At 33.1% G+C, this 231857-nt stretch overlaps 23 protein-coding genes, 2 long non-coding RNA genes, 1 other non-coding gene and 1 pseudogene across 41 annotated transcripts; 18 read left to right on the forward strand and 9 right to left on the reverse strand.

Moving 5' to 3' along the window:
• Positions 1-4364: 4364 nt before the first annotated feature.
• On the reverse strand, positions 4365-7796 carry LOC111025959 (transmembrane protein, putative (DUF677)). Its single transcript, XM_022303896.2, has 2 exons — positions 7565-7796; positions 4365-5494 (listed from the first exon to the last, which is right to left on the reverse strand). The coding sequence occupies exons 1-2, from the start codon at positions 7614-7616 to the stop codon at positions 4425-4427; spliced, it is 1122 nt and encodes a 373-aa protein (XP_022159588.1). The 5' UTR covers positions 7617-7796; the 3' UTR covers positions 4365-4424.
• Positions 7797-10060: 2264 nt separating this feature from the next.
• On the forward strand, positions 10061-15818 carry LOC111026144 (ATP binding microtubule motor family protein). Of its 2 annotated transcripts, XM_022304154.2 has the most exons (18): positions 10061-10395; positions 10772-10937; positions 11060-11260; positions 11413-11605; positions 11693-11901; positions 12003-12253; positions 12428-12473; positions 13457-13531; positions 13659-13718; positions 13802-13855; positions 13964-14015; positions 14106-14180; positions 14291-14580; positions 14662-14708; positions 14890-14911; positions 14996-15064; positions 15495-15533; positions 15635-15818. In XM_022304154.2, the coding sequence occupies exons 1-18, from the start codon at positions 10196-10198 to the stop codon at positions 15680-15682; spliced, it is 2097 nt and encodes a 698-aa protein (XP_022159846.1). In that variant the 5' UTR covers positions 10061-10195; the 3' UTR covers positions 15683-15818. The 2 variants fall into 2 exon arrangements, with proteins under 2 accessions (XP_022159846.1, XP_022159847.1); XM_022304155.2 differs by lacking the exon at positions 13659-13718.
• A 1453-nt stretch (positions 15819-17271) lies between these two features.
• Positions 17272-20575, reverse strand: LOC111026141 (putative prolyl 4-hydroxylase 12). The gene is made up of 7 exons (XM_022304150.2): positions 20260-20575; positions 19944-20066; positions 19675-19732; positions 19493-19594; positions 18267-18324; positions 17994-18163; positions 17272-17917 (listed from the first exon to the last, which is right to left on the reverse strand). The coding sequence occupies exons 1-7, from the start codon at positions 20328-20330 to the stop codon at positions 17567-17569; spliced, it is 933 nt and encodes a 310-aa protein (XP_022159842.1). The 5' UTR covers positions 20331-20575; the 3' UTR covers positions 17272-17566.
• Positions 20576-22276: 1701 nt separating this feature from the next.
• On the reverse strand, positions 22277-26979 carry LOC111025762 (uncharacterized). 4 transcript variants are annotated; one of them, XM_022303655.2, is made up of 6 exons: positions 26684-26973; positions 25205-25958; positions 24801-24859; positions 24388-24516; positions 24031-24166; positions 22277-22968 (listed from the first exon to the last, which is right to left on the reverse strand). In XM_022303655.2, the coding sequence occupies exons 2-6, from the start codon at positions 25907-25909 to the stop codon at positions 22639-22641; spliced, it is 1359 nt and encodes a 452-aa protein (XP_022159347.1). In that variant the 5' UTR covers positions 25910-25958; positions 26684-26973; the 3' UTR covers positions 22277-22638. The 4 variants fall into 4 exon arrangements, with proteins under 4 accessions (XP_022159347.1, XP_022159361.1, XP_022159353.1 ...); XM_022303669.2 differs by lacking the exon at positions 26684-26973 and adding an exon at positions 26390-26654; XM_022303673.2 differs by lacking the exon at positions 22277-22968 and adding an exon at positions 22975-23228 and having other exon boundaries at positions 26684-26979.
• Positions 26980-30278: 3299 nt separating this feature from the next.
• LOC111025787 (auxin-induced protein 22D-like) lies at positions 30279-31057 on the forward strand. The gene is made up of 3 exons (XM_088125278.1): positions 30279-30492; positions 30693-30849; positions 31021-31057. Exons 1-3 carry the CDS (start codon positions 30279-30281, stop codon positions 31055-31057), a joined length of 408 nt encoding a protein of 135 aa, XP_087981404.1.
• Positions 31058-32400: 1343 nt separating this feature from the next.
• On the reverse strand, positions 32401-35391 carry LOC111022860 (uncharacterized). The gene is given in 8 exon segments (XM_022300142.2): positions 32401-32645; positions 32648-32718; positions 33063-33261; positions 33348-33406; positions 33491-33635; positions 33930-34051; positions 34143-34341; positions 35197-35391. Coding segments are annotated over 7 exon segments (702 nt in total). The 5' UTR covers positions 34204-34341; positions 35197-35391; the 3' UTR covers positions 32401-32600.
• Positions 35392-37004: 1613 nt separating this feature from the next.
• LOC111026167 (sm-like protein LSM2) lies at positions 37005-39995 on the forward strand. The gene is made up of 3 exons (XM_088124725.1): positions 37005-37163; positions 37363-37521; positions 39623-39995. Exons 1-3 carry the CDS (start codon positions 37161-37163, stop codon positions 39740-39742), a joined length of 282 nt encoding a protein of 93 aa, XP_087980851.1. The 5' UTR covers positions 37005-37160; the 3' UTR covers positions 39743-39995.
• Positions 39996-40829: 834 nt separating this feature from the next.
• On the forward strand, positions 40830-43997 carry LOC111026155 (cytochrome P450 family protein). Its single transcript, XM_022304175.2, has 2 exons — positions 40830-41096; positions 42455-43997. Exon 2 carries the CDS (start codon positions 42497-42499, stop codon positions 43496-43498), a length of 1002 nt encoding a protein of 333 aa, XP_022159867.1. The 5' UTR covers positions 40830-41096; positions 42455-42496; the 3' UTR covers positions 43499-43997.
• A 2148-nt stretch (positions 43998-46145) lies between these two features.
• Positions 46146-88883, forward strand: TPP2 (tripeptidyl peptidase ii). The gene is made up of 34 exons (XM_022303265.2): positions 46146-46629; positions 46850-46928; positions 47022-47095; positions 47641-47750; positions 47861-47941; positions 48640-48726; positions 49584-49726; positions 49950-50100; positions 50200-50322; positions 50432-50515; positions 50656-50843; positions 54628-54802; positions 54898-55019; positions 55107-55186; positions 63909-63967; positions 67706-67860; positions 69156-69334; positions 69479-69591; positions 69667-69837; positions 70632-70760; positions 70858-70958; positions 71052-71169; positions 71628-71707; positions 72492-72564; positions 72988-73073; positions 73149-73200; positions 73445-73558; positions 73783-73854; positions 80350-80442; positions 82042-82137; positions 86167-86265; positions 86422-86514; positions 87510-87692; positions 88437-88883. The coding sequence occupies exons 1-34, from the start codon at positions 46281-46283 to the stop codon at positions 88593-88595; spliced, it is 4071 nt and encodes a 1356-aa protein (XP_022158957.2). The 5' UTR covers positions 46146-46280; the 3' UTR covers positions 88596-88883.
• A 3720-nt stretch (positions 88884-92603) lies between these two features.
• Positions 92604-95348, reverse strand: LOC111025977 (cytokinin hydroxylase). The gene is made up of 4 exons (XM_022303925.2): positions 94974-95348; positions 94632-94861; positions 93588-94187; positions 92604-93314 (listed from the first exon to the last, which is right to left on the reverse strand). Exons 1-4 carry the CDS (start codon positions 95242-95244, stop codon positions 92880-92882), a joined length of 1536 nt encoding a protein of 511 aa, XP_022159617.1. The 5' UTR covers positions 95245-95348; the 3' UTR covers positions 92604-92879.
• A 17811-nt stretch (positions 95349-113159) lies between these two features.
• AAE3 (AMP-dependent synthetase and ligase family protein) lies at positions 113160-116608 on the forward strand. The gene is made up of 4 exons (XM_088126058.1): positions 113160-113431; positions 113973-115023; positions 115496-115599; positions 116250-116608. Exons 1-4 carry the CDS (start codon positions 113231-113233, stop codon positions 116439-116441), a joined length of 1548 nt encoding a protein of 515 aa, XP_087982184.1. The 5' UTR covers positions 113160-113230; the 3' UTR covers positions 116442-116608.
• A 3217-nt stretch (positions 116609-119825) lies between these two features.
• Positions 119826-121334, forward strand: LOC111025996 (actin-depolymerizing factor 7). The gene is made up of 3 exons (XM_022303959.2): positions 119826-119934; positions 120159-120418; positions 120986-121334. The coding sequence occupies exons 1-3, from the start codon at positions 119932-119934 to the stop codon at positions 121134-121136; spliced, it is 414 nt and encodes a 137-aa protein (XP_022159651.1). The 5' UTR covers positions 119826-119931; the 3' UTR covers positions 121137-121334.
• Positions 121335-124060: 2726 nt separating this feature from the next.
• LOC111026055 (uncharacterized) lies at positions 124061-124785 on the forward strand. Its single transcript, XM_022304024.2, has 2 exons — positions 124061-124194; positions 124426-124785. The coding sequence occupies exons 1-2, from the start codon at positions 124135-124137 to the stop codon at positions 124567-124569; spliced, it is 204 nt and encodes a 67-aa protein (XP_022159716.1). The 5' UTR covers positions 124061-124134; the 3' UTR covers positions 124570-124785.
• Positions 124786-126816: 2031 nt separating this feature from the next.
• LOC111026049 (uncharacterized) lies at positions 126817-127435 on the forward strand. Its single transcript, XM_022304014.2, has 2 exons — positions 126817-126940; positions 127112-127435. The coding sequence occupies exons 1-2, from the start codon at positions 126881-126883 to the stop codon at positions 127253-127255; spliced, it is 204 nt and encodes a 67-aa protein (XP_022159706.1). The 5' UTR covers positions 126817-126880; the 3' UTR covers positions 127256-127435.
• A 2257-nt stretch (positions 127436-129692) lies between these two features.
• On the forward strand, positions 129693-130411 carry LOC111026035 (stress-induced protein KIN2). Its single transcript, XM_022304002.2, has 2 exons — positions 129693-129832; positions 130093-130411. The coding sequence occupies exons 1-2, from the start codon at positions 129773-129775 to the stop codon at positions 130234-130236; spliced, it is 204 nt and encodes a 67-aa protein (XP_022159694.1). The 5' UTR covers positions 129693-129772; the 3' UTR covers positions 130237-130411.
• A 2695-nt stretch (positions 130412-133106) lies between these two features.
• On the forward strand, positions 133107-133211 carry LOC148211062 (small nucleolar RNA Z279/snoR105/snoR108). The gene has a single exon (XR_015792060.1). It is a non-coding gene; the product is annotated as a small nucleolar RNA Z279/snoR105/snoR108 (small nucleolar RNA).
• Positions 133212-135439: 2228 nt separating this feature from the next.
• Positions 135440-138554, forward strand: LOC111025013 (receptor-like protein EIX2). Its single transcript, XM_022302864.2, has one exon. The coding sequence runs from the start codon at positions 135802-135804 to the stop codon at positions 138280-138282; it is 2481 nt and encodes an 826-aa protein (XP_022158556.1). The 5' UTR covers positions 135440-135801; the 3' UTR covers positions 138283-138554.
• Positions 138555-138813: 259 nt separating this feature from the next.
• On the reverse strand, positions 138814-151505 carry LOC111023498 (Translation elongation factor EF1A/initiation factor IF2gamma family protein). Of its 4 annotated transcripts, XM_088125337.1 has the most exons (20): positions 151180-151504; positions 150933-151032; positions 150451-150492; positions 150249-150320; positions 149644-149700; positions 149383-149499; positions 148707-148818; positions 146147-146192; positions 145839-145910; positions 145050-145112; positions 144776-144930; positions 144632-144696; positions 143966-144116; positions 143237-143342; positions 142993-143128; positions 141105-141169; positions 140810-140974; positions 140114-140186; positions 139945-140015; positions 138814-139101 (listed from the first exon to the last, which is right to left on the reverse strand). In XM_088125337.1, exons 4-19 carry the CDS (start codon positions 150283-150285, stop codon positions 139963-139965), a joined length of 1473 nt encoding a protein of 490 aa, XP_087981463.1. In that variant the 5' UTR covers positions 150286-150320; positions 150451-150492; positions 150933-151032; positions 151180-151504; the 3' UTR covers positions 138814-139101; positions 139945-139962. The 4 variants fall into 4 exon arrangements, 3 of the variants coding, with proteins under 3 accessions (XP_087981463.1, XP_022156657.1, XP_022156651.1); XM_022300965.2 differs by lacking the exon at positions 150933-151032 and having other exon boundaries at positions 138814-139080; XM_022300959.2 differs by lacking the exon at positions 150933-151032.
• An 8909-nt stretch (positions 151506-160414) lies between these two features.
• LOC111025923 (Heavy metal transport/detoxification superfamily protein) lies at positions 160415-161588 on the forward strand. Of its 2 annotated transcripts, none has more exons than XM_022303843.2 (3): positions 160415-160552; positions 160656-160734; positions 161047-161588. In XM_022303843.2, the coding sequence occupies exons 1-3, from the start codon at positions 160547-160549 to the stop codon at positions 161382-161384; spliced, it is 423 nt and encodes a 140-aa protein (XP_022159535.1). In that variant the 5' UTR covers positions 160415-160546; the 3' UTR covers positions 161385-161588. The 2 variants fall into 2 exon arrangements, with proteins under 2 accessions (XP_022159535.1, XP_022159537.1); XM_022303845.2 differs by having other exon boundaries at positions 160437-160548.
• A 7723-nt stretch (positions 161589-169311) lies between these two features.
• Positions 169312-170295, forward strand: LOC111025962 (Copper transport protein family). Its single transcript, XM_022303905.2, has 3 exons — positions 169312-169462; positions 169612-169690; positions 169886-170295. Exons 1-3 carry the CDS (start codon positions 169454-169456, stop codon positions 170113-170115), a joined length of 318 nt encoding a protein of 105 aa, XP_022159597.1. The 5' UTR covers positions 169312-169453; the 3' UTR covers positions 170116-170295.
• LOC148211063 (uncharacterized) lies at positions 170023-176900 on the reverse strand. The gene is made up of 2 exons (XR_015791725.1): positions 176854-176900; positions 170023-172480 (listed from the first exon to the last, which is right to left on the reverse strand). It is a non-coding gene; the product is annotated as an uncharacterized LOC148211063 (long non-coding RNA).
• A 2132-nt stretch (positions 176901-179032) lies between these two features.
• Positions 179033-180826, reverse strand: LOC111022758 (uncharacterized). The gene is made up of 4 exons (XM_022300006.2): positions 180675-180826; positions 180366-180563; positions 179920-180234; positions 179033-179830 (listed from the first exon to the last, which is right to left on the reverse strand). Exons 1-4 carry the CDS (start codon positions 180721-180723, stop codon positions 179253-179255), a joined length of 1140 nt encoding a protein of 379 aa, XP_022155698.1. The 5' UTR covers positions 180724-180826; the 3' UTR covers positions 179033-179252.
• A 2693-nt stretch (positions 180827-183519) lies between these two features.
• SHOC1 (shortage in chiasmata 1) lies at positions 183520-193440 on the forward strand. 3 transcript variants are annotated; one of them, XR_002603024.2, is made up of 11 exons: positions 183520-183926; positions 185467-185547; positions 185642-185725; positions 185846-185917; positions 186823-188819; positions 189257-189458; positions 189628-190116; positions 190658-192325; positions 192408-192548; positions 192630-192716; positions 193084-193440. XR_002603024.2 is itself a non-coding variant. In XM_022300076.2 (10 exons), exons 1-9 carry the CDS (start codon positions 183609-183611, stop codon positions 192510-192512), a joined length of 5016 nt encoding a protein of 1671 aa, XP_022155768.1. In that variant the 5' UTR covers positions 183521-183608; the 3' UTR covers positions 192513-192548; positions 192630-192956. The 3 variants fall into 3 exon arrangements, 1 of the variants encoding a protein (XP_022155768.1); XR_002603025.2 differs by having other exon boundaries at positions 193098-193440; XM_022300076.2 differs by lacking the exon at positions 193084-193440 and having other exon boundaries at positions 183521-183926; positions 192630-192956.
• Positions 193441-193584: 144 nt separating this feature from the next.
• Positions 193585-199070, reverse strand: LOC111025605 (Myosin heavy chain-related protein). 3 transcript variants are annotated; one of them, XM_022303494.2, is made up of 9 exons: positions 198697-199070; positions 198537-198615; positions 198066-198266; positions 197845-197967; positions 197682-197719; positions 197476-197575; positions 195063-197264; positions 194183-194319; positions 193585-193958 (listed from the first exon to the last, which is right to left on the reverse strand). In XM_022303494.2, exons 2-9 carry the CDS (start codon positions 198603-198605, stop codon positions 193709-193711), a joined length of 3120 nt encoding a protein of 1039 aa, XP_022159186.1. In that variant the 5' UTR covers positions 198606-198615; positions 198697-199070; the 3' UTR covers positions 193585-193708. The 3 variants fall into 3 exon arrangements, with proteins under 3 accessions (XP_022159186.1, XP_022159191.1, XP_022159195.1); XM_022303499.2 differs by having other exon boundaries at positions 195063-197135; positions 198537-199070; XM_022303503.2 differs by lacking the exons at positions 197845-197967; positions 198066-198266; positions 198537-198615; positions 198697-199070 and having other exon boundaries at positions 195063-197284.
• LOC111025620 (uncharacterized) lies at positions 199068-205611 on the forward strand. Of its 3 annotated transcripts, XR_015791927.1 has the most exons (7): positions 199068-199204; positions 199289-199422; positions 200626-200700; positions 203592-203696; positions 203773-203844; positions 204336-204457; positions 204791-205611. It is a non-coding gene; the product is annotated as an uncharacterized LOC111025620 (long non-coding RNA). The 3 variants fall into 3 exon arrangements; XR_002603580.2 differs by lacking the exon at positions 204336-204457; XR_015791928.1 differs by lacking the exon at positions 204336-204457 and having other exon boundaries at positions 204905-205611.
• Positions 205612-207932: 2321 nt separating this feature from the next.
• Positions 207933-212231, forward strand: ACYB-2 (Cytochrome b561/ferric reductase transmembrane protein family). The gene is made up of 4 exons (XM_022303795.2): positions 207933-208106; positions 210545-210593; positions 210687-210886; positions 211642-212231. The coding sequence occupies exons 1-4, from the start codon at positions 207963-207965 to the stop codon at positions 211954-211956; spliced, it is 708 nt and encodes a 235-aa protein (XP_022159487.1). The 5' UTR covers positions 207933-207962; the 3' UTR covers positions 211957-212231.
• A 9377-nt stretch (positions 212232-221608) lies between these two features.
• Positions 221609-223485, forward strand: LOC111025026 (amino acid transporter AVT1J pseudogene; annotated as a pseudogene). Its single transcript, XR_015791532.1, has 3 exons — positions 221609-221711; positions 221767-222413; positions 222973-223485. The product of XR_015791532.1 is annotated as an amino acid transporter AVT1J pseudogene (transcript).
• Positions 223486-231857: the final 8372 nt, after the last annotated feature.

Below are 231857 nucleotides of genomic sequence, written 5' to 3' on the forward strand. Positions count from 1 at the left end.
AAATTCAATCGTTTAACAACCTTAATTAGGAATAAAACTATTTATTCAACAAGAAAGTAAGATAGTTTTGAATTAGGGAGACTTTTCTAATACGACAGAAAAAAGTTCCTGAAAGACATTCTTTGTTATGAATCTTTCCATTAATATTAGGCGTGTGGACATCTTTCTCAAATTGTTTGTTGTTGAAAAGTGAGAATAATAGAAGGAGAATTTTAGTTATTATATTCCAATACTCGAAATCCTTCTAAATGAACTCTCTAAAGAATCTTATTGGTAAGCTTCTAGAAATTCTTGGACTAAATATGCTCTTTAGATAAAGCTTCTTTTATCTTTACTTAGTTGACCTACAAGTTAAAACTCAAAGAACTTCTCCCTTCCTCTAAGCCTAGGTGATCAATCAAGAGAGGATTTTAGGGCCTTCATCGCCCATAAATTAAGTTTTTCTCAAACTAAAAGAGAGAAACCTATGGATCAAGTCCTAAATAATAGTCAAAATAAGTGGTTTATAAATATGATTGAAAAAAAAAATAAGAGAAATAAATTTTATGTTCTCAACTTCTTTATATAGTCATATTCTCAAAATGGTAATCAACCGATACAACCTTATAAAAGGAAAAGAAAAGTTTATAATTCACTTAAGACTTAAACTAAATCATCCTATGATGTATTGTTTTTCCTTAATAGATTTAAAAAGAAAGAACAAATTAAATATAACTGGGCGGAGTTTATACTATATTTTTGTGTTTGATACTTCCATTTGTGTCACTACATGAATGACTAGAATAAAGTCATTTCTAATATAAAATGGCTTGTAACTTGTTCCAAACTAGAAAAAATAAAAACATTTTTTTGTCATTCTTAAATTTATGGATGTTTGGAGTAATGTAATTATTTTTTTCTTTATTAAAAATGAGAAACATGAAACGAGAACATTATCAAATGAGTCTATGTATTCTTTTTTAATCTTAAATTTTACAAAATACATATTGTACAGCTTCAGATTTAAACTAAAGAATTATATTTTTTATAATAAGCATCTTAATGTTCTTGAACCAGTAGGTAAACATTTCAAAGAATACTAAATACACTGTGTGTGATTTTTAAGGTTAATGAAAATTTAATTTAAAAATTAAGAAAATTAAGAAAAATTAAGGTAAAATTAAAATTCCTTTAAATTCTAATTTAAAATTTTGGCTTAAATATTTTTTTCAAATATTTTTTTTTTCAAGTACCCTCAAATTTAATAGAAAATCACAACCTTGAATTTTGTCTTCATTTTATCGTATGATGTTATATGTTGAAATATATAGTTCTTCGAAAAAAACCTCGTACAATTAATTAATTAAAAAAAGTACAATGTATGATTCTCACGTTGCAATATACCAATGATGTTGCACGTTGCGATATACAATTCCCAGTACAAGTCAAATTTGAAAGTGAAATTGATTTTTTTTAAAACGTACATAAACTTAATAAAAAAGGAGCTATAGAGAACATTTTTAATTTTATTTTTTAAATGTATAATTGACTTAGGTGTGACATGAAAGTGGCCATTTGATGTGATAGAGTGGAGTAGAAGAAAAATATAATATGATTAAAATTAGGGTACAAGAATTTCTATTATATGCTTAAGGTGAGGACCTTAAGGCCTGTTTGGGGTCAACTCAAAGAAAGAAAAAAAAAAAACTTGTGGGGTCATTTTAAATAACTCCCAAACGCTACCCGAACCTTTGCACGTGCGCCGGCCCCACCTTCCAATATTTCTCACGCTTATTCCCTACTTTTCATTGGTTCCCTTTCATCCAATCATGCGTTGCCAAGTGTACATTAGTTGCAACGTCCACTCGCTCTCGATTCTCTTAAATTAATTTTCGTAAGTGGTATTCTTATTTCAACCCTACTTAGGCTCTATTTAATAATTATTTTGTTTTTAAAAATTAAGCAGAACTATTTCTTCTGTCTATGTTATGAATAAAACATGGAAAATAGTTCATACTTTTTTCCTCAAAATTTGTTTAGCATATTTTTTTAGTAAAATATGTATGTTGATGGATGAACACTTCAGTATTTTTCTTTTTATTTCACTCTCCCAATTACAAAGTTTTTGTAAATTGTTATAATAATTGTTATGATTTCATCCTCAAATTTACACAACTCTATAAATTAGATCTTATTTTTGAGGTAGTTAAAAAGTTAAGTAACAATTTTGGATTATTTATTGTCTTATAATTGTTTATACGCTTAGTTTTTTAGCCAATGTTATTTTCACTAATAGCAACGTTTTTCCTGCGTCTCTAAAGATATAATTTTTTGAATATATTTATAAAGATGAGTATAAAATGAAATGTATGAAGTGGTATATATGCATCTATATTGTCCAATTAATAAATAAGATAAATGAGTTTTGTTTATTTAATATATTTATTAATTCTTTTTTTAGCGATATATATTTATGAAAATTTGTCCGAAGGATGAAATCTTTTATAATAAGGTTCAATTTTTCCAATAATGTAAATTTGTGGGTTTAAATTTTACAACTAGTAGAAGCTAATGTGTACGTAACTCTAATGTATATATCATACCATCAATTGGTCAGAATTTTGAAATCCACCCTTTAACATTTCGTTGAATTAAAAAAAAAATGTTCTTGATTAATATAGAGATAGATTAAAGCAAAAATATTGGCCATATAATGTGTTTGCAAATTTGGTCCAGATTGGGCTTCAAAGAAAATTTAGATTTGAATTTTCAATATTCCTTTTTATTTTTCATCCAACAAAAGGCATATGCATAATTATGTAAGATAAATAAAACTATTTTATTCTTCCACTTCGTTGAAATTGAAATAGTTCCCTCCATTTTTATTCTACTGATTTAGATGAAATTTAACGAGATTGAAAATTTTTATTGATTCATATCAGTTACTTATTATCATCTTTTTGAGATAATATATTAGTTTTATTTTGTTTGAAAATTAAAAAATTTTGGTCGAGATTCAAAATAAGTAAGGTCTACTTTATATTATTTGAACGTGGAGTTTCAATTTTGTTGAACTATCACTTGCTCAAAATAATATATAAAATCGAAATCCATCTTCCTTCTCTGTGATCCACCTAGAAACTCGAACATAAGTTTAGACAGAAGTCTTTTTGTTGACAATCGCTACGGAATAGAAAGAACCAACAGACTTGATCAGCGTTTGAGCTTATGATTGAGAATGTCAAAAGCCACTTTTATAAAGTCTTCCTTCCTTTCCTTGCAATGTTGCAAGGGCCATAATAATTTTAGAAATTAATATATTATTGTTGAGCCACCAAAATTTAAGAATGAAATTTAATTGTGATATTAAGTTGTGTAATTTTGAAGCCACAATTACTCGAGTATATAAAGGGTTGTCTTCAAACCTTTTTAAGACGACACCTCTCATTTTTCTCATTCCTCCAAGAGTTGTCCCTCTATTATTCCTCACTCAACTTTCTCTAGAGTTAAGGTTCTAGTGTGATACTGCTCCATTTAGAGTTGGAAAACGTCTGTTTGAATTCATGCAATGATAGAAAGTGAAAATACTTTAAAGGAAATTGTTTTAGTGTAGAAATTGAATGTCGAAAGAAGCATACCGATAGCCTTCGAAGGCGAGTATATGAGTTACAAAATAAGAAAAGTAAGTTCTAACGCTTAAATTTAGTACTACTTAAGGTGTTTTCTAAAAGAGCATAATGAATCAAACGTACTATGATACAAAGTCATTTTTCTATCTATACTGTTGATAGATGAGTCAACTTAGTAGTTATCATACATTACTACAACAACGCAGTTTTCACTGTACAAAAAGGATAGGATAATTCACGAAAAATACTACAGAAAAAAAACATTCTCCGTTGTAGTTTTTGTACTTTAAATCCTATAAATTTAATACTAAATATATGATATCACGAAAAATATTATTAAAAAGCATGTTTTGTTGTAGCATTTGTTTAAATCCTATAAATTTAATACTAAACGTTATGTTTTATAATTCATTAGACACACATTAGAATACTTTTTTCAATCATTCTTCAAACGAAAATCTATTAACGGATAAAAATTGGAAATACTTTTTAAAATTTTAAAGGAAATTACAACAGTTTAAGATATAATTTGATAATTAGAAAGTCAAAATTAATATATATACATGGCCAAATTCAAGGTTAAAATTGATCTTTTTTAAATAAAATTTTCGGAATGGAATGGATATCACAGTACTTAAAATTGTGAGGAAACTATTTTAGCATAAGAATGAATTCAAATAACTGTGAGAATAAATAGCATTTCTCAATAAATAGGTGAAACAAAATTGTAAATTAATATGGCATTTTGAAGAAAAATAATTAAAAATTTCTTATGAGGTGAGATTTCTTCTTGATAATATATGAATTGAATTATGATCATACATGTGGAGCCTTAGCGGGTTGACCCGGATCCAGAATCTCTTTTACGACAAGATTTCTGGCCCGATTTATGGTCATAAAACACAAATACAAATGTTCCTCAAGTTCATCTAGTTGTTGGCTAAAGCTTGCATGGTTTTGCTTCAACTGACGAGCCACTTCACTAATGGCTTGACGTCTATCCTCTCTTCTCTCAAGCCAAAACCTCGTCATTACCCTCATGTGTTCCAGCTCATGACTCAGCCGAGCCACGAGTCGACCAACTGTGTCGAAATCCCTATTCAAAGTGTAAGTTCCTTTTGCGGCCACATTGAGTTGAGCCACTTGTTTGGCTAGCTTCCTTGACTTAGCCAACTCTATCGAAGCCACAAGGAGGCCCGGCGCAGCAACAAACAATGCAATTCCATGAGTCATGACTATTACTGTAAGCGATGTCGTTAAAGCCACCAAGAAACCAGCCGAGCCGTGTTGGAAGTACCTAACTCTCCTGAGCTTGGCCCGTGCCTTGTCGCGGTTGAACTCGAGTTGCTTTAGCAAATTGGAGCACCCACTTTGGATTATTCGAATTCGTCGAGTAGATGGGGCGGACGACACAAATGGGTTGTGGGCGTTGGAAAATTCAACCAAACAGGTCAAGATTGGTTCGAAATTATAATTATGGTAAAATCTTGTATTTTCAATGGAGTGGAGGGTAATTTTAAGGGGACGAAGCTTGAGACGTAAATTATGGATATCTTTAAGTAAGCGCCCACATAAGAGAGAAGCATTGGCTGTGTGAGAGAAATAATCAGTGAGAAGTGAGTAAGAATTAGGCCTAAGATAGGTCGAAGCCAAGAGCCTTTTAACTGTGGGTTGGGTTGGGTCCAATAGATGTTCGGCAAATAACCTATAAGATGAGAGTCGGGTTGCAGTTGTGGACTCCACTGGAAGTTGGGTTGTGAGATCTCCATCATTTAAGGTAAGGACACGTGTCCAAAAGTCGATGTAGGATTCAGTGCGGAAAGCATTAGCATACTCCTCCCGCACGTCTACACCTATTGGATAGCTCGTGATATGTGGCTCACCATCTATTCAACACAAACAAATACATATATATGTTTAAAAGTTGGTCCTTAAATTACAAATATATATACAAATGTTTAAATTACGAATTTGGTCCTTAAATTCAGAAGTGTCTTAAATTTAAAGTATCTAGATCCTTCCATTTTTAAAAGTTGTATCTAATCTCTAAACATTAAAAATTATCTAATAATTCATGAACTAAATTTTGCATCTAATAAATTTCAACTCTAAAAAGGGGAAGGGGAGGTTAATGATGTATTATATATAAAATTCAAAGTTCAAGCCAATTAGATATATATTAAAAGTTTAAAAGACTTCTTAGACAATTTTTTAAGTTGAAGAGCGCATCAGATGTAAAATTTCAAATTTAATAACTTATTAATTACTTTAAACTCTAATGACCAAAGTTATAATATGTTTCATCGATTTTATTCTCTTCATTGAGAAATTAATAATAGTAATAATAATTTTAACAAATATACTTTTTTTTAGAAAGCAAATATACCTTTAATTTGTGGATACCCAGGCTCCAATGATCATTTCTGATTCACTATTGATAGTGGGCATTTATAATTATTATTAATTTCGTTCACTAAGTAAAAAAAAATAAAAAGGTACATTTTCATAAGTTGGAAACTATGTTATGTGGGCAAATTATGGTTTTTTAGAACTATAGAGGGGTGCCATTGCAAACACATTAAACTATTTGGGGGAATTATTTGCATTTTACCCCCTTTTTTCCCAAACATGTTGTAAATATTTGTTTTTAGTTTATAAAGTTGATTATTGATCTTTTGTAATTTTTTTAAAGGACTTAATAAATAACAAAATAATAATGTTGTGAGTTAAAAAAAATATTTGTCTTGAGATATAAGTAGTTTAAACCCATAATGAGCCATAAGAAAAAGAAAAAAAATCATCTTATAAATCAACATTGAGAACTTCAAATCTAGTCCAAGCAAACATCCGATCCAACCTAGCAAACAGAACTAATACCCACAAAAATAACTATGAAAACTTACCTAGATTGAATATGACATACTTCTATAACATGGTAAAAATTAAATTACACATTTAGTACTAAACTTTTCAAAAAAAATCCCAACTTTTTTTTAATATATCTCAAAACTTCCACAATTAGATCTCTAAACTTCACGATACAAATTGTGTATCTAATAGGTTTTTAAATTTTAAAAAGTGTTTAAGAGCTCGATCATGTGTCTAAATATGTCCCAACTTATTAAACAGTTTAAAATTTAGAGATACTGATTAGACACAAAATTGAAAATGAAAAAGAAATATTATATATGTTTAAAATTTAAAAACCTACTGAACACAATTTTAAAAATTAGGACCAAACTTGTAAAGTTAAGCTAGAAAATAATTTCAACTAATCAAAAGTGTTTATTAATATGTTAACTCATGCAAATGCCTAGTTGGTATTCAGTATTTTCCTTACCTCCATTTGACAATCAAAAAGTTCAAGAAATGATTTTAATTTTGTTTTACCAAGTAAGTTTGAAATGAGAATAATTTGATATGATCTATATTTCTTTTTCTTTTTGGAGTTGTTGGTTGGAAAAAAAAAAAGAAATAGAGGGTTTACCACTAATGATACAGGATTTCCGTCGTAACTTATTAATTAAATATTAAAATATGACAAAATTAAATAAGTAATTCATGAAATTTTATGAAATCATCCTAAACTACCGAACAAAACAGAGTTTATTTGAAATTTTAGCTCCAACTTTTTAATTTGTAAAATTTTCAGTATAATTAAAAATTTTAAAATATTAGCAATAAAATTGGTCTTGAATTTCCAGGGTGGTTGTGTTAAGACAAATTGAGACAAGAAAAAATTATACAAAATTCTCCTCTAATGTATTCTATTCACTTTAAATTTTGTCCATAACACAGGATTGAATGATAACTGAAAATTAAAAGGTTGTAAGTTCGATCACCCACTCTAAATATTATACTAAGAAAAACAACAAAGTTAAAATCAACTACCTACATATATAAACGTCAACCTGAACCTATCTTAACTAGTTAGGTATTGGTTTGAATTTACTCACCAGAGCACGAAAGAAATTTTATCAATCGTGAAACAATCTTGAATTTCCTCATCTGGTCGGGAAATATCAAAATCCGATAAAAACACCCACCAAAATCAAATAATTCAATTCACAAAATGTTCATCATGTGAGAGAGAGCTGTGCGGAAAAGTTGAAGAAAATAGGAGAGAGAAAGAAAGGGAAAGTGTAATTTTATAAGAGAGAGGAATGGAAGGATTTGGATTTTCTGGGTAGTGTTTTCTTGGAAGGAAAGAAACAATGGATGGGCAGGAAAATATGGAGCTTGTGGTGTAAGCGAAGACTTTTGTTTGGATACTTGGAAAGAATAATCTCATCATATAAATGGGTGTGGCGTATGAGTTTCAACTATATATCTCCTCTGTTTCATCATAGAAATATCAACTCCGCAAAGTTCGGATGAAATAGCTCGATGAATACTCAGAACCTACATAGGAAGAGAAACAGCTCTAATAGTTAAGTTAGTCTAAGTTTGATCTATTATTCAGAAAGAGAATAGTCTCGTCTATTAGAGAAGTGAGGTGGAACTCTCTATTTATAGATTTTGGGTATCCAACGTCCCTTGGAGAGCGGTTACGACCGTCGTCCTGAAAATCCCAACGTGTTGTTTGAGAAACGGTTAAAAGGCAACAACATACACTACTATGCTATGATCATCGACTCATCCCTTACGACGATTGGCTGTTGAGATCTATGTTGTGGATTCGTCCTATATACATCATTGGCCAAACTGTTTATTGATTTCCTTTGGGTTGATCTTCAGGCCAGTAGTGTAGTTATAATTTTTGTTAGTAAATATGTTCGATCTAGAATTTTTATTTGAGTTTTTTACTAACATTTATATATATATGTATTTATTTAGTACACTATTATATTTAAAATAACTTGGAATTCATAGTACATAGAAAGTAAAGTAAAAAAAAAAAATGTAACACAGACCATCCATCTCCAAAATTTTTGTTGACTTTTTTAGACTCTACAAAATTCAAATAGAAAATTATATATAAAAGAATAATCAAATCTCGAAAGTTTGATGTTTTATATCTAATAAATAAAAGATATCGGTACAATAATTTATAAAAAAATATTACTTATACGACAACATATAAATTAAAAAATAAAATTTGAAATTCCTGACAATAATTAGACCAAATACATTGAAAACCATATACTTAAAATAGTAGAGTAGTTGCCGCATTTAAAAGTGTTTGAAGAAGAATTAAAAAAAAAAGGTATATAGAGATCATTTTATATATTTTTTAAATAAATAATAATATATGTATATGTATGTATATGTATGTATGTGTATCTATATATATATTTTTTTTTCTTTTTTAAAATTGGTAAATTTTCCTTTTATATATTTAAATGAATAAAAAATAATTTCTATTTAATATATTTTTTAAAAAGTTATTATTTATTTATTTTAGTACAGAAAAGTCATTAATTAATATTTATAAATTTGTGTAGTTTTAGTAATATTTAAAAAAATGACAGTTTGGATTCGGTTAAACAGGAGGATGGTCGCGCTGTCAATTTCATTATTCTTCTTTGACTTTTTGAAATCTTTTTTATAAATTCTTTTTCCTTTCAGAAAAAATAAATAAATCTTCTCTAAAAGTTTCAATATAAAAAACATGTTTTTGAAAGGAAAAAAAAAACAATAACAAGAAAGTTCATTATATTCACCCATATAATTGTTTTCAGCCACCCATCATATTTACCCATTAATTTTGAAAATTAAAAATCAAAATTATTTAAATTCATTCATTTTAACAAAGACCATACTGAAAAAATTAATGTGGACGAATCAATTAATAACAAAGTATACTATTAAGACTCACAAATTTGAACAAAAAATTATAATGTCATTTTTCCCTTCCAAGCAAGATTTCAAAAATCAAAATGGACGAAAATGTTAAGACTTCAATTTTATGAAGATATCTATGGAAATATCATAAAATGTCTATATTGATAGACTTTTTGAAAAATTATAAAAATAAAAGAATCTATAACAACTATTTAAATTAATAAATAAATATTCTTTCTATAGTCCTTTCGTCCTTTTTAAATAAGTTAAATAAATTATAGATTATTAATATTAGTATTATATAAATGTTAGTGATATTTTGTTGATATTTTTTATATGTTGTCTATCTTTTTTTAGATAATATAAAAATGTAAATCAACTTTTCACCTACGGACATATAAAAATGTTAATACGTGGATGAAAATTTTATTTCATGCTTGAAATATTTTATTATAGTCCATATATATATATATATATATTTCAACGGTTCTATAATGTCTATTGAGAATTTTTTTTCCCCTTTTAAGTAATTGATTCACCTTTGCAATAACACTTCATTGGCCCGACCAAGCCCTATCCACGACCCGACCCGATTCGGCTATCTCTTTCAAGGGAGCGTTAGGACCAGCGGCAAGAAATCAAAAATTTGAAACGCCCAACGGGTACTTTCTTTCTCCCTCAATTATAGTTTCACAGAATAAACAAACGGCAAACCACGACAAAATTAATCGTTTCTCCCTTCAATTTTCATCTGGATTTCACTTTCTTCCGAAAAATTTCAAGCTTCCAGAACCCTAATTTACATGGCTTCGTGTACCAAGGACAATTTGGAGCTCAGAAGAGCTGCCAAGGGTTTCAACGAGGGACGGAAGGTGCGGGTGGTCGCAAAGATCAGAAGCTCAGATGGAGGAACTACCACGTCGTGGATCTCTGTGAACAAGCCTGATGGAGATGCTTCCCAGTCTGTAACCATCTCATTTGGAGATCAACCAGGGACAGGGAGGTAACTTCTTCTTTTTGTTTTCACGTACGGTGTCAAGACCTAGTATGTTTTGTCTCCACTTTGCTGTTTGTGAGTTATCGATTAATTTTGTGCGCGGATTCTGTCATGCGTGGTAGACACTAGTCTGCAAAATTGATCAAGGAAGTATTGGGAAGAAGAAGAAACTAATTCAGTTGGAAATTTAATCAAATTATGGTATTATGGTTAACTACTTTTTTTTTTTTTTTACTATCGAATTATTTAAGTGGGTCAAGGGGAAAGCAATTAGGAATCATTATTCACTATTACGTTTCTGAGAAATAATTATTCCTGATATACTTTTGTTGTACCAAAAGCAAGTTTCTTGGTAGATAAAGATGATTCTTTTATCTTGCAGTCGTAAGGAGTCTTACGAATTAGATTATTGCTATGAGCAAAATGAAGACACTGAAAAAATATTTGCAAGAGAAGTAAAATCTCTGATTCCTGGAGTCTTCGATGGCCATAATGCTACAGTTATTGCATATGGTGCAAGAGGCAGTGCAAAAACTTCAATGATTCAGGTGCACCTTTGATCATTGTTTCTTGATTTTCTGTTCTAAGATTATCTCTAACCTCGTTTATTTTTTTATTCCTTTCCTTTTGCAAGTTACTTGCTGTACTAATTAGACCATCTATTTTGCAGGGCACTATAGAGAAACCAGGTCTAGCATCATTATCCATAAATGAGTTTCTTTTGATGGCCTTAGAAAAAGGGAAATCAATTTCCATATCGTACTATGAAGTTTATGTGGATCATGTGTGTGATTTACTGGATCCAAAACGACCAACAGTTTTAGTATTGGATGATGGTCAAGGCAAAATACAACTTAAGGGACTTTCGCAGGCAAGTTATACCCTGCTTTTGCCTTTATGTCCAAAATTTTGAAGCTTATTAATTTGGCCATCAATATTCTTTGCCTTGATTGTTGAAATTTTCTAATCTTTCTTTCTGTTCATTTACATTCTTTAAGGCACTTTGTTTTAATTGTTGTTCAGATTCCAGTGAAATCTCTGTCAGACTTCTATGGACTATATTTCGTTGGTTCTAGTTCGCGTAAACAAGCGCAAAAAATTGCAAATGAACCCCCCCACAGAAGCCACAGGGGCTTGATAGTGCATATATCATCTCCAGATGAGACTACTACGGATTCTCGTTTTGCTGCCAAGATGAATTTTGTTGACATGGCTGGTAGTTAAATTTATGAGACAGTTAAAGAATTATAGGAAAAAGTACTTCAATTACATTTAATTCCTGTTCTTTTTGCTCCTATATCAGGTTACGAAGATACAAGAAGGAAAAGTTGTGATGGCACCAGCCTCGTCGAAAATAGTAAAATCAACAAGTCTATATATGCCTTACTGAATGTTGCTTCTGCTTTGAATGCTAATGATAGCCATGTGCCATATCGAGAAAGTAAGCTTACACGCATTCTGCAAGACTCCTTGGGAGGAGCACGAAGTCGAATTTTGATGATTACTTGCTTGGTATGGGGCTTTAATGGGGTTTTTTAATTCTCCATAACTTCCTTGTTTCCGAAAGTTGTTCATGATCATCCTTGTTTTCACAAATCTTTTTTACATTACAGAATGCAACATTTTGCCAAGACTCCATCTACATGGCTAATTTGGCGGCTAGGTCTTGTCAAGTAACCAAGCGGGTTGCTCCAGATGCCAATAGAAAAAATAGAAGTTTGGCAAATACTGTGATTCGTTCATCATCGCTTAGAAACCAGATCCCAAGGACTCTTATTGCAACTATAAAGAAGCAGCCTGTCTCCCGGTTCTCCTTTTCTGAAAAGAAGGCAAGTAGTACAGCCTCATCTGCAATGAAAGGAAGGTATGAAATAAAAACCAATATTCTGTACAAATTAAAACTGAACATTTTTCCTTTTCACTTCCAAAAAAAAAAAAGTTGAATCGTAAGTTTTCATTTTAATTTATATTTCTGTTTATGCATATATCTGGATGCTTACTAATTGCCCTTATATCTTCTTTTTACTCCCTTTTGAAGGAAGTTGTTTGACGATGATACAAGTCATTTGGGAAAACTAGACAAGGTACGATCAATAATCATATTGTAGCTTATCATTTCTTTTGAAGATTTGTCATACACTTGATATTCTGTTATGGAATATGATATGAAAATGGAGAAAAGTTGGAGGAACTAGGTTCCATAGAGGAAATTTTGAAACCTCAATTAATGGTGGTCATGAATCAAACTATCTCTAAAACAACTTACTACATTGAGCAATACAGCTTTCCCTCACATTTTAAATCTAAAACTATTTCAGTACGGTATGCTTAACTGCAGGAACCAAACCACTTTAGTTCTTAACTGTAAGAACCACTTCAGTCTGGTCGAGCATACCTAAAACTGTTCCAGTTGGGTTTGCTTAACTATAGGAGAACCACAAGTTTTCACTCACTAGACATAAAGACTCCACTTTACGACGTTTAAACTGATGAAGAAGTTAATGGCAAGTACAACCCTTGAACTGGTGTTTTAGTCACTGTCTGAATCCATGTGACTGAATTAAAAAAGAAATGGTACACTAAAATAACTTTAGGAGGCAGAATCATTATAAAATAAGGCAGTTGGAAATCTCTGGTTTATTTACATACTCTCAAGATTACAAAGTTGTTTATTCGCCCACCTCAAGATCTCCAGGTTCGTAATTTGAACCTACATGTAGGAACAAATGTGGTTTCTGTTTTTTCTATTCTTCTTCAAGTTATTTAAATTCCTCTAACAAACTTGCATCCAGAAAGAAGTGGTTTTGGTTTGGTTTTTAATTCTTTGCAAAGGCTGGGTGTGGCTTTTCTTTTGAGTTTTGTGCGAAAACACACAAGGGAATTGATTTGTGAGATAAAATGTTAGGAGTCATGTCATGTCAACAGGAAAAACATAAATGCAGGAAGAGGCGACATTTTGATGGACATACTCAAATTGATAAATGTCTTTTCTGACATTTCTTCTGCGCACCCAACCGAACGATTTAGATTTGTAGATCATTTGTATCTGACTCTTAACTGCTTCTAGGAAATTCAATTGTCAAGTGCATCTCATAGACGTGTACCTCTGAAGCATGGAGAATCTTCTTCTGCTGTGGGCCAGGTAGTTAACTGACTAAGTTATGTGTTAAACCGGATTTTTTGTTAATGTACAACACAGATGATCACCAACCACCCCCCCCCCCCCCCCAAATGAAGAATTGAATTTGTGATCTCTATCACTCTGTTAGGAAAATTCTTTACCATGTTCTCCTCTAAAGCCTGAAGAATCTACTTCTGCATTAGAAAAGGCAAGTAACATGTTTGCAACTTTTGTAATGCGAAGAACATATACCTTATTGTTTCTCAATTTAAGGCATTTTGTATATCTCAGGAATTGTTAGCTGTAGAAATTTCCAATGCATTAGAAACTACCACAGTGCCAGAGGTAATCATCTTTAGTTTTTCTAGGCTGCATAATTAAACTATACGAAACTGGATACAAGTCTTACACATCTATTTTTTGTTTGTCTTGGATGTTTTTAATGGCAATCAGGATTCTAAAAGAATCGATGACAATATGAAAGCATTATCCGCCGCAGGAGATGGTATGATAATTTTGTGGTGAAGTGTATGTTAGGCTTTGGGCGTCCATTTGATGTATATAGATAAATTATATATATTATAACTTTTTATAGGTCCAAACATTTATGACCTTCCAGTGGAAAGCACACCTGGGGTGACAAATAACACGAGCGTGTCTGTTGTTAAAAGTAGGTAGCAATATAATCGGCAGTTTTGCTAGTTTTGTATATAAAAATGCTTTAATGATGTTTTACATGAAATCCTTGTTTAATTTCTCTTTTCTTTTGGCATGTTACAGGCTCAGATTTGGATAAGGAAAACAATAGCTATATGATCAATGAAGATAAATCTCCTCCAATAAGTGCACGATTACGAGAATTATCCAACACTTTGAGATTGATTAGTTCTTCCGCACCTATGTGCTTAAAGATCCCTGACAGTGATGCTGCTCCCCGTAGCTTAGTCTCTACTGATGTTATGGAAGCACAGACTCCAACCATAGAATGGAGTAGAGATTATGATGAACACGATGTTGCTGATCCAACTACTCCTTGGGAAACGCTCAGCAAGCGCAGTACGGGTGTGAAGGTTAGATTTGTCAATGTTATATCTAAATTTGATCCCTTGGCCATTTAAATATAGTTGACTCTTCTTTTTTCTGTTTTTCAGAATTCACTTGTGGATGACTATCTAAGGTTTCTGAACACAGCTAGCAAGTAAGTTGATGTTTTTTGTTCTACTGTACTGTGAAATTTTAATTGACTTTAGGATAAGGCATCTATATTATACATGTCTTTGCTTAAATTTTCAATATTAGGAATACTGTATCCATTGGCTGTTTGTTCTATTCTTGTTTGACAAGTTTCTTTTCCTTGTTCTACTTCTTGCTCTTCACAGGGAAGAACTGAAAAGATTGAAAGTGAGTAGCATTTATTATGTTCTTTTTAACTTCTAATGTTTGTTGCTCTTACAAATGATTTAATGAAAATTTTTTACTCTCCAGGGAATTGGAGAGAAGAGAGCTACTTCAATTATTGAACTACGTGAAGAGTCTCCCGAGCCATTCAAGAGTGTGAGTCCCCCTACTGTATTTGAAATCTCATGAAGGCTCTTCGAATTTATCTTAGGGACACGATATCGATTTTGTTTTTGGTTGTCTGTTCTTCCCTAAAAGCGCAGCCTTCGAAATATATATATATATATATATATATCTTTTTCTTTTGAAGTTTGTCTCAAGAAAGTATTTTTAGAAAGTGAAAAAACTAAACAAAGGAAACCGTGAAACATCAAACTTACCAAAATGTTCGAATCTAAGACGTCAGACCAAAAGACCCCAAATCCTTGCCAATTGGACTACCACTTAGGAACCCTGAGCGCATATATTATAAATTCTAATTATTCATAACAAAATTATTATCAAACTCCATGATGTTTCATCCATGATTCCAATGCTGATGATTCACAAACTCACCTAGATTTCCTTCTGTACCTCACTTGAACAGCTTGATGATCTAACGGAGATAGGATTATCAGCAAAGCAGGTACTCTCTCCTTTTCTTCTCTCCTCTTTCTTCAATTGCTCATGAGAAAAAAAATGTAGTTTTACAGAGCTGTAACAGTGGTTATTTTTTGGTGTATACAGATAAAGGGATTGATAAAAAAAGAAATGGGCGCTCGATTATTCAACTAGGTGAAATGGAACTATACATAAAATTTAGTTGCCTTTCAAATTCTCTGAAACAGTGAAACAGGTGCCTGCTGTTGGTGAATGTATAATCTGGGGTGTGTATATAAAGATTCTTCTATACAGAACTCTTTTTCCTTCATCTTTTTTCCATAGCATGTACATCATCTCTCCAAATTTATATTTATAACCAAAGATTTTAATGTTAATTGATGGGAAATGTTTGATGCTGTCAAATTTGTGAAGAAAATATTGATGTCAACGGAGATTTGTAGAAAAGTAATTGACATTAAAAAATAGTTTAAATCTTATTTTCGTCTGGTAACTTTTAAATATTCCATCTTTAATTATTTTTTGTCATTGCTACTCATTTTTGTTTGGCAGAATACATTTTTGGATTTGGGACGAGTGTATTTTGCTAATTTGGTAGAATATATAAAATTTAATATTTTTATTTTAGTTAATTATTAAGTAGTAATTCTGCTTATACATATCTTTTTTATTTACTAAAAGAAAATTATATATATAGAATCCGCCGATGTAGATGTGTTAAATTTTGGAACCCATTGAAATTTTTGTTAAATTAGTCCAAATAAATGACAAGGATTTTGGTCTCTTTTTATACCTATTCCTCCAACTCTCAAACATTTTTTGTTTTATTCGTTGAATGTACACTTGTTTAGCTCGGTGATAATTGACATATACATCCAATCAATAGGTTGTGAATTCAGATCCTTTTCCCAACCTGTTATACTAAAAAAAAATAGATATTTTTATTGAATATTAATTTAAGTGATGAATATAACATGTGCCAAGATCTTTGTTAAATAATTTATTGAAAAAACACAATGGGCAATGTCAATGTGTCTTTGTACATGCATTGATTTGAGGGTTAAAAATGATAATAAAAAATCATTAAAAATGAACTGAAATATAATAAGATTTTTTTTTTCCTTTTTTTTTTTTTTACCTCTTTACTCAACCCCTCATAAGTTAGAATCACATCAAATAAACTCCAAGAAGAATCTTAAGCATATGATGGATAATACGGTGTTCTCCAATTCTCAAAACATTCAAATCAAAAGACAATATTTCACTTCTAAAAAAATCAATTACTTAGGCATTTCATTTGAGTCAAATTTCTTCCCATTTGTCCCATAATCTATTTATATATTTATAGATACTAGATTCCAAATTTCCAATTTAAAGCTATTATCTTTATTAAAATTAACTTAAAATTTGGGAGTCTACATAAACAACTCAACCAATCCACACATTACTTACCCCTCTAGAGAATAAGGATCCAAGTCCTTTACCGTTAAACTATAAAAATAATAAATTAATAAAATAATTTAAAGAAAAAAAACTCAAAAGGGTATAATACGACCATAGATTTCTTTTTGCCCGATAAATTTTACAATTATCTTAATTAAAAAAGATAATCAAGTATAATTAATAAAAATCTAAACTTTAACCTGGTGTTTGCCAGATTGGCATATTGTTCTTGTGAGAATGAAATTCCATTTTTTCTTTCCTTTTTTTAAAGTATCTGAACCCACGTTGGCAATAGATAAATTCTTAATATATGTAAACAATTAAGAAAAGCATGCTACAATATCATATCTGAACCTTACAGTTGCAGAAGAGATATATTAATACAATCCCATATCTAAACAAATAATAGACTCATATGGAGAAGTATTTGAGCTCTAAATTTGGATTTTCAAAGAACCAAAATCCTCCAAAAGTTACCAAGATTCTAAAATAGGCCGATCACAAATCAAATTACTCATTTAACTCTAATTTTGTGTGACAACAGAAAAAATTAACAAATACTTGCTCAAATTAGGAAGAGAGGAATTTTTACTTGAACGGTTGGTTGGTTATTCATCAACATGCGTTGCAGCTTTTTCTACATGTTCCATAGTAATCTGGAGAACCAATCATGAAAACAGCGTTTCGTTCGCATTCGCCAATGGCAGCCCATTGGGGGCAGCTTTTATCTTCATCATTACAGTCTCCATCAGGTTCGTCTGTGTGTTTATTCCCAGTGATTGGTCTTAAGTAGAAGAATTTTGTTGCAATCCACAATTCCCCATCGAGTATCGGAGATCGGGTATGGGAGCTACTCTTGTCTGGAGAAGCATTAAGATGCACAGAGAAAATAAGAACTGCATTGCCTTTCACTGGTCTCAGAATGTTGTTTTTCTTTCTCCGGTCTGACCAAAATCTGCTCTTTACCTGAGGCATTTAAATGGCAGTCATTAGTACGGTGTTATGGCCAGTTGGCCACGGATGTTTGAGTATTTTCTCTCACCTTTGATTCAGGAAAGCGCATCTCGCCACCGCTAGCAGAATCTGAGAGATACAGAACTACTGTGGCCATCAAAGGCTCACTGGACAACATTGCAGATCTGTTACCAAAAACGTACTTATGCTCTGCTTCTTCACCCCCATATTGCAAAATCTGCAAAGGCATGCTATAATCTGAAGACAATAGAACTGAGAAGTTTAGAAGAAGATTAAATACAAGGGGCATTATCCAGAAAATGTGGAAGGAAAAGCAGTACACAGTACTGGTGGAAAATACCTTTTGGAAGAAAAGTCCACACAGCAATTCGATTCTCGATCCTTGCAATGATATCATCCTAAGACACAAGCCCCAACAAAATAAACGAATCGTAAATCTCATAGAACCTAGAAATAGACTAACAGTAGCAGCTTCACCAACAGGAATAGTTGGTACCACAAAAAAAAGCACAATTATAAGTTCTATGATCCCAACAAATACTCCCTTAAGTCAGGCTTGTTACAAATTTTGGGAGACAATTGATGCTGACTGACAAGTCATAGTGGAGTCACCAAGAACAAAGAATTTCAGTAACAATTATGAGATCCTAGTATATATTATCTTAGGTTTTACCACCATCCCCCACACTTTTTAGTGCTTTATATCTATAAAACCAGAGAGAGAAATTTCTGACTTCACTCTTCACAAGACATTTAGAGCCCGAATTTTTTGAGATTCCCTTCAAGCGACTGCAGGTTCCCCAGAAAACTCAGCAACAAAGAATGTTTTATATGTTTGAAAATAAAAAAAAATGAGAGCAATTTGAGAGCATATCGTCTATCATCAATGCTAAAAGTGACCCATCAAGGATTTAGGGAATGAGAGATGGAATCTTTGAAAACAAAACCCCACATCAATGGTAATAGATTAAGATCAACAATAGTAGGTGTAACCAAGTCCAAATCCTAATATACACAACACAGATATTTGATACTTTGGTAGTACCACTACCACCATAAAAACTAATAACAGAATGCTTTTAAACAAACATAGTCCAATAGAAAATACATTGAACAATGAGATAAACTCAAACTGTTCATCCATGTATTAGTTGAATACTGACCAAAACCACAAGAAATAAATAAAACAACAATGTCAGAAAAAGGTCTAAACTAATGGATTGCATAATTACTAGCATGTAGAAACTAATGCGAAGCGATATAAGATTAATAGTATGCTGCTTCTGTCAATTTTAAGAAAACATGATAAGAAAATCTCGATGTGACAGATTCTGCAGCATCACTTTTTTTTTTTAAGAAACAGAGAAGTGAGAACTATATTTAAAAGGGGAGAAAAGAACAGCCTAGGGGGAACTACAAAAAAAATACCTTTCAATTGTCAATAACCATTAAAAGAATAGCATCAAAAGGTATTACAAAAGAATTTTCTATGGTTAGAACTCCACCATGAACCACTAGGTGTGGTATCAAACCAACCCATAAACTTCGAAAAGCACAGGAACGTACTGTTGTGTTTAAAATGGCTCCTGAACTCTTTAGAATTTTGGTTGGGACAGTGTTCCCAGAGTCAGTACTGTTCCCAGAAGGTTTATCTTCTGAACTTGTAGCCTACGCCCAAAAGTTATATACACGTCAGAAACAGCTGAAGCCATGTTCAAGATACTATGAAGAACATGGCAGAAACATACCAAAGAAATAAGGTGATCACACTCCTCATCTGAGAGAAATCCTTTATACAAGAAAACCCTATAGCAAAAAAAGTTAAATCAGACTTCCTATTAAATTAATCAACAAATATGTACAGTATAAAAGAACTTCAAAATGTTTTGAAGTTCATTCTGTCACAAAAAGAGGAGAAAAGAGAACTAATTCATAAGCCACAACCTAGGAGTAATTCTAAATGATTTCACAGTTTCACGTCAACAGTATCGTATGAGAGATTCTGCAAGTACCTGACCTTGGTCGCCAAGAGACTTGGACAACTCTTGATGGGTCGATTCTTCCAGAATGATTAGAGTAGCTCAAAGGTACACTTTCGATCAATTGGTCCCTTAAACCCTTGCGCCCACTAATCAAATTGCTGGCAGAAAGGAGGGAAAAAAACCACGATATCAAACTCAATCATGCATCGACAAATCATTCAACAATTTCAGTATTAGGAAGTGAAACGAAAATCAGTTTTACGAATACAATTCCAATTGCGGATCTACAGAACCCACGACTTCGAAATGAAAAAGACACAGCTGAGATGTAAAATGGCGTTCGGTTATCACCTTTGTGCAAGGCAGCTTAAGAACGAAATTGCAGTCGCTAAAAGAAGTAAGACGGGAAGACGAGAATCCATGGATGGGTGAGACGGCGACGAAGACGAAGATCCGAATTAGAGAAATGGGAAGTTGAGAAAAATGTATTAGAAATTGTCTTTGAAACATGAGTGCTGCTGTAGAAATTCATGATTTCTTCGGTAGTTCCATGAATCTGGATCCCATTTGCATTTTGCACTCTCTCGATTAGATATTCGAACTAACAAGGACTGAAATTACACCATTGAACATATTACTCTACTGTTTGTTTCTTATACTATGAGAAATACACTTGGCCAACCTAAGCAACTTATCGAGGGCGCATACCTAAACTTTAGTATATAACTAAAAAATTTAGTTCCTCTGGTTTAAAGATTGTGAGGATTTAGTATTTATTATAAAGTCTTTTGTCAATATTTAATAATATTTCTTATATATTAAGATCTATAGATTGATCAATGATCGATGTGCTCGTGATAAAAAATTATGGGGTGAGAGAAGCTCGAACTCAGGATAACTCAAATAGCTATGAGACCTACGCACTAGCCAACTGCGCCACCACCCCATGGTTGATAATGGCCACTAGAGTTTTGTATTTATCTGCCAATCAATAACAACTTTGATTTCTACCAATAATTAATATCTCAGTATTTTTTCTTTGTTATATATTGATATGTGTAGATGCGTGAATTGACCTAATAGAATGATTGAATTCACACCATTTTCAATTGAATATCTTCAACGAAATCTGCTAAACAAAAAATAATGTGTACCAACACGATACTAATCAAATATATTATATACCTAAACTAAACCAGACTTTGTGTTAAACGTGATAGAAATGAGATGTGAGAATATAATGAAAATTGTAGAAAAAGTAATAAAAAAACAATTAAAATATTTTCGCAAATACTCTCAAAACCATCCTTACATTATACAAATATTTTCTAGGACATACAATATTCTTTTACCATACTTATGGATGACAAAGAAAAATCATTCCTAACTTTCTTGATTAGACATTATATTCCATTCTTAAGATTCATGACATTCAAATAAATTTCATCCTCAATAATAATCTATGATAAATAATTTAGTGATATCCAAGAATTATAAATTTTAATAAGGTGAGATCCACCCTCTTAAAACTATCATATTATATATATGGATACATACATACTATAAGTTCAATATTACATTTATAACAAATATGTATTCTAATATGTTTGTTGGGATTGATGGAGTCAAAACGACGTCGGAACGAGCTAGGGATGAATCTGGATCAAGTCGGGATCGAAGCGGGGATGGAAAACAGGGGAAGCGGACGCTGCAAACCAAGGGGGTTGAAAGTGCAGCGCCATGGCGCTAAGGGGCAGCACCGCAGCACTGTTGTGCACGTGCGGACGATTGCCATGGCGCTGTGTCGATGCCTATATATTCGTGTTTTCGGGTTTAGAGTTTTTCTAAGCCAAAATTTGAGAAATACCCACATCTTGGAAGACTGGACGTAGATATTTTATGTGGAAGGAGAAATTATACTCGATGGTTAATTTCCAACATTATCCATGAAATTTAAAACAAAATTGAGATAATACAACCAAATTCATCAATTCATTTTAAAACAAATTTAACCATACTTTTATATGAATTAATGAGTATGCTTGATTTCTCATGATTTTTTTATATGTTTTTCATATTTCTTACCAACATTTTAATTCCAAATTTTAAAAAACTAAGTTTTGAAAACTTTTTTTTTAGTTTTCAATATTTGACTTGGATTTTAAAACTGTTTTTAAGAAGAAACACGTGTGGAAGTAGTGGTTCTAAACTTAATTTTTAAAAATAAAATAGTTATCCACGGACCTAAATAACTCATTTTTGTTTACTGCATACAGATCTTAAACAATGTTAGCAAAATATAAGAAAAAGGAAATAGAGGAAGTTAATAAATACACTTATTTTCTCAAAATGAGAACAAAACAAAACAAATGGGAAGCATTCGTCCTTAATTACCAGATAAGAATATCAAGCTATATCACACACTATTATATAGAAGTATTGACATATAATATAAATATATAGTCGACTTGTAAACAATTGTACAGAATGTGATATCCCTAAAAAAAATTAATTCAAAAAAAAAAATCTACCTCTCCATACTACCAATATCCACTTCCTGATCAGACTCCTAAAAATTTGGATGAATACTGCATATTTTCAATCATCTCTGAACAGGTGAATCCAAGAAAATCGACACCCGGGCAAGGATAATCCGACATCATACAGTAGATTCATCCGACCAAACTCAATTAAGTAATGAATGTCAACATGAATGAATCTAGTGCAATGTCAAATACTACTGTGTGATTTCTTCAATGCTGCGTGTCTCGAATCATCCTTGTCGTAGAGGCGCTCGATCAGTTCATCCCAAGTTTCTTTCTTCCTCCTCGACGAACCTGAAGACAACCTTCCACTTGAGCCTGGTGACTCTTCTTCCCCTTCATCTGTCTGGCTGAAGGTCCCGTACGGGGAAAGTACGTATGCGTGTGGCACAGCTAACGTCACAGCCCGCTGCAATGCAGCCTTGTACTCTTCACTGTGCTCCCTGGCTATAGTGTTTTGCCTCTCCATTTTTTGTTGGGGTGGCATCTCCATGACCTTATCATCCTCATGCATTAACTGAAGTTAACAGAAACGGATCGATGCCATTTTCGTTTATCAGCAATGACTTCATCGTACTCATATGCAGATAGCGACAACAACATGAATGCCTCGTATTCACATACATGCAACGAACAGGACAAAGAAACTAAAATTTGACATTTTATATTGGAAGAATGATGACATTGTTCATGTAATCATAAGATGCTGCTAAGTCCTTGTTTTGAATAGGTAATGCATCTTGCCAAGTGCTGAAAGAAACCATTGATATTTGTACTCTACATCCAAAACAAATATTATGGATCAGATAGCAGATAGTTTGTCATCAATTTTTCCGAACTGAAGGAAGAACATGATTTTAATAATTGGCTTGATGTTTCTAGAAGAATTCAGGTAAAGCCCCAATCAATGAACCTGATATAGAATTGGCTCTATATCAACGTTCAAATGTAGTCCGAGATCAGGATAAATAGAGTCCATTGAAATTTTCGAAAGAAATGTCCCGATTAGCAACACAATTTCAAATGCTTTTAGTAGTTCTCGTGTGTGTGTGTCCGTTTTCCCTGCAAGGCCCTGCCTGCCCTAAGCGGGGCGGTGATGGGAGAAGTTTTTTCTACGCCCCCCCCATATATATATTCAACATACATACATATACTTGAAAAACTTTGATTCCTCTTTATCCACCCAATATATATAGAGAGAGGAGGATTAAACACGCAGATGGGGTTTATCCTTAAAATTAAGTAATTAATTACAACTTCTTTAAAAATTTATTTAATTGAGAAATAATTTTAAACAATTAAAAAAATTAACAGAGAAAAATTTCCCACAAAATTTCGTGAAAAATTTCACGAGAATAGGGAATCAAATGGGGAGCGGGGATGGGGACAGACCCCCCGTGAACACCCCTAAGAAACTGATCCACCAATGGCAACTCCAAATTTACGGGCAATTATAGAGAGGAAAAAATGCACCAAAATGATAAATGTAAGGTGAAGAAATGCAAAAGAATGCTTGTGTTCCAAAATTTCACTAAAATTCAAACAGTCAGCATAAAAGGCCAGGTAGAATGAAACTTACTTCCAGGGCCATTTTGGCTTCTTTCTCTATCCAAATGATTGCATGGTCAGAAGTTGCATTACAAGAAAGAACAATATGTTCGAACCGCCCATCCACCGGAACAGCCGTCTTCACAACTGGCGGAAGCCTTCCGCACCTTTGAACAAGAACAGGTTAATCCATTCAATTGTTAGAGAAGGGCACGTTCCAACGGTCTAGAAAGCCAGAACATTTCAATAACTGATAAGATTGAGAGATATTTCCCACAAAACAAGTACAAGAAAGCCATAAATTCATGAATTCTCTCAACTTTTAAAACCGATGCTCGATAATTCACCACATTTAACTCACTTAATATGGAAAATGCAGGTCTTTTACCTGCAGGGCTTTCGCTCGATGATGTGATAAAGTCGTCCCGGTGCATAAAGTCTCCTCGGATCTTTAATCATCTTCTCCTCTGATACACATGTATCCCGTAGGCACCTCATGCATAGAAGGCATGGCAAACTACAAGGAAATAAAAACCAGTTTAATATTCATGGTTTGGAAAGAAGAATTTCATATGATTATTGAGAAACTTAAATTAACACTAAATAAATCCAAGCTACCATTTCATTCTTTTCTAACAGACGCAAATTTTCTATTATTACTTTTATGCAAGAATAGAGCTCTAGTTTCCATATTTGCAGCAATATCTACTTTGCAAATGGTGTCAGGACTAAGCAACAGAAACGGAAAACAAACAACGTAAAAAGATTCAACACCATAAAGTAATTTGTCCTGAACCATACCAGAAAAGTGATTTAAAAATGTCTTCCAAGGGTGTGGCTGTCCTGGGTAAAAAGTCATCCTGGTTCAGTATAATAATCACCGTTACATTTTGAAGTGCAAATATAAATTCTCCTAGCACACTTTAAACAATCAAGGCTGTGTTCAAATACAACAAAAAAAGAAAGTTCTTTTTCTTTTACTGAGTACATAAAATAAATTAATCATGAATAACATTGCTAAAAAAAACTTTAGGATCACTAGAATGTTGGTGTAAAGATTGAGGAATTGTTATATAAGATATGCAAAAACAAATCCTAGGGAGTTATCAAGGCCTCAGAAGGCATAGATCCACATTATTTCAATAACTTTCACAATGGTTACTGATTAGTTTATGAAAAAACCATGGAAAAAATAAACAATTTACCTGAAGAACAACAGAGTTGATCACATCTGCATATCTAACAGCCAAATTTAGGGACATGCACCTGGCAGGAGCAATCGCATAGCACCTTATCCTCTTCCGATCAATATTTTCCAATTTATCGCGATTCTGAACTACTACCAGAGTTAACATGGCTGCTACTCCAGAGCCAAGGGAATGCCCTGCAAACGTCAATGTATAATCCGGATATTTGCTCACCAAATCCTTTAAAATTTCGTTCTCAGTGTCCAAAACCCACCCAGCTGCCTTCAGAAGCCCATTGTGAACATATCCACCATCAAATTTCTTCTTCCCCAGCTTGTTGTCCAATAAAACTGCATAATCACTCTCCTTTGCCATATTAAGTCCCCTGATGGCAAGAACAATGTCCCCATGATTGTGATCAAGGTATAAAATATACGGAGGCGCACGTCCTCGAGTATCCTTATATGATTTTTTAATGAGCAACCAATCTGGATTGATTCCATAACCACCAGCCGGTTCCCAAAGGGGTTGTTGAATATCATCTTCATACACAGCTAGGATATATCGACAAATTCGGGGAATAGGCCCGAACTCATCAGCGGTGGCAAAGCCCCAAGTTTCACTGTCATGAACGGCTGAGTGAAAACAGCGTTTACAGGCCCAACGAGCACATCCCAGACAGCATACACACTCAAGAATAGGAATGCCACATATGATAGACATTGATGCCTACGGTCTAAGCTCAAAGGAACAGTAAATCATACAGATTTTCCTAGTAAACATAAGAGTTATGAAAAGACATTATCAGAAAATAATCAATTTGATGATCCGAAACTACGAGTTCTATTGATGCAAGACTTGGATTTGATAATATGCAGTAGATGATGATACAGGGAAGGATCAGAAGAATGACAAAAGATTTTGACGATTCATTTTTACTTTAGATAATTTCACTTAAGAATGATGGATGAACTAGAAAGCATACTTCACAAGAGAACAAATCTCAATAATGATGAAAACTCTTAAACATCTCTCCAAAGGATCAAATAATAAGAGGAAAACACAACAACTTGAATGGGGGAATTAATTCAACGATCAAGACCATCAAAAATTTGAAGCTTAATAGCCAAGGCAAATCTCATCAACCTCCCAGTTACTTCCAACTACTGAAGACCATGGAAGATCTGGGTTTCAAATTTCTACCTTCAAGAGCAGAGAACAGAAGCAAGGGAAGTGAAAATAATATGCACACACAAATTCTCACTTCCGGTCAGAACTTGAGAATCAGAATTATACAAGAATATTCCTAAACTGATAACAGGGTTTTAGTGATTGAAAAGGAGCTTTCAATCGCTGGATTTCTAAATATTAATTAATTGAAACGGAGAAACTGAGTCAATGCCTCAGAACTCAGCTGTAAGCTCGATCGAGAGCAATTCGGAGAAACCCAAAACCGAAATGCATATAAATCTAAAGATAGAAAATAATGGACTGTACCTGGAAGTCAACGCCTGCATTTGGGTTTACGAACTTGGAAGATTGTGTGTGTTTTTTAGGGCAAAATTGGATCTGGAGAAGAACATGATGTGGATTATTGGGATAGAGAGAATTTTCCCAAAAAAAAATTTCAATAATTGGTTACTTGAATGTGACCTTCAAGAGTGAATTTTCCCGAGAAAATTTTTCAATAATTGGTTACTGGATATGTGAATGTGAACTTCAAGAGTGAATTTTCCCATTCTGACATTTCCGCGTGACCGATCCTCAGACCACAACTTGTCTAAATCGTTTATGACCGTTAATCCTTTTTATGTTCCCTTCCATCCCAACTTTGCTTCTTCTTTTTTTCTCCCCTTAGAAGGTTCAAATCTCATTTTAATATGATTTTTTTATTTTTCTCTATTAATTCTTTAAAAGTTATATTTTAGTCTTTAAATTCTTTTAAAAATTGGTTTTAAATACTATTTCCATGATGATATTTTTTACTCTAATTCATCTTATTCTCTATTTTTGTTTATTTTAGTGCATGCACCTTCAAAAGATTTGTTTTAGTCCTTATACTTTTTTGTTGCTTTGTTTTTGTTTAACCCAAAATACTAATAAAGATAATTGTCCTTTTTTAGAGTCTCCTCTTAAGTAGTCAAATATTCGTCCACTATTAGACAACAACGAGAGTTTGCTCTTATCCAAAGCTCTAAGTACACTCGGATAGAGCACAATCATGAATCACGCATAACTACATCTTTTAAGATTCATCATTTCTTTGTTTGGCACCCGAGGATTTCACCAACACATCTAAGTTTAATCCATGGTTCTGATACCATTTGTTAAGCACAATGGTACCCAAAGTACCCATGAGTGTCCAAAGATATTATTTCAGTCTATAAAGGTAAGAATGTGGTTTGTACTGTGCTCAAATTGATTTAACATATGGTTTGATTACTTTTCACTAAAATAATGGACACGTTAACCTATGGATCCAAATCCGAACTATAAGGGTAAGAATTATATCTCATATAACAAGAAAATTTTTAGTCGAAACTATGAGACTAACAATCATGGTTCATACACCTTACATATAACTATCCTAAATGTTGATAATACAATCGCTCGTCCTATAATTATTAAACACGACTCTTCTTACTATTGATCAAGGTGTTTCTTTTAGTACAATAAGTGAGGCGGAGGATTCGAATTCATGATCTTTTGATCATAAACATATGTCAATTTCTATAGAGTTAAGATGAGCAATATGTCTTGACCAAGCTAAGCTTATATTAGCAATTGTGATTTAAAAGTATACTAAAAGACATAAAATAAATATATATTTATAAAAATATCATTACTTTTTGTTTTTTTAACGTCACATTTATGTTGGTCTCACTTGTATAAATTAGGGTTTTGTAAAATTTTAAACCTGATACTCTATATATAAAAAAATAATAAATCCATGTTTTTTTGTGTGCTATTTTTATACTGTCGGTCACACCGGTTTCTGTGACATTTCAACATGATTCACGTGAATTCCTTTTATTTATTATTATTTTTTTCATACATTTTCCCTCCCCACCTTAGCCATTTGTTCTTATCCCATTTTTCAATCTCTCTTTCTTTTCTTCCTCCCATTCTCTTCTATCTTCTATTTTCCATTTCTCATTTTCGTTTTCCCTCTCCACGTTTATTCTCTTTCTTCCTTTTTTTCTCATTTTTCCCTCTTCAAATCTCTACGTTTCGGATGTAGCAACACTCGTTTTCCTTTTCAAGGTTAGTATCTATTGAAAACCGATCAAATCGATCGATCGAACAATCAATCAAACGGTCGATTTGTACAAAGACGTAAAAATATTTTCGACCAATTGAAACTGACAAGATCGATTAGTATTGAAACTGGACAAAAATCGATCCCGACCGACCAATGCTCACCCCTAACTGGAATTGTCCCGACCTTATCTCATTCCTTCCACTCCACGCGCAACCTCCAGCGCGTATCTGAATCTCAACTAGAAACCATTAAGTTTTTATATATTGGGGAAATTTCCCATTTTTTACTTCAAAATTTTCAGTTTCATTTTATTGCATTGGGAAAAGTTTACGCAAAGAATGATTAAAAGTTTTCATTGTCCACTTTCTATTCTCGAAGTCCCTGATAAATTTTGACCAATCACAATTTAAAAATAAAATTATATGTCATTAAATTTAAGACCAATTAAATTTTGACAAGTAACTTTAAATTAATTAAAAAAGACAACGAAATCCAAGCTCATATGAGGTCCATGAAAAACTATAAATATATGGGTCATTCTCCTTGGCAGGATCAATATCCTCCATGGAATCATAATCCTCTCTATCCACGCATAGGATCAAAATCTTTCAACTCTCTGAAGATCAAAATTATCGTCAAGCCAACAAGTTAGAGACCAATTAAGATCAACAAGCCATAGGTGATCAAGATCAACATCAAGCCAAATGAGGTCGATTAAGATCCTTCGCAAGCTAAAGGCCGATCAAGATTAAGAAGTTCAGAAAGCCGATCAACATTAACATCAAGCTAAGAAGTCAATCAAGGTCAACAAACTAAGGCATCCATTCAAGAATTCAATAGAAATACTAAGAAGATAAATATTAGAGATTATATAAATTCAAATATCAATATAAAATATATTTATTCGACAAATTATAATTTATTTAGAAATATCGTGTGAATAATGTCTAATAACTCTCTAGATTTTTTATATTATGTCTGATAGATGATTGATATATTTTAAATTTTAGTACTTGACACAAAATGTACTTATTAGACACGACTATTAAAGTTTATAGATCAAATTTGCAATTTAACTTTTTCTTAGTTCAACAAATGTAGAGATAGGCCACGAATGAAACAATTGACATTTGATAGGATCATAAATGTCTTATCTTTCTCAATTGACAATAAAAAAAAACAACATACTTTCTATCCAATAAGATTTTTTATTAAAAAAATATAGATTTAAATACTATTTTGGTTGTTTTACTATGTTTTCATTTTGTCCTTTCAAAGCTTTTTGTCTCTATAATTTTAACTTTTGTTTATTTTAATTCATATATTTGTAAAAAGTCCATTTTGATTCTTATACTAAAAAAAAGTGACCACTCCTAATCTTTATTTTGCAAAATTATATATTGGAAACATTTTAATACAATTTATGGCTATATTTGAAATGCCATACTAAAACTAATAAAAATTGAAAATACATAGAACGAAATGTTTTTTTTTTAAGTATAAGAACGAGTATTTAAACAAAAAAATAAATATTGCATTTTTAAAATTAGAAAATTGTTTACAAACATAACATACTCTTGAGTCTTAGATTCAGAGAACGGTGCGCGTGGGGTGGAGTACACTACATTCTACAGGCGTCGCGAAATCCTTGTCAATGGTGATGAGCGGAAATCAGCTTCATGCACACACGCACTCTAACAAATAACCACCTCCTCCTTCTCCCTCGTTTTCCAATTCGCTTCCTCTTCGCCGGAATCTTTCAGTGGAGTTCTCAGAGATCAGATTCCATTCTTCATCCATTGCAGCAGCAGCAACTGAATCTCAATAGGTATGAAACGCCGAGCGAGTTTCGGAAACGATCTCAATTTCGAGGCAACGGCGCTGCGATTAGGATTGCCGCGGAGAGAACAACAACGGCAACAACAACAATCGGAGAAACAGAGTAAGAGGCCAGCCTCGCCGCCTGCGGCTGACGAATCCAGATCCGGAAGCGACTCCACTCTCTCCGATGCTGGAGCGAGCTACGGAGTCATCCACCAGCAAAGTAAGTCGATCAAATCGATTCGATGAACGATTAATTCAATGAATTAAGTTAAAGCCTCTCAATCTACGGATAGGACGAATGTGGCTCTGTTTTAGGAAATTAGGGTTTGAGCTGAAAATTGTGGCGAAAAAATTGCAGGGCGCAAGTGGTAGGGTGACCACCAGTGAGATCTTACAGGAAAAATGCGATAATTGAAGCAGGGAAGAAGAAGGAGATGAATAAGGAATCAGGGAGTGGAATTTATGTGAAAGTGAGCATGGATGGAGCTCCATACCTGAGGAAGATTGATCTCAAAGCTTTACCACAGCTATCAACAGCTTTTGGATACCTTGGAAAACATGTTCAACTTCAAACATGGTAAGTTTCTATTATCAATTGCAATCTTTATATTATAATGTTGACCAAGATGTGATAATTTATGTTAAAATAGGATCAGAGGATGATTACAATTAATTCAAACATTATTTAAAATTATTTTAGTTTCTCTGTTACTAAATTGTAACATATTAATCTGATGGTATTTTGTAGGGAGATCTTCAGAGAGAGAAGGATACAGTGGGTGTGATTGTGTTCTAACTTATGAAGATAAAGATGGTGATTGGATGCTGGTCGGAGATGTTTCATGGGAGCGAGTCTCTCCACATCTCATCATTTTTTCTCTATTTTTTTTTTCAAGAACTCAAAAGTCTAAGCAAATGATGAATCACGGCAAATTTAATCATTTATTAACGGTTTAATCTTTTTTTTTCCCTCTCTTTTTCTGTGGATACAGTATGTTTATCTCTTGTTCCAAGAGGCTGAAAGGAGCAGATGCCAGAGGATTAAGTTGTTTATAGAAAAATAATAATAGTAATTAAAAAGGAGGTTTTTGTCTCAAATTCAATCTTATCATTCTCAATTATCTACAGATGTTGTGTTTTTGTATGATTCTTTGTAAAGCTACTCAGCAAAAGAAAATAAAAAAAGAAAAAAGAAGAAGCTACTTGAGATCTAATTGTAGTATTGTACAAATGATGGGATACTCCAATTTGTATTTTAAAAAAATGGAATTAATCTCTCTTTACATGAAGTGACGTTGGAATGAGTAATTTTGAAAAAATATATCTTTAGTTCATTTTTCAAAGTCACTTAAATTATTATTATTATTTTTTTGAAACAGCAAAGTCACTTTAAAATATTTTAAACTTTTTTAAAATAAAATTTTTAATTTATCAAACATAATGAATAGAAGTGATTTTGGCAATAACAACTCCCAGACACATCTTAGTTTCATCATCTAATTCAAACAATTGTTATCTAATTCTAAAACAGTTGTTTTATTGTTAAATAATAATAATAATAAATAAATAAATTGTAATGAAAATATCTACAATTTTTTAATCATAATTGTTGATAGTTAAATAATTGTTTAAATTAATAATTTATAGTTTAATGTCCTTTTAAGAAGTTGGCATTTATTAAATCAAGTTTGAAACCAAATATTAAAAATTCAAAATTACTTTTAATCATATGAAAATCACTTCAAAACAAAAACAAAATAAATTGTATTTTTAAATCATTTTTTCAAAATCAATTGGAAATAAATCTCATTTTCTAAAATCACTCATTATAGTATCATTCTCAAACACACCCTAAAAAAAATTAAAAATTACTTTTTGGTAACTATACTTTAGTTTGAACTTTGAAGTAACATTAATGTGCATCTCTTTGCCAAAAAAAAGACCCATCACGGAGAGGATTTTCGTTCTTCCAAGGTATAACAAGATTCGTCGTTAACAAAATAAGCCCAAGTTAGAAGCAGCATTGAGAATCAGTAATCGAGCACACGCTTCTGTACATAACTGATAAAAACCAGTAGAAAGAATGCATTCGTGTTTCTTTCCCCTATTTCTTCCTGACAGGCAAAAGTAAATAAAATTTCCAAGTGTAATTTTCTATGTCATTCATTCCCTTGCATAAATGTCACATATGAAGTCAAGAGGGAATACCTGGGGTACCATTTTTGATCCGTCTGAACTTTATTTATAGGTCACCCTGAATATCAAACTCTGTTCCATTCATAAATACAAGTTCAAGCAATGCGTCGCACCAAAATGCCGATGAGATTGTTATCCTTGTTCTTGTTTCATTTGGCTTTGGTGATTTGAGAAAAAAATTCTTTTGCATTGTGAGCCACTTCTGCTTCCAGTACTGCTTCTAACATTATGTCAGATCCTTTTAACTCATCTGGGAAAAACATTGAAAGTACTGGTAAATATCTTCAATAGACAGAATACATCTCTATTTGCAAAGTCTTCAAAACAAAAGTTTCCCCATGACTAACGGACATCAATTCTGTTTAGTATAATATTAATAATTGAATGAAAATGAGAGCAAATCTCCAAAATAGTTGCAACTGCAGTTATCAGGTAGGTGCCCCACCCTTCTATATAGCTCATCTAATATCACATCAATTGATGTTACTTCCAAGTACACTAAACTCTCAAGTCAGGATTTTAACACCAGAAATGAATATATTTGTAAAATAAGGTAATTATTATACTATCTTTTATTGTAATTAGATAACTTACCCGGGCGTTTAGGTAACAGCCCACTATTTTCCGCGGATATGGGTAAAACTGTAGGAAGTCCTAACTCATCATAAAGCTTATCTCCGTCTGTAGCAATTGGAAATGAGCCAGTGGAACCATTCTTTATGGTTGGTGATTCAGCCAATCTGGCGAATGTAGTTGCTCGGCTGTGCTCATTTGATATTTGTGAAGGTGCTACCTGAAGAAATGTGCAGACCCATTGAAGTAGCTTAAATTTACAGTGGCAAAAGAGATCCATCATGATATTCAGAAATTAATAAGAACCTTCAGACTGCTAGCTGCTGGTGTGATCTCCACAGTATGTTTTTCTTTTGCTAAATCACCTGCATTCCAAACACAAGAAAAAAACATTATAATAATTAGAAACCCTTGCGAAAATTTAACTGTAATGATACATTATCACGTACTAGTTACGCCACTATCAGCTGTTCTGAGCTCGGGATCATCCACAAGCCTCCGAGTCAATGGCCCAGGATTCAGAATCGATATGCTTCGGATTTCATGACGAATAGCATCAAGCTGAGCCATAGTGTCTTGCAATTCCTTGTGAACCTGCAAACAGGGAATCATGTTAAAGGGCGTTCATCTCTTTAATGATTGTCCAATTACGATTGCATATGGTTCCAGATACAATGCTACTTTTTACGATTGTTTCCAGATACAATGCTACTTTTTTATTTTCATATGGGAATCATGATAACTTTTTCCTTGAAAATATATTAACTACAAATTGGCGAGTAAGACTACTACCTACGCATAGGAGAAGTCAAAAGAAACACTGCTGAAGCCTTCATAAACATCACCAAATAATTTACTAATAGTTGGTTAAACTAAATAAGAGCACACCTGGCGAGCTTGAGTTTGTTGCATGACAGAGTCAAACTGACCTCGAGCTAACTGAACATATCCAATTGCTCTTCCAGCCATCCTCCCTGCCATTCTTGCTATCACTGGGAGATCCTTTGGCCCTTTTCATAAGAATCTGGGAGTCATAACTCTATTCACGGATTAAATCTCTTAGATCACTTAACAAATGAGAAAAGGTGGTGCAGTAATTACCAATGAAGGCAGCAGTAGCTCCAAGAAGGAGGAAGAGTTCTCCATATGAAATGCCCAGCATCTAAGTTTCGTAGCGCCTCTTTCTGGAACTCAGAAGTGCACTCAAGCATGGCCCGGAGATCGAGAATGATTTCAGATGCAATGACTTTGACGCAATTCAGTCCTAAGATGTTTTGGGCGTTTACCTCCAATTAAGGACCTACTGAACGAAATAGTAAGTACCCACTCAGAAATAAATGTTTTCAATTTTTCACAATTGATACACATAATTTTATCCATCTATCCTTTTCTTTCCTACGATATATAAAGCATTTCACTCAAGAGAAACTTATACAAGAACTGAAGACATCCTCACAACACAAAGTTCAAGAGAGATTACCAAAACATCTAGCATATTTTTTTTTTTTAAAGGAAGTAAAGAAAAAAACGATTGTAGTATTCTCCTTTGAATCAATTTTCTTTGCTTTGTTCAATTTCTGCTGCTATGCTGATTTTAATGCTAAACCTTTTTTTTAAGTAGTGCATATGCATTTTCAAGATGAAGACATAAAAGAAGAAATATTGATAGTCAATTAAAACATAAAAAGATAAGTCCCGTTTGATAATAACTAATAAAATGGCTATTTGAACTAATTAATTAGAGAACAATGTGATAATAAGACTAGCACCATACCCAGCAAAAACTGTGCACAGATAAAGAAACAAAAGGAGAAATAAAAAAGGAAGAACAAGAACTACAAGCCACAAACTGAACCGAAAGTTGCGAATCATCACCCAAATTCAACACGGAAACATTTTTAACAGAATACGATAAGCACCATTTACAAGTTCAACTGGAAATCAAAATCAAGAACAGAGCACATTCAGACTGACAATGAAGGGAAATGTCGTTTTTTCGAGAACCCATTATCATCAAGGTCACAAATTTGACAAATTTCAAATCTAGAGTTCATTTTAGTTGCAGACCATCACAAAGTTTGTCATATACATAAGCATTAAACCTCAAAATTAATAAGTTCAAAACCAAAGATCTAAATAGAGATTGAGAGAGTACCTGATAAGAAAGAGTGAATTGAGCTCCGTGCGTCCACGGAGGGCGAGAGAAAATGGGGGCGAAAGAGAGAAGCGGCGTTGAGCGCGGTGGAGGACTACGAACCGCGCGATTGAACAGGGCTCCGTTGAGCAGCCGACGGAGGGATTTGGAACCTATGGGCTTCCTAGCTCCAACCATTACATTTTTTTCGTACTTCTTAATAGATATTTACTTTGGATACTACTCTTTTGGTTATTTTCATATTTTCATATTTTGTCCATTTTAGTGATGTATTTTGTAAAATGATTTATGATTTATTTTGATCATTATGGTTAATCTACCGTTAATTTATGGTGTGACATTAACTCCGAATTAGGTGGTAAATTTATATGGTTTCAGACATAATAATAGGCTACGAGAAAGAGATTTATGGTGTTGTAGGTCGTTCTCATTCTACAATGACTATCCCCTTTTTTCTTCGTGGAACGAAATCGCAAATAAATTGAAATAACTTAGAAAAATAGTGGCATTTATTCGTTGGGAAGTTTCAATTCTCTAGTTTGATTCAAAGTATTTCTTTAGGTCTGGACTATGTTTAGGTCATTTCATCCAATCTAATTTAAGTAGGTGTGATATTGAGCGATTTTAGACTCAACCCCGAAATCCGAGCTTGAGTGACTTTAGACCCCGACCAACCCTTCAGGTTGATTCATACTCATTCAAATTTGGTCAAGTCTGTTATCAATCAACAACAATAGTTTTATAGTAATTTTATTTTTTTTAGCCAAGAGTAATTTGTGCTTTAGGCCAAATTGTAATCCGATAAATTTATAAATTTTGTATGACACAATTCAACCCATTAAATCTAATCTAGAGGTCGTGTGACATTATTTGTGATTTCTCACTTTTTGTTATTAATTTTAATATAGGGACACATTTAAATTTGTAATTGACCCTAGATTTAATAATATATAATTTGATCATCGGTTTAAAATAATGACGCGAGGTATAATTGGCCTAAAATGGATGATTTTACACACATCCCAACAAAATAATTAAACCTTGATAAATAATATTCAAATTTATCATTTATGAATTTTCAAATATGATGTTGCGATGAATATTAGAGTGCCTTTCGGATAATCTTGAAAATAGTACTTTTAAATAAAATTATTTTGTATATAAGTACTTTGAAGAGGAGTTGAAATGGACTTAGTTGTATCTCGAAGAAACAACCTAGTGACGGAACTATTTTTTAAGTAATATATATTTTTAATAATTTTCAAACTAATATTATTTTAAAAATAAATTTAAATATTACCATTATTAAAAAAAAAAGATATTTGAGTTCTTAGACTATATAACAAACTTTAGTTAAGTTTTTAAAAGTCAATATGAACGTAATGCAATGATAATTGACATCTAGTATTTTATTTGAGGTTGGATGTTTAAACTCTTATACTCTTAATTTACTGTATTGAAAAAAAAAACTTTAATTTGTAAATTATACCACATTAGTTTAATAATATAATTTCAATTTTTGAGCCACATAAGAACGACTGTGGTTCTATTTAGATTATCTTTTTAGATTTTGCATCTATGGTATCTCCGATAAATTACTTGATATATTCTTTATCTTTGATTATTCCTACTCGTACTTGAGAATTATTACAAAACATCATTTTTAAAATGACAGTAAGTTATTGGTGAAAGTAAATCTAACCAGCTAAAATCACGCGTAAACATGACAACAGTAATAAACTGCCGACTTAGGGGTTAAAACCATACCTACCCAATACCCATGGTTGATTTACTAAAAAGAAGAGGGAAAAAAAAAAAAAAAAAAAACCCTCGTGTTGGTTTGATGATCCCTAATAATTTCATTTTCCCTCCTCTTATTAGTAGTTCGGGCGGCATTTGAACCTTCACCAGTCGTTGATCGTCGCGAATTAACTGAAGGCCAGCACCTCAAACCTATAGCGAAAATGGTAATTTCTCCCTCGCCCAACGGTGTCGCCATTGTTCATCGCACTTCAGTGCTCAAGCCGTTGGTTCTTTCTTGTTTGTTTGTTTGTTTTTTTGTTTTGTTTTGTGTTTTTCTTTTTCTGTTCCCTCGTATCTCAGATCCTTTACGATTTCTAAAATCTTTGGTTTATATTGAAATTTGGGTTGGGTTTTGCTCGTCAGTTGTTTTTCTCGTACTTCAAGGATTTGGTGGGCAGAGAGGTGACGGTCGAGTTGAAGAACGACCTAGCGATTAGAGGAACTTTGCACTCTGTCGATCAATATCTCAACATCAAACTTGAAAACACGAGGGTTGTTGATCAAGACAAATACCCTCATATGGTATCTAACTTCTTTACTTGTATTATATTTAAGCGATATAATTGATTGATTATTTTTTGCGCTCACGCATTGTGATGAGACCTGCGTTTTTGACGGATTTGTTTTTATTTGTTTAGGTTTAAAATTTATGATTGGCACCTTCATTCTCTTCATTTCTGCTTAATTTTTATTCCCCTTACCTCTTTATGCTCGTTTCATTCTATTAATTGACATATTATTCTGTGGCGAGATGTATGATATATGGTTACAGTTCACAGATTATTTGTAGCACCGTTTGATATCGTCACCTTAACATTTAAATTATGTACTGTCTAAATTGAGAACATTGATTGTCTTTTCATCCATTTCCCTTTCTTGAATTTTCTTTAGGGGAAGATTTCTAGTAGTAACTTTGTGGGTGGTTCCCAATTTCGGTGGAGTTCTCTAATGTCACTTGGCTAGAAATCCTATCAGGGACCATTTGTTTCTTTCTTGCTGATTTTGAAGGGGAAGGGTAACAAGGTTTTGGATTATATTTAGTGCGAGTCTTGTTTATGTTTTTCTTTGTGGATAACGAGGACATTTCACTCCTAATCTAAATTTTCGATACAAGTAAAAAATTATCAGTGTGATAACTTTGACGATGGTAAAGGTCAACGTAGCACTTAGGTTCTCTGAATCTGTTATATATATTTATATAGTACATAAATGTGGAGATGGGAGATAAAATAATTCAGCATTATGGAAGGGAAGGTAGTAGGTGGCTTATCTATAGAGCTATGCTCGGATTGACTATGAATCTATTATATTTTTTTGGAATCAATCAATGTGAATTGTTTAAGAGAGAAGTGGGAAGCATTTGTGAAAGTAGAGGGTTTCCTGGTTGAGCTTAATTTGATTTTCTAATCCCACTAGGAATCTAAAAGACTAGTTCTTATGGACTATCAGGTGCATGTGGTCTCTAGTTCATGATTTTTTCCCCAACTACTCAACTTCTGATGTAGGAGATTAGTAGAATTTGTTTGGTATTAATTGTTGTTTTTTAGCTACAATTTATTAATTATTTTTAGTTGGAGATTGATATGTTTGCCAAGTAGTTTTGTGGATTAATTGCTTTTAGTTAGTTAGTTAGTTTTTCTATTTGTTAGTTAGCTAAGCTACCTCTTGTCCTCTATAAATAAAGGATGATCATCTTCAAAACTTTTTGAATCGGGTAGAGTTTTTTGTTCCGGAGCCTAAATGCCAGTTGCGTTACTAACGAGTGGGGAAGAACACTCATTTAATACTCATGCAGATACATGAAGAGGCCGAGAAAATTTTTTTTGAACAAGATACAGAAGAGGCCAATAAATAGTGGTTACAGAAATGGACCATCTTCAGACAAATCAGACCAAAAACACTCGTTTTGTATCAAGAATGTAGTTTTATAGATTGTGTAACTAAATGTATAGCCTAAGTGCTGTGGTGGTTTTTTGTTTTTTGAACCAAAACTTAGTTTAATACTACTTATTACAAAGGTACCATCTTCTTTCTTTAGCCTGTCTGTTCAATATCTGTTTTCTGATAGAATTTAAATTCTCCTGTGGCTTCCTGTAAGGCCACGGTTTTGAAGAAAGAGTAAAATTTTGAAACCAATAATGGCCATGGTGTGTAAACTTTGGTTTAAAAGATACCATATGATGGGCATTGGATATATAAGAATGAGTTTGCAGTGTAGGAACGGGAACTTTGCCTTTTTTCCCAGCATCTAGTTCTTGTTCATTGTGGAATGAATTTTGTTTTTATTCTCCTTTCTTGATACAAGCCAATCTGAAATTACACTTCGGTCACATAACAAAAAGTCTGAACTGTAGGGGGTAGGAAGGCTTACTGTTGTTGCCTGTTGGTTGCCGATTCTTTTATGGTTGGTGAATACTCTCTGTTTTTACGTGACCAAGGACATCTGCAAATTTCTAATATATATAAGAAAGAAGAAAGAAAAATGAACATCTGAAAATCCATTTTTTCATTTTGTTCTGCTCTGTGGTCTTAAATTTACTGAGCCCCCAATCCATTCTGTAATCTGCTGCCTGTAATTTTGTTGTTGTCTTGAACTAATCGTGCAAAATTTCTCTCATTTCAGCTTTCAGTGAGAAACTGTTTTATCAGGGGGTCGGTGGTGAGATATGTTCAACTTCCGCCAGATGGTGTTGATATCGAGCTCTTGCATGATGCCACAAGACGCGAGGCTCGGGGTGGCTAATGTCAGTTAGTTTGAAAGCTTGTTTGGAATTGCATCATAATTGATGGTGCACCTTTCCTTCAGTATACACTGCGAGACTATTAGAAGTTTGTACTTTGTAGTTGCTACACTTTATTCTATGGAAAGAATCTAATGACATTCTTATTAACATGTGTAAGTGAAACCAAAGCGGAGGTCTCAGAGTTCGAGTTTGGTTGTGAATGCATATAACAGATTCGAGGTATAAGAGTTTGAACTTCTGACCTCATGCAAAGGAACATGTGTCAGTTGAGTTATGTTTATGTTGACATAGATTTCAGTGTTGCTAGTGTTACACATGCCAATAAAAAAAAAAGAATAAGAAGGAACAAGATTGAGATTAAAGAAAACTCAATTTGTTAGTCAATTATTCCTATTATTTTAATGATTTCATGCGCTTGATAGAGAGCACACAATCAAATTTGATACTACAAAATAGTAAAGAGGAGAAGAATTTCAGGAATGTACCCTTGCAATTTGCATTTGTGATGGAACCACATATCTCAAATATTCAATTTGGTTCGGTAAAACGGAACCACTTTTCATTACATATATATATATATATATTCTAAAATTTTATTTACTCCCTAATCTCTCACCATTTGAACTTTTTTGCCCTGTTTTTATTTTCTTCTTCTTAGTTCTAAGGTTTTGTTGTTCTAGCAGTAACTAGCTTGATTCCTTTAGCCATAATCGTTCCATTCAAGTCTTCTTTCAATCGAATATAGAATAGTAAATTCATCTCTAATAAGGTTAAATTTATTATTATGTTTTTATTTTATTTCATCTTTTCTAGTATACTAAGTTGTTTAATTTGATTTTTAAAAGTTTTGAAAAACTTCCAAAAACTTCCAATCTCTTCAGGAGTTGTAGATGAAAAATAGTAATTTAGTGTTTTTGGTTTGTTTTGAAACAATTATATCGTAATTTTAAGTTAATTTGTTTGATTTTGAATTTGTAATCTTAATCTCCGAGGATTTTCTTGTATTTGCTAAAATAAAAATCTAAAAAATAACATTTAGTGTAGGAAGGGTAATTTTGTCCAAAATAAATTTACAATTGGTGATTTCTAGTCCTCTCGAAAAAGAAGAGAAAAAAAAAGCCTCACGGTCTTCGATTTCGATTCATCACAATTTCTACCAATCTCTATCTCTCTCACAATTTCGGAGGTGCAATCTCTTGATTCTCTTTCACACTTTTGATTCTCAACTTGCTTTGGTTGAGATTTTGAGGCAATCGGTCGGTTAGCGTTGCCCTAACAGCTACCGCTCGTTCAAAGCAGCTGATTCTAACAATTCTTATTCCGTTTCTGAGCTGAGTTCTCTGTTAAGGCAAGGTGAGTGTTCAACCATTTTAGTTGTAATTGTAACATGTGATTAAATATGCTTGAATTTCAGTATATTCTGGTACATTAAGAATCAGAGTTGTTTATTATGACCTCGCGTATTGATCACAAACATGTTATTCGTACTGATATAATTACTCTCCTTTGATTATGCTTATAATCACATAATCAGAAAACCGACTCTGCTCCGCTGACTGATTGCCACTAGTATATTATTCTTCTCCTGCTTCTTCTCATTTTATTTTATTTTTTTCTGTTCTTGTCACGATTATTTCATCTGCTTTCTTTTTTATATCTTATTCTCGTATGATGTTTTAGTGTCTCTTAGTATCAGTAGCCTCATATTGGTGTTTAACCTGCGAGGTTGTTTCAAAAAAAAAAAAAAACCTGCGAGGTGTGTTTTCTAATTATCTTTGTTATGAATTAAACTCAACTAATTAAGGCCGGCCAATTCCTTTATGTTTTCTCTTTCTAAAAATTATGCTTGTACCTACTAATTCCTTTGGTCACCTTTCTTTAAAACAAGTTAAAATTCTTAGCCAATTTTCAAAAACAAAATAAAGTTTTTGAAAACTACTGTTTTTAGTTTTCAAATTTTGACTTAGATTTTTATTTGAAGAAACTTTTCATTGATAAATGAAAAGGAACATAAAATGTTCAAAGATACAAACATTGGTCTCATGTAAATGTGCTTATGAGAATTTAGATCATATTTGTTTTTGGGATTTCTGATAACAAACTGTGTGTATTGGTCAATGGTATGGTGTTGTTCCACCTTTTGTTTCGGGACAATAAGGCCCTTTAGAGTGTAACTTTTTTTCTCCTATCTTTTAGAGTATTTAATAGCGAAATAGTAGAATGTTTAGAGAGTTGAGAGTTATTAGGGAGGTGTGGTCTGTAACTAGGTTCCATGGCTTTCTGTTGGTGTGGTGTGTGTGATCTGTAAGTTTTGTAATTATCCTTTCTCTTTTATTCTAGAAAATTGGGGCTCTTTTATATCGTTTTTAGGCTCCTTTGTTAATAGACTTTATCTTACTCACGCATGTATATTTTTTCATTTCTTCCTATGAAAGTTCGGCTTCTCTCTCTCTCTCTCATATATATTTAAGAAAGCCTTTTCTACTAACCGTTTGATTTGACATAACTCCTGATTGAAAATATGCTAGATTTGGAGGGAGATGTCATGGCCAGTGTGCTACCTTTCTATTGATTGATAGTTCAAGCCTTGATATTTATTTCTGTTTTGAGCTTCCATACATCATAACGCTTGAGTAAAAACTAGCGTTAAGTCAACGCCGTTTCTCTAATAGCCATTTCTTTCTCTCTTTCTTTTTATTTGGATCTTTCAGATAATGAAAGCATAGTTCATTCACCAGTTTGTTGGACTAACTATGAATCAAGGAGTGGTATCAGTATCACGTCCTCTATCTATTACCATACCCTGGTACCACCAAAGAAACTTCAAGACATTCAAGTTCCCAAAGGTGCTCAATGCATTCGCTCTCCGCCACCGCTTTATTCATACAAGACATCCTCCAATTTGCTGCACACAAAGTAATCCTTGGGAACCTGCACCAATCACGTATGCTTCCAACAATGAAGCGGATGACAGCTTCTTGAAAAGAACCGATAATATTTTTGAAAGCCTTAATGCTGATAGCACAACTGAAGTTCCAGAAGTAGAGATTAAAGAGGTTACGGGGGTAAGTAATCAACCAGAGGTGCATTTGCAGTTCTTCAAATGGCCAATGTGGCTTTTGGGGCCTTCTCTTCTCCTGACAACAGGCATGGCCCCGACATTGTGGCTTCCCATGTCATCTGTATTTCTCGGTCCCAATGTAGCCAGCCTCCTCTCTTTGATTGGACTCGACTGCCTCTATAACCTTGGCGCTACGCTTTTTCTTCTCATGGCTGATGCTTGTGCCCGGCCTAAACAACCAATAAAAGCCATGAACAGCGAGGCTCCTTTCAGTTACCAGTTCTGGAACATGGTTGCAAATGTGTTTGGATATGTGATCCCTTTAGTGATGCTTTATGGATCTGAAAGTGGGTTGATTCAACCCCAGCTGCCTTTCATCTCCTTGGCAGTTCTATTGGGTCCCTATATTCTGCTCCTTTCAGTACAGGTTTTGACCGAAATGCTGACATGGCGCTGGCGATCGCCCGTTTGGCTGGTTACTCCGATCGTATATGAGGGTTATCGGATTTTGCAGCTCATGAGAGGGTTGAAACTCGGGGCTGAGCTCAGTGCACCGGCCTGGATGATGCACACAATTAGAGGATTGGTTTCCTGGTGGGTGCTGATACTTGGTGTTCAACTCATGAGGGTTGCTTGGTTTGCAGGTCTTGCCTCTCCATCTCGTAAGCAGGAAATTGTCTCTAATGGTTCGTGATATTGTTGATCACAAAGTAAGGGTACGGTGTGTTTGGGATAACTTTTGAAAATATTACTTTTTAAGTAAAAACACTTCTTCTCCGAGCACTTTTTAAAAGAAGCATTACTCAGGTGTTTCTCATCTTGGTTCGAGTGTTTTTAGAATCTTGAAAAATCTTTTTTATGATTAAACCGAAACACTATGAAATGTTTTAAAAGTACTTTTAATTGACTAAAAATACTTTTTGCCTTCTCAAAGTTCATCCCAAACCCATGAGTACTTTTTACTTTGATATGAGATTCGCATAAAATCTCAGTGGCTCAAACAAGTCTAGAAGTAGGCATACGAAAAAGGAATGTGAAACCTAGGGGAACGTGATGGTTGTGTATGTTGCCTATGTTTATTTCTCGTTGAATTAGCAGTGTATGTGTATAAAAGATTGTGTTATAGAAAAATAATAGATTGATGTTGATATTGATGATTCAAATTCATTAATATATTGATGCTAACTTGTGTCTTTTTTCTGAATAGAATATTACAGGAGTCAGGGTTTTGGACATAAAAAATGCTCATGTCTAAAACCCACAAAATTCTTGGTGGTCTTTTAATTTTTCTTTTTTTAGGTGCGAGGATTTGAACCCAGGATGTTTTTGTCTTTTTTACCAAAACTCAATTTTGTTATGCTCCCATTTGTTTCAATGATGCATTATAGTTTGCTGAATTAATAGCCGCAGTGATGGTTTTGAGTTTTTGTTTGTACTGTTAAGATATTTCCACTGAACGTGCAACATCATCTCCTGCCCCACTCCATGCCAAGATGATTGATTAATTTATATCTTTTTATCAATCTGAATTACTTTATTTATTTAATTTTTTTTTTCAAAAAAATTTGCCCTTTTTTCTCTGCGTTAAAATACTATTTTTTTATTCATTTTAGCATTTGTACTTTTAAAATATTCATTTTGATGATTGTATTTTCGAAAATTTCATTTTTGTTACTGCAGTTCTAAAAAGTGATCGTTTTAGTCTCTTAATTATAATTTTATCTTATGTTTTCAATTATACAATTTCAACACAACACTACATTCAATATATTTTTTTGAAGTGTAGCTATAACTTTGTATTATAAAAAAAATACATAGATTAAGATGAACTAAAGTTGAACCACACTAAAATAAACCTTTTAAACGTAAGAGGACGAATATGAACAGGAAAAAAAAATATATAATAAAAGTACAGGGAGCACGGTACTTTAGCTTTTTTTCTTTTTCTATCTTTCTTTTTTATTTAACTTAGATGTGCTGGAAGTTCATTTGATTATGTAATGATATGCTGATGGGAAGAAAAATAATGCAACCTCTAGTGTTTGTTAGATACATTTTAATTTTAGTTTTAGTTTTTAGAAAATTTTCTGGCATTCTCACACTTTGTGATGTTATTTGCCAATCTTTGGTTTTTATTTTATTTTAATTTTTAATCTTTGAATCTTGACTTATATTATGAAAATATTTTAAAAGTTCGCAAGACTAGAAAAAGAACTAAACTAAAAAATACATGGGTAGGAAAGTCGTGTTTACTCGCATTTTTTGTGTTTATATTTTTTTGATTTTTGTCAAAACAAGCACAACTTAGCAGTAATTGACATATTAAGAGGTTGCGAGTTTGAATTCTCTTGACATGTTGTACTAAAAAAATATATACTAACATATTTTTTTTAAATATATAAATAAAATGAAACATTTATATATGACTCTAAAGGAGCAAGTAACTCTTTTTTTTTTAAGAAATTGAACCAATAAAATAAAAGCTCAAGTTCATCACTATGGTACCACTGTTCAGAATTTTGACCGCTTCCTCGGGTAAATCTGTCGCACAGATGATTCAATCTTTATTCGGTGGGACAAAAAATGAGACTATTGACACTACGTGCTAACAAACTTACAATCATAAGTAATGCAAGAACAACTAAAAAAAATTTATACCACTAGAGTTTGAATCGAGGGATCTTCAGCTTCGAGAACTTTGTGACTAGGCTCCTTCTCTTTCTAAGATGAAATTATCTCGCCATCAAATTATAATAGATAAGTGTATTGACCTAGGGAATGTTCACCGGACGAGGTGGGGGATGAGTTCCATTTAACTCCAAAATTCTGCAAAATTCTCCACAAAATTTTGAAGAGAAGTGGGGATTTTCCACTGGAAATCAAGGGATCAGATTTTCCTCCTATTTTTTTTTTTCAGTATAAGTTTTAAAATCATTTCTTAATTAAATATCTTTTTCTAAATAAATTTGTAATTATTTGTTTAATTTCTAATGATAAAATAATTTTATTTACGTGGTATTCAATGGGTGGGTGAGAAAGAATAAGATTTTTAAAAGTATCATTGAGAATAAATGCAAAGATTCATATTCTAATAAACAGCAGTCTAATTCGAAAGAAAGTACCATGATGACTTCGATGCGAAACATGTTTAATTTAAACATTTCCAATACAACACAACAGTTTAAAGAAAAAGAAATATTATTCCAAAAAAGAAAAGATATATATATATTTTGATAACAAGAAAGAGATATTTTATCAAAAAGGAGATAAAAGTAGATATTTATAATCATAGAAAATAGGGAAATAATTACATAATTTGGCAGCACGTGAGATCCTAGCCCCCCTAATCTACAATTCCACTGTCGGCCTCCACCACCTGTCCCCCGCTCAGCATCTCCACCTCCGCTGCGGCAGCACCACCGCAGCCACGGCCACCACTTCAACGCCCAAATTACCGAAACACCCTTCCCAAGCCCATGCAAAACACACCCATTCTACTCCACTTCCCCATTCTGCCCTCCCCTTCCCCATTCTCCTTCTGCTCCTCCCTCTCACTTCCTTCTCCTTCTACTCGTCTTTATATCAGCTCCAGAATCGGAAGCCGAGCAAGAAGTACGAAGCGGAGCTTCAGTGGAAGAGGAACCAAGGCAATGCCTTCTGCTGGCGGTGCCGACGGCGACGTTGACGGTGGTGATTTCCGTGCCTTCAACCTCACCGAGTCTTCGTTCTTGGCCTCCTTAATGCCTAAGAAGGAAACCGCTGCTGACCGCTTCATCGAGGCCAATCCGGAGTTCGATGGCCGTGGCGCCCTGATTGCGATCTTTGGTACTGTATTCACCTTTTTGCACTCTCATATGATGATTAATAACAGGCTTACTCGGCTTGATCTGTTTTTTTCTTGTCGTTATTCTGTGTTGGATTTGAGAAATGTTGTAGTGCTCGCTGTTATATTCTTGTTCTTTTTCTTCACTACTGGAGCTTAAAGATCGTTAGATTGATTATTGGAAGTGGTTATGTTTTACTATATCCTGGTGTTTCTTCTCAGATAGTGGTGTTGACCCTGCTGCTGCGGGATTACAAGTGACGTCGGATGGAAAGCCAAAGATATTGGATATTCTTGATTGGTATGAAGGGATGCATATTCTTCTTCTTCTTATTATTATCGCGGTTGCATCGATTCTAATATAACATTCATAATATATATTTTTTTATGTCAGTACGGGGAGTGGCGATGTTGATATCTCGAAGGTGGTGAAGGCAGAGGCAGATGGTTGCATTATTGGAGCTTCAGGTTCATGCTAATAATTTTGTTAAACAGCCAATGGATTTTTACAAATTGAAATTTGAACACTTATATTTTCTAGACCACCTTTTGCTGATTTGCTCAGCTACCATTAATAAATCTGTGGAATAGATGTTTGATAATGGTTGCTTGTAGACAACGTGGATTTTATACCATAAAATATTTTATTTCCTAATATAAGGCTTCTTAGAGTTAGTTGCCTAGCCCTACGGCTAAGAGAGAAGGTTCCAAGGATAATGATATAGCCTTGGATTATTTGTAAGAGGATCTTGCGTCAAGATCTTGAATTTGATGTTCTTGCTTCAAACTACATCTAAATTGTTTTAAGAATTTTATTATACTTGTTCTTTCTTGTCCCAAGTGTCCAACCCTCACTGCGTTGCCCAACTATTAAACAGTATGTAGCTGGAGGCTGGAGCATATTTCTTTCTCTCTTTCTTTCTTATTCTCCATGTTTTCTATGCTCTTACTTGTTGGGCAGTGTTTTTACTTCAGCCTCACAATGTTCTCATCATACTAATCACTCTGATTAGGGGCTTCTTTGGTTGTCAATTCTTCGTGGAACAACCCTTCTGGCGAGTGGCATGTGGGCTATAAACTGGTCTATGAGTTATTTACGGACACATTGACTTCTCGTTTGAAGGTGAGAATTTAGTTTTGCCTGTTTTTGAGACACGTACAGGACTTAATTATTTTGTAGGAGGAAAACTTAATCTTGGAGTTTCCTTCATCTTTTTACACTTGACTGCACAGAGAGAGAGAAAGAAGGTTTGGGATGAAAAGAACCAGGAGGAGATTGCGAAGGCTGTGAAGATTCTTGATGATTTTGATCAGGTTTTTTGACTATACAGCCTGCTAACTTTCACCTTTTCATGTTAACTTCCATTGAATATCTGTAGCAGGTCTTGAAGGATAACTGATTGAAGTGCTTATACTAGCATTAGTAGTGCTAGTAAAGTTTTTCCCCTCTTATTTTTTTCCCCGAACAGTAATTAAATTTCTATATTTATAGCCATTATTCAATCAGTTGAAGAAATTATTAGCTATTTAATACTTATTTTTATAAGTATATTTAGTCAATTCATTACTTTATTTTTACTTGTGTTGTTTTTATTTGTTTTCTTTTTTAAACTTTTAATGTAATGTTCCAATTTTTTCATGTCACGTCACTGCTTGCAGGTTCGCCAAAATATTTCGGGAGAGTTGGCTTACTAATTTAGTAGTTTTAATGTTGAAGTAATTTAAATGCATAACTGGATGTTTTTATTTGGCCTTGTAATTCTGTTATTTAGATTCTATATTTTGTTTTTATGTTTCTTTTTCACTAGAGTTTGTATCCTTGAACAATTATTGTTCCTTTTCATTTTTTCGATGAAAAGTCGGTTTTTTGTTAAAAAAAAAAAAGAGCATAACTGGTTGAAATATTTCCTAGTCAAAGGTTTTCAAAGGATGTTAGCACAATTGCACATTTACACTGCATGCTAATTATTTATTTAACCTTGATAATAGCTTTTATGACATCCTTGTTTCAGAAACACACCAAGGTGGAGGACCCAAATTTGAAAAGGGTTCGCGAGGACCTCCAAAACCGAGTTGATATTCTTAAAAAACAGGCTGATGTAAGTTGTGTTAGTGTTTCAGTGTGTTATAAAACTTCGACTATGAAAATGGTCGATAGGTAAACTCTTTAATTCCATAATAAAAATGGAGTCGACTCCCAAATTAGTTGGAGATGATGTATGGAGAAATCTGAAATTGGGCTAGGGGCAAAGAAAACAAATTATAAGTTTATGAGAACCTTCTTAACCTCTTTGCTTAAAGTTTTAACTCTGGTGCTTCCATGTCACCCTTTTTGCATTTAATGGTTGCTCAGAAGTACTAAATATCCCAGGAGTTAATGTACTCATGGCATCATATTATCTGGGATACGTATGACTATGAGGCATATATGTTGATCCTAGGATCGACCTTCCACCAATCTAGCAAATGGCTGATTACTGGGAAATCTATCCATGTTACCAGGACTTGTTATTTACCATTGAATTTTGCCCTCTCAGAAACACGATAAAAACAACAAACCGATAAGAACCTTCCAATCCTCATTTTTGTTTTTGGGTTTTTGAGAGTTTTGAGAGTGATTCAGGTTCTTCAGACTTCACCCTGGAGAGTAGAACCTCACATGTATACACATATTTGTGATATCTCACCATTTTATTTGGGGTCACTTTTTCCTGGGGTATCATAAATGAACCTTTAGCTATGTGTATGCTGGTCTGATGCATAGGGCCTATTATGAAGTTTCTGTAGAGTGTTTTTCTAGTTTGTTTATGGAAGTAGGTGGTCGATGAAGTCTTTTATTAATGTAACATTTAAAGTTGTACATGAAGTGAAAGTTCAGTGTATATCGGTTTCCGTTGTGTGTAATGTACCCAAAATTTTTTCTCATTTTTTTTAGACATGTTTTGTTATGCATTAGTGCTATGATGACAAGGGGCCAGTCATTGATGCTGTTGTTTGGCATGATGGAGAAGTATGGAGGGTAGCTCTTGACACACAAAGCCTCGAGGACGAGCCAGACTCTGGAAAACTTGCCAACTTTGTATCACTAACAAATTATAAGTAAGGTTATGTTCAAGTGAAAACAATCTCTGAATATCATAAATTTGGGTTATAGGCATTTTTCTAAAATCAGTTAACTTAAGTTACTAAAGGTTCTAGTCAATTCATTTGTTGAAGAAGATACATCTATTTTCCTTTATCATTGTAGGTTATTTTGTGTGAGGATACAGTTTTTGGAAAACCATACAATTGGAGTATCTTATTGTTAAATTGATGGTGACAGGATTGAAAGAAAGTTTGGCGTGTTTAGCAAGTTGGATGCTTGTACATTTGTTGTTAATGTGTATGATGAGGGAAATATATTAAGTATTGTTACGGATTGCTCCCCTCATGGAACTCACGTTGCTGGTATTACTGCTGCTTTCCACCCAAAGGTGCAATAGAATAGTATTTCCCTTTATCTTTTGAAAAAGAAATTTTTTTGAAGAAGACATACATGGTGATTTTTCTTTAAATATTCTGATTATTGCTAGGAACCCTTGTTGAATGGAGTTGCTCCTGGGGCACAACTAATATCTTGTAAAATTGGAGATACACGTTTAGGATCAATGGAGACTGGAACTGGGCTGACTCGAGCCCTGATAGCAGCTGTGGAGGTAGCTCACAGTACCCTTTTGATTGTCGTTCTTTTAAGATAACGTCATAGTGTATTCCTTAATATATGTGGTTGTTCTTTTTATTCTGGCCATTATTCATATTTTTCAGCATAAATGTGACCTCATAAATATGAGTTATGGTGAGCCGACATTACTTCCAGACTATGGTCGCTTTATCGACCTTGTTAATGAGGTACCAATTCTGAACATGATGATTGAAGCTGACACGATTTTGATTTCACCTGGATTTCTTATATAATCACAACTTTTGGTCCTCCCTCTCAATTTTATTCTATTTTAATCAGTGTGGATATTTTAAATCCCTAATGGTAGGCAGTAAACAAGTACCGGTTAATATTCGTGAGCAGTGCTGGTAATAGTGGGCCAGCTTTGAATACCGTTGGTGCTCCTGGTGGAACAAGTTCAAGCATTATAGGAGTCGGTGCATATGTCTCCCCATCGATGGCTGCTGGTGCTCATTGTGTGGTTGAAGCTCCAAGTGAAGGGCTTGAATATACTTGGTATCTCTCACACTGATTCTTAACATCTTGCTTAGTGACTCTTTATCAAGCATGGATATGGACATGGAATACAGACATGATGCCACCATTTTCTAAAATATGAGGACATGAGAGCTAAAACAGGCAAATTAATTAAAATGTATATTTGAAATACTATGGAAGGAAATTTCCTTTTGGAATTGGCCCTCTGCTTTTTCCTTGCCCAAAAATTTGTAGGCTGGTCTTTCTACCTCAGCCCATTCCTCGGCCTCCAGACTGTAATACCTCCCGAACTTCACTTCAACCCATTCTGTTGCAGCCAGAAAATCTTAAAAACCCTCTGACATGATCTTTACCGCCAATTCCTTACACACTCGCTCTTCCCAAGTCCAAAGACAAGCGCAAACCAACCCAGCAAATTGATCTTAAAAAAACTTAAAACAACGATTTTCTTTAGAAACACCCTCACCTTCAGGATTTTATTCAAATCTCGAACCAAATTCGTACTCACAAGTCTATAAAGTTTTCCTTGCTTCTAGATGATTCGGAAGTTTCTTCAAACCTTGGACGACTGTCCTTCTAGCCAATGTGCAGATTTTTATTTAATTAAAAATTTTACCCACAAGTCTATAAAGTTTTCCTTGCTTCAAGATGATTCTGAAGTTTAGGATGACTGTCCTTCTAGCCAATGTGCAGATTTTTATTTAATTAAAAAAAGTTGAAAGATGGCTCAACTTATGTTGTTGATACGGTTGCCTCCCCCACATCTCTTTCTCAATGATATGACTACTGTTGATTCCCTCCCGGACATGGCAGAAGCAGTTAGCTATTGCTGTCTGAGGTGTGGTGTTGTTCCTTTCTGGGGATGGATGTGCTGGTGTGGTCCCACCCCTTTTAGGAGTTTTTCCAGCAGTTTCTATTTCCATATTTTGAGCTCCCCATCTACTCTTCCGTCGGCCAAAATTCCAAAGAAGATTAAGTTCTTTTGGTGGTAGGTTTTACTTGGGTAATTTAATACCTTGGAATATATTTAGAGGCAATATTCTTTATGTCTGAGCTTGCATTGGTGTGTGCTCCATAGAGGAGCCTCGGAGGACCTTGATCACTTGTTGTGGTCTTGTTAGTTTGTGCAGAATTTATGACTTCGGTTCTTTATTTTGGGTGTCTTCAACCCGCAGTAAGGATTGTAGGGCGATATTGGAGGAGGTGTTGTTGTCCCCTCCGTTTCGTGATAGGGGTCATTTTTGTGCCAGACTTGCTTTTTTGCTACATTGTGGGAATTTGGCCAAAGAGAAACAATAGAATTTTTAGGGAGTGGAGAGATCCGTGGAGTTTGTTTGGGATCTTATTTGGTTGTGGAGTTTGGTCTCTAAGGTCTTTTGTAATTCTTAGTTACGTGTTATTCTTTTGGATTGGAGTCCTTTTCTTTAGTGGGTGTCCTCTTGTAGGGCTACTTTTTGTATGCCCGTGTTCTTTTAATTTTTCTCATGAAAGCGTGGTTTCGTGTAAAAAAAGTTGATAAGCGACTTTCCCAACTTGTGCCAATAACTGGAATGGTCTGATGAAACAGGGTGCCAACTTAGGATGGTCATGGTCAAATAGAGACGATTATCGATAAACCCAATCCAGCGCCTCAAAGTTGACATCATGCTGCTTCGCATTGGCTGCCTTAGACATTTTCTATTGTGCCCGATGCAAATAATCCTTCAAAGTAACCAACATAGTATCACGATCACACAATTGGCAATCGACTTCATTCACAGTCGATGAATCCACAGTATATAAAATTGTTGGGGGAGGGGGGACCATAAATGACCTCGAAAGGTGTTAGTGTGGTCGACGTATGTTAGATTGTATTATAGCTAAATTCAGCCCACGGTAGCCAGTTAGACAATTACTTCGGTGTTGACATCGTAAAACATCAAAGATAGAGGCGTTCATGATTCATTTTGGTTAGATTTTGGGAGCAAACCGAACCGATATTTTTAGAAGATTCCACGAGAGCATATGTGAAAAAACATATAAGTAAAAAGCAAATGAATCGGTTATCATCATGATAGGTGTTAAGTGGAAGTGCAGTGATTATTATTATATTTTTTTAATGAGAAACCAAACTTTTTAGTGAGACAAATGAAAACAAAAACATATGAAATGGGCACCCTGTAACATTAAATAAAGAGACATTAAATCTGATGTGATCTCTCACAGACTCCCCTCTCTTTTCACTCCCCTAAAGATTCTATTATTTCTCTCCATCCAAATCCCCACAAAATAGCAAAGAAACGAGCTTGCCACAAAAAACTCATTTTTTCACGAAAAGGAGGAGGCAAAAGCACTTCCCCCAACATAGCCCCACAATCCTTCTTACGAACCCAAGCCACCTCAAATATTAAAAAAATCGCCCCCAAATACCTTGGGAGAAAGAACAATGTCACAAAAGATGGTCCATGTCCTCCGAAGCATTCCTGCAAAGAACACACCATTGCGGCCCCAAACAGAACGAAGAGGTCCTTTGAATACGATCCAGGATGCTAACTTTTCCAAGTAAACCCTACCACACGAATAACTTAATCTTTGGAATTTTCACTTTCCAAAGCAAGGCATGCTTCCCTTCCAGTCGCTTCCTCAGATTTTGGATCCCTCTCGCGCGGGAAGAGAAAGCAGAATAGTCAACTGAAGCATGGCGCATCTTGGTTGAGTTGCTTCCCTCCTCTCGTTGGCTAAGTCGGGAAGGGGAACACAAGAGCTTAAAGAATGAACTACAAGAAAACACAGGGGAAGTGCAGTGATGTATGCATCTGAGTCATCAGGCCGTTCCTGAAGCGCAAATGGAATGCAAATCGAATGGAACTAGTGTTTTTGAGGCGTAAGACGCACTTCAAGGCGACAAGCCCTTTGATCGTCTTGAGGCGAGAGGCGATAAAAAGGCGACGCCCGAGTGAAGCGAGGCGCACCTTAATAAATAAGTAAAAATTATATATATAGTGCATAAATTTATATAGCAAATATAGTTTAAAAAATCAATACCAACCATGTTTGTTTTCACCTTCTGCCATCCTATTATAATTGAAATTTAGAAGACAAAAAAAATAAATTAAAGAAATATGAAGGAAAGAGCTTCAGTGAAGAAGAGCTAGGGTGAAGATCTGGTGTGGAATGAAAAAGATGAAAAGAAATAAATAAGATAGAAGAATAAAAAAATAAAAAAACAAAAAAAAAACCAAAAAGAAACCTTCTAGATCTAGCGATGGCGGCAGCGTAGTAGCAGCGGTGGCGATGGTAGTAGTGACAGATGAAGGAGGAGGATGCGACAATGGCAATGGTCGGAGATAGTGGCCGCGAGAGGTGGGTGAGTGAGGGTGAAAGTCTCGAGAGACAGTGAGATTTTGGATTAGGGTTAAAGGACATTTTTTTAGTTTTTAAACGTATTTAAAAAAAATGAAAATAAGGCCGATCGCCTTGCTTCAACGAGGCGATCGCCTTGCATCAGGCGATAGGTGCACCAAGGCGAGTGCCCGCCTCTCGCGCGGGTGCTTCTCGAAAACGCTTATATTATTTCATCAAAGGATACTACTATATTTTAAGTTTTCATTTGTTATTTCTTAGTTCTTGTTCTAAATAGTCCTTGGCTTAATTAAAGAGCTATAAAAGCTAAATAAATAATAGAAAAATCAGACACTCCAAGTATCACTGCTGGATACCCCATGTCTAATTAGCTCAAAATAACGTCTCTGCTTTCCTATGGAGACTTTATTTTCTTCAGCAGAATTCAAATAAGTCATAACTTGATTAATGTGGGATGTAGGTCAAGTCGGGGACCAACAGCAGATGGAGATCTCGGTGTTTGTATAAGTGCTCCGGGTGCTGCTGTCGCTCCTGTTCCTACGTGGACCCTCCAAAGACGAATGCTCATGAATGGAACCTCTATGGCATCTCCATCTGCTTGTGGGGGCATTGCATTACTCATTAGTGCAATGAAGGTCTTTTCTTTTGATTTATAATTGAGCTAACTTGCTTGTTATGATGAGCAGAACGTTTTCTGGTCTTTGGTTACTATGCAATGTTGTCCATGCAGGCCGAGAACATTACTGTGAGCCCATATCTTGTGAGGAAGGCTCTTGAGAATACAGCCATTCCAGTGGGTTGCTTACCAGAAGATAAATTATCCACTGGACAGGGGCTCATGCAAGTTGACAAGTTAGGTCTTGTGCTCTAGCTTGTTCTTCTAATAGCTAGAAGTAAATATAACTACTTATATTTGAAATATTATTGATGATCATTCAGGGCATATGAATATATAAGGAAGTCCCAGAATGTTCCATATGTTTGGTATAAAGTGAAGATTAATCAATCTGGAAAATCCTGTAAGTTTATGTTGCTCAGCTGTCATTTCTCATGTTTTTGTGACATGAACTGGTAATGTGTTCATTCGTATTATTTAATAAATCTATACTATACTCTAAGTCTAAATGTAAAAGTGTGGATAGGGAGAACTGTTTTTGACAATAATACCCTCTTCTTTTATTAAATATCTAAACCTTAAACTAACATTAATATGTGAATACATTAATATCAATACTGAATATTACATATTAGTTTTAATAAATAAATAAACACACACACACACACATATAATAAATTGTAAAAAAAATTTAAAATATAAAAATATTGTTCTCGTCATGTCTTAAAATTTAGTGTTAAGATTTTAAATATAAAATTATAAAATTGAAAAAGATATAATGAGCTAAATATCTAACATACCACATATAATTATTTATAACTTCAAATATTTATAAAATATTTATAGCGTTTCCAATAACTATTTGACATATAGTGAAATTCTAAGAATAAATACAAAGACAAGAGGATGAGAAATTATATTAGAAGTAACAAATTACAATAAAAATTTCCCATCTAGAACACAGTGAGGCAAATAAAAAATCTTTTTTTTTTTCTTTGGTGAAAGATACAATTTCATTGATTTATGAAATGACATGAGTGGCCCATAAGAGGGATTACAGAAGTGGCCGAAAAGAGGGATTACAGAAAGCTTTTCTAGCTGTATAATAGAGTTGAAAAGCTATAGTTGTGAGAGAGATTACAAAAGTGGCCGAAAAGAGGGATTACAGGAAGCTTTTAGCTGCATAATAGAGTTGAAAAGCTGTGAAAGAAGGGAACATTTACACCAAGATATAACAAAAAAGACAATAACTTTAAGAAATCGTTCGAAAGATTGTTCCTTTTCATTGAAGATGCGCTGATTCCTTTCCCCCATAATTGCCAAAGAAATGCCCCAATAAAAGGCTTCCAGAGAAGTTGCTTTTCTCGTTTGAAGGGGTGTCCAACAAGGGTGGTTTCCAAAAATAGAGGGGGGTCAGCTGGAAGGGCAGTGTCCACCCAAATAATGAGAGGATACGACTCCAAAAATCTGCTTGCAAAGACACAAGTGATAAAAAGATGCGGTTGCAATTCTGCATTTGCCTTGCAGATATTGCACTAATGGGGATAATTTTTTATACTCAGACATTTCTAGACGACAAGTACAAAATGTAACTTCTACCCAAGAATCTTCAGAATTTTACCCCAGAATCTTCAGTATTCTGGCATTTGACTTTTTTGGAACAAGAAACAACTTTTCATTGATACATGCGTTCAAAGATACAAACATCTGAAGGAGGGAGGGAAAGGAAAAAAAAAAAACAGAAAAGAGGCTCAACAATCAATATAAGAACAATGAAAGCCGACAAATAAGATCATCCTATCAAAATGATCCACCAAGATGCGAGGACATAAAAAGGATGACTTTAAGAGTTTTTAACTTTGGGCACTCCATCAGCTCCATCTTTATCCTCTGGAAAGAGGACTTTGAGTTCTTGGGAAATTTTGGCTCGAATTTCAACTTTTTCTCTATCCTGATCAGTTTGTATTTCCAACCTTCTTCTAGTGTGCTCTTCTAACATCATAACTTCTGGAATTTGACTTATAAAAATCTCTTTTTCTTCCCAATAAAATGGTCATATATAAGGCTGAATGTGTCGAGTCCCGTAGTACCTACTTATTAGTCTTGCCCCAAATATGTCCCAAAAATAAAGAATACACATCTTTTGGGAAAGTTAGCTCAAATTGTATTCAAACTTAACCAAAGCTTACACATGGACTTATAAGAAAATAAAAAGGAGGGAGCCATAGCCACCACTGCCAACCTGAAAACAAACGCTATTCAACTTACAAGATGGCTTCGAAGACTTCTGTAAAGATAGAGAACAAAGTCTTCACCTGTACCTTTGATCCTGATAAGAAAGGGTGTTTTCTGAGAATCTTAGAATCACATCTGAAAAGGACTTTTGTTATCTCTGTAGAAGAGGTTTTAGCAATGTGGCTAATCGATGGCATTGAAGAACTGCTTCTGGCGCCCAACACCCAAAAGTTTTTCAAGAAGACAGACTGCAAAGATGGTTTTATTTGGATGCAGAAAACAACGAACAAACGGGGAAGCTTTTTGGAGATAACCAAAGTTCAGAGGGGAGGTAACAAAAGAAACTTAGTCATTCCCTCAGGGGAAAGGTCAAAGGGATGGGAGGATTTCAAAACACTGCTTTTGGACTTTATGAATGGAAAATTTCAGAAGAACTCTGTTACTCCGGCAACAAAAGGAGAGCGTTCTTTTCTAGAAGTTGTGAAAGGCTCCCCAAAGCAGAACGGGGTTTCCAGAGAGCATGTTCCACTGGAGCCAAAAGAAGTAAGAGCGCTAGATTGGAAGAGAACGGTGGTAGTGACACGAAGGGATTTTCACGATGATTGGGGCAGAATACTTGAGGTCATTAAAAGACAGACCGAAGAGTCTTTCATCATCAATGCTTTCCAACCAGATAAAGCTTTGCTTAAGTGTTCTTCTGAAGAAACAGCGAGGTTACTTGTTAGTAATAGAGGTTACTTGTTAGTAATAAAGGTTGGGTTACTTTCGGCCCTATGACCTTAAAAATTGAACAATGGAACCCTTTTATTCATGGAAGATTCACTGTTGTTCCTTCCTATGGAGGATGGATAAAATTCAGGAACATCCCCCTTCATTTATGGAGTCTGACTACTTTCCAAGCCATCGGAAATGTTTTTGGAGGCTTCTTGGACTATGCGGATTCAAACTCCTCCCTTATTGAATGCACAGAAGTCGCCATCAAAGTGAAGGGGAATTATTGTGGTTTCATCCCAGCGGAAGTAAAGATCATCGACATGGATCATACGTTTGTCGCCCATGTTAGTACTTTTCAGGACAGCTCGTTGCTCATCGGAAAGCAAGCGTCAATTCACGACAGCTTCTCGCCGGAAGCAGCAGAACTTTTCTACAAAGGACAGGAAGGTGTAACCCAAAATCCAGCGGACAATTGGAGGATGCAAGATGGCCTCTATTATCCAACGGTTAAAATTCTCTACCCTCCTCCTCTTCCCCATGCTTCTGACGTTGTGTCTGCAGGATGTGACTTTTCAGGGGAAGCTAATTTTCCAATCCTTTCTTGCATTGGTGGAAAAAGTACTACCCAGGTGGACCCCACTCTCAAGTTGACTGCCCGAGCTACTGATTTGAGGGAAGAAACAGAAAAGGGTAGGTCACATCAGTTGCAAATTTGTGGCAACATCAAGGGTCAAGATAGGAAAGGAAAGTCAGTTTCTTTCTCCAAAAAAAATCAGATGAGGCTCTTTCAGAAAAAAGGAAAGGTGTGCTCCACAACAAATGAAGTTCCCACAGAAGCCATCCGTTTGAACAAAATCAGGAATGGTAAAGAAAAAGAATTTGAGGTGATGTCTGACTTTTCCCTTTCCAGTTTTGACAGTGAAACTCAGAACTTTGACTTGGGGGCAATGCAAAGAAAGTCGGGGACAATGACTGAAGAGGTGGACCCACCTTCAGAATACTATAATATTTTCCAAGAAAGAGAGAATGGCCAAATTTCCATAGATAACGGAATAATGATAGAGGTGGGACAGGAACACCAGGAGGATCAAATTCAGTGGGTGGAGCAAGTTTCAGAGGAAGACGAAGAGGATGACAATAATTTCCCTTTCACTAGAAAAATGGTTCTTTACCTTCAGAAACATAATCTGTGCATCAGAGCTATTCCTTCTAAAGCGGGTAGTGCAGCTAAGAAAAAAGAGTCTAGAGAACTCTGTAGTCTTCTTAGATCGTGGGAGAAAAAAGCAGAGCTGGAAAACAGTAGTTTAATTGAGGGCCAGAAGGTTACCTCATGAAGATAATATCGTGGAATGTAAGAGGGATAGGCGCCCCCTCGAAGAGAGTGCTGATAAAGGACTTCCTTTGCAAGGCATATCCTGATGTTGTTTTGCTGCAGGAAACTAAATTAGATTCAGTAGATAGAAAGATCATTAAGTCCACTTGGAGTTCTAGGCATATCGGTTGGATTTCTTTAGATGCGGTGGGTTCTTCTGGTAGTATCTTAATTATGTGGAACGAAGATAGTATTTCTATAGTAGATTCTGTTTTGGGCAGCTTCTCTGTTTCAGTGCTGATCAGATGTGCTGATGGTTTTCAGGGTTGGATTTCAGGAGTTTATGGTCCTTCGTCAACCACGGGCAGAGATTTGTTTTGGCAAGAACTTAGAGATTTAGCTGGTTTATGCGATGCCGATTGGTGCATAGGAGGGGATTTTAACGTGGTTAGAAGCCCTTTGGAAAAATCTAGAGGGGGAAGGGTAACTAGAAGCATGAGAGATTTTAATCAGTTTATTGAAGAAAGCAACTTGGAAGAAGTTCCTATGAAGAATGACACTTTCACTTGGTCAGATTCAGAAGTAATCCGATTGCTACCAGAATTGACAGGTTTTTTCTGTCGCAGTATTGGGTCCAGCACTTTAAAGAGGTTACCTTGTATAGACAAACAAGAACAACCTCGGACCACTTCCTGCTTCAACTTAATTTGGGTTCACAGAAATAGGGACCTCCCTTCGTTTCGAAAATATGTGGTTGGAACACCCTAACTTTCTTGAAAAAGTTGAGAGTTGGTGGAGTTCTTTGCCTTCAATTGGGTGGCCGGGTTATGCTTTCATGGAAAGATTGAAAGGTCTGAAGAATTACCTAATTCAGTGGAACAAAGAAGAGTTTGGGAATGTGGTTAATTCGAAGAGAAGTATTCTAGATAAGATTGATGAGATAGACAAGGAAGAAGAAAGGGGGCATCTTTTTATTGAACGATCCTCCTTCCGAATTTCTCTTAAATCTGAATTGTTAGAAATAACGCTGAAGGAGCAGCAAATGTGGGCTCAAAAATGCAAGCTTCAATGGTTGAAAGAAGGGGATGAGAACTCCCATTTTTTCCATAAATGGATCTCGGCTAGGAGGAACAAAGCAAGTCATTCGTTCTTTGATTGATGGCAATGGGACGATCCTTTCCTCAGATAATGAAATTGAAAAGGAAATCTTATCCTTCTTCACTAATTTGTATACTAGAGCAAATGGGACATGGTTTATTTTCGAAGATCTAGAGTGGTCCCCTCTAAATCTGCATTGGCAAGAGTGGATTGAGTCCCCGTTCACGGAAGAAGAAGTGTATAGGGCAGTGAAGAGTTTAGGAAACTTAAAGTCTCCGGGTCCTGATGGTATGACTGCAGAGTTCTATAAAAAAGCTTGGAACATTTTGAAGGTCGATCTCCTTAGAGTGTTCCAAGAGTTTTTTAAGAACGACATCATAAATTCGCGCACGAACGAAACTTATGTGTGCCTTATCCCGAAGAAAGTGGAAGCAAATAGAGTTAGTGACTTTCGGCCCATCAGTCTAGTCTCTTCCCTCTATAAGATTATTGCCAAGGTGCTGGCTGACAGATTAAAAAAAGTTCTTCCTTCTTTCATTGTGGATGCCCAAGCAGCCTTTGTGGAAGGAAGGCAGATTTTGGATGCTATTTTAGTGGCTGCAGAGACCGTTGGAGAATGGCAGTCCACTAAAAAACCAGGTTTTCTGCTCAAGCTAGACTACGAAAAAGCATATGATAAGGTGGACTAGGACTATTTAGAGGGGTTCGGTCAACGATGGAGAATGTGGATAAGGGGCTGTCTGTCCTCTTCAAACTTCTCCATTATTGTAAACGGCAAACCAAGGGGAAAAATTAAGGCGACTAGAGGTTTGGGATAAGGTGACCCTCTTTCTCCTTTCCTTTTCACTCTTGTAGGGGATTCTTTCAGTAGACTTATCCATTTTTGTTGTGAAAAAAGAATGATCAAGGGCTTTGAGGTGGGGTCTAAAAAGGTGATGATTTCCCATTTGCAATATGCTGATGACACTATTCTATTTTGTCCTGATGAGAATGACTTTCTGTTTAAATGGTGGATTGTGGTAAATTGGTTCTTAAGGTCTTCAGGGCTCTCCTTAAATCTAGACAAGACTTCCCTTGTGGGTTTAAATATAAGTGAAGAAAGATTGGAGGATAAAGCTTTAAGATTGGGCTGCAGAGTGGAATCTTTTCCTTTATCCTATCTTGGGCTTCCTTTAGGGGGAAACTACAAAGCTGCTGCCCTTTGGCAACCTTTGGTAGAGAAAATGAAGCAAAAGCTTAACAAATGGCAAAACCTAGTCCTCTCAAAAGGAGGTAGACTGACCCTAGCTCGATCGGTCCTGAACAGTATGCCCATTTATTATTTGTCTCTTCTAAAAGCTCCTATGAGAATTGCAAAAAGTCTTGATAAGCTTGTGAGAGATTTTTTTTGGAAATCAGACAGATTACACCCACACAGAAATTTGGTAAATTGGGAAACGACTTCTCTGACCTTGAAGAGGGAGGCCTTGGCATAGGGGCTTTTCACCTCCGAAATAATGCGCTCTTGTTGAAGTGGTTATGGAGATTCACTCAAGAGGAAGATGCTCTTTGGAGAAGAGTTATAGAAAATATTTATGGGATCGAGCCTCATGGGTGGATGACAAAAAAGCCTAAAGGAAAAGCAGCTGGTAAACCTTGGTTTGAAATAGCGAAGAACAACATCCTCTTCCTCAAATTCTTGTCCTTCAAAGTTAAGCATGGTGATAGAGTTCGCTTTTGGTTGGATAGATGGAATGGAAATTCCACCCTTGCTCATGACTTTCCAGAAATTTTTGCCTTATCTTTGAAGAAAGAGGCCACAGTTGTAGATTGTTGGAATGATGAGCAACTCGCCTGGGATCTTGGCCTAAGGAGGGGTCTTTTTGACAGAGAGGTAGGAGGATGGGCAGATATTATGAGTAGATTAGATACTACTCGGATAGGAGAAGGTGCTGATAAAGTGGGTTGGTTTCTAGACCCCTCTGGTGCTTACACGGTGAAATCAGGCTTAAAAATTCTGTTTGAAGACACTCCACATTTGAGTCCGCCTGTTACCTCTCTTATTTGGAAATACTCTGTCCCTAAGAAAGTAAAAGTCCTCCTTTGGACTCTAGCAAACAGGGGGGTTAACACAGCAGACAGACTCCAGAGAAGATGTCCAAATTGGGCTATTTTCCCTTCTGTTTGTGTTCTTTGCAAACAGAACGAGGAATCCATAGATCACACATTCCTTCACTGTCAGTTTGCTCTCCGAGGGTGGTCTTTTCTTCTTCAAATCTTTGGATACTCCAGTTGCATGCCTCAGAATGTTGAAGGGTGGATGAATGAAGCTCTGCGGGGTTGACAGTTCAAAGGAAAAGCTAAAATTTTGTGGAATTGTGCCGTTAGAGCCCTCTTTTGGAATCTTTGATGGAAAGAAACAATAGAATTTTTGAGGACAAGTCTTCTTCTTTTGAAAACTTTTGTAATACAGTTCAGTTACACACTTCTTGGTGGTGTTATATTATAGGCATAGAAAACTCTTTTGTAATTACAGCCTCTCGTCGATTTTGCAAGATTGGAGAGCTTTTCTTAATTAGTTCGTGGGAGGGGGAGCCCTCTTCCCCTGCCCTTAGGCTGTTTTTTTTGGGGGTGCGTGTCTTCTGTCTATAAAATGTTTCTTATCTAAAAAAAGAAAATAAAAAGGAGAAGATAGTAAATTGCCTAATGCAACAACATAGATTGCAAAACGATGAAAAAATAGAAAAAAAGGCCTTCGCGATGAATCATGAGTATTCAATATTTCCAATTACTGATGGGATAAATGAGTATTTAGTTTATACTCCATTTATTTTAGAATAATCTATGCATATATGTTAGTATTCAATATTTCCAATTACTGATGGGATAAATGAGTATTTAGTTTATACTCCATTTATTTTAGAATAATCTATGCATATATGTTAGTTCCCTTGAATGGTGTTTGTTGGTGGATGTTAATTGGGGCTTGGGGCTTAGGGGGAATTTGTTTCACAGAAATTGATAGCTGGACCTGCCTTCGAGAAAATGTCGATGTTTATATACTTGGTTCTAACAAGGACCATTTGGTCCTTAGCATATCAGGTGCCGTCTTCTGCCCATCTAAGGCTTAGATACTCGGGAAATATTACAAAAACAGAATTTCATTGTGCCATCTTTCCCCGAGGTTGCTGTTTATGTTTAAAGGATGAAGAATCAACAGGAACACACACATGGATAGTTTACTGCCTCTTGTTGGAGTGACCTTCACAAGAGTTCTTGTAAATACAGCCTATTCTTGATTAAACTCAATTGGGGGTGTTTTCTGCAGAGGATTTTGCAGGGGTTTCCTCTTCCTCTAGCCTCTAGGTTGTATTCCATCTTGATTCTTGTTTTACTGTTTTGGTTAAATATATCATCTCTTATAAAAATCTTAGGAGTCAGGTCTGATACAAAGAATGGAATAACATTTTCAGTTGTAGTTGAGAAATGATTTTAACTTTTAACCAAAGACGAGAAGGAACAACTTTCAGCCATTTGTATAGCTTCTAACTCTAACTTTTTTATTTTTATTTTTATTTTTAATGTGCCTTCGATTTGTTTATGTCATTTCGCATAACATTTTCTTGTATATTTCTCTTTTCAAGGATTAAGGGTTCTATTTTCGTGTATATTTATTTCATACATTATTTCGCTGTGAGGATGTCTGATCCTCTTGAAGATCATGTTCCTTCATATTGGCAATGGTATATGATCTTTTATGTTGACAGTTTGTATGTTTTAATTTTAGCTCCCACAACTCGGGGAATTTACTTGAGAGAGGCTAGTGCCTGCCGTCAACTTTCTGAGGTGATGTCAGTTGTCATAGATTATTTATTTATTTATTTATTTTTGTAGTGCTTTTACGTAGAATCATACCCATTTTTCTTTTTGCTTCGTGTGTTAATCATATTGAAGAGTGAACATTAAATATTTTCAGGACATAACTACCTATTTTGCTTTGTGTTTTAATAATATTGAAGAGTGAACATTCGTTATTTTCAGGACATAGCTACCTAGAAGTGACTCTTGGATTTTTCCATCATGTGTGCTGTGGATTTTGTTGTCTTTGTGGTTGTTTCTCATTACTCTCTCCCATATTCTCTTTATTTATTCTTTTCTCCCACAAGTGGTGCTCTCACCATGGTTTTGATTGAGAACTCAATTCCTGCCTTTCAAGGATCTGAAGAATCTACTGGGTTGGTTTTTCTCCTCATTTTTCTAGTCTGTTGCCATGTCTACTATGTGAGCAGAGAGTTCCTCTAATTGCTAACTGAAGGTATTTTATGCTGTCTTATTTATGATCAAATGTTCGGACCAGGGCATTACTTTTCTTTTCTTTTTTTTTTTTCCCGGAGGATTTCTTTTCTCGTTTTTTTGTTTGCAGTCAAAAAAGTGTAAAGAGTCATTTTTGGAATGAGATGGCTTAGTAAACTAAGTTTTTTTTTGTTTTCTGTTTTTATTAATCTCTTTTTTCTTGGATATATTCAGTATGCTACTCCATGCTAGCCGCTAAGGGGGGAAAGTTTGTGACGTGCCTTTCAGGCCTTTTGTTTATTTTGTCTTGATCTTTCTCATGCTATCACGGGTTTCAAAAGATTTTATCTGAAGTGTTGGCAGAGAGGCTAAGGGTTTTGCCTAGCATAATTTGTTGCAATCATTCAGTTTTTGTGTCTAGAATATAGATAATCGACTCCCTTCCTTTGCTAAACGACGTAGTGGATAACTGGAAAGGGCAAAAGAGAGAGGGTAGTTATTCGAGATCGGCTTGGGGAAGGCCAATGATTTAGTAGGTTTGGGCTTTCCAGTAAACAAATTTGAGAAGAAAAGGGTTCGAAGATAAATGGACTGAATGGATATTTGGATGTATCTTGGGACAGAAATCTTCTATATTCCTTGATTGAAAACAAAGTGGTTGAGTGATGTAACAAGTAATATGGGCGCACTTGAAGAGGTCTTTGGGAGAAGTTTGGTCTGTTTCTTTTTAGTTGTTGGTCTCGAGTTTTCTAATTTTCTGTTAGGTTTTATCGATAGGTTTTATGATCTTGGATTGGAGCCCTGAAACAAAAGAAAACCTTGGATGGAAGACTAAACGTAGAGATAGATGTACCTTACATTGTGAAAGTGAAGTTTGGAACCTTCAAGTTCCAAGTTAAGTCTTCTAGGGCATATTTTGATCGCAATTTTATTGCTATTTTAATTTTAATTTTTTATTTTTTTTTTCTGGATTTATGTAGTCTAGGTTTGTTAAGTTTAAGTCTGGATTTATTTGTTTAAGTTTGTTAATCTCGGCCGCAAAGTAGTTAGAGAAGTCATTCAGAAACTTTCCTTGGGAAGGATCAAAGGGGATGGAAAAATTCATCTAGTAAATTGTTAAAAGTACAGCTTCCTATACTCAATGGAGCCTCAACATTGGCAACCTAAGACAGAAACAAGGCTCTTCTCTCCAAATGGATTTGGAGTTACATTAACGACATGGATTTGCAGAAGGGAGTAGCAAATATGAAAACTGGCCGGTTAATAAGTCCCATTGTTACAATCGCCTTTGGATAGCCATCCTAAAACAAGCAGAGTTCATCACTGACAGGTCCTTTTGCAAAATGGGGAGAGGCAATGATACTAGTTTCTGGCATGAAAATTGGGCAATTGAGCGTCATTGTCAGCATTTTCCCAGACTTTTTTGGGTGGGTTACAGTCTTCATCTACAAGCTCATAGGATTACAATTTCCGAAGACCCTTCAATGAAGATGAATTCAACGATTGGACTGTCCATCAAATTCTCTCAAAGATTCCCCTTTCCTCCAGTGAAGACAAATGGATGTGGTTTGATGATCCATCTGGGAACTTCTCTGTAAAGTCTTTGGTAAAAACTTTGGGTTGCGAGCATGATGATCGATGTCTTCCCCTATCTGACATAATTTTGAGGGACAAATATCCTAAAAAATCAAGTTTTTTGGCTGGAAACTCAGCCATTCCTCAATCAACATACAAGAAATTATGCAGAAAAGATTACCCAACTCCAGCCTCTCCCCAACGTTGTGTTATGTGCTTGAAAACCCTCGAACTGGAGGGGCATCTTTCCATCTTCTGTGAGCTTGCAAGCAGATTTTGGGGCATGATTATAGCCTCCTTTGGCTTGCAGACACCAATTCATGCCAACGCAAACATACTGCTCCACACCTTGGTTGGTCATCCATTTAAGAAGGAGAAAAGGAATTCCTTTTGTCCAAATCATTAGAGCTTTCCTGGTTGCAGTTGCCAAGAAACAATAGGAACTAGTCTCTCTTTCTATGGATATATGGATATTATTTTTGTTAAGCCTCTTGGGTGTAAATTGTACTTCTCCCTTCTGCCGATTATAGTTTAAACGACCTTTTGGCCTTTTTGTAGCCACCAGTTGCTTGGAGTCGTGCTTTTGTATATTTCATCTCATTGAAGGGATTAAGGAATGAGTTTTTCTAACTTAGTGTTCATTTAGTGGGTTTTAAATTTATATTAAAAGATTACATAATTTGTAACTTAACTAATTAATAAATAAAAATAAAATTATAAATTAGATTCGATTGAGATTATCACGATACTTTACTTAAAAATCAGTAAGTAATATTTAAGAACGTTAAAATTATTTTTATTCCTGTTTTTTAGTTTTTTTTCCTTAATATTTATTTTATTTTATGAAAATTTAATTATTTCCGCAAGTGCTTTTCAAATATTCACTAAAGTAAAATTAGTAAGTAATATTTAAGAATGTTAAAATTATTTTTAGTCCCGTTTTTGAGTTTTTTTCTTAATATTTGTTTTATGAAATGAAAATTTAATTATTTCTGCAAGTGCTTTTCAAATATTCATTAAAGTGTAATTAAGTGTATAGAATTTCTTTTGCACAAATTTATCTGACTATAATTGTTCTATAATAATTTCTTTCCAAACAATGAAAGATTAAAATAGAATTTACAGTCATTTTTAACACGATATTTAAACATTTATTGTTTGCAATTCTAACTAAATTTATTTACTTGTTTATTGTTAAAATTACCATTAAAACATAATTTTATTATTTAACTAATATATTTGATTTATAAGTTAATGCAGTTTGGATGTTCTCTATGATAGAGAGCATGGAGAGTGCAAGAGAGAGAAACAACACCTCAAAACGAGGACCCATGACCCTCCGAGTTTTCCTTAGTTCCCATATGATTTACTTTTGACTTTCTATTGGGTCATTTTACCTATTGCTTAGTTCTTTTCTGTTTTGGACCAGTGGCCTAAGTGGTGGTCTGTTAGTAGCAGCCAGCCTTTTCTTTTAACCTGTTTCTAATTGGTGCAAATATTTAAGATGGTCTAGGACTCTAGTTTCTTTCTAGAAGTACATATTATAATGCAGCAGTATGTACCTGACTGTTACTGTCATTTTTTTAAAACAAGAATATATTCTTTGACATTATATTTTAACGATGCTGCATGGAATAATACTTCGACTGCTACTTTTTGCTTCCAACTTTAAAATTTATCACCTCTTGTTAATAAAGATGTGTAATCTTTTATCAGTGGACAGTGCAAATTGAAACCCAATTTCACGAAGATGCGGATAATTTAGAAGAGTTGGTCCCTTTTGAGGAGTGTATTGAGTTGCATTCCAGTGAAAAAACAGTTGTCACTGTTCCTGATTATTTGCTTCTCACACATAACGGACGCAGTTTCAAGTGAGTGAGCAATTTTTATGCCTTTCCTTTGCATGTGTCTCTCTAAATGTCTGCTGCAACCTGTATCTTCTTTATTTGTGTTGCTTTGTTTCTTCTTTTTCTTTTTTAATCTTCATTTAGTTGGTTTATACTGCAATATTGTAGGTTCAGCCATGGTTGCTCCTTACCTCGAATTTTCAATATCTTACAAGTTTGTCAATACCAAATGTTGGTCTAATGGCTGTTTTGTAGGTTTAGTTGAAACATAGCTAAGTTGGCCCAGAAGATTATTTCAATTGGTCAGAATCGATAACTTGAACAAAACTAGATTGTGTGAAATCTTATTCAATATTTGAAAAACATTCCATACCTTTATAATACACCGCGATTTGGCCCCCCAACCCCCAAATAAAACTAGATCTTGTGATTTTATGTATTGGGAACTTCATGTTTATATGATCTATTATACTTGGCTGGTTGGCTGCCACCTGTATTAATAGGCTGCTCTCTTCATTTGGGTTGAACATCTTCTTTCTCCTTTTACAACTACTTCTTGCTGGTACAATTTTCTGTGATGTAAATGTATTACGGCAACCTATTTGTGCTTTTCTTTTCTTTCTTTTTTTTGAGTTCACTAACATGGAATGGGTTTTTGAACCTCCAACCTTGTGGTTGAGGATGTATGCCTTGACAGATAAGTAGAAGTTGAGCTATACTCATGTTGGCAGTGTTAATAAAAAGTGTTTGCTTAACTTACAAGTTTAGTCAAGCCCTTGAACTTTAAAAATGGTCTAATATATGCTTTAACCAGATAAGCATACATTTTTTAATATATGCCTTAACCAGATAAGCATAAGCATAAGTTGCTATGCTCTTGCTCATGTTGGCTGTGTTAATAAAAAATGTTTGCTTGACTTACATGTTCAGAAAAGTCCTTAAAACTTTAAAAATGATCTAATAAATTCATGAACTTCCAATTTTCTGTCTAATGAGTCCCTGATCTATTATGTATTTTAAAAATTCATGGACTTATCAAACACAAATTTGAAAGATCCTTGATCTACCTATGTTTTGGGGACTAAACTTACAATTTAACCAAAATGTTTGTTTCTAATCCAAAATATGTTAAAATATTTTTATTCTTAACTCAATTAAGATGTTTTTGGATCTTTCTTGAATAACTGGCTGTGCCCATAGTGGGTTAGGAATTTCCATGACTTTAAACGATCCTAGGACAGAGTAAGTCTATTTTTTGCCACTTGATGGTGATGGTGATATGTTCATAACGCACTTAAAGTCTTACTTCTTCCTTTCAGTGTAGTGGTTGATCCTTCCAATCTTAGTGAAGGTCTACACTATTATGAATTCTACGGAGTTGATTGCAAGGCTCCATGGCGAGGCCCTCTTTTCAGAATCCCAGTAACTATAACAAAGCCAGTAGTTGTGGTGAATCGTCCCCCATTACTGTCTTTCCCGAGAATGTCGTTTCTACCAGGTTAATTTTGCCTACAACATATATTTTTATAGTCTTATTTAGTTATTTTGTGTAGTAATTGTTCATATTGAATAGTAGACACTCCGTGTAAGAAAATTGTTATAGAGGAAATCTGCCTGTCTTTTCTTCAATGTGCTACCTTAGGCTACATAGAGCGGAGGTTTATAGAGGTACCACGTGGTGCTAGCTGGGTTGAAGCAACCATACAAACAACAGGATTTGACACAACGAGGAAGTTTTATATTGACACTGTCCAGGTATGGGGAGCAGTTTTACATAGTATCGAGGTTGTCTATATATTCAAAATGTATGAGAACATCTTTATTATCCAGATTTTGCCGATGAGGAGGCCTTTGAAGTGGGAGAGCGTGGTAACATTCTCGTCTCCTGCTTCCAAAAGTTTTTGCTTTCCTGTTGTTGGTGGCCAGACAATGGAATTAGCAATTGCTCAATTCTGGTCAAGTGGCATTGGAAGTAGGGAAACGTCACTTGTAGATTTTGAGGTAGTGAGTTTTGATTAGTATTTAACCTCAAATTTTTCTTTGAATTTTCTAGTTGAACAATCTTTTGCATTTTTTCTAATGATAAAATACAAAAAAAGTACGTCTGAGTTTGTATGCGTTTAATTAACCAGTCATGCTATCGTGTTGATTTTTAGTATTGCCAATTCTGTATTTCACCGTTGTTGAAGAAAAAGGTAAAACTGAGATAGAAATATCTACCTTCACTACTAAGGGGAATAAAATCTTCAAAATTTCTTTCATTATGTAATTCCATATTTTGGTCTACTTGTAAACATTTATTTACGTGTTCAAGTTAATTTTTTTTCATTCTGCCAATTAAAAATAACAATTTGAAGGGAGGAAATATAAATTCGCCCTTTCCTGTGGCTGGCTAGTTCTTGTTCTAGGATTTCGAGGAACAATAAAATTGTTGGGCTGTATTTTTGTATGCCATTGTTTTCTTTCATATTTTCCCAATGTAAGCGAGGTTTTCCGATTAATATATATATATAGCAATGTGAATTTTTGTACCAATGGAGTGGAAGATGTTTCTTACAAGAAAAAGTGATTGTATTTTCTCAATGTAAAGTTGTAAACTAGTGTAAACTTTGTGAGATTTGTAAATGAGTATGCTGAATCAGTTTCACAGATTTGTTGCCATTTAATAGGATCCTAGAGCTGAAAGTGGAATTTTAGAAGTTGACGACTTCTTCAACTACCCGTCCCCACACCCAAAACAAGAAATTGTACCAATAAATACCCATTAATTAACAATGAATCGCTGTAATTCTTAGGTCACTTTTCATGGGATTAGTACCAATAAAGAAGAAATAGTGCTCGATGGAAGTGAAGCGCCTGTTAGGATTGATGCTGAAGCTTTATTGGCATCAGAGAAACTTACTCCTGCTGCCTTCCTGAACAAGGTGAGGGAACAAAGTGATTAGGTTAGGTGTGTTAATTGTTGCTTTAAGTACATTACTCTATACGGGATATCATCTGCCTCTTCATTCTGATTTGCAGATAAGAGTTCCATATCGGCCATGTGAGGCGAAACTTTGCACACTTTCTACAGATCGTGACAGATTGCCTAGTGGAAAACAGATTTTAGCGCTGACACTCACGTGAGTTAACACTATGGTGTTTTGTTGTTTTCTTCTTTATTAAGGAAACTTTTGGTGTCAAACAAAATTTACACGCTTTTTTTGATCCTGTAGCTACAAGTTCAAATTAGAAGAAGTTGCTGAAGTGAAACCTGTTATTCCATTGTTTAATGACCGCATATATGACAACAAATTCGAGTCTCAATTTTATATGGTCTCTGATGCGAATAAGGTATTTTGACATCGTCTTTCTTTTTACTTGAAATATAAAATTTTACATGTGAAATTGTGTAACTCAAACTGAAAAAAAGGTCATGCTCGAGAAAATTTGATTTACTCCAGAATTGATGGTAATAACTTCCCGACTACATTAACATGTTTCACTGAGTTCAGGTCGACCATATAGACTATATTTCAATTTGGTGTTGGAAGGTTTTTACAACATGTGGTGGCTTGAGATTGGTGAATGATAAAATTTTGATATAATGACCAAATTTCAACTAATGGTAGGTTAGGAACCAAAATGAATAAGATCCAGTATAAATACTCTTGGGGGGGGGGGGGGGGGTGGAGAAGAGTCACAAGCATAGATCTCAGAATTGGATTGCGCAGTACTTTCTCTTTTATTTTTGTCATCTCAATTCCTGTTTTATATCATTATAATATCATTATAAGTTATTTCATTCGTAGCGTATTCATGCAATGGGTGATGCATACCCAGACGTCACAAAACTTCCCAAGGGAGAATACAATTTACGGCTACATATAAGGTATGAGTCTCTTTTCATTTCATTATTGTATTCTACCTCCAAGCTTTGCGCTCAACTCTTTGCTCCTGAAGTACTGCAGATATCATGCCACTTTTTTGGCCCTGTAAATATTCTTTTTGATGATCTTCTGAACAGTATCAGCTTCTGTACTTTTCACGTTTTCAGAGTTTTTAGAGCCCTATAATTTAAAGGAGTTTCTACAGTTGCAGGGAAATGGGACTAGCTATAACTATTGAATAATGTAAAAGAATAAGGAGAATTATGCATCCTCCCAGAAAAGGAGGGCTGCAGTGTAGCATTGGACACTGATCACCTTTCATGAATTTTTCAATTTGCTTGTTTGGTGTGAGATTTTTTGTTTGAGGTTTTTGGTGGTTGTCTAGATTGAAACAAAGAGTGTTGAGTTATGGTGGAGGATATTTTCTGCATAGACGAAAGGTCGGTTCTTGTGGTGTGCAGGCTTCTTTGTTGTTTTATGGGGTCTTTGGATGGTGAGGAATAATATGATTTTTATAGGAATTGAGAGATCTAGGGAGGAGTTCGTTTCTTGCTGGTTTCATGCATCTCTTTGGCATTGTTTTTTTAAGTATTTTTGTAATTGTTTGTTAAAAAAAAAGTATTTTTGTAATTACTCTTTAGGTCTTATCATCTTTAGATTGGATCCTTTTTTATATAGTTAGTTTTGTTTGTTGAGATGTTTTTGCATGTCTTCAAGTATGTCCTTGATCTTCACCACTTAGAATCTGCTGTGTTCTCAATCTCTAGAATCTCTCTTGATTTCCAGGCACGAGGAGGTGAAATATTTGGAAAAAATGAAGCAGTTGGTGTTGTTCATCGAAAGAAATTTGGAAGAGAAGGTAGCCTGTTACATTCTTTTAGAGATTTTTTCATGCTTGTGTGTTTGGATGCCACAAGTTGCCTTATTGTTGGCTTCGATAGTTCAATTATCTACTGTGATTGTCTCATTCTCAAGTATGGACACGGTTTTTTCTCTCTATTGGAAGCTGAGAAATTTCATCAGAAATGCTCAATATGAGTACAATTGCATTTATTATTTACTTGTGTCTTCTAATATCTTTCCCCCATTTTTTTCAAAATTGTTAAATTTGTTTATATATCTAATAATCTTCGCTTTTTGAAGTACTCTGAATTTATCTCACTTTGAACTGTTGTCTGGAATAATTAATATATTGGTCTTTTGTTCAATCTTCTTGTTTTAATTTGACATCAATGGAATTTTACTTTCATGCTAAATTGTATGCATATTTTATCTGATATAGGATTTCATTAAATTGAGCTGTTTCTCTCAACCTGATGGTCCTATCATTGGGAATGGTGCTTACAAATCCTCAGTTTTAATTCCTGGGTATGCCGTAGAGAAAGTTGTCGCTTTGTTCTATGGTTTAGTTCAAGTCTCAAGTTGATACGTTTTCTTTGGTAGGAAAAAAGAAGCATTCTACTTGGGTCCACCATTAAAAGATAAGCTTCCAAAGGTATTATAGTCTCGTTCTTGTTAAAAAATGGTTCATGTTATACTCTTGAAAGCACTAAATAAATGGAGTATTAATCCCTGAATATGCTGGAGTACTTTGTATGAAAGATTTCTTAGAGTGAAATTACATACAGGAGGAAAGTTCAAACTAGAAGACAACTAATGGCTTATTTGATATTTTTCCTTCTAGTTCCAGTAACCCCTTTTGAATTTGAAAAATATCCGTTGGCCTTATATTGTTTCAGAATTCTCCGCAAGGATCAGTTCTGTTGGGAGCAATCTCATATGCAAAGCATAAGGAAAGTCCACGGAAGATGCCTGTGAATTATCAAATCTCCTTCATAATGCCACCAACTAAGGTTGTTTGCTTTAGCTAGCATATTTTCCCCTTCAATCAAATGGTCAGATGTAAGCCTTAAAAATTTTATTAGTTTTTTTTTTTCAAAATACTATTTTGAAAACTAATTTAATGATAACCCTCCATGAATTTGCCTACAGTAGGTCGTTTCTAGAACCCTACTTCCTAGAACCATGTGATTTACTGGTGCAGTCAGTTTTCACTGGGTTATGGTTTTTTTGACAGCCTGATGAAGACAAGGGTAAAGGTTCTTCTCCAGCCTCGACGAAGACAGTTTCTGAGCGACTAATGGAAGAGGTATGTGAAGGATTATATGGTGCAAGTTTGTCATAACTCTTCTGCAAGTAGTTTTCAGATGAATTCTCTCTCCTTTTTTGGGGTGGCGTTAGAGGTTATCTGTATAACATTTTACTTCATCTCATTAGAACCAATAATTTTAATTGCACTACTTAAGGGACGAAAGCAGATTTCTTTTTAAAAATATTTTTTTGAATTTTATTATTTATTTAGGTTAGATCACCCTTACGCCCAATTTATTCTTTTATCAAATACTTTAACTTTCTCCCTCACTTGTGGGCTTGAAAATTTGCATAAGGATCAACAAGGGGTTATCATATGACCTGATACCATTGTTAAAACCACCATGGAGCCAGTTGATGGATTACAATAAATTTCATATTTTATCAATACTTTAACCATTTATTTGTTCTTTTAAATTTCACAATAAATGCACTAAGAATTGCTCTTCATGGATGGTGGTGTTCCCAAAGCACCATTTCCCGTGGTTCTTGCCCTAAAATTTTTTGGTATGACTTTTGTTCTCTATTATTACATGATATATCATTAGAAAAGCAATTTTTTTTCTAAGAAACAGAAACTTGTCATTAAAAAGAAAGAACCGAAAGAACAGGCCCAGGGATGAGAAAGCCCCGACCTTACAAAAAACTAATGTGGAACATTTTTCAATCTCGAAAAAGCATCAAGAGACTGTAAGTACAAAAAAAATTCTTGTAGTTTAGACACGAAGTAGCAGCAGTAGTTTGTACAATATTTAGAAAAGAATTAGGAGAATGTATCTTGTTTCTGAAAACCCAATTGTCTCTCTCTTTCATAGACACCACCAAAAAGTCCTTACCGCACAACCCCAATGAAATTTTATTTTTTCCTTTGAAATGCCACCCCTGAAGCACCTCTAGAAGCCACTCTTCCACATTTATATGCAAACAGCCAGCAAAACCAACTTCTCTAAACAGAAGGGACCGAAACCAGAAGCAGTGGGGGCAATGAAGGGAAAGATGGTCCAGATTTTCTGAGTTTTTGTAACAAAAACAGCACATGGAAGGGCGAAGGTGACAAACTCCAGCTTGAAACCTTTTTTTAATCTTTTTTGTAGGATCTCATGGGTGTTGAAACCTTTTTTTAATCTTTTTTGTAGGATCTCATGGGTGTTTGGGCTTCTCTACGTTGAGCTCCAAAAAAAGTTCTAAATTTCTTTGGATAATTGAACTTCCAAATAAGATTAATAAGGGGAGCCTTGATCTTTGGGGAGCTTATTTGAGGATGAGAGACTTAGTTGAGAACGTCTTCCTACTTTTGAGATTCCTTAGAATTTTGTCTGAAAAGAATTCAATTTCTCCATAAGGGAAACCAGGCTAGACTTAGAAGTGTAACAACTTTTAGTAAGAAATGAGCACTTACCTAGACTAAAATACCTTTACATCAATTTTTCCCCACTGAAAAGCAATAACTCGTCGTCTTACCTACGTTGAAGGTGTTAGTGTAGCTGGTAGATCAATATGCTTGGCATTTTCTCCAATCTTTTCCAAAGTCTTGAATGGGCCAAGTTTTTTTTGTTAGTTTGTTGTGGGAGCCAGCATGAAGTCTAGATTTCCATAGAAAAATCATGACAAGGTCACCAACTTCAAAGGATTTTTGGCGGTGATGAACTGTAACCTGAGTCTTGTAAGAAGCGTTTGCCTTTACCAAGTGGTTATTGACTTTTTCGTGCCATTTTTTAGTCATTTCAGTCATGTGTTCCTTCAACACTAAGATCAAAATTAGAAGGCAAGTTAGTAATGTCAAAAAAGTAAGTCTTGGAGTTTAGTGTAAACAATATCAAATGGGGACTTGTCCAGTGATCTATTTTGCATATGGTTGTATGCAAATTCAGCTTGATCTAAAGAGGTATCCCGTTGCTTCGGTTTGTTGCTACTGAGGCAACGAAGAAGATACTTGGTTACTTTCATTTGGCCATCCGTTTGAGAGCGACTTCTTATGCTAAACTTCAAGTTTGTTCCAAATAAATCTTTTCTGTTGGCTCTTCCAAAAGAAGCTCATAAGTTTCACGTCTCGATCGGACACTATAGACTTTGGAACACTATGTAACCTAACAATTTCTTTGAAAAAAGGATTACCGATATTATAGCATCTTAAGTTTTCTTACCAGCAAATTAATGTGCCATTTTACTCTCGTGGGAGACTCTTTCAGTCGGCTTGTGCACTTTTGTTGTGAGAAGAGAATGATTAAAGGCTTTGAGGTGGGAGGAAAAAAGGTGATGATATCACACTTGCAATATGCTGATGATACACTTTTGTTTTGTCCTGATGAGAAAGGTCTTTTGTTCAAATGGTGGATTGTAGTTAATTGGTTCCTTAGGGCTTCAGGTCTCTCTTTAAACCTAAATAAGACCTCCCTGATTGGCTTAAACATCAGTGATGATAGGCTGAATCAAAAAGCCCTAAGCTTGGGCTGTAGAGTGGAAGACTTTCCTTTCTCTTATCTGGGCCTCCCTCTTGGGGGAAATTTCAAAGCCATAGGTCTGTGGCAGCCTCTGTTGGAAAAATTGAAGCAAAAACTTGATAAATGGCAGAAGCTAGTCCTCTCAAAAGGAGGAAGGTTGACGCTAGCCCAAGCAGTGTTGAATAGTATGCCCACTTATTACCTTTCGCTTTTGAAAGCTCCTATTGGTATTGCTAAACAGATAGACAAGCTTGTGAGAGACTTTTTCTGGAAGTCAGACAAATCTCACCCCCACAGAAATCTGGTTAAATGGGATACTACGTCGTTACCCTTGACTAAAGGAGGTCTCGGTATAGGGGCCTTCCATCTCCGAAATAATGCACTTCTCTTGAAATGGTTGTGGAGGTTTACCCAAGAGGGAAATGCCCTCTGGAGAAGAGTAATTGAAAGTATTTATGGGTTGGAACCTCTCGGGTGGATGGCTAAAAAGCCCAAGGGGAAAGCGGCTGGTAAGCCTTGGTTTGAAATAGCAAAGAATAGCATCCTTTTCCTTAAATTTCTATCTTTCAAAGCTAAACATGGCGACAGAATCTGTTTTTGGTTAGACAGATGGATGGGGAACACTACTCTTGCCCATGACTTTCCTGAAATTTTCGCTTTATCTTTGAGAAAGGAGGCCACGATTGCTGATTTTGGAAAGAAGAACAACCAGCTTGGGACCTAGGCATAAGAAGGGGTCTGCTTGATAGCGAAGTTAGGGGCTGGATTGATATTATGAGCAGGTTGGACACCATTCGAATTGGAGGAGTTGACAAAGTGGTTTGGTCTCCTGGTGTTTACACGGTTAAATCGGGGTTAAAAATTTTGTGTGAAGACTCCCCAATGATGAACTCCCCTTTAACTTCTCTTCTTTGGAAATTCTCTGTTCCGAAGAAGGTGAAAGTTCTCCTTTGGACCTTAGCCAACCGTGCTGTAAACACAGTAGATAGACTCCAGCGAAGATGCCCAAATTGGGCTCTTTCTCCTTCCGTTTGTGTTCTTTGCAATCAGAATGAGGAAACCATGGACCATATTTTCCTTCACAGTACTTTTGCCCTACGTGGGTGGTTCTTTCTGCTGCAAATCTTTAGGTATTCCACTTGCTTGCCTCAGAATATTGATAGGTGGTTGAATGAAGCTCTTCGGGGGTGGCATTTTAAAGGGAAAGCAAAAATTATATGGAATTGTGCTGCTAGAGCCCTTATTTGGAACCTCTGGATGGAAAGAAACAATATAATTTTTGAAGATAAGTCCTCTACGTTAGAAATTTTTTGTAATACAGTACAGTTACACACTTCTTGGTGGTGTTCTAGGCATAGAAAATTCTTTTGTAATTACAGCCTCTCGTCGATTATGCAAGATTGAAGTGCTTTACTTCATTAGTTTTCTGGGAGGGGAGCCCTCTTCCCCCTGCCCTTAGGCTGTATTTTGTCTATGCTTTTTTCTATATATTAAGTTTCTTATAAAAAAAAATGTGCCATTTTACTAAAACAATCCACAATGACAAATATGGAGTCGAGAACTCCTTGAGTCTTTGACAAGTTTTCCCATATAGACATGGGAATGGATAATGAATACATAAGCCTATATTTTTGAATGACTTTTGGAGGTCTGACATACGTAACACTGTTTGGCATAGTTCAGTTGTCGGCATCTTTCGAAGTTGAGGAATTTTTATTAAAAATTATCAATTAAATGAAGTCCCTGTTATTCATATTATTAATGCAATTGTGCCGAATGGTGTGGAAATCCCAATCATTTTCATAAGTAGTAGGGATGTGGTTAAATTGCGTGATTGTGCCACTAATAGCAAGTGAGATTTTTCCACGCATCAGCTACCTTGTTTAAAGAACCAGATTTATGTCTGATCATAAAATAAAAAATTTGAATAAAGTTATCCACTTGGCAATGTTAGCATGCATCCTACTAATGTGTTTTTGGGAGTGTAAAAATTTTAAAGAATAGTGATCAGTAGGTATAATAGTGTAAAAATTTGTAACTACAGTCTATATATGATAATTAGAAAGGAGAATGCTTTTTCTTTTTCATCTAATTTTGTTTTTTTCTTTGGCCACTTGGCGGTCCTCTTGTTTTCTTTTATGCTCCGTTGCATTCCTCTTGGGGGTTAGTTAATCCATTCCCTTTGGTCGTTGCTCCTTTGGGTTTTTCTCTTTTAAGTAAAGTTTCTCTTTTCTAAAAAGGAAACGAATATCACAATTGGAAGCCTTTTAAGTAGGCACTGGTTCTACACTAGCTCCAATAAGTAAATAACCAACAGTAAATGGTAAACACAAGTAGTAATTAATGGGGGATTACCAGATGTTAGTTCCATCCTATTGTTACGAAGCTGAGAATGATCATACATTTTTTTTAAAGTAAGAAACCTAACTTTTCATTGAGACCAATGAAAACAGAAAACACATACAAGGGCATACAAAAAACCAGTCTAATAATTGGAGACCCTACCAGTCCAATAACTGGAGACCCAAGGGTCTCCAATCCAAAAGGGTAACACCTAACTGATAATTACAAAACAACTTTGAAAGCGACCCCATAAAGAGTAATGAACTCCCAAACAGACTCCCTATCTCTTTCCACCTCTCTAAAGATTATATTGTTTTTCTCGACCCAAATTCCCTACAAAATAGCAAAGAAACAATCCTACTACAAGAACCTTCCCTTTTCACGGAAACGAGGGAACAAAAGTACTTCCTCCAACATAGCACCACAATCCCTATTACGAACAGGTCAAAAAATATCAAAGAAACGCTCTCAGATATCTTGGGTGAACTAACAATGCCACAAAATGTGATTGAGATCTTCCGAAACATTCTTGCAAAGCACACACCACTATGGTCCTAAATAGAAAGAAGAGCACCTTTGACTACGATTGAAGGTGTTGACTTTTTAAAGTAAGACCTGCCACATGAAAATTTTTGTTGTGTTTGGAATTCTCATTTCCAAAGCGAGGCAAACAACAGGGCAAAGGGGAGAGCAAAGGGGGAACATAATAGGTGAAAGTACTGCAAGAGAACCCATTAGACGGACTAGGGGACGAAACTTAAGAATCCTTTCCTTTCTCAAGTAAAAGGAACATCCCTGAGCAATAAGAGCAATGCAAAAGTTTCAGTCTCTCAAAGACTGACGAAGGCTTATGGAAATAGACAATCCTTAACTCCCTTAACTCCAACACTGAGGCCACCAAATGCAACCTTCTGTCAGATAAGTGATAAAGACAAGAATAAAGAAGTTTATCATCCACCCAATGGTCCTCCCAGAAGTAGGTCAGTAGGTATCATGACTGTTCCCAACAACATCAATTCAGGAATTGGGAGAAGAAAGGAAAACAGCGGAGGATTACTGGATTACTGTTTCACCCCATATTTAATATGTACTCAGTTTGATGTAGGATTCATTGTAATTATTTGTCTTAGTTTTATTTAATTTGAAAGGTTCATTAATACGATTTATTAGTTTAGTTACCTTAGGTTGGTTTAATCGTTATTACTGATAAAAGATTTAATTTATTGTGAATCATCAGTTCGAGTTTAAGTTTTTGTGTTTGTTGGTGATTTATCATGGTATCATAGTAGGAGCTCCTGAGTCTAAATCGCTGTAATGGCATTTCCTTTCCAATTAATTAATCCTAAAGGCTGGGTATCCATTTAGTAAAAATTTGTTTAACAATAAATACAGAAGTATTTTTCTTACTAGCTTCACCATTATTTTTTCTCTTTGTTGTTGCTTTGGTCTGCTTCCTTGCTTCGTGTTAGCAGTTTTCTATATTATATTTTCTCTTATTTTTAGAAATAGGAAACTCCCTTTTTTATTGTAATGTGAAAAAATAATACATGGCTCGTTTATTTCAATTAGACATTTCTTAATTTCTTTGTGACCATTTTCTTTAGCCTCTCATCCTTTTCTATTTGATGTTTTGAGTTTGATTTGATGATAACTTCAACCAACTTCCTCAAGTACTTGGTGCATTTTATCTTTTTCTTATCTTTGTCCAGGTTCGTGATGCAAAGATGAAATTTCTTTCAAGCCTAAAACCAGAAAGCGATGAAGAATTTTCAGATTGGAAGAACTTGTGCTCATCCCTTAAGGTTCAAGCATGTTTTTCAGTGTTATTAAAGAGATTTTCAGAATGGAGTTCTTTTGTTTTCTTTTGCCAAAATTATACACGTCTATTGACATCTTTTTAGTTCAAACAAAGGGTATGGGTGGAGATTCAAAATCCTCTCAGAGGTTATAATGCCTTAACCAGTTGAGGCATCTATTGATAATTTTGTCTATTAACCTACTTTTTTAAGTACCAGTTCTCGCAAGTGTTCTTTGAAGTTTTTTTTTAGTACAAAAAAAATATGATTGAAGTTTGCAGGAGTCTTCTTCGAAATTAAATTAATAGTTGGTGAGGAAGTTTGAAAGTTATTTTAAAGATGATTTCTAAATTGTTCTAATAATTATTTTTCGAAATAAAATATAATACATGAATTTTTTTTCCTATACGAATATAGATTTTAATATTTCGAATAAAAATTAAATATAAAATTTAAGTAATATATGTCAAATAATATGTTTAAAATTTTCAATTAAAATTAGTTTGGTGCATTACATCCTAATGAATATTGCTTTGCATTGTTTAACTCTTGGACTTTATACATTGCAACAACATTTCTGTCTTTTTCTTTTTTTTTTGGTTAAATATTTAGGGAACTATTATACTTTCTAAAATTGTTTATAGAACTGGAATTGGAATCCATTTATAGTAATTTTTATTTTTAAGCAATTTTCAAATTTTATAATTAATATAGGTTCATAATTTATATAAAATTTAATTATAATTTTAAATTAACTATCAAGATCTATAATTTTTTTCTTTTCAAATATTTATAACTATTGCACCTTTTGTACTAAAAAAAAAAAAAACTACTGCATTTTTTCAATCGTAATTCATTAATTGTAATTTTTATTTTGAAGCAAATTTCCAAGATTTATAATTAATATAGGTCGATAATTTGAATGAAATTTAATTATAATTTTAAATTAACTATTGATAACTAAACTAGAATATAAGTTTCCAAATGCAAGAGAAGAAATAAAAAAAAAATCGTCCCTTTTAAGAAACTTATTAAAGCCACTTATTTATAAATTATAAATATAGATTTTGTTGACAAATTTTAAAAACGAAAAGATTTAAGTAGTAGCTTCTAGTTTCTTTTTTCCAAGTTTGATTAAGATTTTAGAAGTAGTTTTAAAAAATAATAAAAAGAAAGTAGAAATATTACTAGGAAACAAGTTCTGAAAAACTTAAAATTAAAATTAAAATGTTTTCAGATGGGGTCTATCTTTAGTTCAAGTAATTGAATATTGTTAAAATTGAAATTTTACCCGGACCAGTGTTCCTATTTCTTGCATCTTGACTGAATCGGTTTATATGTTAAGAAATTTTGCTATGAACTCTTACAATAATTAACTGGAGCAACTTGATTCAATTTTCGAGTTAGTTTATTTCTGTCTATATTATCAGTTTAATTTTGTTTATCTTAGCCATTGTGAAGCATCTCTTGCAGTGGTATTTCTTGGATTTATTTTACAGGACATGTTATCAAGGATCTTTATTTAAAACATTCATTTCGATTGATAAATAAGGTTGGCTTACTACATATCTGTTACTAACATCTTTGGCTTCTTTTTTCTGATAGGGTGAATATCCAAAATACACTCCATTGCTTGCAAAAATATTGGAAGGTTTGATTTCTCAGAGAAATGTTGAGGACAAAACCTACCATAATAAAGAGGTCAGTGGATGAAAATGCGAGGAAATTCCACTGAACTCATTGTCATCCATACCTATTGAGATCAACTAATAGAGCAATTAGTATATGCATCTTCTATATTTGAGTAGTGATATATATGCATGTATCGAAGATGTCTGATATTTCTTCATTATATTTACAACTAAAGATTACATGTTAAACAAAAAAAGGAAAGGCTAAAAAGGTTTAATTAATCTAATCAACCCCAAAACTTTGGGGTTTGAAGGATGTGATTCAAAATATATATTAAATCTAACTTTCCTAAAAATCTATTTATGAGGTATATGTCATATAAACCCAACTTGTTGTTCAAATCTTCAAAGTTCGATCTTGGTAAATGACTTTGTGAGAATATCCACTATCTGTTGCTGGGTAGGTACATGGTTGAGTTGAACCACTTCATTATTGACTTTTTAAAGTGTTGATCAACTTCAACATGTTTTGTCCTACCTATCAAATTACAATGCTTATTGGTTATTGTAGCTTGATCGTCACACGCTATCTGTATTGGTGATGAACAACCCTTTCCTAATAAACTTGGGACTCTCTTGATCCATATGCCTCCACACATGCCATGAGCAAGAGCTCTGAATTTTTCCTTGGCACTACTTGCAAATATAGACTGCTTTTTACTTCTCCCTTTCCTAATAAACTTGGGACTCTCTTGATCCATATGCCTCCACACATGCCATGAGCAAGAGCTCTGAATTTTTCCTTGGCACTACTTGCAAATATAGACTGCTTTTTACTTCTCTATGTTACAAGTTTACCCCATACATAAAAGTAGTAACCTAAGACAGATCTTCAATCTGTGATGTCACCTGCCCAGTCTGCATGATTTTTCTAAAATTATTCCCTTCCAAAGAGTCATCTTCAGGAATTCCATTTCCTCTTCATTAGGACTATGCATAAATTGACTAACCAGACAATAAACCTAATATCTAATATCTGGATGAGAGGCCATACCAGGCATTACTATTTGCCCCCGTCAACTGGCATGCTTTCATGATTGATTCCAAGTTTCTGATATGAGTCCATTGGAGAATTTGTTAGTTTGCACCTAAGCATTCAAGTTTCTTTGAGAAAATTTAGAACATATATTTTTTTATGATGTAACGATACCTTCTTGAGACCGAGCAACCTCCTTACGTAAGAAATATCTAACATTCCCTCCTTGTCCAAATTCCCAAGCCAGGTGATTCTTTAGCATATGCAATTCTAATTCTATTCCCAGATAGAAAAATGTCATATACGTGTACTATAAAGAAGGTAATTTGACTCTTTGTTCTCCTTTTAGCAAACAAAGACAGAGCACTAAGAATATGCAAAACTCTACCAAATTAAGATTGCTCGTGACAGGGGTTGCTTTGTATGGCAGGCTGGCTTTCTAGCTATGTTATAGAGTATTTGGTTGGAGAGGAATCATAGATTGTTTAAGGGGTGGAGAAATCTGTCGATTATGTTTGGGATATCGTTAGATTTAACACTTCTTTATGGGGCTCGATTTCTAAGGCCTTTTGTAATTATTCGCTAGACCTTATTCTTTTAGATTGGAGTCCTTTTTTGTAGGGTACCTCCTCTTTCAGGGCTGTTTTTTGGATGCCCTTTTGTAGGCTTTTTTTTTTTTTTAGCTCTTGTATCTTTTTTCATTATTCTCAATGATAGTATTGTTTCTTTTTTAAAAAAAAAAAAAAACTTGCGCCCCTTCGTATCAAAGTTCTTTTTACATGTCGGAGGAATATCTGTGTATACCTCTTCTTTCAAGTTGCCATTTAGGAAGGCATTTCTAATGTCCAACTGTTGAAGACCTTAGTAAAGATTGGTTGCAAGGTTGCAAGAGACAAGATGATTCTTATAGTGTCGCCTCTTAATTTTTTTCTCGTCCAATATCCTATTTTGAATAAGGGTTGTAATATTGTTTTGAGATGTGAGAAATAAAGAGAATTTCATACTTTTGTAATTTTTTGTGCATTAGTCATATCTACAACTAAAGTTTACATGTTAAATACCAAAGAAAAGGCTAAAAATGGAAAATAATCAATCAACCCCTAAGGTTAGATTTAAAGAATGTAATTAAAAAATTCAGTCGTTTATAGTCTTTGGGAGGATCGTAGGATGGGTGATAAACCTCTCTGTGTCTTATTTCCTTGTTTGTATCATCTAGCGAGTACTATACATCATTTGGTGGTCTTCATTTTATCATCCTTGGGGTGCTCCCATTCTATTTCTTTGGGTCTCTATGATGGATAGAGAAGCTTTGGAGGCTCCGATGATCACGTTGCTTTTGGACGTTCGTCTTTATCAGGGAGGAAGGATTCTTGAGTTTGGTCTCCTAGTCTGTCAGAGGGTTCTTCTAGTAAATCTTTTTACCATCCAGACGTCCTTGTTTTTGCTTCACTCTCGAAATTGAAAATTTCAAAGAAGATCAAGTTCTTTGCCTTGCAAGTTTTACATGGGGATGTTAATACTTTAAACTGCATTAAGAGACACTCTTCTCTCTTTCTTGGTCGCTGTGGTGTATCATTCCCAAACATGCATATGAGGACCTTGGCCATACTCTTCGGAGGTGCCAGCTTTCTCCATTGTTTTTGAAAGCTTTTGTAGTTTCTGGGGCGAGAAATAGATATTGTAGGGCGATGATGGAAAAGATTTTTATGTATCCCCTTTTCGAATAAGGGCAAAATTCTAGTGCAGGCGTGCTTTTTTGCCCTCTTGGGGTGTATTTGGATGGAGAGAAACAATAAAGTTTTTATAGTGGTAGGAAGTTGGGGAGGTTGTCTGGGAGCTTATTGGGCCTCGGTTACAAAAGAGTTTTATAATTATCAATTAGGTGTTATTCTTGTGGATTAGAGCTCTTTTTGCAGGTTCCACTTCTTTTTGTTGGGCTAATTGTTTTGTATGTATATTGTTAAATGTATATAAATCTAATTTTCCTAAAAGGCTATTTTCAAGAATACCTTAACTTTGATACTCTATTATTGTGCCAATCCACATATTTTTTTGGATAAGTAACACATTTTTTTTTAATAATTGGGAGTCGGACTTGGGAGACATCAAAGATTTTTGGTATTAAGTTCACCAAAAGGTTTGAACTTGAGAAGCGAGTATGACTAATTGGCTTCGAGCCCTTGCCAACTAGGCTGCCCTTTGGAGGTGGATAGGTAACAACTATAACCAAATAGAAATTCTAGTTACAAAAAAATGGAGCACAAGACAGTGTTGGTCAAAGGAAGCCCAAACATATCATCACTAATTACTTGAGAGATCAATCCCCATTATTTCCCTCCTCCAGTGTTTGTGGTTTGTCGCATCAATCTCTTTCTTTGTTATACCATCATGTAAGGACACTAAACAGAAGTGCGACTGGATCTCCTTTCATGATTGCAATCACATCCTCTTTCGGAAGATTTTTTGGTGAGATCCAAAGACTTTTATCTCCTTCCAGATGCAAAAACTCTTGCTTAAAATTCATAACCTGATAGACAAATTACCCCTCGGATATGTTTTACTTATCAAAGGAAATGGCATACGTAACTATGTAAGCTGCAAAGTAGTTAGAAGGGAATTGGTACAATGTATAGTATAGTTATGGCCTTGTGGGATAATAAGTGTATAAAAGGCTGGGTGTCGTCATCTTTTTATTTTGGGGGGAGCATACTTCTAATCTGTAACTAATGTAATTATATTTGCCACCTATGTAAATATCGGCAAAACTCTTCCCAACTGTCTATCATTAACTTTACCATCTTGTTAAGTCTTCAAACCAATCCCATGAGGCTCTGCTAGTCTGCTACCATACGAATTTAGGGGAAGGGGAATTGAGAGAAACAAGAAATCAGATTGGGTTTCTAATGACCTATTTATACTAAGAAAATAGAGGTAAAGAATGGAAGAATAAATATCTACTATTACAAGAGAATTCGAAGTCGAATACAAAATCAACTTAGTTCAAATAACATAATTTAATATTAAAAAAGCATATAATCTAACACTCATGAATTGTTTTTGTAGGTTATTAATGCTGCAAACGAGGTAGTTGATAGCATAGGCAGAGATGAGTTAGCCAAGTATTTTGCACTGAAAAATGATCCAGAAGATGAAGACGTGGAGGTATGCACATCTACTGGCAATGATTTTTCGCTTCTCAAAATTTGATTACTATAAATTTAATTTACATTGAAAAGTTTTTGAGTCGAAAGTTTTAGTATTTAGGTCTTAAGTTAAACTTCTTAAATTAATCACCTACTATCTTCTCCTTAATTACAGAAAATCAAGAAGAAGATGGAGGCTACACGTGATCAGTTGGCAGAGGCTTTATACCAAAAAGGACTTGCCTTGGCAGAAATGGAGTCTTTAAAGGTTTGAAATTGTAACTTCTACTTTCTCATAAGACATAACCAGTAACACGACTTTTTTCACGGTATTTTTTTGTTTTGAAAATATAATCCTTCCACATTTTCTGCTTTTAGAGTGATAAAATGACCTCTTATATTTGTATAAATCTCAGCTGGGTTTAAATAATTTATGGACGGAATGCCATCTTCTCACAATATGCCATCTCTAGGCATGTAATTAAGATGCAATGTATTTCAATTTGTGTGTATTGCTTTCTGTCTTTCTATTCATGTCTTATGGTATATTTGATGGCCTTTTAAAGTTTTAAGCATTATACAGATTATACAAATTTTGAGAGTGATTTTGACCTTTTTCCATTGTCAAAATCACTTCCACCTCCATTGGTCATGTTAGACAAATTAAAAAATTGATTTTAGGAAAGTTTAAAATCACTTTAGATGACAATTGGATAGTTTGAAAAATTAATTATACTTAAATCTCTTCTTTCTAAATCACTCATTCTACCATCCCCAAACACGGCCTAACATTGGTGGCTCCCCATTTACCTTTTTTTTTTTTTGATAATAAACAAAACTTTCATTGGGATAATGAAAAAGGATACAAGGGCTACAAAAAAGCCTTAAGAAGGGCAAACAAAAAAATTTGAGCCCCTAAAGAAAATGACTCCAATCCAAAAGAACAAGGCCTAGCGAATAATTACAAAAGGCTTAGAAACCGAGCCCCATAACGAAGTATTAAATCTAATGATATCCTAAACGAAGTCCACACACTTTTCCACCCCCCTAAACAATCTATGATTCCTTTCCAGCCAAATACCCCATAAAATGGCTAGAAAGCAAGCTTGCCACAAAAAACAATCCCTATCCGGGGGGTGTGTGTGGGTTGTATAAAAACACTTCCTCTATCATAACCCCAATAATTTTAATCTTCATCCCAAAACATGTGGTTGGTTAGCTATGAAAATATCATCAATGCATAACCTACTTTATATGCGACAGACCGAGGTTGAGAAAGCTTGGACACTTGTCCCGGGAGATGGAAAAGATGTTGGGAAGACCGAGGATCCTTTTGAAGAGAATTTCAAGGAACTGAAGAAATGGGTAGATGTCAAGTCCTCTAAGTTTGTAACTCTCACAGTGTTGCGTGAAAAACGCTGTGGGAGGCTAGGTACAGCTCTGAAGGTACTTTCTCTTGCTCATCTTTTTTTTTGGTTAGTATACGTTTATTTTATTCTAGTTTCTCCTTAATATCTGCGTAAATAAGGACTAAATTATCTCTTATTTGGCCTTTGATCTTGCTGGACTTTTACTCCTGTAACAGCATCGTTTTACGACCACCAATAATTTATGTTTAGATACTTAAAATAATTAACTAAATTTTCTCTGGGCTGTAGTTTTGAGAATCTTATAATTTCTCTTCAACCAAGTTTTGAAAATTTTTGTATGTATCTTGTCTCTTGATCCTATGGATTTGCCATATCACTAACTCCAAGATTATTGCGGCCAAAGTACATCTGAACTCCTGGCCTTCCCATTAATTGTTTCAATTCTTTCACCTTTTTACAGACGTCGTCTTTGATTTTTAGGCAAATTTCTTTCGACAATGTCTTTGTCTTGTTCATTTTTTCATGAATAACGTAGGGTTCAATTAAGATGGCTTGACTCTCCCTTGTCCTCCCTCGGACTTTGTTCGCCTAGAACTGGTTTGTCGTATTACATTAGGTTTCAACTAAATTTTTCTACCGTCAAGGCGGTACTTTATGTGATTATTATTCTCTCCGCAGATGAACCAATGATAACTTTATTGTAAATCTGGAATAACTACATTTACCTTTGCCCGCGATTAGGAACCTAAAATCGCTTGGAATTATAGGCTATTAATGTGTGAATTTCTACTGATGCTAAAATGTATCTCGACACCAACAGGTACTTAATGATGCGATTGAAAATGATGGAGAGCCTCCCAAGAAGAAGCTCTATGAACTGAAACTGTGTTTGCTTGAGGAGATTGGTTGGTCTCATTTGGTATCATATGAGAAGCAATGGATTCATGTACGCTTTCCCACAATCCCTTCTCTATTTTAAGGTTTTCGTATAGCTTTAATGAATCCAATTTTAAGTTAGACCACTCAAATAAATAATTGGATTCTTCATCTCTCTCTCTTTTTTTTTTTTTTTTTTTTTGAGGGACTTCTGGCCATAAGAGTAGGCTTTCTCAAGAATATGGAACATGTTGTACACATTGAAAAGGGAGGAAAAAAAAAACTGATTCCATCAGGGTCTTGGTTTATGTTTCAAACTAGTGGAATTGGGTCATTTCAACTTATGATGTGAAATCAATTGCTTAGAAATTGATTTTTGAATATTCTTGAACTGGAACTGGATTTTGGTTTATTTATTTTGGGTTGGTTCAAGTTGCTGAAGCTAAGATTGAAAAGGTTGAAAAAAGTTCTTGCACCAGTAATCAAGGTGGAAACATTGGGTAGGAATAGATATCAAATATCATAGTGGAACTTGAGCGATTTCTTGTCTTCACAAATAAATTTTACTTCGTAAACAACTCTGAATTTTTTTTTTTAAACTCGAGTGTTAACAGATGGGGACGGTCCAGTAAAATTTTTCGTGGGATTAGGGTGGAGATTTTTCTCGCGGTAATCGACAGGTTAGAACTATTCTGTTAAATTGTGTTAGGAGGGAACCTTTATTCAAAAGGCTTTATCTAAAGAGAAATTCTTAAATTTTCTAATAGAAAAATAATAATTTATTTTATCCTAAACTAGGTATTAAATATTTGTGGATGTCAACATTTCTATTTTCATGTGTCTATAAGTTTGTAAATTAGTACGAAAAGTAAATCAATATTAGACTATATTTCTATAGTATTACTTCGTAAACAACTCTGAATTTTTTTTAAACTAGAGTGTTAACAGGATGGGGATGGGCCTGTAAAATTTTTCGTGGGATCAAGGTGGAGATTTTTCTCGTGGTAATTTACGGTTAGAATTATTTCTTGTGAAACTTTGTTAGGGGAACATTTAATCAAAAGGCTTATTTAGAGAGGGATTTTTTAATTTTCTAATATAAAAATAATATTTTATTTTAGTTCAAATTAGGGTATTAAATATCCATGGATATGTCAACATCTCTATCGTCATTTTTGTGTTCTTGAGTTCGACGATATGAAAAATATCAAAAAATGTAATATTAATATTAATTATTAATTATTTTTAACTTATTTGAAATGTTTATTTATTAATTTAAATAATATTTTTATTTTTATATGAAATGAATGAGACCTTAATATTTTTATCTTATTATCCACATTAAAAATTTTGGTCCAAATGTATATGGGATGTGAACCTCCTTGTTAATTTATCATTGCTACGACTAAGTCTAAAATTTTCAAGTGTTTAATAGATTTTTAATTTATTAAATATATATTTTTTCAAAAATCTACGAATCTGAGGCAAAGGCTATTAGAATTTTGATGGCAAATATGCATGTACGAATTGTTGTTTTTGATAAATTGTAAATTACTCATGTATATATATTTATTAATTAAATTGATGCTTGTTTTCATGCTAATTATTTATCGAAAATGGGAAATGGAATAAAATTGATAAACAACTTCAAACATTGATTACCTCATTCCAAAATAAAATTGTTTCAAAATAAATTGGAACGATTTTGAGGTTTGAATGATGTAATTTCTTAATATATAAGAGACTCATTTCAAAAGAAGGAAAGTATCCCAATATTCTAATAATAACAAATATATAAAAGAAAAAAATAAATAATAAATATTCACAATAAATATTTATGTAACATAAAACCATCACTCCCCTCAAGTTAATTTAAAGATGCCATGAAAAATTTCTTGCGGGAGTATAGATATTTTTTCCATTTTCTACCTGCCATAGCAGTATCGTATTAAAAATAAGAGATTTGTAGTGGGTAGCTAAGGGTTCTGTTTGTGTTTGGTTTGCAATCCAGAATATGAAGTTTCTGCTTTCGTATTCAAAACAAATTGATGGAGTGAATATGTGTTTGAAGATTTGTTTTTGAAAGCTGTTTTTGGATTTTGTGATTCAAATAGTAAAAATTCTGAAAATGGCATTTTTAGATTTTGAATTTGAAACTTCAAAGTGGAGAATTGCATATATTTTGTTGGGCGTTCTATTAAAAATCAAAGCTTTTTTTTTTTCTTGGTTGATTTTTAGATAAATCAATGGTATATCAATATAGGTTAATGGATAACCTTGTTTGACCATGTTCGAAATATCTTTTAAATTTGTTTTCAATTTTATTCAAGTGAAATTAATCGTGTAACAATCAAACTCTAATTTGATCAAAGATTCATGGGTAAGAAATTCGTTTTTTATTCGACGTTGAAACTCTCCATAATTTTGATGATCAATCGAGCTTCAAAATTACGAATGTGTCTTGGGGGGGAGGCAATTTGACTCGAGATGGAGTGGTGGATCAAGAACTTTTGTTAGGGACCTAAAATGCTCAACGAATAGCGGATCCATAATTTTGCTAAAGCGAGCATAAGTCAGCAATAATTGACATATATCTCTAACCAAGAGGTTGTGAGTTCGATTTCTCACCCCCACATATTGTATTAAAAAAATAGCAGATCCATAATTTTTGTTCGAGGGGCCTTTTTTTTCTTTTTACTAACAATTATATTCAAATAACCTCAAAGTATGTATGATGTAAAGTTCAAAAAAATGTAACTTACACCATTAACATTCACATTGTCGACTTCTTTGGATTTTATAAAATTCAAATTGAAAATTATATTAAGAAAAACAGTCTAATCTAAAAATTTTGATGATTTAAAAAAAGAGAGAGAGATATATATATATATATATACAAGGATTTAAAAAAAAGATATTGATACAATAATTTAAGAAAAAAAATTATCTATATATAATGAACGTATAAATAAAAAAGAAAAACAATCTTTGAATTAGCCACCAACTATTAGACCAATGAGACTACTCAAATGTATACTTATTAATTAAACAGAACTCTTCAAGTTAAAAACAGCCGTTGCTACACTTCAAATTAGAGTTTGAATATCCCACCAATATATATATTTAAAAAAAATACATATTTTTTAAAATAGTAACTGCACCATTTAAAAGTGTCTTACTAAAGATGTCTTACAATTTTCCTTTCTTAAAAAATGGACAACTTTTTTAAAAATGTACATATTTATGTACTAAAATAAATTATATATTTATATATAAAAAATTTCGTTTTACATATTTTATAATATAAGTAAAAATATTTAATAAAAAGAGTGTAGACTCAACTTCATCAATATTTATTCGTAAATTGGTTTTAAATTAATTATTTACTTTAAATTTGAAATTAGACTTGTTAAATTAATGGGTCAACATTTATTTTGACAAAATTAATTAAATGAGGTAATCTTTTCGATTCAAATTCGAATCGAGGTCTTAGCTATTCGCTTTGGAACAATCTTCCACCGCCTTTTGAGTTCTGGCCATAGACTTTGTCTTTCGGACTGCACTGATCCCAAAAATGGTGGTTCTGTTGCTAAGCTAGTCGGTAGAAAGGACAAAAATTTACCATTAGATTTTTATTTTTCACATTCCATTATTTTAATTAATTTTTCTTCAATTTCTCCATTTATATAGTCAACTGAAATGAACATTAACAGTTGAATTGGTTAAGACATTTATATCCTTTTAAAAGACCGTGGGTTTGAATCCTTACTCCCACATGTACTAAAAAAAACATTACTCACCTCATGCCTTAGATAAATCAATATTTATGGTATTTATGATAATTGTATCGCTTTTGATTATTTAATTTTATTATTTGAACATGATCTAATAGCATCGGTCGAAAAATCAAACCACATTAAAAATATTTTTTTGATCTTTTTCACTTCCAACTCTAAGTTATCCGCTTTTCATTTGCTATCTACAATAGAAAAGTCATCCACATTTATAATAAAACATTTTAGCATCGTTTAATATTACTACAATTATATATATATATATATATATATATTCACTTGAAATTTCACAATACCTAAATTTTATTTTTAACCAATTTCTGATAATTTATATTTATTTCCTTTCCGTATGACAAACAACGATACATGCGGCATATTTGGCGCACAAAAATAACAAAGGATTAATCTAAGTTTTTTCTTATAACTTAGAAGGAAAAAATTTTCTCTCCCCCTACCAGGAAAAAAAAAAAACTATGACACTTTCCCTAATAATTATTGAATTGAGATGTCAATTCAAAACATTTTTGTAATTCTCTAGCAATATGAAACTACCGATCAGATTAGGGTGGTCTCTTCTAATAATTTCTCTAACTCTAAGTTTCCAACAGTTGGAATATGAGGGGCAACCCGTGAGCAGGTCGGAGCGATAGCATAATCGAAGGCGAGTGGCGATAAGCAGGAGAAAGAGAGAAGGAAAACCTACACAAAATCAGTGCCACCATAATCTTATACTCCATAAACGTCAAATGCCTTCCGACGCACATTCTCCCTCCGAACCCGAAGGGTAGGTACCCCATCTTGTGGGTGCAGCCACCAGCAACAGCATCGTTTTCGAACCTTTCGGGATGAAATTCGTTGACTTTGTCACCCCAAAGGGCCTCGTCATGGTGCATCGCCACGACATCGATCCACATGTTGGTGCCGTCGGGGATGGTGAGGCCGTTTATGGTGATGTCTTTTCTGGCTTGCCTTTGGACGTTTGGTGCTGATGGGTACAGACGGAGGACCTCCCTCATCACCCATCCCATCTGCATTTTTTTTCCAATGTATTGTCAGCTTTTGGATTTATTAATGTTTCACAATTAATTACCGTGAAAGATTTCTAGGAAACTTTGGTGTATTATTGTGTAACACTCTCATCTTGTCATATCATACTTTTAAATCAATTATTACCCTATGTAATGCCTATATTTAAATCAATTATTTGTTGTGCATTAATAAAGAAAAAAGAATAAAAAAGGAAGAGTGAAAAAGTAGAAAATACTTCACCCCAAAAAAAGGTGAATTTGAAGTGATTTTACCTTCTTGAGTCCGGCAAGGTTGGAGAAATCAAATTCACTCTCTTTATTTCCAAGAACTTCCTTAACCTCTTCTCTCAGCTGCGTTTGCCACTCTGTATGGATACCCAAAAGCAGCAGAGTCCACGTCACAGCCAACGCCGTCGTTTCATGCCCTCCGAAGAAGAACGTCTTGCACTCGTCAACCAGCTCCGTCGTACTCAATCTCCTCCCGCCGTCGTCTCTCAAAAGCAAGCTCAGTAGATCCTGCTGCACCTGATTATTATTCCCCTCCCTTCTCGCCGTTATCACGGACTCGAAAAGGCCGTCTATTTCCTCCCCGAGCCGCTCCGCCTCCCTCGCCTTGCCGGCGTTAAGTAGACGGCCGAACGGAACGCCGACGAGGCGGTTCGTTTTGAAGAGTGTCATCTGAAGAGCCCTCAGTTTCTCGAACACTTGCCTTCCGCTCCGGTGGTCGATTCCGAAGCTGGTTTTCGCGATGATCTCGCCGGCCGTCGCCGTGATCTCTCGCTCCACTTCGATTTCCCGGTCGCCGGAGTTTATCATGCGGGCCCACCTCTCCAGCATTTCGGTGGTCGACTCCACCATTAAGCTTCCCATCGCCTATACATATAATATATATTCCCATTTATCAAACTTTCGATCGCATAATATTTTTTAATATTATATGAGAAACTTTATTATTACAAATTTGGTCCTAACATTCCAATTTTTTATTTTAAAAAGTTTCTAATAAAATCTATTAACTTTTAAGTGAGTGGAAGTGTTTAAATTTATTTATATATAATCAAATGATTGAATCTACCCAAAATCTAATAGTCAAATAATGTATTAATAGCATAGTGATAGAAATTGACATAGAACAACTTATTAAATACAAAATTGAAAGTTAAAATAACTATTTTAGACTTTTTTAAAACATAAACACAAACTTGAGAGTTGGTTGAGAGCTAATTCGAAACAACTAGAAAATTAGAAAGAAAGAAAAAGGGTTGTGTTTGAACAAATTAATTTAATTAATTTTTAGATTACAAATTAATTAATTACCTTCAAGTTGGATGGATTGAATGCAGGAGTAATAACATGCCTTTGGCGAACCCACTGATCACCTTCAGCCATCACCAAACCATTTCCAAACATTGATTTCCTATCATCTTTGAACACAGAAGGCTTTCCCCAAAACTTGGCCTTCACTTCTGTCGACAATGTCTTCAAAAATTCTGGCTCTGCAATGTACAAGAACGGCTCTGTCCCCAACCAATATATAAATATTTTCCCTGAGTGACAACATTAAACAAAACACACACCAAATTAAACAAAGTTTTTGGTATCGAAGCCAAAAGACAAGAAAAAAAAAGGTTTTTTTCTGTTTTGTTTATTAAGGCTTACCATGGGAAGCTTGCCAGCGAGAAAAATAAGGAAACACAGTGGAATGTATGTTGTGGGTTACTTGAGAAGATTCTAATACAGAACAATTTTTGTTCTTCTTTTTCATCTCACTAATATTTCCAAGAGGAAAACTTGGCGTTGGACCTCCAAACCCATTTCTCTTCAGTTTATTGTACGCCAAAAAGGGCGAAATCCAACAGCAAAACAATACCCACAACACCAACAAAATAAGTAAACTCATTATTGCTAAGTTGATAGCTTCAAACAACATCTCTCTTCTCTCTTTTTCTCTCTAATCCCAATAAATAAAACTTCTTTTCTATCTTTATTGAAGACAAATGAATTTGAGATCTCTAACTGTTTGTTGGCATTTCAACAATGGAATTCTTGTGGGTATTTATAGATCAGCATAATTTGGAGATTAAAAATATGAATGGTGATGGGAGTTTTGACTTGGAATAATTGAAGACGGTTTCAATATCTGAACACAGGTTTTCGTACATTTTTTCAAGTCCTACGCTTTGAAACTTTTTGGGGAATGGTGGTTCCTACTCGCATTTGGTAAAATATTAATTATCTAAAAAAATGTGAAAGCTTTAGTCGTACAACTTTTCGTTCATGCCTAATTCCAACCTTTACTTTTTATGTATTCATCATTGTATTATATGTTTAGTTGCAAATTATGCCTCTAGTAAATTAGGTTTAAATTTTATTTTAGTCTCCAAAGTGAGACAATTTATTGGATGTGAGTCCAAAGAAGTTTAATGGATAACTAATTTGCTCGAGATAAAAACATCGTCAATAACATTTTATTATTCGTTTATGTGTGACGGTAGGGGGTGTGGAAGTAGTAAATTTTTTTGACTTTGAATTTGTGTTATCAATATTAGAGCTATAAAAATTGACTTAGATTAAATGAATTAGCCGATATTACAATGGTCAAAATAGTCCAATAGGGTATGAGAATTTAATGGAGGAGTAGATGTGATTTACCGCTGAATTATGTTTATGGCTCGTGAAGGAAATTGAAACGTATAAATTGTATAGAAATGTTTTATTAATAATAATAATTAAAATGATTAGAATATAATTTGTAAAAGAATTGTTTGCGTGTTTTGCCACCAACAAAAAGGCGAACGAGGGCTAAATCTGGCGCGGAAGCCACCAAAGAATTCAGATGGAAGTCGACCAATAGGAGTGTGACAAGTGTCCTTGTCCGCGGACACGGGAATGGAGAATATGGATTGGGTCAACTTTGCTTTCTGGCCGGAAACACGTGTAGGCCTATTTCTACGAAAATCAACCGGCCAACAATGTGGAATCATTTTCACCTGTACATCTTTGGTGATGCCTTCTTCATTTTCTACCTAGGAAAATAAATTAAAAAAAAAAAACTAGTATGAAGTAATAATATAGTCGTAAAAATAAATAGTGCTGCCTTTGAAGGGCGAATATTCAACTTCTAGAACAACCATATTCAACTACTAGAACAACTGTAATAGGATATTTGTAAAAATAGCAAAAAATTTATGTCTTTAATAAACTCTGAGTCCGAAAAAACGATAATATATCTCATGTACCAACGATATACTTGATATATATATATATGATTTGATGTACGATATGATTGATGTACATGATTTGATATATTTAATTATATATATTAACAATATGCTTTAGATGAAAACTGATGTACCAATAATATGCTTGATATATTAAATTGTATTATGCTATTTATAGATTTTAGATGAAATTTTTATCCTTTTTTAACCTAAATGTCTGTGTTTTTTATAACTAATATGAATGCTAATATATTATTTATATATCTGATTTGTTCTATTACTAAAAGAAACCAATAACATTAATATACTATTAAATTATGAGTGCTGATATACTAGCGATATATTTGATATATCTAATATGAATATTAACATACATATAATCAAAATTCTCGTTCCATTCCAATTTTCTTAAATAAGCCTAAATAATAATTGAGTAGGAGTAGAAAACAATTCAATTAAAGTTTTGTCATACTTATTTTCGAAAATTAAAATTATGCACATGCGAGTGGGACCTACAAAATTTCCTAAAACTAAATAAAAAAGGTCAAAGTGTCCAACCTTAGGAAGTACGGAAAGTATCTTCTATTCCAAAATCCTAACATCTTAGACATATGATCTATACTATATACGGAAGAAATAATATATATACATTTTTATACCAATTTTACCCATTCATTATAATATTTTTTTACTATTATTTTCGTGGCAATTTTATCTTTCAAATGAAAATCTCTCTTACTCTCTTTCTCCTCTCTCTCCCTACATGAACGTCCATCATAACTCTTCACTTTGAATAGTATTTCAATCAAATCAAGTATAGAAAATTTGTCATTTTTTTCCTTTTTTGAGTACAATACGTGGATGGAGGATCGAACTCACAATCTCTTGGTTGAAGATATATGCTAATTACTGTTGAGTTAGATTCGTTTTGGCGTAGAAAATTTACCCTTAATAACGTTATTTGTTATTGTTATTATTTTGTTGGTGGATTTCACGTTTTGTAGCGTACGAAAAACTTGAGAGAAATGAGAATTTGAGGTCCAATGTCAACTTTTCTTATTAAATACTTCAAGTAACGGACAATTGACTCTATTTTCTCGATGACAAAGTGTCCATGGTGAAGTCATAGATTATCTTTTTGGTCAATACTTTACATTTTTCCATTGTTATAAGTACTATATAAAAAGTAACTTTTTTTTCCTTTAATTTTCTTCCTTGTGTTAGTCTTCTTTTTACATTTTTTTTTCCTTTAGAGTACGGGAAGGGTCGGATACCAAACAAGTCTTAACTATTATTATAAAAGCTATACCTATCAATAGGTAGGTGAATAATTGATTCATGTGTGATAAGTCGTATATCATCAATCAAAGTTGGTGAATAATTGATTCATGTGTGATACGTCATATCATCAATCAAAGTTGTTATGAATTTTATTGTTAGAAAGAAATTAACTGTTGCAGACCTTATTTTTCTTTTTTTTAAACTTCATATTTTATAGATCATATATTCTCTAGTTTGAGAATAAAAATTTTGTGTTAATCTATTTTTAAACTCTCCCCAAAATGGCTTTATAGAATAAAGATGTTGTCCTCGATATACTATTTCATGAATTCATGATCTTTTTATTTTTGAACAATTATTATAACCTTGGTTTTGATACTAATTTTTAGTATAAAATCTTCCTTCTAACCCTAAGGTTGATTAAAGTAAGAAAGTGAAAGTGGCGGATTCAGAATTTTTGTTCGACAGGCTTAAATTATAAAAGAATATAACTTAGACCATAAATCTTCACTATGTTGACTTATTTAGACTATATAAAATTAAAATTTAAAATTATATAAAAAAATCGGATCTAAAATATGTTGACTTATTTAGACTATAAAAAATTAAAATTTAAAATTATATAAAAAAAATCAGATCTAAAAAATTTGATGATTTATAGAGAAGAAACAAAAAGGATATTGGTACGATCATTTGTAGAAAACATATTACCTATACGTAATAAACATACAAATTGAAAAGAAAAATAAACTTTGAAATTATCAGGCAACAAAATCATATAAAAAACTATAAAATATATATACACACATATACTTATTTATTTATAAATTGAAAATACTTTATTTTAGATTCAAAATACTAGAGTGGTGGCTGAATTATTTAAGATGTCGAAGAATAATCTTAGTTTTAGAAAATTAGGGTTTGAATTTTTTTTTAAATAATGCTAAATTAGAAACTTATTTGCAAAATACTACTCTACCAAAATTTATTCCAAGAATAATGTTTGGAAAATTGTTGGTCGTTGTTTCCAACTTGTGTGGCACTTTGCTTGCGTCATTTTTTTTTTCAATTTTTAAATCACAGCATGTCTTCTGTTCAAAAAACGACATGTACCAAATTTAAACATTTTTGCCCCTACAGTGAGCCAATCTCCAAAGACATAGAACCACTCCTCCTTCCACATCTTGATGAAGGAAAGATCTTCAACAATTGTGTCACAATCTTCCTAGTACAGAGGTAGTAACGATCTCCCGTCCTTAGTGCCTTCTTCAACTCGAAGCAGGCAAACAGTTGATCCGCGTTCAATAGTATGAAGTCCCCCCCCCCCCTTGGAACTCTAGCCACCATATCACTCCAAGGCCGAATGTGATCCCCACCCATTAGAGGCAACATATGAAGGGGCTAGATTAGAGCCGAACTCAAACATTTTCATATAGAGGATGATTCATCCCTCAGGCGGATCATAATCTGTCTCTCCTTCTACAGGCAGATGGAGACCAATGGTCTTGAGAATATTATACCTACTCCTAAGGGATTCTATGTAGGCCTCAAGCATCTTGGAGATGCACACAGCCTCTCGGCCAAAAGAAGTGGCTACACTATCGTCTGACCTAGCCGAGCCCACCTTAACCGATCGGGCATTATCGAAAGGGGAGGCCACTTGTAACTCCTTATCAAGACGCTCTGCCAGACTATCCCCCAGAAAAGCTACTACCTCTACTATAGCCCGACTTGCTAGAAGACTTCTCGTTAAAACTACTAACAAACTTACTGTTTACGAAGCTATAGGACGATTCATTCTCGACCGAGCTGGCAGCGGTATAAGTCCTATTGCAAGTACTAGACATAATCAGAGAAAAGCGAAGGAAAGCAAGGACTAGCTTAGGAAGGCTCCAAGCTAGCAGCTATCAGGTCAAACTTAAAGATTAAGATAGCGTGAAAAGTGGAGTGAAACATTCGGGGTGTATATATACTCGACTAAAATGAATCTCGACTGTACACATGTAAGGAAGTTAGTGGTCAAGATCTAGCGGCAGATTAGAAGTTGGAAGTACTTAAGTGCGAAAACAACTGTCAGACCAACCCTTTGTCTTCCCAACAGCTATATCTTAGCAATCTATCGAGATTCGATAAGTCACCATATGGACGGGCTTCGCATGACACGAAAGACTTCTCTACTAGGTTGGAGGCTCGACCTGCTAAAGAGGGGGCCAATATTGGAGGCATCAAATGAAACTGTTATGTGGAGGACAAATAGTGGATAAACAACCAGGTCGGTCCCAAATGCTCGTTCTCACCCAGGGAACAACCTAAAACACTTAGCTCAATTATTGGAGAGGGATATACTAAAACTCTACTTATGTAGTGGTCGACAGGCAGACGTTCAATCTGACATGCCTAGCTACCAATCGAGATCCCCTATCAAACACCTTACACTATAATTAAATAAGGGGCCACACTCTGCAGTCAAGTATCACATTCTAGCTCGCCTCGATATTAACGTCGAACTCTAAATTGACTTTGAGCGTCTGAGTGTTTGTTTCCTTCTACAGATCCTCCCTTGCCAAAAGGATTTTCCCGCTCATTCTGGCTCATCAAGCTCGCTCGGCCAGTTTACCCACCAGGTCGACCTTGACAGACATTTTTTCCACAAATATGAATGAAATTAATTTGAATGAGAATGCTATTTATTTGATGTTATTTGTTAGAAATTTTTTAGGATTGTAATAAAAAAATTCATTGATGTTGTTCACTAAAACTGTTTGAAATCGGAGTAGGAATCGGATATATAACAATTATTAGAATACAATTTATTATTCCTAACTAATTACAAATACATTAGCTAAAAAGGGTGATAATATTATTTTTTATTAAAACAATAATAAATTTTACTTTATTTTATTACTATTTTATGGATATTAAATATTTTTAACGATAACAATTTATTTAATATTAACAAATAATTAGTTATTAAAAAATAAAATTATATCAACTAAAAAATTAATATAATTTTGGTTATAGGAACCATCGTCAATCTAAAATATTTATTAAACTTTATCGTTCTAATACGTAATAATAATGAGTTCCTATTTTAACAATTTTATTGCTACTAATAAATAATAACAAAGTAAAACTAGATATTTGATAAATTAAATAGAAAATTTTAATAGTTTATAATAAAATCGTATTAGTATTATCAACTAAATAAAGTTGTATACATTTTTATTAGAAGAAAAAGTAAAATTGTAAAACAATTACTTTAAAAGTTATGAATTTTATTAATTGAGATAGTAATGATAAAAATTGTAAAGTAATTATTGAAAAGGCATGAACACACCTCTATATATATATAACATAAAACTTAAAACACTGAGTCCATCAAATTTAAAAGGTGTCTTTTTGTGTATTTTTAAAGTTATATGTTGGTGTTTTCATCACATATGCAACTTTTCATCATCATTTTAATGTGAAAAATGAGATCTTTGACGAATTCCAAAGCCCAAATTTTAGGACATTGTCCCAAGTGGAGTGGGTTCTCAACATAATTATATGTTACACTCAGCTTTTGATTTCCACGTTGATATTCCTCCACCGTTTATTGCTAGGGGTAAAATGAGTTCCTATCTATGAACCAATTACATAAGAGGTCTAGGGAAGAAGAGGGGTACGGTGTAACCAAGGTTGAAAGGTCACCGCCAAGTAGCTTAAGCCTGATGAGTTGGGTAAATTTAATTCATATATTGGATATCTAACACTCCATTCACTTGTGGGTTTGGATAATTGTACAAGACTCAGCAAATGGGAATCATTAAAAATGTGGAAGAAACAATAATGTAGGGGTTTAAATATAGGATCTCTCGCTTTAACAATATGCTAAGGATAATAAATCACCACTCAACCCAAAAGTTTAAGCTGATGGGTTAGGTAAATTTAATTCATATATTGGATATCTAACATATTGCACCTGACCAATAGTGACTTTATATAAGATTTAGTAAATATGCTCTATGAATGTGGTGTCGAATATTACAATTATAAATTGTTAGCATCCAAAATTTTATGTTGGGGGATTATATAAAAATAATTTGAATGCATTGATATGTATTTAGTTTATATATTTTTATATTATATTGGTTAAGTTACAAGTTTTTTTCCTTCGAATTTCAATATTGTGTTTAACTAATAGGTCCTTGAACTTAAAAAAAAAAATATTTATCGATAAACTGTTGAACTCATAAACAAAGTATAGTGCAACCTATAATTGATCTTATTCAAGTAAGGTCGTTAGAACATCTTCTCAAAAAAAGTAAAGGGGTCGTTTGAATTCATAAATTATTAAACTTAAATAAGGGTTTTGACACGACCCGCCCCAAGCACCTATTAGCTATAGGACACGTGGTGGTAAGGAAAAAAAAAGAGGAAAGGAAAAGAAAGGAAAAGAAAGGGAACGAAAAGGAAAAAGGAGGAAGAAAAGGGGATCTTGGCGATTTCAACCGAAACAGAAGAAAGAGGAAGAAATTGATGGTGATTGTGAGCCGGATTGAAGAACCAACCTTAGAAGTAGTAATTAAAGTTGTTTTCATTTGAAGGTTTGGGAAGAAATAGAGGTTGAAGAGAAATAGTCTATGGGTTTGTTGCTTTGCCTAAGAAATCTCTTGAAATAGGTGTTGAACTTGGATTTCTGGTCTATGTGAATATGCGTATTGATGAGTTAGCTTCAATTTATACGTTTTGGTCACAGATCTGGATTGGTATAGTTTGCATGGTTGTTTGGGGTTAAGGAAGAAGATGATCAATAGTAGAGGAGAGAGAGAGTGGTTTTAAATTAAAAAAAAATAATGGAAAAATTGGGCTATTCAAGTGAGAAGGCGGTGTAGAAAGAGAATTGATTGTGGGATGTGGGTCTCACTTGTAAGGTTGTAAGAAAGATAAGTAGTGGGTTTTTAATGATGAGAGAGAATGGGGGAATTTGGATAATTGGATTTATTTTGAAGTTATTGTGATTAAAGTTGGGAATTATTTTATGTTGGAATTAAGTGAAATAATTTGGTATTAAATTGATAGTTCAGGTCGGGCAGAAATTGGAGCAAAGAACGACCGAGTTTAAAGGATTTGTGAGTGGTTATTTTATTAAACGTTTTTGGATATTATTATTTATCTTGTGAGTAGTTACTTTAATTACTAAATGTTTTGGATATTATTATTAGAATTTGTGAGTGGTTTATTCTAGAAATGTTTTTAGAAATATATTATGATAGAATTTCAAGAAAGTATATATTATGTATGTTTTAGCATTTCTGTTGAAAATGAAAGAAAATGTGTTAGAAAGAATTATTTTAGAAATATTTAATGAGAAATGCTTTATGAGTTTAAAGAAGTGTTTAAAGCCTATGAAAGGTATTTAGAAAGAGATTTCAAAAAATGATATTAGAATTTCATCAAATGTTCTTAGAAAGAAAGATTTTAGAAATGATTTGAGAAAGAAAGAAAAGTTCTTAGAAAGAAGAAAAGAAGAATTTTAGAATAGTTTATGAGATTGAGAAGTTTATGAGAATAGTTTTCAAACCACCATGTTATTGTATCTAGTCTCCAGGTGATTATCCGTATGCTATGTGAATGTGTTTCTATAATATACCTAGAAATAGAAGGTCTTTGAGACCATTTGACTCCACGTGTTAAGATAATTATTCTGCTATGCGTATTGAGATTACTCTATGCTAGTAGACCAGAATTATTCTGCTGTGTGTATTGAGATTACTCTACGCTAGTATACCAGAATAAAATGTAGATACATTTATGGTGCTGAGTTTTCTGAACCTATTTTAGATTTGAAAGAAGATATTTGATAGGTAGAAAATGTTTTTAGAAAGTATATGTTGTTACAAGTTTGATTTTGAGAAGTTTACTGAGTTTTATGAAATGTATATTATTGCTCCAGTTTTATGGAATTTAAATGAGAATGTTTGTACTTCAGTTTTATGAAGTTTGCTTTGAGAACTGAATTTCAATTGTTTATGAAAGAAGTTTTGCAAAAATATTTTCTTATTAACCTACCACTCACTGAGCTTGCTCACTGTTTATGTTTTGTTTTTCCCCCCATGTTGTACCTGAGTCCCTGAGTATCTGAGTTTCTAAGTTTCAAGAAGAATTTATTTCAGCTTCTGCCACCCAGAGTAGTTGAGGATTTGCATATCACTTTGTATGTACATGTAGTTGTTGTAAGCTGTTATTCTCCTTTTGATAAAACAGAATGTATAGAATGAATATAAGAATGGTCGTTCTTTTGGGATTATTGTTTTTATTGTGCATCCATTCAGAGTTTGCTAGTCAAAGTTCAGGTCAAAGATAAGAAGAAGTTGACCATTGACTTCGTAGTTAGTCGGGGTCTGTGGTCGGCGCAACTCGTTCCAGGACTAATAGGTGTTTTGGGACGGGTCGTGTCAGGTTTAATAGGTTAAGGATTTATTAAACAAAACATTGAAAATTAGAAAATCTATTAGATGTAAAATTGAAAGTTTAGAGACCTATTGAATAATTTTTTTAAAGTTCGAGAGCTCGCACTCTCAATATTTATTAATCAAACTTATAATTTATACAATTAAATTGGTTTGGTAGGATATAAAACAATATTTCTATGTGAATAATAGAAGAAAGAGAATTGAAATTTGAATTAATAAATCAGTCTTTTTTTCATTTTATTATTATATAATTTTTATGCAATCAATTATTTTCAAAATAGTTTATTGAAAAATGTCAAATTAGAAAAAAAAAAGAAACTAGAAAGATTTAAAATATATCATTGCAGTATTTGTCCTTAAATAAAATTTGTTTTCTTGAACAATAGTTATTCTTTTTTTTTTCTCTTTTTTTGAAAGAAAAAAAAATCAAATTTTTTCTAAAGTAAAAAAATAGTTAAAAAGAAATTAAAACTCAACTGTTTGGCAAACTAGCTCAACCATAATTAGCATATATCTCTGACCACGAGATTGTTAGTTCGATTCCTCACCCCACATGTCTCATGAATTAGGTACACTATAAAAAATATATATAATTCATTTATTATAATAACTTGGTAACGAATGCATACCTTTTAGGTTATTCATTTCTTTTTAAGATACCTTTTAATTATTCATTTGATTACAACTTTTTTTAAGTGCTTTTAATAACATATTTTTTTCTAGGCACTGCATTAAAAAATGATTATACTAATTTCCTTTTTTAGGAAGGATTTTATATCTTAATATTCATATCTCAAATATGTTTCTTCCAAAAGAATAGAGTAATTTGATTTTTTTTTTAAATTCTTTTTTCTTTATTATCAAACATATAGATATTTCTTTTAAAACAAACTTTTTGTCATCTAAAATTACATTTTTTTAATATCGTTTTTTAAGATCAGGAACAAGGAGAATGACTTTTTCTACTTTATAACAAGAGGAATAAAGAACCTTAAAATGAACCTACCTATCAGTCAGAAAATGAGATATTGGAGAAAGTACCACTGAGGAGGATGCTTTTGATATATTTTAACCGTTTTTATTTTTATTTTTTGTTTTTATAAATTCTAAGGCTTCGTTTAATAACAATATTTATTTCACCTAAAAAATCAATATTTAATTTTGTTTTAAAAATTATTTTTAAAATTTGAGTCATTTAAAAAAAACCTACGTTTTTTAAAACTATTATTTTCCTTCTTAAAATTTAATTCATTTTAGTTCTAGAACATAAATATTATTTTTAATTCTAATAAAATTAATGGAATACATAAATCATAAAGAATCCTTATTAGGGATAAGTTTGAAATTTTAAAGCATATAAAGATAAACATACCAAAATAGTTTTAAATTATCTCACCTTTTATAGGGTAAAAATAAAATATATATCAGTGGTATTATTGAAATTATCCATAAAAGAGTTGGTGTAAAATTATTCAAAGTGTATTCCCCAACGCTGTACTTTATAATAATTAAAGACTTAGGGTTCTTCTTACTCGAATTCCAAAATATAGGTTTGTTTTGATATTTGTATAAATTATATTATCAAAGTTTATTTTACACCGTAGCATTTTTCCAAATATCTTTAATATTATTAGCTTGCATTTGTTAAGAAGTATTGACACTTTATTTTTGACAAAGTATCCATATGTCCGACATGGACATATTTGAAACACACGTTTGGACACGCAAAATAACGTGTCGCGTTTTTTTTTTTTTTCCTTTCTTTCTTTCTTCTTCTTCTCAGACAAGCAGTGAACACATGGCGACACATGATAGACACGTGGGGATACGACACGCTACTTAAAAGAATTTAAAAAAAAAATGAAAAGAAACCTAAAATCAAATGAGAAATAAAAGTCCAGCCCATTAAGCATTTATTAACGACCCACCAACGATACGAAATAAATAAAAGAGATAATGTCTTCGGAGGGCTGTTTTAGAAACTTATTTATACAAATATGTAAAATTTTCTAATTTTAGGATTTTATTTTAATTCCGATTTTACCATTATTTATTGTATTTATATTTATTATAATTAGTCTTTTATTTAAATCCAAAAAATTAATATTCCAAATTTGATTTTATAATGAATCATTCTCATAGAAGCGCAGACCATTGAAATTTCAAGCAGGAGATCAAGTGCTCATAAACTACACCCAGAACAACTTCGATTTCGGGGTAACAAAGATCAACGCCTTGTGCGGAAATATGAAGGGTCAGTCAACATCATTCAGAAGGTCGGGAAGACGTCATACAAGGTCCAATTACCCTCATGGAGGAAAATCCACCCGGTGATTCATGTGAGCAACTTGAAATCCTATCACCCGGACACCATCGATCCCGCACGAAACGAACAAATTTACTCCTTAATATATTCTACTAAACAATCACATATATATATATATATATTTATATTTATATTTATTTATTTATATGGAGATATAAACTATATTTGGATATCTTTTCATTTAGATGGAAATATAAACTATATCTGGCTATAAACTTAAGCAACATACACTTAACAATGATGATATAAACTATAGTCATTATAACATACAATTATATAGAGACATAACCTATATCTGCCTATAAAGTATATACGGTTATATCGCTCTACAATTAACAAATAAAGCAAATAATCTACAAACCTTCCGGTGGGCGACTAGACAATGGTCGGGATCAATGGAGGGCTTGAATTGTCGATGGGTGGCCGAAGACTGAAAAGAAACCTTTGAATAAACGGATAGAAACAATGGACGGGCAACCGGAGACGAAGGAGAAACTAGCGTACTGTTCTGATGACGAAGAAGAACGGAGACAGCAGTTGGAGATGAAGGAACGCAAACGACGGTCAGAGACGAAGGAATGGACGGAAATAGAACGATAGAGGAAGAAGAAAAGTCGGAGGAAGGAGGTTTTCGAATTTTTTCATTAGGCAAAATTGAAGTGATTTAAAATGTAACCTCCAAGTATCCAATTTTAGATTTTAAAAATTAATTAATATTGATATGAGATACAAAATGATATATTAGTAAATTGGATGATGGGTACCATTGAGGTTGTTTCATGACAAAAGTGTAAATTTTATACAATTCAATCATTTAATGTAATTATAGTCTCTAAATAGCCTATCAATGTACTAATCTCTAAATAAAAAGTTATAACTCATTAAAAAAAACGCAAACAGCAAAGAAGAGTAGTTTCTTCTTTGTTTGGTCAATGGAAAAACTTCTTAAAATCAAGGAGGGCATGATTAAATATTTGCTTTTTTTAAAAAAATAATAAGTCGTAAAATATTTAATGGTGTTAAGGTGAAGTTCCTTTAAGAAGTCAAGTTTTTTCCTTGCTCAATTGCTCTCTAGCTGCCTCTCTCCCTACCTTTGCCTCGACTCATCTACCTCCGATCAACTTTGCTATCGTTGGCCTCTAACCAACTATGTCGCCACAACTAACTAGGTTTGAATTTTTTTTTCTAAATCTAAAAATATATTACTATACGTCAATAAATACACATATATTATCTAAAACAGTTAACGTGTCTATGTCCTACATTTTAAGAAATTCGTGTGTCGTCGTGTCTACAAAGAATACCAATCTTAAGTCAACTATCAACCCTAATCGTTGAATGCAAAAGGAAGGAAAGGAAGGAAAGAACGCACGTGGATGGAACAAGAAACATTCGCGTGAGTGACAACCTAAGGAGCTCTAGCAATCGAATTAAAAGTATGCTATCTAACTGCAATAAACTTTCCAAGAATAGGAGACCAAGAGTAAGAAGTTTGCCTACTTTAGTCCTAAGGATAGTTTGGGTGGCTTGGGACTTTAAGGAATATCCTTAAGGTCTTGGGTTCAAGTCACATGGAATGCAACTCTACCAAACAATGACCCCTTGCCTATGTACGGGTATGGGATAATGTGCATACTCCCAGGTATAGGACCAAAGGGCCGTCGACTCTTGGATAATAATAAAAAAATAAAGAAGATTGCCTACTTTAGAAACCAAAATCAGTTCAAGTCATGGAGCATTGGATCTTTGAATTAATTTTTAGCTAAACGAGATGATTATTTGATGGCATCTCGAGGTTGTGTACTAAAAGGATGGTGAGCATCTCGTGATAGATCCTAACTAAACTATTAGAGCTGAAACTAATTTTTAAAACAAAATATGTGTTAAATTTGTAAAGAGAATACAATCAAAGTCTTACATTAACTAAGAAAGAGTTTATCTATATATCCTTTGGTATGAGGTCTTCTAAGTGAAACCAAAAACAAAGTCGTGGATACTAGGCCCAAAACAAACAATATCCTATGGAAAAGTTTAAAGTTGGAAAACTATTTCATAATGTATAAATTGCTTTGATGGAATGGCATCTTCTTGCTTTAGTTTAAAATTTGTAGATCATGTTGGAATAAAAAAAAAAATACTCAATTGATTTATTAAACAAGCTGATGAAGATTAGCTTCACACGTTAGCACGAGAAGGAACAAAAAAATGCAATTATAACTTATTTGCCCAACGATTAGTTGGAATGCAGGAGTTCGAATATAGGACCTCCCGCTCTGATACCATCTTAAGAATGAACAAACCACCACTCAACCCAAAAGTTTAAACTAATGGATTTGGTAAATTTAATTCATTAATATGGATTCTGACATAAACTATTAATACATACCATATATATTAAACAAAGAAAAAGAGAATTAAGCATAAAAGAAAACGTATCGTAGTAGGGAGTTGAAAAGGAATGCAAAAATTTGCGAGCTTGTCGTCATCATTACTCCATAATCTTGTGATTTATGAGAATCTAAACAATATCAATAGGTTAGCAAGACTAGATAGCCTGTCAATTTCATGCCATTCAATTTTGATCAGTCAAAAATTAAAAATACTTTTAGTTTTGTATCGACTGATCAATTGTCCATCAATTCAGCCAGTCGATTTTTGTGAATGTCGGAAGGGAGATTAAAATAATAATAGTCAAATGTTTAAAAGTTACATTATGATATAAATTAAAATAATAAAAAATACAGCATACCATGAATGTGTTAGAATATTTGATATTATTCATCAAGATTAAAATCTTTAAACATTTGTACTTTGTTTTGCAGAGCAAATAGGAAACTAACAAAGACGAGACTTGGATTCCTCAAAAACCACCAACCTAAAAAGCTCAACACTGATGCAACAATCCTCAATGAAAATGTTGGATTTGAGGCACTAATTTGTGGTTGTAAAGGAGCAGTAATGACTATAGTGAGAGGATTCACGAAACTCACAAATATGGTGGAGCTTGCAAAGAAGATAATTGTAAAGGAGAAAATAGACTTTGACAATTGAAATAAGGATTAGACCAATTTTGATAGAGTTCGATTAAAAAGTCGTTTGAAATTAATTGAATAAAATATAACCTATAAAAATGAACTCAAGTGATGATAGAAGAAATCAAAGAGAAAATGTGAGGGTGTCATCCTTTTTTAACACTACACAGCAACAAAACAAACTCTTTGGCAATACATGCCAAAAGAAATCAACTCAATGAAGTGTGGTTAGACAAAAAAATCCAAGTTGGGTAAATCCTAACATCCCCACTCATGCTCCACCTTAAGAGACATTTTAATTTTGCTTTTTGTTTTATTTCTTAACTCAGAAAAAAAATTTGTAAATTCGATAATAGCTCGAGTGGATATTACACCTTAATACCATCTCGAAATTCAAGGGTATCTCCATCTCGTATTTGTTAAACTCGAAAAAGAAAATTAAATATTTAACTTTCCTTTTAAAAAAAATTAATAATTTAACTTTTTCAAGAAAATAATAATTTAATCAGAAAAGGAAAAGGAAGATATAATTATTAATTTATTGTATGTATAACAAAGTGCACCGGGAAACTCACGGGGTTGAAATGTTTAAACACTCAAGCTGCCGCTCAGTTTTGGCTGATGCAACTCCAGCCAAGGGACTTACGAAAATAAAAAATAATAAAAAGTCCAGTCAAAGGCAAAACTAAAAGATAAAATAAAATTAAATAAAAGTAATGTGTTTTTTAAATGTTATAAAATTCGTTATACATTAAAAATTACGTCAAAAGAGAAACTACTTCAATGTTATTATTATAATAATTATAATTTATAATACAAATTACCAACACAATATAAAATAATGTCTTGAAATGTACGCTGGCTTTAAATAGTGATTCTTATATGTATGTTTAGACTTTGACATCTTCTATTCTTAAAGGAAAAAAAAAAAAAAAACTTCAAAAACTATCATTTCATGTAATTCAGTCAAATTTTGATATACATATAGATTTCTTTTAAAAATCTTTATTTGATGATAAGGTAAAACAATGAAAAATTTTAATATGTTTGCATTTTTGTACCTTCAATGGTCCAAAATAAATTTATTAACTTTTTAAATTGAAATAAAAAGTCATCTTTAATTTTGAAATTAAAAATTATAATTATAATTTTGATATTTTGTTACTTTTTATTTTTATTGGTTTTATTTTAATATCCATGGATTCCATCTCAAAACTAATTGATAATGAGAGGAGTAGTCAATGTCTATTATAAACCATTGTTAGGTCTTCTCTCTTTTCAATGAGGGATGGTGAAAGTTAGAAAGTTAGAGGATAAATAATTTCTTTCTACCCTACTAAAAAAATTCTCTCTACCTAATGATGTCTTATTTGCGCTCTCTACGCTACCCTTTTGCCCAACTGCTTTTACAAAGAAAAGGATGAAATAACTTTTTGGTTAGGAAATCACCAAACCACTAAATTAAGAAATGGTATAAAAGGAATGATATAAATTTAAAAAATTTAAAAATGGTAACAAGACAAAACCACAAAAGATCGAATCCATTGAAACTTACCAATTTATGAAATAAATGAAGAAAATGGAAAAGGAAAAGTTGGAGGTAATGTAACTAAATTGAAATCAATTTTAGCAAGAGATTCCCAATTAAGAATATAGCCTACTTAAAATCAAAAGACAACTCCACTTTTTTGTCAAACAATGTCAAAGAAAAATGAATAAATTTCTAATCATTAGAGTCGAAATCAAACAGAATAAGAATGATATTTCTTTCACATTGTTTATTAAAAAAATTTTGGAATCGGATTCAAAAGTCTATTAATGTTGTTTACTAAAATTAACCTATAACAATTATTAGAATATTTTTTTTTAATTTTTTTTGCTAATTATAAATATATTAATTAAATAGTGTATTAATATTATTTGTAATTAGCCAAATAATCAATTTTAATTTATTTAATGACTATTTTACTGATGGTAGTGTTTTTTTAAATAATTTATTTAATATTAATTAATAATTAATAACTAAATAAAACTAAAATATAATATTTTATAATAATATGGCATCCACTAATTAATAAAAGTTGTATATTTTTCATTAAAAACAAAACTATTAATAGTATAAATAAGAAATGAAAAACTAGTGAAACAATTAATTAAAAGTTAAGTGTATAATGATAAAAATTGTAAAATAATTATTGAAAATGTGTTGGACTGATGGTAACAAGGAATGAAAAAAAAAATATAGTTTGAATACTTTTTTTATTCATTGTTTAACACATCAGCGTCATATTAAAAATTATATGGAGTTCACTAACATTAAAAATTATGTATGAGACTCTAGTAGAATAATGTAACGAGGAAATGATTCTCAAGTTTGAGAAAGTCCTACCAACTCATTTCTTTCTTAAATTTTAATAAATATCATTGAATGAACGAAAGTTTTCATTCTCATCTCTTACTGTATTGAAGTAAACTGAAGTGAGAGGTTATGAATTCGATTCTTCACGTTGTATTACAAAAAAAAAACTTTAACCCCTACAAAAATTTAAAAAAATAATAAATAATAATAATAACAATAAATTCATCGATGAAAGCCAAATTAAGATGCCGTCAAAACTAACTTTTCTATTTTATTAATTAGTTTTTTTTGGTCGCATTCAAAATGAAACAAAACGAGACAATGGTACAGATCAGAGTCATCTTCTAATTCGCAATTTTTGATATTAAGCCATAGGTCAGTCGTCTGCCATCGGCATATAAAATTGTTAAATTTATTTCTTAAAATTCAATTTTAAAATATTACGACAGGCCCGTTTGAGGAAAAAAATTATAGTATTTCATTCGCTTTAGCATCTTATTAAATATGATGTAGGATTCACTTAAATTAAAAAATTATTTATAAAAATATAATTAGGGTAAAAATAAAGAGAGTATGATACTTTTGTACGACTTGAATTTTTCTAAGAGAATGAGATTTGATAAAACTGCAGCGCAATAATGAAATGAGAAAGTGATTATCAAATTTGAGAAGGTCCTAACTAAAATTAAAGGAATGAAATTCATCTTTTATTATATTGAAGTAAACGGGCCTTATAGAAAATTTCCATCTCTATAAAAATATAATAATAAATAATTCGTGGATAAAGCATAGCAAATTAAGATGCCGTCTTTTCTATTTTATTATTATTTATTTTATTTTTTTTTGGTCGCAATCAAAATGGAACAAAACGACGATGGTACAGATCAGAGTCATGTTCTAATCTGCACTTTCCGAAATCAAGCCATACGTCGTCGTCTTCCATCAGCATATAAAATAAAATTATTTAATTTATTGCTTTAAATTCAATTTTAAAATATTACGACAGGCCTTAGGGTTCTATGGGCAAAACCGTCCATTGATAACTCATTGCTCAAACAACGGCCAAGGCACCGTCACGCGCACCCCCACCCAACCCAATCTCGCCACGTGGACAGACTTTGAGCTGCCCATATTTCTCCTCTGTCACCCCTTTCTATATAACCCCCAAAACTCCCTTCTTCCTCAATCGTCGCTTCATTCTTTTCGCCCTCTTCTAATTTTGTTAACTCTTCAAGAAAAATGGGGATTCCGACTCTTACCGGATTGCTGAAACTGGTCGCCGGGGAGTTTCCAGACCGGAGAGCCTTATCCGTATGTGGAAAGTTCGATCTCTCACATTTCCGCCTTCAAGAACTAGTAGATTCCGCCGCTTCCAAACTCGTTGCCGGCGGCGTCAAACCCGGCGACGTCGTAGCACTTGTCTTTCCAAACACCGTTGAGGTATTCATTTCTATTAAAATATTAATAAAAGGTTAAATTTATATTTTCCTGCTGAGTTCAATAATGATTTATAATGTTTTTTAATCAAGAAAAATACTTTTAAGTACTAACAAGTGATTACTTTATCTATTTTACCCTGACTAGGAGAGAAATGAAAAAAATTAAGAAATAGGTGGTGATGAATCTTAGTATTAATCTTTAATTAACATGCTTGATATTTCATTGATTAAAATCTAAAAACATTACTATGGCAAATAATTTTTAAATTAAATGATAATTTATTCCACATGGTATAAAAATTGAAGATTATGGGTTTAAACTCATTTTCTTTCTAATTAATATGTAACTCCTTATTAGAATTTGTGCAAAATTTTAAGCCAACCAGTGAAAGTTGAAAGGAATCTTAAAATATTGATTAAAAAAAAGAATTGATTACTTATTAGTTTTTGGGGTTGGGGCAGTGGTTATTTAACAATTGATTTCTTTTTTTTTAACACTAAAAAAATCATATTTTTTAAAATTTTGTTATTGGATTTTGCAGTTTGTGATAATGTTTTTGGGTGTGATCCGAGCTCGAGCGACGGCGGCACCGCTAAACGCGGCCTACACATCGGAGGAGTTCGAGTTCTACATGTCGGACTCGGAATCGAAGCTTTTGGTAACCTCAACAGAAGGCAACGGCCCAGCCCAAACGGCGGCGTCGAAGCTCAAAATTCAACACGCCACCGCAGCACTGCCCGGCGCACGTGACGAGTTAGTTCTCTCCTTGACTCAGTCGCACTCCAACGCCTCCGACTCAGTCGGCGACATCGTCAACGAGGAATCCGACGTGTCGTTATTCCTCCACACGTCGGGCACCACGAGCCGCCCCAAAGGCGTGCCTTTGACTCAGTACAATCTTGCCTCCTCGGTCGAGAATATTAAATCGGTTTACAAACTCACCCGGTCCGACTCGACCGTGATCGTACTCCCTCTATTCCACGTCCACGGTTTGATGGCCGGGTTGCTCAGTTCACTCGCTGCCGGAGCAGCCGTAGCTCTCCCGGCGGCGGGGAAATTCTCGGCGTCGACGTTCTGGGCGGACATGCGTCAGTACGACGCCACGTGGTACACCGCTGTCCCCACGATCCATCAGATCATATTGGACCGGCACTCAAGCAACCCGGAGGCGGTTTACCCGAAGCTCCGGTTCATCCGGAGCTGCAGCGCGTCGCTGGCTCCGGCCATACTGGGGCGGCTGGAGGAGGCGTTCGGGGCTCCGGTTCTGGAGGCATACGCGATGACGGAGGCGAGCCACCTGATGTCGTCGAACCCGCTGCCGGGGAACGGTCCGCACAAGGCCGGGTCGGTGGGAAAACCGGTGGGGCAGGAGATGGTGATATTGGACGAAAACGGCGTCGTGCAGGAGGCGAATGTGAAAGGGGAGGTGTGTATTAAGGGTCCGAACGTGACGAAGGGGTACAAAAGCAACCCGGGAGCGAACGAAGAAGCGTTCCGGTTCGGATGGTTTCACACCGGAGATATCGGGTTCTTCGATTCCGATGGTTATTTGAATCTCGTCGGCCGGATCAAGGAGCTCATCAATCGAGGAGGTATACACGTGGTCGTTAAAATTACAATTCTTTACTAGCTTAATATTGATAGCTATATTTATTTAATCAATTTAAATCTCATTTAAATATTTCAATTTTTTTTTTAATTAATTTTATTTTATTCCATTTTGATTTTCAGCTTTTTCAAAGGTCTATTAGGTGCTTGTGTTAAAAAAAGAAAATAGATTTGACAATTTTTAATTGTTTTTTTTTACAAATAAGTATGTTTATCAACATGTTGACGTGGCGTGTCAGAATAATAATAAGGAACTTATTTTTTTCTTCTTTCTAAAATTGGAAGCTTAAAATTGAAATTTATAAAGTTGAAGGGATTAAAATGGTTGTTTTTTTAAGAAAAAGGTTATAGGACGTTGATTTAGAGGGTAAATTAATAATTTGAATGAAGAAAATATTTTGGTACTGGAATTGGAAATGGGTAATAATGGAAGGATGGGTGACAAAAAAATGGCAGGGGAAAAGATATCGCCGATTGAAGTGGACGCAGTGCTGTTGGCGCATCCGGACGTTGCTCAGGCTGTCGCTTTTGGGGTTCCAGACGACAAGTATGGGGAGGAGGTAAATTATTATTATTTTTTATTTTTATTCATTTTCCTTAGTTAAATAATTAATTAATTTTTTTTTGTTCTTCTTCGTGATCGATGACCCCTTTTTTTAATAAAATTTGAAAAAAAAAAACAGAGCATGCTAGAAGAGTTCTAATACTCAGTGAATTGACATAAGTTTAGATAACTAACCAGTCAATTTTAATATTATAACTGAAAAATATTAATGTAGGGACTAAATTTGAAAAACAAAATTCAAATATCATGGACAAAAACATAGTCTAATTTTTTTAAATAAAAAACTAAAGGTAAAATGGTTTCCATATATCCTAATATTTAGAATCAAATTTAGTAAGAAGTTACCAAATTGAAAAATTAAGTGGTACAAACAAGATTTTGAATGTCATGTCGAGGCTTCAACTTTATAAAAAGCTGATAAAATGTCTACGTTGATAAACAATTTTAAAAAAAATTATAAAAATAAATAATTCAAATAAGCGCCCCCACTCTTTTTTGAATAAGTTTAAATATCTTGTTATTAGTAGCCTGTGTATATTAGTAATATTTTGTTGACATTTTAAAATTTTTTGTCGATTTTTTTATCATACAATAAAAATATCGATTCATCTCTTATGTTGATGTGGTTTGACGGTTATGTGTCAGATAAATTGTGCGATAATCCCAAGGGAGGGATCAGATATTGGAGAGGAAGAAGTGCTGAGGTTCTGCAGAACCAATCTGGCGGCCTTCAAAGTTCCAAAGAAGGTGTTCCTCACAGATTCTGTGCCCAAGACTGCTTCTGGCAAAATACAACGCCGAATCGTAGCCGCCCATTTCCTTGAACAGAAATCCTGACCACCCATTATCTTCACCGCGACTATTTGCATTGAATTCTCAAAGTAATTATTTAAAAACAGCACCATAACTTTTAGCTACTTGATTCAGAATAAGCTGTTTTAATTGTTGGTGTTCTTTTTGAACTGTGCTGCAATTCAAATCGCCTTTGAATGGGTGTTGTGAGAGATTAATAGTGTAGGATGTTATTATTATTTGTAAAAAGTATACTTTTTGAAATTATTTTGTAAAAATAAATTATATATGCAAGGGTGGAGCTGGAAACTATTCAAAGGGAGGGACACAATTTTGCATAGTAATGCTATGTATAATCATCTTTCATTTCTTAAAAAACCGCCTAATTATGAGAGGATGGAAAAAAAAAATCCCTAATAAGAATAAAATAATTGGGAAATTGAAATAAAGACAAGAATGATGAAAATACAAGAATTTACGACCTAGCTTACATAGTCGTAGTTTTGTTTGCTTTTAGTGCGACAAGATTGCTTGCGTTCACTCCCTCATTCGATGGAAAGGCTAACAGAGAGAGAGACTGCGCATGACGTTGCGGGCTTGGCTTTGCACGACGATTTCAAACCCTCACTTTGTGTTGGCTAGCTTGCTTGGCGTAGGGGTGCAAATAGTCGGGTGTCGCCTGAGTGATCCATTGTGTGGCTACGGTGGTGTGAGTAGTGATTTGGTTGGTTGGGTTGACAGGCTAGGTGCTAAGGCATCGAACTCTCTGCACTGGCTCCTCCTCATTGGTTCGACATGCCCCAATTAAGTAGTTGGTCCCTTTCTATCAGCACCCTTCGTCAGGTGTGCTTACATGGAAAACACTCCAAGCTGGAGAAAAACGATAGTCCACGAAAGAAAAATTCACTATATCAAGAATTATTACAATTACACAAATTTCTTTCTTGACTCCAATTACACAAAACACTCTCTCTCAAAACAAATATCACTCAATTAGCTAAAGCTAGTATACCAAACTTAAAATGTTTCAATTTGGATGAATAAAACCTAAAGGCATGAACCCCTTTTATAGCATTTGGAGCACACCCCTTTCTTTCGACGTGGGAAAACAATTTACCTTTCTAATATTTGGCCAAGATGCAACACATGTTAAGGATCCCACGTTGAAAAGATAGGAGACCTGACAAATGTTTGTAAAATACATAAATTACTACTCCCATAGCTAATTGGTTTTGAGATGGAATCTCATTAATATTAATATGGTGTCAGAGCTCAAAAAACTCAAATGAGCATTTGGTTAAAAAATGGAATGCGGACCAAGATTTGGTGAGCACAAAAATCATCTTTTCAAAAGAGATTTCTAATTTGTTTTAGGCATGGTATTAAATATTTTGTCGACAAGTAGATATTTTCATGTATTCGTGTGTTCGACATTGATATTTCCATCGTATTACAAAAAAATCCACAAATATATAAAAAAAAATATCAACAAAATGTCACTAATATATACATAATATTAGTATTAATTTTTTAAACGTATTCAGAATTAGAAAAATGTTAATTTGTTAATTTAAATATTTTTTTACGATTTTTTAATTTATCTAACTTTTATAGAAATATCCATCGACATAGACATTTTATCGATATTTGTATCGATATTTCCATGAAATTGAGACATCGACATTTCCATCGACAACAACATGACATTTAAAACATTGGTTTTAGTTTTCTTTTTAGTAATTAATTTTTATTAAAAAAATATTATGAGTTACTATTTATGTTTTAAAATCTCCGCATCATTAAGAAAAGTTAGTTAATTTAAAAAAATCGTTTACATTTAAAATGTTTTGAATTATATTTTTCCAATTTAAAATAATATAGCATAAACAAATGGAGGGTTATTTTATGTTGTAGTCCAAGTTGTAACCTAAATAATTACAAATTTATCGTACAAAAAATATTTTTAAAAAATGGCACAAATAGTAAGAACGTGTATATTGATGTACTCCATATTAAGTCGATCGATGATATAAAATGAGTATATTAATGACCTACTTTAATCTTAGTAGAGTCATGAGATTAAAGTAATCGAGCGAGGTAGAATCACGAATTGTTTCGTGAACAATCAAATTAGGCTTTTATATTTATAGTCATATAGACATAACTTTTATCTACAGTGTATAAGAGTAATCAATGCAAAATATAGCATAAAATGTAAATCAATTCGAGTTAAATGTAAAAGTTGATATTAATTGAGTGCAATTTGAAGATAAAAATTGTAATTGAAATATGGAAATCTAGATTTATAGACATTTAAGATAGTAAGATGTGTATGACATATTGCGTAATTTGACCCACAAATGGTGATTTCTATCGATGTATTGTACAATTGGGCCAATTTGGGATAATCCTTGCCCAATGGATTTCGAAGAGTCTACTAAATTTTGGAAGTTCCACAACGGGATATTGATTGACCTAAATAATATAAATTTATTTCTTGTGCATATTCCCCTCCAATAAATTTAAATTCATCATAAAAATAAAAAATATATATAGATATACATATATAGTAATATAATTTTTATTTCTATCTCTTCTTTAAACTATTTATGTCACAAAAATTAAATTTTATTAAAAAAAACACTTTACTAAATATTTCAAGTTTTAATGTCTTTCTTCTTTTTTTTTTTAAGCACACATTATCTTTTTCTATATTTTATATTGATAATTCAATTATGTTTTAAGGTCGTAATTTTTTTTATTTATTTTACAAGAAGTTTTACCATTGGTACTAAACAAATTAATATCCATTTATTAAATCACCCATTAAGTTAAAACAAAAATTAATGTAAAAAAGTTCTAAAACTCACAAATTTGACGCAAATCAAGTTTTGCACGAATTAGATTTTGTACGAATAACTCTCCCAAAACTTAGTAAATTTTTTTTTTAAACCATAATGTTGTGGTTTTTTTAGTCCTATCAATTTCGCACCAATCATATTATATTTATATTTATAATATTTGTTTGTGCCCCTGACATAAGTTTTTGGATCACCATTGTTATTATATAATATCTTTTATATGCACCTATTTCCGAGCATGAGGTTGATAGTTCAAATTCACACCTCAACATGTTGTAACCAAATAAGCAATTAACTATTAATTGCCATTTTTTTTGCAATTTCTTTTTTGTGTTTTCACTTTTTCTAAATGGAGTCTTCTTTTTTTCTGGATAAAAATGAAGGGAGTGATAACTGAAAATAGGAAAGATTGAAATTGATTATGCAAAGATAAAAGCTTAATGTGGAAAATGTGTATTATTAGTGAGAGTTGTGGAAGTGATTGAATGAGCCATTTTAGACAATAATTCTCAACCTTTGTTTCCTTCCTTAAACTTCTCTTTCTTCTCACCTCTCATTTCCTCCCCAAAAAATAAGGATCTCAATTCTCCCATTCCTTTTATCTTCTATTTCTCTCTTTCTTCTCTCTTTCCCATACTTCACCTTTTGTTTCTCTCCTTCCTACTCAAGACAACATGGTATTATGCTGTCTCTCACCTTACAATTTGATCCATGATTTAGAAGAAGAATAGAATCGATGATGATGATTTCGTTTTTAGTTTTTTATTTTCAAAATAGGCTTGTTTCTTCGCGATTGGATTGATTTTATTTTGTTTGTTTTATCGTTGTTAGTATGTTTTAAAAGTAGATAATGGAGTATGAGGAAGACTTGGTCTTATTTGTTGTTTAATGTTGAGGGTAGGCGAACGCAGCATCTGGAATGGCCGTTAGAGATGAATGTAAATTGAAGTTTTTGGAGCTAAAAGCAAAGAGAAATTACAGATTCATCATTTTCAAGATCGACCAACAGGAAGTGGTGGTAGATAAATTGGGAAAACCAGAAGAAACGTATGAAGATTTTACCGGATCTCTTCCATCAGATGAGTGTCGCTATGCTGTTTTTGATTTTGATTTTATTACTGATGAGAATGTTCAGAAGAGCAAGATTTTCTTCATTGCATGGTAAGTACGTAGGTAAATTTATTAGGAAATTTCATCATTTTCATTTTACGTCTTCCCTCCAATGTTCTCTTTAATAATTACCCGGTCTCAAATGAAAAATGACAAACAAAAAAAAAAAAAGAAGAAAGAAAGAAAGAAAAGAAAACAGAGAAATTTCTGATAATCAATAGTTAACATCAACTTGATTAACTATAATAATGATAGTAATCACTAATTAACCTCAATATTAGTTAACTATATAATTACTAATTATCCTACCGGTAGATTATACTTCGTTTTTTCCTCTCTATCTGTATTATGCAGGTACAATGTTTGAATCAATATAATAGAGCACATTTTCTCTTGCATCTCTTTGAGATTCTTCGTTATGATAATAACTTCTGATAATAACTTCTCTTAGAAAGATCATGATGTCATTGTAATATTGGAGTTGATATGTTTATGTCTCGAACCTTTTTCGTGGTTCAATAGATAACTTGATAAGTCAACGACACACATATTGTCGGATATACGTGTGCTGTAATATTTGCTATATTTTCAAATATTGTTTTTTTTTATGTTTATTAGGTCACCAGACATATCTAAGGTGAGAAGTAAAATGGTGTATGCGAGCTCCAAGGATAGATTCAAAAGAGAATTGGATGGCATTCAATTTGAGTTGCAAGCAACAGATCCGAGCGAGATGAGTTTTGACATTGTCAAGGCACGTGCATTTTAGATGCCACAAATTATCGATCTATCCCTCTTTGTTTTGCTCCATCAACAAACTACTACACATGTTCTTGGAGCTAATTTGTAATTTCTTATATCTAATTTACTTTTATATACTTTTACTTTTAACTCAAATTTGTATGTGTAGCCTTTCACATTATTTCATGTATTGGGAAAGTATTTTATATCATGATCATATGTACTTTTTTAGTCTTATGAAATACTTCATTCAAAGTATTCTATTTAACTAGAATGGCAAATTCACTTGTTTATTAAATTTGAGAATAGGATCGGGAGTTTATACACTGCTATGCAATATGCAGTTGAAGAGTTTCATCTCGCTTGATTTTAAAAAGGAATACAATTTAATAACTATAGAGATTATCCACTATTATAAGGCAAATGACATGGATTCCAAGAAATAAAAAATAATAAAAAAAGAATTATTTAATAGTCTATAGCCCCAAACACAAGCTATCCAATCTTAAACTATAAATTCCTACCCTCTAAAAACAGGCTTTTCAATCCCATGCATCCCTACACTAACTCAACTGGTGCCCTAAACACCCCAAAAGTAGTATCTTTCTCTCCCTTATCCTTCCATCCTTCCCGCCTTCCACTTTCTCTCTCTCTACCGAATCGAAATGCAAATAAAGTCCTATATTGGTTAGGGAAGAGCATGATTCACGGTATATATATGAGAACAATTATCTCCATTGGTATGAGGAATTTTGGGTGAAACCAATAAACCAAAGCTGTATGCCTATATCTAAAATGGACAATATCATACTATATATTGTAGAGATACTTAGAATACCGTTGTCCTTCACATCGGTTTGGTTTAAATTCGATATTCTTCTCTATTGGACATTGGTAGAGTTCCATTGAAATCATTAGTTAATTTCCGATTTAGGCAAAAATTGAGAAAACTGAACTGACAAATTCACCTCTATTACGACCTAATTCTTCGTGACACGTGATTACAGTGAGCAAATATGTGGTTGTTAGTTTGAATATGTTACTTTATGCTTGTGGTCTTCAAAGGCATTATTTAGTAGTCTTTATAACTAGCACTAGTAACTCGAATCATCTCATAACTATTCTAAATCAAAGAATGAACCGTGAAATTAACAATAAATAGGAAGGCACATATACAACTTTTCTCTTCATAAATGTAACCTAACATTAAGAATCTTATGTATTACAATGGAAATATGGAATTGACAAGGTTATGATAGTAAAACATGCTCTTTTTGACCCAATATTTTGCAGTGGCTTGTCTATTTACATCCACACGTTGTTGTGTAATTCTTATATTTTCATGGAGAAATACAGCAACTTCCTGACAAGCTCTATATCTAAGCCACGCTGAAAAGCATGAAGCATAATCGAAAGTAATCTTATCTTTTCTCAACCATTGTCATTCACGGGACATGGTACATTTATGTAATTTAGACTTGGAATGTGAGCGAGTCTTATCGATATTAACATGTTTTTATAGTAATATAACTATGCAATAATTTCTTCATTTATTATAGCTCAGTGAGCTATCGTATCTCTCTTTTTTTGTTGTAGTGTGAGGATTTGATTTAATTTTGCCCCAAATTTTAAAAATGTTTCGACTCTAACCCCAATCTTTTAATTTGTTTTTAAAAACTCTGTTAATGATTTTCATTGAAAATACCAAAACAAAAAAGACAAAAAACACACACAAAGATTGGGGTAAAATTGAAACTTTTCAAATGTCAAGAGAAAAAATCAAACCAACTATATATGTTAGTATTTTTTATAACTTATTTGGAATTAAAGAGGTTGATGGAAAAATTGAAACTTTAGCACATCAATAGAACATTTGAAATTAGCCACATAAATAATAGAGGTGGTTTAACTTAGCCTTTGAAAAATTCTATACTTTCATACACTTTCTTTTATAGAAATTTTTAGTTTCTAAATAAACTTTATGAATAGCTTATTTCGAAGAAATTTTATCCTCATTATCATTAAATGTTTGACAAATTAGAGAGAAATATAAAATAAATAAAATAAAATAAAAACTTCTGAGAGAAATGCAAAAACAAATATTTTTTTTAATAGAATGAGTTGTCAATTTTCAAGGATCCTTAAGTCCTCACCCATAAGAAGTCAAGTATTATCCTTTTATGCACCTATATTATAAATTAGTTTAGTGTAGTTTTACAAATATAGTAAACCAACCATCATGTATCTCATTTTGTTTGATCTAATTTAACCATGAACACTACTCCAATAATTTTGCCTTTGCCTGTATATTTATGGTTTCTTGATCATCATCTTGATTTGCTTTTTGTAGTACAATATGTAGGGTTGAAGATCGTAATTCACACCCTCTTAGTTGGAGATATATGTCAATTACCATTAATCTAGGTTCGCTTTGGCATCATCTTAATTAGTTTTGGTTAACTTTATGGTTAAATTTCGAGAGATGTTCATAATTTCAAATCTTGTTGGTCGATCTTAATTAATTACTGTCGACCTGACTAATATTGTTAATGAAAGTAATGGTGCATCTTAGTTTTCCTCCAAGTCTTAAAAATAAGGGCTTAATTGGTACTTTATTAATATTGATGTGTTAAAACTCTTTTTTTGTATAACGTTTTTATTATATTTTACAAAAATTCACATGGGAGGACAACTTTTTATAATCACATTTTTTTCTGAGACGTTAATAAAATATGAAAAGAAATATATTTAGTATATATATAAGACTAAATTTGTGGTGAATTTTGAAGATTTCTCAACTGTTTAAACCTAGTCAGCTGGCCCCAATGTAGAAAAACTCCAAAAAAGTCATGGCATGGCATGCAACCTACTTTCGGCCTTACACATGTCAAGCAATGATTTGATCAAAACTACTTTATAAACCACAACAAACATCATTCCTAAATCAACAACTTTCATAGTTACCTTCATCGAATCGTTTTGAAGTTATTAAGACTGTGTATTTTCAAATTTCTCTCCAAAACAAAATGGCAGATAACTCTCAAAAGATGAGCTACCACGCGGGAGAAGCCAAAGGCCAAGCTCAGGTTCTCTCCACCATCGATATTTATATTCAGCCACATCATTTTCTATTAAATATAGCATGCATTAATTTTAATTATTAGTCGATAATATATATCATATTGCCTTAACAACATTTCTAACAGGTTGTGATACACTTGAATATAAGTGGTAGTCTAATTGAAAAATATTCCATGTTTGTTTATTCATGGGATAAAGGGATGCCTGATCAACATGTTGGTTTGTGTTATTCACAGGAGAAGGCAAGCAACATGATGGATAAAGCAAGTGATGCAGCTCAATCAGCAAAAGAATCGATGCAAGAGGCAGGACAACAAGTGAAGGCCAAGGCACAAGGAGTCGCTGATGCTGTCAAAGATGCCACTGGCATGAACAAATGAAGCCTCCCTCATTTCACATTTGCCCATTTTTAGGGTTTTTTTCAATGGTTTTCTTCTTTTTTTTTTTTTTTTTTTTTTGCTCTTAAGATAAAGCTCTTATGTGTAAGAGATCTTTTTTTGCTTAGATTAAAGCTCTTACATATAAGGGCCGGCTAAAGTGATCTATAATTTAATTTATCTATGGACTCTTATAAAGTATGAACTTTAATTTATTTAGATGGATGCCTAAAGTAATTCTTACCAGACTTAATGCGGGTCTAAGAAAGATCTTTCTAAACTCTAGAGTAATTGTCTACATTGGGGCCACCTAAAGTAATTCTTACTAAACTCTAGAGTTTATACATATAATACATATATACAAGCTTCATGGTCTCCAATGTGCTAAACACATTTTATTTCTTCTATTTCCCATCTGAAAAAGAGAATGTTGAGTTAGGAGTAGTGTTTAGTTTTTTTTAGTACTAACAAATGAGTGGGAGAATATTCGAACTCACGACCTCCTAATTTTAGATAGGTGAGGTATTGTCGAATGCATTTGTAGTATAACGCATTCGGGTCTAGGTTTGTTCGCTCCTCATATATATATATATATAAATTTTAAGAACTTATATGGATGATCCTTGAGTAATTTATTTTGTTAGCAATCCAACATGAACTCTATAGCTTGAGTAGATGCCACGACCTCTTCCAATATATATAAAGGATTATGAAGACAAAAGTTTGTACATTATAGAAGAATATTTTCAGCTGAATTAGGAAAAGTACAAGACTCTCAAAATATAAAGAGAGGAGCTAGTACATGTGGGTCAAAGAGATTAGCAAGAGTGTAATAAGTCATTATAGAGAAAAATATAGAAAATATAAGGATAAATGGCATTTGTAGCCAAGTTTGGCTAAACACCGATAAACTTCTAGATCTGTACAATGAAAGTGGTTTTGTCATAATATCTACAAGTTGGTCGTCTGATAGTACAAATCGAACCAATAGCTATTTGCGAAGCACTTGTTCACAGATAAAGTAGCTTTAGATACAAGAAGACCAAAATATCAAGTTAAAGCCCTTGCTTTTATATTTAATATAATGCTAGATTTTTTTGACGGGAAGCCAGTGCACAATAGTTATGGAGCGTAGAGAAAGAGCGCCAACAAAAATATGCTTCCTGAAATAAATCATCATCAGCAAGAGACAAAACTTTATACCAATCACCATTGGAGTGTCAATAGGTTTACAATTTACAATTAACCATTTTCAGCCCGCTGTAGTAGATTAATAAAGTATTTACATAGGTAAGGAATTATCACTTCTACTGATTTGCATGCGATAGAAGATAGGATAATTCACCAAAATCCTTCAACGGAAATGGGAATTTAAAGAAGATATCAAGTGTTAAATAAAATGAAAGTTATTGCTAGTCACCAATATCTATCAATGGGTCAAACTTTTACCCAATAAAAGATCAATGCAAAAATGACCCTTATTATTCGAGTTATAGCCGATAAACATACATTCTTTTGATAACTTTGCAGTATATGATTATCTGGAAAGAAACTATATAACTTTTGAAGGGGTAGGTAGTCTAAGTTCCAAAAATAGAAAGGTAAATGAGAATGAGCAAGTAATGAAAGATTTTTGCACTCTACTCTCCAATTTTGTTGGGATATAGGTACATGAGAACACGTTGAAATTTATCACCCAACACTTTTAATTTGCTTGTCCAACTAAGTTGCCAACTATGGATTTAAAATTTTAAAAACAAGAGAAAGTCTCCCCCTACTTTTAAACAAGTATACTTAAGTTAAACGAGTATAGTCATCAACAAAGTGGTGAAACGAGTAAAGTCATCAACAAAATTGGTATTCTTATTAACATAGGTAGGTCAACACTCTTCTCTTTTTATATCTTTTTAACTATATTTTACAAAAAAACTCACCTTGGAAGATTATTTTTTATAATGACATAGAGATATTAATAAAATATTAAAAAGAAATTAAAAAACACACATATATAGAAAAAGAACTAAAATTGTGGTGAAATTTGAACATTTCTCAACTGTTAAAACTAGTCAGCTGCGTGTTAACCTAGAACAAATCCAAAAATATCATGACACATGTCACCACTCAAACCACAAAATTCCACATGGCATGCAACCTAGCTACTTTTGGGCATTACACATGTCAAGAATTGATTCGATCGAAAACTACTATATAAGCCACAAGAAGGATGATTCCTAAATCAACAAACTTTAAGTATATTCATCAAATTGCTTTGAAGTTATTAATTGTCTGTGTTTTTGAACTACTACAAAAGAAAATGGCAGATAACTCTCAGAAGATGAGCTACCATGCTGGAGAAGCTAAGGGCCAAGCTCAGGTTTTCTTGCATTAATTTTATTACAACTACTGCCCTAACACTATTTCTAATAGACTAGTGACATGGTTGAATATAAGTTGGTACCCTAATCGAAAAATATTCCACATTTGTTTAATAGTTTGGGGATTAAACTTTGATTAGTCATAGCTTGTTGGTTTGTGTGGTTTATAGGAAAAGGCGAGTAATATGATGGATAAGGCAAGTGATGCAGCTCAATCAGCTAAGGAATCAGTGCAAGAAGCCGGACAACAGGTGAAAGCCAAGGCACAGGGAGCAGCGGATGCTGTGAAGGATGCCACTGGCATGAACAAATGAAGTTTTTCTCATTTCTAATTTGCCCATTTTTTGTTTTTTTTTCCAATGACTTTCTTCATTTTTGTTTTTGATCGGGTGAAAGCTCTTATGTGTAAGGGATCTTTTTGCTTAGATTAGAGCTTTTACATGTAAGAGTCAACTAAAGTTATCTATAATTTAATGGACCTATGAATTTTTATAGAGTATGGACTTTTTATTTAGGTTGGATACCTTTCTTCGAATTTGCAATTATATGAATCGTCACAAGTAATATAATAGCAGATTATCGTCTTCACAGGAAATGACAAGTTATACTCATTACCAACTTTATACTTTGATTTTATTTGGACGTCGAAATTTTAATGGAAGGGTAAGTAAAGAAGTAATTCTATGACTAATTCAATAAAAGAAATGGACACAACTATCTAGAAACAAAAACAAAAGTAAACTCAAAAAAAAATTGAACTCTAGAGCACAACTTTACCGATATCATCCTTTAACTCTTGCTACAATTTTAATTGGAACTTCTAAACTAAGATTGTTGGCAGACTCTATCTTATTGAATCGAAATTAGCTTGTTAAATAATAACAAATGAAGTATTTTTCACACAAATTTCTCTTATTAAACTTTCTTCGAAAAGTTGCTGCTTAAATCTTTAGAATTCTCCTTATTTCTGAATTTTTTTAAAATATTATTGTTCTCACAAACGAATGGTGACTTTCTTTATTTATAGAGTCTTCTATGAGCTGTGTGTGTGGACTTGAGCTAGGTTGACTATGGGCTCAAGCGCTAAACTTGCTAACTTGAGTTTATTTGAACCTTGCGCTATCTCAAGCTTTAGGCTTGGTTAACCTCGGTATTTTGGGTCCATCTAGTTGATGTAGTCATGATAAGTATTTGTAGTCTTTAATGAATTTTGGACTTCGGGTAACTCAATCATCACGCGCCATAATTCTTTAGTTTAATTTGGGGATACATATCAATTCCTAATTGGTCCCAAATTTAATAATATATAATTTCATCAATCATTAATGGAAATTAATAACATGACAATTTATGATTGGCCGTAATGTATCACTTTTTATTTTTTCTGTTTCTAGCCTCTTCCTTTTTCTTTTCTCTTTTGCTTCTTGCTCTCTTTGCTCCCTCCGTCGTGTTAAATCTTCATCAACTAAGATTTTTTTCAAAGCAAAATAATATAATTGAATAAATTAAATAACATTAGAATTTAAAACTTTTGAAAATCAGATATTATTAGGAAGTAGAACTTAAAATGGGAAAAGAGTGCCACCATTCGCCCCTCCCTATCGTTTTGTTTAAAAACCGATTTTCTTTTGTATTGGAAATTGATTGGTACGCTTCCTAATTTCTTCAAAATTCAAATCATTAGTTCCATATTCTATTTAGCCAAAAATAATGATCACCTTTGGTAATTGGTTTCAATTTTGTTCCTAATTTTTTAAATGTTTCAATTATATCTTCGAATCACATAATCTGTTTTAAAAATAAGAAATCGTATATTCGTGATTTTAATTGAAAATATCAACCAATAAAAAATTTGGTAAAATTGAACCTTTTATATGTTCAAAGCATTTTGTTTTATTTATTTGCAAAATTAAGAGGTTGGAGTAAAATTGAAACTTTTAAAATAGGAATGGTATAATTTAGCCTTTGAAAGATTCTAAAGTTCATATATACTTCTTAAATGTCACGGTAACTTATACAAATTTTATAACTTTACGAATAGCTTATTTAAATAAGAAACTATGATTTTGTGCACATATAAAACCTAGTTTAGTTTCGTTTGCAAATATCACAACTCAATCTCACCATGGTATCCCTTATTTTATTTGAGTAAAAGCCGATTTAAACATGAACATCTTTAACTTTACCTTTGCCCATATATTTACCGTACTTGACTATTATCTTGATTGGTCTAGGAATCTTACATTATCTAAGTAAATTTTGAGATGTTGATCATAAATGTTAGTTGATTAGTTAATTAATCTCAACTAGATCTTGTTAAAGAAATTAATGATGCATCTTCATTTTCTTAACTCTTGACAATGTGGGATGGATTGATTCTTTTATTAATATGGGTGGGTTATTAAAGCTATTTTTACTATATTTTACAAAAACGATCACATGGGAGGATGAGTTGTTTATATTGCCGTAGAGATATTTATATATGTGTGTGTATAAACTTGGTCAATTTTCTCAAGTTTTCACGTACAAATATATTATAACAAAAAAGGACCTGAAATTTCTCGAGTGTTAAAACCTAGTCAGCTGGCCCCAATGTAGAACAACTCCAAGAACAGGATGACACGTGTCACTCCTCTCAGACCACAGAACCATTCAGGGCGTGCAACCTACTTTTGGCATTACACGTGTCAAACAATGATTTGATCAAAGCTACTATATAAATCACAACGAGCATGATTCCTAAATCAACAAATTTCATAATTGTATTCCCCAAATTGTTTTGAATTTCTTAGCGCTTTGTGTGTATCAATTTCTCAACTAAATAAAAAAACATGGCTGACAACTCTCGAAAGATGAGCTACCATGCTGGAGAAGCCAAGGGTCAAGCTCAGGTTCTCTTCATCGTCACTATTTATATATGTTGTTAGTTACGTCATTCTTTTATTATATATCTCTTGCGTCATTATTTTATTATATATCTCTTGCATTAATTTTAGTCGATGATATAAGCCGTACCACCTCAGTGATGTTCCTAATTAGTTAGTGATATATGGCTTAATATAAATGGTAGTTTAATTAAAAAATATATCCCATATTTGTTTTATATATTGAGGATAAAGTGATGAAATGATCATAGCATACTGGTTTGTAGGAGAAGGCATCTAATATGATGGATAAGGCAAGTGATGCAGCTCAATCAACTAAGGAATCAGTACAAGAGGCAGGACAACAGATGAAGGCTAAGGCACAAGGAGCCCTTGATGCTGTCAAGGATGCCACTGGCACGAACCAATGAAATATTTTTTTAAATTTCCATTTGCCCTTTTTGGGATTTCTTTTCCCTTAGACTAAAGCTCTTTTGTGTGCAAGGGCTTTGTTTTCCTTTTGTGTTAAAGAGAAGAAGAGCTCTCATATAGCTCATGAACTTTTTCTCCATAAATAAGATCAATCAAAGCTATAATTGATATATAGACCCAACGCATCTTGTGTCTCTCTTTCCATCATTAAAAATAAAAATTAGAGTTTATGGACAAGTGAATTAAGAAAATTTTCACTAAATATCAATTATGCTAGCTGACCATAATTATCTCATGATCAAGAGGGAAGTCCAAAACAGAGTATCAATTTTTTCTTCAAAAAGGATCCTATGTCCATTTTCTTTAACTTTGGTCCTTTTATTTTCTTTGGAAAAAAAGATAGAATTTTCTAAGGGTTAGTTCCATACACACACACTCCTTATGTTGAGTTTCATGTGAGAGTTTAGCCTTTTTTTTGAGAAAATATTATAAGGGAAAGGCCGTTGAAAATTTTCCAAATTTTGAAATTATTTTGACATATTACTCAAACCATTCCAAGGATGTCACGTGACATTTCCTCGCTACTCAAGGTCAAGGTCTTTCCGTGACGTTGTATACCGTCACGAAATCAGATGTCGTCACGGTTACTCATTTACGGTGACATTTTTTAAACGTCACAAAATGTCTTAATCGTGACATTCTTCAAACGTCACGAAATCATTTTTCATGACGTTTAACAAACGTCCGGAAGACTATATTTTACATGACGAGAGGAATGAAAAGGAAAGAGAGGGGAACAAGAGCGGGGAAATAAGAGAGAAAGAGAGGGGAAAAGAGACCAACGAATGAAACTTAAAAGAAAAACAAAAAGAAAAAAAGACCCATTGAGACTTTTCCCCACTTTTTTCTAAAAACGTCAAGAAAAGTGAGTGCTTTTATAAAAACCTATGGTATTTGGTAAGAAAAACCTATGAAAATATATTTTTACATACACATTTTTTAAAGTGAGTGCTTTTGATAAAAACCTATAGTATCCTAAAAGCACAATCCAAATAAAAATATATTTTACATACACATTTTTTAATATACTTGTTTGAGGATTTAAAAAATGAGTGCTTTTGATAAAAACCTAGGGTATTTGGTAATAAATGAAAAAACAATTTTATATATACTTTTTAAAAATCGAGTTCTTTTAAGAACCTTTTTTTGAAGAAATATGCTTGAGATGATTATCAGAGGTGATTTATCGACGTGTGTTAATAGATCATAGGACATCGAACAATGCTTTGTCATCATGATGATGACATCTAAATATCAAACCTTCAAAGAAAGAATAAACTACTGCTGTCACTTCAAGGCCAAACTGATCAAATATTAATATATATAGTTCGCCCTCATAAGGGATGAGCCAATGCTCGATGCACCACATCTCACTGCCCTTAACCTTTTCAACAATAAGGTACTACGATTAGACGTGCAGCCGAAACCAATTAGGAAGTGACTCAGCTTGGTAGGTGATGTTGAGAACCTTGAGCCTATAAATAAAGAGACTCAGTTCATTCTCCAGGTACATGAAACTATTCTCTCTCTGGGCTAGTATAGATCAAATTTGGACTGACTTGAGCATCGAAGCCTTTTTCTCTTTATGTGTTGGTTTGGTTTTGTGCATTTGTTAGCCTCCAATGTTACATCTTCGCATAGTTGGTCAATTTTTAGATTAAACAATGATAATCAAAAAATTGATCGTAAAGTAATTGACACTCTTGTAATTTGAGCACTTGAGATCAGATGATTACTAAAAAAATGCGTAAATTAAAGGAATTTTCGTTTGAGGTTTTGAGCTCTAATACCATATTAATATTCATTGGGATTTCATCTCAAAACCAATTAGCAATAAGATGAGTAGTCAATGTCTATAACTCTTGCTATGTCTCATATATTTTCAACGTGCGATCCTTAACACGCCTCCATAGATGTGTTTGATAATACTTTTAGAGTAACTATTTTTAATTAAAAAAGTAGTATATTGCATATTGCATACTTGCATTCATCAAATGTGTGAATGAACACTTGAAAAGAATGGACCATGTTTTTTTTCAAATAATGTAACTTAAAAAATATATATATATACAAAATTAAGGTAGGTTTGAAATAATTTCAAAACTAGGGTAGCTAAATTGTGTACGATAAGGGAAATCGCAGACAATGGACATGATTTATTCAGAAACTCGCGTCCAGCGAACCCGATTTTAATGTCAAATGGCTTGCTGGAGCCACGTGTTTGGCATGCCGAAGCGATTTTCACGTTTTAAGTGTTTTTCTTTCTTTTTTTCCTCTATTCCTCCATGGTCTTCAGCGTCCATTCCCTCCATCGCCTGTTCTTTCTTCTTCCTTTCTAGAGAAAAATTTCTTCCTTAAAAGAATGGGTCGGATTTGTCGAGCGCACGCCCATTTTATGTTTCAGATATGGACCATTTCATTCCAGATCTTGAACGACTTGTTTCAAATCTGAAATGAAATGGGTCCAATGTTGTAGATCTAATTAACGTCTTGACGTTTTTGAAACTACTCCATTTTTGTATTTCTTTATTTTATTTACATTTAAAAAAAAAACTTTCTAATCTATTCTATTTATGTAATTCATTTTTAAAGTTACATTATTAGTGAAACTACCTCAAAATGAACACAAAAGATACAAATTTGTGGGATAATAATGGGCCAGAAACGCATGGGGCATGCTGATGCAGTGTTGGAGAGTATGAAAAAAGTTCTCCCACATCGGAAAGAGCCATTCCTTGGGCGCGTGAGAGAACAGTATAAGAAGGGGGGAGGGGGCAGTGGCAAATCCATGATCCTTCAGGCAGTTAATGGGATGTGATGAGTGGTTGGCTCTCGCAATAGATTGTGAGTTGGGTGTCCGCCCCAACGCCTGGTTACGACAATTGGGCACTCTCATTCCTTCCGATCTGATCCCTATTTTGAAGGTCATTTTTTAAATCTAAATCCAATTTTTTCTTTTTCTAGGTTTGATTACATTTTTTAAATTTCTTTTTCTCAATGTTTTTATTTGATAATCCACCAATCCCCTGGAGCGAATTTGGGGTTCGCATCAAAAATATTTTATATAGTTCAAATATATAAAGTTCACCTTTATATCCAGCATATCACATCACATAATTCAAATCGGATCTCCATTTTTTAATTTAAAAAGTGATATATTTTGTTAATTTTACTAAAAAAAAATTCTGCCATATTTGTAATTCTCCCTTCAATATGTTCCAAGAAAGAATCTCCCCTGTACTTTGATAAAATTAATTAACATTTCAAATTTAATGAATTATTAAAACTTTGTTACAAAACACACTCAGAAAGAAAAGGAAGAAATTTTTTTTTTTTTTATTACTCTGCCCTCGTAAAATGGATAACCTCTTTACCTATGGAAATTTACTGGCAAAGCATTCAAATTAAGATCAACAACAAAAATCATATGTAAAACAGTAGTAGTATTGGTAAAAAGGAAGAAAAAACAGCCAGAACTTTGGATAAATTGATTGACATGTTTGAACAAAAAAAAAAAATTAATATAAAACCACGCCCACTTCAAATATTACCATGGATACCAAGAGAACATTCAATTTCAGGAAAAAGGGAGAGAAATAATAGTTGAACATATGGATTGGACTAACTAAGAAAATGGCAACTATATTCAACCATAATATAAGAGCAAATCAAACTTTACAAACATACATTAAAACTGGTACCCAAATGTTGTAAAAATGATTGGAACTGGATAGAGTAGGATCATAGCTAAGATGGATTTGAGAAAAAGTATAGAGAAATTAGAAGAAAATGACACAGTGATTTTACGCGTTTAAGGATAAAAACCTAGACAATGAAGAAAAATTTCACTCAATAAAGTAGGTAAGAAGAGACTCTCTCTATCTTTATCTCATCAAACCTCACACTCACACTTTAGCTCACTTGGAATTGGAGATTTTTTGGATAGATTGCCAAGTATATGGTGCTCACCTATTTATAGCCCAACCATACTTGTTCATCACGCAAATTTTTATAGTTATAATTATGTCACATACTAACCTTGGATAGGTGATGATCTAGTGGCCATAGATTCGCCACATATTCACTCTAATAGCTTCTAGTTACTTTAACTCTCCAAGGAAAAACTTCTTAACTACTAGAAAACTTAGTTTTTGTGATGCTCATAATGTTGACAAGCCGCTTATCTTAATGGCTTCTAGAGATTTCTATCTCTAAGGAGGCTTCTTGAGCAAGCCTTGACAAACTACTTAACCTAGTAGCTTCTAGAGACTTCTTGAACATACTTGAGAAATATTATTTAACACCAAACAGATTGAACTCATCCATATATTTTTAGTTTCTTTTTCCATAGCCAATAACTTGGCCAGTGTCGACCCATGGAAAAGCAACTTCTTAGAAACAGCATAATGTAACCTAAAGCTTGATTAGGTCATAGTACAAGGCCTTCATGTTGCAACTCAACGTTTCAAAAATTACCATAAATAAAAGTTGAATGTCAACTTGTACATATCTCGACTAATCTCAATGTAAAACTACTTGACTCTGTTGGGGAAATTCAAAAGATATTAAATTGGAAGTGCCTACCATAGTTTGAACTCATTCTAAATGTACTTTATTAATAAAAATACAATTTTTACATATACTTGTGGAAAAAAAAAACATTGATTTAGAGTGTGTTTAATTACTATAGTCTCCCGGAGTAATTTAAAAAAACCAAAAGTGCTTTTGGAAAACAAAAAAAAAACATATAATATTTGGTAACACATAAAAAAATAAAAATAAAAATAAAACAGATTTTTTTAATTAATGTTACTCTACAGTAATTTGAAAATCATCTAATTCACAAAGAGTCTGAGCTTTGATCAAGTGTAATGACTAAAAACTCAAGGTTGAAATCTTATGCCCAATCAGCAGATATGATACTTATTAAAATTTTAAATATTAATGGTTCGATTATCCACCATTAGCACTGTTGACTTTTTTCCCTAAAAGAAAATAGGAAGACTTCATCAACCTTCAAAATGACAACAATAGTCTTAATATTAATATCTTTTAGTGCAACAACATGCACGGTGGGGATTAATTCCACAACTTTTTATACACACCTAGTAGTCCAATAATCATTAGGAAAATAACCCCGCAATGATTTAATAACGTACCACTCAACTATATATACACACACAAAAATGGCCTCGAAAGCTTACTACACTGCATTCAAGTTTTGTTTGCTTTGTTGAATGGCTAGTTTTTCAAATTTCAAGTTTGCTTTAATATTCTTCTTCTTACTTGTTCATGTTCATGTTTCAGTGTGTAACAGATCTGGCGTTCCCAAATGCGTAAAGGAGGAGGAAGAAGAAGCTCTACTTAAATTTGTAAGTCACTTTGTGGACTATGTTTCAGATCTATCAAAACAAAATATGACGACAAAAGGCAATTGTTGCTTATGACCGGGAGTGGTTTGCCACGAAACTAGTGGACATGTTATCAAGCTTGATTTCCAGTCTATGTATTGGAGTAGCAGTGGAATTGATCCAAGTTTGTTGGAGTTGAAACATCTTTATTACTTGGACCTCAGTTTCATCGATTTTCAAAATGCTTCAATTCCCACTTTTATTGGTGAAATGAAACAACTCCAACATCTTGATCTTTCACGTTCATCGTTTAGTGGGAGGGTTCCACCAGAGCTTGGAAACCTCACTAACTTACGTTTTCTCGATATGGGTTTCAATGATGGCCTTCGTGTTGTTGATGATCATATGGAGTGGATTTATAATCTATCATCTTTGACAACTTTGGGCATGAGTTATGTGAATCTTAAAGCTGCAAAGGCTTTAAATTTGATGAACCTACTCAACTCTCTTCCTATTCTAAAGTCTTTAGATTTAGTTAGATGTGAAATCCATGATGCCCAATTTTTGTATGCTCCTTCAAATTCCTCGCAAATTAACAATCCAGCTTCCTTAGAAACCCTTGATCTCTCAGATAATAGTTTGGTTTGTTGGGTGCCATCATGGATTGGTAATATTACAAGTCTTACCCAAATGGATCTTGCCGATAACCAATTCCACGGCGTTGAAGGTGGACTGCTGTCAATCATTGGAAACACGTGTCGCCTAAGAGTGTTGGATTTGTCCAATAATAATCTGCATGGAAATCTAGGAAATTTTTCTGGGCGTTGCAGCAAATATGATATGGAACATTTAGACTTAAGATCAAACAAACTAAACGGAAGTTTGCAGAGTAATGATTGGTTAGGAAAGTTAAAGAACATGAAACTTCTTCATCTTTCAAACAATTCATTTTCCGGCCCAATGCCTGAGGATGCTAGCCAACTACGAAGCCTGGAGGAGTTAAGAATAGAAGATAACTATTTTGAAGGCGTTGTCTCAGAAGTTCACTTCGCCAATCTCTCAAAACTAAGTCAGCTAATGATTGGGAATCGAGGTGGCTCGATCAGCTGGAAGATAACATCTGATTGGGTTCCTCCATTCAACCTTTATTTCCTTTCTCTGCAGAATCTCAACACTAATGGCTCCGAGATTCCACAATGGATTCGAACACAGACCAAACTATGGTTTCTTGATTTGTCTTACGGTGACATCACAGGAACTGTACCCACTTGGCTTGGGGAATTAACTCATCTCACGTATTTAGATCTTTCCAACAATCAACTCAAAGGAAGTATTCCCCAAATTAGCCCTGATGTGTTTGAATTGTATCTTGCACGTAATCAAATTAATGGCTCATTATCAACTTCTTTCTGCAAGATGACATATTTGGTTGTTCTTGATATCTCTCAGAATAGACTATGGGGAGCCATTCCTGATTGTTGGTCGTCGTATGATTTTATTATCATGAGGCTATCATCCAACCAACTCTCAGGGGTCATTCCAGCTTCGCTCAACAATTTGCATCAACTTCAAGATTTACAACTAAGAGATAATAACTTCCATGGACAAATTCCATCCTTGGAAAATTGTAGCTACTTGATGATTTTGGATCTTGGAGGAAACCAGTTATCAGGAAACATAACCAAATGGGTGGGAGATGGTTTGAATCTCCGAAATCTAATTGTTCTGAGTCTGCGACAAAATCAACTGAATGGCAACATTCCCTCCAAACTCTGTGGACTTGGAAAGCTACGCATATTGGATGTTGCTAATAACAACATTACGGGGACAATTCCTCCATGTCGTGGCTACCTTCCAGGAATGATGGGTCAACTTATAGACTGGGAAATTCTCGAGTCACCTGACGGTAATATTGAAATACCCATTGACATTGATAAGGAAATTGTGGTGCAGGTTATGAAGGGAAGGGAATTCAACTACTCGAAGACAGTTTTAAAGTTGTTTGTAAATATGGATCCATCGGATAATAAGATGGTTGGATTTATCCCCGTTGAGTTGACGCAGCTTACTGGGCTAATTGGGTTGAACTCATCACATAACAATTTTTCAGGCATGATTCCTTCAGAAATTGGGAGAATGAAGGAGTTGGAATCGCTTGATCTATCTTGCAATAATCTCTTCGGGCCTCTTCCTAATGGCATGTTGAATTTAACGTCGTTGGAGGTACTGAATTTGTCTTACAACAATTTCTCCGGCCGTATACTCGAAGGGAATCAATTCTCCACTCTCAATGATCCATTTTCGTACATTGGAAATCCTTATTTGTGTGGCGATCCTCTTCCAAATAGCTGTGACGACGGACACAAATTGGTTCAGCCTTCAATTGGGAGTGGTGAGTACTTCAGGGATGAGGATGAAGATGACTTGGAGAAGATGTGGCTTTACACTATCATAATGTCGGGATTTGCGTGTGGATTTTGGGGAGTCATTGGAGTTCTAATCTTCAAGAGGAGATGGAGATATGCCTACTTCCAATTTGCAGAAGATCTCAAAGATCATATCTACGTGAAGATGTTAGTGAATATTGCAAGGCTGAAGAAACTTTTGACAGGAATTGGTGGAGATGATGAGTGATGTGGTTTCCTTTTATGCAAATATTATGTTTCTAGCCCAAGAACAAATTTGTAATTTGACTATGTTTCTGTTATAAGAGGAACTATTATCCACCTAATAATATGGTTTTTTGTCTTTTTCACCAATTTTGTTGATTTTGATCTGATAATCCACCAACCTCCCCCCAGTCTACACGCACGCAAACTACATTAATTTGTCTTTTTAATAATTATTCTAAGAAAAAACCTTCTCCATCCCTGGAACATAAAATCCAAGTTCTATGGTTAAAAAAAACATCATATGAAATCTACTAAAGGAAAATCAAGTGTAGTTGTTGGTAACTGTGACTCCAACTATATACTTCTTTTCCTCAAAAAATTAAATAATAAATAAACAACTGTTGTATAGTTCTCCTAGATTTTCCAATCAGAAAATGCTAAGTTAACAAACACAAGCCTCATCTTAATGTTTATTAATACCGTGAAGCTAGTACAGACCAAAATATTAGGAACCATGGATACCAAACATTCAGTTTCAGGAAAAAGGAACGGATGATAGTTGAACATATGGATTGGATTGACTAACAAAATGGCAACTATATTCAACGATAATAAAAGAAAATCAAACTTTACAACCATATATGAAAAACATTGTGTATAAAACTGGTACCCAAACAGATGTAACCCATCCATATTTTTAGTTTCTTTTTTCATAGCCAATAACGCGGCCGGCATCGACTCTGTGAAAAACCAGCTTCTAGAAGCAGCATAACCTAAAGTTTGATTAGGTCGAGAATGCAGGGCCTTCACGCTGCAGCTCCTATCAAGTTCATAAATTTCCCTGCTCAACATTTCAATAATTACAATAAATTAATTGAATTTATCTATACTTTTTTCTTTTTTCATATTAATGAGTGTCCAAATTAACTGGTACACACCCACTAATCTTATGACAAAACTACTTGATCTTACCAAGTTTGACTTGTGAGAAAAATCGTAAAATATTTAATCATAAGTGGCCACCATAGTTTGAACCCATTTTTTAGGTGATTTAAATGGTCTAAAAGTTCAATCATACTGCTTTTGATGTAATAATAAGTTCAATGGTGAAATTTTAATTCTAATTTTATTAATGACTACAACTTATTCATACTTTTATGGTAAAATTATTTTGGTTATTGCTTGTCATTATTCATTATTCATATAATCCCACAAGCTAACCACCAAATCCTACAACCTTTTGCATCAAGAAACTCAAAGGATACTTAATATTCTAGATGGTCAGCTAGCTTTCATGGTTTGAGCCCGCAAACTCAAAGGTGGATTGGATTCAAAGGCATCTTAGTACATTTGACTACTAGGTTAACTTATAATGGTTGTCCATTCGAGGTTTTTTCTTGAACTTTTCAGTGTAGGGAAGGTACCTATAGCACATGTTCTCACCTCAATGATATTATTCTTGATTCTCATCCTAAAGGAGGGAGTTCATCGATTTAGTTTAGCCTTTTTTTTTCCTAAAAACAAATGGGACGCCAGAAACTAACTCTGGACTAAGTTCAGATAGATTTACAAATAAAGAATATAAGAAGAAATGAAATTTAATGGACTAATTAAATTCAGATAGAATTACAAAGAAAGAATATAGGAAGAAATGAATTTCATGAACCGACAATACTCGACCAACCTCACAGATCAAAATTGTTTAATTGCTTGCAGATGGAATGTCAGTGACCTTTCCTACAGCAACTGTCTTCCCTACAAACAAAAATAAAGCAGATATAGCTACCAGATTGTAATAATATAAGATTAGCCTCGATGCTTTAATTAAAATAGGTAAAACTTGTATTTATCACCTTCAGTACGAAGTGTAAATCTTCCAAGCTGAGGAACATCAGAAAACTTCTCAATGCAGATCAAGTTATTGACCTGCAATGTAAATATTCTAATGCTAATCATTATCCACAGGACTTGTATAACTAGTTCCACACTAGCCAATCAATATAGGATTATGCCATGTCCAGTGCTCAAAAGATTCTTACCGACATTCTGATAGCAACCAGAAAGTGGAGGAGAAACCATAACCAATACAAAATGTGAACTTCTGATTGAGATATCAGAAAGGAAAATCAAAAGGTCACAAGCACTCTAGTGGCTCCAATTCTAAAAAATTAGTACTCAAAATATGTTCTCTCTCAACCTGTTCACATACCACTTCACTAACAAACCCTTTTGCTAGTGACTAGAATATCTCTACTATCCTAAAAATATTTCTCATATGTATCCTAATAGTATTCCTAACAAATTCCAAAGATGAAAAATAGTCCAACCATACCATTTGGCTTACATTATCTATTAAAAAAAAATCATCATTTCTATTTAAAATATCTCAGGTGCTCTTTTATGAGAACATCTTCAAAATTCCAGAATAACTTTATCGAGGAAAAGTTTTCTCAAAAATATGTGGACATTCAAAAAAGTTCAGTCAGGGTAGGGTAAGACGTTTCAAGCCTTATCTTGAAATATATTAAATGCTCGCTAAGAAATCAAACCTGGACGCGACACAAAATAACTGCACCATTCTTCACAAAGAGAACTTTCTTTTTCATAGGTTTCCTAGTCTTTGGATCAATCTGATGTAGCAGCTCTATGATCTCACATTCTTCGACAACAGCATGAATGTGAAGTACGGCCTTATATCCAGCTGTAAATATTGCCTAAAAGCAGTAGTATGACTTAGTTTACAATTTTGCATCACTAAAGGGGAAAAAACATAACTAAGAAATTTGAATCATAAGCTCCAGGAAGAGAAAGAAGGTGAATAACAAGTTCAAATTCTTCACTCACATTATCCAGCAGCTCAAGAATCTGCAACTGTGCAATAAACTCAGAAACAGCAGGTATTGGATTTGCTGCAAATTTTTTGGGGAATGAGGGTGCATTTAGTGGAAGAAACATGCAACAAAATATTATAGAAGATTGTATAGTTCATAACAAAGGAATTACAAAGAAAAAGACAGTAACATAGTAATCGACAACAAGGTAGGAGGATCAAACAGTAATATAGTAGGATATTCGTAAAGAGTGGGAACTAGGGTTTTAGGATTTGCATGTCTATCCCCAGAATCAAACGCAATACGCATGAGATCTACAAATGAGTCGAATGACCGCTTTTGAAATATTACTAATTGTTAATGAATAAAGAGCTCCTAATGGATACCAAAGCATGCAACTTTTGATATTAAGACAGGAATTTCATTAAAGACAAGAAACTAGAAGGAAAAGATAATTGGAGACATCAATTACAAGACATGTTTCTAGTGCTCGTGGTCAAAACTGACTGTTGGTTAAAAAGGTGGGTATATTGGAGGCAGCAAGACAAGTAATGTTGCAGCCCCAGTTGAAGATCCCCAACAGTTGCCTTCTCAAGGTGGCAATTGAGATGTCTAATCATAACCTGTCGGCTTCACCCATTTTGGGATTCTTCAATATCATTTTAATATTTTAAGTGGCGCGGGAAGCACGGGAAGTGTCAGAGTTGATCCTTTTGCTCTCCGATTGTTCCATCTTTTGTGATAGAAGGGATTGTCGTGTTTCGTCCCCTAACCCTTCTAGGGGCTTCTCGTCCAGTTCCTTCTTCAACCTTTTATGTTCCCCTTCTCTTCCCTCGACGTCCCCAGCGTTTACCACGTTGTGGAAAGTGAGGATCCCAAAGAAGATAAAAATTTTCGTGTGGCAGGTCTTACTTGAGAAAGTAAACACCATGGATTGTATTCAAAAGAGCTCGGCCGCTTGCTTGGGGCCGCATTGGTGTGTTCATTGTAAGCAGGATTCCGAGGATCTTGATCATATCTTATGGCAGTGCCAATATTCCCAGAGAATTTGGGGTCGGTTCTTTGAGTTGGTTGGTATTTCTTGGGCTTGTCACAGAGAGTGGGGTTCGATGGTGGAGGAATTGCTTATGTCCTCTCCTTTCCGTGAGAACGGGAGTTTCCTTTGGCAGGCGGATTTCTTTGGGATCATGTAGGGGATTTGGTTGGAGAGAAACAATAGAATTTTTAGGGGGGTGGAAAGAGAGTGGGAGTCTGTTTGGGTACTCATAAGGTTTAATGTTTCTTTATTGGGGTCTGTTCCGAATTTGTTTTGTAACTATCAGTTAGGTCCTATTCTTTTGGATTGGAGGCCCTTTCTTTAGTTTGGTTTCCCTCTTTGGGGCTTTGTTTTTGTATGCCGTTTTGTTTTCATTATTCTCAATGAAAAGTTTGGTTTTTTATCAAAAAAATATATATATATTTTAAAGTGGCGCTTCCTTTCTCATCTACTGAAACAACGTATGGTTTCTTAGAATATGTCCTGGGCCAATGTCGAGCATCAGTTTAGAATTGAAACAGCTTTATAAATGGGTGTTAAGCTTAACCATTAAACTGAGCTTCTCAAGAATAGCAAATTCCTCTAAGTGTTATAATAGTCCCAAAACTCCTTTACGATGTAACACGATGGAATGTAATTCACTGTCAAATATGTCCAAGAATATCTTCCCATTATAGGATGTTTAAGTTGTTAAGCTCTAGATTCATAAAAATGGGATAATTAATTTGCATACAGATAACAATTACTTTATCATGATTGATCATCATAAATCTTGATTTGATGAAGCAGAAAGGATCAATCATTATATACCTCAACCATGTTACTCAAAACGACGAAGAAACACCTAGAAAAGACAGAACCATACCAATGCTTGACAATACAAACCCAGACATTATGTCTTCTTCCTCAATTCCAGATATTCTAACACGGAGATTTTCACCCGGTCCAGCACGCTTAACTTTATTTTCATCACACATAACAGTTGTAACTTTCACCTGAGTCTGGACATACATTAAAATCTCAGTTACCATTGTAAGACAAAAAGCAGCAAATTGAAGAAACAGTGCACAAAGAGTGAAATGCATACATATAAGCTCTGCAATAATTACCTTATTTGGCATTACCCATAAGGAATCACCCTCACGCACAGAGCCAGATTCAACTTTACCCATAACAGTTGTTCCCATGTCCTTGAATTTGTCAATGATAGGCATCCTACAAGTTGGATATCAATTATTTGCATTAACGTATCAGGACAACACCTATAGAAGGTAGTAAGACATTTACAAATGCGCCAAAAAAAACATTTAATTGAGGTGAGTTCAGGTGCATACTTTTTTACAAGCTTGATTTCGTGTTCTGGTCTAGGTAAAATTTGGATTTTTTTTGGTTGATTTTAATGCAATTTATTGGTTGGTTAGCGAAAAATTATCTCATTTAGTTTTGAACAAGTATTAATTTCACCACATAATCAAATTAAAGGTTCAAAACTTCAATCCATGAATTTAAAAGTTAAATTGACTTAATGAAAAAATGAGTTGGGTATAAAAGGACATTAAATTTCCCAAAATAATATTTGGAGGAGAAATCAAATATATAGTGATATTTTAATATAAGCATCATATTTTAATTTGGAAGTTTTAAGGCACTCCAAATTACACGATTGCAAGAAATCTCGACAGAACAAAAAAAAACTTTAACTAATTGATTCTTTCATTTACAGGACAAGCAAGGTGAAACAGAGCACAGGAACTGTATCAAGTCAAAAATAGGAAACTTAAATAACAGGATGTCACAAATATGCAGCAAGAGTTATAGATAAAGGTGGATGTCCATACCTAAATGGATCTTTTGGATTTCTTGGAGGACCTTCAACCGTATCAAGGATTTCAAACAAGCATGGACCATTCCACCATGGACATACTTTCTTATCCACTCTTGTTTTCATATTAATACCATGAAGACCAGATATTGGTAGAAATTGGACATCTGCAGATTGAAACAATTATGGGAACAGATAATTAATATACATGTCCTATCTCAAAATTCAATATTGACATGTAAGAAAAGTAACAAAGAGTCCCTGTTATGTCAACAAGTTCAATCACGCCACAAATTGAAAACATACCATAAATGAGCTATGCATGTGACTTTGGCGTCCAGTAAAAGTTACTCTATTTCGGTCACAACAATCATGAATGCAGCAAAGGAACACGTGGAGACAAAATACAGGCTTCCGATTTTAATAACCACAGAAACATTGATTTGTAAAATCAAGTTAAACACCTTCCATCTAACTCAATCAATTACTCAAAAATTAATGAAATTTTACTTTTAAAAATAAAAATAAGAAAATACCAAAACAAATCATAAATACATCTTATAAAGAATCATGACCTCAAAAACCATTGCAAGAAAAAGAAAGCTGCAAAGAGAAGCAAAAAGAAAAACCGATAGACTGAATCACAGACAACATTTCTGTAAATGGGATAACCTTACGGTACCTTTCTTTACATTGTAACCAGATGCCTTCAAAAAGGGTGCCATCTTAGACTCAATCTCATCATACCTGTAGACAACTCTCACCATAATTAGTGACCAAACCAGACGATAAAATAAGGGGGAAAGGGAAGGGAGATTAAAAATACCTTTCTTTAGACCATTTAACTGTGGGTTCATCCATTTTATTCACTACAACAAGTAGCTTAGCAACACCTAATGTTTTTGCCAGCAAAACATGCTCACGAGTCTGTCCACCTCTCTCATATCCAGTTTCAAATTCTCCTTTCCTAGCAGAAATTACCTTCGAACATAGAAATTCAAAGCAAATGAGACAAGCAGAGAGATAAAAACACAGTGAAAGCAAAGTGACAAAATACCATGGTGCAGAAAACTTGCAGGCCAGGGGAGAAGATAACTCACCAGCACCCCTATATCAGCTTGAGATGCCCCACTGATCATATTTGGCACATAACTTTTGTGACCCTGAATCAGGACAGGAAAATTAAAAACTGAAAAATCCCCCACCATAAATCACAGATTATACATAATTAAGCATACAAAGGAACATCAAATGCAAAGAGATGATAGGACAGGAAAGAAAGCATATGTGCTGTCGTTGAACAGTAATTACTATTTTCCATTCCTCTCAAAAATGCTTGGAAATCAATGCAATTCAAAGAACAGCCACCTGCCTGCAGTTGGTGAAAACTAAAAAAGATTCAAGACTAATTCCTCCTACGGTCGGTCATGAAAACAATGAATCTAGAGAACAATGCAGCAAAATTATGAAATCTTTTACATCCTATATCCTCTGTAGCAACAAAAACTGCATCCTGGACGGCATTGGTCTTTTAATCAGTCAGAAAAGGAACATTAATCATATGGGAAAACAAAATCCATTGAGTTGCTCACACCCAATCCAAACATTAATCAAAATTTGAACATGATGGGAAAGCTAATTTAACGATTTCTTAAAGTTGTAAAAGCATTGTTCAACTAAACTATAAAACCATGAGGCTAATCCCTTGCATCAAACTGACACATAAAAATGAAGATAGTACCGACAGATGAATAAAGAAATATACAAAATCATCCATTCAGCATTCACTTTATAACTGTACCTGATCAACACATTAAGCATTCTATGAACAAAATATGTTTCTAATGACATTTACTAGCATTATGGAACTATACCAAACATCAACATACCGGAGCATCCAAAATTGTAAACCTTGTGGTCTCAGTTTCAAAATGTGCTCTTCCCACTTCAACAGTTTTCCCCTACAATCAGGGGTACAAAATTAACTAATGATGTAATAACATGATAATTTCCAGCCATAAGTATTCATCTAAAAACTTGTAAAGAAAATAAAATAGTGGCATTCAGCCATGAGAGATATATTAAGGACAAGAATGTATGGAATAGATTACATATTTAAGATTTCAATTGTCACACATTACTTCATCATTATGACTCAACGAAAAAAAACATTCAATGAGATGATCACAAATCATACCTTGACTCTCTCTTCTTCATTTGTGTCCATGATATATGCCATGTACCTGGCGTAGATATATTTTAGATCAACTAAGAAATAAGAATAGAAGAAATAATGTAGTGTTTCATATTGCAAATTGGAACTATAACAATTTAAATAGAAATAACTGTCTGAATAGACACCACAAGAAATAAAGTTCACCTAGAACCATGAATATATATCTAAATAAAGGAATTTGAACTAAATTTCCCTTATAAATAAGGGAATAATAATAGCATGAAAATGGCAATAATAAGAGCTGCAAGATATTTATGGGTTGTGTTCAGATTGCTAGATTGTTCAGAAGGATTTCAATGTAGTTATGGCTTGTCTAGTGAAAGAACTTTAGGTGGTTTTCTTAGTAAAAGTATGAAAAAGTTTTCCTAGTTCCACACTGATGAATAAAATAGAGAGTTTTAGACCTAGTCATTAAAGAACAAAGATTATGGTTCCAGAATTTTTTTTATATAAGAAACCAAGCTTGAAAGAATGAAAAAATATATGGGGGCAAAAAAAAACACCACGACAAGGGGCTCCAATCTTAAGAATAATGTCTAACTGATAATTATTAAAAAACTTAGAACCCGACCCCCACAAAGAAGTATTAAATCTAATAAGCTCCCAAACATACTCACTCGATCTCTCCATCCCTAAAAAATATTTCTCACAAGCCAAATGTCCCACAAAATAGCAAAGAAATAAGCTTACCAAAAAAGTCTTCCCCTTCCCAAAAGAGGGACAACGACGAGGGGCTCCAATCTTAAGAATAATGCCTAACTGATAATTATAAAAAAAACTTAGAACTTGACCCCCACGAAGTATTAAATCTAATAAGCTCCCAAACATACTTGCTCGATCTCTCCGTGCCTAAAAAATATTTCTCACAAGCCAAATGCCCCACAAAATAGCAAAGAAACAAGCTTACCAAAAAAATCTTCCCCTTCCCAAAAGAGGGACAATAATACATCCTTCCACCACCGTCCGACAATCCCTATTATGAGGTGAAGACACCCCAACAAACTTAAAAAAAAACGATCCCAAATATCCCATGGGATCCCACGCAAATTGACAGGACCATATAACTTGGTTAGGATCAATCGAGACAGCTCCGGAAAGCACACAACACTGCGATCCCAAAAAGAAGGAAAAATGAATATGATCCAAGGTATTGACTTTTCCCTGTAAAACCTGTTTAATGTTTCTTAGAATTTTGACCTTTCAAATAGAAGAAAACAATGAGGCCAGAGGGGGGCTAGAAAGGGAACTCAACAAATGTAAAAATGAGCTACAAGAAGACCCCTGGAAGAGCTAGGGGACCAGACCCAAATCCCCCCCCCCCCAAAGGAGAACTCAACCTATGGAGAAAAGGGCTACAAGAAATTCCCAGGAAGGGCCAGGCGACCAAACCTAAAAATCCTTACCCTCCCCCAACTTGGCTGAAAAGTAAACTAACTTGCCTGAAAGGAGACTTGAATTCAAATTTCTTCCCACTCTAAGCATCTTACAAAAGCGGAAAAAACACCTAAACAGCACTTGTGACATAAATAAATGGGTTGCTCCTTTAAAAACAAAAGGAGATAGGGGAGAGAGGATCCTATACACAGCAAATGATAAACAAAGGTTGATCTAATTAATGGAGTTGAATGGCAGAACTTGGATTCTGGTTGGAGTTCATGGTTAGAAATAACTTCTGATGAAGAGGAAATCAAAGGTGTACTTACAATTTAGAGACTCCCAAATCCCTGATGGTTTCAGTGCAAAATTATTGAAGAAGTTGGAACATCATTGAACCCGATTTGTTTAAGGTGTTCCATAATTTTTTTTTTTTTTTTGTGAAAGAAACAATTTTATTGATGTGTGAAATTACAAAAGCTCAAGAAGGATTACATAAGACACTTCCAATTTGTCAAGAGGGAAGAATAGCTATAGTGGTGGAAAATAGGAGAAGTTTACACCAAGTGAGTGTTCCATAAGTTTTTTGAGAAAGGAATTCTGAATACGCAGACAAATGCTTGCAAGTGGGAGATTTTAGGCCATTAGCCTAGTGACTTGTCTATACAAGGTTATTGGAAAGGTTTTGGTAGAAAGACTTCGTAAAGTCCTCCCCTCACCATCATAGACAAGTCTCAAATGGCCTTTACTGAAAGGAGACAAATTTTTTTTTAGAATGAGAAAAGATTTCATTAATGTAATGAAATGGTAAAAATGTACAAAAGGGTATAACATCCCAAACCAAAAGATTGAAAGGAGACAAACTGTAGATGCTATTCTTTTTTAACTAGATAGATCATTTTTAACTACTCTCCATGATATTCATGTTAATTGGAAGGGATTTTTTTAACCGCCGTTAGCCTTTTGCAAATTTCATTACACTAATGAAATTTTTTCCACAAAAAAATATAGAAACAACGAAGCCTGAACATGCATGATTCAGTGACCAGCCAACTAAAGTTAAATTGAAGAATTGAAGTATTAATATGAAAATAGATTTGAGTTCGCATCAAAATATTCACAGTTAAAATCAGAATGCAAATCTTACCAGCTTTCTCTGCTTTTATCCTTTGCTTCTTTTTCGTACTTCTGTATTGTACGCTCATCAACCTGATTGCTAAGGAAAAGTATCTGACCTCCAATTGTAGACTTACCAGCATCTATCAATTTTAATTAAAATAAATATTTTACATGAAATGGAGAAAAAATAACCATATAAAATAATTACAAGACAAAGTATTGAAAGGAGATCTTTTAAATATAAACAGTATGCAAACAAAGTGATAAGCAAACTAAATTCTATAAGCATCCTAATTACCAAGAACTTCTAAAGTAAATGGGCCTCATTGTGCTAAACTCTGACGAGTGACCAAATGAATAAACCCAATTTTCTATACATTCACAATGGAACAAAGGCTGATACATGCAAGACAAAGTATAACTACAAGACAAAAGTTATTTTACATGAAATGGAGAAAAAATAACCATATAAAATAATTACAAGACAAAGTATTGAAAGGAGATCTTTTAAATATAAACAGTATGCAAACAAAGTGATAAGCAAACTAAATTATATAAGCATCCTAATTACCAAGAACTTCTAAAGTAAATGGGCCTCATTGTGCTAAACTCTGACGAGTGACCAAATGAATAAACCCAATTTTCTATACATTCACAATGGAACAAAGGCTGATACATGCAAGCCTGCAAAATAGTTTACTAACCAACATGACCAATGAACACAACATTCAAGTGTCTTTTGCGATCCAACTCCAAATCCTCTTCGTCTTCATTTTCAGGCAAAGAAATTTCCTTCTCCTTAGCAGGTATGTTCTCCCTCACTGTAAAAGGAACCCAATGGTTCAGTCACACTGTATGGGAAAAATAAATTGAACAGCTTAAACGAATGAATGTATCTCGCCAGGCAATTAATAGAGCATGCAACTCACCGCTGAAAATAAAACAGAAAGATCATTCATCATTACCTTGTTCTTCAACCTGGATAGCTTGGGTTGGTTGGGGATGGTCCTCTGTCCTCAAATCTAAAATTATCCACATCAAAGTCCTCGTAAGATGTTATTTGTGGCTGTGTTATCTTATCAGAAATATCGATATAATTTAAAGCAGCATATTTACACATATCAGCAAACAGTCTATCAATCATAAAAACAAGATTCTAGAAATTCAAACCTGCCCCTACAAGATTTATGAGGTCAAAATTTTGAATTATATATTCATATATATTTGAAACAACACAAGTGCAGCAATTCTCACGATAATAACCTAAATGCATATGAAATAATCCACAACTTCAGACATTGAACGAGCCAAAATAAATCAATAAGTCCTTTAAAAATCCTTAGCCAAAATAAATCAACTTCAGAAATTTTTTTTTTTAAATTATAATAAAATCCTTACATAATCTAGGAAACACTTTGGTATCTGATACAGTAAGATTTCATTGAAAACAAAATAAACATAACACAATTAAATAATACTTAAAAATGAACCTTCCATTTGAAAGTTTTAGATTCAATATTGGCAACAACACCTCGTATATCATTACAATAGCTTTATTAAATTGACCAACCTTCTTCCATGTTGTCCGACTTCACAATTTCTTCCATCTTTACATCTGAATTAGGAACTCCATTACTATCTTCTGTAAAATTGATAACAAAGGCACAGCCAAAAAGAAAATACATTGTTAAGCAAAGAGAAAACCACGTAGGGTCATATATGGCAATAGTTCAAAAATTATCAACAATAATAATCTATAAAATTTACTGTACCCGGTGGATCAAGTTCTAATGCACGAATGTCCTCCTCGATATCTATCAATTTCAGAAATGCAAAGTTATAACACCAACAAATCTCATAAACCATATACATTAATTGTAAGATACTATTTGGAGTAGGAAGAAGAGGAGGAAAAGGCAGCGCAACTTTTGGAAACTCCCGTCAATACAAAACTTAAGTTATATCATGATTGGTATGTCAGGACTCAACCGAGACCAGGTAAAAGAATTGTGATAAACCGAGATTCCGGTTATTTCTATTCAATAGTTATATCGAATTTTAAGTGCTTCACCCTTGAACAAAAGAGAGCAGTGTACTCCCCGCACAAATAAGGAGCAAAATCTTGAGTAATGATAACCATAACATAAATTAATAAACTCTACAAATTCCACGGTAAGTTAATAGAGCGGGAAAAGAAATCAACGATATTGAAGAATGAAGAACTGAATGCAACACCTAGGCCAAACTAACCAACCTCTATCGGGTTGCTAAAGTTCCAAAAGATTGCTAGTTGACGAGAGTGATTGGTAGCATCAAGAAAGAAGAGAAGCACAACAATGGAGAGAAACGATATTCTAAAATTCAACAGCAGAAAAGATTTAGGAGAGAAACGAAGATTCAGAACACATTTTGAAAGAAGAAAATCGAAAAAGGTAAAAATGCTCCCATTTCTGTTTGCAGATTGATTTATCTTCCTGATAGCCGGCAAGTAGATTAATCACCTGAGGACCCCGGAATCGACATGGTGTAGAAGAGCTTCGTTCGTCAATAATGGCTTCGGATTTTGAATTTTTCTTCAGTCGTGGCACGCCTGTTGTGGACCGATCTAGAAGGAAAGCCGCTGGAAAGCGGAAGCGGAAGCGGCAGCGATGAGACAGATCTAGAAGACGAATGGAACAAAAACACTGCGGGGGAGAGTGGAGATTGAGGGTTTGAAAGGGATGAGCGGCTGCGCTGAGAGACGAAATGGAAACAAAAACCCTAAAAAAGGTGAAAGGAGGGCGCGCGTGAGCTGAACACTCCTACATGAAATCTGCAGAGGGGAACGGGATGACGCTGGGTTTGTCATTCAGATGCTAGTATCTGATTTGATTCGGTTCTCGCTGCTCTTTACCTTGTTGAACCCGGTTTATCTGAACCTTTCGGACCGATTCGAGTCGCATTTACCAACGGAGGGCTTTGACCATCAAGCCGTCACAAATTGTTAATCCAAACTAATGAATGAGAAAGAAATCTAATTGTTCAATCATCTGCACCTTATGATTATTTATTTATAAAAAATAAAATAGAAGTATCAATATTTATAGATTCTAACTCAAGACTAATTGGCAATTTGGTAAATTTTTGGATTAGATAATTATTTGAATTTGTTGACCTGGATACCATATCAATGTTCATGGGTTCATCCTCAAAAAAAAAATATTGAAGAATATCTCAGATATATCATAAACCTTTGTTAGGTCCATTATCTGATTCCTAACAAAAAAAAATGGTAAGAAAACGAAAAAATATATTTCAAGTGTCAATTTACAAATAGAACATAAATCTTACTACGAAGGATAAACACGAGGCTTATTGTGACAAATTGTAGTCACTCTTGGCTGCAAGTGTTTATCGTGAGCTCAAATCGATAACGGTAATTAACATATTGGTATTTGTCAATCAGAGTTTTGTAGCTTTGTAAGGCTCTCTACAACATCGACTAACCTATACAACCAGTTGATCGATTTTGGCTAAAACTGATGCAAGATCAAGTCTTACACTAGACTGAAAGAAACAACCATCCTTATATGTAAAAATAGAGAAAAATATTTTTTTAAAAAAAAGCTAAAAACTTCGTGAGACCAAAAGGAAAGTGAAGCTTCATTAAACACTTTCTTCTTCTCCTAAAGGGATTAACATTATGAAACATTTTCTTCCTCTATAAATGGATTAACATTAAACAAAAAGGAAGAATCAGACGAAAAGATGGTTATCTCATTGCAGTTCTGCAACTGTCCTCCACACTTTGCAGACTGCATTTAGTGCAACACTACGTTATGTATTTTCTTAAATAACCTAATTAAAGCGTAGTTAATTTTATCATAAACTACTTTTTTGATCAAACCGACTAACCTAAAAATTGATTTTGAATTTTAAAATCGACGCCGACCAACATTGGTACAGTCAATTTTGGTCGATCAGGTCAGTTTTTCTTAGTTTTTTGCTCACCCACTATTGGTCACCCAGCAAAAAAACTCAAAGGTCAATCACTATTTGAGAAACTACTAAAGGAAATAGTGTAGCTTACTTATGCGTGATGGTGCAAGGCCTCACCAAGGAACATGTTGACATTATACTTCATATTCCTCTATGTAGACAAATAATGGATGACGAAATAATATGGAACCCCAACAATAAGGGAATCTTCAACATCAAAGTACATATAGGTTGTATGTGAAATACGAGAAATCATTGATAACCTTGTCACTAAATTTAGAAGTCTTAGGGAGGTGCTATGGAATGTAAAAGTTTTGCCAAAAACCAAAATCTTACAGCCATAAGCTTTATAATAAGAGCATATCCAACAAATTCAATCTATTGAAACAAGGAATCAATGGATTAATACTAATCTATATGGTGTGTGTGTTTAGGAAAAAGATGAGACATCATAACACTTACCAAATTGTAAGGTGATCACCTTTAAACTAATGCCAATTTCCTACTATAGTGATAGAACCACTAGGAATGGCTATTATTGTACGATGCAAAAGAAGGTAAATTAGAAAGAATCATGATCATTGCACATCGTATTTGGTCTGGCTTATTTTTAATTTTAATTTATATTATTGTATTTTATTTTATTAAATTTTATTTTAACTAAAAAATAACATAAGTTTATTTTATTATTAGTTGGCTTATTTTTAATTTTAATTTATATTATTGTATTTTACTTTATTAAATTTTATTTTAACTAAAAAATAACATAAGTTTATTTTATTATTAGTTGGCTTATTTTTAATTTTAATTTATATTATTGTATTTTACTTTATTAAATTTTATTTTAATTAAAAAATAACATAAGTTTATTTTATTATTAGTTTTAATATAAAGTTTAAATTAACTTAAATTAAAAAGGTTAGATTTTTTTAAATGTTTAATTTTATTAATAAGAAAATAAAAAATGGTTTTCTTTAGATTTTGTTTTCCTATTAAAATTAAAAAATAGATAAATAAAAATGATTTGTTTTTAAGTAAATAATTTTATTTTAAAAAGATTTTGTTTTAATTAAATAAAGATTTTAGTTTAACAAATGGTTTTACTCATTAAAGCCACGTGGCATCTTCTCATTCATTTCCTTCCCCTCTTTTCTCTAACCATCTAATTGTTACCGTTGGAGCATTGTGTATTTAAAGGGGATATATTAGAAAAGCACAGATAGCAGAGGGAGAAAATGTGTGAAAGCAGAGTTTTTTTTTTCTTCGTTTCTCCAGTTCATCTCATTTTGTTAAATATTAAAGATTTTGAAGTTGATTTACGGACGATTTTCTTTTGGAATTTAGTAGATCTGTGAAGAGTTCATAACCTTTTACTTTTGAAAAATTGCAGTAGATTTTGAGTTTTTTTATTGAAAATTAGTTATTCTTTTTAATTAAAAATGTGTTGTTTACTTTTTGGTTTTCAAATTTGGTAATCAAAATAAAAGGTTGTTTTTTATTACCAATTAAAGTTTTAAAAAGAAAATAAGTCTTTTAAATTAAGTTTTTTAAATAAGTTTTAGAATTTCTTTTTTTTTACAATAAAATGTGTTTCAAATAAAGTACTGCAATTTTTTTTTTAAGTAAATAAAAAAAGTTTAATTTTAAAATAAAAGCATTTGTTTGTTTTTAAATAAGTTTCTTTGAAAAAAATAAATAAAAGATTTGTCAAATCAGTTTTTAAAAAAAAATGAGCAATATTTTTTAAATAAGTTTGGTTATAGAGATAAGATTTTTTTTTAAATAAAAAATTTAAAATGAATTTTAAACTCAAAATAAATTAAAGGTTTAATTTTTTTTTCCCTATAAAGGATCCCGTTTACCTTTTTTTTTTAAACAAACTTTATGTATAAACTTTTATGGTTTAAAAAGAAGTTTAAATACATATATTAGGGTATGACATAGCGGCAAAAGCTTTGTGTATTGACACACTTGATACAAGTTCAAACCTTCTTTTGGTTATATTTTGAATCTCTGGGTCAGTAAGATTGAATTTTAGCCTCTTCAAGGTCCATTGTGCTTTATATATTATAACTCAAGAGGTAAATCACAAGTTTTTTCAAATACTATTTGATATGGTGACATTCTCAATGGTGAATTGAATTAGTTCTAAGCGCTGAATGAGTCTTTTCTGTTCATATTCACACAGACGTACATAATTTTGTTACCACCTTAGAGTCATTTGTAGGAGATGCTACAATTTCTTATCTATTTCGAAACACACTTAACTATAAGAAGTATATAGCAGTTACCAAATGATGGAGGAAAGGGCTCATGAAGTCAATATCTCATACATCAAAGAGTTCCACTTCCAACGTACCGTTAAAAGACATCACAATTTTAGTTAATATATTGTCAACAAATCAAATGAGATACCATCGTATAATTATTTTTTAAAGAAAAACATTAATCATGCTCATCCCTCTTGTATTAAAACTCAAATGCATCAAGATTTCACAAAGCATTCAAAGATATTTATGAAATATTAAAGTGTTCAAAAGGTAATCAGACATATTGAATCTAAAGTGTGAAATGACGGATATAATCTTATGCGAAGATGTTGTTTGACAAAATTTTTCCCCACTCCTAAATCATATGTGGTCCTCGACGTATATCTAAATGAAATCATATGTTATCTTCAACGTATATCTAAATGAAATGCTCACAAAAGAAGCGAATGGTAAAAGAAAATTCTCTAATTCTCAAGCTACTTGGATTGGATAGTTTATAGTATCGGTAAAAGTAGCTATAAATGTGATTATGCTTTAATCTCCACATTTATTCATTAAAAATGACACCTACAAACAAGAACAAAACAAAATAAAATAAAATAGAAGTTTTTAAGTTGTATCCCAATTAGCACGATTATTATTTAACGTCATCTTGCTTGAAATAGTTAGTAATATTTCAATAAGGTTCAACTACACAATAGGAGGTGAATTTTATTAATTGGAGCAGAAATTTAAGCATCAGACAGACTTTTAGATACCAAATTCCTAAAGACAAATTGAAATTTGTTAAAGGTTTAATTTTTACTATTGAAAAAATTTAGGGGTCTAATTTTTATTTATTAGGAAGATTGGAAGCTTTGATTTTTATCCTAAAAAATTCAGGATTTAATATCGTCATTAGAAATTTAAAGGGTATAATTTTATCATTTATAAAAGTTGAAGGATTTCATTTTTACTATTGAAAAAGTTGAGGGGTCTAATTTTGTTATTCATGAAAGTGGGAGGTTTTATTTAAGTTTTATCTTAAAAAATTTAAGGGTACAATTGTAACAACAACTAGAATAGTGATTTGTGTCATTTGCCTTCCTAAAATAATTAACAAGTTTTATTTGGGATACAACCAAGGTTTTAAATGTCGAAGTTGATGAATACGTCAAGGTCTCAATTTCATGGAAATATCGATAAAATGTAGATGTCGATGGATATTTCTGTAAAAGTTAGAAAAATTAAAAAATCGTAGAAAATATTTAAATCAATAAATAAACATTTTCCTATTTATAAATTTGTTAAAAATAATTAATATTAATATTATGTATATATTTAGTGACATTTGTTGAAATTTTTTATATTTTGTCGACTTTTTTGTACTCTAATGAAAATGTCGATTGTCGATGTCGAATCCATGGAGACATGGATATCTAGAACTATGGATATAACACAAAATTTACTTAAATCAATCACAATAATCAAATAAATAACTTTAGATAAACAATTGAATTAAGAAAACTAATGATGGAGTGAAAATCCATGTTACGATGTACACATACCCTCGTCACCTACCTTTTATATCTTTCCTCTTTTTCTTAGAAAATATAGGGAATAAGTGAATATTAAAGATATTCAATTAGTGAGGTAATTGGAGATACACATGCAGAGAATAATTCATAATACATGTAAAAACTTCTTTTAACCTAGACAATTAACTCATCCTAAAAGTTAGTTTCCAAACTCCGTTGAAGTACTTGGCAAGTTTCATACGAGACCCAAACTTCAAGTAATGATAGTTAGTATCGGGACGAGTAGAGTCAAACCTCATTTAACAAAGAACATACTTGGCTCTTTAATAGTAACTAGGAGTGAGGAAACCACTTCAAAAAAAAATCAATTTGATTGTCTAAAATCGACTGAATTGATGTTAATCGGTTAGTTTAATAAAAATTTCAGTCTTCCAAGATTCATTAATAAAAAAGAACGATTCAATATTTCAATAAAAATATATATAAATACTGTGCAGACAGTCTGCACAGTATATTACTGCAACCTTGAAATTAGCCGTCATCGGTTGGTTTTTAATAGTCTTTTTATTTTATCTTTCTAGTAGTTTTCCCCCTCTTTCTCAATCTTCTCTTTTTCTACTATCCTGCTTTCTTCTTTCTTCCATTTTCTTAATCCTTTCTATTTCTTCTTTGCTCTTCTCATTCTTGCTATTCTACTTTTCTCTCATATTTTTCGACTTGTTGCCACTCACGCTAGATATCATGTAAGATTTTTCTCCTTTTCGATTCATTTATTTGTTCTTCTAGTTAAGATTTATTCACATATCTTAACCTTTTTCTGTTCTTCTTATTTATTTTCTTTAATCGTTCTACTTCTATAATTAATAAATAAATAAACTGAAAAATCAATCGGCCAAAGGAAATAAAAGTAGTTGGTTTTCATTTTCTGAAAATCGATGTGGTCGGTTCGACGTTGGTTGTGGCAAAAAATCGACTCTGATCGATCAATGATCACCGTCTACTACTCAAATTTCAGAGGGACCTGGTCCCTTGTTACGTAAGCCCATGTGTTGTAAGTCATTTCTTGGAGAGACGACCTAGCGTCGAAGGTTATTCTTTTAGCATTACTTTTTAAATAAGTTGATAATTTTATTATTATTTTTCTTTTTGAAAACTATACTTTTATTCTTTTGAAAATATTTTCTAAAACTAGTAATATTAGGAAAAGAAATCCCTCAATTTTTTTTTGAGAAAGTGAAAGGGAGAGAATTAATAACGGACAACAGTTGTTGGAATTTGAGGAGATTTCGAGTGGGTGTAAATGACAAAATATTTGTCACCAAAATAATAAAGAAAATGTTTAAAATTAAAAGATTGTTTAAAATTAATGGGTAAAATGAGAAACTATGGTACCTTTTTTTATACACACCATAGATATACAAAATCTTGCACTTATTGAGTAGTACAAAATTTTCCAAATTATCTTTTCTGAAAACATAAATGTTGAATATTAATTTTCAAATTGACCGTACAATTTCGAAAATGGAGTAATAATTAATTCCCACCATAGTAAGTCATTATTATGGATGTTGTGTCCCCCACGAGGGGAACAATTCATTTCATCTTACGCACAAAATATAATAAAGAGTAATTGTACCTTTTCTTTTGCTAATAAATTCTATTTTTCATCTTTGAAGTTTGATTAAATTTTATTTTTATTTTTTAATTTCAAATTTCAAAACTTTAATTTTTTCATGGTTCCTTTCTCATTTCTAAAAGATGTTTTTAAAACTATTTAGAAACAATCAAATCAAATTTTTTTTTCTATTTATAATTTATTTTCAAAACAGAGATAAAAATATTATATTATAATTTTTATTTTAAAATGCATAATAAATATAAATATATAAAAAGTATAACATCAAAATTGAATATTTAATTTAAAATTTACTTTTTAATCTAAAATTATAGAGGACTAGAAAAAAAAATTACTGGTTTTTGTTGTTTGAAAAAAAAAAGAAAACAAAAAATAAGAAGCGTAGAAAGGTTTTCAAATGATACTCACGAGTGAATTTCTATTTATTATATTTATTACATGTTTTTATTAAATTTTTTAAAAAATCAATAATCAAAATTAGAAAAAAAAAAACAAAAACGAAGGCTAATAACATAATCATTTTGATTCCCGCAGACCCACCATTCGACTGGGATGATGATGTAACTTTTTTAAATTTCTTATCGTTATATTCAAATTTTACAAATAAAGTCTCACATTAATTAGGAAGAAAGTGATCCATAGTATATATAAGAGAAGATAATTATCTACATTAGTATGTACCATTTTGGATGGAATAAAATACAAAGCTGTGAAGGATATGCCAAAAGCGAACAACATCATACTATTGTGATACTTGGGATACCCTTGTTATTAACACTTCGATCATACACATTCTAAAGTTTTAAATTAGTAGACTAGTTTTAGATGATGTTGAGTCGAATTTAGTAAGATTGCATAGAGTTGAAAGGTTATGTGTTCGAATTCTTGTATGGTTGTTTCATTCCCTAACCCATGAACTTGAACTTTTGGATTGAGTGATTGAAAGGTCCTCAACAAATTCTATATTGGTAACATCTATGCGTCTAGAACTATTTCGACTATATCACTAAGGGTAAACTCTGTCTAGTCTTCATCGACTCCGTCTTGTCCATCCATAAGAGTAATGATTCCTGACTCACTTTTGAAGAAAATATAAAAAATAAAAGACATGATCTCCTAAATTAAACCCCTCCACTCCACTCCCATCCATAATTGGTGGGATTAGGTTTGTATGATTAAAATGAGGATGGAGGGATTTAAAAATAAAATCAGTGTGCAGTGTGCAGCTATAGGATAGCATAAAACTTGGAAGCAAATGGGGCATGCTTCGACAAATATATTTTAAATTTGCTTAAAAAAAAAGCAAATATATTTTAAATTGGTCATCATTTGTGTCTTTAATGTGTTGGGTTTTTTTTTTTTTTTTTTTTTGTGTGTGTGGTTAATGATTTCTGATTTCCAGGAAGAGCGTGGCGTATGTTCCCACCGCACCGCCCATTTGCCCACTGCCCGTCCACGCGTGAGATTTGGCTGCCTTCTATTTTCGAAACCCAACGCTCCTCCCTTGTCATCTCCCTTTTTATTTTGAAAATCTCCCAACTTTTCAATTCAATTTTCATAATATTTGTATATTTAACTTCTCAACGCTCCTGCATATTTAATCATCTAAATACTATTCATCATGTTGTATTTTTAAAATATCTATTTTCATGTCTATTACTTTTTTTATAATTTTTATTTTTGTTCCTATACATAAAAAATGATTATTTTTAAATAAATTTAGTGTGTGAAATGACATGTTAAATTTTGGATAAAAATAAATGAGATAAAAACGAAAATCAAGAGACAAAAATAGTCACTTTTAAAAAAATAGGAATGTAAACGAACGTTTAAGAAGTACAAAAGTTAAAATCAATAAAAGTTGAAAGTATGGATTAAAATAGATGTTTTGAAAGTACAAAAAACCAAAATTAATCATAACGGAGAGTACGAGGATCAAAGGAATATTCAAGCTTAATATTAATTCATTTTAGTGTTTGTAATTTTGAAATGCCGTCTTTTAATTTCTATTCTTTTAAAATATGACAATTTCATTTTTTATATCATTTTCTTTGCAATTCTATTCTCAATAAATTTCTTAAAAGGTGGGTATAGTCCTGCTTGCTGTCCATTTGTCCCACATCCCCTATTCAATTTAGCTCCTAAATCCCTTTGTGAAAAAAAAAACTCTGACAAAGGTTAGAACGAAATCGATCGCATTAAAAAAATTGATAATTTATTAATTTTTATAAAAGTCTCCTTTTTACTTTTTTTTTTTCCTCTCTCAAACATTTAATAGGGATGGTGATGACAAAATTGTCGGAATATTTTCTTTAATCTACTACAAATATTTTCAAATACTTGTCCACGCAGACATCGGCCTAACACACTCTAGCTATAAACACTAGACTTGCCTCCCCCTTTCTCCCACACTCTGTTTCTCTCTCTCTATTTTGTTCATTAAGGGTAGAAGAAGAAGGCATCCACAATGTCTGTAAGTTCTCTCTCTCACTGTGGAACAAGAAATGACCATGCTTTCTGTTTCTGCAACTCTCTATTATTGTTTATTTTCTTCTTCTCTCTCTCTCATTGTATAGATGGTGGAGGTGAGAGTTCCAAATCTTGACTGTGAGGGATGCGCTTCAAAGTTGAAAAAGGCCCTTCTCAAGCTCAAAGGTACAAAATAAATATATCTAAATTATCTCACAACAAAAACTTACAAATGTCAAATATACTCTTTGTTTCAACCACTATATGGCTGTTTTCTTCAATAAAATAGGATATTTCTGTTTATGGTGAAATTAAAAGTGACTTTTTTTAGTACAAAATTTGGAGCGGAGATTCTGACCTTTCATCTTCTAGTCATGTGTTTTAATTAGTCGAACTATGCTTAAACTTTTCATAGCTAGTGACACACTTCGTTGTATAAATTTAATTGCTATAGCATAGAGGAAGTTAGAAGTATATTAAAAATTTGCACGACGACAGGAGTGGATGAAGTGGAAGTGGAAATAGAGATGCAGAAAATAACAGTGAGAGGGTACGGATTGGAGGAGAAGAAAGTGGTGAAGGCAATAAAGAGAGCTGGGAAAGCAGCAGAGGCATGGCCATTTCCAGGACACTCCAATCACTACATGTCATTTTACAAGTATCCAACTTATGTCGTCAACCACTATTACGACAATTACAGTAGTGGCAATAACGACAATGGCGGCCTTCTCACTTTCTTCCACACTCCTTCTCTTTACTCAGTCGCTGTGTCGTCCGACCACGCCATTGCTTCCCTCTTCAGTGACGACAATCCCCATGCTTGCTCCATCATGTAATTAACTTTTTAATTTCTTCCAATTTTATTACACATTCTTCGTCTTCCTCGCTTCTACTTAATTACTTCTTTTCTTGCTCAAGGTTTTGGATTAAGTCACAGATTTATGTGAATTTTTGTGTCAATGGATTTTTTTTTCCCTTTAAATTTCCAACATCTTTTGTAAATAAGTTTAAAATTATTGTTATAATATTAATTTGGTCCACCTTACTGTGTTTTTTTTTTTTAATTTCCTCGAGGTTTCTATTAGGATAAAAATGTGTATGCGTCCTTATGTCGATGTTGAATCGACAAACATATAGAAAGATGGGTGAAAGTTTTCTATCAAGTGCCAACGATTGAATCTGGGAGCGTATATGATAAAGAATATTAATCGAGTTGTGATTTTCGTTGAAAATGAAAAATTATTCCCGAAAATTGTTAATGAAATTTAGTGAGTTATTGTAACTATTTGTGAGGAGCTGAAGACTATGTTCTTTATTAAAGAAGTAAAAAAAAAGTCTTATATGAAAAAAGTGTGAATATAGGAAAACTTAAAATAAATCTTAATTATGATTATTCTATAATAAAAAGCCGCAGAATTCAAAATTATTAGAAATTGATTATTATTTGCAATAAGTTGCGATACTTAGTTTTTCTCACCCACCTATGAATTAATTATTAAATTAATTTTAATATTATTATCATCTTTGTCCTCAAAAGATAGCTTGGGTGGCTATATTCAATAACCTCTTGTGTAGAATATAAGGTAAAAAAACCAAAGGTCACTGACTTCTGGGTAATAAAAAATATATATATATTCGAACTCACGACTTTTTGATAAAAAATAAGTGTCTAATCAATTGAGTTATGCTTGAGCTGTAACACTGTTAATTAAAAATAGTAAAGCTATGATTTTACTTTTGGTTTTATATCAAAAATTAAATTAATACCAATATATCGACCCTAATATAGGACCTTGTTTACATTTTCAACACTAACTTTTGCTCTCACGTATATGATATTGTCTATAACTCATGCTTTTCTAAATTGTTTAAAGTTGAAAGCATGAATCCAGGTTTTGAGTGCAAAAGTGAAAACAATAAGTAATGAGGGGAAGGAATCTTGATGATATGAAGCTTAAGTTGGCTGAACCGATGATTGTGATGCCACCATCACCATGATCCATTATTTTAAAAGCTATTTTCTGGTGGCGCCACCACTGAGCAACGTCCATCTCATATTGTCCGTTTGATCATTTGTTTTTAGATCATGTAATTCTTTTTCTCAAAATTCAAAATTTTATCCTAAGCTTTTAGAATTTTGTCGTACAGCTTTCAATTTTTTAAAAAAGTATATAATATGACCTACCGCAATCACTTATTTTTAAGACCGACATTCTTCAACGCCAAAAAAGTATATAATATGACTCACGATAACCACTTATTTTTAAGACCAACTAGGCATCAAACTTAATAATATAGAGCAGCAACTATGAGCTTGTTTGGTAACGTTTTTGTTTTTTTTTTTAATTTTTTTTAAAAATCTAAACATTTTGCAATTAACTATGTGTTTTGTTTTTCATTTTTTTGGAACATTATCAAAATTGTATAGAAATTTTGAAAACAATCCTACCAAGTTTCTTATTTTTTGTTTCCACTTCTCATTTGTTCCAAAGCTTAAATAAAAAAAAAAGATTGTTGGATTATAGTTGAATTCATGGATGTTGGAGTCATTTTTTATTTATTAAAAATGAAGAAACGTAAATAAGAAATAGGAACGTTACGTTAAACAATCTTACATTACTACCATTAGATCGATTATATGTGGGATATTTTAGTATTTTATTCAAAATATATATATACATAACATTTTCCAATAATCTCTCTTTGAGCTCTATCTTGTAATTAATTATTTTGGACTTTGGACTTTGTTTTTGGGCTTCTTTGGTCTTGTAAGAACAGAAGCGCAACGTCTAACTTTAGCCCCATTTTAGTTAACTCCTTTTACTTGTGAGTATTACTTAGCTTTAGATTTAATTTTGATTAGCTTTAGAGTTGCCACTCCTTGGCCTAAGTCGATGGAAGCACCTTGTAACACATAATTAGTTGGGTTTTACGATGATGAATGAATGGTTTGAACATTAGGCCAAAAGAGTTGTAATCGATTTTGTCGTTGGTATATTAGCCAAAACCAAACCAAATTGATGAAGAGGAACTGTGACCGAGTAGAGGTGGGGAATCGAACTCACAACCTCTTAGTTGTAGGTATATGCCAATTACCGTTGAACTATGCTCGTTTTGGTCACTTTAACTCACTCACTTGAAGTTCAAGATTTTTGGCAGTCAATCATAGGTGTACCTCACTTATTTATAGTTCAAACATATTTGCCCATCAAGTAAATTTCGCCGGTAAAAAATATATCACATCTTAACCTTGGACAAAGTGTATCATTTAGTGGCTATGCTACAATTAGGACAAAGTGTATCATTTAGTGGCTATGCTACAATTAGGACAAAGTATTTCATAAGTTCTAAGCAATTGGCAAAATATTATTTAACACAAATCAAACCATGAACCCCACCCTAATCCCAATACAAATGGGCCATAATAATTTTCAAATAACTTTAAAATATGAACTTACAAATCAAATTCTTATTACACAAAGGGGCAAAAAGCCCAAAAACAAAAACTAAAAAGAAATAAGGCGGGCCATGGAGACCCCTACACTATCTGCCATCAGTACATGCAGAAGACCTCTAGGAGGTTCGTCACACACATGTAAGCCTATAGGATGAATGCAAGCGTGCTTCGTCAACCAATCTGCACAGGAGTTTGCTTCTCTGTAGGTGTGTTGGATTGTTACCGTCCACTCCCTGTCCACTAATTGAATAATTTTTGACATAATTGGTCTAATTAAAGTTGTGCTTGTGATCTATTTTGCACCAAGTTACAAGCAGCTCCACATTTTATAATTATTTATGATATGAGATGCATAAATTACATTTTTTTTTAATTTGAACTTCTACTCATAAAATTTAATTGTTAGTAAAAATTTGAACTTATTGGCAAAAAGGTTGTTTTTTTTTTTTTTTTTGCATAAATTGGCAAAAGTTATTGTTTGTAATATTAATTATATTTTATATATTTTGTGAATATGCGAGTAGATAAAGTGTGTCCACTAACTTTTTGAAGGAAGTCGCCAAGAGACAAAAAGTTATCCTTCCGCGCCACTCCTTTGACCCATCCACCATTGCGTTCGGAAATGGCCCCATTGCCAACAGAGCAGAAGTCGGATTTTCAAAAGAAAAACGTTTTAAAAGGAAAATTTTGATAGGTAGTTCCTTTTAACCGTTGACGTTAATGGAAATATAGAAGTTTAAATTTCAATCAAATGTATATGAAAATATTAATAAATTTGTCAGTCGATGGATATTTCTAAATTGAGTATAAAAAAAATTTGTAAAAGATATTTAAATTAACAAATAAATTTTTTACCATTTCCAAATATGTTTAAAATAATTAATATTAATATTATGTCTATATTAATGATATTTTGTTGATAATTTTAATATTTTATCGATTTTTGTAATACTATGAAAATGTTGATTTACCTCTCATGCTGATATCAAACCTATAGATAAATGAAAATGTCGATAGAAATTTAATGCTTTGAGGTGGAGTTTGCTTTTTTTAAAATGGTTTAAATTACAAGTTTTTTTAGTGTAATAATATGTGGGGTGAGAGTTCGAACCCACAAACTTTTAATTGAAAGTTAGACTTGAGTTGAAAAATAAATTACAACTTTAATCTCTAGATTTACTTTTGTTTAACAGGGGAGGAATAGACTAACAGAGGGAGAGAGAAACTTGTAGGAGAGAACCAAGAGATGAAAGGAGGGGAAAGAGAGAATAAAGGAATAAAGTTATTTTATTCTTATTTTGATGCCAAGTCAGCATATTTAATAATATAAAAAATATTTTTGAAAAATCAATCATATAATAAAATTTCTCAAATCCACCGTGAATAAAAAATAACAAATCAATTCCACGTTCAACAAGACATCTATTACTACCCTAGATCGGCAGCGGATCCGTTTGACCCATATAATATTTTAACGAACAAAAATGTAATGGTAAATACTATTTTAAATTAAGTTTCTAATACTTTTTTGTCATATGTATTATTATATTACGTTTTAAAGTTATATTTACCTTTTTACCTTTTTTTTTTTCCAACAGTGTTATATTTGTCATTAGCATCGAAAATAACAAATGACGAGTCGTATCAGGTTATTAAATTTTTATCGACACTTTCATATATTTATGGATTTAAAAAATCGACAAATATTTGAAAATATCAACAAAATATCATTAATATACTCATAAGATTAATAACAAAAAAAAATTATATTTATTTAAAAAGATAAAATATTTATTATTGATTTAAATAATTTATATGAATTTTTTGTTTTTCTAATTTGTTTTTTCAATAATATCTCTCAACTTTAGATTTTATTATATCGATATTTTCATAAAATTGAGATCTCAACATCTAAATCTTTGATGGTACATAATTACAAAATATAATGTGATATTTTTTTTTTCTGAAAACAATATAGTGATAATGAAAAGTAGATTTAATAATGTTACCACGTGGTGGCGTAGTGGGTTTGTGATTGAATAGGGATACCCCACCCTGGTTCGGGCCCTGTAGGGCGCGTAGTCGGGACGTTTCCCAACCCCCTCTATTCAGAGACGAGTTCCGCAACATCGACACCCCCGATTATAGGGATCAAAACTAGCGAAGCCACACGACATCCATTTTGGACTATAAAAAAAAAGAAGAGTATATTTAATGCCGAAAAATCTAGTAAGTATTGCCGCCACTGGTAAGGATAAAATATTTCATTATGGCATTTACTAAAATTTATGTGACAAAAAGTGACCGACCTCTAATTTAATTTCAAACCCTATAGAAATCATAGGAAAGAAAGAATTATCCTAGATTAGGCTCTTATTTTTTCTAAAGCTGTACAGCGAGGTTTTGAGTGGGTAGTTAATTTCTTTTGACCATGTGTGTTTTTTTTTTTTTTTACTTCTACACTTGAAAAGTTTTACCCATTCAAACCATTAACGAGTGGTTGATAACCTTTTATTTGGGCAATTGGCGTCTTTGACCCCAAAATTTTTAAGATTGGAATTTTAGCCTCTTTTCAAGTTTATAATTTTTCTGACACTTTTACTTTTAACGAAGGGTTGATTACGAAATACTTCACATTCTCTTTCTTTTTCTGATTTCTTAGATAACAACCTTTTCCCGGTTTATTTTTTCTCTCACTTTTTCTTTCGAATCTTTCAATAAAATTCGTCGAACGTCTCGTCGTCCATGAAAAAGTTGGCTACTCTACGTCATAAACCCTTAATGATAGTTTGACAACTCCTATCTTTTGTGTTATTTTCTATATGTGACCTTATTTTATTTTGACATATGCATACAAGTCTCATACCCGGACTTTACTATTAGGTTTAGGATCAAGGATGAGTAGTGGTGACCTTTGTGGAATATTGAACTCTCACATAGGTACATAAAACCTCTCACTCAGGTCGACCTCAATATGGATGCTACTAACGGTGCCTCCATTATTTTTTTTTTTTTTGGATAAAGAAAGAAAATTGAGGACAATTTAGGGACATTTATCCCTTGGATGGTAGAGAAAGGAGCATTCCTTTGTGTATATTACACATTTGTTCATGTATTTATTATTTTGTGATTGTATACATCTTTTATGATTTTTCTTTAAAAATTTTCCCTTTTTTCGAAAATACGGGAGGTTGAAAACCCACAATTCTCATATTTTACTCCACCAAATTCTTCTCACTGGTACTCAAGCATACTTATGGAAAAGTTGCGAGTACATGTATGTGCATTAGTGATTTAGATCGTTTAATTTGTAAGCGGATATTATAGTCCTATTTTGTAAGTTGGAGAAAATATTTCGACCAATATTTTTTGATGTAATAGTACATCTTGCCATTCCCTCGAATTACGAAGCAGAAGTTGTGGGTCTCATTAGTTACAATTGGATGTATCTTATTGAGCAAAGTTGGTGGGATTTGAAAACTACGTTTGAAATAAAGCTCATCCAAAGTGTTCCATAGCAAAAACATTCATAATGAATATTGAAGCGATGACTTTATGCTCAATGTATCTAATGGGAATTGAAATAAGATTTAAAAGGGATGAACGTAGCTATGATACAATGCTTGGGAATGAGATTTATGGAGAATTTGATATTTTTAAACAGAGCGCACGACTATTAAGGGATCAACATTAAGAACATTATCAGGTGCTGAGAACGAATTGAACAATTGCATTGAGATAGAGTCCTATAGCAGATACGTTATGTCTGTCTTAAATAATATTCTACCAATCCGTAATGTATTCAATTAATATCTTTTCTCCCTCAAAAATAGAGACCACTTAAGACTACTTCAGTCTCAAGCAGAAAGTTCACTTGACTTATATCGACTTATAAAGAGAACACAGATACAGTTTTCCGATTGGTTCAAATCTCAGGTAAGTTCAATGATGAGAGATTGAAAGTTGGGATTGAATTTTGAGTTAAAGTTATTCATCAATTAGTTTACTAAAAAAAGAATTTAAAATTCACAAACTCTCTCCCAAAATTGCCCGCAATTATTATGCCTTGTTATCTTGCTTGATTCTACTCCGATCCCATTTTATGACCTTCATGAATCATCATCGATCTGATCTGTTTGGGGGTAAAAAAACTTTGGACACGTGGAGGACGCTTACAGGTGTCCAAGAATTAAAAAATTCCATATCCACCTCGAACCTGCCGAAGAGGTCGGGATCACCCATTGGAAAAAGGCTAAGTACGCATGCCAAAGTTCGACCTGACTCGGGTTCGATCTGCTCGGAACCCGACAGGTCTGACATGAGAAAAAACATGTAACCGCCGGTCGTGAGCTCTGTCGGATCCACCACCTATAAATAGAGGGCCTCATTTCACGCTCAGGTATCGAATCTCACCTCGAACTAAATACTGAGCCCGACATATACTGACTTGAGCGTCGGAGTGTTTACCCTCTTGTGCAGGTCCACTCTTGTGTTCAGGTTGAGTCAGGGATCGGGTTCTAGCTTGGTTTGTAAGCATCATTGTGCAACCCTTTGCATAAACATGATCTATATAATGTTTTAGTGTAAGACAGTTTTGTTAGGGTTGATTTGATAACTTAATTCAAATTTCAAAGTTCAGATAGACGCGTTAATATCAAACTTCAAGAACTAAGATATCAAACCATCCTGCTATGTTTTGTGAGTTGTGACGTTTAAATGAGTGAATGTCTGGAGGCAACAAAGTCAAACTTGACATGTAGAGGATGAACGCGATGTCCCCTTCAGCAATGCCATAATCAATTGATTATGAATAATTTTTAGTCGGTACATAATATTTTATATGATTATGCTAATGATTTATTTGCAAAATTTATTTCGATCACGAACATTTTGGTAAAAGATGGTGAAGAAAAAACTACTATAAAAGTACTTTAGTCAAACACCTTAGTCAAGAACACTCAAAAAAGTATTTCATCATAAAATGTATTATTCTAAAATTACTTTTTATATAGTTTTGATGAGACGATAAAAGCAATTATATTATGTCATAAATACTCCTAAATATAGTATAAATTTGCTGCCACCTCCACCATTATTTAAATTTCTCCAACGCAAAGTTTAGTCTAACTTGTCAAAATCATAATAAATGGGTTGAATTTGGACTAAATTAAATTTGACTTTCTTTTAAGTTTTGGAATCGGAATTTTGTTTTAAATATTTTGGTTGTGCGTGCCTTGTAAAAACCAATGACATGCGAATGCGGTCATTGTTCAAAAAGAAAAATAAATAATTCTCTGTGTTCTTTTTTTTTTTGTATTTTACGTTTACCCATTGAAATCGCTGCTTTGGACAGCGACTTTCGCCTCACCCTTTTTATAAAACCTTTTTCCCACTTCATTCTCTTTCACGCTTCTCTGTTTCTTCCCTCAGTTTCTCCTCATCACCAAAATGGCTCAGGTTTTTCTTCTCTCTTCGACTTCTCTTCGTTTTGTTCATCTTTTAATTTTCTTTACTTTCTAATCAGATTTCATTCTCTCTCTCTCTCTCTCTCTCTCTCTCTCTCTCTCTCTATCGGATTTTCCTGTTGCTGTTGAGATTTGTTGCAGAAAGTGGTGCTGAAGGTGATGACGATGACTGACGACAAGACGAAGCAGAAAGCAATCGAAGCCGCTGCCGACATCTACGGTTCGTATTCCGATTCACCGATTCTCTGTTTTCTTTCGTAAATTTCTTCAACATTTCGGATCTGTAATTGCTGTTTGTTTTCGGAGAAGAATCGAAGTGAAAGAATTAGGAAATTGATTGCGTTTCGAATCGAGGAAAAATGCTTAGAAATTATTTTGTTGATTTTCTGATGGTTGGATTGGATTGGATCAATAGGCGTTGATTCGATCGCCGCCGATCTGAAGGATCAGAAACTGACGGTGATAGGATCGATGGACGCGGTGGCGATTGTGAAGAAACTGAAGAAAGTAGGTAAAGTGGATATAATATCAGTTGGACCTGCAAAGGAGGAGAAGAAAGAGGAGAAGAAGGAAGAGAAGAAGGAAGAGAAGAAGGAGGAGAAGAAGGAGGAAAAGAAAGAGGATAAAAAAGAGGAGAAAAAGTAAAAAAAAAAAAAAAAGAGTAAAAGTAAAAGTAAAGTGGAAGTAAAAAAAGTACAATTCCTTTACCCTTCTTTCAATTTTGATTTCATATATTTAAATAACTTCTTTCTTTCTTTTTTTACGAATATCTAAGAATTCTTATGAAAATATAATGGCAAAAAGTAAAACCTTTCTATTTTCTAATTTCTCAATTGCATTGTAGAGATATCCATTATTTACATTATTCTTTGCTAATTTTATTTTTCTCTTTTTACCTTTATTTCCATGTCAATCTGTTAAGAAATTATTAATTAGATCAAGAATATTTCTAATTTGTTTGGGAGAGAATTACATTTTATTTAGAATGCTATTGAAGGAGATTGGAATCTAGAAATTGCGAGGGAACTTGTCATGATTCATCAATGTACCTCCTTTTCCATATATCTATAGGGGACCAAGGACTTTGTGGGCATTTTTTGAATTATGCTGGGTATGAATTATTGATTAAGACATCGTGGGAGATTCGAAATCACTTCTTATTTGCAATATAATGTTACAAAAAGAAAAAAAAATCAATCTACCTTGTTAGATTTGGGATGAATTTCAACTTTTTTAGGTCTCTTTTTGTAACTTGTAAGGCAAATTATCTCATGGACTTTTCATAGGGTAGATATGGAAAATATGTTGAAAATAGCCCTCACAAATCTTCAAAGTGTATATATATATATATTTAAAATCTTTCTTGTACAATTAGTTTATTAACAAATTATAATAAAAAATGTATGAGGTGGAAATTTGAACCTTCAACCTCAAGAGGAGTAAATGTGCCTTAACTGAGCTTAGTACATTTTTTTAACACAACAACATGTGAAGGTGGGTGATATTTTGATTGGGAATATATACCTTAATTTATCGAGCTAGGCTTAGGTTGGTCATAACAATATTGTATTAACCATGATTTGCATTAGAAGATTGTGAATTAAATATGTAGTCTCAAAAGGCAAATTTGGAGAAATTTAGATAAGAATTTTATTTTTGATTATATCAATACTTTCTCTAATGAAAGTTTTTAGAGCATTGCAATTCAAATAAAGAGGTGGGGGTGAGAATTAAATTATACAAATCTTAAAGCATTTTTATATAATGAATTGGTTATTTTTTCCTCTCTTAAAAAAAAAAAACTAAAGAGTTTTTGTTTCTTAATAAATAATATGCATTTACAAGAAAGAAAAAAAGTGAGTGGTTTTGGTTTATTATCGAGATGGGATGTAATTTTGGTGGTGGGACGTGCACGTTGTCGACGCAAAGAGCTGAATGAGAATTGGTGGAAACTGGAAAGCAATGCAGATAGCGACGGCAATGTGGCCAACATTGGCTGCATATTATACATGTATTACGCTATGGAAATTCGAATTCACGACAGATCGAGTTATCTTCGTTGATTTTCATATATATATATATATAAAGTAATCATATTTTTATCAGTTAATTTTAAAATTTAGTCCTTCAAATTTGGATGGAGTTTTTTTTTTTTTTTTTATCTTCATGATTAGACCTGATAAGTCATCCATATATTATACCTTTTCGACTTTTCCTACCCAAAAATCTTCTATTGTCTTATATTTTTTAGTTTACCATCTATTTTCTTATATTTTTTAACTTGAAATACTATTTTTATTTTTATATTTTCAACTTTGGTTCTCTTCCCAATAAACTTGTACTTTCAATTGATTTATTTTAATATATTGGTCTTTCAAAATGTTCATTTTAATCTCTGTACGGTTAAAAAATGACCATAATTTTATTTATTTAAAAAATATTCGACTTTTTATCGATGAGGACCACTCACTATCATTAAAATATTTGACAATTACGATAGAGAAATGCGAAAGCAGAGATTTTTTTTTTAAATTAATAAGTTGTTAAGTTTTTAATGGTGGTTAAGACAAGATTTGATCGGTAACTAAGTATTTTCTATTTTATTTTTAGTCTCATTTTTCCTATAACAATTTCATCAGACGCTACACTCTATACTCCTTGAAATTGTATTCTCTCTATATACATATCTCTTGAAATTTAACCATGACTATATGATATTAACAAATTCAATAATTTTGAATCTTTAATTTTTAAAATTAGACCAAATTGAAATTTAACTATTTTATTTCCTTATTTTATATTCTCTATCGCCAATGATTTGTGATTTGTAATGTTTCATACGCAACCCTTTCAACCCATTTATGGTACACTGGTGGTTGTTGCTGACGCCTTCTCCTCCATCTCTTTCACACGTTACTTTATATATATATATATATATATATATGGGCCACAGATCGCACATAAACCACCAGGTCGCACGACAGAAGAACACCCAACATAAAGATTTTCCCTTTGATAAAAAAATAATTATTATAATAAAAAATATATATATAATAAATATAAAGTAGATTTTGGTTGTTCAAAATTCTTACTTTCCCTCCTCTCAGTCTCAACACAGAGGTATATGTCAATTACCTGAGCTATAGCGGAAGATATATATTTATCAAATACAAATAAATATTATTCTTTTTAAATTAATCCAAGCTAAATTCTTGACAAGCTCCTTCTAATAATTTATAAGAATAGTTAAACTTTAAATTAACATTTTGAATCTTAATTTCAAGCATTAAAGAAAATTTTGGATCATTTAATCAAATTGAAATATTTGAATAATAGTCCACTGCAGCACTACTCAGCACGTTAAGGTACCTGTATCCAACTATAAAGTCGTGAATTCAAATTCGTACCCCCAAAAGAAAAGAAAAACTCCTTCGAAGACTTAGATTTGATTATTGGAAAAATTGAGTTTGATAAACCTTTATGTTTTTCTTTCTTTTTTTTATTATTTTTTATTTTAATATAATATGTGGAATAATGATTCAATTTTGGTCAGATATGTACCTTAACCCGTTGAACTATGTTAGAGTCATCTTTTATTGTGTAATATTAAATATTCATAATATTAGAGCATTTATTCCTAATATAAGCTTTAATACTCAATTAATATTATTTCGAGGAACATATATTTTTCTTAATATTTAAAAATTAATATTTTTTTCCTTTAACTTCTTTTGAGGGCCTATTTAGTACGTTGTAGTGAAGCAATTGAAACATATACTGCACATCAAAAAAAAATTTCGTAGATGATAAATATTTAGCTCTTGGTTATAAACTAATGGTATTGTAATGAGAATACTTATGATAGGTTGCTGACCTAATACATGTAAATGCAAGCGATTCAATCCCCACTTTAGCTAGTGACTAGTGATGGTCTAATAGTTAATTTACCTTGAGAGCAAGCAACACATTCATTAGATTAAAGAATCTTCAAGTTCTTTCATGGATGTTCATGTGAATTCTTAATAATTATTCTCATCATTAAAGATTTAGGATGACCCAATCGATCATATATCAAATAGAAAATAAATCTGGATTCACGAACTTCAGGTTTATTGTTGCATATGTTTCAATTACTAGTATAAGTATAATATAATCTAGACGATAAAACAAACGACATTTCTAGTCTACATTTTCCATGTGAGACAATAGATATAATATAAAGATACTCGATATTATTCTTATTATTAGTCTTTCATCTTATTATTAGTCTCCATATGATGACCATTACAATGTATATCTCTCTCTTTTTTTTCTTTATTTCACAACGTATATCTTATATCTTTATAACTCAGTAGATTTCTCTTTGATTGACTAAAGAAAAATGCACTACCAATTGTAAATTTTATTCCTCAAAGCAAAATAACATTTGCTTTTAAAAAATCTTCAATTGAGTTTACAAAACTTGATATTGTATTTACTTTTAAGGATTGTGTGCGTATTTGCACTATCGCCAGATATAGATCTTCATTACTCATTTTTTGTCATCCAAAATATGAAAACGGTACATATTTCTTAATTAAACAAAATGATTACTATAAAGAAAAAAAACTTGGAATATAAAAGTTCAAACTCCTTAAAAACATGAAAGATAGAGGCTAAAACATAAAACAGCATCAACTTTGTATATTGTGATAATAATTAAAAAAAAATACTTGCTACTTCTTCAATTGTGTCGACTTTCTCTTCAAGACATTCAAAGAAGTTTGTCACCGATCCAAATGTGTCATATTGGAAGGGTCTCAAATATATCATCATCTTGGTATGTAAAGTTTGCTTCCACATAATTTTCCCCATTTTTTTCCTTCAGGAAAGCTTGATAGAGGTCAACTAAGTGCTTAGACGTACGACATGTGCGAGAGCCGAATGTCCATATGGTTATATATGTTCAACACTTTTAGAACTCTTATCTTGTGGAGCTTTTCGTTTGTGATCATCATTTCATGCGGTTTTCTTGAAATTTGAATGATTATGATGACCACCACGAAATGAATAATTATTTCTTCCTCTACCATGGTCACGATCTCGACCATGATCGTTAGAAATTATAGGATTCGTTTTAGAGAATGGTATTGCTCCAACGGGTCAAGATTCATGATTTTTCATCAATAGCTCATTATTTTGTTCAACCACGAGAAGACATGATATAAATTCACAGTACTTTTTTAAACAGTTCTCCCGATATTATTGTTGCAAAAGCATATTCGAGAGATGAAAAGTAGAAAATATCTTCTCTAACATATCCCCATAAGTAATTTTTCTTTTTTCTTTTGCATAATAATTACAAATTTTTAATTAATTTTAGATAATGTAAAGCAACTGATTAGTCTTACCAACTTAGATTTTGCAGCAACAACAATATCAAGAAAACCGTTTAAAAAAAAACAGTAAGTGATTATTGGATTTTAAGATTGTAAGATTTTAAATCATTAAGTAATTATAACTTCACATTATTTAAAATAATTCTTCACATTATTCAAAATAAATTCAAAATTGTGGTTATACAGAAAAAAAAGTTATTGATGGAAATATGTTAGAGAATACATTTTCTACTTTTCATGTCTCGAATATGTTTTTGCAACAACGAGAACTGTTTAAAAAAATATATTTTAAATTTATATCATGTCTCTTCATAGCGGAAGAAAATAATGAGTTATCGATGAAAAACCATGAATCTCAACCAACTGGAACAACACAATTTCTCAAAATGAATATTGTAATTTCTAACCATCGTGGTCGAGGTTGTGACCGCAATAGAATAAGAAATAATATCATCATAATCATTCAAATATCTATAAAACCACACGAAATGATCGAAAAAAAACTCCACCAAAAGTTCTAAAATTGTTGAACATAAAATATTTTCAATAATGGTCATTCGACTCTCGCACCTATCATACATCTAAGTACTGTCGTACGTCTAAGCACTTAATTGACCTCTATAAAACTTTCCTCACAGAAAAGGGGAGAATGTGGAAACAAATTTTACATGGTAATATATTTGACCTTCCAATATGAACAAGGGTAGATATATTTTTCTTTTATTATGAGATTTGGATATTATGAGATTATCCAAAGTTCATGTTGTTTTATGTTTTTAGCATCTATGCTTGAACTTCTATATTCCAAGGTTTTTCTGTTTAATAAAGAAACGTTACAATTTTCATATTTCGAATGAAAAAAAAAAAAAAAACAATAGCTTGAACTTCTATATTCCAAAGTTTTTTCTTTACTATAATCATTTTGTTCAATAAAGAAACATTACAATTTTCATATTTCCAATGACAATAAAAGATACTTTTAAAAAATAGACAAGTTTTAAAAAATGGATATGAAGGTTCATGTTATTTTGCCCGATCAAAATTTACAATTGACCGTATAAAATATGGTAAAAACCGTACAATCAAAATCAACAAAACTACATATCCCATCTTATAGAAAATTTAAAACTTCTAAACATTAAAAGAAAAAAAAAAGAGGTTTTTTGATAAATGAAAAAAAAAATTGTAGGAATACATTGCTCCTAATTGTCCCATTACAAATGAAACAGTATTTGAGACATTGAAAATGAATTTAAAATTAATATGAATTTATTAACTCCATTCAAATCTTCCTCAGAGATCAAAATTTTGAAACTCAAGAAATTATAATGAAACTTCTTGCTAAGCCTAGCTAACCGATAATTAGCATAGCTTTTCGACTGGTCATTAACCAGTATCTCCAAGAAGAAATTATAATGAAACTTCCTCTAGAAAACCATTATCCTGATCAATTATTGGTTCTTTAATATTATTAAAGAAATTGATGATCCATAAATTAAAAATATATATCTCTAAAAACTTAAAAAGACGGTATAATATAACAAATGAAACTCTTAATGAATCATTTAGGAATTTAATAAAATCAAAATTACTAATAAAATACACAACTACGAAAATGGGAGGTTGTTAATCTTGTTAGTAAGAAAGAATATCATTTAACTTACAAAGTTTTGATTCAAAGTTCTAATTAATTTAGGAGTCAATCAAAATTGTATATCACGAGAACAATTCCAAATAAAAATTTCAAAAAACCTCTTAGAGACCCTACAGAGCAAACGGATAACGATTTAAGTAATAAAATATAAACTTTCAAATAAATGCACATACTTGAACTATTTTTTGTAATTCAAAATTTCTAATAAAGTGACGAGACGTCACAAAATATAACTACTTTACCACCATAAATTTGACATTAAATGATAATTACGTAATAAAATGTAATTAAGAATTTATGTTCGCAACACCCAAAAAAAGAAAGAAAGAAAGAAAGAAAGAAAAAAGGTACCTCTCTAACTCTGGAAGACTCGAACTAAAGACCATCTTCTTTCGGACCATATTTTCGTAGTTTTTCTCATTGGCATGTTTAATATAAATATGGGAGAAACTTAAGATATTAAAAAACAGAGGAGAACACTTGTGACACATGCAAATGGTTGTTATTTCTTAGTGTAATATCTGGACGACACCTTTCGGCTATCTTGGCTTACCTTAATGGACACGTGTAAAGTAATGACACCACCTCGAAAATAAAATGATCACAAATTTTTAAAAATTTAAATAATAAATATAGCCGTTGATTTATTGGATAAATTACACAAATCACTGAAGGAGTGAAGGGAGTATATGATAGTTGTAACAATTGTACCCCCAAACTTTTAACAAAACTCCACAGCAATTTTTTTTTTTAAAAAAAATTACATTCTAATACTCCCTAGTGTAAAAATTAAACACTCGAACTTAAAAATATTGGATTTATTTTACTTTATTTCTCTCTCATATTTTACAGAAATTGGATTATTTGGAGGGTTTAATTTTTACAAAGTCCGAGGGTACAATTTTCTCATTAAAGTTTTAAGAGTTTAAACTTTATCGTTGAAAGTTTTAGAAGTCTAGTTTTTTTCATTGAAAATCTGAGGGTTTAATTTTTACGATTAAAGATAATTAATTTCAATAACTAATATATTTCGTAATTGTCTAATTCATCAATCATTGCCTCTTTTTTCTTTTTGAATGAACGAGAAGACACAAAATTGAAATATATCAATTAACTTACAGAAGGATTCAAAATTAATCTACGCGGTTCTTCAATTTTAAAATTAAAAAACAAAAATTCTTCTGTCCGTAGAGAGTACAAATCGGCACTAGCTAAGGCGTGAAAACACCGAATCCTATTCCAACTTCAATATACAAAATCGTCTTATACCATATGTACTTTTACTGTTCGATGATTCAATTTTTTATCTTTTAAAAAGGCATTTCAATGTTCTGTTTACTCATTAATAATTTAGAAAGAAGAAAACACAATGTATACCAGATTTTACTATTTTTTAAATAGAGCTGCAAGTTTAAAATTTTACATAGATGACATAATTTAATCTGAATTTTTAAAAAAATGGTGTGTTTAATGCATTCAAGTCGATAATAAGGAAAAATAGGATTCTTTTTTTTAATTCTAACACATGTGGAGATAGAGATTTAAACCATTTTAGTCAAAAATAAACGTCTCAATCTGTGTGACAAAAAAAAAAATTTGATGGTCAACATTTAGTGACCCTAAAATCCAATTTTTAGAAACAAAAGTCTAATACAAGTAAATAGAAGTGTTAGAGCTCTCTTACCTAAATCTAAATCTAAAATTGATCCATCATTATGTTTAAATGATCTATTGATTGAGAGATATTTTGAAAATGTTTTCATTTTTATCCATAATTATGTTTAAATGATAGAGATATTTTTTGTTTTGTATTTTTTAATATATAAACGTTCTGCACTTCGGGCCTCAATTGAGGTATCCCGAAACCCTTCCTCCCTCACGAGACAGAAAATTAAAATAAAAAAAAGAATGAAATGTGTGAAAATTAAAAAAAAAAAAAGAATGAAATGTTGTTTGGCCTTCGAGAGGACAGAAAATTAAAACAAAAGAAATCAATGTTGTTTGACCTTCGAACGAAAGCTAGCAACATAAGTAGGGACAATGCTACTTCTATATTTTGCTACTTCTATTTTTATTAAAATGTTATTCTTGTTTCCATTTCTTTTTTTTTTTACTTACTTTTGAGATTGCAGATTTTTATTTATCAGAGAGGTTCAGTCTCACCATCTTGTCCCAACTAACTATATGATTTTTATTTACTATAGAGGTTCAGTCTCACCATCTTGTATGATTTTTATTTGCCATAGAGGTTCAGTCTCACCGATAATTAACATGTATCTCACCTAGATTTTGATCTGATCCCCACTGAACTTCCACTTTGGAAGACCATGAGTTCCCAAATGAGACTTCAAATTAAGACTACAAAATTAGACCAAATGTCCAGGTGAAACAAAATATTAAGTCAAAGTGGTGAAACATAATTTTAATCCAAAATTACCTAATCATAAGAATACAAAGTGAGTCCGAGAGACCAAATGGAAGCAAGAGCATAAGCTAAACCATGAGGTAACAGCAGTGAGAACAGACCAAATTTGACACAACCATTTCATAAGTAGCAGTGTTGAAACTTGAAACAAAGCCTTCCCCAATACAAGTTTTATCTTCTTATCACAATACAAAACACAAATACGCCCTCCCACTTTCTTCAAACTATGTGCACCAAAGATGAAACAGAAACAAAACATTACACTGAAACCTCACTTAACAGAACACATTGAAATCCCTCTGTGCATCCAAATTTGAAATTAGTCCTACAGTATCCTCACTTCAGCCTCCGTCCCACCAGGCCCCTGCTGCTGCTGAGACGGCGGGGAGTCTCCACCTTTCCCCATCCACGACCCGACCGTATCTTTCACGGTATCCACCACGCTCCTCGCCGCCGCGGCTGTGGCAGCGGCGGTGGAAGATCTCTCTGTCTCTCGATTGTCCTCTCTGCCGAGGCGCCGCGTGAGCTCCTCCGACTCCGTCACCTCCGCCTTCGGTGGCACCTCCTCCTTCCGCTTTTGGAAGGCCTCTGATATGGCCTCCAACAACGCCCTGTCGTCCTCCCCCGGCTCCAGCTTCTGCGCTAGATACTCCTTCACCGACACCCCTTTATCTTCCCCTTCCCCTGTTCTTACGCCGTAGCCCAGCTTCGACGCCACAAAATCCTTCGCCGAGATGGCGGTTCCGGCCAGCGCAGAACCCACGGCTGAGATCTTCTGCCCGTAACTGCTCTGCTGATCTCCTGCCTCGTTTCCGGCCCGGTTCGCTCTGTTTTCGTCATTGACTTTCATCTTTGCAAATGAATCCAGAATCTCAGAAGACCCAGACCCGGCTTCTTGGCTCCCTGTCCGGTCCCAAAACAAATTCATAAGATCAAATTCAAAAATGATTTTTACGGGTTCCGAGTTGTTAAGAGGCTAATTTGTTAATTACCAATCGCCGCGGGATCAGAAGCTTTGACCTCAGAATGTAGAGGCGCGTGAGGCTGTTTAGGCGGCGCGTGAGGATCCTCCTCCAAGCTCAAAGGGGACAGAGACATGGTCGTGTTGGGGGCGACGGCGGAGTTATCTAGACGATCTACTTCCTTTTCCTTGGTTGCAAAACCAGCGTCGACAGCAGAGCGACTTGTCGTTTCTGTTGGGGGTGGAGGAGGCCAATGATGCATCACTGTCGACCTGCCAAATCCAACATCTGGAGTTGGAGTTGGAGTTGGAGCCACACCACTCCTCATTGCAGCACCTTCATACACTGCCACGTCCACAAAACAAAAAACATCCTTCCGTGGTAAGGCCAAATAACCAATTTAATCATCATATACTTTCTAAATGTTTGATTAAAAAATAAAAAAGAAAAAAGAAAAAGAAAGAGAGAGATTAGACATGGTGCTCCCTGGAGTTGAGGATCTTCCACCACTGCTTCATCTTCATCTTCATCGTCGTCTTCTTCATTATCCTCGTAGTGGTGAGGATGATGGCCGTGCTTAGTGATGGTGTCCTTAATCTTCTTAGCCTTTGCCTTCACTTTCTTCAACACAGATTTCTTCTCATGATCTTCTTCATTATCCCCTTGATCCACACCTAATTACATTCAAAATCAAACCCATTTCCAAAATCTCAGCACAAAATTAAAAAAAAGAAAAAGAAAATTTTTTGACATTCCAATAATAGAAAGACGTACTGTTGGTTTACCTTGGTGGGCGTGGGGGTGGTGATGAGGGGCAATTTGTTGGGACTGCATTAATCCTAAAAAGCCGACGGCGGTAAGTCCTGATGAGATAGAAACAGACGTGTACGTGGAATATAATATATATATATATATTAGAAGACAAAAATTGGTGAAGGGGATTATTCACCAGGTTTGCATATTTATGGTTGTGGCCATTTGAGAAGAGGACACGAATGAGTTGACGATGCTTCTCAGTCATGCAGGACACGTATCATAATCGCTACTACGGACGTGGCAGTTCAGCACGGGAATAATTAAGGTCCGATCCGGCCGATTCTGTTTAATCAAATAGATTCAATCGTCGATTTGCTTTCGAAAAAATATTTTTTTGATTATGCGGTCATCTTATAAATTCGTACTGTGTTTTTTAAATTAATAAAATGTAAAATATAATGTTATCCAATAATAATTCTACAAAATTAATTAATTATATATATATATGTTAATAAATACATTAATATTGTTTTAGATTTAACTATAAGTTCTCATTTACAAATATATATACTACTACCTACCTTGAATAATTTTATAATATTGAGATTCAATTTTTAAATTTGCTACTAAATACATGTTTGAAAATATTGAAAATAACTCACTTTTTATTTAATCCCTTATTGTTTAGATTTTTATTTTCAGATTACCAACGAAATGCATCCTTTATTTTTTACATGATAACTTTTAAAGAAAGCTCATAAAGTAGTTGGGAATTAATTTGGACCATTTGCTTAATTGGAATGATAAGGTATCGAAACGAGTATCAATTAGAATGAAATTAATTGAAATTTAAATGTTATTTCTTTGATGTTGTTTGTTATCAAGTAAAAACGACACGTCACACATTAGAAGGCTAACTAAGTCACCTAGACTAGGTCAGGAAACCAACTCGATACAGTTGCATTAGAAAGAATCCAAGCGTACTGGAAATAGGGTCAAGTACTCCTAAGAATTCGTACTATGGACAACCAGCTGACAGGGGAGTGCGATAGCAGGAGACAGAGGATGTTCTATGAACGTCGAAGGGAATAGAGATCTTCCCCTCATACCCTCTCTATCTCACATATAAAGAAAGAGGTAACCCTAACGAAGGCAAACTGTGAAGATTCATCACACACTCTAAAACAGACTCTCACACTCGAGATTCTTACTCTCTTATTCTTCTGTTACGTACTTATTTGTCTTTACTTGATTTCTAACTCAGCATCAGAGTGTATTTGGTAGAGCACCACACCAGTACAATTTTCTTGTGTGTGCAGACTAACAGAGACGAAGACGTACATATCACCTACGTAGACCTCACTAAAAAATCAACATCAACGTTATTTATTATAAACTTTTTAAATCAAAATTAGAAACCCTAATAATATGGTTTACTAAGATTGTCTATAATTGAAATAAGAATAAGATCATGAAGTTTTAGGAGAGGAATGAAATTGTCAAGTTTGAGGTGGTTATTCACGCCAATTTATTTTATTTATACATTTTAGTAAACACCATAAAAGAATCAAAATTTTCTTTTGAAATATTAATATTTTAGTTAAATATTTTCCTCATAATTTTCTGGTAAAATTTATCTCTCTACCTTATCTTTCTTTCTTTAACTACCTCTCCCTAAAATTTATCCTCCTATAATTGTTCTCTAATTTATTTCTCTCTATCATATGTATAAATTTTATCTTCTTGCGATTCCAAAAAAAAAAAAATAATAAATAAATTATCTTCTTGAATTTTCTCCCACTATATTTTGTCTTAGTTTATCTTTATTTCCTTATCTTTTTTGCTAACTTTATTTTCTCTTTTTTATGGAGAAAGAAAACTTTATTTTTTATCTAAATTTTCTCTTTTTTTCTCTCTAACTTTTTTCAATTTAAAAGTTCTATTTCTATCTTTTCTCTAATTAACATTTTTTAATCTATAACTTTCTTTCCCTTTTTTAATTAATATTTTTCTCTAATATATCTCTGTATAAATATTATTTCCATCTCTCGAGAATTTCTCTCTATCTTCATGAAATATTTTTGCCCTTTTCTCTGCATATTTTTCTCAATCAAACTTCTCTACCTCTCTAACTAATTTTTAAAATATAGAAATAAAAAATCTTATCATCTAAAAATTTCTCTCTCTAGAATTTTCATCCATCTATTACTGTTATTTCTCTCTCAAATTTTAATATTTCTTCCAATTTTATCACTTTATAACTTTTATTTTTCTCTTAAACATATTTATCTCTAACTTTTCTCTCCCGACAAATTTACTTTCTCTCTTTCTAATTTATTTTTCTTTTTTTTTCTACGTTATCTTTTGCTCCCTAACTATACTCTCCATCCCTCTAATTTTCTCACTCTAAAATTGATTTCTCTCTCTAATTTTTTCACCTAACATTTTTTTCTCTCTCTAACTAACATTATCTATCTAACATATCTCTTATTCTTAAATTATCTCCTCTTTTTACTATGCTTCTCTCTAAAATTTATCTCTCTAACTTTTCTTTGTAAAAAAATTCTCTTTATCGAATTAAATTTTCTTTTCTTGCCTCCCCATATTCTCCTCCTTGGCATATCTCTATCTTTATAACTTAAAAGAAAATAGAAATTCAAAATAGTTATCAGATTTTATCTTACAAGAGACGAAAACAAAATATAATGACCAAATATGTATTGTTTTTATTTTTTATAAATAGAAACCTAAAAACAAAAAATAGAAAATAGAAAGCAAAAACAAGAAGTGAAATGGTCATGGGGACTCATTTTCAAATAGGACATTTGGTGAAATAAAAAAACCTCCAAATGGGAGGTATATATATAATAGACCCCATTTTAAGCGCCAAAATTCAGTTCATCCTCCACTGGGACCGTTGTCTCCCTCTCCATCGTCTTGCTCTCACTTTCACTAAGCTGAAAATGCGAACTCGGTTCCTCAACATTGATTACTTCGCCCCCGAAAACTTCTCCTTCCTCCGCCTCCCTCTCCCTCACCTCGCTTCGGAGCCACTTTCCACCGTCGCCGACCTCCTCCAGTTCGATTCTGTCCCTGAAATCTCTCTTGGAATCGATAGCTTAACCATCGATTCTGCTCTCTCCAAGTTCTTCGACGACGTTCTTCCTCGGAGAATCGACTATGATAACGGAAATCTTGATGCCGGTGGTCGCTCTTCGAGGCTCCGTGATTCCAGGGACAGGATTTTCTCTTCAGGAAGTGTTGAAACTCGTTGTCCGGAGGTAATCGAACTTTTTGCTCCAACTATGAAATTTTGCATTTCATTTAGGATCGTTTTTTTATGCGTTCGGATGTAAAATTCATCTCCGTAAGAAACTCTACGAAGTTTATGTGTATTAGCATAGCGTGCTTGATTGAATCGAGGAGCGCTCTTCAGTTGAATTTTACGATTCTCAAAGATATCGAAGATATTATTCCTCCGAGGTTATCCTCATTTTTTATTTCTTTGATTTCGTGATAATTTTTATGTGAGGCCGGAGCGGTGATCGAACTCAAGCGTCACCTCATTGTGAGGCAAAAAATTGTTATCTGAAAGATTGTTAGAAACATGAAATGTTTTCCCATGGGGACTTTTATATATGCTTTTCATGTAAATCTAATTTGAGCTGTTTTGGATGAACTTTTGTGATTTTATATTTCTGTCTTTGAATCTAATTTCTTTTCACAGAAATGTATCTTAAAAGTGAAATATAATCAATAAAATACCAAAAACTGCCACGAAAGATTTCTCATGCTAGGCTACCGCAACCACTTATGCAGAGAAAAAAAACTTGGTGTCTAAGAGAATGACTTACGCCCTCCACCTGTAGTTCTCAAAATTTGATTTCATTTTCAATGCAAAACAGCACGCATGCTGACAAGTAATTTACGATTAACTTTTAATAGTACATTTTAATTCTTTTTTTATTTAACAAAAATAAAAATAATAATAAAAATGAATTAATTTTTATCATACTTAAAATGACATTTTCTTTTCTTCTTATTATATAAATTTTTTAGCAATGTTTTACTTTTGTATGTGTCTCATCTTTGGACAACAGGTAAGATCGTCATCTTACATCTGAAAACACTACTAATTAAGATTGATTAGGGATAGTAATTAACAATTTCTCGAGATAACCTTTAGAATTAGTCTGGGGTTTGGTTTGGAGATATTTAATTTTGAGGTTCTCATATTGATGTACCAAATACTGGCTACTCAGATTATGGACACTCTATTGTGTAGTTTTCTGATCCTCATAGGTGTAGTTTGGAGCTTCTTGTGATTTCTGCTTTGTTTGGATGTATAAACGTTTCACCATTGAAGGAAAATGCAGTGAACGATTTGATAGTCAGGTATAGATTAGATGTGACTAGATAGAGTAATGTCGCAGAACAGCCTAACTAAAAGATAACCTCAATGATTCTTTTTGCAACGTGCCATAGGAGAACTAACTAAAATCAATCTTGTCATATTAATTTTGACTCCATTTCTTTCTTCACCTTTTTGGGCAACTGTTTATATTTGTATGTTTGCTTGAATAAAAGAGGCATGATTACGCTTTTTAACTCTTCTTCTTGAACTTTTACATTGCCTTGTTTATATGAAGCTTCCATAAATTTTAGTTATTTAGACGATGATCAACCACATGCTGAAATATGTGGTTGCTTGATTTTACAAGGGGTTTAGATATTTTTCTTCGAAGGATTCTGGTATGTATACCTCTATCACTTTGTCAGGGCTCCTCTTTCCTTTATCTGGTTCATTTTTATGGATTGCAGGAAGAAGCTAAGATTACTTACGAAGATAATGTGGAGGGGGGCTGGAAGAATTTTGGATCTGAAACTTCAGAGACTGAATTTGTAAATTGAAATTCTGGCTTTCTTGAGCTAAATTACTTTTGTTTCATTGCTATGTTATAATGAGGATTTGAATGTGTATAATATGTTATGACAGATGGATATTGGGGCTGATATAAGGATTAGAAACCTAACATACAGTATGATCCAATTTGAAACACCTCAGCTTGATGCATTCTTGGTACTGTTCCTGTCGAAAGTGAAGATTTTAATGCAGTTCTGGTTTATTATACTTGGCTGATCTTTGGTTATGTTGTATTTAGTAGTCACGATGAATACAATATTTTGCTTGTATCTGCAGGAAAATGCCTTATTGTCTGAAAAAGAGGAGGTACATATCCTCACGGTATTGCCGGAGGTTGAATTTAATCTTGTAAGTGGAACATTCTTGAAAATAGTTGCCTTAATTGACTTGATAAGCTAGACTTAGTTTCCTCTTAGTATTCTTAAACACAACAGCAATATTAAGACTTTCAACATTTTTGAATATTTTAGGATTCTGGTTGACAATGGAACAGGCATTTACGAAATTTTGTTTGGAAGACATTATTTTAGAACAAGGAAGATGATAGCATTATTATAATTAGACACTGGCGCAAAATTTTCTTCAAGTCTCAAGTGAGGATTTTGCTTGGTGGAAGATAATAAGTATTCTCCATTCTCATTGTGGCAGTAGAGGATTGACAACTTAAAGTGTCTTGACTTAGAAATATTGATTAATTCTTTTAGCTATTTCTTATTAGCATTACTGGAGGCGCGTTGAAAATTACCGCCACTCTATTTATAGTTTGCTATTGCCCAATCTGTATAATGGATAAAATATTTGTGGAATATGGAGACAATATACGTTTACAACATTCTGTAATAACATGTTATAGCTGAATAATGAAAATTATAGTTTTTCCTTTCAAAATTTGAATAATATATTATGACCTTTAGTTTACTTTTTATTTCCTGCACTCATTTTTTAATCATCATGAAAATTACTTTCAAAGTTTATGTATGCTTACTGTAATCCTGGTGACGATAGTGTAAACCTTACTGTCAGTTGGTTTTGATTGGCTCTTTATATTCAAGATTTTTGCTACCTCTTTCACATGGACAAATTTTCTCATTTTCTGCATGTCGTTTCTTTTTGTTGAGGAAACTTTTTTGATGTGAAGTCTAAGTGATCTAAATACTTTTCTTATAATATGCTCTTATGCTTAATTTCTATTTCCATTTTTTTTTCCTCCAAATTTTAACGGTTACTGGTGATAATCTGGGTATTTCTTGCAGGAAACTCTTAATCAAGGGCTTCTTAAATACCCTTTTGAGGTCAAAGAATCAGTTTATGATATTGAAGGAATTAACTCAGAATATTTCTTGGAACAAAAATCTTGCTTGTTTGAAATCGGTTTCGCTCAGGACCAGAAGCTATTGCATCAAGTGACTTTTCCATTTTTAGAAGTAGACGAGATGGTCCCTGAAACTTTGGTTGTGTTGACTTTTCAGGATGAACTTTTTTTTATTCTTGAAAATACTGAATCACCTCACAGGATACAAGATGGTAATTTACTTGTCAATAATGAAGAATATTTGTGCTCCATGAAGTATGATGTGGAAGAGTTTCTTTCAGATAATTTTTTGAGTCCATGTGCTTCTTCTGAGTTGGCATCTCCCGGCATTTCCGGAGGATCAGACTTAATGAGCTTGATGGAAACTTTGGAGATTCCAGCAAGCTCTGCAGTTCAAACAAAATCAAGTGGCGATTTGACTGTAGGACCAGCTATTTTTGAAGAATTCCAGCTGCTGGATATATACTCAAATAATTCTTTTGAAGTATTCTTTGATCTGGAATTATCAGCCGTTTCAGAAGTTCATGACTGTATGTCCATTGAAGATGCAAATTTCAAGAGTTTCAATGAATTGATTGTTTGTCATGAACTTGCCCTGGTAGATGACACATTCAAGTCACTACCTGTACCTATTTTATCTAACCAGGGATCTGAAAGATCCGTGTGTGCCTTTATAGAGGATGTATTAGGTAATCTAAATGGACAGTCATTATCTGCATCTGATGGCATATACTTGGATTGGCATCTGTTGGAGGAAAATAGCTGCAGCTCCGGAATTTATTCTTCGTATCAGAACATGTTGGAGGAAATTAATTTGAAACCCATAGAGTTCGATCAGGAACCTTGTGAAAATGATAATATATTTTATAGATATGTTTTCTCAGATGATGCTTTAGTCAGAGAAAGAACAGAAGAGAAGGGTGAATGTAAGGAGTCTTTTTTTTATGGTGATTCAATGTTTCCTAGTCAAACTATTGAAGTTGCTTCGAGCAAATTATTGAATGACAGATGTCAACAAAAAGGAAGGCAAGATCTTGCAGCTGTTGTTGGAAATACTGAGAAAGCTTTGTCATCGTGGAAGTCAATATCAGAGTCCAATGATCTCAGCTTTTTCTTGAATCCTCAAAAACCTGCTGGTGTGGGAAGGGGTGAATCTGTATTTAGTGCAATTGACGCCAATGCTATGCTCCCCAAGGCTTCATGTGATGGAAAATTGACCAACCAGCCTTCTACGTCCACTGATGATGTAAGTTTGACGCAATGGAATGTTGCAGTACATCAAGTTTGTCTGTCTGATAATATTCTACATCTCATCAACAACTGTGAGAAAACCTATCTAGCCATCTTGCAGAATGAGACAGAACTGAGAAAGACATATCTTCCATGTGTAGCTGAAGATTATTTTTTAATGCTTAGCCTTCCAAAACAGAAGTTGATAGACTGCATTAAGAAAATATATTTGCAAGGAGCCAGTACTTACTGGGAAGAAAAAATAATGACTCTAGCCACGTTATATGCCATTAAGCAGATAGCTTGGTATTTATGTTTCTATGGCATCCACCCAGCTCATCTATATCTAAAGAAGTTATGTCACAGCTTGGAGTGTCTGAAATCAAGGTTGGGTTTCTTGCTGTCCTTGATTGAGGATGCAGGTAGAATGGTTGACAGAGAAATAACCCTATCACATCCTGCACTTACTACTACCCAGGATATATTATGCTCATCTATACCTAAAGATGAGCATAAGACTGCTGCTAGTACTCTCAAAGTTCTGGTTGTAGCAAACCAAATTTTCTGGTGGTCATTGAAGAAAATGTTTGGGTCCATGGGATTATCTTTTGAAGAGCTAAAATATGAGAGTCCTACAGATCAGCGAGTATCTAACCCCGACATTATGGTGGATGATCTTGTTTCCAATTGCTTATTGGTATCCCAAGAGTAAGTTCCTGTTGTACTAAGTAAAAATTTTACAAGCTTCTTGTTGTAGGTACATGTTTTATGTGTAACAGGAAAGCATAACATGCAATGAACAATGAGGGAGGTTGGCATGGATAATTAAAAATTCACTCATTCATAATCAGTTGATGACTTTTAATGCAGGTATAAGGATGCAGCAACAGATGAACACCATGTTTTGAGTTTCATGAGATTTTAACTTTATTTTCTACAATATAAAATTTTTTTAGCGTGCAAGATTTTTTTTTTCTCCTCAAGATACTATTTAATTGGTTATTCAATGTTTATCCTACGGATAAAATTAGGGAATATTCATGTTGGAACATCATATATTTGCATCTCTGTAATCCATCACATGCAACATTTAGACCAGAATAAGTTCAAATTTCCTAATTTTAAAATTTGAACTACTTCCGAAGGCACATTTCTGGGAGTTTTCCATTCAACAAATTTAGCATTATCTTGGAATATGGAGGTTCGAATGGTTCTTCTCAGATCTCCACTTATTTGTCAAAATTAATTGACATGCCTCATCCACACTTCGTAACGTTGGAGCTGGATAACTGTGGCAATTGCAAAGCATTTTGTGGAGGCGTTGATATGCCTAATGAACTGACAATTGTAAGTTTGTTCCTTTTTGCATGCAAATTTGCAGATAATACTATCTATTGATATTAAATGAAGCCAAGGGTCATTATGGAATTACATGCTTTAATAAAGTTGGTAAAATTATGTTAACTTATCCATCCATAAATTCACATTGGTTAATGCTAGCTGTATCTGTTCTTAGGACGAGAACTCTTTGGTGGAGAATAAGACTGGGATGTTGGAGAAATTGTTGAACTTTTTACCTTTTGAGGAAATGTATATCTTGGCACCACCAGAGGCAACAATTGAACCAGAAGATTGCGCAGTGCCTCGGGGAGTGCCAGTAGTACCACTTGTAGATAAATCTCAGCATATTGACCTAATGTCCTTTCCTGAAGCAATTGTTATTGTAAACACTCAGAAATTTGAAAAGGACATGATTGTATCCAGAAGAAGTTCCTATCAAAGAATTCTTGCATTGGAGAAAGAAGGTGTGCAGGTTGTGGAACGAGATCTTAGTTTGCCTGTGGATTTAATAATTACTTCTTCAGTTTGCTTAATGTGGTATGACTGCACAAACATTCATAGGAAAGCCAGTACTTCAAATGATGCTTCTTCGTGCTTATGGATAGATAATATTGCAACAGATGTTTTGACATCTGTAAGTTTTACTTTCAGTGGTTGCGTTCTGGTAATTTTTCTACCCTACCAAGATTATGTATGTTTATTCTTATTACCTATCAAGATACTATCTCCCATTTCCCTTACCCAAATCCAAAACACATCCCCTGATACTTGGTTGTTAGCGGAAAATAGGAGTCCTTAGTTTCCTGGAGTTTGCAAACAGGCTTATATACTGCTTTTCATTTTCTTTAAGCATTCAAGAATTGCTCCGTATCTCTGATATTTCAAAAGACTTTCTTTATGAAAAGTGATGAACAAATTTGTGCATTAAAAAAAAAAATGTTGTTAATTGATCACAACGCATGCATGATTCTGCCATTGGCTCTAGAATCTGGAAATCCTTATTAGCTATAGTACAATTCCTGAATTTTCTAGCATGGACATGGAATTTCTCTCATCATAGTGGCAGTAATTAATTGGCTAAAAGACTCCAGTAGACTGAAACTCGATTATTGCTTGTTGTTGGTATATTCTGACCAGTAATGGGTGGATAATTCATATATTAGTTTAGCTTCTCTCTTGATACAAATAGTAGATCTCTTCTTCAGGTCTTTGAGGGAGAAATCAGTTCCCTTTCCACCGTAATGGAATCATCAGATGGACTTTATGCTGCAGCAGCAAGTTTAGAAATTGATTTTCAGCTTTTCTGCTCCTACTCATCCGAGTTGACAGATGAGATAATACTGGGCTGCATTGAGAATGTTTCTAAGTTGATGACTAGGGGTCTGTACCCCAAGATGTCTGAATCAGAAACTCTTGCAGAATCATTTCTTACGAGATTCCCATCAGTTAATCCTTTGACAGCTCATGGGATACTTTCTTCAGAAAGCAATCTTGCCGACTTTCTAGAGTGGTCACATGAATGCAGGCTCCGTGCAATTAAAAAATATTGCATTCCTGATGAAAGTGTCTCGCTATTTAGTGCTCTGTGCAAATATGGTGAGCGGGAGGACTCAAAATCTGCAATGACAGACTGCTCCTCTTCGGTATCTTCTGGTCCTGATTCAGAGAAGTGTCACTTTAATGTTGATTCTAAAAATAAAAGAAGGAACTTCACTGGTGGTGCCCAATGCATTGATAAAAATATGGACTTTTTGAATTCTGATCCACTTAATCCATTCACTGTAGTCACGGTGGAACCTTTAGCTGCATCCAAGCCATTTGATTCTAAAATGTTTGAAGATCCTGAAATCTTTTATGATTTCAAAGGGTTATCTTCATCTGTTAACCATTTCTTTGATCAAAACCATAATCTGGAGTCTTTTGACACAACTGCACCGATGGATCCTATCAGTGTCTATAAGCCACAAGATTCTTGGATATCCACAGCTCCTGAAATATCAGATCAGATTAGGAGTTGTTCATCATATGTTCGAAATCAGGGATTGGACCCAAGTAAAAGGAAAATACAAAACTCGCGTAATGGGAATAAGTCTGAGAATCAGCACGAGGAGCTCATAGGTGAAGTAGTCAACCTGATTGATAAACCTGTATTAAAAGACGACTTTGCGACTATGGCTCCTATGAATTTCTTGCCGTTGATGTTTGATAATGAAAAAGATTCATCAAGGAAGTCTAAAATTCAAAGAAGATTGTCTTATGAACAAAGCGGCAACCCTTTCTGTTCAGTTGATATTGCTAACAACTCAAGTTCAGATATTTGGAGTTCTATCAATTTGCAAAGACAGGTTTCACAGGGATTGAACAATCATTTTCCAGATCCTAGCTTCAAAACCAATATTATGCCTCTCAGGTACAAGGATGGTCACCCAGATGAGGGTTTAATAGAAAATTCTGTAAGAGGTTCAAAAGTATTATTTTCACACTCAGAGAACCCCATATCACATTCTGATGCAACCCCTCTGTCCATTGCTCTCCGTTCAAAACATCTGCAAGAAAGTTCACCTTGGACTATGGAATTTCTCAACCGAATTAGGGAAAAAAGCAGAAACCGTCGGCAGTCCGTTCCAAGTGGCTCATCTTCCCCTTTCCCTGAGCATTTGGGTAATGTGAAAAAAACTATCAAAAGAAGTCCCTCTATTCTTGAATTTTTTAAGTACCAAGGGGGCAGCGCTCTGAGGAAGAAACCAGAATGGAAGAAACCAGAACAAAAGAGGCAGAAACAATCAATACAATCATCAAACTCGTCCAAGAATGAACTCATTCCAACTAGTGAGCTTTCTTCATGGACGCCTATTGATAAAAGATCGAGGCAGGTTTGTATGTGCTCATTTCTGATATCAAATGTTAGAAAATATTCTACATTCTTGTACAATTTTTCACTGAAATCAATTTTAGACTTTATCTTTCGCAATTGATGGGAATGAGAGCCAAACTAAGCTGGTCTGGAGCAATGACAATTATGGTCTAAGAAAAAGTTCACAGAAACTTGGTAATAAATGATGCAACGGAACACTGCATATGCTGGCAAAGTAACAGGTCATTCTTGAAGTCCTTTTTTCCTTAATTTCATATCTTTGAAGTTATAAAATACCAGTAACAATGTTGCTTATTGTGCAGATTTCGAACAGCAGACTATTCTGATAACAGTTGAAATGATTGATGCTGTAACTTACTAACAAAAATGATATCGTTAATATCTCACCGGTAAGTTCCATTGGAGCCACAACTACATCTTCTTTTAGTAGAAAATTAGAAGTGTGTCATTCTCATATGGATGTTTTTCAGTCAACTACTCATGATTAGTAGCACACTTATACTAGCCTGAAAATGAACTTTTTATGTCTATTTCACTTACAGAATATGCAATTTTACATTTGAAGCCTTTTCAAGTGATGCCAATGTATTCGGACAAAGGCCAATAAATTTGCACCCAACTGGATTGCATATGTTTTCACCCATAAATTTTTAACTAGCACACAATGTTAATTTCTAGGAGGTGTTTATACAACTATTGTGAATGTGGTGATTTTGTGGTTTATGTTTTATTATTTCAAAATCTATAACTTGCAAGGAGCCACCCTGCAGCTGTGATGTCGCGACCATGGCGGAGAATCGAAGCACTGGGATCCTTCTCAGACGTGTATAAACATTCTTACGTTGACTGGCTTGGAATTTGATTGATTTCCCAACTCAAAAGCCATTTTACATAATTTATCTGTGAAAGAGAGGTTGTGTTCCAAGTGTTGGAGCTCCTTATTCAAAATTCCAGCTAATTTCTCAGCATCAATATTTGTTGCATTGAACTTTTACATGTGTCAAGATGAGTGGATGACTCTAAAATAACAGTTTTTTTCTCTTCAGAGAGCTCCGAGTCATGATTTCGATTAACATCTTAATAAAAGCCTTATCCATAACCAGTGATTTTCTGAACCCTGCAAATTGCAAGCTAATTGTCTTGCTAATTTTATGAAAAACCATCAGGAATATAAGTACCCTGATGTGAATTTGGGTGCTGTATGATAGGTTAAAAAAATGAGCCTTTCATGCCCCTAATAGAAAGAGAAATAAACAATGAGGAAATAATCTTTTGACAGCACATATCTATACTTTTCAATGAATCGGTTATACCAAGTTTTCTGGTTAAGCATTCGACATTTTCCTGATAGAGCCATGAAGGTCGTGAACCCAATAAAATACTATTTTCTTTTACTATTTTTAAGGTTCCGCACGGTCATTACAAGTTGTTGTCTCTCACCTTCTACCTCTGCAAATTTGAGACTTATTTCTGAATATCTCTCTTCCATTTCTTTAAGCTCTCTCTCCATAGCCTTGTTTCTCTCCTTTAGTGAAGACATTTCGGTAAGGAGGTCAATATAACAGTCCTCATTACTTTTACCAGAGGTTGACGGTTTCAGTTCCTTATTTGATGAGTTCGAGTCCACTTTCCTGCAAATAAAAATTAACCATAATATATATATGTAAAGAGCAAAAATAACACCCAAGTTTATAAGTAAATAGTGAAATGCACATGGTTCTGAATGTTGACTTTTCTGGCAGTATATTCACAATTATACATGGTTGTTTGGCTTTGATAACATTTAATGCATAGAGATGTTTATTATTGCGACAAGAAAGATATAGCTCAAGTTTAATAGATTGAATGCTTATACCTTTCACAAGCAGATTCATGAACATCATTCTGCTTTCCAATCTCTTCTTCATTGCTCATCTTGGAATGCAGTGAATTTCCAGTTAGAGTCCATTCTTTTCTACTACTTGTTGTCGTGATATCAGAATGGTTGATGTCCTATATTTCAAAGATACATGCAGTATTAGTACAGTCTAGAACATGGATGAAATGATATGAAGGAAACAAGAAACAGAGTCTAACAAGGACAACTGCACAAGTCTTGTGCAACTCCAAGGAATAAATCAGTTTCAGCTTAACTGGTTAGCCTATCAAAGTATATCAATATTTAGCACTAAGAGGGAAATTCTGTTCATCTTGTATTACTGATATGGTTAATTTTCCACAAAACTAGATACAGACTGAGTGCTTGACATTAGTTTCAAATATTTAATGCATGAAGATATGGAATTTAACTATCTGGAGTCACCTTGATGAGGTCTTGTGAATGTCTATAATTACTGATACTCCTTCCCAGAAGAAAATATTACATTAGGTTGCCAGGGTAATGATGTAGTTTTATACTTGCAGAAGAGCTTTTACCATTTAGACTAGTTCTGAACATGATCTTGTTCTCATATTGTAGTTTTGAGATTCTTCTCTCTAATGGCACCTTTGAATTTACTACGAAATCAGCTTCTTGTAGTTTCATTACTTGCCATCTCGTACAATGACAGTATGATATTTTCTACCTTTCTACTTCTTCAATTTTCAAATATATATCAAAGCATAAAATTTGGTATTCTCTAGTCTAGCTATATTAATGATGGGAAGGACTTCTAGAACATCAAATCTTCAGAATATTGTGTCTTATCTGAAACTTTAGTTAAAGGGTCAAAAACTAACTGAAGCAATTTTATTACCTCTTCTGAAGTTGTTAGCTCCTGTTTGGTATGAGGAAGCGTTTGAGATGCATTATGAATTGATGCTGAGTTTAGATTCAAATCTGAAATTTCTTGAGTTTTGAACTTGATGTTTGCCATGCTGGAAATTCTCTCTTCCTTATTCTGTAGCTCACTCTTTAATTGGAATACCTGTTTTCGTAAGGTTTCTTTCTCTGAATCTTCTCTGTGGGAATCATTCTTTACCTTATTAATCTGGCCTCTAAGGTTTTCCAATTCTGCTAGCAGATTAGCAATTAATGTATCTTGCTGATCTTTGGAAGCTTTCATCATAGTAAGCTCTTCATGTGCCTTTTCTGCTTCTCTCTTTGAAAAGGCCATCTCTTTTTCCAAAAGATTAGTTTCTTTATTTCTTTCTTCCGATGCTTCCATTTCAGAAATAAAAAATTCAGGTTGTTCTCTCTCTGCCTTCTTTGCAATCTTGTTTTCTGCATTAAGTGTTTCTATATTTGATTTCAGCATTTGGATTTCTTCCTGCTGATAGTCTTCATACCTTTTTGCATCTGCAAGTTGTGTGGACTTATTATCTAGCTCCATTGACATATGATGCATCTCTTTTGTTTTTAAGTCTAGTTGGAAGGAAAGGTCATGCAGTTTTTCTTCATTCTGTTCTTTAATTCGCCTTGACTCTTCATTAGATTTCTGGAGCATTTCTTTCAGTACTATCTTCTGTAGACGCAATTCATTGATTTCTTTGACTGCTTTAATGGTTCTCTTTTCACTATCATCTAACTTGGAAGCCATTTCCATTGAGAACTTTTTACTTCTCTCCTGAAGGCTGACGGTTTTTATAGCACTTTTCCACCTTGTTTTACTTAATACTTCCTTTGCTTCTATAGCAATTTGTTCCAACTGAACATTGGCATGTTTGATGACATTGAATTCATCATGGTATTCACGTGTCTGATTTTCCAATTCTCTCTCCAAGCGCTTGATCTGACCTTCAAGTTCATTGATCGAGAACAAAGATTCTGAAAATTCCTGGGTTTGTATTTGGAGTTTTTCTTCTAGTCTTTCTATTTGCGATTCAAGCTCTTTTATAACAACCAGAGAATCCGAGTATTCTTTCTGTTTTATGAGATATTCTGTCTTGTTTTTCTGTAACTTTGCAGAGATGTCTCTGTTTTCTTGCTTTAGAATCTCGTTGTCCAGCATGAGTTTTTCTAAATGAATCTCTAGCTCTTCTATGTTCTTCATGTGAATTTCTATTTCACCATTCAAATCTTTGATCTCCTGTTTCAACGAGTCTACTTCCTTGATATCGTCATACTCTTGAATCAATTCTTTTGAGGGTTTTCGGTTCTCACCATTATTCTCTTTACAATCGTAAACATCTTTTTGTTCTCGATCACTCTCCCAGGATTCTAAGCTTCTTGAAAGATCAGCTATTACCTTATTTTTTAGCTCAATCATTTCTTCAAGATCTCTCACAGCAAGAACTAAATCAGAGTTGGACTCTTGTGTTTTCTGTAGTTGTAGCTGAAGATCGGTTCGTAGTTCTGTTTCCTGCTTAAGCTCCCCCCCTATTGCTGCCAACTGAACCCTTGCTTCCTTAATCTCAGACTTCAATGTCTTTGAGTCATCTGCCTCATCATTACATTTCTTCGAGAACTTGAGTTGTTTGCACTCTGTTTTAAGTGCATCTCTTTCCTCAGTAAGGCAAATGATCTGTCGTGATAGATTCTGCCCTTGTATAGTCTCCTTTGTGATCTGTTTGCGAAGAGACTGCAACTCCAGGTCTGTTACTTCTAGCTTTCTCATGAGCATAACATTTTCATTTCTTACTTTTTCAATCAAATTATTTGGGGCCTGGTGCATCTTTTCTCTTGAAGTATTTTCTTCGAGGCTATTTCCTGAGTCTCCGAAACTTCCATCTGAAACTGAACCCAGTGACCATTCTGTATTTGATCGCCTATGTGCTTGATTTTTCACTCTACTGGTGTCGACCACTGCCTTCTTAGGCATGGAATTCTGCCTAAGAGGAGGGGACAAGAGGTTAGGACTTTGGATAGCATTCTTCATTGATCCGACTTCCTGTTGAGTGTTTTTTTCATAGTTATTATCATCCCAGTATGATGCAAATTTAGCAGAATTAGAGTCATGGGACACTCTAGAATTGCCATTTTGTTCTGCATCCTCACGTAATGTATTTAGGTTGCCATTCTGCAATGCACCAATTTCCACTATAATTTGGATCAAGCCAGTGAGTCAAACTATCCTTAGTAATCACGAAGTTGTTCATTGATAAATAAAAGGAAATCTTTCATCATTAAAATTAGTATCAAGGAATTAGGAAATTATTCTTCATTCACATTTGTTTCTCAGGTCCTTTCCTAAATTTGAAAGTAACTGGAGAATTGGAATGAGACCTTACTTCTGTGGGATAATGGCTTCCTTCTGTACTAGAAAAGCTAAGCTGGCTGTTAAAGCTCTTCTCGTGTTGAAGTATCCCAGCTCCATTCTCTTCAAAATCTCTGTCAGTTGGAAACCAAGACTTCATAAGGTGAGGCAGACGGTGAACAAGAAAAGAAGGAAAGGTCACTTTGTAAATTAAAATGAAGCTCAAATTCTTGTTATCACCTTTGGTCATTATCCCCCTCCATCTTGTGAATAGTCACCTGTTTCATCAACATCCATGTATATCAGGAACAGTCACATATTTAGTAAATAATGACGTTGCAGGTTTATTAGACTTCAAATTGCTAGGTGGAGCTCAAATGGGTGAGAAATAGAGAGGACCAACATGTAATATGGCACCGGAGTTTGCAAACTTAAGAGGAAGGGAAACTGTCATGGGCTCAGTCTCTGCCTCGAAATCTGCAAAATCAATCGAAGCTTCACCTACAAAGCCAGATTTTGATGATCCCTGCATACACACACATTGAGAATTTTACAAGTTGCTTCACCAGATGGCTAATTACAAAGTGCAGAAAATCTGGAAGAGACTGTGTTGCTATGGCTTACAGTTGAAACAACAAAATGGTAAATTTTCTCATTGATTTTTCCTGTTTTTATCTCCCTAACAAGCTTTACTGTTTCATAGACAGGATTCTCCCAGATACAAGTTCCTTCTTGAATTGCGGCTTTCTCAAGCTTCACTGTTGGCTTTCCCACATCATCTGGCACCAAAGATATCATCAAAGCCGATTTCTTCATCTTTGGCACCTGAATGAAGATCAATAATACCGGGTAAGATCTTGTCCCTTCACATAATATTATAGAGTAAACCACACTCGTACACATTGCATAAAGAAGTTCAAGCTTCAAGCATACGCTTGCATCAGCTTATTATCTCTCTATAGAACGACTGAAAAATTGATAACCAATAACATGAAAATTTTAAAATTTTGTGTAAAAATTTCCTCCAGAAGAAGTCATTTCCATGTTAAGGAGAGAGAAATGTAGTTAGTCACTCAGGTCTGCAAATTCAAATACCTGTGTAGCTTGGAACTGTAATTTGAATACAGCTTTGATCTTCTGCTTCTTGCTCCATGATTTGAACATTCTTCCGGTTCTGTTTCAGATCTCCAAAAAAATAAAAAGACAAAACCTCTAGTCTTGATCAAAAAACCCACCAGACTGCTATCGAACATACAATGCTTTTTCACAACTTGACGTCGTTCTTCTCAGGACTTGTTCTGGTTTGAGCCGGAATTAATTCTCTCCTCCCTGGTCGCCACCATGTAGGAAAATCCAGAAAGCAACAATAAAAGCTGTACACCTATAAAAATTAAATTTTGTGGCCAAAGTTACATTCCGCTTTGATGGAGGTCGAAAAGATGGGCCGAAACAAGTTAAGGAAATGCTCTATGTGGAAGGCAAAGGACAACTCAGAAGTTTCTCTCCCATGGCAATCAGACAAGCAGCAGTGCTGTATTGGAAAGAACAGCGCTGAAGTGCTGCATTATGATTTACTTTTGGATGCAAAGAAAAATAGAAAAAAGAAAAAAAGGTATCGGTGCTGTGCTGCAGTGCTTTCTTTTTAAAATGACAAATGTGACCCTCTACTTTAATGATACCTCTCCATCAACCAAAAGAAAACTTTATTTAAACGTTGGGAACGATAGGGGTCATGAGCTTTTAGTCTTCCACGTTATTGCAAGGTTGGTAAATTTTATTTTATCACATTGAGGAATTGATTTATATGCAGCTTAACACTTATTTCTTCATCATTTTGCTTAATAAAGTTGCAGTTTTGGTGCCTTGTTGACTTCAGCTTGTCGCATATCAATTTTTTTAATTTCAATGGCGGTTTAGAGTTCGCTTTTCCAGGGCACAGTGGTCCTCCATTGCTGAAGCGTAATAATAACCATATTCCAAGGTACGGTTTCAAATTGAATAGTATTGATTGCAGACTCTTCTCTATTGTTTCGAATAATGAATGGAATTCAAACCTATCATTTATAAGAATTCAGGAGTGGAGTTGTCTTTGATAAAATTTTCAAATTTGAATTCTTAGTTTCATCTATTTTGAAAATTTTGGCTTTGAATAACCTTGGTTAATTAGCCATATTTGGTAATCAAATTTGTCCTAATAATTAATTACCTTTCTGTCTTTTTTCTTTTAAATTAGATGGAGTCAGTGTGAGATACAAGTATCTTTTCCTTTTTCCTTTTGGTTCTTTAGGTTAAGATTCATCCTTTTTTTTTTTTCTTTTAATCTGGAGTCCGTAATGTAGTTGTCCCCTTTTTCTTTAAGTAATTTGATGCTATTCTCCACGATTTTTAGCGTTAATTCTAAAATTATTTGTACATGTTATTTTCATAAACTTTTTCGTAGTTCCATAAGTGTAGGGTGGGAATCAAATGATCAATCTTTGGATAGTAATAGTGCTCATCCATTGAGCTACGTTTATATTAGTTTCAGTTTAATCATATTTTTATTTTTTCTATTTCTTTGAATTCTTTAGTAGATAGTTTGATATAAATATAATGTATAGTAGTTTTTAATATTAGTTTTTAGAAAAGTTAAAATATAGATCTAGTTCCTCAAGTTTACCATCTTATAATTTGCTTCCTAAAATTAACCATGTTCTATTTCATTTCTTCTAAATTGTAATAGATTTCCAAGTCTGTCATCATCATTGAAATTTACGTTAGAATTGAACTGAAAAAAAGGGTATAATCACTTTTATTGTTAATTAATGATTCATAAATAGAGATGACAATATGAACATTGAGAAGATAAAGTTGGGGTTGGCTTAATAGTCAAAAAGAACGTGAAATTTTGGTAGGTTAAAGAAAATCTTCTCAGAAAATTTTGAGTATCCGAGTCAATCAGAGATCCATTCTTATGGGATCGAGACACTTTTTCGGATAATATTACAAATTTTATTTTATTTTTTTGGCATTTTAAATTTGTCAAGACCAAAGAAAACCAGTATGAGAACCTCATTAATTACGAGGTCGAATTATTGGTTTGTTATGGAAACTATATCTGTAAATGAGACGAAACACGTGGGGTCATGTGCCCTCTCCACTACAAATATATTGATTAATGGATGTTGTTGGACATTGAATACAGATTCCAGCTGGTTCTCTCGTGGAAATTCCGTTCTTCATTTTGCCATAAAAGACCCCACTCCAAGCAATCACCAACGTAAGTCCTCACACCTTCTTTCTGCTTCCATCTTCCATCCCTTTCTAAAATTAATTATTGAAAAAAAAAATGAATCACCTTTAAATTACTGATACAGTTGCAAAAACATTTTTGAATTGTCTCAGCTAATTTTCTGAATTTAGCTCGACACTGATTAAAAAATCAAGAATTTTAATCCTCTCTACTCGTTGTACTAAAAAGAAATTTTTGAATTATCCTCTAAAATTACAAAATCATCGTTATTAAATCCGCTACTACTAGTTGGGTTTAATTGAAACGATTTCCTAAGTTAAAGGTATAACTACAATAATTAAGTTTAACAGCTTGTTATAATTTTACTTGTAGTTTGGTGTGTTCACTTTTCAAATTACTGTTAATGAAGTTTTAATAGTTAGGTTTACTTGCAATGATTTTATAATCTTGAGTAATTGTTCAATTTATAACTGGACAACTCAGTCTCATATACTTTAGATAGTTTTTGCATTTTTTTCTTCATTATATCCCATCTCTCTTTCCTTCATTTTTGCTTTCGTCAGACCTGTGGGATAAAGGATAATAAAGGTACCCAGGAATCAGGATTTGGTAGGTTGTAAAGTGAATGCCCAAAAGCTAATATGCATTATTAGTGGCCGAAAAGTGTGTCTTGAAATCTGTCAATCTAGATGTTTGAGATGAGAGCTAAATTAATGGTACAAAATTTATAGTTTGACACATTATTAAATAGTATATTATTTTATTTTATAGGTTCTACTTCATTCTTAAATGGTGTTGATTTGATTAGTACTGAATGGTGGTATGAAAATTTTTCATATGGTACTTGAAAATTTTTTAAATTAGGCAAAGAAGATTTATTTATTTTATTTAGTTTCAAACAAATATTCGAACTTCAAAATTTAAAGAGAAGTTTGTGGTGCTTTGATCGTTCAATTTTGTTTGGAATGAAGATTTCAACATTTGGTTTTTTCTAAGATACATACCTTAACCAATTAAGCTATACTCAAATTGGCAATTATGTTGTTAAGGTTGGCAGGAATAGATAAAAAGGCTATAGATTGAAGTTTAGTTTTCTAAATCATGATGCCATAGTTTCAAGCTTTCATTTGTCTTTTAATACGCAAGGGTTGTTTTCATATAAATCCTTGACTTAGACCCTTCGTTTTAGTATCATTTCTACCATCCCACCTAAGCGGAAAGGAAACTTTCAGGTTTCTTTTTCCCTTTTTCCTGTGGGGATGAAATGGGAAATTGCTCTTTTGAATGCAAATGGAAAAGGGTACAGTGATTGGTATTTCCATTCTAATTCTGAGGAATCCCTATCATCATCATTATTATTTCTTAATTTTCCGAGATTGATCCTGCTTGGCATTCGCTATAGATCCCTATAATTAAAGTTTATTTGCTTAGGTGATATTACAGTGCCCAAGGCTCTTGTCACTATCCTATTAATCAGGGGATGAGCATCCTATGATTATAGTAGATGAACCGTATTTATTTATTTATTATTGTTTTTTTATTTTGGCATCCTATTTCTGAGTATGAGTTTTGTTTTTCCTGGTATGATTTTGAAACTGGTGTTGGGTATATTTTTATGGCTGAGTATCGGTATTTATATGGTGAGATTATAATGTTTTGTTTGGTGAATTTTGTATGATTGGTTAGTTGAAGGACAATTTTTTTTTTTAACTTAATTTTGAGGATGAGATATTAGTTCTACAATTTATATAACTCGGGGTTCAAAATTTGATGATTTTTTATTATTATTTTAGTACAATTTTTTTTTTCAATGATTGGTTTATGTTTAAATATAATTTATGCATATAGAAAATTCCATCAGAAAAAGTTGGGGCTAAAACGTGGTTCGACTTCATTTTTTTATTTTTTATTTTTATCTATTTCAATTTTTTATTTTTTATTTTTATCTATTTCAATTTTAGTTCTTGAACATTTTGAAATTTGATTATCGTCCTTCAATTTTTACCCACTTTCTAATTCAATTTTTTAACATTTAAAATCTCAATTGTAATTCTTCCATTTCGCTATTTTATATGACATTTAGGTAATGAAGGGGGGTTACATACAAATTGGATTGCATTAATTTTTAATGTAGAGACTAAATGTGGTTTTATAAAATTTGGAGGATTAAAATTGAAAAGTTAAAAGGATTAAAACTGAAATTTTATAAAATTTGAGGTACCAAAATTAAAATTTAAAAGTTCAGGAATTCACTCAATTGTTACCTCTAATAATATAGAATAGCTTATAGTCATACTATTATTAAAAGTACTTAGCTACATTTTTTTCCTTCTATAATTATTTTGGTTGAATCCATAGGTGCACTGAAATATGTAACTTTAACACGTTATCTAATTCATTCTAAAAATATTATTAAAAATTGAAAGAAAAAATATATAGTCCAAGTAAAGTAGGTAGACGAACAGAATCTCAAAGTGCTTTGTTTAAAATCCATTTATTTTAGTCTCTATAACTTATAAACGTTTATTTTCGTCCATGGACTTCAACTTTGGTCTTTACATTCTCATTTTTATGCTATTTCTTTCCATCATAATTTTAATACGATATTTCACTCACTAAATTTATTGAAATGTAGCAATAAATTGTATTAAAAGATTTTCATTGTGTATAAAATTTGGTTTAAAATTTTACAAATATAGATTAAATTGGTCACTTTTTAAATACAGTGACCAAAACTGACATTTCGAAAGTACATAGAACTATAAAACTGACATTTCGAAAGTAAATAAAACTAAAATAAGTATAGGGATCAAATAAACATTTGAAAAATATAAAGATCAAAGCAAAAATAGAGGGATAAAAGTAGCATTTAAATTTTTTTCAATTTTTTTCCACACAAATCATTTCCTAATATATAGGGGAGGAAATGTGGAACCTTTAAAGATTGGCACGTGACTTGAGCGAAAGATTGAAACAAGCTGTGGACCAGTGGTAGGCTATGCCTATGCAGTCCGATTCTTGATGTATGTTCTCCCTTTCTAATACTCTAAGATACCCATTGATGTTTGGCTTTGTACAAATTTGCTTCAATCTTTGCAGAAAAGATAGAGGAGCTCTATACGAACTACGGGGAGTGGGGGTTTGGTTCGAAGACACTTTAGGGCCTATTTGGTAATGTTCTTGTATGACTCTAAATAATGATAAATAATATTTTTATTTATGTGTTTTGGAACAAACCAGTAATAAGAATCAAAATAAGAAATATAAATAGTGGTCAAATGCTTAGGTTTCTTAATAAAATTGGAAACGAAAAATAAGCTTTGGAAGGTTATTTAATGAGCCCTTATTTACCTATGTTGTTTCTTTTTTACTCTCTTATTCATTTTTGCTAACATTTGGGTCCCTCGTCATAAATTTGTTCTATTTTAATCCTACTTTTAAAAAATTTAGCTATGTTTATTTTGGTCATGACTGAACTTTTGAAAAATAACTATTTTGGTATTTCCTATATTATTTTGCCACCATGATATTTACTTGCCCAATGTCCACCTCAAACCTACGTGGTTAAGCATGAATTTAAGGCATTTCCATTTTACTTTCTTCTTCAAAATACAGTAAAACTAGAGTTTCATTTTTTGATGGCCATTCTTTAATTTTTCCAGCAAATCAAAGACTTCAACGTTTCCTTACTTTTCTACCTTCAAGTCATGCTTTAAAGGAAATGACTTTAGAAATGGGAAATTAGAGAACCCAAGTGAGGCATTCAAGCATAACTATTCTTCCTGTAAGTTTGTTCTTGTGGTTGAATGAAGTGGCACAATCTGATGTCATTTTGTTTTTTTTTTTTTTACCACGCTCTTCTTCATTTTACTTCTCTCTTCTCTCTTCTCTATTTATTTTATCTTTTATTATTGATTAATTATAAATAATATAAATACTTTTAAAATATTTTGTTTAATTTAATGAAAACACAATTTTAATTCATCATAAAATATTTTGATCATTTTTTTCCTGTACAAGTTTAGGGTAGTACATCTTATAAGAACTTCAAAATTAAATGTGTTTGACTTGGACCACTTCTATACATATCCAGTAACCTCTTAGAAAATTTTTGTAGGAAATATGTGAGCAAGGACAAAACACATTCCATAATGACGACCCATGTTGGTCATAATGTCATCACTCTTACAAGTAACTCATGTTATGTATGTGGCGTGTCTCGGTGTCGCAGATGATGAAAGGGCGAATGTCGTGGCCGCTAGATGTCGAATCTAAGATTCTAAATCGTGGTCTGAATCTTCTGCTGAGGCATTATAACCTTTCTTTCATTGGCTCACTCATAGAAACTACAAAGTTAAGCGTGTTTGACTTAGAAAAGTCTTATGTTAGTTGACCCGCTCCTAGAAATTTTTTGTAGTGAGCATGTCATGAATAAGCTGCAAAGCATGTTTAAAGGCTCACGTATGGGGATAGTCTTCACTCTTGCAAGCTACTCAAGTCAAGTAGGTGGCACGTCCAAGCCACACAAAGAGTGCAGGAGAATGTCGAGGCCATTACATGACAAATTCATATTTCAAATCCTAACCGCATCTTAAGCGTGGGGCGTCATAAATGGTATTAGAGTAGGACATCTTCCAGTACGATGTGGTTTGTGGACGAACCACAGCAAAAGCTAGTGGGTGCACACACGATGCTCGAGTAGAGGAGTACATGAATGAAATGACACCATGTTTGATTGAGAGGGAGCAATCAAATATTGGGTGATTTTCTAAACAATTTTTATAGGAAGCATGTGAGTGAAGACAAGACACGGAGTCAAAGACTCAAGTAGGTGGCACTAGAATTCGTAGGCGATGTAGGAAAATGTTAGGGCATTAGGTGTCAAATATAAGTTCTAAATTCTAATCCAAATCTTGAGCATGGGGCATTAAAACGTAACCCTGGATTTAATGTCACTTTGACAACAAGATACATCAAATGGGTCTGACCGAGTCTGCTTATCCTTGCACAAAATCATGCAAACGTCTCTAAGGATCATAATCTCATGAGTTGATTGAACTTAGATTGGTAAAGCTTTTTTTTTTTTTTTTTTTTAACCTCCATCCTTTAGCAGAGGTTTTAATACCTTAATGAGTTGATTATACTTAAATTATAAAGCATTTTTTGTTTTGGGACTTTCCTATTTCCTATATCTTTTAGGAATAAGTCTCTCACTCCTAACGTATAAGATTTTTCTAAATCTTAGAATCTTAGACTTTTAAAAAATAGTACTTTCCTAAACCTTTTAATTAGGAATGAGACTTTTCCTAATTTTGCCAAAAAAAAGAAAAAAAATGACATTTCCTAATGTGAGACAAATTCACGTAATTAAAGAATTAAAATATTTTGAATCAATAATCATTGAGTTAGCCAATCCAACAAAATAAATGTAGAATTCATGGTCCCTTTTTCCAATCACTTGGCCCATCTATATCAAATTGACTTTCAAATGCAATTGGCCCTATCATATTGATAACGAGTCCAAGTTATACACAACACAACTAAATTATTTTAATTGCTTATTTGATAATCAATAAAATTTTAATTAATTAAGCTTATTCAGTCTCTCTGTTTTCCATTTATTTTCTTTGCCTAAGTTAATTGTGGAGGTGCTTCATGTGATAATATTTGGATTTAATGTATCTCTTGTATGGTTCTCTGATACTTTTCTCAAAATGTAAATTTTGATTGAAAGACTAATGAATTTGTTTTTAATCAATAAGGTTGACGCCTTAGACTTATAGTTTGGTTGAAGAATTTTTTAAGTCTTAAACTTTGAGTTTGTTAAAGATCTTTAGCTTTTAAATGAAGTTCTCCAGCTTGTTGAAGTTTTTCGAGTATGTAGTTTGATGAAGTTGTTCGACTCATAACTTATGAAGAGTTCTTTAGCTCGTTGTTTCAAAAAGAGAAGATTTTCAATTTTTTGAAATCTTGTAGTCTTTGAATCTTCAATTCATGATCAAGTCTTGGTAGACTCTAATCGGTTCTAGATGGTCTACTTGGCTCGAATGCTTGCAGATGATCGTGAATGTTTTGTGGCATGGAATCTAAACCTTTCTAAATGTCCTATGTGAGGAATGACCTCTTCTATTCTTAGTGGATCTTATATGAACCTTCTTCTCATGAGTTTAATGAGATTTAGCTTAATCTTCACATGTGACAAATCGTAACAACTACAATACTTTAGATGTGGTTTTTGCAATTTACCCTTTTAATATACAAAATTTCCTTCAGCCCTATAAATCTTCCGTTGCTTAACCAGGAAAGGAGGGAGAGGACACAATAGAAAGAGGAGGAAGTGAAGAGAAAATGTAGAGAAAGGAGAAATGTATGATATAAATAAAATAAAATAAAATAGATCTATTTTTTTTTATTTTTTAGTTTAGGGGTTTTATTTTTATAATGATAAAATTTAGAAGTTTAATTTTCTCACTCATAGGAAGTTTGAGGGTTAATTTTTTCTCTTTGAATGTTTAGGAATCCAATATATATTTTTCAGTTGAAAAAGTTTTAAGAGTATAATTTCTATAATTAAAAGTTTAGAATTACAATTGTAACAAGTATAATACTTTAGATGTAGTTTATGTAATTTATCCAATGATATATTACTTAATAATGCATTAAATTGTGGATGAAAGGATTAAATTAAATTTCTACGATAGTACTAGAAATCACACCTTCTTTCTCCGTCAAAGGCAATGTATTAATAGAAAATTAGAAAGCTAGATTTCGATCGTGTTGAAGATCAAACTTAAGTTGACTTCAAAATGGTAGATCATGTGAGGTCATTGAACAAATTATTTTTAATTTTGTTGAATCTTGAATTCACGAGTGTGAACAAGTTATCTAAACTGACAAGTTTCCCTCTTTCCAAAAAAAAAAAGAGAGAGAAACAACTGCAGTCTGTTGTGTTCCTCAACCATTTGCTCTATCACGAGGATCAAATCTTACTTTTAAGATTATTAAAAAATTGGTAATTCATTATTTTTCTCAATATAAGTATCTGTTTTTTTAATTTATCTAATTATCAAATATTCAATAACGATAATGATAAAATTTGATCTAAAATAATGAGAGAATATGGAAGGGGAGGAGCGGAGAGGAAAACGACACGACACCCATAATCCCAATGTTTAAAATTAATAAGGGCAGCGAATAAAAATGGTGCACGTGGCGAAATTATATCCATCGATCTAGAAAAGGGTGTTTAAAAGAGAGGGGGGATCGGAGAGGGGGCGGGAGAGAGAAGGATGGCGTTGGCGGTGAAGGCGTTTCCGTTGACTGTGGCGGCTCACGTGGTGGGCACGGTGGCGCTGATTCTGGTCCTCTTCTGGGCCATCCATTTCAGAGGCGGCCTCGCCTGGGATGCCATCAACAAGAACCTCATCTTCAACGTAAGCCTCTCTCCCTCCTCTCTCTCTCTCTCTCTCTCTCTAGTTCTTTGATTTCCAATTTGGTTTCTCAAAACACACCAATTTGTTTGTTCGACGTATATTTTTTAGTACAACAAATTAGAGATACAAGAGTTTGAAGTTCCGACATCGAGAAACGGAGTATCGACTAATTACAGCAGCTCCTGTGTCCGATGTTTAATCTCTCCCCTTCCAATTTTTCTAGGGCTTTTCTTTGTTCCCCTAATTTCCATCCCATCTCACCAATGCTAATTTCTTTTTCCCATCATTATTCTTTTTTTAGTCTTAGTCATTTTCTAGTTTTTTACTTTGATTTTTTAAATTTATTTATGTATTTTAATACTTCTGCTTTCTACTTCATATACATCTTGTTATACCAATCGAATCGTATGAGTACCAAAAAAAAGAAAGAGGAAAAAATAGAGATGGCTGAATTTTGGAGGAGAGAACTTTGAATTTTCTTCTCTATTTTTTTAATTTATTTTCTAGGAGTTTATAAGTAATCAATTTTAATATTGATCATGTTAAAAGTAAGAGAATAGATTGAATTTTTTTAATAATCGATATCAAATTAAAAAAAAATTCTAAATTGTTAATTTATATTATTTTTACTCGAGGGGAACAAAATGTTTAATGGGTGGAAGGTATTTGAATATTTGGCGTTTTGAATTTAGATGGAGGAAAAATAATGAAAATAATTATTTATATATAAAAAAAATAGCTGGTGGTGGAGACTTGGGTTGTTGTGTCTAAATAAAAAACTGCAATGGGATATATATATAATTATATATCCATTCCTCTTTTTTTATTATATTTCCCACCTGCCGCCCCTTTTTACTCTTATTTTCTCTTTTTCCCATAAAATTATCAATTTTGTAAAAATGTTGAAGGATATATTTTGATAAAGTAAAAAATATATAACAAATAAACATTTAACTCTTCTCAAATAAATTTAAAATTATTAATATTAATATTATGACTATATTAGATATTTTGTTAATAATTTTATGCTTTTATCAATATTTTTGTGATTTTATAAAAATATTTAGTCACATTTTATGTTAACCTCGACTTATGGACATGAAAAATGTCGATGAAAATGTCACTGTGTGGAGAGGAATTTAATAAGATGGATAATCATTTTGTTTTTAGTTTTTTTTTTCTCAACCAATTATGTTTGCATCGTTGTGTGATTTCTGTAGCATGTTTCTTACCGTTGGCATATTAACTAAATTTAAAAACAAAACAAATTTTTAAAAATTATGCTTTGACTTTGTAATTTAGTCCTTTTTTGTTTTAAAGAAAAATTGAAGTAGCTGAATCACTGGCCATATCAATAACTTCAAATTTTTTTGAAGCATAGTCTACCAGATTTAAATTAGAAGATCCATCCATTATCATATAAATAACTCATTTCAGAACTCACTCAATCTACAAATAGATATATTTTCCTAATATTATTTGTTATTTAATTTAAAGTTACTGCACACATGAACATAGTTGAAGTAGTAAAAATATTGTTTCTTTTTAGTTCAATAGTTGTATGGTAGGAATTGGACCATCTCGTAATATGTATGTTATCTGGTGAGTCATATTCGAATTGGTTTCAAATCATTACTTACCTTTCTAACACCTACTCGTTGAACTCACGAAAAAAAAGTATATATATATATATACACACACAAGAATAAATAAAATAAATATGTATATATTATATAATTTTTAGGTGATGAATATTATATTATCTATTTTGGAGGCATCCAATGACATGAACATGTGCTTCTGATTCCTAAAAAGAGGAAGAAAAAAAATGTGCTCGGGGGATACATATGCAAAATAAAAATTTATTTGTTGGGTTAAGAGAATATTTTTTTAAAGAAAATTTTGACGGTTAAAATTTTAGTGTTTTTTTTTCTTTTTTAAAAATGAAAAGAAATACCCCAATTAATTGTCTCCTTATTTTTCTAGTTTTATGGAACAAAGAGATAGGAATGTTGTTAATATATATATATATATATATAATTTTAGACCCTTACCTTTTAATTTATAAATTATAATGAACATATAGCTTCTACCAAAATGCTGGATGTTGAAATTTCCACGTTGAGCTCAAAGAAAAAAAAATATTAAACTTAAATGAAAGTCCATTTTGTCCACATCCATCATAAAGATTCTCCTTTTACGCTTATCCATCGTATTAATTTAAGTTATGTTAAATTACAACTTTGTCCTTAAATTAGTTAAAAAACTTCAACTTGGCATTCAACTTAGGAAAACTTCAGACACATCCTTCCAATTTCTAAACTTGTCCAAAATCATCCTCTTAGTTAGAATCGTAAAATATTGTGTAAAGTATGAAGTTTCAAAATTATTATTATTTAGTTAAATGAACTTCTAATTTATTTATTTATTGTCAATAGATCCATCCTGTTCTTATGCTGCTCGGATTGATCATCATAGGAGGTGAAGGTAATTAAACTGAAAAAGTAAACTCAGTTTTAATTTTGCATTATGGCGATAATTATTTGATTAAAAGTTAAATGTTGCTAAAAAAAATTGCAGCAATAATTAGTTATAAAGCTCTGCCATTGAAGAAAGAAGTGAAGAAATTGATCCATTTGGTGCTACACGGCGTAGCATTGGTACTGGGTATTGTGGGCATCAGCGCTGCGTTCAAGAACCATAATGAGAGTGGGATCCCCAATCTTTACAGCTTGCATTCTTGGATTGGTATTGCCGTTATTGTCCTCTATGGTCTTCAGGTATTTACATAACTGCCACTCTTTCTTCATATTATTTCCCAATCCCAATTTACCTAAAAATAAGAAGGAGGATGAACATCGGTCGGTTGGATCGGTTTTTGCGCTAAAATCGACATCGATCGATATATCATGAAAACCATCTGTGCATTTGATCTAAAACCGATTGACCAAATGGTTGGTCGGTGTTCAACAAACCGACAAATCTGAGGAGTGGTAGTGGGTGGGGTTGGGGCGAGAGGAGGAGGTCTTCCTCTCCCCCTCCCTCCTCTCGCCGGTGCTAACGGCATGGAATGCATGATAGACGAAGAAAGTGCGGCAACGGCGACGGTGTCGGTTTTGGCCAGAAATAGGAAAGAAAGAGGAGGGAGAGGGAGAGAGAACCATAAACAATCAACTAACGGTCAAAAGACCATTAAGGTCCACATAGACACCTACTTCAAATATCAGAGATAAAAAATGTAAGGTCGATTATGGTTTTTTTTTGCTGACCGACATTTTGAGAAAATCAACGGCCGACCGACCAACGTCGACTTGATCGATTAGGATTAGTCAGGTCATTTTAGCTACACTGATGGACGCTCCAAAGGCTTATACATAATTATTTATATGTTTTACACCCTAAATTTAGGAGAAAATAGATGTGTTTTTAGGATGAGTAAAAACTCTTTAGTAACCCTTCATTCTTGAAATCGAGTAATATTATAGAGACCAAATAAAAATTATCATTAACAATGTCAATGGGGTCGAATGTGCAGTGGCTGTACGGGCTGGTGACGTTCTACTATCCCGGAGGGTCCGAAAATGTTCGAAGGGCGTCACTTCCGTGGCACGTGATCTTCGGTATCACTGTGTACATATTGGCCGCCGGCAACTCGGCGCTCGGCTTTCTGGAGAAACTGACGTTTCTCGAGAGCTCCGGCGGCGTAGACAAGTACGGCGCCGAGGCGTTCCTCGTGAACTTCACGGCCATCACCACCATTCTTTTTGCAGTGTTGGTGCTTTTATCAGTTGCTTCTCAGCCGTCCGATGAAGCTGCTGCAGATGGCCATGGCGACTATTCTTCCATATGAATGGATGAATCTCATCACCTGCTCTCCCTCGTTCCTCTCTTCTTTGCCTCCTGTGTGCATCGTGATTCTGTTAAGTTTGGATTAATTTTTTTTTTTCTTACCAGATCAGACTGAATCATCTCTGTTTGTTTGTTCATGAGAAATTCACGTTTGATGAATGTAGTTGTATAAATAAATTTAATATTAGCTGATGAGATTCTCTGTTACCTTTGAAAAAATATAGGGATTCTCTCTGTAATAATTTTCACTAATTTAAAATTTAGGTTTAAATACTATTTTATTTTATTGGTTTAATTTTCTGCTTTGATTTAAATGATTTATTTGGGTCATTGTCCTGCCTATTTTATTCTTTCAACCTTCGAAAATGTGCATATTGGTTATTGTATTTTTAATAAATAATTATTTTTGTCTATTTATTTTCATTTTATCTCATTGTTTAATCGTAATTTTACTAAACAGAAGTTTCGACTGTATAAGAATTAAAATGAACAAAAGTTGAAAGAGAAATTGAGGTTTCTGACTTCATTTTATAATCAATTGGGATTTTTGACCCCGACTTCTCCAAGAAAATCATTTTTATGATCCCTTTCATTCTAATTTTTCACACTCAAGTAATATCGGTTGCTAAACCAACATCGTATATAAATGATGTCTAATGCCAATTTTGTTGTAATGTGATGTTAGATCCAAAATAATGGTATTAGCCAAGGTGGTTTACCTGCATAAGGAAACACACACAAGTAGGGTGTTATGTCAAACAAACACACTCTAATGTTCAAATCAGTATTTAGACCGAGATAGTGTTAGGCTGAGCGATGGTAATTTAGCATACTTGATTGAAGCGTGAGTTCCACTATTTATAAGAAACTCGACGATCTTGCCATCGGGTCTTTCAATACCTAGGTTCATGTCCCCTATCATACATTAAAAGATACAATGACAAGGTATCCATACTCTTGTGGCCGAGTTATGTTCCACCTCACATGGTCTGAGTTGAGCTCTACCTCCTTGGCTACGGTGAGCTCTAACTTTTTCATCGACCCAGGTGGGGCTCCAACCTTTTGGCCTTTTAATGGCTTGAGGTGGACCGCACGTCATTGCCATGCGGCCTATTCTCCAACAACCACTTGGTGGGTGTTTATCCACGTAAAACAGTAACTTCCTCCCAAAAATAGATTACTAACCTGTAGGAGTGGGAGGTCGAATTCTTCTTGCTTTGACTATTATTATTTATTATTGATAATTAATAATTAATTTAATATTTATAATAAAGTATAATTGGTAAATTAATAAATTAAGAAATGGAGAAGAAAGTGTCCAAAAATGTTTTTGTATATCCTTACTTTTTAAATTATTTATTACAGATGGATTATCCACGAGGATTATACAAACAAACCGTACCCTAAACTTAAATAACCATTAAAACCTTTCTCAAAACTAAATTAAAATATTGATTATAAACAAACCAAAATTTGCTCAAGAAATATATATAGTTTTTCTTTTTCCTATTCAAAACTTCTTTATCTTCTAATTTAATTTCACTCACAAAATTAAAGCTGCTAGGTTCATATGAATTCAATTCAATCTTGTTATTTATTTCCACTAATATCTTCCAAAATCGATGCATTATTATTATCAGTTATTTAACGTTTCAAAAGTTAATAAAACTTTTCTGTCAAAGAAAAAAAAAGTTAATAAATTATTTTTCATTCTGTTCATGGCTGTGTTCATATCTGCTTTTTGTTCAATTCACACAGAGACATTTGAAACATTATGTTTATGTATCTATGTATGTCTTGCTTTCTAAATAGTAAAATAGTAATTTTTCAACCAACATCAGTAACAACTTTCAATTTCCATTTATTTTTAAATATAAGGAGATGAATAATATTTTCCCTTGAGAACAAATTTCTACAAGCCGGGCTGCCACTTAGCTTGAAGCTCAAACTTATTCTCAGGAACATTTTTCAAATAAATTCCATCATCTCGAGCGTACCAAATGCAACCATTGTCCTTGCATCTACGAGAAAGAAACATGTGCGACTCTGGCCAAAATACCTCTAGAGCAACGTGGCTATGTTGGTTGTGCATGTAGCACCAATACAATGTGGTCTGCCACAAATTCACTCTAAATCTCCATGAAAATTGCTCCCCGATCCGGAGATTTTGCTGTCCCAAATCGTCGTCTTTCGACTTACAATGAAGAGATAGAGTTTGATGACTTTGCATGTCGTTAAATACCTGCACGCTCCAATGCTCGAGTGGAGATGCAAAGCATGATTCAACCATTATAAATGTCGAAACCAGAAGTAGAGTCATGCCATATTTGAGACTTCTTGCCATATTTTCTTACAATTTTTGGAACAAATTTCTTTACAAGTTTTGTTGCCAAATTGAAGAAAGCTACACAGAATTCATTGTAAATGTCAAGCTAGCTAGTTGGGAGTTGTATTTATATGGTAAAGATGAGAAACCTCTTATATTTATTACTCCCACGGATAACTCCAACATATCTAACAAAATATGTAGTTATAATCTCACAATAAATTTCTTCTGTCAACGTAAAAAGTAGGGTGAAAGTTACACAAAAAATTTGTGTAACGCTATTTTCTTTGGCAATATACATCAAAAGTGAAAAACCGATTTTTTCTTTACTACTTTTTATTTGACTCAGGGCGTATTTGAAAATGGTTCTAGAATAATTCACCACGAGGGAGTTGTCAAGATATAAATCTAAAGCTTCAATTTTAATTTCCGTTTCAATAATTATAGTTTCTCACTGCTTAATTAAATTTTTGTTAAAACATACTGAACTCTATATTTTCAATAATATTAAAATCACTCCCATTTTAAAATGACATATTTGACAATAATTCTCAACTGATTTTAAAAAAATTCAAAATCCCTTGAAGTGATCCGATTCCTGGTCAATCACCTGGATCCTGGAGTAATTTTTAGTAAAAGGAAATTAGTTTATAAAGTGGTTATAATTTTAACTTTCAACTTTTTATTCTATTTCATCGCATCTTCACCTTAAACTTTGAGAAATTATAGCTTTTCCATTTAAATTTTTTTTTTAACTCTCTAACTTTATTTATCTTCACCTTTTGTTTATTATTTCTAACTTTTCTTTCTCTATAATATCTCTCTAAATTTTTAATTTTCATTTCTTTTCTAAGGTAATTTTTATATGTTTACAATTTTGTCTCTCACCCTCTAAAATTTCTCTCTCTAATATTTTTGTTCTTCTCTATCACTTTTGTCAAATTTTCTCTTTAAACTTCAAATATTAATCATTCGAAACCACTTTTAATTATATAAAAATAACTTGAAAATTTATGTAACGAAACGTTAAAATAACTATATATAAAACTTACCTTCACGAAATCAATTATCCCTCTTAAAATCATTCTCAAACAGACTCTTATAACAGATTCGTGAGTTGGGTATATCACGTTCTCAATCAAACAACATCTTGCAAAATAGTTTTAAAAAGAATTCGTAAATTCATATTAAAATAACAAGGAGAAATTACACTATGCAAAATTAAATAATGTATTCTCAAATATGTTAGCAAATTTTATTTTTTACAAATATAGAAAACAGTTACTTCACGTTAGAATTTCTTTGTGTTGATTATCGATTTTGTCCATCCACTCTTTTTTCTAACTCATCCCACCTCTCCCCCCAATCAATTTTCAACCTCTTCTTAGCTTTCTAATAAACGTCGTAAAAAAATTTAACTATTATAGAATTACCAGTTATAATTTTATCTTTAATAAATTATTTTTTATATTGGTGAATCCCACCCCATTTTTAACCAACTTTTACTTATTATATTTTGAGTGAGAGTTTTCCATACATAAATTAATTTTTAATATCTTTATTATTCATAAAGAAATTCTTTTGAGTATTAACAATATTTTATTGCAAAAAGGAAGGCAATGAAATTATAGCGATAATTATTGTACAAGTTTATTTCAATAATTTATTGTCTTCATTTAAATAAATTATTTAATTGGAATTTATAATTTATGTCTTTTATTTTAATTTTATTAACTTTTGGTTTGTTCAGTCTTCTTTTATTTAATTTCTTTTTCAATATATATTCTTTTAAATTTTATTGTTAAATTGCAGAGGTAGAGTTTTTTCATATTGCTTGAAAAGAGACTTTGCATTTGGATATCCACATGTGTACATTGTCAATTTGTAGTATCAAAGGGTTGGTATAATCAAACTTTTGAATATATTTGTCTCTTCAAGAACCAATTTTGTCCTCGCCACCATTAAATGTTTGACAACTAAAAGGTGAGAAATGCAAAAATAGAAAGTTTTTCTAAAAAATAATGAGTTATCAAACATTTAATGATGGCGGGACAAGATTTGGTCCTCATCGATAAAGAGTCAAGAATATTCTATAATTTTATGTATCCTTGCTAATACAAGACAAAATATTGTTCGATGTACATATAATTAAGTTATTAATCAAATCGTCACAATTTCTTGATTTCAATAATTTATTGCATACATTTATTTTCATAAATTCATGAATTAATATTAATAATTTATCATTTTATTATTTTCTTTGAAGTATTTATTATTTTTTTTAATTTTTTAATTTGAGCTTAGCTCAATTGATTATAGAACTAATATATTCAACACTCTTTAGTATTTCTAGTCATGTAGTACTTACTATATTTTAAACTTTAATAATTTATTTGATTTATCTCCATATAAATTATTGAATTAAGATCACTAATTTATCTTTTTTTTAATCCCTGTCTTAATTATTACAAAATTGTAGTATTAATGTTTTTTTTTGGACAAAAAGAAAATGGTGATTTTAAAATTTAATCCTGATTTTACTGGATTTCTTTTTGTTGCAAATGATAGAGTGCACAACAGCAAGAGAAATTTGGAGATCGTTGGAACGATTGTACTCCACTGCTAATACAGACAAAATTATGCAATTGAAAGGAGAGCTACAAAACCTGAAGAAAGGTAATATGAGTATTAAAGATTACACGATTAAAATGAAGAATCTTGTTAGTGCCCTGAATGCTGTTGGATGTATTATATCAATGCAAGAACATATAGTTTACATCCTTTCTGCAAAATCAAAACCTAAACCTCTTCAAGAAATATATGCCTTATTGCTAACTCATGAGAACAGAATAGAAAGAAATGCAGTGATCAATTCTGATGGAACACAACCTGTAGCAAATCTTATGTTTCATAATACAGAGAAGAAACCTACTGATAATTCTATCAAGAATTATCACAACCAAAATAGCCAAAGGGGCAGCCGAAATAATGGGAATAGAAATTTCCATAGGGGCAGACAATGGAATAATAATAATAGAGTACAGTGCCAGATTTGTGGCAAATTTGGCCACACTGCAATGAAATGTTACTTCCGGTTTGAGGGACAGCAGAGAAATGGATTGTCAAATGGTAATTCCCAACAGCAGCAGAATAGTGGTCAGCATTTTCAAGCGTATGGTCCCACTCATATGCAAAATCAGTTTCACAATGGACAAATGCAAGCAATGGTTGTTAATCCAAATTCAAATGTTGACAGCTGCTGGTATCCAGATTCGGGCTCCACGAATCATATTACAAATTCATCAGAAAATTTCACAGTTGGACATGAGTATTCAGGTGGAAACCAGATACATGTAGGGAATGGAACAGGTTTGGACATTCTTCTCACTGGTAACACATTCCTTTCACCTACTAACTCTACTGCTGTACCTAATCTACCTAATTCTCCTATTTTCAAGATTGATAATCTCTTACATGTTCCTCATATGACAAAAAATTTGCTTAGTGTCAGTCAATTTGCTAGAGATAACCATGTATTTTTTGAGTTCCATCCCTTTACTTGCTTTGTGAAGGATCAAACCAATGGGACAATTCTTCTTCAAGGTCATTTACATAAAGGTCTTTACAAATTTGACATGGTGAAAGCACATCCCAGTTCCAATTCCTCTCCAACTGCATTGCTTACCTCCTCTGCTACTTATTCTTCTGATACCTGCTGTTCTTCTAAGTCATCTTGTAATACATCTATTGTAAATGATACCTTATGACACTCTCGCCTAGGTCATCCCTCCCCTACCATTACTCAGCAAGTGCTTAAACAGTGCAATATCTCCATTTCTAATAAAATTTCAGAATTCTGTCAATCCTGTGCAATTGGTAAAAATCATAAACTTCCATTTTCTCATTCCACTTCTGTTTATATTGCGCCGTTACAACTTATTGAATCAGATTGTGGGGCCCTTCTCATATATCTTCACGTAATGGTGTCAAATATTATATGAGCTTTGTTGACACATACTCACGTTATACTTGGATCTATTTTCTTCAATCCAAGTCCGAAGCTTTACAAACATTTATAACTTTCAAAACTCAAGTAGAAAAACTACTTAATCATCCTATCAAAATGCTTCAAACTGATTGGGGAGGTGAATTTCGCTCCTTCACTCCTTTCCTTAAACAACATGGTATTCTTCATAGGATTACTTGTCCACATACATCTGAACAAAATGGCATTGTTGAAAGGAAACATCGCCATATTGTTGAGATGGGTTTAACTCTTCTTTCTCATGCTTCCTTACCTTTATCTTTCTGGGATGATGCTTTCTCTACGTCTGTCTATCTCATTAATAGACTACCAACACAAGTCCATCAAGGTAAAAGTCCTATGGAAACTTTGTTCCATACCAAACCTAACTACAAATTTCTCAAAGTGTTTGGATGTCTCTGCGACCTTTTAATAATCACAAACTTCAATTTCGTTCATCGCCCTGTCTATTTTTGGGCTATAGTAATATTCATCATGGCTACAAATGTCTTCCAAACAATGGTAGATTATTCATCTCTCGCCATGTTATTTTCAATGAAACAGTTTTTCCTTATAAATCAAAGTCTACGTCAGAAAACTCTCTGTTGTCCACTCATTCTCTTGCTTCTCTACCCACTGTTTCATTACCTTCTGCGCCTGTGTCTCTTATTTCTCCTGCTCCAATTCCATCTGCTTCACCAAATCTATTTCCTCCTGATTCTAATATCCACCAACCATCACCTTCCAATTCTTCAATACATGTCACTACTCTTCCATCTGACCCCTCACCACTGCAGTCTTCCTTACCTATCAATATTCCATCTAATCAACCTGATACTATTATATCAGTTCCTAGCTCTTCCCTTCCTGATTCCTTACCTACATTATCTCAAGGTCCTATATTGAATACTCATCCAATGGTGACCCGCGCCAAGAATGGCATTCGGAAGCCAAAAGCATTTTTAACTGAATTTTTAGATGCTGAACCACCTAATGTTAGAACTGCTCTAAAATGTGCTCATTGGAAGCAAGCTATGGATATTGAATATGCAGCTCTCTTAGCTAACCAAACTTGGGATTTGGTTCCTGCTCCTAAAGATAAAAAGATCATATGATGCAAGTGGGTTTTCAAAATAAAAAGGAATTCAGATGGTTCCATATCTCGATACAAGGCTCGTTTAGTGGCAAAAGGTTTTCATCAAGTGGCAGATTTTGATTACTCTGAGACGTTCAGTCCCGTAGTCAAGCCTATCACTATTCGAGTACTATTAACTATAGCTCTTGCTAAGAATTGGGTGATTCGACAATTAGACATAAACAATGCTTTTCTTCATGGGTTATTGACTGAGGAAGTTTTTATGGAACAACCTACTGGTTTCTCTGCTCCTAATTCTTCTTCCTTATCACCATTGGTATGTAAGCTCAAAAAGGCCTTATATGGCCTCAAGCAGGCACCTCGGGCGTGGTATGACCGATTAAAAGACTTCTTAGTTAAAGCTGGTTTTGTTAATTCTCGAGCTGACACGTCATTATTCATGAAGGTTACTACTACATACATAGATGATATCATTGTTACTGGATCTTCCGCTTATGAGATTCAATCTCTTATAGACTGCCTTCATCAAACCTTTGCTCTAAAAGACTTGGGTGTACTCAATTATTTTTTGGGAATAGAAGTTTCCTACACTCCCAATGGTGGTATGTTTTTGTCTCAAACTAAATACCTTACTGACTTGCTCCATCGTGCTAAGATGTTTGAGGCAAATGCTATATCCACACCAATGTTGAGTGGCTCTGTTATCTCAGCTAGAGGTAGTGCATTATTCAACGATCCTTCACTATATCGTAGCATTGTTGGATCTCTACAGTATGCTACAATTACACGTCCCGAGATTGCTTATTCAGTCAACAAAATTTGCCAATTCATGCATGCTCCAACCTTTCTTCACTGGCAGGCCACCAAACGTATACTCAGATATCTTAAAGGCACTCTCCATCATGGCTTACTTCTTTCTAAACCAGCAGCTCTCAGTGTTCATGGATTTGCTGATGCCGATTGGGCTTCCGATCCTGATGACAGAAAATCTACCTCCGGGTTTTGCATATATTTTGGTGGTAATCTGGTTTCGTGGGGATCGAAGAAACAACACATTATTTCCAGATCTAGTACAGAGGTTGAGTTTCGATGTTTGGCTAATGCTGCTATGGAGCTTGTTTGGTTAAAATCCCTCCTTACTGAGCTAGCTATTCCTCTGTCCACGCCTCCAATATTATGGTGTGACAATCTAGGTGTTGTTCACCTAAGTGCAAATCCAATATTACATTCTCGTACTAAACATGTTGAACTTGATATATATTTTGTGAGAGATCTGGCAGTGCAAAAGAAGCTCCGTGTCTATCATGTTCCAGCACATGAGCAAGTGGCTGACATCCTTACAAAACCACTATCTGCGAAGTCTTTTCTGGCTTTAAGGTCCAAGCTCAATGTTTTTGCTCCTACTGACATTGGCTTGAGGGGGATATTAAGATAGCACACTGACTACAGTTTATATCAGTTTATTTTTCTGTTATTAGTTGCAAAATCAGTACTTGAGCTGTTAGTAATTTGTTGTATTCTTCAGCCCTTCTATATAATGGGTTTACTGTACTCTTGATCAATTAATGAAGATTACAATTGTTCTTGCCCCGTGGTTTATTCTTCATTCTACTAAATTCATAATAAAGAGTCAGGAATATTCTATAATTTTATGTATCCTTGCTAATACAAGACAAAATATTGTTCGATGTACATATAATTAAGTTATTAATCAAATCGTCACAGTTTCTTGATTTCAATAATTTATTGCATACATTTATTTTCATAAATTCATGAATTAATATTAATAATTTATCATTTTATTATTTTCTTTGAAGTATTTATTATTTTTTTTAATTTTTTAATTTGAGCTTAGCTCAATTGATTATAGAACTAATATATTCAACACTCTTTAGTATTTCTAGTCACGTAGTACTTACTATATTTTAAACTTTAATAATTTATTTGATTTATCTCCATATAAATTATTGAATTAAGATCACTAATTTATCTTTTTTTTAATCCCTGTCTTAATTATTACAAAATTGTAGTATTAATGTTTTTTTTTTGGACAAAAAGAAAATGGTGATTTTAAAATTTAATCCTGATTTTACTGGATTTCTTTTTAAGCCCGAGTAAACAAAGAATTAAATAAATAAACGCCGGGTTTCACTTTTGCTGGTATAATTATATGAACAAGTTTTTAGAAAAATTCAACAGAAAGCAATATGGAGATCCGAAAGAGCCTACTCCCAGTTTCAGAAACACCGCTCCAACTTGAAGGCACCACCTTCTTTAACACTTGCATCAACGGAATTAATGCCCTCTCAGGTTCCTTTTTCCAATTCAAATATCGATATGGAGATCTCAATTTCATATTTTTAAGGCCCGTTCCATAACCATTTTTTTTCCGTCTTTTTAGGCGTGGGGCTGTTATCAATATCCTTGGCCCTCTCACAGGGAGGGTGGCTGAGTTTGATGATTCTGTTGGGAGTGGGAGCAACTTTTTTTTACACCGGTTTACTTTTGGAAAGATGTATGGAGTCAAATCCATGCATGAGAAGGTTCCCTGATATTGGGGCATTGGCATTTGGCACAAAAGGAAGGTCCGTGGTGTCAATTTTTGTTTACGTTGAACTCTATTTGGTGGCTGTTTAATTCTTGATACTTGAAGGGGACAATCTAGACAAGCTTTTCCGGAGGCATGGTTTGCAAATTGGGGGTGTAAAAATTGAAGGGAATCATTTGTTTATGATGGTGACTGCTGGGCTGATATTGCCCACCACATGGCTCAAGGATTTGGAGTCGCTGGCTTATGTTTCCTTTGGTGGGGTTTTGGCTTCTGTTGTTTTGGTTTTGTGTGTGGCTTGGGCTGCTGCAGTTGATGGGGTTGGGTTCAGCCAAAGAGAGGATGTTCTTCTCAAACTCCATGGATTGCCCACCACTATTAGCTTGTTTGCGTTTTGTTATTGTGCACATCCTGTTTTTCCCACGCTGCGCACTTCCATGAGAGATCCAACCCAATTTTCCAAGGTAATTAAACTACTCCTATAACTCGTTGTTACTTTTTTTTCGTTAGTACAACATGTGAGGGTGAGAGATTGAACTTACAGCTTCTTAATATTGGAGATATATGTCAATTACTGTGTTGAACTTACTTAAATAATCTATTTATGTTTTGAGAGAATCATATGAAGGAAAATTAATTTAAATGGGTGGCAATTTACCTTGGCATATGAATTTGAAAATGAGTGTACTTTCTATACTCAACCCTGGTTGAGAATAATGGACCTCTGTATATCTATATAATGGTACGATGTTGTTAACTTTTAGCAGAAACCCTCCTGACTTTGCTTTTGGATTCCCTCGTACCGATGAAAATAATTGTCGTTGTTTGCAATACTCTTAGTAAGTATATCTTGAGTATCAATATTCATGGAGTTCCATCTCAAAATGACTATGAGAGAAGTAACTCAAGTATATTATAAACTTTTTTGATTAAGTTCTTGATTTTTTCAGTACGAGAACCTTAACATTGTGCAGTCTTGATAAACAATTAATTAGACTTGTTTTATTATAATTTTGGACACAGGTTCTATTTATTTGCTTTGTGGCAAGCACAATGTGTTATGGTTCGATGGCGATTTTGGGTTATTTAATGTTTGGAAGAAACATCGAGTCGCAAATAACCTTAAACCTACCTGTTGATAAAGTGAATACAAAAATAGCAATTTTGACTGCACTCATCAACCCTGTGGCCAAATATGCAGCCATAATAAACCCAATAGCCAATGCCATAGAAGAAGCATCTCCTCAGCCCACCACCTATTTGAAGACCATTGTTGTAAGAACTTTACTTCTCATCACCACACTTGTTGTGGCAATGTCTATTCCATTTTCTGAATATGTGATGGCATTTATAGGAGCATCCTTAAATGTCACCACCTCAGTCCTAATCCCATGTTTGTGTTACCTTAAAATTAACCAAACTGCTCGCAGGTTTGGTTGGGAGTTACTAATGATTGTTGGGATTATGATGATGGGAGGTTTTGTTGCCTTAGTGGGTACCTATTCTTCTGTAAAAGACATTGTACAACATCTATGAAATGAACATATTTCATTTTGGAGTTACAAATCAATGTAGAACATTGACTCTACTTTTTTTGACAGATTATTTGACCATCGAAATCATTAGATATAATAAAAGGTATGTTTGGTACATTTTTGCTGTTTTCAGCTTCTCAATAAGTTTCCTAATAAGATAGAATTAAGAATCTTAAATATAAAAAAATTTGTCAATTTATTTCTAAAATTTACTAATAAAATTTATGGCGTATCTTTAATTTTTAAAGTCTATAACAATTGGAAATGACTATTATAGGCCGCTCTTTGATCCAAAGGAACCAAGCTAAATCAAAATGATTTAGAGAAAATGGGATCCATCCAAATTTGATTCACATCCTGTTTTTCAATTATGCAAGTAATTTTTTTTTTCTATAAACGGCCATAGTTGGAATTTGTGTTATTCTTAAAAGGTAACAAAGTACATTCATTTGACTTTATTTAATTTCTTGAAATTACATCAAACTATAGAAAATGTAATCCAAATTTGATAATTCACATCTCAGGTTCCAATTATGCAAGCGCTCATATATATATATATTATGGGCGTTGGTCTTCAAGTAAATTCCATCATCTCAAACAGACTAAATGCAGTCCCTAACTTAACATCTAAATGCAAGCCAACTGGCCAAAACACTTGGAACGATGCATGGCTTGCCTTGTTGTGCACATAGCACCAATAGAGTGTGGTTTGCCACAAATTCTCCTTGAAATTCCAAGAAAATTGTTGCCCCACTGGCAGGATTCGTTGGCCTAAATCGTCGTCTTTGGACTTGCAGTGAAGAAAGAATGACTCTTTGCTCATGTCATTGAGGACGTGAACTTTCCACGAACTCAATGGAACCTCTCCGCCGGGCTGCCCGCAGCACCAACCGGCGAACGCCAAAAACCAGTCCCAAAATTGCTAAACACTTGAGAGTTTCCATGCTTTTCTGAAATGGCATTTTCTTGTTTTCAAGTGAATATTGTTTAGAGTTTTATATACCATTAGAAGCTCTATAACGCTTGCCAGTTGCCCACATCTTTCTTGTCTTTGATGATGAAACTCCCAAGTCTTTAATAACATTAAAAGGGCTCTCTGCATTTAGAGTTTTAACTCTCACACTTGAAAATTGTAATGGTGAGGAGACAGAAACTTACGTGGAGTACTGTAATTACAAGCGTTTTTCATGCTTTGTCAATCTTTTTGTTTCTAGTTTTTTTTTTTAGAGATAATAAACATTTAGTAATGGTCCATGGTTCTCGTTTCTTATCTTGAACAGGTGTTTTTATAAAATTGGGTAGGAATTTTGGAAACAATAAAGGAATATTTTGGAAAATAAAAATAACCTTTATAAGTGGTTCAATCCGTGATTGAATTAATTCAATGGTTCAAGCATCAATAACTTTTTTTATAAGTTAATCTTGAGTATTACTCAATTAGTTAAGGTGTATGTATATGCTCCACCACAAAGTCGTTGGTTCGAATTCTGATGCCAACATGTTTTTTTTATTACACCAACATGTTGTTACACTAAAAAAATCTTATAAGTCAAAAGTCATAATTGTATTATTATATTATAAAAAAAGTTGAATTACAAATTTTTCTTTTCAACTTTCATAATTATGTCTAATGCAATCATGAATTTTAAAAAATATTTAAGGTTTGGAAATGATGGTAGAATGACTGATTTTGGAAAAAAAAATATTAAAATATAACTAATTTTCCAAAATTATCATTCGAGTGATACCTTAAAAATCAATTTAAAGTGATTTTAAATTTCTAGAAAATCACTTTTTAATTAATTAGAAACATGATCAATGAAAAGGGCAGTGATTTTGTCAAGCAAAAATGATTTTGGCTCACTCCCAAAAAAGACACCCTTAGTAGGTCCTTATAATTGAACTTCAATATTTTTTGTTTAATTAATTCATGAACTTTAGAAAGGTGTCTAATAAAATATTATTTAACTTTCAATTTTGTGTATGATAGGAGTGATCATCAATCAGTCAAGGTCGGTTTTTTTGCTAAAACAAAGTTTTTTTTTTTAAACTCGCGTAAAGCCAACCGACTGACCCTTTGGTCTATCGGCTTTGTTTTAAAACTAAATATATTTTTCCCCATTTTGGACGAATCCTAGGAAACACATTCAGAACGAAGAAACGAATGCAAATGAAGATGGTGGGAGTTTGAACACATACAATTTTTTTTTCTTTTTTAAGAAATACACGCCTTAATCTCTAGTACAACAAATTGGAGATATCGAGGTATGGAGATTGAATTTTCGATCTCAAAGGAAAGAGTAGGTGTCAATTTACTTGCGTAATTATGTTTATGTTGACTTTTTTAATCTTCTCTCGACTTTGAGAAATTATGTAGGGTAAATATATTTTTTAACCCACAATGTTTTAATGTTTTCCGATTTATTTCCTGTTTAAAAAGTTTCAATTGAGTTCTTTAAATGAATTTGTTTAATTATTATTATACCATTCCTGTGAGGTGAATATTAAATTTTTTTGATGATATTTAGTGAGTTGACATAAATTTAGAGAATGAATATAATTAGGCTAAATTTCAACCTAAACTTTCAATTTCATCCAATTAAATCTTAAACTTATATCAATATTGTAAATTCTATTCTCTGTACAATTTCAGCTAATTTGACCAACTAATTTGAATGATAAAAATATTGTTAAAAGCTCCCAAAACTTATTATGGAAAGAAAATCAAGCTTGGCACAATATTAAGTTTGAGATGACAATCTTATGAAATTAAAAGTTTATTAAAATTGATACACCTTAACAAGTTTAGGTTAAAATTGACATTTACTCCCCCCTTTTTTTTTTTTTTACAAAGATTTCTAATGGCCCATTTAAAAAAAAAAAAACACTCACCAAATACATGATTAATGAACTAGATGCATTAAAATAAAAGAATGGATTAAGTCCTCAAATAAGTGTTTTTGAGAATTATAATATTTGTAATGGACTTAAAGCATCAATAGCTTTTTTTTATAAGTTAATCTCGAACATTACTCAATTGATTAAGGTGTATGTATATTTCCCACTACAAAGTCGTGGGTTCGAATTCTCACGCCAACGTGTTGTTATACTAAAAAAAACCTTCTTTATAAGTCGAAAACCTAATCTCACACTCATAAGTCATAGTTGTATTATTATATTCTATAAAAAAAATTGAATTGCAAATTTTGGGTTTTCAACTTTCATAATTATGTCTTAATGCATCCATGAATTTTAAAAAAGATTTAGAGTGTGTTTTGAAGTGATGGTAAAATGACTGATTTTAAAAAAAATAGATTTAAAAATAGGTGATTTTTCAAAATTATCATTCAAAGTGATATCTTAAAAATCACTTTTAAGTTATTTTAAGTTTCATGAAATCAATTTTTTAATTTGACAAACATGATCAAGGTAAAGGAAAGTGATTTTGACTCCCAAAAAACACCTTTAATAGGTCACTTCAATATTTTTTGTTTAATTAATTCATGAACTTTAAAAGGGTGTCTAATAAAATACTATTTAACTTTTAATTTTGTATATAATAGGAATGATAATCTATCGTTCGGGGTCGATTTTTTGCCAAAACAGACTTAAAAAAAAAACTCGCGTAAGCCCAACCGACTTACCTTTGGTCTATCAGCTTTGGTTTAAAACTAAATATATTTTTTCCCTACTTTGGATGAATCCTAGGAAACACATTAAAGGAAGGAGGTTGGAGGAAACATATTAACGAATCCTAAATATATTTTTGGTTTCAACTTGTGACCTCAAAGAAAGGAGTAGGTATCAATTACGAGTTGAGCTATGTCTGCGTTGACTTTTTTTATCTCCCCTTAAGTTTGAGAAATTATTTAGTGAACATATTTTTTAATTTTTTAGTCCATAATGTTTTAGTGTTTTCCAATTTATTTCCTATTTAAAAAGTTTCAATTGAATTCTTTTCTAAATGATTTTTTTATTATTATCATACCATTCCTGTAAACTTTTGATTTTTTTTTTCAATTTCATGGTAAACTTTTGATTTCATCAAATTAAATCTTAAACTTATATCAGTATTGTAAATTTTGTTATCTGTTTAATTTCTGCTAATTGACCAACTAATTTGAACAATAACAATATTGTTAAAAGCTCCCAAAACTTACTAATTAAAAAAATATTCAAACTTTGCACAATATTAAATTTGAGATGACAACTTTATGAAATTAACCGTTTATTAAAATTGATAATCTTAACAAGTTTATGGTTAAAAATGACATTTCTTTCTCTTTTTTTTTTTTTTTTTGTTGTATAAGGATTTCTAATGGCCCGTTTAAAAAAACACTCAAAAATACATTATTTATGAACTAGATGCATTAAAATAAAAGAATGGATTAAAATAAATAAAAAGTTGTTTTCAAACTAATATTTTTTGTCCTCATCAAATAAGTGTTTTGAGAATTATAATGGATAAATTCAATGGTCATAATATGTTGAATATTTGTAATGGAGTTAAAATTAAGTTGGAGGGTAATTTTCAAGTGAGTTCATTGGAAGATGACGTCAGCACATCCAAATAAAGAGACAAATTTGGAGTAGGTGTGGATTGGTTTGGTTTGAGACTTTGAGTTGATGCATGCCAACCTGCCGACACCCGTTCATTTGGTACGTAAGATGTGACATAATATCCCATTAATTCACAATATTAGGTTATTTTTAAATTAATAACAATTTAGTTTCTAGTGATAAAATTATATTTGATGTGAAATACTTGTAAGGCCACCTATGCAATTTTAAGAAGAAAAATACAAAAAGAAGAAGGGAAGAAAGAACCTCGTCAGACTGCCACCAACGATTACTATGCCCATCTGTCCTCTGACTGGACCTCGCCATATCATCTAACAACTCCCGTCGATCTAACATGTCGTCTGTTCCATCACCACCATTAGAACCATCTGCTCCATCACTCAAAATTCAATTATTGAGTACGCTATTTGTTTTTCAGATCATTTCATAATAAACTCATTTATCTCTCTTCCCTTCATTTAGTCTCCCAAGCTTATGAAAAAGTACAAATTCAATTCATCCATCAAAATGACAACTTTTAACACCAACTCTCGGTTGGGTTTCAAATTTCCAATTTAAAATGTCATTTTCTAGTTACTATATATTCGTTTTGTGACGCCTCTATTTCTTGTTTCTGTTTCTTGGTTATGAATTGCATGACTCCAATATCCATAAACAATCTTTTCATCTATGTTTTGGAACACATTGGAAATGAAAAAAAAAAAAAAACTTGTTTTGTCTTTTTTCCAAAATTTCTATACAATTGTGAGAATGCCCTCATAAAGAGAGAACCAAGAAACAAAATTAGTTATAAAATACTTAGATTTTTTAAGAAATTAGAAACCGGAAACAAGAAACGAGAATATTAAGACTCGTTTGGTAACATTCATGTTTCTTCATTTTTATAAAGAAAAATGAATTGCATGACTACAACTCAGCCTCGGGCTCAAAGCCCAAAGGCCGGCCCAAGCCCAGCCCAAGCTCGAGATCCAAGTCCGGCCCAAGGTCAATGTTTGACCGCCCCGCCCAACCCAGCCCATCCATAAATTGGATTGAATATGGATCTTTGTTTTTCATGGGCCAGCCCGTTTGGGCCATATTTGGATCGACCCATTGAGCCGACCCAAAGATCTGATCCAATATTATTAATATTTATATTATATAATATTAATTTATTATTTATTATTTATTTATTATAAAAAATAAATAACACGTAGCTATGGTAGGCTAGGCTGACATGCAACAACTTGTTTTCCACCCTATTAAATAGGAACATGTTACCAACAAACTCTAGCTTCTCAATATCTAATTTAAATCTTTGTTTTGAAACATCTTACAAAGAAACCCTCCAGCTTCCCAATATCTTATTTAAATCGTTGTGTACAAAAGATTGGAAAGGTTCCAACTCCGTGATATTTTAAAATTCATAATTTAAAATTATCTTAAACATATCTAATAGGTTGTAATTTTTTAAATTTTTTAATACAAAATTTTCTTATAAATATCAACCTTCTCCCCTTTTTCTTACCTCAAATCCTAATTCTCAATCTCAATTTCTTTCTAATTCTCAGTCTCAAATTCTGTTTTCAATTTTTCTTGTATTTAAGCTCTGTTCATCTCAAATTATTTCTGTTTCAAGTTTAAAAAAATAACAAAAAAATGTATCAAAAATTATATAAAAATAAATATTCTATAATAAAAAAAACTTATTTTGGAAATTATTTAAATTTTAAAATTTAGTAAAAAAACTATATTAATATACAGGCCGATCTAAGCCCGATCCAAAGAGCCGATCCAATTTTGGCTCATCAACTTAGGCTCATAGATTGGGTTATGGCCTAGGTTTGAGTGATTGGGCTGGCCCAAGCCCGGCCGAAACAATACTTGAGGTCCGTAGGGTTTGGGCCTAGGCCAAGCTTAGACCATTACTTCTTTAGGCTGGGTCAGCCCGACTCGACCTAATGATGAGGCTAAACTTCAATATTCATGAATTCAAATATGATAGATCAATCTTTTTATTTATAGTGGAACAAATTTGGAAATGGAAACAAGAAGGGAGAAACTTGTTTTGGTTATTTCGAAAATTTATATACAATTTTGTGAATGTTCTAAAAAAAATGAGAAACAAGAAAAGTTGTAAAATACTTAGATTATATTTCTCAAGAAAATTGAAAACTAGAAATAATAAACGAGAACGTTATCCATTGAACTTGTACTCAACAAGCCTTATACTTTTTGCTCCATTCGTTTTGCCTCTTTCATAATGTTGTAATCACACCCCCATTTCCTCCGCACCCCTCTAAAACTAAAGCCCCCACTACACAATTTCAGGGAAGAAGGGAAAAAAATTCTCAATAACAGAAAAAAAAAAGGGTAAAATTAATGAAGCTTCTATTTCTGCTCTCTCTTGGCTGTAGTATTACTCGCAAGCCTAATTTTGGGGTTGGCGGCTGAGCGCTACCGACCCGGCGTTGGATGGCTTCAATAGTGGTGGTGGAACGGACGACATGTCAGATCGACGAGAGTTGTTAGATGATCGAGACTTTACGTTGGCGTTCGGGCCCAGCAAGAGCAGAGATGGGCATAGCTAGCCGTCGGAGTTCTTTCTTACCTTCGTTTTCTTGAATTGCACGGATGACCTTACAAGTGAATCATAGTTGACATCCACGTCAAATTTTTATTAAATTTTAATAAAAGTTTAAGGGTAAAGACTAAATTGTCACCAATTTAAAAGTTCAAAATTAAATTGTTACTTTTGAAAATTCAAAAACTAAATTGTTGTTTTATTGCGAGTATAAAAGACTAAATATTATTTTTAACCTTAAATTTAATACTAAAGCCTTTGTATTTTGATGATGTTAGAGATTTGTCATTCACATGCCAAACTGAACCCAAAAAAAGTAGGAAAAGGACATTAGAGAGGCAGTGGCTCGGAACACGACAGAGAAACACTCATCGAATACTTGGGTTTTGTTGTCTGTCAAGACAGTTGTGTTTCCTTAATTATACAACTTCATAAAGGAGAGATTTAAATTTGTAGCATGCTTGGGAAAAAGGTAGAATAATAATTACTCAACTCCCATAAAAAAAAAAAAAAAAAAAACTCCCTTTTTTTGCTAAATAAATTATGAATCGATGATGGAGAACCTAGGATGTCTGTCGTGACATATATCCTTTCTCCCACCCACTATTTTAAATAGTGTGACAAATTAGGCTAATCTCATTTTAAGTTCTTAATCTATCCTTATATTGATTAGGTTTATTTTAATCCTTATATTGATTAGGTTTATTTTAATGTGAATTAGCCAGTTTCAAAACTAATTTAAAACATAATCACATTATGAGCCTACCGAATAAGTTAAATACAATTTGACTAATTCAACTCTCACCATATTTCCCATGTAGAGGTAATTATGTTGGGTCGGGTCGGTTCAAAATCGATTTGTTTTCCTCTCTTTCGTTTCCTTCCTTTCTTTCTTTCAAATAATTGAACTTGGGTTTCAAAAGATATATAAAAATAAAAACTACCTCCATGAAGGATCTTAGAGTAGGTATTCCATGGCTCGGAATTAATCATGGAAAGTGACTCGGGACAATCAATCTACACAAGAACATTGCTTTTCTCATTTTCTTTGATTTTTATAGTATTGTTATGAAACTTTCTTTGGGATTTTGTTGTTTTACTTTGAATATGAATAGCTAGTTTCTTTGTCTTATAGGGATTGATGTAGTCGTTGAACTTTGTGGATTGATTGCTTGATTTTATTTTTTTTTTTACAACATGTGGGGATGGAGAGGATCAAACTCACAATC

The sequence above is a fragment of the Momordica charantia genome (genome assembly GCF_013281855.1).
Source record: "Momordica charantia cultivar OHB3-1 chromosome 6 unlocalized genomic scaffold, Mcharantia_2.0 BLBB01000006.1, whole genome shotgun sequence".
NCBI classification, from domain to species: Eukaryota; Viridiplantae; Streptophyta; class Magnoliopsida; order Cucurbitales; family Cucurbitaceae; genus Momordica; species Momordica charantia.

Coding starts and splice junctions, on each gene's coding strand:
- LOC111025959 (XM_022303896.2), bottom strand. CDS start 7,616: ATGAGGAAATTCAAGATTGTTTCACGATTGATAAAATTTCTTTCGTGC. Junction 5,495..7,564: donor AAAATTTCTTTCGTGCTCTG/GTGAGTAAATTC, acceptor TGTGTTGAATAG/ATGGTGAGCCACATATCACG.
- LOC111026144 (XM_022304154.2), top strand. CDS start 10,196: ATGGCTTCGTGTACCAAGGACAATTTGGAGCTCAGAAGAGCTGCCAAG. Junction 12,254..12,427: donor TCATCTGCAATGAAAGGAAG/GTATGAAATAAA, acceptor TCCCTTTTGAAG/GAAGTTGTTTGACGATGATA. Junction 15,065..15,494: donor CTCCCGAGCCATTCAAGAGT/GTGAGTCCCCCT, acceptor TCACTTGAACAG/CTTGATGATCTAACGGAGAT.
- LOC111026141 (XM_022304150.2), bottom strand. CDS start 20,330: ATGGATTCTCGTCTTCCCGTCTTACTTCTTTTAGCGACTGCAATTTCG. Junction 20,067..20,259: donor TTAAGCTGCCTTGCACAAAG/GTGATAACCGAA, acceptor CCTTTCTGCCAG/CAATTTGATTAGTGGGCGCA. Junction 19,733..19,943: donor CAAGTCTCTTGGCGACCAAG/GTCAGGTACTTG, acceptor TTTTTGCTATAG/GGTTTTCTTGTATAAAGGAT.
- LOC111025762 (XM_022303655.2), bottom strand. CDS start 25,909: ATGTCTATCATATGTGGCATTCCTATTCTTGAGTGTGTATGCTGTCTG. Junction 24,860..25,204: donor TCAACTCTGTTGTTCTTCAG/GTAAATTGTTTA, acceptor ATACTGAACCAG/GATGACTTTTTACCCAGGAC. Junction 22,969..24,030: donor AAGCCAAAATGGCCCTGGAA/GTAAGTTTCATT, acceptor TGTTAACTTCAG/TTAATGCATGAGGATGATAA.
- LOC111025787 (XM_088125278.1), top strand. CDS start 30,279: ATGAAACGCCGAGCGAGTTTCGGAAACGATCTCAATTTCGAGGCAACG. Junction 30,493..30,692: donor CGGAGTCATCCACCAGCAAA/GTAAGTCGATCA, acceptor TAATTGAAGCAG/GGAAGAAGAAGGAGATGAAT. Junction 30,850..31,020: donor CATGTTCAACTTCAAACATG/GTAAGTTTCTAT, acceptor GGTATTTTGTAG/GGAGATCTTCAGAGAGAGAA.
- LOC111026167 (XM_088124725.1), top strand. Junction 37,522..39,622: donor AAGACAAATACCCTCATATG/GTATCTAACTTC, acceptor CTCTCATTTCAG/CTTTCAGTGAGAAACTGTTT.
- LOC111026155 (XM_022304175.2), top strand. CDS start 42,497: ATGAATCAAGGAGTGGTATCAGTATCACGTCCTCTATCTATTACCATA.
- TPP2 (XM_022303265.2), top strand. CDS start 46,281: ATGCAAAACACACCCATTCTACTCCACTTCCCCATTCTGCCCTCCCCT. Junction 55,020..55,106: donor GGGCTCATGCAAGTTGACAA/GTTAGGTCTTGT, acceptor ATGATCATTCAG/GGCATATGAATATATAAGGA. Junction 69,592..69,666: donor TTTATATTGACACTGTCCAG/GTATGGGGAGCA, acceptor TTTATTATCCAG/ATTTTGCCGATGAGGAGGCC.
- LOC111025977 (XM_022303925.2), bottom strand. CDS start 95,244: ATGTTGTTTGAAGCTATCAACTTAGCAATAATGAGTTTACTTATTTTG. Junction 94,188..94,631: donor TCAATCCATCCAACTTGAAG/GTAATTAATTAA, acceptor TTATATGTATAG/GCGATGGGAAGCTTAATGGT. Junction 93,315..93,587: donor ACCTTGCCGGACTCAAGAAG/GTAAAATCACTT, acceptor AAAAAAATGCAG/ATGGGATGGGTGATGAGGGA.
- AAE3 (XM_088126058.1), top strand. CDS start 113,231: ATGGGGATTCCGACTCTTACCGGATTGCTGAAACTGGTCGCCGGGGAG. Junction 113,432..113,972: donor TCTTTCCAAACACCGTTGAG/GTATTCATTTCT, acceptor TGGATTTTGCAG/TTTGTGATAATGTTTTTGGG. Junction 115,024..115,495: donor GGAGCTCATCAATCGAGGAG/GTATACACGTGG, acceptor AAAAAATGGCAG/GGGAAAAGATATCGCCGATT.
- LOC111025996 (XM_022303959.2), top strand. Junction 120,419..120,985: donor AAGATTTTCTTCATTGCATG/GTAAGTACGTAG, acceptor TATGTTTATTAG/GTCACCAGACATATCTAAGG.
- LOC111026055 (XM_022304024.2), top strand. CDS start 124,135: ATGGCAGATAACTCTCAAAAGATGAGCTACCACGCGGGAGAAGCCAAA. Junction 124,195..124,425: donor AAGCCAAAGGCCAAGCTCAG/GTTCTCTCCACC, acceptor TGTTATTCACAG/GAGAAGGCAAGCAACATGAT.
- LOC111026049 (XM_022304014.2), top strand. CDS start 126,881: ATGGCAGATAACTCTCAGAAGATGAGCTACCATGCTGGAGAAGCTAAG. Junction 126,941..127,111: donor AAGCTAAGGGCCAAGCTCAG/GTTTTCTTGCAT, acceptor TGTGGTTTATAG/GAAAAGGCGAGTAATATGAT.
- LOC111026035 (XM_022304002.2), top strand. CDS start 129,773: ATGGCTGACAACTCTCGAAAGATGAGCTACCATGCTGGAGAAGCCAAG. Junction 129,833..130,092: donor AAGCCAAGGGTCAAGCTCAG/GTTCTCTTCATC, acceptor ACTGGTTTGTAG/GAGAAGGCATCTAATATGAT.
- LOC111025013 (XM_022302864.2), top strand. CDS start 135,802: ATGTATTGGAGTAGCAGTGGAATTGATCCAAGTTTGTTGGAGTTGAAA.
- LOC111023498 (XM_022300965.2), bottom strand. CDS start 151,201: ATGTCGATTCCGGGGTCCTCAG. Junction 149,701..150,248: donor GTCGGACAACATGGAAGAAG/GTTGGTCAATTT, acceptor GGATAATTTTAG/ATTTGAGGACAGAGGACCAT. Junction 141,170..142,992: donor GTTTGTATTGTCAAGCATTG/GTATGGTTCTGT, acceptor AAAAATTTGCAG/CAAATCCAATACCTGCTGTT.
- LOC111025923 (XM_022303843.2), top strand. Junction 160,735..161,046: donor GGCCCTTCTCAAGCTCAAAG/GTACAAAATAAA, acceptor GCACGACGACAG/GAGTGGATGAAGTGGAAGTG.
- LOC111025962 (XM_022303905.2), top strand. Junction 169,691..169,885: donor AGCCGCTGCCGACATCTACG/GTTCGTATTCCG, acceptor TTGGATCAATAG/GCGTTGATTCGATCGCCGCC.
- LOC111022758 (XM_022300006.2), bottom strand. CDS start 180,723: ATGCAGTCCCAACAAATTGCCCCTCATCACCACCCCCACGCCCACCAA. Junction 180,235..180,365: donor TCAACTCCAGGGAGCACCAT/GTCTAATCTCTC, acceptor TGGACGTGGCAG/TGTATGAAGGTGCTGCAATG. Junction 179,831..179,919: donor TTCTGATCCCGCGGCGATTG/GTAATTAACAAA, acceptor GGGACCGGACAG/GGAGCCAAGAAGCCGGGTCT.
- SHOC1 (XM_022300076.2), top strand. CDS start 183,609: ATGCGAACTCGGTTCCTCAACATTGATTACTTCGCCCCCGAAAACTTC. Junction 183,927..185,466: donor TTGAAACTCGTTGTCCGGAG/GTAATCGAACTT, acceptor TATGGATTGCAG/GAAGAAGCTAAGATTACTTA. Junction 189,459..189,627: donor TGCCTAATGAACTGACAATT/GTAAGTTTGTTC, acceptor ATCTGTTCTTAG/GACGAGAACTCTTTGGTGGA.
- LOC111025605 (XM_022303494.2), bottom strand. CDS start 198,605: ATGTTCAAATCATGGAGCAAGAAGCAGAAGATCAAAGCTGTATTCAAA. Junction 197,576..197,681: donor GAGGGGGATAATGACCAAAG/GTGATAACAAGA, acceptor TCCAACTGACAG/AGATTTTGAAGAGAATGGAG. Junction 194,320..195,062: donor AGCTAACAACTTCAGAAGAG/GTAATAAAATTG, acceptor TTTGAAATATAG/GACATCAACCATTCTGATAT.
- ACYB-2 (XM_022303795.2), top strand. CDS start 207,963: ATGGCGTTGGCGGTGAAGGCGTTTCCGTTGACTGTGGCGGCTCACGTG. Junction 210,594..210,686: donor GATCATCATAGGAGGTGAAG/GTAATTAAACTG, acceptor AAAAAATTGCAG/CAATAATTAGTTATAAAGCT. Junction 210,887..211,641: donor TTGTCCTCTATGGTCTTCAG/GTATTTACATAA, acceptor TCGAATGTGCAG/TGGCTGTACGGGCTGGTGAC.